Source organism: Pituophis catenifer, unplaced genomic scaffold (assembly GCF_029215685.1).
Source record: "Pituophis catenifer annectens isolate HBS135680 unplaced genomic scaffold, rPitCat1.0.hap2 SCAF_7, whole genome shotgun sequence".
Classification (NCBI taxonomy): Eukaryota; Metazoa; Chordata; class Lepidosauria; order Squamata; family Colubridae; genus Pituophis; species Pituophis catenifer.
The window spans coordinates 22,264,580-22,552,937 of NW_027256887.1; the positions used below are offsets into that span (position 1 = coordinate 22,264,580).

At 37.5% G+C, this 288,358-nt stretch overlaps 6 protein-coding genes across 10 annotated transcripts; 4 read left to right on the forward strand and 2 right to left on the reverse strand.

Moving 5' to 3' along the window:
• Positions 1-34,292: 34,292 nt before the first annotated feature.
• Positions 34,293-63,751, forward strand: WASL (WASP like actin nucleation promoting factor). 2 transcript variants are annotated; one of them, XM_070947149.1, is made up of 12 exons: positions 34,293-34,702; positions 46,283-46,417; positions 46,970-47,056; positions 47,432-47,528; positions 51,425-51,448; positions 54,339-54,507; positions 55,170-55,212; positions 55,546-55,699; positions 56,343-56,360; positions 58,195-58,706; positions 59,848-59,956; positions 61,012-63,751. In XM_070947149.1, the coding sequence occupies exons 1-12, from the start codon at positions 34,571-34,573 to the stop codon at positions 61,071-61,073; spliced, it is 1,542 nt and encodes a 513-aa protein (XP_070803250.1). In that variant the 5' UTR covers positions 34,293-34,570; the 3' UTR covers positions 61,074-63,751. The 2 variants fall into 2 exon arrangements, with proteins under 2 accessions (XP_070803250.1, XP_070803251.1); XM_070947150.1 differs by lacking the exon at positions 56,343-56,360.
• Positions 63,752-77,162: 13,411 nt separating this feature from the next.
• Positions 77,163-87,279, reverse strand: LMOD2 (leiomodin 2). Its single transcript, XM_070946828.1, has 3 exons — positions 86,871-87,279; positions 80,248-81,792; positions 77,163-77,520 (listed from the first exon to the last, which is right to left on the reverse strand). The coding sequence occupies exons 1-3, from the start codon at positions 87,141-87,143 to the stop codon at positions 77,494-77,496; spliced, it is 1,845 nt and encodes a 614-aa protein (XP_070802929.1). The 5' UTR covers positions 87,144-87,279; the 3' UTR covers positions 77,163-77,493.
• Positions 87,280-98,062: 10,783 nt separating this feature from the next.
• Positions 98,063-117,135, reverse strand: ASB15 (ankyrin repeat and SOCS box containing 15). 4 transcript variants are annotated; one of them, XM_070946725.1, is made up of 11 exons: positions 117,048-117,135; positions 112,086-112,226; positions 111,670-111,750; positions 111,167-111,219; positions 110,708-110,839; positions 110,169-110,327; positions 108,558-108,803; positions 107,253-107,424; positions 101,007-101,577; positions 99,929-100,082; positions 98,063-98,730 (listed from the first exon to the last, which is right to left on the reverse strand). In XM_070946725.1, exons 2-11 carry the CDS (start codon positions 112,202-112,204, stop codon positions 98,558-98,560), a joined length of 1,860 nt encoding a protein of 619 aa, XP_070802826.1. In that variant the 5' UTR covers positions 112,205-112,226; positions 117,048-117,135; the 3' UTR covers positions 98,063-98,557. The 4 variants fall into 4 exon arrangements, with proteins under 4 accessions (XP_070802826.1, XP_070802825.1, XP_070802827.1 ...); XM_070946724.1 differs by having other exon boundaries at positions 112,086-112,253; XM_070946726.1 differs by lacking the exon at positions 111,670-111,750 and having other exon boundaries at positions 112,086-112,253.
• A 4,331-nt stretch (positions 117,136-121,466) lies between these two features.
• NDUFA5 (NADH:ubiquinone oxidoreductase subunit A5) lies at positions 121,467-127,939 on the forward strand. The gene is made up of 5 exons (XM_070947204.1): positions 121,467-121,628; positions 124,522-124,566; positions 125,588-125,704; positions 127,289-127,354; positions 127,776-127,939. Exons 1-5 carry the CDS (start codon positions 121,608-121,610, stop codon positions 127,875-127,877), a joined length of 351 nt encoding a protein of 116 aa, XP_070803305.1. The 5' UTR covers positions 121,467-121,607; the 3' UTR covers positions 127,878-127,939.
• Positions 127,940-133,798: 5,859 nt separating this feature from the next.
• IQUB (IQ motif and ubiquitin domain containing) lies at positions 133,799-170,003 on the forward strand. The gene is made up of 12 exons (XM_070947454.1): positions 133,799-134,474; positions 135,775-135,909; positions 137,169-137,336; positions 137,419-137,594; positions 138,011-138,166; positions 143,595-143,805; positions 151,474-151,649; positions 158,123-158,293; positions 159,847-160,023; positions 164,562-164,810; positions 167,127-167,312; positions 169,836-170,003. The coding sequence occupies exons 1-12, from the start codon at positions 133,799-133,801 to the stop codon at positions 170,001-170,003; spliced, it is 2,649 nt and encodes an 882-aa protein (XP_070803555.1).
• Positions 170,004-177,449: 7,446 nt separating this feature from the next.
• On the forward strand, positions 177,450-250,156 carry LOC139319704 (V-type proton ATPase subunit S1-like). The gene is made up of 10 exons (XM_070947670.1): positions 177,450-177,562; positions 196,048-196,177; positions 196,272-196,337; positions 209,119-209,312; positions 214,651-214,691; positions 216,810-216,895; positions 237,433-237,677; positions 240,652-240,714; positions 244,374-244,623; positions 249,947-250,156. The coding sequence occupies exons 1-10, from the start codon at positions 177,450-177,452 to the stop codon at positions 250,154-250,156; spliced, it is 1,398 nt and encodes a 465-aa protein (XP_070803771.1).
• The last annotated feature ends 38,202 nt before the right edge of the window (positions 250,157-288,358 follow it).

Genomic DNA, 288,358 nt, shown 5'->3' on the forward strand with positions numbered 1-288,358 from the left:
TATACAGACATGACAGTGACTCTGCCAGTATACTTGCCAGTAAGTCAGGATGAGACATAAGGACATAGAATCATTCAACATTTCTTTATTTCCACTCTTTCTTCCTAGCACATGTTCAGTCTCTCAAGCCTTCAGGGGTAGATGCAAAAAGTATGACATAAGTATTAATTACATGTCATACAAGTATGACATGTAATTAAAATAGCATTTGCTACTATAGGAGCAGTCTTCTCCTAACTCCAATTTAAGAAATACATAAAAAACAAATAAGAGCTGTCCATTAATTTACTTAAATTTTCTGCCACTATATAATTGGAAAATTATATAGCTGTAAAACTTCCTAAAAAATAAGTCTGTGTCAATTGCTCAGTTACTAGCCTGTTAGATTATGACTGCTTATATGGATATTATTAAACTTTTTGAACATTATTAAACTTTTTGAACATTCCAAAATTATCCTATTCCTTGACATCCAGTTTGTCTTTTTATATTATAAATCCATATTCTGAATTTTCTAGCAAGCTTCTAGCAAAGCAAGCTCTGAAAAAGAACAAGAAGGCAATGGTTTACTTCTTTGTTTGTTTTAAAAGCCCTCACTTGGAGTAATAAGCACTGTAGGAAAGTTTAACAAAAGATTCTTTAACAAGAAAAGCCAATCCAGACCATCAAATATTGAAGTACTGTTTGAAATTAATAAATTAATTAACATCTATTTACATATAAATCTAGCAGAAAGAAATAGGACTTAATTCAGCCTTCTAAAATATAGACTTTTTTTAAAAAAAATGATCACATCTTTTTTATAAGAAGGAAACTTTCAGCCATAAAACTTTGGCTTTTATTCTGATTTATTTATTTAGATCAAAATGTAAATGTTGACAGGTTCTTCCTGTTTTACCATAACTATTATACTATAAGAATTATATCCTTTGTGCTCTGCTCTACAGAACTCTAGGCCACCCAAGTAAAATTTTACCAAGGAAGTGACATCCCAAATTCCGTTCAGTTGTGACATCTTCTTTTCCTGTATGTGTGGGTTATGAAAAGCATGCAAATTTTAGTATCAAAAACCATATATTTAAGAAGGGAGAATAAGCATGTTCAAATTTCTGCTCATGGTTCCAAGCCAAAAATTGTAAAATAACATTTTATTTTGCATGCTCTGTCAAAAAAAAAAAAAGCAGCTGTAACGGCCTTGTTCAGACTTCTTGTGACATTTTTTTCATTGCTACTTTTGGGCTGGTGATAGCTGTTAGCAGGACATTTAAACATGTTTTAAAGTTAGTTTACTTTTCATAATGGTTTTTGGTGTGACATTCAGATGAGCCTCATGTATTCTCATAACTAAGGTTGATTATCAGCAGATAGTCAGAACATGCAAAGATGAATTCAGAATGAAGAAAAACTTGCAATAAAAGTCAAAAATAATTCTAAAAGTGGGGGGGTTTAGGTTTCATTGGATTTTTATTTTTAAATATACATCAATATCAGTATATAAAAAGCGTGGCCTCTGGGTATAATTCATTTTGATACAAACAGCAATAATAATAATAATAATAATAATAATAATAATAATAATAATAATAATAATAATAATGCTGGCAGCAACCCCCAGTCAATGGTATTTGTGACACATTTTAAATGATCAGTTGACTACGTTTCATGTGTAATAAATAAAAGAGATGATGATGATGATGATGATGATGATGATGATGATGATAATAATAATAATAATTGTTACATTGATCAAACTTATATAATACTAGTATTGATATACATGTTTTTTTAGAGTAGTTATTCAATATTTCAATGTTCCATTTTAATGCCAATGATATTATTGAGCGTACATAGCAATACCATCTTTCAACCTCTAATCTTTCTATCTAATTATTACTTATATTCTATTATATAAAAATTATATCTGAAAAAAGTTTTTTCAACATATCAATAACAAGAAAAAATTGAAGGAAACAGTAGGTCCACTAAAGAGAGAAGATGGCAAGGAAGTAACAGGTAGTAGGGAGAAAGCAGAGCTGCTTAACTCATTCTTTGCATCAGTCTTAGCGCAAAAAGAAATTATAGCTGAACATACCAAAAAATACTGTAAAAGACAAACTAGAAATAAAAATTAAAATAAGCAAGAAAATGGTAAGAGAACACCTCTCTGACCTTGACAAATATAAATCACCAAAACCTGACAGATTACATCCCAGAGTTCTAAAGGAGCTGGCAGATGTTATCTCAGAACCATTGTACCATATTTAAAAAAAAATCCTGGAGCACTGGGGAAGTATCTGAGGATTGGAAAAGGGTTTTCCCATCTTCAAGAAAGAGAAAAAAACAGACCCAGGAAACTTCAGCCCAATCAGTCTAACATCAATACTTGGAAAGATCCTGGAAAAGATTATCAAGAAACAGATCTGCGAACAACTGGAAGCAAATAAAGGTATAACTAGTATCCAGCATGGGTTTGCTAAAAACAGATCATGCCAAACCAATCTTATTTAATTCTTTGATAAAGTGACTAAATTAATAGACCAGCAAAATGCTGTGGACATAGTATACTTAGATTTCAGAAAGGCATTCAACAAAGTAGACCACAACCTACTTCTTGGTAAGCTAGAAAAATGTGGAATAGACAACGCCATCGCCAAATGGATTTGTACCTGCCTGACAAAACATACTCAACAGGTACTCCTTAATGGTATTACATCCACATGGAGAGAAGTAAGTAGTGGGGTACCACAAGGCTCCGTCTTAGGCCCAATACTCCATCTTAGGCCCAATAGTGAGGACAATTAACCAGTAGAATAGCTTGCATTCAGAAATCGTGGGTGCTCCATCACTGGAGGTTTTTAAGAAGAAACTAGACAGCCACTTATCTGAAATAGTATAAATTCTCCTGCTTGAGCAGGGGGCTGGATTAGAAGATCTCCAAGGTCCCTTCGTGCTCCTCTTCTCTTCTCTTCTCTTCTCTTCTCTTCTCTTCTCTTCTCTTCTCTTCTCTTCTCTTCTCTTCTCTTCTCTTCTCTGCCCTGCCCTGCCCTGCCCTTCCATTCCATTCCATTCCATTCCATTCCATTCTATCCCTAGCATGTTCTTTCAAGTCTCCAATGGTGCATTCATTGCAACTGTAACTGTGCCCATCCACCTTGTTGCTCATCATTCTATTTTTCTCTTTCCTCCCCAACCAAAGGAATTTGGTTTTAAAATCATTGAACTGCTTTCTTTTAAATTTGGTATACTTCATTCCATCACAACAACATTGTTTTCATGTAAGTTAGGGGCAATTCAGTGAACAAATTCAAAAAGCAAAACCCATGACATTGCGTATAAAGTTTTACCCACTTTGCAAAACGACAATTGATCCTGGTAAAAATTAAAAATGCCTAATAAATAATATTTGTTCCTTTCTAAGACAAAGGGGTGAGACTGAAACTTAAACAGTTTTTCCAGGTATTGGAAGTGCAGACCCTGTTATAGGATAGGAAGAGAGAAAAGAGGGAGGAGGAGTGGAAAGTGGAGAGAAGAAGATGCCAGAGAGAAAGAAAAGATGATCTCCCCTTAATGTTCAATCTGATCTTCCCACCATTTCTTTCTGATCCACCTATCAGTGGTATGTGATGCAACCCCCAGAATTAAATTCTGAACATGCAGCCCTTGCTTTATGTTTATATTTATATGTTGTATTTACAAAGAGAACGGCATTTTGAATCGGATAAGTGTCTGCATCCGGTTTGTGTTTAGGACTACCTGCTTATTTTCCCCTGAAACTATTGGAAGAATCCATCCACTTGAAGTTAATATACGCTGCTACTGAGATTGTTTTAATGCTTTCAGTGCTGAGAAGAAATCTGCAAAACAAGGGTATTCACATTAAGAGAATAGCTGGGTAGAGGAGGTAATGTAATAACACTTCACAAATATCTCATGAGCCACCCTTGACCTGAATGAAGTTACATTTCATAGGATAATAACAGTGAGGACAATTGGCCAATGGAATAGCTTACCTTCAGAAACCATGGGCGCTCCATCACTGGGATTTTTTAAAGAAGAGACTAGACAGCCACTTATCTGAAATAGTATAAGTTCTCCTGCTTGAGCAGGGGGTTGGACTAGAAAAACTCCAAGGTCCCTTCCAACTCCTATTCTATTCTATTCTATTCTATTCTATTCTATTCTATTCTATTCTATTCTATTCTATTCTATTCTATTCTATTAATTTTCTATTTTGATCTGCAGTCAAATTAACCTGAAACCAGCATAAAATGGATACAGTATGATGATCCTTCTTCCTGATAATATTATTCTATTGAGATGTAACTGTTTAAATAGTTTTCTATTGTACTTCTTTGTACTTAGAACTGAAGCTATGCTGAATTAAGCTTGCTGTCACCTGTTATATTATTATGAGTCATTTTAAGCTACCATTGCAGGTACAATTACATTTTCCAGAGCAAACAGAAATGTTTTCCTTTTCACAGAGACTGGAATGCCGCTTAGTAAGATTCCTGTTAGAGTCTATTGACTCTTTAAGTGTATAAATGTTAAAGTGTCAACAGAATGATCTGTATTTCTGAGAATCAGAAGAACTCGATTGATTGATTGATTGATTGATTGATTGATTGATTGATTGAAGTGGATAAATAAAAATGATTGTCTCAAAGAGGAAACAACATCTATTTCCATCATCCATAAATTACAGAACAGAATGGAAAACCTCCATTGGAATCACTATCTCTTTTTAATTTTTAATTTATTTATTTATTTATTTTGTCAAGTACATATTAGATAATATATATAAGTATAAGCATGAATTGAATACATAAAATGAGTACAATTAAAGGGAACATTAGGACAGGGACGGTAGGCACGCTGGTGCTCTTATGCACGCCCCTTACAGACCTATTAGGAATGGGGTGAGGTCAACAGTAGATAGTTTTAGGTTAAAGTTTGGGGAGTTTGGGGATGAGACCACAAAGTCTGGTAGTGCATTCCAGGCATTAACAACTCTGTTACTGAAGTCATATTTTCTGCAATCGAGTTTGGAGCAGTTCACTTTAAGTTTGTATCTACTGTGTGCTCATGTATTGTTGTGGTTGAAGCTGAAGTAGTCATTGACAGGTAGGACATTGTAGCAGATGATTTTATGAGTTACGCTTAGGTCATACCGAAGGCGGCGTAGTTCTAAATTTTCTAAACCCAGAATTTCAAGTCTGGTGGCATAAGGTATTTCGTTGCGAGCAGCGGAGTGGAGGACTCTTCTTGTGAAATATTTCTGGACACGCTCAATTGTATTAATGTCCGATATGCAGTGCGGATTCCAGGCAGATGAGCTGTATTCAAGAATTGGTCTAGCAAATGTTTTGTATGCTCTGGTTAGTAGTGTAATATTACTGGAGAAGAAGTTACGCAAAATTAGGTTTACAACCCTTAATACCTTTTTGGCGATGTTGATACAGTGGGCTTTGGCACTTAGATTATTTGATATGAGTACTCCAAGGTCCTTGACAGAGTGAGGGTGATCTACAAGGTCATATCTACTCAGTTTATACTTAGTGTTCTGATTCTTTTTTGCCAATGTGTAAGACAGAGCATTTGTTGGTTGAGATTTGGAGTTGCCAATTGTTTGACCATTCTGACACAAAGTCAAGGTCTTTTTGAAAGGTAGCAGCATTGTCAGTGGTGTTAGATATTTTTACATCATCGGCAAAGAGAATGCAATTGCTTATAATATGATCACATAGGTCATTTATGTATAGTATGAAGAGTGTTGGTCCTAGAATGCTGCCTTGGGAGACACTGCTATTAACAGGTGCAGGATTTGATAGGGCGCTCCCTATTTTGACCACTTGTTGTCTGTTTGACAGGAACACAGTTATCCAATTATGGAGGGGTCCGGAGATGCCATAGGATTTTAGTTTTAGAAGTAGTTTGTCATGTACCACTGAATCAAAGGCTTTACAGAAGTCTATGTAAATTGCATCTATTGCTTTGCCCTGATCAAGATTTGTAGTTCATATATTTTTGCAGTGTAGAAGTTGTAGATTACAGGATATTTTTTTTCTGAAACCAAATTGTTTATTAGAGAGTAGGTTGTTTGTTTCTAGGTGGAGGGTAATGGATTGATTGATGATTGATTCCATGACTGCAGGTGACACAGCATAAAGAGATTGGTCTGTAATTTTCAACTGGGCTGGGGTCTCCCTTTTTGAAGATAGGGATGACTGTGGTTAGTGACCATAGGTTGGGGAGGGAACCCAAACCCAGATTTTTCCCTAGGAAAAATCTGAAAGATTTTTCAAAGATTATGCTTAGGGGTTCTGCTATAGCAGTGGAAAGCTTTTTTAAGAAATATGCACGTAGTCCATCAGGTCCAATAGATAGAGATGGTTTCAGTCTATGTAGTGCCTTTTCAACATTATCTTCTGTGAAATCTATTTGTGTTAGATCGTTGTAGTCATTAGTAGTACGACTAGGGAATGCTAGGCATGAGCCATTGCTGTTAACAAAGACTGAGCCGAAGAATGTGTTAAAGAGGTTTGCTTTAATTTCTTCATCACTGCATTCTTTACCGTTAGGTCCTTTTAGGGGTGGGATGGATCTCAAGTCTTTAAGTTTGTTGTTTACAAAATTATAGAAGGCATGATTGGATTTCGTGCACAGAAGATTTTCTTCTTGTTTTATGTGGTAATTGGTGCATTCAGTCTTTATTTGGTTTATTTTTTTATTTTTATTTATTTGGTGGCATATATTAGTGTGAAATAATTGAATATATGTAATTAATGAATGTTACAGTCCTAGTTGAGTATAGTGGTCAAGACACCCATTTAAGAATAGAATAGAATAGAATTTTTATTGGCCAAGTGTGATTTCTAGTTCTAGTTTTTCCTTAGGCATGGAACCAGCTGATGGACCTTGGACCAGTCCCCTCTTTGTTAAGCCTGGGAAAAAGAAAGCAATGGCAAACAACTTCTAAAATCTTGCCAAGAAAATTGCAGGGACATATTCAGGAAATTGCGAGAAGTTAACACTAACTTGAAAGTGCTATTTTTTAAAAAATCTAGTTTACACTCAATGCACGTATACAGCTTCCATTGTTCTACCACATAGAAACAAATTTAGTTCTTTTTGGTCAATATCAAGAAATGTTCCCACATTTGAAACAGGTCCCAATTTCTAACTTGGTGCCTTAATCACTAAACTACAATTTTCAATTTGTGTACAGGTATATTGCGAATGAACTTTTTATCTCTTCCTTGAATTATAACATCCAAAATAAAAGGAACATCGCCAACATGAGAACTGCAACACTGAAACGTCATAAGCAGATGGACAGAAATTTTATTTTGGCCATTTACCAATAAAAATAAACTTTATAGGGATTTGAAGCTGATTTTAAGTTTCATTTAATACATAGACTTCAATTTAAATCAACTCCATGCATACCCCTATATAGTAGTTCATTTTGGTTTTGCACATGTATCACTGCATCAGCCATCAAATTTATTCTGCTTTATCTTGGAACTTTTTAAAGTTTATATACAGATTTATACAAACTTCTAATGTTTTAATCATTTCAAAGTAACTCAACAGAAGCTCAAAATACAAATTCCAGGCATTAGTATATATTTGGTGGAATTTACTCCTCTTTAGGAAATAAAGAAAAAGAGTATAATAGAATGTATTAAGACTCACCACAATATAATAAAAATGGAAAAAGACAAAATATACCAGCAAACAGGCGATGTAATATATTTTACTGTATTGTTGCAGAAGTAAAGCCCATTTATATCCATTTGTTACTGCCTCTGGAGACTTAAGTGGAATGATAATAGTTTATTGTTCTTCAAACAGACTTCCAGAGAAGCCAAATTTCAAAAAAAAATTACATATTTTTCTGACAAATCACTGTATTTTAAATTGAGAAAGTAGTACCATTTGGTGGATGATGAAAATAAAAGTAGCACCTCTATTTTTGAAAGAAGTTATAAACAGTACATTTCTTTGCTCATTAACGTGCTTCAAGATTTTTGTCTATTATGAAAAATAGGAAAAGTATAATGTTCTTCCTGATATTTAAAAAAAAATAATATTATAGAAAATATAAGAGCTCAATCCTATTTCATCTTAAATTTTATGTACTTCCTAAGGACCTTAACCCCTTGCTATGTTATCACAAGTCCACCATGACCCATCACTGGTAGGCATTCCATCCACCATTGATCTTTGACTCCTAGACTGCACTGTCAAGATGGCCACATTTTGAGCCATTTGGGGAAGCTTTGTGGGGTTAAGGACAAGCTTGTCTCATAGAGGATTCCAGCCCCCGTTTTCTGGTAATCTCAAAACACAATTGAGAAGTACATAACTTAGCAAGGGTCAATGGGTTTAAATATATTTAATTATATACTACAGTCTACCTCCAACCTATAATAAATGCACTTTTGATTTTACTATAAATATATTAATTTGAAATATAGCAATAGGTCTCATTAACTTGCAAAATGAAAAATGATTCAGGGCTGTAGATAGTTGCTTTGCAGAGAATACATGGAATGACATCCTAACCACATTCCTTTAATATAATAACAGTACTAATTGGAAAGTCAACCCTAATCTGATGATAGCACTTTACCCATTGCTTCTTAGTCTTTCTATCGAGTTGTAATACAGTATGTCATTATTGCATTATAAACAGGGAGTTGAGAATTTATCTATAAATATTCATATTTAGTTTGGTTTAGTTTTTTCTTGAATCTGCTTTAAAGATTGAATTCACATGAACATAACCTATTCAGAATTTCTGACAAGTATATCTGGGCTGTTGAATACATAACACTGTTTCTCATGACAGAGCAAGAGTTTACTCTTCATGTACATTGTATTCTGCAATATTACAGAAAAAGGAAGAAACATTTCATTTCATTTTTTTAATTTATTTTATTTTATTTTATTTTAATATTATAAATGTATAGGCCGCCCATCTTACCTCAGGGTAACTCTTTTATTGGGTACAGAAATGAACATGTTTAAAATTTCTCCAATAATCATATCTTTTCAGCCTTTCTGAAACCAACATAAAATTAAACAAATAAGCAAACATGCCATATAAGCAAATGTGATTAATTTGCATAATTTGTTCAAATCCCCTGGCCCAGAATTTAATGAGGCAAGTAGTTTAGGGGCAGGGCACACATTCTTGTTGATTCATTTTCAAGTATTTCCATAAAGTTCTGGAAATGTTCACTGCCTGAAATCCAGGACAACAAACATCACTCAATGGATGCTTGTTCTAAATCTCTCCTTCCTACCAGAGAACATTGATGAATATAAATAGAACATAGAATTGCAGACCCTGATCAAACAGAGGCACACAGGACTTCTGAATTTATACTAGGCCATACCGTCTGTCTTCAGAAGTGCCAGGATCTGGCTGACCTTTGAGTAGTTGAAAAGACCGGAGACAGAGCTGGTTATATTTTGATGGATTTTTTCAGAGAATCTAAATGCTTTATCCAATATCAGATAAAATTCTAAAAGTAACTCCCTAGAATTATGCTTATGACACTTCTTTGTTCTCTCAAATATAGCATTGTCTTTGTAGTACTGCTTCCATTACTTAATTGATTCACCCTAAGTATTTCATTCAACACATGATTTGCTGTTACATCAAATCAAAATATGCTGCTGCAACCAGTTTTTAATTTTACTGTATCTGATATTTCTATACTTTATTTGCTTACACAGAGGAGTTGAAGCCCCAGTCTCTTTAGGTTAACCTTGGCAGTTTTCAGGACCATAACACATAAAACAATTTCTAGTGCCAAAGAACAGTCAAAACAGAAGATTACTGCTAAAGCACTTTGGCTCAGCCACAAATAGGAAGCACAAGGAAACTCCACAAAACTTTCTCATGTCTTGCCTGAACTTGCCCTAAAAAAAGAAAAGAAAAAGAATTAGTGTACTTTATCCTGTAGAACTTCTATCCTAGTTAAAAATGAAGGGCTGGGAATTGTAATTGGCAACTAATTAAGATTAGAACTCTTCCTATTGTGAACAGAAATAGTATTAACAAATTATTATTTATTTCCCTTTTTCCTGAGCGGTAGATGGAAAATCAAATCATGTAAATAAAATTATATTAATATTTCTTCTTTTATTGGAAGAATGGTGGTGGTAGAGTCTGACATGCTTGTTCTGCGTATTCTGAAAAGCTGAAGGTAGAAACCTAAACCTGAATTTCTAAATATCACTAAACAAACTGTTGTAAATCAAGGACTATCTGTAATGATGTAATGGATATTTACACTGCTGATTTTAAAAAATTATGAACTGGGATGCACTAGAGAAAACTTAAGTCTTTCTTAATTCAGTGGCATCCAAGGAGGAGAAAACGTCAAAACAGAGAAATCAGTGATCACAACAGTACAGTCAAATACCCATTCATATGAATTTATGAATTACACTAGTAGATATAGAAAATGGGTAGAATTTGAATATTGTACTGCTATGACTGCTGACTTTCCTATTTTGAGGCCACCTGCCATAGATGCTACTCCCTTTGTCAGTTGTGATTTTGACAAAAATCACCCAAGCCCTGAAGATACAGTATTTTTTTTCCTAATGTTAATTGAAATACAGTAAAAGGTGCGGTAACTGGAGGACAGGAGTTCAGCTAACATTCCCTGCAGGGGTAATCACTTCCTCTATGCTTAGTATTTAATTACATTCTTTTAATTCACAGGATGTTTATTTATTAAATATATATTAGTTATTAAGGATAGCGATGCTTTGTGGGGATATATTTGCTGTTCCATCTCAGCAGCCAAGTTTTCTACTGGGTCTTGTGGATGTGTTACCTCCATAGTGAATCTAATCAATGGTCCATCTCTAACCTTAGATGCCTCCAGATGTGACTATCAATGAGAATTCTGACAGATGATTTCCACACATCTGAAGGGAACCCAGTTCCTCCAAAACATGGCTCACAAAAGCAGGAGGCTATTAGTGTTTGGCTATTTCCTTATCACTGCCCAAACACTTGAAAATGAAAAAATATATTAAATTCGTGTCCAGTTTTTTTACTTCATCCAATATGATTAAGAAGACTTAAATTGAGTAAGAAAGATTCTTACTGAAGTCAAAACGGGATGCACAGAGAGTTTGGGAGGCCTGCAAAGTATTCCTGGGGGCCGGGGAGGGAAAAAAATATTTTTTTCTTGTTTTCCTCTTCAAAATCTTGATGAGTCTTATACTCTGGTGTGTCTTATAGTCCTAAAAATATGGTACATTCTTCTATCCTGTGGCATAGAATATATATTGTGAAGCATAATGATTTTCTACTGATTGCTATTTCTTCACTCCATAGAACCAGAATAATAATATAGATATTTCCTTGATGTCATCAGGTATCAAGTTGATTTGATTTTATATTTTTCTACTCACTATGCTTCCACTTTTCTTTTTTGCTTTCTTCTTTTTCTTTCTGTCTCTCTTTCCCTCTCTTTTTGCAGCCCTGAATTAACACAGGGAGCAAAGCAAATACTGCAGCTAAGAGTTGTTCATATTTTAGGATCTAGTTCCAGTTTGATGCTTTAAACCATGCTTATTTATACTTTCTCCCCTCATCCAAACTTACAAGCAGGTAAGCAATTTCTAGTGCCAAAGAAGAGTCAAAACAGATGATTACTGCTGAAGCACTTTGGCTCAGCATTAATAGGAACCACAAATAGGAAGCACAAGGAAGCTTCATAAAACTTTATCATGTCTTGCCTGAACTTGCCCTAAAAAAAAGAAAAGAAAAAGAATTAGTGTACTTTATCCTGTAGGGTTTCTATCCTAGTTTAAAATGAAGGGCTGGGAACTCTAGTTGGCAACTAATTAAGACTAGAACTCTTCCTATTGTGAACCGAAATAGTATTAACAAGTTATTATTTATTTCCCTTTTTCCTGAGTGGTAGATGGAAAATCAGATCATGTAAATAAAATCATATTATTATTTCTTCTTTTATTGGAAGAATGGTGGTGGTAGAATCTTCACTGACATGCTTGTTCTGGGTATTCTGAAAAGCTGAAGGTAGAAACCTAAACCTGAATTTTCAGAGATAGCTATATTAACTTATTTGATCAGCAAAAAGAATGTTTATGGATACCTGGATAACTCTTATTGAGTTTTTGAATGAAATTGGGAAAAGTACATTTATGGCTGCTTATATGACACATCTTTATGACTAGAAAAAAAATAGATAATAGAAAAAGTGAGCTTTTCTTATAGTAAAGTAAGAGGTAAAGTAAAGTAATAATGCTTGTATTTTCTGCAAAGGCAATCAGAAAGGTTTCTTTTTATCCTTTTTTTCTTCACTTTGGTTTTTTTTCCGCCTTTATCTCTACTTCTTTGTTTTCTTTATTCCATGTTAGGTTTTTACGTTCTCTTTAAAAAATTTAAATATACACCTAAACTATCCACCTGCCATGTTTCCCGCTCCTGTGGATGCCACTGCTTTTTAGTTCCACTGGAGGAGAACTTGCTTTCAAATCTTTTATTACGAAGCATTAGCAGGAGTTTTGTCAAGTGCAGCTTCCACAGCAAAAAATCTCAGTGCAATAGCACAGGCTCTGAAGTTCAAACTGCATGTTACAGTACAGGTAGGCCTCAACTTCCAATCACAACTGAGCACAAAATTTCTGTTCCTAAGTGAGACAGTTGTTAAGTGAATCATTTTACAACCTTTCTTACCACAGTTGTTAAGTAAATCATTCAGTTGTTAAGTTACTAACATGGTTGTTAAGTGAATCTGGCTTCCCCATTGATTTTGTTTGTCAGAAGGTCTCAAGAGGTGATCACATGACCCTGGGACACTGCAACCATCATAAATATCAGTTAGCTGCCAAGCATCAAAATTTCGATCACATGACTATGAGAATGCTGCCATGGTTGTAAGGGTGAAAAAAGTCATAAGTCACTTTGTTCAGTGAGGTTGTAACTTTGAATGGTCACTAAACAAACTGTTGTAAGTTGAGGACTACCTGTAATGATGTAATGGATATTCACATTGCTGATTTTCAAAAATTATGAACCTGAATACGCAAAAGAAAACTTAAGTCTTCTTTAATTCCCGGCATCCAAGGAGGGGAAAACATCAAAACAGAGAAATCGGTGATCATGACAGTACAATCTAATACCCACTCATATGAATTTATGAATTACACTAGTAGATATAGAAAGGGGGTAGGATTTGAACATTGTACTGTTATGACTGCTGACTTTCGTATTTTGAGGCCACCTGCCATAGATGCTACTGCCTTTGTCAGTTGTGATATTGACAAAAATCACCCAAACCCTGAAGATATAGTAATTTTTTTTTTCTAATGTTAATTGAAATACAGTAAAAGGTGCTGTAACTGGAGGACAGGAGTTCAGCTAACATTCCCTGCAGGGATAATCACTTCCTCTATGCTTAGTATTTAATTACATTTTTTTTAATTCACAGGATTTTTATTTTTTTTATATATATATATATATATATATATATATATATATATATATATATATATATATATATATATATATGTTTTTCTTCTAGCCAGGTATATATATATATATATATATATATATATATATTTGTTTTATATATATATATATATATAATATATATATATATTTGTTTTCTGAGGTTTTCGCGGATGTTTGTATGTAGGTCTTTGGTTATTCGGGTTTTCTCCCGCGTAAAATTGGAGGTGTCTTGGCAACGTTTCAACGAAGTCTCATTCATCATTTTCAGGATGGTGTTCTCGGCTTCGTGCTTCTAGGAGCAATGTGTGAGATCGCAGCTGTTTCTTCCTTTTAACTGCCAGTGGGGGTGTGAACTGATTGGGTGAGAGCTTGGCTGTGTTCTGATTGGTTGGAGGTGTGTTCTGATTGGTTGGGGGTTTGGCTGTGCTCTGATTGGATGGGGGGTTGGCTGTTTTCTGATTGGATGGGTGTGTGTTCTGTTTAGGTGGGGGCTTGGTTGTGCTCGGGTTAGTCTGAGTAGCAGGGGGATTTGAGCTGGTGAGCTGTGTTACTGTTGTTTGGCTTCGTGTTCGTGGCCGTGCCATCTCTTCATGTTGGGTGTCAGTCTCCTTCATGTATGGATTGGAGGGGTTTAAAGTGGCTAATGATGCAGCTGTGGTCTGGCTTCTGGTCCGTGGTCGTGCCTGATCATCAGTGTGGGTTTGAGTCTGCTTTCTGCATGGGTGTGTGGTGGTTACATCCTGTGTGGCTCTCGTGAGTGTGGGTCTGGTGTCATTCTTTGTGTTAGGGACTTGTTTGTCAATAAGGGCGGGTTTCCAAATGGCTGGCAGGCGGGAGGTATCATCTCGTTTATTCATATATTTCTGGCAGCCAGCAGGAAAAAAAAAAGCCCAGAATTGAGTGGATGTGACTCCACTGAGCTAGGGCTGTAGAAAAATCTTGGTTACGTAGGAAAAACCTGGCTAAAAGAAAAACACACATAAAACCTACGAAAAAGTAAGAATATATCTATCTATCTATCTATCTATCTATCTATCTATCTATCTATCTATCTATCTATCTATCTATCTATCTCCTGTATTTCCTTAAAAAGATCAGGACAATATACACAGGCAAAAATCTATTCAGCTTCAGTGGTGGGATTCAATATTTTTAACAACCGGTTCTGTGGGCGTGGCTTAGTTGGGGGTGTGGCTTGGTGGTCATGTGACTGGGTGGGCATGGCTAGCTGGTCATGTGACCTGGTGGGCATGTCTATGTGCATAGGGACTACTCAGAGGGCTGAAAAAAAATCATTTCTGACTGGTCCTCGCACTTATGACCATCCTCACATTTATGCCCATTGTGGCATTCTTAACAACCGTGTCAGTCATTTCACCACTACTTCTCTTCACCATGGTGACAAGATAGGGCGTAAAACATAAAATGTGAGGACAGTCGTAAGTTCAAGGACTGGTCAAAAGTGCGAGGACCGGTCAAAAATAACTTTTTCAGCCTTCTGACTAGTCCATATGCACATAGGGACTATTCAGAGGGCTGAAAAAAGTCATTTCTGACTGGTCCTCACACTTATGACCTTTCTCACATTTATGCCCGTTGCGGCATTCTTAACAACTGTGTCAGTCATTTCACCACTACCTGTCTTCACCACAGTGACAAGATAGGGCGCAAAACATAAAATGTGAGTACAGTCATAAGTGCGAGGACTGGTCAAAAGTGCGAGGACCGGTCAAAAATAACTTTTTCAGCCCTCTGAGTAATCCATATGCACAAAAGGATACAGCAATAGAGAGGGATGAAGGAAGGAGAAGAGAGATGGAAGAAAGAAGGAGAGACAGGGAAGGAAGAGAAGGGAGGAAGGGAAGGGAAATTAGAGTAAGAGTGAGGGTAAGAGAGGGAGGAAGAGAGAAGGAGAAGAAGGGGGGCAAGAGAAAGTAAGAAGGAAAGAAAAGAGAGAGGTGGTAGGTTTGAGGAGAAAGATTGCTGTACAGTAAAAAAGATGAAATGGAAGAAAGGCAACCCCAAACAAATATAAAGATATTAAGATAAAGAATGAGTTGTTAAACTTTAAAGAATAAAAGAGAATAAATATGAATAAATAGCAGTAATTAGAAACACACATACAAACATACAATGTATTTTCTTTGAACAGAGTATTTGGCTGGTTCACAAATTTAAACAGTGTTTAGTCATTTCAATTAAATTTACAATTTCTATATTTCCTTTTTGCCATATTTATTCCTTATCTATTTTTTTTAAAAAAAAACAATATTACCCTTCATCCTCATCTCTAATCTTAATCAAATTCAATTTTTCCCTTTTATTCTATATTATACCCCTTCTCATTATCATCTATTTTTATATCCATCCTCACATTGGTTAATTATGTAATATTACAGTTGTTTAATATAAATTCAACATTTTAATATAAATCAATTAGTTATATAACTATCTTTTTTGTATATTAATCAATATGAACATGAATATTCCAATTATTTCCATGCAATCCAATTTCTTACAAATCAATTAATTATATTTACCAATAATAATAAACCAAATAATTTCCCCCATATATTCCTCCAAACCACAATTTAACCATTTCTGCTTTCAACACAATATACAATTAATAGTATCTCAATTATTACAATTCCCTATTTAAATAGAGCTTTTTTTCTTTTGTGTTTTAAAATCTTGAACTCTCCTCTTTTTCCCTAAAGAGGAACTACCTCTTTAGGGAAAACTACCTTTCCACTAAAGGTAGTTTGCACCTACCTTTTTTGGTGAGGAAAAAGAAAAGAAATCTGCCTGCCTAATTTTCCAACGTTGCAGCAACAGTAAAGCAGGCTTTTACTTTCAGTTTCGTTTTTCAGCATAGATGGGGGAAAAAAATCTGCACTCTTTGCAAGCAAGCAGCAGAGCCCTGAGCAAAACAGCTGAGAGCAAATCAGCTGAGAGTCGGTAGCCTATCTAAGCAAGGGCTAATTAGCCTATGCTGAAGCTCCGCGGGCCAATAAAATTACAAAAAAACACCGAACCATTTGTTAAATTGCTGGCTCGCCCGCCTCTCGCCCACCACTATTTATTGGCAATAAATAGTGGTGCAGAGGCGCGGAGCAAGGGGCGGGGTGAGCCAGCAATTTAACAAAGGGTTCGGCCGAACCTCCTAGAACCGGCAGAATCCCACCACTGTTCAGCTTCCATAGCTGAAGGTTAGTTAGTTAGGTATTAAATTGATATGCCCCATCTCTTTCTCTCTCTCAAGTGATTCTTTTTGCCAGTCAGTAATCATGAAGTTAGGTCTTTTTTTCTGTTCTGATCCTTCAAGATTCACCTTCATTATTTAAAGATTGGAGAACCTTCCCTACCAACTGACTGAATTTTATGACTATGATAATAACCATTTTTTCTTCATCAGATTCAATAAACATCTTTCAATTTGCCTTACCATAATGAAAGACATTTATCAGGCTAATGTCCAAGTTCCTAGTCTCGCATCTATTGTGGTGCTATGGAAGCTGATCCTTTCCATTCTTCCAGCTTTCAATAGACAGCTCTTTTGCACTGTCAGCTACTGAACCACATTATTGATCTGTTTGATGATTAATTTTTGCTGGATCTGATATGGATGTACAAAGATGAAAGTAAATTTTAGACAATATACTGAATTAAAAGAATTAAAACCACGGAAGCAAAAGATATAGACAGACCATTCTGCATCATTTCTCTTTTTTTCAAACAGTTTTATTAAGTTAAAATAATAGAATACAAAATAACAGAAAAGGAAAAACTATGAGACACAAGGATCAAAAAGAGAAAAAAGTTTAGAAGTTACAAGAAAAAATATGAAAAGGGATTTTCAAACTTTCTTCTATAGAAATGCAAATATATAATAAAATATTTAAATAACCTCTTACTCTAAGTAAGTAAAACAACACAAAAGCATTATATAAAAAGTATACAAACGAAGCAATCAATACATAATAAAATAACCTCTTACTCTAAATTTAAATCTAAACATATATACCATATATGTATACACACACACACACAACTAACAATAAAATAAACATAGGCAATATTTCTGTAATCATAACAGATCTAAGCATCAAATAGTAAAATCAAAATTTCATTTTTATCTTTCTCATGCAAGAAGTCCCTTGTTTTCTTTTAATCTTCTTATTCATTATACTTAAAAGTAAAAGTTCTGATTTCATCTATACATATCTTCTGAATCTAATAACAAATATGATCCCAATAATTGTTGGCAATCTTAGATGTCCGCTAAAGATAGTAAAAAGTACCTTCACGCTGCTTACTTTTCCAACACTTATTTGATATTCCCTTATATTTTATTCCCTTATATATTTTCCCGTTGATTAAGCATATTACATTTTGTCCATTTAATTGTATAGTCTTTAATACATTCATCATCCTGATTCATTTTAGTAGCACTTTATATACCTGGCAGTAGGAAATTTATCATTAGTATATAGATCCATTTCAAAGTTTATTTTTTCATCTACAAAAACAAAATTCTTTTTATCCAATTTAAATCACTCTGCAAAATTTCTTATAGGACATTTCTCTTATAGAATGAGTGGTAATAACCTATGCCCTTGGTTGACTAGTATCACAAGACTAGAAGGCAGTGTTCTACAGAAGGTCAGATTAAATCCTTTCTTTTATATATCATTCTCCAATTTGTTTTCAAACTGATCTGTCTATTAAGTGGAAACAAGAAGTACCAAGTTAAAACATTCAATATATCTGGACTGAGGGAGATGAAAATACACAAAACTAACAGTAGCTGACATTTGCAATAAGAAACAGGCAGGCAGACGTGTGATAGAGGAACAATTCATGCACTCAAACAGATTTGTATAGACCAGTTGTATTCCATACCTTATATTGTGTTGAAATAACATTACACATAGGATTGGCTCTATCATTAATCAGATTGAAAATATCACTCAAGACAGCATATTTGAAATGTCAAGCAAGACCAGCAATTACTTGTTAAATTGCTATAGGTTTTGTCTTGGGGACAGGAAATTGTGGAATATTCTGCCTCATGTATCAAAATTAATTTCACTATTTTTAGTTATTAAGCATCTGGAGGGAGCCCAGTTACTCAAAAGCAGGAGGCTATTAGTATGTGGATACTTCCTTAACACTGCCCAAACACGTAAAAGTGAAAAAAAAAATTATATCCAGTTTTTTTTTTTTTTACTTTATCCAATATGGTTAAGAAGACTTAAACTGAGTAACAAAGATCCTTACTGAAGTCATAAAGTTTCACTTACAGTGGAATATACATTTCTCTCCAAGTATTAGCCCAACTCTTAGTTTTCTTGAGCTTCCTTCTATAACATGAAGACTTACTGTTTTATTATTTTACCTATTGCAAAAATCCTTGAAAGAAACCCAGTCATGACATGCCACTTAAACACAGCCCAATCATCACATTGCAAAATCAAGACAGGCCCCCTGTTACAATGACCTCACATTTCACTAAAGTAACAACATTGCTGTGGAGTGACTGAAATACATTAACTGTAAAAACAGAATGCCTGAACTATATAATCAAGCAAAGTAAATTATCAACCCGTCTGCAAATTGTAAAGGGAGGGCTTTTTGTTTGTACATGTGTAAGGTATGTTTGTATTTGTCTGAAGCTCACTCCCTCACTTTCTAGTGTCAGCACCTCCAGAAGACAGTCACGACATTTCCAACTTGATCAACTTCCTTTGGATTTTCTCTCTCTCTCTTTAACTCAACTGTAAACTCGTTCTAAATCAGTGAAAAACTTGGATTACCTTGAAACAATTGAATATGACTATAAGAAATAAAGAAAGTTATAGACTATTAGAAATATACCATATGAAATCAAGGGCATATTTATGGTAGAATGCAAGCCTATTCTTTAAAGTTTTGCCCTACAGGAAGTGGGTTGACCTAGAAGTAATATGGGCTCAGCTCTGATTTGATCTCCAATAATGAGTCAGTTGCTAGTTCTACTAGGTAAAAGGGCAATGGTTAAATGAATCTGAAGTAGAATTGGTTCTCGGGATATTTTTATTTCTGAAAAAAAAGTGTCATGTTTCATTATATATTTTTTATTTTTATTTGATCTTAATGTAATATTACAGTCATACCTTGGTACTCATCTGCTCTGAAACTCATTGAATTTGATAGCCAATGCATTTTGACAAGAAAATGTTGTCCTGGTATTCATCATTTGTTTAGTACTCGATGTGCAAGTTAGAGCTTATCAATGTCAGTTGCCTCATGACTATGCTACCCTTTCCAATCGAAACAAAGTGTCATGCATTAGTCATGTGGTAGCTCTTGCCCTGTGCACATTCCCTTACTGTCTTTAGTTTGTGTGGTCATTTTGTGTATTTTTGTGCTTTTTTTTCTCATCAGTACAGGCAAAGTTTTTATTTTATTTAATCTAAATATTTATTAATTTTTAGGTTTATTTCTCACTGTAAAGTAATGATATACACACCCTTTTTATATATTGCATTAAATTTATTTACATTATTTCTTATGGGAAAAATTTGTTTGGAGCTCATTGTTTTTGGTATTCGTCCTGCCTCCTGGAACCAATTAACAATGAATACCGAGGTACCAATATATATGTGGTATTTTTTGTAAATCAGTAGCTATCTATAAACTTAACCTTTTTGTTAAATCTCTAGTTTTAACCCTAATCCTTTAGTATTGTAAATTGTTAAAAACAGTTACTGTTTGCTGGGGAAGAGTGTGTCTTGTTTTGTTTTCTGTTATTATTCTGTATTTTTGTGCTGTATTTATAGTTTGGAATTTTCTACAAATAAAGAATAAAGTTTGGAGAAAAATGTTAAATAGCGAGCGGTTGAAGAAAGGACTTGACACAAGTATAATATCAATGCTTTATTTAAACTCCGTAACAGCAATGGCAACTCCAGCCGCAGCAGCCCTTTTTAAGCCGGAGCTGTCTGTGGCTTCAGCCACTGTCGTTTCTCTAAATTTCTAAAAGGCACTTGTCCCTTTTTACCTTGAGCCCCACTTTCTGGAATCTTGTTACCTCCCGTAATCACTGTTTCAATTGGGTCGTGTCTTTTGCTGATATAAGGACATCGTCGAAATAAGGGACGACTCTGTCAATTCCTTGCAGAAGCCATTCCATCAGGCTCTGGAATAGTCCAGGCGCTACGCTCACCCCAAATTGCAGTCTTTTACACTTAAATGCCCCTCTGTGGGTGACAATTGTTTGGGCCTCAGCAGTGGCCTCGTCTACTGGAAACTGTTGGTACGCTTGTGCCAGGTCTAACTTTGCAAAGATCCTTCCCCTGCCCAAAGAGTGCAGCAGATGTTGTACTACTGGCACGGGGTGTGCGCTTTGTTGGAGCATTTTGTTAAGGGTACTTTTATAATCTCCGCACAAACGTACTGACCCATCTGGCTTAATGGGTGTCACGATAGGGGTCTCCCATTTTGCGTGATCTATAGGCTCTAAAACTCCCTGGGCAACCAGCTTGTCTGTTTGCTCATCTATCTTAAGCCTTAGAGCAAAAGGGACCCTTTGGGGCTTAATCCGGACAGGGGCTACCTGGGGATCTAGGCTAAATGTGATTGGGGACCCCTTGTACTTGTCTAGCTTGCCGTTAAACACTTCCGCAAACTCCTTCATCAGGTCCTCTTCCCAGGCGTCATCCCCGATGTGGTCGATGCCGGTAATTGCCAGTCCCAGTGGCTCGAACCACTCCATGCCCAATAGGCTGGGTCTGTCTCTGTCCACTATTGTGAGGGGCAATTTAGCTTTGAAGTTCTTGTAGGAGATGTTGAACATGCCGATGCCTACTACAGGAATTCGGTGCCCTTGGTAATCGATGAGCGTTAGGCATTGCCGTTTGAGTTCGTGGGTCGTGATGTGTGGTATCAGCTTCTTTATCGCTGTCCAGGATACCATTGATAGGCAGGACCCCGAGTCCACCTCCATTTTGCAGGGTCTTCCTTCTATGAGGACGGTCGCCACCATCATGGCCGACTGTCTGATGGTCTGATGGGTTTCGCCTCGGTCTGCTCTGTGGTCCTCGTTCCTATGGCCTCGTCTGAACGGTTGCTTCCTTCCGCTGGCCTGGAACTTTTTGTTATTCGTTGGTGAACAGAGAGGTCTGGTCCTTCTGGAAACTGGCTGGGATGCCCTGCAAGCTCTTGCTATGTGCCCTTTTTTCTCACATCTCTGGCAAATAGCATCCCGGAACCTGCACTCGGCCCGTGGGTGGTTGCCTTCACATCCCAAGCACCAGGCCTCTTTTTTTCCTTGTTGCCTCTCTTTACGTTTGGAACGGAGGTGATGGACCTCATCTTCCTCTTCTTCCTCCTCCGATTCTGACTCCACTTTCTCATAATGTACGGATGCCTCATCCTTTACTGGCGGTCCGTTTTTCATTTTTTTCATAGCCGCTGCAGATTTCTGGGATGCTTCAGTTGCTGATACCTCTTCCAGAGCCTCCTTGAATGTAATCTGAGGTCTTGCTAGCAACCTGCTCTGCAAAGTGAGATCTCTCAGTCCCAGCACCAAACGATCCCTCATTGCCTCTTCCAAATTCAAGAAGTCACATGCGGCAGCTATCTCTCTTAATGTTACCATGAACGCACTGATTGACTCTCCCTCTCTCTGGTCCCTCTGGTAAAACTCATGCCTTCTTACCAGTAAGGATGCTTGCGGCGCGTAGTGAGTCTTCAGTATTTCCTGTAGCGTTGTCCAGGTCATTGTTCTCAGGTCGGCCGGAGCGGTGAGTGCCTTTGCCATTTTAAAAACTGCCAGTCCACAATGGGTGAGGAAAAGGGCTCTTTTCCTCTGTTCTGAACAGCTTAATAAGTCATTCGCCTCCATGAACATATAGAAACGCTCCATGTAGGCCCCCCAATCTTCTCCGGTTGGGTTGAATGGAGCGGGCGGGCTGATTGACGACATCTTGGTAACGATGATCTGACCAGTGCGGTGTAGTAGATCTGATGGTTGTTGATTGCTTGGAGCTCGCTGCACCGTCCTTTTCTTCAGGATCCCACCTTCATCGCCAGTGTTAAATAGCGGGCGGTTGAAGAAAGGACTTGACACAAGTATAATATCAATGCTTTATTTAAACTCCATAACAGCAATGGCAACTCTAGCCACGGCAGCCCTTTTAAGCCGGAGCTGTCTGCGGCTTCAGTCACTGACGTTTCTCTAAATTTCCTGCTCTCAGGATTAATTCCTGATTGGCACATTTAAACTGTCACTTAATACTCAACAAAAAATTGACAAATATAAGAAATAATTTATAAACTGAATATATACCTGAGGCTGAATATAATAAAGACTCACTTTAACAGTTTACCAGGGTCTTCTAACATCTTGGTCCAATGCACAGAAGGTCCTCAAAACTCTATTAATTTTGGCCATCTCTATACAATAAGGTGACTGATGGAGATAAGCCAGATAGATTGGTTATGAGAGCAATGAGCCAAAAAGCTTGACTTGGGCTCAGAGCAATTTGAGTGGAGGAGGAAATGGCTCAGAAAGCACCTTCTAAATTCACAGAAGTAGAGGGAGGGCAATTAGATTTAGAAGATTTATGTCAGTCCTGGCCAAGAAAGTAAATCCAAAAAAGGGTTAACAGTGTTATATATAATCTATAGTAACAGAATCTTACAATTGTGCTTTTATTTATTCAACACCTAGTGAATAGATGTGTCTATAGGAGTAGGGATATTATATACATACTATAGCATCTATGGGTATGATGATAGAAGGATTTTCTACTCCTGCTTATATTCCTACTTTTTGAATCTTTGGCTGTAGGAATTAAGGTTAACCTTCTAGGATACAACCCTGAAGCATTAGAAAACTCAAATTAGTTAAAGCTCTTCCATAACAAAATTAGTCTACTACACCCTGATTAGCAGACCTGAAGAGTAACTGTCACTAAAGCTAATGGGGACAGCGGACGAATGATAAAATACAACCTCAGCCTATTGATAACATTATCCTTTCAGCTTACTTAATCCAGATACACTACATTCTTTCATGAAGTATTACTTTTTAAAGAACACATTAAATTTCTAGAGTAGCTTAAGGGGCCAGAAAAACAAAGAAATTCCTAATAATCACAATATCTCCTTCAATAAATTAAGTTGTATGCATCAGCTGGATGTGAATCACCCGCATAAATGATTATATGTCTTTAATGTGTCATTTTCTACCAAGTGTTTACAATAACAGAAGTGGCAAGTTACTTAAAACTAATAAAAGGAAACCATAAAACATCATTTAAGATGGCTCGGCTCCTAGCCAATATTCTTGAAGACATTTTCTAATTAATATGTTTCATTTTGCATGTAATTTAGGGCTATTTTAATTCCACATAGAATGACTCCTGTAGGTGTAAAACACACAAAAACTGAAGTTACCCTAATTTCTTGGACTGTAGCTTGCAATATGCAGTAATAACATACTGTATAAGGCTGTCTTGATTTTCTAGAATAATCTTCTTTAACACCTACTTCCTTTGGAAGCCAACATATGGTTTGACAGTTTTCCTAGAACTATCTGAAAAGGCCTTTTAGCACAGTGTCTACAGGGACTGCTGCTGGATCCATCTGGTGTTGGAGCTCATTGTGCTGGTTCTTGTACAGAAAAGAGAACTTCACTCTGAAATGCTGTAGCTGCTCTGGTTTTATATAAAGATCCATGATAAGCCATCTCATGCATCAGTGGTGAAATCCAAATATTTTTACTACCGGTTCAGTGGGTGTGGCTTAGTGGGCGTGGTGTGGCTTGGTGGGTGTGGCAGAATCCCAATTCTCTCCCCACTCCTGTGGGAAGGATATTGCAAAATCTCCATTCCCACCCCACTCTGGGGCCAGCCAGAGGTGGTATTTGCCGGTTCTATGAACTACTCAATATTTCCACTACCGGTTCTCCGAACTGCTCAAAATTTCTGCTACCGGTTCTCCAGAACCTGTCAGAACCTGCTGGATTTCACCCCGTCATGCATCCTCATCACTTGCAACTATTAGGGTAACCTTTCAAATGATAGCTGAAAGCTTGCATTTAGCAATACAAAGACACTGTGTCAGCAGGTTGTTATGGAATTAGTCTCTAGACATTAGAAGCAAAACTTTCAACGTTTAAAAAAGTAACTCCTGTATAACAATTCTACTGGACATGTGGGTTTAAATAAGCTAAGGGCACAAATATCTCTCTAGTACTATGTGAGGTATCTAAAGTAGCTAAGACTGTAGAATACAGGTAGTCCTCTTTACAGCTACAGTTGGGACCATAACTGCTGATGTAAATCATTGCAGACTTAAGACAACTCGGGCATAATTTTATGATAGTTTTTAGGGCAGTCATTAATGGAATTACATGCTTGTTAAGCAGATCAGGTTTCGCTAATGGGCGTTTTTGCCAGAAATTGGCAAAAAAAAAAAAAAAGGTGACAAATTACAACCACTTGACTGGAGGATGCTACAACCATCATAAATATGAGCCTGTTGCCAAGTGCCTGAATTGAGGTCATGTGACCTTGCAGGTGGTATGATTGTCATAAGTGTAAGTATGGATCATTAGTTTTTTCAATGCCATTGTAACTTTGAACCGTTGTTAAATGAACAGCTGTAAGTCAAGAACTACCTGTGGATGAGGGTACCAAATTCTTAAAAATTCAGTAATGGTCAATGCAACATTTCTTTCTAGCACCAGTTACCTGCCTGGTTAGACAAATGCTTATTTAACATCATTTCTGTCCCCAAAGCCAGGCCTTCTATTATTGCTATCACCTGTGGATAAGCATACATCTCCGTGTGAAGAAAATTGCAGTTGATGCATCCACTATTGCTTTTTCTCTTAATTCAGGCCATTAAACACCTACTGAAGCATACAGAACCATGCACTTGGAGAAGCCAGAATTGGAAACCTGCCCTTGTATTTCAGTGTCGAGTTTCAGCCCAGGACATTTTAATCTCCTATTTGGATGGAGCTCTGTGATTAATTGACACCCCAAAATTACCAGCATCTGACACCTGCTTATTTGAGGCCCATATAAAATAAACAATTCACTTCAAGGTTACTCTTCATCGACAGGGGTGAGTGCATGTGATACAAATGTCTAACGTACATTAGCTTACTATACCTGGGAACAGGATCAGCTTTTTTGCAGCAAAGACACTCTGAGCCAGAAGGAAGAGAATAGGAACCTTAGGCGAAAAGTTAAAAACCCAGACATGTTGCAAGTATTGTTGGATTTCTCTATCATTAATCTAGAGTTACTGTGAGTGGGTAGGCAGCTATATAAATTTTCCAAATAAATAACATCCTAATTAAATATTAAGGAATTCCTGAATAACATATGCTGGAGCAGAAGATCACATCACTGATTAAATACCTTCCATTACTGTTTCAAGGGGGAAATCTTTCTCAACCTTAAGTGAAAGACAGAGTACAGGAACAAGAAGGAGAATTGGCTGTATTATGCCACTGATATTCTATTTAATCAGAGAAAATTTGCTATGCTGACATTTCAGCTACTTTCTTCATATTAGATTGCGACTGAATCCTTTAACCATTAGATATTCCCAGGTAAAATAGAAAAACGGTGCTAGTTATCTCTGTTCTAAGTTATTGTTGCTAATTATTTATGGGAGGATTTTCTGAAACCTTGATCCTATCAAATTGAGAACATTCTATTATTATGAATTATAGTAGGTAGAAGGAATCCATGAAAAAAAATACCTTCCAATAAATCTCAGTTGTTTTCAACAATGCAAAGTACATTAAATATTAATATCCAGTGTTTTTCCTGTTGGTTATTCAGAATTAATATTAATGGGAATGGGAAATATTGCCCGAGGAACTCGGTGCATCAGGATAAGGTTGATTCTTTTCCCCTCGGCTACAATCCTTATGAAAACTTTCTGTTTCATGATATGGCAGTGAATCTTGGGAAAATTACAGTCTAATATAGTTAGTTGTCTATAGCATCGCATGCTACAACTCCTATTCCAGCTTCTGTTCCCATTTTGAATTAGGGGTGCTAATGCTAGTTTAAATCTGATAAAATAAGAGGAATGAAACTACTTGGTAACTTAGATAAAAAGTACATGATAGAATATTCAACAGTCCCTTTTAAACAAAAGTATGTGCATAGGTGGAATATTGAATTTTGAAATGATTTCTGAAAGGCCTGCGATATAGTCTTTTCCTTATTTATTGGTACCAGTGCTTTTAATGGGATGTGTTACATGCAGGAATGAAAGCCAATGTAGAATAGTGATTAAAGTGCTGGACTAGAAGCAGGGAAACGAAATTCTAGTCTTCCCTTAGGCACAAGACAACTGGTGACCTTGGCCAGTTACTCCCTCTTAATTGTAATCAGAGTTCGGCTCTGTGACAACCAGGTGAAACTACAAGTCCTTATTGCATCATGCATTGATGGCTTAACTTTAAGAATCCAATTAATTCAAAAATAAATGGGGCCCTGCAACCAAGTGGACAAACACTAAGAAGACAAACTTCCTGGCAGGTATATTTAAGACCAGATGGAGCACTGACATAACTTATGAAAGAACTATATTACTTCTGATATGAGGTCCAAAGCATGATGTACTGTGAAATTTAAAACATAATAAAATATTGATGGTTTCAAGATAATGCCAAGTGTATTATAGCAAAGTTTTTTTTAAAAAACACCACAGTGATATTTGTCTATGTGCTCTTTAGAATTCAGCATTTTTACATAAATATACATTTCAAACAATTTAGAATTTATTTTATAACAACTTTTTGCCAGGTACATAATACATTGCAGTAATGTTTCAGAAACTGGATGGTGGGGGGGGGGGAGGGAGGATGGAGTGTCTCATAATCTATTTTTTCCCAAAGCCTTTCTATGATTCAGCACTACCTCCCAGTACATAAATCTACTTAACATAGATTTTACTTCCAAGAGTTCTCTTCATTTGCATTCCACTATATTAAATTGACTCCAAAGTATATGTATTATTCTATTTGTCTATTAATCGATCTGTATTTGTTAAGTGATGAAGAACTGAAAAAACTATTGCATAGTAGCAGCATTCAATGCTATGATCATGTTACTAAGCGTTTGCTCCACAGCCCACTTCTTATGAAGAACGTCCGCTAGAGGTAAGAAGACAATTCTCTCCTAGTAATGCACTTGCTCTTTGTTGCAACGAAGATGAAAACAATAGGTGCAGGGAGAATTAAACTGGTGTTCTGCTGGTTCTTCATTATTTGCTAAAATTACATTGTACTATCTCAAAGAAGGGCCTGGTGGCTCAGCAGACTGATAGCATTGTGATTAACACCAGCTGTCTGCAATTACTGTAAGTTCGAATCTCCCCAGGCTCAAGGTTGACTCAGCCTTCCATCCTTTCTAAGGTAGGTAAATTGAGGACCCAGTTTGTGGGGGCAATAAGCTGACTTTGTATAAATATACAAAAGTATGAAGGCTGTTGCTTAACGCATTGTAAGCCGCCCTGAGTCTCCGGAGAAGGGCGGCATATAAATCAAATTTTAAAAAAAAATTAGATGTCATTCTCTTGCTAGCCCCTACAATACAGTTTCCCCTGTATTGTAGGGGCTATGATGCAGTATTATGTCACTAAAAAAAATTCCCATTAATGAGATAAAACTATCTTTGGGACAAAAGATTATAGTGTTCTGCAAAGGTACCACTCTGCCAGAACCACAACATTTTATTTTATTTATTTTATTATTTTTTATTTTTGAGGAACCTGATGCCTGGAAACCCTAAGTCAGTGATGGCTAGCCTTTTTGCCGTCGCGTGCCAAAAGCGGGGGGACTGTGGGGGTTGCGCGTGCATGTGCCCACACCCATAATTCAATGTGCCCTGCCCTCCCCGCACATGACCCCCCCATGCTCCCCCCGCTCTTGGCACGTGATGGCACGGTGGGCCTGGTAGGCCCGTTTTTCACCCTCCACAGGCTCCAGAGGCTTTCTTGGAGCCTGGGGAGGGTGAAAACGGCCAGGGGTGAAATGCTCCCGGTTCAGACCGGATTGCCCGATCCGGTAGCGATGGAGGTGGGTGGTTCGGAGAACCGGTAGCAAAAATCCCTCCCCCCCCCCCCGCCCAGCTGAGCCGCACAATCATCAGAGGCTTTTTTTAAAAAAATTTAAAAGCATTTTTCTACAACCTCTTCGGTGGAAAAAATGCTTTTAAAAGTTAAAAAAAAAAGCCTCTGATGATTGCGCGGCTCAGCTGGGATCGTCAAATGCTTTTAAAAACCTCTGATGATCCCAGCTGAGTTGCCTGATTGGCAGAGGCTTTTTTTTCTTTTAAAAGCCTCTGACGATCCAAGCTGAGTTGCCTGATTGGCAGTGGCTTTTAAAAGAAAAAAAGCCTCTGCCGATCAGGGAACTCAGCTTAGATCATCAGAGCCTTTTAAAAGCATTTTTTTACAACCTCTTCGCTGAAGAGATTGTAGAAAAAATGGTTTTAAAAGTAAAAAAAAAAAATTGGCCACGCCCACCCAGTCACATTACCCCCCCCACCAAGCCACGCCCACAGAACCAGTAGTAACAAATTTTAGATTTCACCACTAAAAACAGCCTTCCCCACCCACCCCCGGAGGCCCTCCAGAGGCCGGAAACGGCCTGTTTGCTGACTTCCGGTGGGCCGGAAGGCCCGAAAATCAGCTGCCAGTGCATGCATGTGCGCTGCAGCTGAGCTAGGGCAATGGTCATGTGCCCACCAATATTGCTCCGCGTGCCACCTGTGGCACTCATGCCATAGGTTCGCCATCACAGCCTTAAATTATTGCAAGGGGCAAAACAGGATTAGAAAGAATCCTGGCAAGATGTAGACACTATTTCTTCTGATGCATTTCAGTTGCAGATACTTCCATCTTTGTTCTGGTGGGGCAAAGAGCATATATACAATTCTTCCAGGTTCATGGGTCTTGGTAAAAAAAAAAAAAAAAAAGCAGATGAAGGCTGTGGCTAGGTAGGGTTTTTGTCCAGACGATAGGACAGCTGAAACCTTTTATGCCCTAAAAATGGCTTGGACCATTTGTACAATCTGCCCATCTAAAAAGAGGAGGCTGAAAATCCGTTTGAAATCAAGGGAGAGGGAGACTTCTCAATGATGATCCAAGTTAGGATAGTCACTTCCTTGTTTTCTTTTTGAACACTATCCTTTTTCACCAGTCTATCAGGATGGAAGAAACAACTTAATTGGAAGCAGCCAAATATGAGATAAAGCATTTATGGGCCACATGATGTGCTTTATTTATTGATTTTCACCTGTGAGTTTTGTGGCTATTTATGTTTTTTGTCTGTGGGCTTCATCTTATTTTATCTTACAATCCTAACTAAATAAAGCATAAGTGAATATGTGATTATTATATTAACAAACACATATGCTATCACCCATCTATGAACTCAAATAATTTACCCTACCAATCTTTCTTTGAACTGAACTTTTTAACTAGTGTTCCAACTAAAGAAAAGGGTCACCTCCAGTGCACATGCCTACTGCACGCTCAAGGAAGAAGGCTTTGTTAGAATGTATGAGTTGTTAGCAGGAACTTTGAAGAGGTGTTATACGTTTAAGACAATGGGACAGAATAGAATACTTCATGGGTGTGTAATGTGAAAGGCCTCTGCAAATGCCGTGGGTGGGATGACTTAGAACACTGAACAATGTGATAGAAAACCACTCTGCTGCTAGTTTCTTGTCCTATGGAAGAACTACCACTGTGCAACCTTCCAGTGGCATTTATCGGCACACTTGGAAGTAGCTCGTAGGGGAATTGTAGCTTTTGAGAGATTGCTCCAGTCTAACAGCTACAATGTGTGCTTCATTGGGTCAAACTTTTAAAAGTCTACATTGGGTACTATGGAATATCAGGCACTATAAATCATGCTGCAGTGAACACATCAGGTAAAAACTGACATTTGTATTTGTATCATAATTCCCATAATTCCAATTGAAATACCTCAGATAAATATTTCCTGATGACTTATCCTTCTGAACCTTAAAATATCTGATGGTGAGTAAGCTTGCAGTTATATTAATTGGGATGCAAGTTTATAGATGTGAAAATATTAGAGCTTGATATGTCTCTGATAGAGTAGTGAAACAAAAAATATACTCTAGCCTTAGTCACAAATGCAGAAAGTAATGATTTTCAGAAAGCAGCCATGGTTCCAGATCAATTTTATTGGCCTCTTGATCATTTGTACATTTTTAAATGAAAATATTTGTAATCTATTTTTTTCCCTTTTTTAAACGAAAAGGTTGGGGAACAGGATGATTTCCTTCTTTGAAGTTTCACATCTGTAATCAAAATTAATGGGCTATTTCATTTTTTGGCAAGATATTACAGGATGTTTTTATATCAAAAGATATTTCAGGGCTGAATAATTTTAATCCTCTCATGTACTAAAGTTCACAACAGATGTTTTCTGCAATTTGTATACATTCACTCAACAATTCAGAGCATCTGACTATACAGTAGTATGCAGTATTTCCTGATAGAATTCTACTCTCTTCTATCAAAGTGTTTCAGATCTGTCTCCCATTTTTCAACAAAATGCAAATATGTTGGTTACAGGACATTACATAGTGTATTAGAATAATTTTAAATATTTTTGCAAAATATTTTAGAATCATCTTTTAACGACCCCATAATCCCTTGCAGGGTGGAGTCTGGGCAACTGAATGGAGCTAGCAGAGTGTTTAATTGCTGAATGCCCTTCCTGTCACCAATGCGAAGTTTTGTTCAGCAGATATATTCTCATTGTGCCCAGAGAAATATCTGCCTCTACCTAGGATCGAACACCAGCCTCCTGATTGTGAGGCAAGAGTTCCACCATGAAAATCATAAACAGATATTATGTACATTAGTGTTAAAGATAATCCTTGCTTAGCGACCGTTACAATAGACTCTTCTCCCAAAGCTACTTGTTCCAGCCTTCCAAAAGCCATACACGCAAAGCAATCATGTTCTGGCTGCTTGGCAAGTAGGTCACATATTTGGCTGTTTGCAATGTCCCCTGCCATGGGACAATTTTTGGTGGGATTTACCAGTTTCTGGCATTTACTTCCAGTATCTAGCAAAAAACACTCACTGAAGAAACCAGGTTCACTTAATGACTCTGGTGTTAACAACTGCTGCACAGAGAGTCATCAAAACAGTCACATGGTGACCCACTTATCAACTGCCAGAATGTACAACTGTAATTCCAGGCTCAATTACAGCTGTAATTCAAGAGCTACCTGTATCCTGAATATAATTACCTGGATAATTAAAGTCTACTGCTGTGTTAAGTTCATATTTTTTTTTCCTCATTTTCCTCATTTTGTTGGTAATTCTTGGTAGGTCTTCACTTTTAGTAGGTCTGAGTCCATAGAATTAGTTTTGCAATGTCAGGGGACCAGGGCTAAGAGTATATTAATATAATAAAGAAATACACTCAAACATGCTATATTTTTCCTTTAATTTTATCAAGGAAGAAACTAGCTGCAATCCAATGTTGTACTAAGCCATAATGCTTCAAACAAATTGGAGTAATTGAGTTTTAATGTGCTTAGTAGCGTATGTGAACCCAGACATTTTGGTGTAAACAAGAGCATTATGCAAAGCTTTCAAGTTGGGTTACACAGAATCAAAGAGTTCCTTCAGAATTTATTGGGGTTCCATACAAAAGTTCACTCCAATGCAACCAATTTTCCATCACTAGAAATTTGCCTCTTAATCATAGGTTTTGGGATGTGTGTGAACTTAGCTAGTAATGGTTAACTCAGGGACACTTAAATACTATTGTGGATCACATGTGAACTTGGTCACTATTTCTATAAACATCCTGTCCTAGTGAATGCTCTTAAATAAGCAAATATAGCTTAGAATACTCTGGATGTGTAGGATACAAGGTACACTTTCCAAACAGAATTTAATTATCTCCCTTTGGAAATGAACCATTGAACAAGCCATCATTGTTATGGTTGGTTGCAAATGTTTGGATTGGGTTTGACATTTTTATCCACCTATCGAGTCCTTCCCAAGGACTTGGCAGATGTTCTTGTTTGATAGTATTAAAAGTATTATCGCAGGATGTAAGCTGTCCAGTAAGGCTGTCTTTTACATTGATTCTGGCAGTGCCAATGTGGTTCAAGTGATGCTCCAGATTTATTGGATTGCACCCATGGCATTGTCCCAAAGGTGCTTGTTCAACAGGCAACTGGACTTTCTGGTTCGGAAGATGTTTCGCTTCTCATCCAAGAAGTTTCTTCAGCTCTATAGAATTTTGATTATAATAATCATCCTGTAATAATGCTGACCATTTTATGAGCAATGCAAAATATTATATGTTTTTATCATTCGTCAGTAATGATGATGCAACATGGCTGAAGTTTGAGATTGTGCTACCAATGTTTCCTTGCAAAATGAGTATCTTCAAAGAAAGGGTTTTTTTCCAAAGCAGAACAGGCCATTTGATTAAAGCCATTACTACAGACACAAGCAATGCTCACAAGTACATGAAGATTCCTCCAGACAAAAAGCCAGGAATTCCATAAAGCCAAGGATGAGACTTAAAACAATCCCAGTTCAGTTAAAAAGTATGAGTTCTTTCTTTTGTTTCGAACCTCCATGTCAGCGTTTCTCAACCCTGGCAACTCAAAAAAATGTGTAGACTTCAATTCCGAGAATTCCCCAACCAGCATGCTGGGAGCTGAATCCTGGGAGTTGGAAGTCCACCCATCTTCGACTCGTCAAGGTTGAGAAACGCTGCTCCATTTGGACACCCGCGATCCGAGTTCCCCCATTTCAAAGGCCTTTTAACCCCGTTCAACATGATTTTTTTTAAGGACCTTGAGCCGTAAACCAGACGTTACCACGCATCGGAGTGAGCAAAGCCCAACATTCATTATCCATAGCAACACTTAAGTGTAGGCAAACACTGGTTTGTCCCCGGATTGTGGGGGCAATAAGCTTTGTATAAAAAAAGAACACCGCTTAGAGGGGGCCGAAAGCCCTAATAAGCAGGTATATACAAAAGTATGAAGGCTATTGCTTAACGCATTGTAAGCCGCCCTGAGTCTCCGGAGAAAGGCGGCATATAAATCGAATCAATCAATCAACTCCTTTGTAGAAATTAAATTAAGGAAAAAGACGGGATTTTTAACAGCAACGCTTTTCCCTCTTGTGTCTGGAGGTACAAATTACGTCTGAGGGATTGTCGGAAGCTTTTAAACCAGGGGCAGGCAGGTGACAAGAGCGCACCCCACACACACACACCCGCTTCGCGCCACCAAGCAAGCCCCGCGGTCTTGCGTTGGAAGAATTGGAGGAATCGCGGGGCGCGTCCCTCCTGCGAGCCCGCGGCATCTCCGCTCGCTTCCTCCGCCTCCCGCCACCGCCAATTTCCAGACTTCCTGGATGACAAGGCCGGGGAAGCAGCCCGGCTTGGCTCGCCCGGTATTTAACGGGGGAGGCCACAGAAAGCACGACTCCCGAGCTCGCCACTGGGACTCGCGCTGAAGCTGAGCCGCGGGCCGCCCCGCCTACGCTTCTCCGGACCGGCGGCGAAGAGAGTCCAAGCAGAGGGGCGCCGGGCCGAGAAGCGGCGACGCGGGCTGGGCAGCCTGGGGCTTCTCGACCCCGCGTCCTCCCCTCTCCCTCCGCGGCGTTTGGTCTCGCCCGCGCCTCCGCTCCCTGCCATGTTGGATTGCACGGCCGGCGCCGGGGAGAAGTTGGAAGTTTAGTGCCTGTCGGGAGAGCGGCGGAAGGCGCGCAGAGGGCGAGGAGCGGGACTTCCCGGCCGCTCCGCTCGCTCGCTTGAACCCCTCAGGAGTTGCTTCTCGGTCCGACGACGCGCGGCGCCCCCTCAGGTCGCCGCCCCGATGTTGCTGCAATAGCGCGGGGAGGCAGGCTGCTGCGCCGCCACCCTCCAGGAGACGCGGGGCCTGACCCCCAGACGAGCTAGAAGCCGGCCGAGGGGTTGGCAGTCCCGGCCGGGCGCCGGCGGCGGCCGCTATGAACAACAGCCAGCAGCAGCAGCAACAGCAGCAACCCCCGCCGCCGCGGAGGGTCTCCAACGTGGGCTCCATGCTGCTCACCCCGCAGGAGAACGAGAGCCTCTTCGGCTTCCTCGGCAAGAAATGCGTGGTGAGTGGCGGACGGGAAGGAGGCTTCACCCTGCTGGCTGGGCCTGACTGCCTCGGGGCTGGAAGTGCGGGGTGGGGGAGGCCCGGCCAATCCTGTGGGGGCGCCTGCGGGAGCGTGTGGACGGTTTGCCTCCCGCGCGTCCCGGGCGGGAAGCTGCCTTGACCTCTCAGGGAAGGGGGTTTCGGGGGCCGGAGGGGGGTGACTTCCATCTGCTGGAGGGAGAAGCGGGCTGCTCCGAGTGGGAGGCGTGATGATGCAAGAGCACTGCCAGTTTTTCTACCTCCCCCCCCCCCTCTTATTTCCTTTCCGGCGCGGGGTCGTGGCTGGCTTACTTCGAATTTGGAGAAGACCAGAAGGTCCCTGGTTGGGGCCGTTCCCACGGAACAGCTGCCTGCTTCCTTTTTTCTCTCAACCCCCCCCCCCCATATTGCTCTGTATTGTTGGGGCGGGGGTGGAAAATCATCCCCTTAACAGCTTTGGCTAAATTTATACTGAAAAGGGACAAGGTGGGGGGTGCGCGAGGGAAAAAAAAAAAGATACACGCCTTTACTCCCCAAGGGGGAAAAGACTTCAGCGGTCTCTTTTAGGGTTTTGGGTTTTTTAAGGGGGGGGGGCTCGTGAGAGTGGGATAAATACTAGGTACAGGTGAAGGCAGTGGATCCAAGCAACAGGAAGGGAAGGCAGAGCCTGTTGACTAAAGTCGGGCCCATTGGATCCGTTCCGGCTTTGCTGAAAGAAAGAAACCTGGTTAGGAGAGCTCCAACAAATCCTTCACCCTTTGCGGCTTGTTTTAAAGGCAGATGCTGTTTACCTTTGCTGGGGAGCTCTTCACTTTTTGCTATGTTGAGAGATTATTTGCTCTCCCACTTCCTTTTTCCAACAGGTATTGTTATTTCAGAGTATACCGGAAGTGCTCGGTGGTTTTCCATAGGTGTGTGTCAGCAATGGAGATGTTGCAATTTGTGTGTGTGTGGAAAAGTTCACCTAGTCATAGAAAGCTGGAATACATTTATACCTGTATAGTTTCTGAACTTTCAGGAAATGAACTCTGAAATGAAAATAGTGCTCTGAATTCTGTTTCTGAATCTGAGCAATAGATTTGCAGAGTATAGACAAAATTTCTACTGAAAATATATTTGGGGGGGGGGACGGCAAAACAGCTGTAATAATCCCTGAAATTTTGGTAGTCCTCATATAGCTGTTAGATACAGCTATTAGCTAATAGCTCCTCAAATACCGTTTAGGAGACTTTATGCTGCTATGTTTGGCTTAGCAAGTTTTAGTATACAATCTATATCATGCTATTTTATATTGAAATATTCTGCATTTAAAATTGGCCTTTTCTGATTTCTGAGCTGACAGACATTTAAACATATCACTAAATAAATATTCTTATTTCAGATGGATTAGCAGTCAAACTTTTCCTCTTCTGAATCATTAAAAAAAATACAATCATGAGTAAAGCATCATGGACATGTCCTGTTTCCTTTAAGGGTTTTTGTTTATTGGCAGAAATTGGTTTTACTTAAGTTTTTCCCCCCATTATGAGAGGCAAATTTAAACTATATTATCCAGAAATTGACCACAGATTTGCAAATGCCTTTGCCCACTGTAAATCTATAAGGATTATAATAGTATAGTGGTCTGAATGGAAAATCCAGTTTTTTGTTTCTGATGAGGTTAAATGGGTAAAGAAGATTCACAGATCTAATCTATCATTCAGTCATAGATCATCTGTAATTCATGTTTCATTAAAGCCAAGTTTGCACTCTAGATATGTCTTTTTCAGCTGTTAATGGGAATTTGCAGAGATAAAGTAGTTTCTGACAACTGTCTAATGAACATGAGCTGCTTTTTTCCTGGGAATGCCGTCTTACAGTGGAGAGAGTATACATTTATGTTGATTGCCATACTAAATTTATGTTAAATACTGTAGGCCAGATGGCTAAATATTAATACTGAACTGTAATATTACTAGTAATCCACTTTTTTCAGAGGGGGAAAAAATTAGCCTTTGCCAAAGTTTAATACACTTCACAGATTTTTAAAATCTCTTTTAGAATGTTATATTCTCTCTTTAGCAAAGAGCTGTTCCTAAGTGGAAAAGTTCATAGGCTTTGCCCTCAGGAAGTACTAGTTTTATTTCCAACAAAGTCCAAGTTTCTGAAAAGACCTCCTTTATGTAGAGAGCCATTCCTAGCCATTTCTAGTATTGAGCTGCCTGGATTTTCACTAATTTAGTGCAAGTTGAATTCCCTTGAAAACAAGAAAATGACCCATCTATAAGTGTTTTTAAAGAACAAATATGCTTTTATCTACAGAATTGTTTTATATGCAAATGTAATCAAAATAATACATAAAAATGGAAAAATTGTGTAGTCAGCAGCAGACAACTAGATTTAAAGAGAAGCAATTTGGGTACAATGACATATGGGAAATAAAATAGTATTTATTAATAAAATTAGAAGATATATTCTACTTAGAGAAAATATTTCATATCCTACGTGATGACACTTGAAATATTAGAAAATACATTGCACATTGGATTATATGATTTTCTTCCTCATATACAAAATTGCTGAAAACCTTAAAACTATTTTAAAATAATTGTATAATTTAATGTAAAACTTACACTTATTAAAAACAAATTGCATATGGGTTAGTTCCTTAATTAATGATTAATACATAATTACATATGTGTATGCGCTCTCTATATATAGTAATAAAAGTATTTGTGTCACTGATATATTAATAGTATGACAATTTATAGTGTTATAAAACCATAAATAGTAACGTACACAACTTTTCTACCTTTACTAAAACTCTGTGCTCCTTAATGTTACCTTCTAATTAGACAATAACAGCTGTGTGAAAGAGTTTTGACTTCAGGGCTCTCAGGAAGTTATCAGGCAGGATACCATTCAGATTTCAGGAAGCAGATTGTTGTACTGCATAGGACATACAGAGAGCAGCAGCACATTCTTGTTCTCTTCTGATCTCATTTGGAAGTTGTATTCTTTAACCAGGGTGGATTTGATTTAAATCGAATTGATTTAAATCACAATTTAAATCATGATTTAAATCACTAGTAAAAAGGCTTGATTTAAATCAACTCGATTTAAATCATAATTTTTAAAGAGCAACTGTCATCTCTGCTACTCCTTTGACCCACTGTTGACTCACTGATAGTCCCAGTATTGCAGAATATACAGCCTCATGCTACATAACTAAGCTCCATTTCATGCTGAATAAACTAAATTATTTATGTATCTTAAATAGAAAACTATCATATGATAGATTTATACCCCAAAAGTTTTTTATTAAAATAAATTCGATAAAAATCAAAAAAATCCGATTTAAATCAAAAAATCCGATTTAAATCAAAACAAATCTGATTTTTTTGATTTTTTTAAAAAAATCATTGATTTTTATCCACCCTGTCTTTAACCAATGCTTACTGGCTGGACCTACTGGACAACATAGTTCTACCTGGAATAAGTGGTCCTTCAGATGCGTGTATATCGGGTGAAATCCAGCAGGTTCTGACAGGTTCTGGAGAACCAGTAGCAGAAATTTTGAGCAGTTCGGAGAACCGGTAGCGGAAATTTTGAGTAGTTCGGAGAACCGGCAAATACCACCTCTGGCTGGCCCCTGGGGTGGGAATGGAGATTTTGCAGTATCCTTTCCCTGCCATGCCCACTAAGCTACACCACGCCAACCAAGGCACCCCCACAGAACCGGTAGTAAAAAAAATTGGATTTCACCACTGGTGTATATACTGTATATTAGTGTTTTGTGCTGTACTGTTTTCTAGCTGCAAATGCCAACATAAAATAACCAGCCACTTTCACTTCTGGAATTGTAACTGCTAGGCCGAGAATTATAATGCAAGTGAAAATCAATGTGATAACAGAGGATATGAACCATAACTGATAGACAGTATCTTCAGCATGCAAAAATGTTAGGTTCAGTCTCTGGAATGAGTTTAAAAGAATACGTGATGGAAAAGACTTTACTTCAAGAATCTGAAGAATCACTGTTTAAGAGTAGGCAATTTTGGAGAGACAGATAGTCTGACCTTTTCTAAATCAACAATACTCCTTAGTCTTCTTGAATTGTAACAAATTCTGTACGGATAAAGTAAAGGCATTTAGCCTCTTATTCAATAATAACAGTTCCCTTATTGAGCTCAATACAGGTAATCCTTGTTTAATAATCACTTGCTTAGCAAATATTCAAACTTGCAACAGTGCTGAACCAGTGGTATTTATGACCAATCCTTGAAGTTTCTGCCATTGTAGTGTGCCTCACAGTCACATTACTGTTGTTCAGGTGCTTGGCAATCAGCCTGGATTTCCTGCCATTGCAGCCTCCCATGGTCATATGATCACAATTTGCGACCTTCCTTGCCAGCTTCCCACAAGAAAAATCAGGAAGTTAGACGTCACAATCACATGAGGTCTTTGCTTAACAACAGTAACTTCAGGCTTGCAGAACTGTGGTTGCTAAGCAGCACGGTCATACAGCATCACACTTTACGACTGTATTGCTTAGCAGCAGAAATTCTGGTCCTACTCCAATGGATTGATTTTTTTAATGTACCTTCCTGCTTTTTTAAAACAAATATTTTTTTAACTTGATTTCAATTAGTTCTTCCCCTCAATTTAGGTTTAAGAAATCCAAAGCCATTCTATTGGATGGACCACATTCTTTCATTTTCTTTAAAATAGTTTTACTCAACACCATTCGTTGCTGCTTAATATCATGAAAATGTGTTGTCAGTTCAATAGGATGTAAGTATTGTTCAGCCCATTTCAGAGATAGATCCGTGTTCACAAGCTCTGACATGCTGAGAGTTAATATCTGTTGAAAGGTGTCACAATTTATTTTTTCAATCTGGGAAAAATGTTTTCTTATTGCAGTTGACTGCAAAGCTATCTGCAGAAAATGTGTTTGAGATACTAACATGCCTAATATTGGTTGTTTTTAATTGTGGCCATTCCTAGTTTAGAGTATGGTTTATATTCCTAATATATGCTTAATATGTAGGAATAGCATGAATTCATGGGACTGGAAGCATTATGTTTTGCATTGTTGCCTTGGAATTTTATACATTTTCCAGATACTTAAGTCCATGGCTATTCTTTTTGTTGTACTCCCTATCACCTTTATCTCACTATGCAATGTAATTGTCAAATAGTCTGAATTTTGTGAAGGAACATCTATTGTCTAGATGTGGTAATAGGATAATAATTGGATTATTGCAATGTACTCTACACGGAACCAGTGATGGGCTGCTGCCGGTTGTAATATACTAGTTTGCCTAGTACTAAAAATGTGAGCACACGGGGCTTCAAAAACACGGTGATATAGGACGGAATAGCGCCGGGGGGGTGGCCATCCGAGGGTCACAACTACCAGTTCACCTGAATCAGCAGCAGCCCACCTTTGCACGGAACTACCCTTGAAGAGTATTCAGAAGCTACAATTGGTACAGAATGCACTGGCATGGACAATTCTGGAGTGGGTATTCCCTGTAATATCGCTGTTACATAAGCTTCATTAGTTGCTGGTTTGCTTCTGGGACCAATTCAGTGTATTGGTTATCACTTTTAAACCCTTCAGGGCATGGCACTAGGACTAGATTATGTGAGGAACCATCTCACCTCTGGAGGTGGTTGGTGAAGTAAGAAACAAAAGTCCATTCTTGGACCATCCATGCTCTTGTGCTCTTTATTTAATTGTTAATTTTAATGCTTTTATATTCTTTTATGCCACTGTAAACAGCCCAGAATTTTATTAGTAAGGCAGGCAGCATATGAATTAAATAAATATAGTATTTAAGATAGTGTCTTAAATGTGTTGATAATAAAATATTTATTAAATATGCAGGCCATAATGATATTTTTGCATGATTTGCTCTATTTGCATGAGTCTTACATTCAAGCATATTGGATGCAGGTAGAAACAAGGCTGGGATTGATAACCTAGCACTATTTGCAATAACGCTTACTTGATTTACAAGAAAAGGCAAGGCAGTTTCTTTTCGAGACCATTGTCTCAGTGTTCCACTAGCCACTTAACCATAACAATTGACCTACAATAATATATAATATTTTCATTATCAATAAAATTAAATAGTTTGAGGTTGGGTTTCTATAGAACATTTGCGTTTTGTTCTTAATACTTGGGCTTTTATATAAATAGAAACATTTTTTATATTTATGTTTCCATAGAGCACTTTTGTTTAAAAAAAAAAGAATATGTACTCCATGTGACCTCAGTGTTTTAAAGACTGTTCTGTTTTCTTTTTAATCTTTTACATGCTTGTGTTACTTATTAATTAAGGGTTTGCAGCTCCTGTACATTTTTCTTTTAAAGAGTAATTTACTGTGCAGGATTTCTTTGATTATCAAAGTAGCTGCTATTTGCTTTTCTCTTCCATAGTGCGCACTGAAAAAATTGCCAGGTTAGGGATGATCAAACTGAACGTTTTGTTTATTTTCATATTCAAAAAGAATATTGTAAATACATTTATCGCCTCTCTGTTATTAACTGTATAGAATTAGACTAGAGACTGAGATAACCTGAAAAAATAGAACATTGACACTGAGTTCTATGATACAAAAGGGAAGTTATTGGGAACGATTTTTGGAACACTGAAATATGCCACCTCTTCTTGGGACCTTTTTATTCCTGACTTGTCAGGTTATAGTTTAATGTATAACATACTAAGGATGTTTCTGTGTGTCTGAGGGAAAACATAAACCTTACAGACCTTAACACGATAGTGGTCAATCTGGGTGGGGAGTTGAGGTATAATTTTTTTAGGTATTAGCATATTTGAAATTTTGAGAAACTTATTGGCACAGATACAAAATTGCTATTTTAAGGCATGCTCATTCACAAAATGCTATCATGGTGGAGATGATAAGTTTAATACTTTCATTTAAATCAAACTGGTAAGACCATATCCACTATTAATACTGGGCATACTGTTCACTATTACATGTATCATTCAATACAGTGATTTCTCAAATCCAGTTGGTCTAATTGTTGTGTTTCTGTACTATTATTTCCTGGCAATACCTTCAGTAGCTGCAGTAAAATCACAGCTATGGATTCCACCTGCTGCTGAAGCAGCTTCTTCAAGAGAAGGTACTCCATTACCACTCTCAAGGTTTGCAATATCTTTTCTCAAAGTGTTGGCTACCTCCCAAATCAACCATTATATAACAGCTCAGAGAAGCCAGGAAGAGTATGGTTATACTCTGCAGGTGGTGGAGCTCACACTGTAAAGGCTTCTTTATACTTCCACAAAAGTTGCACAAAGTCAAAAGAATCTCAGATTGTAATCCAAAGTCCTCTCTTGCTCACCTCAGAATTTGTTTAACTGAAGGGTCATGAGTGGTCTCTGAGCTTACTTGTTTTCTGTTGCGTTTCTGTGCTATTACGTCCTGGCAATACCTTCAGTAGCTGCAGTAGAATCCCAGCTATGGATTCCACCTGCTGCTGAAGCAGGAACTGTGAATCCAAAAAGACCCTGAAATCATTGACCATCATCTTCAAGAAGGATAATACCATCCAGACCAGGGGTATCAAACTCGCGTCGTCATGGCAGCGCCATGTGATGTATCGGGACTTTTTCCCCCTTCGCTAAACCGGGCGGGGTGGGGCCAGCACGTGATGCATCTGGTTCGTGGGGCTGTGAGTTTGATACCCCAGATCCAGACATTTTATCAGGAGCAATGTTGTAGGTGTAGCCCATGTTGTATGGATATAATAGCAACTCCTATCTTGGTACTATTTAATTTGAGTTTGTTTTTCCCATTCAGTCTTTAACAAACTCTGGACCAGATTTTCACATCATCTCTGGCTCAATCGGGGATGGAAATATATTATTTAATGTCATTAATATATTGATGATTGCTCACCTTTTTCAGATGACTTTTCCTAGTAGTTCTGTATATGCTAGGCCAAGCTCTCTGGCACTGGGGAGTACTGGCAGTGGTGCATCCTAGGACTTGATTGCTTACCACTACCATTTGGAACCACCAGCTCAACTTTATAGAACCAACTCTTGCAAGAAATCTGAAGAATATCATGGTCAGTGGTTTTGAAGGCCATTAAGTAGTGCACTTCTGCCATCAAAATTCTCTGATGGACATAATACTCGAGTGACCATCACACTTTCTGCCTATGGCTAAACATTGAATATTGACATTGAATATTCAGTTAATCTGTTTCTTTTAGGATCCTCTGCAGTTCTCCATTTTCTCCAAAGGTTTTTCCCTGAAAGGATGGAAATAAAAGTAGGCCGGATAATAAAACAAATTGCCAGATTTCCTTGTTTTCTGTCATCCTAACGTATACTGAATTTCATTTGCCACTACATTTCCCATTCTGTATAATCATTTCAGAGTTCTTTGATTAATAAAGGATAATTATTTTAGCCTGTCTTCTTAAGACAAACCCCAAATAATTTTGCACCTGTAATAAATTTACTATAATAAAAAAGTGGGTTACTATCCAGTTTATGAAATTTTATTCCAAATTAGGCATTATACCAAAGATGATTAGTGATTTTATAAACAGTGAATCGGAATAAAATTGAGAACAGCAGTAACTACCTACTGAATTATGTCTATTTATACATTAGTTGACATAACAAGAAAGATATGTTTGCATTATGATTTGATTAATACATATAATTTTTAAGTATTTGCTCATTTTTTAAAAAATACAAAACTGAAATAGTCCTTCTTCCCCCCAATTTTGGATTTTGCCATGCGAAATATGAAACTTGTGCCCACATATTCTTTTTCAGAGAGACTGATTTATTTGCCTTTATGTAGAAAACTATACTTAGTTAAGTCTCAGCACTGATCTCAGAAAGCTGAGAAATGTCAGATTTGGTTAGCACTTAGGTGGGAGACCATTAGGAAATACTACAGTTGTAGGCTAGATTGTGAACCACAAAACAATAGAATAAGGCATTGGCAAATCTGCCATTATTGTCAGGAAAACTATTAAGTCACAACAAATCAAACTCAACCCAAGTGAGGCTTTATTTTTTTTTTTAGAACACTTTACTTACGTAACATCCAAGAGTACTTCCATATATGTTGGATCATGAGTTGCAAAATTCCTAGTTCATGAGAGCATTGGCCATAGTATTTGGGAATTGATTCCTAGCCTCTCTTGAGGATACCATGCTGAAAAAGTTCTGATCGTAAGTAAGGGATTGCTTCTTGCTTCACGGGGCATTTTTTAGAAAAAAAAGCTACATTTCAACAAATACTGTCAAGATTGAATTGCTTGGCTCCTTTCGGATTGTATTGCTATTCAACTTGCCATTGAATTGAAGGGGGAGAGTGGAGGGTGGAATGGAGGTTTTTGCATGCAGCGTGAGAGTCAAGGTCACCACTGCAGATGCCTGAGAAGGAGGTGGACTATTCCCTTAACAAAAGGATGTCTCATAATTGGACAATGTGAACACCCAGGAGTGGGGAGAAAGGGAAGTTATTATTTAACTAAGCAAGCCTTTGCACAGGAAAACCAGAGCTGGTTTTCTTTCTTCAGTGCCAAAATGATGTATCCAGTAAAGTTTTACTTGGGAATTCAAAGCTCCCGAGAATGTTTACTTCTTTTGGGTCCATTAGTCAGACGGTTGACAAATACACACAAACACACGCAGGTATCTTCATTTAACAACCACATTTGGGATTGGCAACTCAGTTGTTAAGTGTAACAATCGCTAAGTGAAATCATGACTGCTTATGATCTTCAGCTTTGCTTTGCTTTACAGGTTTGTGAAGGTCAAAAAGATGAGGGTGTGTATATGTACTGGTATTTAGTCTATGGCTTCTTTCCAATATGCTGACACATAACTGTACTATAGAATGCAAAAAAAGGGGAGTTTAAAGATTTCTGGGAAAAAAAACCCTTGAATACCATGCTTCCCCAAAAATAAGACCCTGTCTTATATTTTTTTGAACCCTGAAATAAGCACTTGGCCTTATTGCCATGCAGTCAAAAGCCCGATTGGGCTTATTATCAGGGGATGTCTTATTTTGGGGGAAACAGGGTAGTAATTTGAGCAAGTGCTTTTCTCCAGGAAATATTCTTAAACTAGCTTTTCACTCTACGCTTTTAGCCAAATCATCTTGAAATTATTTCCTGCGTTACAGTTCTAAAGTCAAAAGAGGCATCACTGTATAGACTGCAATACTAAAATAGTATTTGACCTCTGTGGTTAAGACTGAAAGTTTGAAACATCCTGCAATAGTGTGGTTTTGAGTGAAATACCACAAATGAGCTTCCTTTTTTCTGGCTAGCAGTTTATATTGAAAGTATATGACTTTGTCCCTTCAAATATTAAAGGAAGGGATTTTCTTTGTGGGGGAAAAAATCTAGAAGAATATCTTCAAAAGGAAACATTGTGTAGCATGCAAGAATTTTTAAATTTTGATAACCTCTATGATAACTTCTGCACAATAGATGCAGGAATTTAAACTAGAAAACTACTTATTCTATTTTGGACATCAAGGTTATAATTTGCACACTTCAGATTTTTAAAACAGAAAATGTTGTTATAGCTTGCTTTTTATGGATAAAAAGTAGACCAGTCAACTTTTTCATTATAGGATGTTCCTACTCATTTAGTTTTGTTGCATATAAAATCTGCCAGTTGCAGATGCAGAACAGCAAAATAAAGACTGGTTACACCATATTGTGTACTGTAGTCCTACTAAATTAATCTTCCTCTATGGCCTAAAAGGTTGGTTTTATTTGACTATCAAGCTTCGTTTTAAATATTTATATCCTACCTAGCCTTTCTGTGGTTATATAACATTAACAGAAAAACAGAAATCTAAAACAAGAATACTAGTTTTCACAGAAGCCTTTTTTTAAAAGAACTCTGCCAGGGGATTATGTCAATTGCCTATTAATATTTTTAATGATTTTGTTGATATAAGTTCAGTTCTTAGCTGCTGGTGATCCAAAGCCAAATGAAGATCTGCACAGACCATTCTACAACAAATTTTGTACGATGTTTTTTAAAAAGTCAAGCAGGATTTGGTTTAAAATACTTTGAATTAATTTCTTACTCTGTATTTTCCAATTTTAATAGAGAATAGGCTTTTATCTGTATCCCTAGCCAAAGGTATGTTAGGTATATATGTCAATACATTAATGTACAAAATGGACTCTGTTCTGTCATCTACTCTGAATTGCCAAACTTTGATAAAGTGCATAAACTAACGGATACACTAATAAGATGATATTCACTGTACACACAACTTTTGGAACAATCAATACTTTATTAGTTACAATTGTGATAAAGTTGGGAGGAGTTGATGTATCTTTATGTTAGTGTTTTTCAAATACATTATTTTACTACTTTGAGTCCTGTGGCATTTTGTAGTACGTTCAAAGAAATTGAGTGCGCCATTATCTGCCTGGAAATACTATTTTCATCAGATGAATTCTGCAAGATTTTATTTGTGACTAATGGAGAAGACAATGGAAAGATGATACTTAAATTTTAACATAGTATTTTTAAAATTTTTATTTTAGACAATGTGCTCTGTGGTCGTCCAGATATATGCAGCGGAACGCAATGCTATGTGGTCAAAGAAATGCTGTGGTGTAGCTTGCCTTGTAAAAGACAATCCACAAAGATCCTATTTTATCAGAATATACGATATAAAGGTAAAAACTTTTTGCCATATTTAGTTTATGTTTCTATTGTTTATCTTATGAAAATGTTGCATCATAGGCAGTTGCATATAATACAAATTGTTTAAATATTAATTGCTAAAGCAATATGGATAAAGAATGCTATTCAGAAAACAAGCACTTCGTTTTTCATATTCTATTGCAGATATTATTTTCTTGCTGAAAGTATAAATAGCTTAGTTTTTGCTTTTACAACTTCAGGGGAAAAATCTGGTCTGTTTACACTGGTACATATCCTATCTTTGAATTTTGTCCATATTTGTTTTAATAGGTTCTGAGACAGTACAAGTTACATTAGAATTGTAGCACATTTTCAGATTTATACTACAAAAGTACAGGTTACCAAGAAATTAAGCTAGTTTCTATGTTTTAAGAATAGAATTTTAATCTGAAGCAAAGTCATCAGAAAGAGTGTAAAACCTTTGAATGTCCAAAGGTGAGATATAAATCCATGCATATTTGCTTACAATAATTTATTGTCTCAATGTCTTCCCTTCTCCTTCTGCCCCCTCATCACTCTTGCAGGAAGGAAAACAATTGTGGGAACAAGAATTATATAATAACTTTGTATATAATAGTCCCAGAGCATATTTTCATACCTTTGCTGGAGATGTAAGTATTTTCAGGCGTTAATTTGGAAAAGTGATTACTTTATGTTAAATCTAATCTGTTAAAGTAATTTATGAAATATTAAGTAATTTTATGTGATGTCTATATTTCTATGGATTATTTTCAAACATTTTAGTGTTCAGATATAACTGCTTGACTGATTTTTACTTGAAATTTATGTTTAATCTTAGCTTACTTAGCTTATAATAGAAAAAATATAAGAATAAAGTATTCCTAATTCCAGATGAGATCAATAACGTGGGGCGGGGGGGATCTGAAGCCTACTTTGTTCAGTGGATTTTTGTTTATATAGTTTCAGAAGAGCTGCATATTTTTATTCCCTGTCTTAGGTTGATCATGAACATTATTGTTTTTCAGACATGTCAGATGGGTCTTAATTTTGCTAATGAAGAAGAAGCTAAAAAATTCCAAAAGACTATAACAGACCTGCTTGGACGAAGGCAGAGAAAATCTGGTATTTATATAGTTTTTCAGTGCTTGTTTATCTTGTTTGTAGTTCTAGCTTATAAGAGGAAACCTTTGGCTGTGGTCATACCCAATTAATCTGTGCCCTCCCTACTTTGCTTTATAACAGTTCGGCTTGAACAGGTTTTCAATTAATGGAGTTTTTGTCCAATACTAATGCAGCATCCGATAGAGTTGATTGGGCCAGTGCTGATACTTCCTGAACTTATTGCCCCTGTGCTAAAATTAAGCTTAAAAAAACCCCTTTTCATAAAATATTTTTGTTTTGTTTTTGTTTTTTTAAATAAGTTCTGTAAGAACATCATTGCCTCAAAGCTCTTCTGTGTATTAATTAGCAAGTAATTACTTTTCACAATTTGAATTTAAAAGAGAACATATGCAGATATGTGCAAAATGGATCACTCTACACAGTGCATGATAGTTTTAGAAAAATTTATTACAAACTAGATTTGGTGGCTATGTAATCTATTATAGAATTAATTCATTAAATATTATTATTCCTTTCTAGAAGGGTTAATGTAAATAATAAAAGCTAACTGTAATTTAGCAAAACAGGCCAGTGAGAATTAATGGGGATACCAAAAAATAAAGTAGGATAAACCCAAGATATGTAAGGAAAAAATGTTTAAAATAAATAAATAAAACCCTAACCCATCCAAGTTTTAAATGAATAAATTGGATTTCTTAGCTTGGCTTAGCACAAGACTGAACGTGCTCAAAGCAACAATATATGGCATGTTAATTGAAAAAAACATGAAAAAATAGAGATGCTGGCAAAAGAAATCTGCTGGAGGAGCATTTCAGTTAGGAAATAAGAATACCCTAATATTTTGCTCTCTGGTCAGGGTTAGGGTTAGGGTTTTATTTATGTACCTAACTTATGTAAGTTAGTTACTATATATTACTAAATATATGGTATTTTAGTGTCACAAATACGTGTTTTCTGTTTAATTTTATACACATACATACATAGGTACATACACACAAAATACGTATACTATATACTACTGGGTTCATGAATTTTTAGTTTACATTCATCTTTTTCTGCATTATAATGTACTGAGCTGGAGCTTGAAATTACCTAGCTGCCTAGATACTTTTGTCTAATTTTTAATGTTCAGCTACATTATGAATTAAGTATAATTTCCATCAAACCATACAGCATCCCACTTGGCCCACGCAGATCCTCTTGTGCACCTTCCCCACTTGGGAAGCATCCCACTTGGCCCACGCAGATCCTCTTGTGCACCTTCCCCAATCCATGCTTCCCTAACACATGCTGCTATAATGTCTTCGATCAATGCAGCATCTCTTGTGCTGTTCTGCCCCAGGTCCGGATTCCCAAGGATTGTGATACACACCAACGGTCCTTATCAAAGTTATAATGTACCAAGAATGAACAAAGTCCGGCAAAGGTTGGCAACCAGCCCAGAAAACAAGATACGATAAGACACTCACTATCCAAACTGCTCTTTAATAATTGCACGTTCTTTCCAGCAAGAAATTACTAACTGCGTGTGACTTAAATAGGCTAAAGGAGTGGCCAATTATCCTCAAACCTTACTCTCGAGGAGACCTCCTCCTCCTGAGTAGCCACTCCTGCCTTTTGGCAGTCCTGCGTGCTCGAGCATTGAGGAGAGGCTCCTCCACTTCACTCTCTCCACTTGAAGGAGCCTCTGGAGGTTCTGAAGGACCTGGCTGAGTCTCTGCCTCTGACACCACATAATCTTCAGCCTGTTCGCTGTCCAACGCGAGCGCCAGCTGTGCAGGCTGCTGGCACGACCCCACACCAGCCTCCTCGTTGTTGGGATCAGCCATGATCCGGGCAGGCTGCTGGCGGGCCACAACATGTGCATACTCACACACCTTTCCCAAAACCACATGGAAGCTCTTGAATCCCAGATATCCCCTTTCCAACCTATATCCCATGTGCCCCCTCACTCACGGCACCACGAGAAAGGAAGAAGGATGAACTGATTTCTGATGCTCCTGCCAGCTTTCCACAGAGAAACCCAATGGGGAAACTGCCAGAAAGTCAGAAATCACTCCTCCTCCCGCTATTTTTTTTGCTTCATTCCTTTTGTCTGTTTAGGTAAGGGTAATGACCCAGTGGGCAGAGATTACGTAGTGTGTGTGTGTGTGTGTGTGTGTGTGTGTGTGTGTGTGTATGATTTATATGCCGCCCTTCTCCGGAGACTCAGGGTGGCTTACAATGCGTTAAGCAATAGCCTTCATACTTTTGTATATTTATACAAAGTCAGCTTATTGCCCCCACAAACTGGGTCCTCATTTTACCTACCTTAGAAAGGATGGAAGGCTGAGTCAACCTTGAGCCTGGTGAGATTCGAACTTAGAGTAATTGCAGACAGCTGGTGTTAATCACAATGCTATTAGTCTGCTGAGCCACCAGGCCCCTATATATGTATATGTAAATATATATACCAGCAGCTATATACATAAAGGAAATTCTTTAACCTCCCATTCTCTAAGAAACTATTTCTATGAATTATGTTTAGTACTCTGGTAAATATTTTTGGGTGTTTTCCATACAAAATAGAATTTTGAATTTGTTTTTAAAATCAGTGTAAGATAAATTTATTGGAACAATTGAAATCTGTTACGGCAAAGATATTATTGGCGTTCTTAGTCATGCCTTTTCTTTTTTCTTTTCTTTTCTTTTTTTTTTTATGGACAGAAGTTGTTTAGCCACTAGATGGACTCCTAAGTCTATATTACACTACTGGATTTAGTTCTGATTACAGAAAGTTTTCCATGAGTCTTCTAGCCTTCATATGTTTTAATATGAATTCCTGCATGAAGTAAGGCATTGGACTCTGTACTCTGAACTTTTCCAACACTATAATTCCTACAATATAGATTTACTGACAGATAAGGATTTTAGAATGAAAAATGATATAATAAGAGACAGAGCATCCTGTTTTTGTTCCCTTATTATGTCAAGATTTTTTTTTTTCAAATGATGAGATAAATCACATCAGAGCTGCTTCAAAATGTAGGTGGGAGATAACCTGTCTTATTCTATTGGGTGGGGGGACGAAATTACTGCACATTTATTTTTTTTAAAAAAAAAGTTTAAATGCATTTTGCTGAGGCAGAGTTGCTTTCAGTCAAATAGAAAAAGAGTTTAAAATCCATCTTAAATTTTATCTTGTTCAAATTAAGAACTCAGATGTAGTATCTCAGCTGTTTTAAAAAAGTGCATTGTTGTCCTTTTGGATACAATTTGCAAAAGTAATGGAGGAGTTAGTGCATATCCTTTTTATAATATATTTGAGGTTTTTGAAGTTTTAGATAAAATAAAAACTTATTCTTACATATGTAACATTTGTAACTCTAACATTTTAATTGTTGAAAATCTTACTGCACAATATAACACATTGCTTCTGTTTAATATGGTAAAGCATATAATATGTACACATTTGTGAACTATAAATCTAAAAATTCATATATATTTTAAATGAAGTAATTATAGAATGTTACACTGTCAATCAGTTATTCTTTTTATTTACTTGTCTAGAATTGCATACATTCAGTTGTATTGTATTTGTAAGATAGAAACAATGGATCAGCAAACTGTCCAGAAGTACTAAAATGTTGAGATAATTTTTAAAAAATCTGCCACTTCTTGACAGCAAGGTGTGTCTGTGTGTTTCTCTTACTTTTTTACTGTCATTTACACTGAAAAACTGACTTTTTAAGCTAATAGTGGTCCTGCGGAGGGATTATATAGAGGATCTGGAATCATTTACAGACCATTAGAGATTACTTAAAACCTTTACTAAAATGGATGAAATATTTATTAGCTTTTTTCTTAACTTCATGCATGAATGGAATGATACTCATATGTGTTTTCCCCCCTAACAGAGAAAAGGAGAGATCTACCAAATGGTAAGGTTTTTATTAATAACTATAACATGATAATCATTGTACATAACTGCCATCTTTAAGTGCATTTCTGAGAATGATTAGAATGCCCATATTTTCAATTGGTAATATGAATGCAACAGTGAAAAGTCACAAATTATAACAATTTTAATTTTATTCTTGCAATATAAAACATGTATGCTACTTGTATGAGAAAGTTCTAATCTTAGTCTTCCTTAACCTGTTTTCACATACTGACAATAGATTGTTATAATTCAAAATTCATTGAGAAATTTCAGTTGCTAAGTAGGAAGAAAATAAAGTATCTGAGGTTTTGTTTTGTTTTTTTGTAAGAATTAATTGCATTCTACATTTACACCTTTTCACTTCTCAGCAACCTAATATTGGCACAAAATTGCAATTTATATTTTTTGACTACTTAAAAACAAAACCAATTGAAGAAACTAAGTAATATAACATCAAAACAATTGTGGGACGGAGGATTCTTTGTTTTCCAAAAAGTGGACAGTGTAGCATTTCTGTACATAGTACTTTATTGCAGCACAAGCCTTCCCCAAGAACAGCAGAGGATTACTCCACTCTTTGAGGACTTGCAAGCAGCTGTTGCCACATAAATATGTCTGTAATACACAGTCCTTTATACATAGTCTTTTAAAACTCAGTTCAAAGAAAAGTTGGCAAGGTCTATAATGTAGCATACAACCTTTGCTTTTTTCCAAAAGTTCTAGCACTAATTGGGACGAGGTGCTGTTTCAATGTGATTGTTCCTCTTCTAGTTGCTACTGAGCTCTTGGCGAACCTCCAAGCTCCAGACAAGATCCTTTACCAGTATATGCGGCTCACCATAGCTTGTGGTCCTGGCAATTGAATGAAAATCCTCTTTCCTGCTTCTAATAGCTGCCAAACTCCAGATGTTGCCTACGCTTCCCTGCAGGCACTTGCTTTCACCTTTCCTGCTATACACATCCCTCTTCCCACTCTCTTAGCATTTGCTTTTGTAAGCTCAAAAGACTGTGTGGGGCAAGGCTGCCTCTGGAGGTCAGCATGACTTTGAAAATGCCAGTGTTGATCAAGCCAGGAAGCTTGAATACTGGCTTGGATGCCTGTGACTACAGTTCTGAGGGGATTTTATTAATTTATTTTAGTAATCAAATTATTTAGCATGAATACTTGAAGGAAGGGGGGGAGAAGATTGACTCCCCCATGACTGCAGCTATTTTGGAAAAGAGCAGACAGCAACCCCAATCTCACTCCCTCAAAATAGAACTAAATTACAATTTATTTGTTTCAACTTTATTTTTATAAACAACTGAAGCTGGGAAACAACTAATCCTCCTTCCTCCTCCTCCTCCTCCTCCTCCTCCTCTTCTTTTCTCAGCAACAACCCTGTGAAGTGAGTTGGGCTGAGAGAGGGTGACTGGCTCATGGCTCCCAGTTGGCTTTTATGGTTAAGGCAAAACTAGAAGTTATGGTCTCCCAGTTTCTAGCCTGATGCTTTGTGACTTTCAACCTGTCCTTAGAGTTACAACTGTCACACCATCTCTGTGGCCATGTGATTGCAATTCAGACATTTGGCAACCAGCTCACATTTACAATGATTGCAGCATTTTGCAGTCATGGGATCATAATTTGTGACCTTCCCAGCTAGATTCTAACAAGCAAAATCAAATGGTGAAGCAGAATTAATCCATTTAACAATCACAGTGATTCACTGCATTAAAATTAGATCCTTATTTTGATGACTCACTTAACAACCACATTGCTTGGCAACCAAAATTTCAGGCCCAATTTGGTTGTAAATCAAGGATTACCTGTAATCTATAAATTCTTCGACTTTATATTTCCAATGCTATTGGTAAAAAAAAAATATTGTGTATGCAGCATTTATTGGGGTGACATTGGGGATTTAACAGAATTAGTTTTTATATTCTGGAGTTGTATCATCCATTTTCATTTTTCATGTATGTGATGGATTAGAAACAGATTTATTGTATAAAAGACTTAACCCTTTGAAGAGCAGCTGGGGAATAGCCAGGATCTCAGAAACATGACATTTTATGTTTTGAGAAAACCTGAAGATGGAGAAGATATCAACCTATTGGATATTTGTAGCTGCTGTATTGTCAAGTTGTTCAAAGGATGAAACTCATAGACATCTTTGATCTTCACTAACTTTTAGAAATGGAAAAGTGCTTATGTTGTGATGGCAGGGGTTTCTGTGTTGGATACCAACATAGCAGTGTTAGAAGTGGAAATTCCTTACATTTGTATGTTCCTTATGGACAGCCAAATTCTAATTAGAATGGATAGTTTATTTCATAACAGACTAAAACTTTTTGTATATAGGTTATGATATATTGATAGTGAATAGTTTGCTTAGTATTCTTTCCTAGTAATATATTGATGTAGGTCAACTAAATAGAGTGTGTAAGTTCTGGGAAAAACTGCTTAGGATTGTACCCTAAAATAAATTAGCTATTATGTGTATTCAAAATCTGTTTATAATTTCTGCATTTTAATCAAACACTCATAAGATTCATACATTGTTCTGCACTCAAGAAGTATGTTGATATCTACTGTAGGAGCAATTACTAGGTCAGGGGTGTCAAACTGGCAGCCCACGGGCTGGATGCATCACGTGTAGGCCATGCCCACCCCAACTCTGATAATGGGCAAAATGTCATGTGACGGCAACGTAACCCAGCAAGTTTGAAACCATGCACTAGGTGATTCAAAAATTTTGAAATACATTCTTTTGAACCTTTCTCATATATATAATATTTCCTTGTTTTCAAACATTTTACAATGCTTTTGAATACTGAAACCAACAGATTAACAAAAGAAAGAAAAATCAATTCAAATCAAGCATACAGTCTAGTTGTATTCTTTACAGGTCCAAGTCTGCCAATGGCAACTGTTGACATCAAAAATCCAGAAATCACTACCAATAGATTTTATGGTTCACAAGTCAACAATATCTCCTATACCAAAGAGAAGAAAAAAGGAAAAGCAAAAAAGAAAAAATTGACAAAGGCAGATATTGGAACTCCAAGCAACTTCCAGTAAGAATGCCTGTTTAATTTGTTAAGATTTCACTTTTACAAAAAAAAAAAAAAACCCACAGATGTGTTTCTTTGCATTTCAGTAGAAAAACCAATCAGTTACATAATCCTACCTGCACAGCAAGAGTTCCTTGTATTAAATGTCCTACAATAATTACTCTTCAGTGCTTCATTTAAAAATCAAAGACTTGATGGCTTATGTAGTTAGTGTTAGTATAACACTAAAAAGTGTTAGTATAAGAAAACACTATATTGAATCCACAGAAAGAAAGTGGAACAAAGAAGGGTGGTGAACTCTAATAGAAGATAAAACCAGTACAGTATTAAATTATATGTCTTTCTTTGAAAGCAATTCTATGTATAGTGCTTCCCTTCCTTCCGTTGAGAGCCTCAGCATTTGCTAATTTTAGGGAGGATGAATATCAAGGTGATGGTATCTGATAAATTTATGGTTTGATTACTCCTGTCAAGAAAATTCTGAGCCATTTTTGGAGTCTGTAGAATTAAGTATAGAATTCATTTCATTATTATGTTAACATTTTCCATTTTTTTCTTAGATCAGGAAAATAATTATAGCATCTGTTTATCACCTTGCCAGTTATTTACTATATTGCAGTTGTCTTAACCTCATGTATCTAAAGCTTTCTTCTTCCTTGTTTCAGACACATTGGCCATGTTGGCTGGGACCCAAACACAGGTTTTGATGTAAGTAAGCATGGTGAAGATTTAAGTTAGTCTAATATGAAACTTAATTTCTCTGACTACTAATTCATTAGATGGACAGTCCTGTTGTTCTAGAACAAAAATAGAAAAGTAGTTTAACTGTGATCCGTGTATTTGGGTTGCAGTCTTCAACAATTTAACCCAAATTTATTTATTTCACAATTTAAAAAAATATCAGAAATTCACGTGTCTCAGAGATTTCAACCTTGTTCACTTATTTGGAATTCAGTAATTTGTGGGACATTTTTATACAAATTATGTCACATTTAGTCACAAGAATGAATTTACAATTATCTCTGATAATATTTCCTGTAGGTTAACAATTTGGATCCAGAACTGAAAAACCTATTTGATATGTGTGGAATTTCAGAGGCTCAGCTGAAAGACAAAGAAACTTCCAAGGCTATATATGATTTTATTGAAAAAACAGGAGGAGTAGAAGCAATTAAAAATGAATTGCGTAGACAAGGTGAGTTTTCTCTTATTCATGCAGACTATTGATTATGCTTTTTAATCTCTACAGAAGATTTAGAATATTTAAATAGGGTAATTTAAAAAGTGCTCTGTTGATTTAAAAGTATTATTTGCGCATTTGTTAAAATACAATTATAGTACTAAGCCACACTTGCAAATATATCACTTTATACTACAGAGAATGTTTTCTATTATTTGAGCCATAAACTCTGTAGCCTATAACATATTGCTACAATTCATTTCAACAAACATCTTGATATTTCCCCAGTGGAACAACAAAGCCAAAAATAAGAATTCAAATTTTAAAATATACCAAGTAATGTAAAAACTTCTATACATCTTCATTCAATTATCATCATCATCAAATGTCTCTAATGGTTGAATATAATTTTTTTGGAGGACAACAAATAATAATTATAATATATTAGTAATAGTAGTAATATAATATTACAATACTTAACATTGTATGAGCACTGAATACATAAATACTTTATCATGCTAGAGTGAGGGTCATGCAGTATAGTATCAGTCTCATTTGGTTGAATATAAGATATGAGGGAACGTGTTAGACTTTATTATTATTTATCCCCCATTATTAACTTCAGTGAAAGTTAATATATGCTACATTTATAATTTAGGCCCACCACGCTGCAGTGGTATGTATGAATTCTGGTCTTTTTAGTTTTCATATACCTTTTTACTTAATAGGAAGACAATTCCTCCCCCCAAAATAATTAACTATGAATTAATAGTGTATACATGTGTTAGAGAGAGAGAAAGAATTAGCTTATATTTTCTGAGGAGTATAGAATACTCTTGTCAAAATAGGTGGTGGCTGCATTCATCACTATTATGAAGGGTGAATGTCTAAGTGGATGGAAGGGAAGGTTTGCTTTCCCTATTCAGTTATCTTTCCCCTTTCTTCATGTCAGTCCAGTCTCTCTTACCCTCTAGCCACATTAGTTGCTATTTTTTTCACATTTTTGATGGTAGAAAAGAAGGAAACGTAGTTTATATATGACCTTGTATATTCCTGTGTGAAAGAGAATGATTGATGCATCCACTTGGAATCCAGTTTGTTTTATAAATGGAATATCTTTTTCAGGGGGAATTAGCTTGGATTAATTAGTTTGGTTTGGGGTCCCTCCCAAGTTCCATCCACTCAATTTTGCCTTTTTTTAAAAGTGTGGATTCTGATAACATATTTGTCAAAACTTATATTTGTGCATATACCCATATAAACACATGTGTTGGTGGCAGGAAAGCTCCATGATATTTTCAGCTGTAATTGGCAATCTCCATTTGGAAAGGTGAGGAAGCATGGTACACAATCTTTTGTCTGGATTCATAGGGATGTCTCTGTCCATTCTTCTTTTAGAGTTGTCTTCCTTTTGGGTAAACATGGTATTAGCATTTAAGTTCCAGCTATGATTTGTATACATAACTATGCTAGGCACAGTGACATTCTAATTTATCTTGCTAAGGATACTAACTGACTTATCTCAATACTTCTCCAATTCAGTATTTGCAGACTATGTGTAAGTCTTGTGTAATAAGAAATGATCACGGCTTGAATGTTTGTATCTTGCGGTCTTGATTAAACTATCTTGTGTAACTGATTTTTCTGATGTGTTTATATGTATTCTAATAGCAAGCCCCTCTACTTACGACAATCAATACTAGTCGTAGCTGAATGAAATGCATTTACCAATATAACTTTGTGACCAAACTGTTTAGTATGTGCTCTGGACCCGGTAGTGGTGGGGATTGTGTATTAAAAAATGAGTGTAAAATATGTGCAAATTTGCTTAGGTTTTTCACTATTCTAACTCTTCTGAAATGATAAGTAGCAAAGAAGATGATAATGAAGCTTCACATTATGTCTTGCATCTTGCCTGTGCACTTCCTTGCTTTAACCACTTGGAGTTTTCTGCATATCTTACCCAAACTGATCCTTTTAGCTTCCAAGTTATGGTAATTTACTGGTTCTTATCTTTGAGCTATAACAGAACATAATTCTAGTGCTTCAATTGATCATTTTCTGGGGCTGGAGATATAGTGATATGTATTTTGTCTTTTGTTTTAAATTTTATTATGCTTTACATTTTTTCAGTATGACAAATAGGTAATTCTTTTTCAAAACAAATAAATTATGAATATTCAACCTCTCCATAGATAAAAACATTGGCAGCAGGATGTAACATTTAAGTAAAAATATTGCCCATTGAATATATTTACTAGATATTAAAATAAAAGTTCATGTTGTTATAAGTGGTGAAAATAGTATTATCTCTTTTTAACAGATTGTACCAATAAATGTGAGTGGCAGAAAGTTAAACACAATTTAAGAGCATCTTCAGGGAGTATGTGAAGTATGGATGAATGCTTTTTAAATAATTGGTGTATTTTGAATACTGTCAGTCTTGGTGTCAGAGAGCTGTCTCAGTGAATAAATACTCTTCTGTGTCTTTCAATTGTTTTTGTTTTCAGCTCCACCTCCACCTCCACCATCTAGAGGCGGTCCACCTCCTCCTCCACCACCACCACATAGCTCAGGCCCCCCTCCTCCTCCTGCTAGGGGAAGAGGAGCCCCTCCCCCACCTCCTTCGAGAGCTCCAATAACAGCACCTCCTCCCCCACCTCCTTCTAGACCTGGTACTATAGTGCCACCACCTCCACCAAACAGGATATATCCTCCTCCACCACCACTTCATTCTTCTGCCCCCTCTGCCCCCCCTCCTCCCCCTCCTCCCCCATTAGGTAGTGGACATCCACCCCCACCCCCACCCCCACCACCTCCTGGTCCTCCTCCTCCACCTGGTCTTCCATTAGAGGTTGACCATCAGGTTCCAGCTCCTTCAGCAAATAAATCAGCTCTTTTAGATCAAATAAGAGAAGGTGCCCAATTAAAAAAAGTAGAACAAAACAGTAGTCGTCCAGTCTCCTGTACCGGAAGAGATGCACTACTTGATCAAATACGACAAGGTATACAGCTGAAGTCGGTGAGTATCATTCTTTCTGGCTTCAAATTTCCTGATTATTTTTAAAGCCATTTTCCTCTATAGGCAGCCCTCGACTTACAATAGCAATTGGACTGGAATTTCTATCGCTAAACAATGTGGTTGCAAAGCACGACTGCATCACTTAGCACTTGCAATCTTGCAGTCCTGACTGTTGTTACTAACCAAATCCCAAAGTAGTTAGACAAGACAACTTCCTGCAGGCTTCCCACAAGAAGAGGGGAAGTCAGCAGGAAGTGGCAAGTCCTAGGCCGATAGACAGATAAGTGGCTGCTGCTGGGTGGGGGAGGGTGTGATGGGTGTGGATCAGGGAGATTGCAGGCAGATGCAAGAGTGTTTGCAAGCTTTTGAAATTTGATGATTGGTTATTATTTCCAAATTATTGGACAAAAATCTAATGCCTCTAAAATAAACCAATAATGAAAGAAAATGGGAAGATATAGCAGGGAAGATTTCCACAAACAAAACAAAATCATCTTATATACTGTACCTTCTACAAATATATTTGAATAATAACTAAATGAATTTGCCAAATAAGTAAGAGTTGTCCTTTCTGTGCTCTAGATGTTAAGTTTTGAAGTTCATTGTTCATCTTCCCCTGTTCAACTGATCTTTTCTCTAGTAGTCTTTTTTAAGAGAGCTTATTTTTTTCAAAGAAGGTTCATTTTGGAGTTTTCAGGGTTGCTGATGTTTGATATTTGTTTTATCTTTATGTACAAAAATCTGCATCCCAAATATCAAAAACTATTACTTTGGAAGTCTAAAATGTAGTTGATTTTAAACCTAATGCTTTTATCAGCCTGTTTTTTTTTTTGTTTTTTTTTAGAACATCTCATATTTTACCACTTGTCAGACTTTAAGCATAAAATCTGGCTGAGTCCAGTCTTTGGTCCAGTCTTTCTCTCTCTCTCTCTCCCTTGTCTCTCTCTCCCCCCCCCCCCAAACTACCTCACAGGGTTTTTGTAGGGAAAATAGGAAGAAAAAGGGACATTAGGTATGTTCACCCTCTTGAGTTATTTATAAAAATAATGAAGGATATATAAAAAATATATATTTCAGGCTTCTGAAAATAAATGATATATGTGCTGTTGTATTCATTCTTATATATTTAATATTGCCTAAGGTATCTGATGGCCAAGAGTCTGTACCAACTACACCTGCACCTACATCAGGTATTGTGGGTGCACTAATGGAAGTTATGCAGAAAAGGAGCAAAGCCATTCATTCTTCAGGTAGGTCAGGAAATCAATATTTGATTTACTCCAATGCCATCAAATAGGAAATAACTTTTTAGCTTTTATCTCTGCAGCAGTACTAGATGCTCAGCATCTTCTGAAGCAAATTCTAATCTGTTTTATTCTCTTTGAGAAGTTTCATGAAAGGAATAACCTTTTAGCTTCGTGTCATTAAGATCCATTAAGCTGAATGTTTAAAGAAATGGTTTAAGAGTGAATGACAAAGTTCTGGCTTATGGAGATCCCAACAATAGGTCTCCAAACTAAACAATCAAACAAAGGCTTAGACATTTTGATTAGTTTTGCTCTGTCAGCTCTTCGGAAGGAAGGAAGGAAGGAAGGACGGAATCAGGACATTCTGTTTTTGAAATGAAAATAAAACATTACATAAGAGGAAATGTAAAGAGAAATGATGACTCAGGAAATAGGTTTCCTTTTCTTGAGTAACCTGTTGGCCAGAAATCATTGATTAGATTGACAAATGATTAAGAGATGCTCATAAATCTAGTGAGCTCAGTCTCCGGCTTTGGGATATATTTGTCAATGCACGAGTACTTAGCCAAACATTAAAATTTAATTAAGATTATCTCCTTTTTACATAATGAATAATTTATCACTTTAGCAGTCAGATTAACTCGATGACCCTTTTTAACAACAAATTTAAACTTTTTACTCATGGCCGTGAATTTTTACCTGTGCTTTCCTTTTTCACAATCAAAACTGAGAAAACACTTCTAAAACCGGAATCTCGTACTTTGATCAATTAAACTTAAATTCAACCCAACAAGTTGACAGAGAGTCACTGAAATAGTAGGGCAATTCTGAACCCAAAACAACTTCTTCATTAAGACCTTCACTTATAAATTAGAAGTCAAGTTTGTGCCTTTAGTGTGTGATTGTTTCATCTAACACCTAGATCCTAATTTGCATAGACATCTTTAACGGTACAAATGCTGGTTAATTGATACGCACCATAATAATTTTACCAATAATTGTCTTAGTTATTAAGACTTTTAAGTTTTCTTTCCAAATAACTATTTTTGTAACTACAGATGAAGATGAGGATGAAGATGATGAAGAAGACTTTGAAGATGATGATGAGTGGGATGACTGATCAATATATTATATCTTATATATATTTTTACGGTGAAATACTAAACTTTCTGTCTATGGATTCTGTAAAATTATCATGTAAATGTTTTACCAATTTACTGTATATTTTTGTTGCCTTTTGCTTTTTTATTAATCTGTGCAATACCTCATTTAATCTGTAAAGGTTTGTCATCCTATACAAGGCTACTCCCTTCTTAATATGTAAAAGTTTACATCGGATGCCTAGTGTACATGTGAATACTTTCCATTCCATCAATAAGGGAGTTTTAACGTAATCTGTGAGATTGACAAACACACCTTAAATGTATTTAGTTATAATTGCAAGAAGGAAAACACTATTTTCATACCCTACTTTTTCTGTATCTAGATTTTCTTATTAAAACCTAATATAGCACTACATACTTTAAGCAATGCAGCTCCTAGTTTTAGCCTCTTCATCTGGGAAACTCTGCTTCATGGATGAGGCTGATAAAATGAAGAGCATTTCAATTCATAACACTACCATTCAGATTTAGTCTTCAAGCTGTAAAGCAATCACTAGAAAAATTAAGTGATCATGAAAATTTTCCCTGACCCAGAGCATTGTTGCCTATATCAGAGCTTTGATACCTGAATGCTGAATTTAAGAATAGACTTTTTGGTCAATAAATCTGATAGAAACCACCTTTGTGACTTTTCCCAACTGTCGTTCATGACAAAGAGGAGTTTTGGCAACTGCTGCAGTCGTTATTTATTTTTATATAAGGTTTTTTACTGAAGGGCTGTAGTTGATGTTTGCTTTGAATAATAATGGTTGTAAATTAATTTTTTTTAATGTAGGGCATTGGTATGCTAATAAATGAACTTAAGTAGTGTAACTCTGCAGTTTTCATGGATTATGGGACATGTCAACACAGTTAGACACTGGATCCTATAACTAAAATAAATAAAGATGGAGCCTTAAACCTATACTTGATTGATTGTGACAACACTAGATGATAAATACTGTTGCTAGAAGGCCAATGAGCATCTGGCTGTGTTTCTATTTTTCTGAACTTGGCCTCTATTTGTGTTATCCAGATCAATGGGTGGGCAATCTTCCATCAAATACAGTATTTCTCACGGGCTCCTATGGCTATTCAAGCATGTGGGTCACTGTTGCCTTGTTTCCTTTTGACTCTAAATTTCTAGACTTCAAAGCAAGAGTAAACAGAGCTAATTGAACTATTTATCTTTTGCTTTGAGGGGGAGAGATTCACTACTATAAGGTTTATAAGCCACTGTTTTTTATATATACCAAATTTGCACATTGCAGTATTTCACTAGAAATAAGGGATATGGTCTTAAAAGTTGGGTGGTCCTGCGTTTGGAATTGCATTCCAATACATGATGGGAAAATTTGAGTTTTTATTTTAATTTTTCATCTTTACTAGGAGACTTACTGTTTGGACTATCTGCTTATTTTTCATGCAGTATTGCATTTAAGATAAGCTTTATCAATGCTAATACTCTACTCTCAGTAAGAATACACTTAATAAATGCAGAAGGTTTCAAGTGAGACATACTTGGAGTACAATTAATCCCTGCTTGTTTCCTTCTTCATTTTTCTTCTATCCATGACATATTGGATGGAATTATCTTTATTGAAATCCAGTGTTGGCCTGATCTTGGCAGGCTGGACCTGCATGATTTGGCCTGGACGTTTAATGCAATTATAATGTATGTCTAGTATTTGGATTTTTAATTCTGTAAGAAGGATGGGATTTAAAGAGTATGTTGATGAAAGAAGAAGTGATAAGCAGAAGTTTATTCCAAAGGGAATAACTTTAATTTGATGCAAACAACTTGGAAAGGAACATTTTCAAAGTATCTTCATTTCAGTTGTATCTCTGGCGCTGCTTTGTGCTAGAACAACTTTTCAGTTAGCATTGCTGCTAGTGGGCTTGAGGATTGTGAGTATGTAATGATGCTATGAAGATGGGTTAAAAGTTATGCACATGACAGAAAATGTTAGTCGCCTACAGAACAGCCTGTAGGCTTTCTGCTCTAGTTTCATAGAGGGGCATTTAAAGAGTTGATATTGCTCAATTGGTCTTCAGCAATATTACTTGTAAATTAAGCACATGCTTCTAAAGTTGGAAGAGTTTGAAAAGAGATACTATTTTGAGGATACTTGTATAATCCATTAATCACTTACCCAATTCTTCCCCCCCTATAGAAAGTATATCTACGTTATTGCACAAACATTCAACTGTTTTGCTTTCAATAGCATATTGTATGGTTTTAATTTAAAGCATGACCGCAGTTACAATTAGATTTAAGGTCACAGCTGCATGTTTCTACTTTCTTGCTCTCGGTGTGGGCAGGAGGCAATGTTTCTTGTCATTGAATCACTACTACTAATTCTTGCAGCCAGGGCAGCCTTTTGCATCAGTTAAATTGACTGTCCGTGTAGCCTTGCCAAGTAGTGAATGAGCCTGAGGACTGTCTCTAAACATTGCGCTTAGACAATAGCATCTAGCGACTTGTACTCTGAAAACATCTCAAATCATTCAGTTTTCCATTTCATCAAATTGAACTTCTCGGTATGTGAATTTTCTTTTTGGCTCTTCTTTTTCCTCTTCTTTGGAAATGTACAGTGAATAGGATGTTGCACTGGTGGCAATTCATCATGAAGCATAATAAAATTAATTTGTCTCAGTTTAATAGTATGGTGTGACTTTTATGACTTCACTTAAAGGGTGGATTGAAATTGGTTGTGTTGATCAGAAATTGTTCCAGATATTTCCTTAAAAATGACTTCAACAAATAATTTACATATGTCTATAGCATTATAATGGGCTAATTAAGATGACTGGCAGTATATAAATGTTCTGATACTTCTTTCTAAAATTTTCGAAGGGAAAACATGGCAAACGAGGGATACCCTTCTCTTCCCCCCCCAAAAAAAAAGCTGATTCAGCAGGACTCTTCTGCTCCCCATTCTCACCCTAGGACCATTGCCATTGGATGCCGAATAAGATAAGACAATGTCATTTTTTTTCTGTGAACACAGTGGCACACATTAGAAAATGAAATTCTATAGAAAGGATCCAGATTACTTTATTTCATGGTAAATAAGTATCCAACAAACATTTAAAAACAATTATTCATTTTGTTTATAGCATGCTAGGGGAATATTTATAATACTAATTCTCTTAATAATAGTAATGACAATATAAATGCCAGATTATTGGACTGGAATTCTCAGAATCATCAATGAAATTAGACGTACTGATTTAGAATTCTTGAGGCTGAAAACCAACGCATACAAAGTGACTGGTTGAAGAAGTCTAGCCTTTTTTTTTTTTTTTAATTTGATTTATATGCCGCCCTTCTCCGGAGACTCAGGGCGGCTTACAATGCGTTAAGCAATAGCCTTCATTCTTTTGTATATTTTTATACAAAGTCAGCTTATTGCCCCCACAAACTGGGTCCTCATTTCACCTACCTTAGAAAGGATGGAAGGCTGAGTCAACCTTGAGCCTTGGAGAGATTCGAACCAGCAGAAATTGCAGGCAGCTGTGTTAATAACAGGGTGCATTAACCACTGTACCATCAAGACTCTTTAAACCAGTGATTCTTAAACTGGGGGTTATTAGAGTGAAACACTGGGGTCTCACTCTCCCTTTACCACTTCTGAACACCAGCAGAATGGAGGCCATCAAAATGGGGGGGGGGGAGTGTTATTCCAAACAGTAAAGTATGGAAGCTAACTGAATATTTCTTCCAAATAAGCCACTGCAATCTGCAATTACTATAATTACTAGCAGACAGGTTTTTTTCAAGAGTAGAAGGAACAGCTGAAATAGGATTAAAAATTACATGCTGAAAAGAATTCAACTAAGACTGATTAAATTCAAATCCTAAATATTAAATAAAAATGTTTAAAGAGTTTCAAAATCTGATATCTTTAATAGAGTTCAATATACAATATTCAAATGATTTCCTTGCAATGGCTTGTGTGGCAGTTGTGCCCATTTTTGGATCAGCAGGCCCTGCCTGTAATCACTCATATCCTAATACCTTCAGATTAGATTACTGCAATATACTTTACATGGTGAAGTCTGGGCACTTATGTGTGCTCCCAGAACAGCTTTTATTACACCTGTGCTCCATGAACTGCATTGGTTGCCAGTTTGTTTCTGGGTCCAATTCATGGTACTGGTTTTAACCGTTAAAGCTCTTCATGGGCTGCGGCTGGGCTACTAAGGAACCGCCTCCTGATTTACATCAGCCTGACCCATTGGAGAAGGCATGCTGCAAGTACCATTAGCTAATAATCTACGTTGGGTGGGTTCCAGTGCCTTTTCTGCTGTGGCCCCCACCTTATGAAACATCCATCCCTTCACAATTAGATTGGTCCCATCCCTTTTGATATACTGAAAAGCCCTGCAGACCTGATTAGGCACTCCAGGAACTGTAGTGGAACTGGAAACTTGTCTAGATGGCTTCTTCATTAAAGGACCATTTTTTATTCCCCCTTCACCAATGGTTTGTATTTTTGGTTTTTATATTTGTATTTGTTATCTATTTTCTGTTTTTTTTATTGTACATCGTCCAAAGTCGCCTTCGGTGAGATAACCATACAAATTTAATTAATCAACAAACTGTATGGAGAAATATTTCTTCCCCTTGGTCTTCTTCACTGTGATATGCAAACAGCACCTACTGCAGAAATTTTGAGCAGTCAAAGGAGCATTAACTCCATGAAGAATGTATGGGCATGTATGCAGGTAGTCCTTTGGATCACAATTTGGACAATAATTTCTGTTGTTAAGCAAGGCAATTATTGAGTTGCACCTGATTTTTTGCCATGGTTGTTAAGCAAATCATATGGTCATTAAGTGAATCCAGCTTCCCCTGTTGACTGCTTGTTGAAAGCCAGCTGGGAAAATTGCAAATGATGATCATAATACCTTGGAACGCCGCATCCTTCATAAACATGTTGGTCACCAATGTTCAAATTTTGATCATGTGACCATAGAGATGCTGCAATAATCATGACGGGACTGGTTATAGGTCCCTTTTATCAATGCTATTGTAACTTCAAGTAGTTGCTAAATGAATAGTTGTAAGTCAGGGACTACCTGTATATCTCGTACTTTTCATTTCTCAACATATAACTTGGGGAATGATCTGACAATGCAAATTATTTTGCTTAATATCAACCTTTAGAAGTATGGTACTTATTTCAAAAGAACATTGGAATGGTAAATAGGAGGAAATGGAGAAAAAATAATAAAAGTTCTATATGGCATCCTTCATTTTAAACACGAAGTACAAGAATTCTGCAGTATTCCTTTATTTCTGTAAATGAAAGTAGTAATTGTGTCTGTTTCTTCACTGCAAGTTACATGAACTTACAGAATACAACATAGAGTTGCTTATTTTCTATTCCGTATCTCCTTTTTAATGGGCTTGTAGTAACTACCTTAACTTTGTATTGATTAATGGACTACTTTGGGAGTCATTCCAGTTGGAGAAGTAAAAAAAAAAGCTGTAAAGCTAATATATTAGAAGCCAAAATGAACTGGTATCCTGGTCTCCCTGTTAATATTTTATGTAAAATGAACACAGTAATTATTTGAAATGTAAAGTTGCTGATCTGCAAGTTACTGATAGTTTGCAAGATTTGGTTACAGTTTATTTTCCAGTGTTAGTGCCATATACTGTGAACCCCACGTAAGCATCAAGAAAGGCATCCAGCCAGTAAACGCTCAGCTCTATCAACTGAGCTTTATCCATCAAATTAAGGGACTAAAAAGAAAAAAAGTGGAATAAATGAAAAACCTCTACAGTAAAGTAAACTTAGTGTAATTATTTTAAATCAACATCAACACCATTGTCTGTCCACCAGGCCTCTTCCACATGTTTCCAACTAAATACAGTCCTGAGCTTTCTTTTGCCAATTGGGTCCACAATACCTGCTGATATCATTGATTTATCTTGTTTTAGGTCCCTTTCCTGGATGCTTTTGATCAAGTGGGATCCATTCTATGACTGCCTTGGTCCACCTGCCATCAGTTCTTGCTATATGACCAGCCCATCTCCATTTCAATTCTTTTACTCTCTTGATGATATCATATTGTTTGTTCTCTAATCCATGTGCAGGACTTTCTATCTTGTCTTGTATTCCCAAGCATGTATCTTTTCATGGCTCTTTGCACCACTCAAAGCTTTTGTATCAATTGTGAGGTTCGTATCCATGTTTCACCAGCATACGTTAGAGCAGGTAGCATAACTGATCAAAAACTTTTCAGACAGAGAGAGAGGTTGTTCTTGAAAATTATGCTTAGCTTGCTGAATGCCTCCCAACCATATTTAACAAGCAATTCAATTTTCTTTATTATATCATCTTCCATTGAGATCTGCCGGCCAAGTTATATATAGTGGTCTTCTATGTCTAATTCTTCTCCAGTTATAAACATTTTTCTTTGGTGAATTTATGAAACATAACATGGCTCTTTGTCAGGTTTATTTTTAAGCCAAATGGTTCTGCTTCGTGCAGCTCTTGTATGTATCTTTGTAGTTCTGGGTCTTGTAGGAAGAGAACAACATCATCACCAGGCTCAAGGTTGACTCAGCCTTCCATCCTTCCGGCGTAGGTAAAATGTCCCAAATTGTTGGGGGCAATATGCTGACTCTGTAAACCGCTTAGAGAGGGCTCTAAAGCACTGTAAAGCGGTATATAAGTCTAAGTGCTATTGCTATCTGCAAATCTTAAAGTGATTTAAATAGGCACCATTGATTTTTATTCCATCTTTTGCCCAGTCTAGTTTGTGAAATACTTCTTCAAAGCAGGCTGAGAAAAGGATAGGTGATATTGTATCGCCTTGTAGTACACCTCATTCTATGTTGATTTCCATCATTAAGGCAAATTGTCACCATTGTTTTTCACATATTGATTGTAGTAAGTTTATGTAAGCAGTGATTATGCCTTGGTTGAGCAATGCATTAATTATTGATTGCTGGAATACTGAGTCCAACACCTTTTCATAGTTGTAATGAAAGCCATGCACAGAGGCATGGTGTAATCATGCCTTTCAATGATAATCATGCCTTTCAATGATTTGCTAAACAACCTGGATGTGATCCATTGTGCTGTAGCCACAATGTATCCCTGCTTCCTCCTTTGGCTGTGCGTCATTTAATGTCCTCAATATTCTTTTTGCTAATCTTGGTGAAAACCCTGTAGATGACTGAGAGAAGGCTTATTGGGTGATAGTTCTTTAAATCAACTTGGGCCTCTTTCTTGTGTATAAGAATCACTTCAGCATTTTTCCATGTATCAGGTATTTTTTCTTCTCTGAGGCATCTCAAGTATCTTATGTAAACTGATCACCAGCTTTCAGCATTTCAACCATAACACAGTCATTTCCTGAAGCTTTGCCATTTTTCATTGATTTTATGGCACTTGATCCTTCCTCCACTAGGATATCTGGCATTTCCTCTTTTGTGGGTGTTGTTACTTTTGAGTGATCTTGATCCTGGTCTAATTTTTTAAGTGTTTTTAATTGTTTTGTTCATCGTTTTTAATTAATGGAGCCAAATTTTTATATATTTTTAATTGTATTTTAATATTTGTACTTGATGTTTTTACTTGGCTGTTCACCGCCCTGAGTCCTCAGGGAGAAGGGCGGTATACAAATTCAAAATAAAATAAAATAAAATAAAATAAATAAAGTATAGCTCTGAATAGAATTTTCCAATTATTTCTAACATTTCTATCTTGTTCTACACACAGTGCCATCTTCACATTTTAATGTGAAACCTTTCTTTCTTGTATGTATAAGCTTGCAGTTTGCTCTATTAATCCCATTGTTTTCTTCAGTTGTCGTCTTCACAAGCTTCACATTAAACTGACACATTTCTTCTTGGATACAGTTTCTTATGGTCTTGCAAAATTCAACATACTCCAGTTTATTAGGGAAACTTCCGATATTCTTCATTGTCCATCATTTTTTCATTAAATCAACAGTTTCATCAAATATTTTATCTGTATCAAGTGGTGGTGCTACAGATTCAAGGATGTTTTTGTCTATTTGTTCATTTTGGTCTGTAATGTTCATCTCTTCCAAATTTTGCAAAAGAGCAAAGCGATTTGACAGATTAATCTCAAAATTGCTATTCTCCTCTAACAGCTTTTCACTCTTTATTTTTGTTTTTCATGACATCACTATCATTTTAAGTATAAGAATGCATACATCTATATGAGGTTATTTGCAGCATATAAACATATAGGTAATGTGGCCAAAAGGAAACTGCATTTAATATTTTGGTATGTATCAACTCAAAACAAGTTGCTGGAGAATTTTTAAAATATATTTTAACCTAAGCTTTTCTATTATAAATTCTGGGGCTATGACAACATGCTATTCCTCCTTGTCTTGCCAGGTGTCTGCTATAACCCAAGTCTGCTATTCCAAATCCCTGCGGCAATATATTGTCTGGGCAAGAAAGCCAGGGTGATAATGCCAGCTACCAGCAAGAGAGTAGCTGAGATGTGGAGGATTCAATGACACTGATTTACTGGAGGGATTGATGTGACCATCATTTAATGTTCCCTGCAGGCTTCTCCAAAGAGAGCTACCAACTTTTAATCCTGGGCAGCTGATGACAACCTAACCTTATCTGCTGTCTGGCTCTGCTATAGTTCACTCATATCCTGCAATCCATCAACTGCTCAAGTGGTTTCCCAGAAGTTTGGCAGAGCAGGCAGAAGGGCAAGATGCATTTATGCAGAAGAAGAAAATCTTGGCAGTCTTTGTGAATTTGTCTGAGGTTATTTTGCAAAATTGTCCAGGGCTGACCTTATCTGGGCTTGGAAGCTAAGCAGGGTTGTGCCTGGTTAGAACAGATGGAAACCTTAGGTATGTAGTTTGAACTAAAAAATAGAAAACACATAGACTCATATACAACAGCACAAACTATTTTTGCTGTCACCCAGAAAATTGCAGTCATGTCCATGAAATCATTAGGACTAACTTTATTTTAATTTGATTTTTATCTCACCTTTCTTAGTTTATAAGTAACTCAAAGTAGTGAATTTATCTAATAGTCCTTCCTCCTCCTATTTTCCCTACAACAACAACCATGTGAGATTGAGTTGGATGAAAGAGAATGCTAGGCCCAAAGTCACCCAGCTGGCTTTCATACCTAAAGTGGATTAGAATTTACTGTTTCCTGAATTGTTCTCCAGCACTTAATCACTATACCAAACTGCCTAAGTTATGATTGTGTTAGGTAAATAACCAATATACAAAATTGGCTAAATTATGATTACATTAGGTAAAGCTAGTTATGTGTGTGTGAGAGAGAAAATAACAAGATAGTAGCTAGGGCATTGTAATCAAATTGTAATCTGCATGTCCTGTTGACCCAACGGTTATGCTTTGGATCACAGCACTACAGCACAATCCTGGGGTGGGGGTTTTGTTTTTGTTTTTGTTTTTGTTTTTTGTTTTTTTTTTCTTAGACAAGAACAAAAGGAGAAGGAGATTAACCCTCAGTGTGGGACTCACTTCAGAATAAGCATTACTTTGTGCTGTAATACTCCATTTTTATTGCTGGGTCAGTAAGGTTTTTCTGCTTGAGACACAAGAACCAGTTAGAAGCAATACTTTCTTGCATTTGGTTTCATCCAACCATGCTTTAACATTTATGTAGATAAATTTTAAATGATTCACCCAAGTTATGGCCTTCTCTGGAAGTCTGCAGTCAAGGAATGATTTATTCCAAGGAATGTCTAACTTTCAGCCTAGATCTCACCACACATCAATGGGCTCAGCTCCTCCTTATAAGCATAACCCTGCCAAAATGCAATTTCAATAATGGAGAAGACAGACTTGACCAACAATTATAAATTACCAACTTCTTTAGGACAGTTCCTTGACTTAGCCAGATTCCTATGATTCCCAACTTTTTCTGCAGTCTTCTTTAATTTTATGATCTTGTTTATAATACAAACCTGCTATGCCATTACACACATCACCCCAAAGAGCCTTGGTGGTGCAGCAGACTAAAGTGCTGTTAAGTAACACCAGCTGCCTGCAATTACTGCAAGTTCAAATCTCACCAGGCTCAAGGTTGACTCAGCCTTCCATCCTTTCCAGGTAGGTAAAATGAGGACCCGGATTGTGGGGGCAATAAGCTGACTTTGTATCAAAAAGAACACCGCTTAGGGTGGGCCAAAAGCCCTACTAAGCAGGTATATACAAAAGTATGAAGGCTATTGCTTAACACATTGTAAGCCGCCCTGAGTGTCCAGAGAAGGGCGGCATATATAAATTGAATAAATAAATAAATAAATAAATAAATAAATAAATAAATAAATAAATAAATAAATAAATAAATAAATAAATAAATAAGAGATACTACAATAACTTTATCTTAATTCTTCCATTCTGTTCTACAGATGCATAATTTTGCCAAGAATTAGTTTATAGGAGAAAAAGCTGAGTAACCACTGTCAATCTGATTGAAGTTCCCACCTGAATAAGATCTAAGGGCAATCTAAACTTCCATTTTCAAAGATAGCCACATGGGTGGTTCAAGGTTGTATAAAATCTATTGTTTTCGATCAATTTGCTTTGCAGATTCTATCAACATTGCCTTTCTTAATGAGGCTTTCTGGCTGCAGATCAAGAGCCCATGAAATTTTCAAAGAACCCTGAACTGTACAGCTGTGAAAGAACTGCAATTATATATAAAACAAATATTGATATGTTCAGCCTTGAAACAATAAGAAAACAATTTTTTAAAAGATCCCCTTTCTTGATTTCCCCAATAGATTCTTGTTCCTTTTTTTGCCCACTAGTGAGTTTTTTTGGCCACTTATTTCAGCTACTGGGAATGAATTCTACTTGATATATCTGTGCAAGTCATGTAACTGATTGTTCATAAAAAATTTGCAGAACTTGTTTGTTGGAATTTATCTGCCATTAGACCAAAAAAAATTGGATATGAGATTTTATCCAAAGTGGTGAGCAAAAAAAGGAACATAAGGTCCCCATTATAACCCTTATTAATCGTGGAATCAATCTGAATCTCTGCCAGGGTATGCTTGAACTATAGCCAGGTTGTCACAGCAGCTGTTATTTGATCATTGCTACAAGTATGACAAGTAGCAGCACTGCATAGTCCAAGAACTAGATACAGAATTTAGTCATCTTTGTGCACAATTTTCTATGAACAGCTGTGCTGTCATTTTAGAGGCTAGGAGTTCTTCCAAGAAACCCAAGGACAGCGCTTCAGATACGACCTTCCGTTTTTATTCTGCTCTAGCCAAGGTTCTAATTTTGTGCTATCTATTTTACATCATTGGAAAGAAGAGGAAAAAAGAATCTACTTCATTGCAGCCCTAATGATATACCGGTAATGCCTTTATCAATCTGGAAACTTTCCCTGTGTGTTTGAGTGAAAAAGTGGCCTGCAGAATGAACAACAAAGGGACTTGAGCTGTCAAATACTTCTGACCTTAAGATAGTCCCAAGTTCTGAGTGCAAATGAAAATGCAACTGAAACAGCAGCTGAGAAATCTTCACTGTGCACCATATCTCATTCTCATACCACACAGTATTGGCAACCAAAAGTAAATATAAAGTAATAAATATTCAATTTATATAGCTGCCCACCTCACATTCATGACTCAAAACTAATAGTCTAGCTAGCGAAGAATATGTTGGCCCAATTGGGCGGTAGATTATCATGTAACAGGTAGTCCACAACTTATGACCAAAACTGGGATCAGAATGTCCATTGCTAAGCAATGCAGTCATTGACTTGTATCCAATTTTATGATCTTTCCCCCCATAGTTATTAAGCAAATCACCATGTTCTTAATTGAATCATATAGTTGATAAGTAAATCTGGCTTCCCCCATTGACTTTGCTTGTTGGAAGCCTCTGGAAGGTTGGAAATGATGATCCCATGACTGGAGGATATTGCAGCTGAATTACCTGAATTTTGATCATGTGACCACATGGGATGCTGCAAAAACCATTAACTATGAAGATTGGTCTTTAATCACTTTTTAAAGTACTGCTGTAAGTTTGAACTGTCATTGAACAAATGGTTAAAGTTCAAGTATTCTGAATATTGCTACATAAATTACTTTTATGTAGTAGATTTCAAGCATAGAAGGACTTGCAAATCAATAAAACAAAGGCAGCAAGTGGCAGCAGGGAGCTAACCTTGGTGGAACTTGTAAAACAGGATTAGAACAGAACTTGTTAAGCAGGATTGGATCTCATTAGTATTTGGATTTAGACCCCATCAGAAAGAATTTACACTTGAAAAAAAACACTTCTGAAGAAGACAGTGGCAAACTCCTTCCATGTTGCTGCCAAAAAAACCCTGCATGAACATCTTGAATTCAACTTGAGGAAAACTTGACTATTGTTAAAGGAAGACTAACTAAGGTTTGTTGCCCTGATAGTAAAAACCATTAGCTTGACAAATCACATTAGAAATTTTATTAAAGCACTTAAAAATTGACTCTAATGCAAATATATGTTAGAACAGTACAACTTTTAATCTATGATTCTGCCAAGTATAGTCCTTAACAATTTTTATTAGAATTTAGTATCCAAAAGTACAGTACTTTTCATAATGATGGTTAGTAAGATCATATTTCATGCACATCATATTCATTTAAATTGGATGCTGACTTTATGTGGTGAAAAACTCTCATCTTTTCAGGCTGTCTTTTCAGGCTGATATCTTCTCAGCTGGGAGTGTATTCTCGGTATAAAATGGGAATTATGACTTATCCAAAGCAACCATCTGTGTCACGTGGCACAAGAATATTTTTTTCTAAGATAGTTACAAATAGTCCTCACTGGCCGCAGTAGGAACTAGTAACTCCATCACTAAGCAGTGCAGTTGTTAAGCATGATATCATATGACTGTGATTTGCAACTTCCTGCTGGCTTAGCCATTGACTTCGCTTGTTGGAAGCTGCTGTGAAGGTTGCAAATGGTGATCATGTGATTGTAGGACTCTGAGTTGGTTGACAAGATCATGACTGTAGGGATGCATAAGGTCCCTATGACTGTAGGGATGCTATGACAGTTACAACTTCAAGAGCCAGTCATAAATCTCTATTTTCAGTGCTATCTAAGTATAAACAGTCACTGAACAAGTAATCATCAGTAAGTGAGTACTACCTGTATTGCATTGATCCACTATGGTGAGCAGTAAATTCCTCTGAATACACTTGGACTTAAATGTATAAATAATGTAGGAACAAGCTGATGCAGCTACTCTTTTTGCTTAATTCTGTATAAATAATGCAATCTAGATAAGTATCTGCACTGGACAAATAGAAGAATGAAAGGAAACATAATAGTGTATTGCAATAGTGTATTCTTTAGAAATTCTTATCTTTAAAAACCGAAATGCTTTCAGTGTGCTAAACCTTCTAATTGTATGCTACTGACACACATTTTATGTTCTTTCAACAAATCATGCTGAATTTGTATAAATTTTCTGTGTGCTTGAGGGCAGAGGAGGGCAACTTTTTGTTGTAGCTTTATAGGCTACAAATATGGAAAGAAAAGGAGATTTAGATGCTTTTATTGAATTTGCAAATACTCTTCCTGTAATTTTCTCCTAATCACAGGAATGACTCAGAGAATAATAAGAGGTCAGCAGGAGCACCTCTGAAATATTTCCTCCAACCTCATTTGTTTCCAAACTATTGATCAGAGAAAAAGTACAGTGAAAGCACGTAATTTTGCAGCCTCTATGCATTCCCAAATTAGTTTTTTTATAATTGCCTGTTACACACTTAGTTGCATGCTTTTTTCCCTGGAGATTAAAGCAAACAAAAGAATTCAATCTAGATAGTCCTCATGTTATGACAGCAATTGGGACTGCAATTTCTGTCATTAAGCAATACACTTAAAGCATGATGGCATATGACTGCATTGTTTAACAATGGCAATCCCAGCAATCCTGGTTCCCATCATAACTCAAAGATTGTGCTGGTCATTAAGAGCGAATCTCCTGTGATTGGAGTCAAGCAGCTGGTGGGAAGAGTTTTGAACAGGTGGGGGAGTGCTGCAGGCTGGTGGTTCTCACTGCAAGTGAACAGAGAGCTTCTATGGAGTATCAGATCCCTGGGTTCTTGTACTTCATAGGGAGGCTCCTGTGGGGAGGGGGGGAGCAGTGGGAACAACTTAGAGAAACAACTTACAACTTTTCCTTCCTCATTGATTTTGCTTGTGGGAAACCAGGGAAGATCATAAATGGTGGTCACATGATTTGCTGTAAAGTCATAATCACAAGCCGGGCTCCAGAGCATCCAGATTATGATCACATGACTACAGGTACACTGGGTAGTCCGAGAACTGGTTGTAAATTGTTTCGTTCAGCAGCATTGTAACTTTGAATGGCTGCTGAATGAACAGTTGTAACCCAAGGACCCATAGTCTTGAAGAATTGAAATTAAGGAAAGTTTCACAAAGTTCAAGGAGGGAATCATTTGCTAGCTTCTGCATTTTGGACATATAGCTTTGCCATTAAACAGCAATGTTTTCAATAGCAAGCATGCTTTGAATGGCAACAATGTTTTTTACATGTTTTTAGTAATGCCTAATTAACTATGGTCTTCCACCATGTATGTATTATTTTATGGATAGCAAATTCATTTTAAATATCGATTTCTCCATCTGCATTACATGGATTATAATAATTGAGAGTTGGGCATCTTAGAAATTTAATATCATCATCATCATCATCGTCTTTCGCAGCCTTCCAAAGTGGTTAAAAGAAACTGGCATTTAGTAAACATGGTTTATTTGTTGGGTGTAATGTTATTTCTTCTTCAAGGTCTTAATAATGCAGTACTGGAGTATTGCAGTATAACCACAGTTTGATTGATTTGTTTATTATATACTTGGTTTCTCACCAAGGCTTATATGTGACTCCAACCAAAAATGACTCTGAGCAGATAAAACTCCTTTCTGGCCATGACTCCACTTGATCTTCTAAGCTGTGAGTCCAAGGTAACCTGCTCTGCATGGGGGCCCATCTATCAAAGATGGGATACTACTGTGTTCCAATGACTCCTAGAATCAAGGTCTTGCTGGAACTGACTGTAAGCCTCACCCACCAAGGTTCTTATAGTCTCCTGGAGTGGACATGCACCTGATATTACTGGCATATATCCAGTGTGGATACTCACCTCATCTTGATGGATGATCTTTGTCAGTGACTTCATGTAAATATTAACCTGGAGAGGGGAAGCTGCCAAGCCCTGTCAAACATGTCATAATGAGCAGAACAAGGAGAACCATTGGAAGCAGTATATCTCACATGCAATCCTCATAGACAGCCCAGAAGGGACAATGATATGACAGGCCACTAAATCTCATAATTCTCTCTAGGTCAAAGAGGAATAGAAAACTGGTAAAATTAACTTGCTAGTGCAATTTTATCTAGCACAGTCTACAAGAAAATCACAGAGATGTTTCGTCCATGTGCCATAAGTCACTAAATAGCCACAATGTCCAATCATCGATCTTGTTAATCACTCTTGTGAAACAAAATTCTTCTGATGAAATGTGTGCTAATATGACATACTATAATAAAGCTCCACTTGACTGCGGAAATCAACTTTTGAATTTTATAGCTGCTGTTTACAACTGCTACCATGCACACAGAGCATGGCACCAAGCATCTCTAGCTTTTTTCATGTAATGATCATAACACCACACAAATCCTCACCAAATCTTCAGCGTAGAAAGATTCTTCTCAGACTATCACTTAGTACTCCTTAACCAGTGGTGGGTTCCACTTACCTTTGCTACTGGTTCAGACCTGTGAGCATGCGTGCGTGCATTCTTTGCTCACACACGGCGTTTTTGCGCATGTGCAAAGCGTCCATGATAACATCCGGTGGGTGGGAGGAGCCTCCCACCGCTGCCACTACCAGTTTGCCCGAACCAGGGCAAACCAGTAGAAACTCACCACTGTTCTTAACCCATATAATACTTTTCACAACAAACCAAGACAGATACTGTTTTTTTCCACTTAGAAACTCAAAACATATTTATTGCAAGTGTATGATGCAAGCAAAGAAACACAGTGAATTGAACAGGTGCTTTTTTAATAGAAAGGACATGTTCCATGAAGTGCTACTTGATATCAACATAAATAACTACATAAACTATTTCTTCTGAGAAATCTTATTAAATTAAAAAAAAGTACTCTCCATATTTACAAAAAGACTGTTGAATTCTTCAAAGTATTGCTTGAAGTTTCAAAGGCACTTTTTATTTATATCTCAAATCTAAGAGTGTACTTTTGAAGCTGTTTACATCAGCCCGTTTTATCACTGTAGAATGATTGAGTACCTCTTTGAGAATTTGTACAAATCTTCATTTCATGGCTGACTTTTATCGCAGAGCTTCCGGGATCTCCACCTAAAAAGAAAGGTGTTTTGCTTACATTAGGAACATGAACTAGAATTAAAAGAATAAATCATCTAAGTAGAGAAAATCCCACAGGTTTCAATGTCCTATTGTACTGTGTATTGTAATAGTAAAAACATATAGATGTTTTAGAAACATATTCGGCTTGATGGCAAGGATGTAAAACAGTGTTATCTCAGTGTGAGCATATGTGATCAAAAATTAGAATCTCTACTGAGAGGTGAGGAGAAGCAGCAAAATGTATATCTTAAGTTACATAGATTCACTCCTTAAAACTCATCAAGTCCCCTCTTAAACTGAGGACTTTTCCATCCATTATTGCAGGGGTCTCCAGACTTGGCATTTTAAAAACTTGTGGGCTTCAACTCCCTGAATTTCTCAGCCAGCAAGGCTGATTGAGGAATTTTCGGACTTGAACTCCACAAGTCTTAAAGTTGCCAAGTTTTGAGGCCCCTGCACTATTGGAACAGAATGGCCTTTACGTCTGCAAAAATCATGGTAGCTATGTCACTTTGAATAACATAATTTTATTTTTCTTTATGCTTTTCAAAAGTGGGCCCCAAATTTTGGGCCACAGCTTCTACAGTGAGTTTGGCTTGGTTAATCTGAGGAGGGCATTGAAGCATTGAACAGATAAATTGGGCATTTTATACATCTCAATTCCCCTCTTCAGATTGGGGTTGATTTTTTCCATGGAAAGTTAAAGTCAAAATACCATAAGTGCTTGAAGTTGAAAGGACTTTTGCACTTAGAATCCCTCCCGAAACATACATACATACATATCCGCCCTCACACCAGATCATCAACTACACTCCCCCAGTGCTCAATAGCCAAGATAACTTTTTAAAAAATGATTTACATTTTTAAGTTAATACAAAATATTCTAATAGGTAAATTTGAATCACTGTTATATGGTTTTTAAAATATACTCGCCCATTGTTTGTAGCCTTTTCTTTTCTTATACCTCTTTTCCTTTCCTTCCATTTTCCTCTCTCTAAGTATTTTTGATAAATAAATAATATTTACCTTATAGTAAAGAAGGTAAATATTTGGCAGCCAATAAATTTTATAAATACGTAATTTTTTATAAATAAATATTTATTACTGTTGTACTGAAAAAAAAAGTGACTCCAGGTTACAAAAGAATTTGTTCGCTCTTTCCCCTAAATTAAGTTGTTCTTGGAACAAGTATACTTAATTCCAATGACTATTTGGATTCCTTACTTTTTCAAGTACACATTGTTCTTATCTGTACAAATGCAAACAACAACGCTAAGTAAATGTTGGACAATTGGTAGAATATTATAATGTAGATCAATCAAATGTTAAAATAGACCTGATTTCTGAGCTGATTCTTTTAATGATTACATTTCCCTTAAAAGGGTAAGTAGACACACAATAAAAATCAGATCTTCCTTTTGTATTACTTTTCTGGATATCTATCAATTACTTTAGCACATTAGAACTGAATACCTATACTTGTAGAACTCTCACTGACATATAAAGTGTTCTCTTTATAGAACTGATTACCCATAGGAAGGTGGGTTTTTTTTGTTTTCGTTTTGCTTTCACATCCTGTTGCCCTAACATTACCTTTCCAATTAGAGAAGCTGGCATACATGATGTGTGAGGCATTTTCCCAAATCAATTGTGTGAGTGCTCTTACAAATACCAAATTCTATCATCCCTAATGTGGGTGATCTACTAATATAAGAGAAATATGACTTAACAAAAATGATTTCCCCTGTACAATTTCAAAAATGCAAATAGCTTTTGAACCGCAATAAAGATTACAGATTACTAATTATATTAGAAATTCAGGTCCTCCAGTAAAGATTGATTAATTATGTGCCATAGTGTCATTTTGAAGCCCACCTATTAGATATTTTCTTGTAACTGTACAATATGAATGTCATTAGAACTGTGTGAAATAGATGGAATGATCAACTCCATAGCAGTTTAAGACACCAAAACAGACTTTAAGTTGCAAAATTCCTCCCTTTGTATGATTCAGGGGGAAAAAAGACTCCATTTTATTTTCACTGAGTAGTTGTCAGAAAAATCACGTAACCTTCACCACTGAGGGACCGGAAATGGTTTGCTTCCAATTCATCTTGAACACTGAGGTTCCCTCCTATCTTTAAATCCAATGAGGGTGCCTCCCACTTGATATGACAAGATTACACGAGTCTTGAATATCTGGCTGTAATTAAGATTTCTCTCTTGTGAACCAAAGTAGCTGTCCTATCTTTAAATGCTAGTTCACTTTAAGACAAAAAATTGGATCAAATAATAAAGTAGGATGGAAGTGGGAATCAAGAACGAATCTAAAGATGAGTAGACCTCTTATTTTGCAAAAAAATTATTTTTTAGCCCAAAGGAGAAATGTGAACGAACAGCAATGAGAAATCAATGATTTGTAGGAGCAGTGTAATTTTGTTCCATATCAAAAAATGCCAGCTGAGAGGGTTCGAGAGGCTGTTCAGTAAGAATCTCTTTCTATGGAGTTCCTTCTTGAGGGTTCTTATCTATCAAGGTGACCTCACTGTCAGTGCTCAATTCCTACAAATTCCCAGAGGCAAGTTAAGGAAGTACTTTCTCTTTTTCAACAAAGCGATAAAAAAATTATTACCTTATAGATTATCCTTTGATTAAAGTGTGATTATTTACCAACTTGCTTCCAGTTCTAAATCAACTCCTGAAATTACAATTACTTACCCGCCTTAGCTGCTTTATATTACTTCCACGAATTGCCTCCATAAGATCACTGTGGAGTGATCTTACTGGAGTAGAAGGTCGACTTGAAGGACGTGACCCTTCTTCTGATATATTGTCTGGGATGGACTTTAATGAATTTTTAATTTCTTTTAATATTGCATTCTCATGTTGTTTGTTTTTCTTGCTTTTTTTCTTCTTCTGCTTATTTTGTAGATCTCTCTTGGCACTTTCCTGCTGTTTTATAACCTCAGCAATATTCCTGGTGGGTGCTTTTTTCTCTACAACTATTTGAGGAGGAGGAGGTGGTGGCGGAAGAAGAGAAGGAGGAGGAGGTGGTGGTGGAGGAGGAGGAGGTGGGGGAGTTGGTGATGGAGGCGGCGATTGTGATGGGAATGGAGATTGGTTTTTAATAGCAGTGGCTTTCTTTAAAATCTTTGGAGAAGGCATAGGTGAACTTTTGGGAGGTGAAAGTTGGTTTTGAGGAGCTGAAATTTTCTTAGGAATCTTTGGAGAAGACCAAGGTGAACTTCTAGGAGATGAATATGGTGAAGAACCAGGAGTTCCTTTCTGCAATGCTTTGGCCTTTGGATTTAGTACTCCATCCCAACTAGACTGTTGTTCTTTCTGTTCTTGCATTCGTTTCTGCCTTTGTTTATCCATATTTCTTGTCAGAATGCCTGTCATACTCATTCTTGGTCCAGCAAGCTCAAAGTGATAGCCTAGTTTCACAATAGTAGTATTGTCCCTTAAAAGTTTAACCATGTCCATTTCAGCCTGACTGCCCATTATGTGCCTTTGGTTATGGAATCGTAATTCTGTTAAAACTTTGTTGTTCTGTAAAGCCCTCATGATCGCAATAATTCCTTTGCCTGTGACAAAATTAGAATCTAGATTCAGACTCACAATATATTCATTCTCCTTTAGCATACCTGCAATAGCCATTGCAACATTGTCATCAGCATGAGTGTTAGCCAGATTAAAAGTCTTCACTACAGTATTATTCCGTAGGGCCTGAGCAAAATGTGTTAGCATCTGTGGTGTGATATTTTCAATATTGTTTAAATTGACCTCAGTAGTTTCAGTATCATTGTTCCTAACTTTTTCTAATGCATCTTCAATCACTGTTGGATTTCCACATGGATGCATGGCTCCCATCCTGTAGTTCAAATATTCTGCTTCCTTTTCATTGTGACCATTGGTAACAATTTCATTTTCATTATTTTCATTATTTTTAAGTTTAATGTTAAGTGAAGTTTGCTTTGTAGTATTTGGAAGTTTTTCACACTCTTCAGCAGATTCCTCTTCATCATCTGTACTACTTGCTTCTTCTTCTCTGTCATCTTCATCCTCTTCCTCTTCCTCTTCCTCATATTCCTCATTGTTCTTCTCATTCCCTTCATTCTCATCCTCTTTGTCCTCTTCATCATCATCTTCATTGTGTGCCTCTTCAGAAATGTCACTGTTGGTTCCTGTAAAATATTCTTCTTTAATTTCTTCTGACTCATTACCATCATCATCTTCTTCTTCTTCGTCTTGCTTATAATCCTACAAGGGAATTAAGGTTTAGTTATAATCAAAAGTAAATGATAAAAATACATTTTATCTATAAAGGTCCTCAAATTTCATTTCAGTGAGCTTTCCCAGATAATTATTATAGAAAAATTATGCACCGTGATGAGTTTTAAGAAGCAGTACTCTCAAATTTAGTTTTGCATAAAAATACTCCATGTATGTAAGCATCTGATCACAATTTATTGAAGATGTTTGAATTTAAGAATGTTGTGATTATGTGTCATAACATCTATTAGAAAGTGTTCACAATATTACTGAGGGTTAATAGCATAACGAGTACTACTCTAACCTCCATTTGCCTTAATTGGATATTGGATATTTTCAGCGAACAGCACCCTGGGAAGTGACAGGTGCATTTTAAAATCCCTCAAAGAGAGAAAGTTAGCTTCCACCATGTCCACCATGTTTCTGATCTTGAATGAGGGAAATAAGAAATGACTGGTAATTGAGTAATTTCTAGAATGTTTTACTTAGCATAATGTGTAATTCAGCTATTCTTCTATTCCAAAAGGGGATAGCCTGAAATTTTATCCTGCAGAAGATCCCTGTAAGCACTGTAGAAAATCCCCAGAGAGCTAACTCAGTGGGGTGTTTATTATTATTATTTGGTCCTTTCGAATCAGTCTTGATAGCTGATGACTACATGGAGAAGTCTTTGTAGTTTTCTTGGCAACTTTTGTAGAAATGGTTTGCCATTGCTTCCTTACTATGGCTAAGAAAGAGTGACTGGCCCAAGGTAACCCTACTGGTTTTGTGCCTAAAACAAGACAGAACTCACGGTCTCCCACTTTCTAATCTAGGCCTTTAACCCATTATATTGGTGTTGGTTGATTTTGTTACCAGACTATAATTTTTAACAAGAATGAATTTATAGAACACAATTAATTGTAAATAAGTATGAATGTAAATACATTTGTTTTTATTTGTGTATATGCCCTATTTATGGATTTTTAGCATGCCACTCGAAGTCCAGGTCAGATTTTTGGACAAGAAAAAGTTGCTCATCCCTTTCTAATCTGTCTGGCTGTCTTCTACACTATTAGAACAGGACAAAATCAGTACACACAATTTCAGTGTTGACATCTCACATAGAGATATGTCAATGAAGAAAAAAAACAGTTGATGCTATCAGTTTTGTTTCTTCAGTGAGTGCTTCCTAATTAAGTTATTTGGATCCCTTCTTTGCTAAACTTGCATTGACCACAACACCTTTTTTTTTTTGCTTGAATTTCACCGAAATACTCGTTGTTCCCTCCTCTCTACAAAATAAGCATCAGGATTATAATCCAGCCCTCTTAATTGTATAAGCAGAAAAATTGTATAATTGTATAATTGTATAAGCATAAATAATCCTGGAAGAATACAAATATCTATATTAATAACCAAGGTCATAAAAAAAACTCTGATATTCAAATTCTGGATCCAGCAATTAAGCACAGAGGATTTAGACCTCCCATTATTGCATATTCCTCTTTCAAACTGCTACAATTAGTTTTCTTCCAACCATGCGAAGTTCCCCAATGAAAAATGGAGTATCAGCAGTATACTCAAGGCCATTAATTATGCCTAACCTGTTATTGTTCTCCTTTTGCTGTTATACAGGCAGACACCCGCAGAGTTTGTGTGTTTGTGCATGTGTGCGCTTGTGCATGTGTGTGTGTTGGGATAGGGAGCTAGAATACTGTTGAACTGTAAAAGAATATTATCCAGGCAGCCTCCATGCCTGCAGTGTTAGTTAGTGCTTTGTCTTTAAAGTTTGAAGCTTGAATTACAACCATTGGGCTTGAAACACAGAACAATTTCAGAGAAGTGCCAAACAGTGTCAAGTGTAGGTTGAAATTAAGTCTAGAATTAACTGTGCTTGTACATTCCCAGTTCCAGACATAATGACTGTTGTTGCTATTTAGGTATACCGTTGAATTACATAACTCTAAATCCTGCTCTTTTCGTCATTACTTTTTTCTTATTTGGATTATAATTGTTTATTATTGCTTGTTAGTGTTATTTCATTCTGCCCTTGGAAAATCGGGATGACCAGTAGCTATTAGTATTGGACTACATACCAACACCCTGGCTCAAGCACCAAGATAAATTCCTTCAGACGGGTTCTGATAAGAATGAAACACGACTCTGTCACTTCAGAGTTAAATAAAGACCTGTAATCTGGATGCTGCTAGGAATGTTATTCTCTCTTTACTGGTTGTCATGTTTCATTCCAACTTTCTGCTCTAGAAAAATAATGTTTTGTTATAAAAAAAACAAATATATATATATATATGGAAAAATGGTAATATTTGGCTAGCTAGAGAGACCGTCTTACCTGTAGTTATTTAGACATCTTTTTCTTCTAGTTTAATTTATTATTGTCCAACCAAGTATTTGTAATTTTCCTTAGATTTTGCTTTATCCCAATCTTTTGATAGACATAGGTCAATTTCTTTCTTTTCTTATTATGGCTGTTAGGGTCAGCACTGTGTTGTTATGATGATATCACTGATAGAGACTGGGCTGAAATTTGAAATGTATGGCCTTTGTTTAGGAGGTTAAAATAGGAAGAGGTGAATTTATGTCCATTTTTCTTCTTTAAGGCACAGTTTAAAAAATCTGTTGAAAGATAGATTTTCTAATTAGAGTCATTTAAGCTTTCTCGCTCTTTCTCTCTATTGCAGGGGTGTCAAACTGGATTTCTTTGAGGGTCAGATCAGCATTGTAGTTCTCCTCCATGGGCCGGGGGGGGGCAGGGAGTGGGGAGGGGGAGATGGGACGGACACCTCCTGCTGCATCCTGCCGGCCAAAACAGGAACGGCAGGGTGCTGCAGGCCAGCACTGTGCTGGCCAAAAATGGGCCATATGGAGGTCTCCCAAGGCCCCTGTGTGGCCTGTTTTTGGCATCCCCAGCCTCCTGCAGCACTCTGCCGAGGAAAAACAGGCCACGGGGAGGCAAAAAACGGGCCATGGGGGAGGGGGCGCATGCAGCCTGTTTTGGCCAGCAGAGGCACTGCGGACTGGTCCTTCGATATTTCCAGACAGGCCCCATGGGCCGGATTTAAGCACCCCATGGGCCAGATCCGGCCCGCCAGCATTAAGTTTGACACCCCTCCTCTATTGCTTGCTCATTATCTGCTTTCTACCTGTAGTCCTCACTTATCGACTGGTTACTTAGTGACAGTTCAAAATTACAACAGACTTCACAGTTCCAGAACTCCGATGGCCGCACACACACTGTGATCATGTGATCACATTTTGGGCAGTTGGCAACTGGTTTGCATTTATTTATTTATGGCCATTTGCAGTGTTCTACAGTCATGTCACCATGATTTTTGCTGGTATTTACTTCAGGTTTATGGCAAAAAATGATTTTAGATAAAATGGATTTGTTTAACAACTGTGGCATTTGCTTAATGACCACCACAAAATTGAGCATAGAGACAGAGTGATCCACTTAACAATTTATAGCTGTTATTCTGGGCTCACTTATGGTCATTAGTTGAAGACTACCTCTATGTATCTCTCTATCATTCTCTCTATCTTTTATCTACTGTATCTACCTACCTATCTACCTGTCTCAACAATCATCTACCATAAATGTCAAGCAGTCATTTGTACGATTTTTATTTATTATTTATTTGATTACTATAGTTGCCCATCTCAACAAGTGACTCTGGGTGGCACACATGTTTTGATTACAATACTTTTTGTACATGTTAGAAGCTGCAGTGCTCCTTCCCATCCCAACCTTTTTTTGAGTTTATAAAGCTTGTATTATGAACTTTCTTTAAAAACTTTAAATTTGGGGAGTTGGAGACAGAATGGAAGGGATAAGGGGAAGGAGAAGGGATAGATAGAAAGTTGATAGAGACTTGTTGATACAACAAGAAACAATTTTCAACAAATCAGTAAAGAACTTCAATTACCACCATGTGTAATACTTGTGATGAGATTTATGCCTGGCCTTATTCAGACAATAAATTTATTTTGATGATAAGAAAAGAAGGAAGTATACTTGCATTGTCCTCACTTTGCTATACGTTCAATATGCCAGAAGCAAATATTTGAAGTGCAGACATATGCATGCCACTTTCTTAACTTCTACCACTTTTCTACAATTTGAAATCTTGGAAAATGTGATGTACAAAATAATAGAAAGAAATAGATTGAAATTAGCATGCATATTGCCACAGGCCCTTATCACATAAATTATTTGAAAATCTAAATAAGACTCTTAAATATTCGGTCCTCTCCATGTATATAATAATACATGAAAGGCAACCAATAATTAGCATCTTCCCTTGAGTCATTTTGTACTAGCTTCTGTTGCTGGAATTCAGTTTTCCTTAAAGCAGATTAAATGCTATGAGTCTGAAATGTGGCAGGACACATCTGTTGTAGCACAATGCTAAACAGAATTTGATATTATATGTGTAACTGAACCTGAGATATGAGTGAGACATTTAGCAAAAATACATAATCATTCCAACTGTGGCTATGTCAGTACTTCTCAGCTTGTGCTTTGATGACGTTTTTGGATGTTCCTTCAAGTAAAAAGAATATTTGTATATAAAAAAAGCTCTTCACAGTGTAAACTAGCATCCTGGGAAGCAGAGTTCTGAAGCAATGAACTCATTGGGATGATAATTTAACAGCACAGAGGAAGAAAATGTATTTTACTCTACAATTTCTATATGTTACTAAAGCTTCTGCTCTTATTTATTTATTTATTTATTATTTATTATTAAAATTTATATGCCGCCCTTCTCCCGTAGGACTCGAAGCGGCTCACACAATTAAAACCACAACAATAAAATACTAAAAACCAATCCGAATTTTAAATCCCCAAAATTAAAAGCCTCATAGTTGGTCAGGGAATTTGCTGAAAAAGCCATGTCTTCAGGCCAGCGCAGAAAGTGCGGAGATCGGGAGCCGTCCGGAGCTCGGTGGGTAACCCATTTTTGATCAATTTGCTTTTAGTTTGATGGAAAATACAGAGCGAGGAAACCATTCTACTGAATATGAGTCATTTCTGGGCCAAATTAATGCAGTTATTCTCCTACCTGTTCACATGCCCCCATTCTCTCTTTTTCCAGAAGTTTCTTAGTCTCCCTTTCCCAGTAGGCCATCAGTGCTTCCCGGCTAAAAGTTCCTGTGGGAGTTTTTTCTGTTAGACTCTTTTGCCTATGCCCCACAGGAAGGCTCCGGTCAGGCTCAATATCCTCCAACTCTTTCTCCAGCTCCTTCAGCTCCTCATCGGTAAGAGAAGCAAGGAGTTCATCTTCATCCAGCTCTTCATATTTACTAAGCTCTCGCCTGTAGCCAAAGCCAGACATGGTCCCTTCTGTTATCAGGCTGATGTAAAGCTGAAACTACAATGCAGCATTCACAGAGACTGAATCCAAGGCGCCCGCATATGCTTTGGTTGGCAAATGTTCACCCCCCCAGTAACTGCAGCACCTTTTAAAAATATTCCTAGGGGGTTGTGACAATGCACGGAAGGATGAAAGCATGGTCTGTTTTAAGCATCAGACGTCAGCAAGAGTTGAGCAGAAAGAATGTCCCAGTGCACTAGTGTCTTATGTCTCTTAAACACAAGGATTACTGACACATTGACAAGAACCATATTTAGAGTGGCTTGATAAAAGGAAAATGAATGCTCATCTGTAGATTTAGAAGCCCAGGAAGATAGTTGTTCATAAAGCAACAAGCACACTTACTTTGACACACAAGAGTTTGTGGTCTACCCAAGCAACAAAGACCAGGTAACAAAAGGGGTGCTTCATTCAGCATGATTAGGACCATTCCAAAGTGGGACAAAATATTTTCTTAGCTGGGACATCCCTTCTTTTCATGGCCCCATAGTGAGAGAATGTTTAATAACTGTTCAACTTGAGATTTACTAATTTTGATCATTTTAAGATGGAAATAGGTAAATCTTGAAAATAGGAAAATCCAGGTTCCCCAAATTATGGAATATGCCACTAAATTAGGCAAGGATTTAAACATAAAAATATAGTAACTCAGCTATAATATTTTCTTTTCTTTTAAAAATATCAAGATATGGAAGTGAATCTGAATTTGACAACAAAAGCCTTTTTTTTAAAAAAATGTTAAAGATGCATACTGGGACAACAATATTGCTATGATAGAAATTATCTTCTAGGGATAGACTTTGATCTTTGTAAACTCTTATATGAAAGGACATAATATGCATTTTCCTGCATTAATCTGAAGATTAAAAATGAGGAGGAGGGTTGGAAATGCCTCCATTTCTGTGGATATTTTGTTGTTCTTAGATTGTAAGCATAATCAGTGGAATAATTAAATACAAGTTTTGAGAAAAATACCTATAGTTTAATTATTTCAATTAGTTTCAAGCATGTTTGACTCTCAGTTGCACTGTGTTCTAAGTCTGCTTGTCAGTCTTTTTCATACAAATATAAATATAAGGCATTGGTAATAGGCTAAATGATCTTCTTTAAATCAAGGGTCTCCAACCTTGTCGACTTTAAGCCTGGTGGACTTCAACTCCCAGAATTCTGGGAGTTGAAGTCCACCAGGCTTAAAGTCGACAAGGTTGGAGGCCCCTGCTCTAAATATCACTGAAAGGGTTGCGTACATTTAATTAGATTAAGCAAACATCTGTAGCAGCAGTATTAAATGATGGTTCAGTCTACACTTGATTTGTTTATAATGACTTTCATCTTTCTTCTTTAAAACATACATACAACAATCTATCTTTAAACATGAGGTAACCCAGGGCTCATATACATTACTGAGTCATTTTTCTGACAGCTGACTCTCACAATCCGATATTTGTATTAATTCAATCATTTTCTGTGAAGTTTGATTAAAGCCAGATTTTAAATGGGCATATTGTTTTGGTCCATATAGTTCACAGACAGGTTTAATTTTTATTCTGTTATTTTGTGCAGGTATCTGGAAGCCTAGAATTGGAGAGCAAAATTCTAGAGAAACAAGATATTGGCAGTGTATAAAAGAAAAGACGAGATATAATAAAATGATTAAAACAATACAATAGCTTTTAAATGACAAAAAATATGTTAATGTGCTCTAGCTAGAAGAATGCTAATAGTAGTAAATGTTCCTCTGTTTATGGGTAAATTCTTTGAAACGTACAGGCTTGTTGGCATCATTCAAACTGGAGTTGTTAAGTATAACAGTTACCTAAGGTGGTGATGTCTTTTTAAAGTACTAAACATAAGTCTAGTCCAAAATTGTAAAAAAAGAAGAAGCTATTTCTATGTTGACAGATGGTGTTCTGGAGATAGCTATTTTTGTGTTGGAACAATGAGTATGGCTTCTTCGTGCCTTCCTGGAACAGACTTCCCTTAAGTTGGCAGAGTGATCTGGTTTCAAAAAGATGAATGCAGTTTTAAGATACATTCAAAATTTCTTTGCAAAAACTTCAAAAGAAGCAATAATCACATAACCGTGCTTTCCTCTGCTTCACACAGACCTCATCTGGAGTTTTAACACAACCTTCTGTATTACAACTTTCAGAAAACTAAACACAAATAGGCACATCTTTGGAGAAAGAGTGACACTACAGAGAACATATGGGGAAAGGTTGGAGGAAGAGGTTATAGTCAACATGTAAAAGAGAAAGATGAATGAGGCTCTGATAAAACTGTCCAACACTGATTTTGCTTGTTGCCGACAATGAGTGAAAAGTAGATCTAATGGACATATATTCTCTGAGGGCAATTTTCACTTAAATATTAGAAGAAAGAAAGGTGAAATGTTTCACCTGGTCATTGTGGACAGATCAATTTCCCCAATCAAGTAGGAACATGCTCTCTTGATCAAGAAGCTAAAGTTGACCTTCAGATGAAAAACAGAATTAGATAGGCATCTGAAAAAGAAATACTAATAGTAATGAAGGCATTCAATTATCTTCACATAGACTAGGAAAATGCTTGTCCTTGACTTGATATGGAAACCTGATTTCTAGATATCCTTAATGATTATTCTGTGAAACATCTACCCTGGAGCCAACACCAGATTGATCAGAAATAGTGTCCTGTGATGACTCCCCCAGACACCTCCCCAGACACCTCTCCAGATGTCAGTTTAGAGGAGGATGAACTAGTCCTGGGCATGTCAGGAGGGGAGTTGGTCAATGGCTCCAAGCAGCCGTCTGAGAGGGAATTGGCTGAAGCATAGGTGCAGCAGGACAGCCCTGAGACTTCAGGTGGGGAAAGTGCACAGGTGCAGCTGGTCAGTGATGAGGAAGAGGAACTGCCTTCTGCACTTGAACTGAGAACACATAAGGCAGAAAAAAAGGCAGGAGCAGCAAAGGTCAGCTTGATTACTCATGAGGAGGCAGCCTCAGCCCTCTTGATGGGCTGCACCAGAAGCTGGCTATATGTTTCCTGATCGTTGTGATTTCCGCTTTGCTTTGAATTGACACTGTGCCTTGACTTGGATCGTGCTCTGTGAACATTCATGTATCGTGGATTTAATTTTACCTGGTGGATTTATCTTGTTTGAAAAACTTTCAAGTGCCTCGTATATTCATTGGCCATTGGCTCTACGGACTAGCATTAGCCTACTTTTGGCTGGACTTAATTGGGACAGTTCTGGATTTTTGGTGAGGAGAATTATTGTATAGTGGGTTTTAGTAGGCAAGAACCAGACCAGCATAGCTGCAACAGTACTTATTGACTCAAAAAGGGAACTGAGAAACTGCAGGCAAATGCCTGTTATTTATACTGTAGGCCCACAGGGCCTTAACTAATCATAGAAAGAAGAAGAACAAAAAATAAAATTAGTTCTGACAAAAAAATGTATCAGTTGATCAAAAATGCAAAAGGAAAAAGTGATTAACACATGACAAACAACTAAACAATATTCAAATGTAACCAGAATAGGAAATCAACCAAGGAATAGCTTGAAGGAAAGAGAGAAAAACAGATAGCAAGGGCATGTATGTAAATGTAGTGTCTCTCCTGAAAGGGCCGTTAGAGTCCGGATTCCTCTACCCCCTTTCTATAGGTACCCAGACTCTTCCTTGCTACACAGTCATTCACCGGGTGTCTCAATGTCCATCATTCTGGACGTCAGTCTGCTCTGATTTCTCACCCAGGTACCCCCACTCACCCAGTTCATGTCATTTCCATTGTTCTCTGGGGTGTCTGGTGCCCCTCTGGTCATTGGCTTGTTCACTTGCCTCAGCAGTTCACCTCCATTGCATTTGTCACCCCCTCTGGTTACCCACTCACCCAATCATCTGGGTCAGCTTTCTTCTCTGTCTCCTCTCCCCTTTCCAGATTCTAGCCACCTCTCTCCTCCCAAAATCTTCCCACCAAAACCTGAGGGGAAACCTGAACCCCTTCTTCTCTTTTTCCCACCTCTTCCTCCCTCAGCTGAAGATCCAGGGCTCTAGATCTCTCGCAACTACATAGATATTTATGGATGGTGATGTTTGTGACTATACACCCTTGAATACATTCATCTAGCAGGTGATAAGATGGAAAGCTGTTGTCATGAACTGGTAACTGGATAAAAGAAAAGATGAAACAGAGTTAAAATAAATGGACTTTCTGGCATGATGTCAAAGTGGAGTTCACCAAATTTCAGGGCCCGTGCTGGTGTTTTTTTTTTAATCTGCTATGGTTAACTAGTGAAGATCCCCTGTTTGTTGAGGGTGCCAAATTTTCAAAGTAGTAAAATCAACAAGATATTGTGAAGAACTCCAAAATACCTCTCCAAACTGGTAAAGTCAACTTTATTATGGCAAATCTAGTTTATTGTGAACTAATATTTATACATATGTAGGAGCAGTATGGTGGCCTAGTGGTGAAAATGCTCACCTTCCATTCAGAAGATTGAGAATTTGATCCTAGTAGCAGCAGATGTTTCTCTGCTAGGGCACAAAGAAAAAATATCTACTGTGAACTTTGCATGGCATCAAGAAGGGCATCCAGCAGGTAAATGCTCAGCTCCATCCAGTTGTCCTGAGTCTACCCTGAATTAAGGGATTACAGAATCATTAGTATGTGTATGAATGGGTCCACTGCACTGTATGTATGTATAAATAAATCCATCAAAGAACCTAACCAGAATGCTGATCTTGGAGTCATCATCAGCACTCCCATAAAAAGGTAAAAGATAGTGTGCAGTTACTGTTAAGAAGTAATTTCTATGCTTGAAGTTCTTTAGGAAGAGAATTGAAAATAGCTATTGGTGCAGTTATGCAACAATCCTCTTTAGAACAATCCTTATACAAGATCATGATTCAACCACACTTGGAGGACTAAGTTCAGTTCTGGCCATGACAATTTTAAAAAGATACTATTATAATGGGAAAAGGCACAGCAGGAGATTTGGGACTGAAGCATACCTTCCATAAAGATAGATAACAGCAGTGAGGGCATTCTAGCCTGAAGTAGGAGACTAACAAGAAATGTGACTAAGGTAAATAAAATACTTTATAGCATAAGCAAGTTAGTTTCTCTCTATCTCAATACTTTTTTACACATACTGTATCATAGTTAAATTGAGGAATTTGCTGCCAGCAGTTGTAACTGATCTTAAATGGGGACTAGAGAGGTTTATGGGAGGATCACGCTTCCATGGCTACTAATATTGATAGCTGTTTACTGCCTCTTAAGCACGCTCACTATGCCTCAAATGCTGTTTGCTGGGATCCAACAGTGAAAAGGAACGATCGCCCTTCAGTTCAGGCTTATGAGCTTCCCAAGCTTGACCATTGTGTAATACAACCACAATTGAGCCAAGCATTTCTGTTGCTAAGTGAGACAGTCATTAAGTGGGTTTTGCCCCATTTTACAACCTTTCTAGGCACAGTTATTAAGCAAATCTCTGCACTTGTTAAGTTGCAGTTGTAAAGTGAATTTATTTATTTATTTATTTATTTATTTATTTATTTATTTATTTATTTATTTATTTATTTATTTATTTATGTAATTTATATGCCGCCCTTCTCCCGAAGGACTCAGGGCAGCTTACAAGAAAGAACAAAAAAATTACATAAACATTCAAGTCAAGTTAAAATTAGTTAAAATTAATTAAAAATTAAAAATTTAATTAAAATTATTAAAAATCACCCCTACAATTCAGCCCATTTGGTGGAAAAGCCACGTCTTCAATTCGCAGCGGAAGGAGAGGAGGTCAGGGGCTGTCCTGAGGCCGGAGGCAGCCCATTCCAGAGGGTTGGCGCTCCCACAGAGAACGCTCTCCCCCTGGGGGCTGCCAGCCAACATTGTCTGGCTGACGGCACCCTGAGGAGGCCTGCTCTGTGTGAGCGCACTGGATGATGGGAGGATGGCAGGAGATGATCCTGCAGATACCCCGGGCCTAAGCCAGTGGTTTTCCCACTGATTTTGCTTGTCAGAAGGTTGCAAAAAGTGATCGCATAACTCCAAGATGCTGCAACTGTCATAAATATGAATCAGCTGCCAAGCATCTAAATTTTAGCCACTGACCATCAAGTTGCTACAACAGCTTTAAGTGTGGAAAATAGCTATGGGTCACTTTTTTCAGGGCTGTTGTAACTCTGAACAATCACTAAATGAATGGACTACTTGGACCAGACTGGACCAAATAGGTCCATTGTCTAATCCAGGAAAGCTTTTCTTATGTTCGCATATTTTTAACGTCAAAAGCAGGTTAGTGTTTTGTTGATTGCTGACCTACATGTGACATGGGTTTTACATGTATTTTTTCAGTCCTGAGAAGTCTCAAGATCCAGACATTTGGAAATTTAAGTCCACAAGTCTTAAAGCTTCCAAGAAACTTGGATTTATTATTAATCATATTTTAGAATTTAGAATAATGTAATTATTATGTTTCTTCACTTCATGGACTAACACTTACTAATGCTGTGACAGTCCTTGTTTCAGAGCACTAACTCTCAAGAGTTAGACATACCTTTCTGGAATCATGCATAAAACATTTGACTGGGATTGGGAGACCCATATTCAGGTCCCTTCTCACCATTGGTAAATAATCGGGTTATTTTTGGCTAGTCATACCCTCTCATACTGTACAAAGTAGTGTTACAAGAATAAAATGAAGAGAAATCCCATGTAATCCATCTTGAGTTCCTGGAGACAATAATTTCTGACATATAAACCATATTTAGGCAGATGGAACAAATTATATAGATTATTTTTTTTTTTTGAGTCAACATGAACGTCAAACATTGTGCATATTGGATTGTCTTTGAAACCAACATGTCACCACCTACATTTAATGCTCACACCAGTAAACCAACTGGATAAAAACACACATTGAACGTATGTTGTGGAATAACTTTTCAGTCAGGTTACTTTGCCAAGTAATTCGATTGTTTGGGTCATCTACAGCAGTGACTTTGTAAATTCAAAGTCAGGTGAGAATACTGGCCTTTTCTCTTCTGAGATAAAAACAAATGGAAATTAGCCAGTAATTCTATACTTGCTTACTTTGGAGAGAATCGCATTGAGTTCAGCTGGTTCCCTTATGAATAGACAGAAGCAGCTGTTAGGTACAAAGTACTCCTTGTGTAATGCCTAGTTTTCCCCGTAGAAATTCTAGCATTTCAGATGCAAAATGAAGAACATGGCCAAATGAACTCTAAGTAGGACAACTGGACTCAATTCACACAGCAGGTTCTGGAATATCATGAAAGGGAAGCAAGTATTAATCACTGTATTCACTCTTAATGTGCATTAAAAAAAAATCTTATGCTGCTGGAAGTTCATAAAGCCATTATGTAAATGATCAGCAATAATTTTACAGTGAGATTATTTCATTGTGTTTGATTAAGCATAAAGAATATAAAAAATACCAAATACAGTACATTCAAATTTCATGTTAAAATCCACCCACATAGCCATATTATGGTGGAAATTCATCTTTGTGGAATATGGGAATAAGGATATTGTGATAAATTGCATCTTTTGTCATCCTAGAACTGTTAAATGAGCTCTTTCTCTTGCCTATAGGAAACCCAGGCCTGTACAGAGAGGCTGATACTTGTGGGGGATTCCTGACTGCAATGTTATGTTTGGGGACGAAGGTTTCAATAGCAACCTGGCTGATACTTCACTACAAAGTGTCTTTGGCAGGAAATATAAACAAACAGCCTTTCCTGTATGTCAGCCAAAACTCAGAAATATCATATCAGAAATCATATTACCATCCTTCGTCTCTCTCTTTTCCTGGGAAGAGAATCAAGTGCCAATTTCAACTAGTTTTAGGTTTATCCCGCCTCCTTTTGAATAATGTTATGTTTGCCCCAAACAACCTTGGAGCTGGGTACTTTGGCCTTCTCCACCAGCCAAATTCACTCCAAAACAGGCAACAAGTCAACAAGAGATTATGTCCACATGCTTCGTCTGTGGATCATCCAGCTAGATGGCTTCTGCGGCTGTCAGTAAGGATAATTTAAGCATATGACAACAAGAAAGGGCCAATATAAAACTACAAGATAAATTGTGTATTCTAATTTTTTTACTTTGGACGCCCCAGAAATACCTTACTGAGAAACATATAATACAAACTGCTTTCCTTACTTTCCAGGCACATTTATAGAACAGTGGGGTTATTATGGTTAGTTGAACATCTAATTACAGATTACAGATTAACAGAGTTGGAAGGGACTTTGTAGATCATCTAGTCCAACCTCCCCCCCTCCAATCCAAGCAGGAGACCTTACACGATTTCTGACAAATGGCAGTCCAATCTCTTCTTGAAAGTCTCAAGTGATGAAGCTCCCACAACTTCCGAAGGCAAGCTGTTCCATTGGTTGATTGTTCTCACTGCCAGAAAATTTCTTCTTATTTCCAGGTTAAATCTCTCCTTGTTCAGTTTCCATCCATTATTCTTTGTCTGGCCTACAGTGCTTTGCAAAATAGCTTGACCATCTCCTCTCTGTGACAGCCCCTCAAATATTGGAAGACTGCTATCATGTCTCCCCGGTCCTTCTTTTCACTAGACTAGCCATGTCCAGTTCCTGTAACCGTTCTTCATGTTTTAATCTCCAGTCCCCTAATCATCCTGGTTGCTCTTCTCTGCACTTTTTCTAGAGTCTCAACATCTTTTTTATAGTGTGGTGACCAAAACTGGATGCAGTATTTTAGGTGTGGTCTTACTAAGGTTTTATAGAGTGGTATTACTACCTCAGTTGATCTTGATTGTATCAGGGGTGAAATTCAGCCGGTTCTATCCAGCTCAGGCGAACCGGTAGCAGCGGCTGCGGGAAGCTCTGCCCACCCATGGGGACGTCATGATGTCGCTTTTTTGTGATGATTTTAAGCCTCTGTGCATGCACATTTGTGAACCGGTAGGGAAGGTAAGTGAATTTCACCCCTGGATTGTATTCCTCTGTAAATGCAATTTAGGTTTGCATTGGCTTTTTTGGCTGCCACTGCACATTGCTGGCTCATATTTAGCTGGTTGTCCATTAAGACGCCAAGCTCCCTCTCACAGTTACTGCTATTAAGCCTGGTTTCACCCAGTCTGTATGTGTACTTTTGGTTTTTCTTGCCTAAGTGTAGGACTTTTCTTTACACTGAATTTTATTTTGTTAGATAGGGCCCAGTGTTCAAGTCTGTCAAGAACCATCTGGCTCTTGAGAGTATCCTCTAGGGTGTTAGCTATTCCTGTCAGCTTAGCGTCATTTGCAAATTTGGTAAATTCACCTTCTATTTCCCCATGTAAGTCATTTATGAAGATATTGAAGAGTACTGGGCCTAAGTGTACCACACTGCCTACTTCCCTCTATGTAGACTTAGACCCATTAAGGACTACTCGCTGAGTACGGTTTGTCAGCCAGCTGCGAATCTATCTGGTGGTAATGCTATCTATCCCACTTTTTTCTAGTTTACTAAGAAATAGGTTGTGGTCTATTTTGTCGAATGCCTTGCTGAAGTCTAATCCCTTTTAGTGGGATTAACCATAAAATCAGTATGAGTTCTTTTTTCCTTTGAAATGTATTTCAATAATTGCGTTTCTTTCACTGAGCTAGAATGTCTGCAGGCGCTGGTTAAAAAAGTCAGGATGCTGCTGCAACCATGTAATCAAAACTTTTGTTGTTTTTTTAGGTGTTGCACAGAACAAACAAATGGAGTTTTGATTGCACTATTTGATTGTGTGGGCCACACGTGCGCACATGTACACACACTTACACAGAGCAAACAGTTTGCAGTCAGGTAACAACAAACTGGAAGACTTCCAAGGGGGAAAAAAAGTAATCACCTCAAACTTGAACATATTTTGTGAGGTTAAATATGTTAAATTGTATCTTCTAATAATATCAACATGGCAAATCCAAGAATGTGTTAGTACCTAAGTTGTAGTCTTTAATTCTTATATAAGTTCCCTTCAATTGGAACATGTAAATACCATGAAAAAACAGAAGAACTAAACACGTCTTCAGTAAAATTCCTAAACGTATCTATGAAATACTGCATGGACAATCCAAATTATTGGATGGACCAGTTTTTACATTGTCCCGTTTCACATGAACGGATCCAAAGCTGGTTCTGCAGGAACTTGTCTGCATAATAATCATAAGCAATTAGATCTGCTCCTTATATAGGGTAGGACAGCCACTGACAATTTAACCATTTAAAAAACAGAAACTGCATTTATTAACCTTTGAATGGTAGAAGTACACTCCTCAAAATTCAGAAAAAAATAAAGTTAAATTCATTTACATTCAATAAGAATTCATTATAGTTATTATGTAATTAATAGTACTACTCTCGTTATTGAATTGTTTTTCTGCCTCATTAAAAATAACTGTTTGGTCACTTTAGGAAATTGTTCAGGGTGTGCCTGAAGCTTTTAATGGATAGCTAAGCCTCCGGATTGTGATACCATGAAAATCCAGCAGGCATCCATGCATGCCAGAATTTCAAAAAATTCAGTATGCATGTTGAAATTAGCATTCTCTTTTTAGAACAAGCATTTTGTATGTTCAGTGATAATCTACCTGTAAACAAACAGGCTTTATATAAGAACAGTTTGTACATATGTACATGTTTGTGTGCACCTACACATATTTATATATGTATACAGAAGAAAAACTGAGATGTGCAGATCAAATCAATAGAAATCTATGTTTGTCTTATTTGACAGGTGATAAAATATAGTGAATTGCCCTGCAAAATAATCCTAAAACAAAATGAATTATATGAGTGCTATGTTTCTAATCTGCAAGCCGTGAAAAATAGAGGAAAATGCAAAAGAAAATTCTTCTTTAAATACAATCCACATAATATTTAACACATATTTTAACTCTTCCAGATTTAATGTTACAGGTTATATTGCATAATAAGAAATATTTTCTATTAGAATATATCCAGAATTTAATTATGATGTGTGTTAAGAAAACAAAACTATTTTTTGACAATTGAACAATCTCTATTTCAAACGGAAATGGAAAAGATGGTGGGGAAACACACTAAAACCAAGATACATAGGCAGGAGGGAAAACTAGCACAGTTCTGCAAATACTGTATGTAGGTATAAAGTTGATATAAGAGTTCCCACATGTAAAGTCTCTATGACACAAATGGAAATGAAGCAATGGAGCTGGTGTCATTCCCCCCTCCCCCCCCCCCAAAAAAAAATTCAAGCGTCAGGTATAAAAAAAATCTCTTCCATGGGCCTAAGGAAATCTTTAGAAGTCATCTCATATTTGGCAATTTAGATATTCTGATCCAAAGCTTAGTTAACTTCAATAAGCAAGGGAATGTGCCTAGGATTTTGATCATTCCAAATGTAATTCTCTTCCATAAAGATCGTATTCTTTGAAGAGGATAAATTCCGTTAAAATTGGGGGGAGAGGAAGATTCTTCACGGATGGAGTCGTCTCTCTTCTCACTAATCCTATATATTTACGTATTTTCAGGCGGCACAAATGTTTTAGTGGACGAGGATTCTCTGAAAGATACAAAGGAAAGAAATGGAATGGAAAATATGTCTGATTAATTTAGCACTGAAGTATCATACAGTGGGCGGGAACCTTAGAGATAATTTGGTCCAATGCCTTACTCAGTACAGGATACATTAGAGCATGACCATCCATCCAGCCCATTTGAAGACCTCCACTGAAACCCAACTGACCATGTCATATGGCAGCCTGTTTCCCTGGCTAACAGCTCATACAACCAGGAAGGTTCCCCTGATGTCTATTTGTATCTACTTTTTGAATTCACTGGTTCAAGTCTTGATCATTGGAGCAAGAGAGAATATTTTTAATTTCTCTTTCATGTGACTTCATATAGTTGATGCTATTATATCCCCCTTTAGTTGTCTTGTAATTACACCTGATTTCCAGAACTTTGTAGCTTCCCTTTGCTCCAATTTTCAGTGTTCTTTTTTAACTATAATGCCCAGAACTAGAAACAGCACTCCAAATGAAATATGAAAAGTGCAATATAGAATGGAATATAAGTTCCCATGATCTGAACTCTTTGGTCCTATTAATGCATCCCTAAGACAGAGTTCACCTTTTTACAGTTGCATTATACTCCTGGCTCATATTTAATTTGTGATCAATGGCAGTATCCAAATCCCTTTCACATGTACTTTTGCTTTTCTATCCAGTGCCTTTCTTGTTTTCTATTGAAATGCAGAATGCTACATTTCTCCCTAACAGACATGGTAAAATCCAGAGGTAAAATCAACATGATGTGATATGTTGACCAAAATGAGACACACTGTTGCCAGCTGTCAACACTGTTTTAAAAAAAAGGTTCTGTAACACAAATGAGTAGTATTTCACTTTACCATACATTTCAAATTTTATTATTTCTGTGCTGGTATTAGAGAAATGATATCACTTAAATAAGTATTGATTATATCTAGACTGGCTTTCAGATGCTAGAAATCCTATTCAGTATTTCAAATATATCAGTTTGGAAGGATAGCCATTTATTTATGATGCCATCTAAACCAATAATTTAATCTTCATTTATTCACAAGGCTATAAATCCTGTTCATCTGAAGATGGTAAAAAACAGGGCACACTGTTATAATAATAACAAATTATTTGATATTTTCAAACACAAATACGTTTTACTTTTGTTTTCATAGATTAAACAGCTAGCCTAATTCTAAGCCAACAGTATTCATTTACCTAATATTTGCTGGATTTCTGGCCATTCTTCCTGAGTCTCCAAGACAAATTTAAGTTTAGTGCAGAGAGGAACATAATCCATATAATCTATCAAAATGCGGACAATGGGTCCAACTAAATGTTTCATCCAAGGAAGTGTAATAAAGTCACAGAACTGAAAGGAAATACAACCAGTGTTATACGAAATTATTTTCTAAAATGTATTATTATAATATGGTGCAGAATTCATGAATAGATCACACCTTAAAACAAGATACATTAATCCAAACATTTATTTAAAAGGCAGGAGAAGCTTGTTAGAATTCTTAAAATATTACAGTGCCATTTCATAGTTTCTGTCTCTATATCTCTTTGAGAAGAAATTGAAAAGCTATATTCTGAGCTGAAATACTTGAATTTTACTGGCATATCTAATGACTTATAAAACATTAAACATTAAGCTTGTTAACAGAATAAATCATAGACCTCTTCTTTATCTGTATAATACAGCGGAAGTTCATATGATACCTGTTGTTTAAATAGGTAGCCTAATAGTACCTAAATAATGAAATGAATAAATTTGATAGCCAAGATGTAGACTTGCAACAGTTTTGCAGGGAATCTAAGTGACCTCTTATTCCAGCTAATATAAGTTTTCCATTGGATTAACTTGTTCTTCCTTTCTTCCCACATAGCACTGGGAATATTGCTGGCACTGCTCTATCAATAGTTCTTCCCTTGGCTCCACTCTTTTGAAGAAGGGTAGAAGGGTACATCGAACAGAGCAATGTAATGCTTGCATCTCTAAGCATGCTTATCAGTAGGAGAGACAAGGACACGAACATGTGCCAGTGTTTTCTTTTTACAACAGCTTCTATCCTCACTCTACACTTGGCCTTTGTCATTATACCTAAAAATAGAAGGAGGAATGAGCATTATTCATACAGATCTTAGTCACGATTTTCTTTAGGGGAAGAGGTACAATCAAAGTGAAATATCTGAGATTTTAAACCCAACAATAGTCAACCCAACACATTCTCCTTAACAAATGCTGATTAATAATAATATTGAATAGGATTTTTAAAAAAAATATCCTTACGGGGTTATCTTCAATTACACAAGATGTCCAGCCTGGTAATATCTCTTCCTCTCTTGTTGGCCACAAAAAAGAATTTCCAAAGATATCGCCATGCATGCAGTCAAAACAGAGGTCCACATTGTACCCATGGTTAAGCAGCAACCTTAGCATGACTTCATCATTCAAGGCATATTGAATGGCACTGGGAAAATGAGTGTCATTCACAAGGTTAAAATAACAGTTGACATTTGCTCCATAAGAAAGAAGCAACCGTACAATTTCATGGTTGTTTGCTCTCACGGCCACAAGAAGGCAATTGAGAGGATCTTTATTGGGGTCTGCGCCAGCTTGCAATAATATTTCAGTGGAGAGAATGTCATTGTTGGAAACTGCAAAATAAAGTGCCGTTTTCCTTTCATCATCATAACTTTGTGAAATGTGTTCTGCCAGAAGAACATTGACATCAAACCCATTTTCAATTAGGAGTTCCAGGCACTGTGGATTCTGGCCATCTGCTGCTGAATGGATGGGGCTCTGCCCACTTTTCCGGATTGCACTTCTGGATGTAACTGGAATCAGGAATTTCAAGGCCCTGCAAAAATAGGGAAGATGAATTTAATATGGTGGCTAAAATACAGACAATACACAAGTTACAAAGTTAAAGCTTAGCTCTAAGTTATAAAGGCAGGCTATGTGTACTTTTGTGTTCAGAAGAGTCAGGTTCAGTTGCTGATACCTATAGATTATCAGAAAATCTTAGGACTAGGACATTATATAGATAGCTAGATTCCCAATGAAATTGGACACTATTAAATGGCAGTATTTAGCCTACATTCATCTTTGTGTCTTGGCTTGAATTGGTGCACTACCTACTATGGAGACTATAGGCAACTCTACCTGTCTCCCATGCAACAGTTTTACATGTTCCTGCTCAGATACAGTAATCCACTTATTGCTGCCTTGCCCATTATACCACTCATGGAGACTGGCATTCATAAATCTGATTATCAAAAAGGTTAGCTCTCTTTCTAATCAATAAATTACAATTTAATGTGTTTTATTAGTGCTTTCTGTGTTTTTAATTCTGTGATTGTGTTTTATTGGTCTGTGACTGTAAATAAATCTACTTCCTTCACCTTGCGTTGATGTGATGTTTCTATGATGAAAAATAGCTCTATTCTGTAAAGAACCAATTTCCCCATAACAACCTATTGCACTTGAAAGATGTATTCTGATAACAGTACCAATTTAGTGACAATCATCTGTGAGTCAAAACAATTTCACTCTTAGCCTATAACTTGAAAGCAAGTACCTGCACTCTCAATGACTACTAAGTACAATGGTCAGGGGCCATGCAATTTAGCTACCTCAAACTTTTCCAGATTTATAGCATTATCACTACTGCTTAGTGTTAAGAATTTGCCCTTGGTACTCATGCATCCAAGATAATGGAATGACTTGTAAGAAAGAGATCTAGGAATAAAGTTTTGCTCACTAAAACTCTTTTCATTTCAAAATGTTCATTGTCATGAAAGAGCTCAAAAGTAGGAACTAAATTTTGTCACCTAACTTTTGAACATGATTTTCCCCCCTTGTAAATAAATCCGGGGAAATGTTTGATTAGCAATTTAGAAAGCAAGTCTGAACCATTTGTTACCCCTCCTTGAATGATGATGAAACCCAACTTTGGAGATTTCTGATATCAAAACTAGAGATATATCCAATTCATCATCAAGTTCATCTCAGGAGACAGCAAAACTGCTCCATGTTTTAAAGAAGGAATTAATTTAAACCAGTATTTCTAGATTGAAAACCTAGTGGAAAAAAGTATGTACCTTGTTAGCTGTTTCTAACATGCATTTCCTCCTAACTGTTTCTTAGTATTCCCATCTTCACTGTTCTTAATGTCAGAAAGAACCAAATAAACAATAACTGATAGGGAAAGCAGTCAATTTTTTCAGCATTAAATTTTCTTCTCCATTAAATCATTTGTCATAAATAATAAAGACCATAAGCTACCATGCCTGGGGTACATAATTCTGCCTGATAATTAAACTAACACTGACCCAAACCTAAAATTGAACAAGAATAATGAATGATACAAAACAAAATAGATCCTTGTATTTTTAAGATAGTTTCCATAAAGTTAATATGCTTCTAACACTAGAAGAACCATTGCAGATGGTCTGTAAGTATTGTAGAAAACAATTAGTCAGCATTTAGATGCAAACTCATCTAAGATGCAGCTGGAGGGAAGCAGAATTGGTGAAATTTGTCTTGGTTCATTTTTTTTTTTTGGTATACAAGAATATGCATGTTTGTTTAGGTAAGGTAAAGGTTCCCCGTGCACATATGTGCTAGTCATTCCCGACTCCAGGGGGCAGTGCTCATCTCCATTTCAAAGCTGAAGAGCCAACGCTGTCCGAAGATGTCTCCATGGCCATGTGGCTGGCATGCCTAAACGCCAAAAGCGCACGGAACGCTGTTACCTTCCCACCAAAGGTGGTCCCTATTTTTCTACTTGCATTTTTACATGCTTTCAAACTGCTAGGTTGGGCAGAAGCTGGGACAAGTAACAGGAGCTCACCCCATTACGCGGCACTAGGGATTTGAACTGCTGAACTGCCGACCTTTCTGATCGACAAGCTCAGTGTCTTAGCCACTAAGCCACCGCATTTAGATTTACCCAAATTCATGGACATCTTGGGGGGGAGCAAGGGGACGAAATGACAAAGTCCACATATTTACATAAGGAGCAGAGCTTACATTTCAATATCACAATGCAAGTTTCATCATTCTGAAGAGACCTTTGGATCCAGCAGATATTGAGATTCCTACAGATTTCTCCCTCTTGTTTATATTTATAAGATAGCTTTCCAAGAGAAAGGAGAGGAAGAAATTGCTTAAACCTTTCCTTTCAGCATTTGTCCATTCAAAATTGTGCCCCCTACTATTTCACATTCTTTAGGAGAAAAAATTGCAGAGATGTATAGTTTTTTCCTTTTGGAGCTAAGTTATCGGTAGCAAGGTACTTAGGGAGTGTAGAAAGTTAGCACCTATCCCTCTCCTAGAAGAATGAAATATTTTAGGAAACATTAAAAAGGCAGAATATTATATTTCCCTAAATATGCTCTTGGAGACAAAAAGCAGACCCCACCTTTCTTAATAGCCCTCAGCAGATGTCAGCGCTTAAGAGATAAAGAGATAGATAGCTCTATTCATAAACAAATACCCTCACCCAAGATCCAACAAAGGTAGGATTAGCCCTCAGTCACAGTAGGAATTGCCCAAAGCCTCTTCATTGCATCATCTCAGCAGTTCAAACTTCAACCAAACCGGGAGCTCAGACAACCTCAGCTATGACCCCTACATAACCCCTACAAGGCCCCATGGAAGTCTGACAACCGCCAATAGAATATATGTTCTTGCACAGGAACAGGAAGCTCAAGTGCAAAACCCAAGAGAAGGTATAAATACCCTCCACTCTCAACTCCATGTGGTCAACTGCACCAGAACCACCCATGTGGTCCTGCTTCATCATTAAACCATCTTTCCAATCAGTCTCCAAGTTTCCAGTGTCTTTTCCCCAGCTTGGAACTGAACCAGATGGATATTTCTTCCAACAGGAGAGCTTTAAAAACTTATTCTTTGAATCCAAATATTACTTAGCTTGTGCTTACAGCATCTTGAAATCACTTTCAATTCGGAACAAAAGAGAGTAGCATGTAATTTAACCAGAGGTGGTTCAGACCGGGTGAGTAGGTAGCGATGGCGGCGGGCAGTTTGGAGAACCGGTAGCAAAAATCCCTGCCCCCGCCCCCCCCATGCCCAACTGAGCTGTGCGATCATCAGAGCCTTTTTTTTCTTTTAAATGGCTCTGACGATCCCAGCTGAGTTGCCTGGATCGCTAGAGCCATGTAAAAGAAAAAAACTTCTTTCCTTTTAAATGGCTCTGACCAGCCAAGCTCTGACGATCCCAGCTGTTGCCTGCTAATCGGTAGCAAAAATCCCTCCCCCTTCCCCCTCAGCTTGCTTACCTTAGCTGCTGGTCGCAACACCTTGCTGTAATCCCTGTAATCGATTGCATCAGCAAGCAACTGTATCTCCCTGCCTGCAATCAAGCCGGCAGAGAGTTGTGGACTTCAACTCCCAGAATTCCTCAGCCAGCAAAGCAAAGCTGGCTGAGGAATTCTGGGAGTTGAAGTCCACAAGTCTTAAAGTTGCCAAGGTTGGAGACCCCTGTTCTATTGGGTAAGTTTTTTTCCCCTTTGGGAGCTTTAAAAAAATAGTTAATTGGTTTTTTTTTAAGTTGTTCTTGTTTTAGACCTAGTCATTTAAAGTTTAGGAAGTTTTAAATTTAGCTGCCTTTATATAAAAATAAAAATAAAATAAAATAAAATAATATTTGTGCAGCTTTCTGAGATTTTGTGTGTTTTTGTAGTGTTTCACTCTAACTACACAAACACACAAAATCTCACAAAGCTGTATATGGAATTTTGTGTGTTTAGCACAGCTGCTTTTACATTGTGGGTGAGCCAGTTGTGTTGTGTTGTGTTTTGTAGGTTAAAAAAGGGCAAAGAAGTGACATTGACTTGGCCACGCCCACCTGACCAACAAGCCACACCCTCCCAGTTACCTTACCATTAAGCCACGCCCACTAATTAAGCCACGCCCGCAGAACCAGTAGCAAAAAAATTTAGATTTCACCCCTGAATTTAACCCTACCTTAACATGCACAGAGATCCCAACTAATAAACTGGAATACTTGTATCAGTTTTATTTAATTTGATTGTCTGACCAACTGTACTGTTACAAGTAGGTAGTCTCGGCAATGAAACTTGGAAAAGTCAGTTACTCTTCCAATAATGCAATGAGATTATAGAGCGATATATAACCTAAGTAGAACAATCGGATAAATAAATACTAAAACAAATTAAAAAGGCTGCAATTGTAGGTGGGGTTAGGTTAATCAGATTTCTACCTTAAAAAAAAGAAGGCTCTAAATTTAGAACGGTAACCCCTATATCAGAACCCTCTTTTATCACTAAGCCAGTTTTTGATCACAAAGTCTAATGTTGAGGCACACTGAGAAAAAAGCTGGGGATGGGGAAGGATTTGTGGACCCAGTAGATTCCAAGACTTAGCCATTCTCTGTCCCAACATTCTGTATCAACCACAAATCAGGAAAAACTTTACTGTAATTTGGGGGGGAGGGCATTTAAGAATGACCATCAGTTACAGAAAGATGCAAGCATGTATGATATTCCTGACCATCTAAAGGCAGCGCACTTTACTGTTCAGCCCTGAAATGCACAATCCTATTTATTTCTTAAAAAAAAAAAATAGCAGGATTCAGTGAAATGTATTCTTAGGAAAGTTTGTATACAAATGCAGTCTCAGTTTGAAGGCACCTCCAGGAAAACTCCCTCTTTTTTATTTTTTTGCTTATGCTGTTTTATAACCCTTATGTTCATTTATAATGTAAGATAGCTGGATACCTGTGCTTCGCTACGAAATTATTATGATGGGTCTTGACAAATTGACATTTATAGCTTGAAAATTAATGAGTAGTTACGATCAGCCTTTCCTCTCCCCTTCTCTCCCTCAGCCTTGCCCCACAGAAGCCTATCCTATTCTATCCCCCTTCTCTCCCTCAACCTTGCCCACAGAAACGTCTCCTATGCTATTTTCTTCTCTCCCTCACGCTTGCACCACAGAAGCCTCTCCATCCTATCCCCTTCTCCCCCTCAGCCTTGCCCCAGAATCCTCCCCCATCCTATCCCTTTCCCTCCCTCAGCCTTGCCCCCACAGAATCCTTCCCTATCCTATCCCCTTCTCTCCCTCAGCCTTGCCCCACAGAATCCTGTGGTGAGAAGTGGATAAGTTAGGGGAGAATTCTGTGGGGCAAGGCTGAGGGAGAGAAGGGGAGAGGAGAGGCCAATCATAACTACTCATTAAGTTTCAAGCTTTAAGTGTCAATTTATCAAGCTCCATAGTTTCATAGCGAAGCACAGGTATCCAGCTAGTAATAATATAAGAAATACTAATGATCTGATGGTCATTTCGAAAAATCCTTTCTTAGTGAGCACCTAGAGGCCAAGAGGAACATATGTGGCAAATTTCAAGTTTGTAGGCTTTACAGTTCTGGAGATTACGTGATTATGGCATGAGTGGTTTTCACTTTTATATATATAGATAAATAACAAAACAGTCATCATTCATTATGTAAAGTTGTTGGACGAAGAGATATAAAAAGAACACACTCACAGATAGTGTCCTTCATATGCTGCTCTGTGTATTGGAAGATGCCCTGCCTTATTAGGCAAATTGCCACTTCCCCCGTATTCCAACAGCAAAGTTATACAATCAGGATTGCCACCACCAGCTGCTTCAAACAGTATTGATGATCCATCATCAGCTGTTATGTTAATATCACCACCTAGTGGTACAAGAAAAAGTAGATTTATGTCTCAATATTTACTTATTCATCACAATTTTGGAAATATATGTACAGTATAATCATGCTCCAATCAATTGCTTATTATCCAAGTTGCAGACAATCCAAGCATTTTTCCTTTGGTTTTCCTATTCTGAAATATTTTATGAATTGCTACAGCCTTACAGCCTCCTGCGAGTCCCTTGGACTGCAAGGCGATCAAACCAGTCAGTCCTAGAGAAGATCAACTCTGACTGCTCTTTAGAAGGCCAGATCCTGAAGATGAAACTCAAATACTTTGGCCACCTAATGAGAAGGAAGGACTCACTGGAGAAGAGCCTAATGCTGGGAAAGATTGAGGGCAAAAGAAGAAAGGGACGGCAGAGAATGAGGTGGCTGGATGGAGTCACTGAAGCAGTAGGCATGAGCTTAAATGGTTTCCGGGGGATGGTAGAGGACAGGAAGGCCTGGAAGAACGTTGTCCATGGGGTCCCGATGGGTTGGACATGACTTCGCAACTAACAATAACAGCAGCAGCAGCCTTACAGAGGAAGGGAAGTGTTTATTCATTGAATCTGCTCACATTAACAAAGTAGTATGAACAGTAACTTCTAGTTACTAGTAAATCTACGCCACAACCCTATGTATTAAATTCAGTGGCTTTGTGATAGTTAATGTAGATGTGGGAACTGTACACATTTCCAAATATATACCTTTCAAAATGTTATTGAATTATAACTCCCACCCAGCCAGTGGGGAAGAAAGATGGGAATTACATTTCAAGAAATAATCCCCTTCTTTTCAATCTATCCCGTTTGATGTTTCTAACTACACTTCTCTTATTGTGACCTTGATAGATGTAAAAAAGAATCAATCTTTAGTAGCCCTTGCCTATGTCATCATAAAAGCCATATAATCAGTTACTGACTTCTTTAATACCCATTGCAGCTTTCCGAAATGTAGAAAATAAGTGGATTTAAGTAAATCTGAGTTGGGCAGCTAAGCATGTATTTTCAATTGTAAATTGAAATTAAGGAAGATGTTCATAAACACTTTGAAGGCAGTGAAGAACTATTCAATTCTTATTACAGCCAAAGGTCATATTCCTTGCAGTACAAATATTGTTGTTAACACACCTTTATGAATTAAATACTCCAATACATCACAGTGTCCATATTCAGCAGCCACACCTAAAGGTGTTACTCCGTATCCATCTTTCTGTTGTACATTTCCACCATTCTTCACAAGAAGGGCAACAATATCACTGCAGCCCTGTTTTGCAGCTTCATGCATTGCTGACCATCGTTTAACACATGGTTGGTTGATGACACAATTGTAATCAATCAGAATGGAAACCATCTCATGTGATTTCTGTCTTACAGCTTAAGAGTTAAGACAAAGAAAAGAGAGGGGAAATGTTTAGATCACAGGTGGGTTTCAGCAGGTTCTGACTAGTTCTGGAGAACCGGTAACGGAAATTTTGAGTAGTTTGGAGAACCGGTAGTAAAAATTCTGACTGGCCCCGCCCCCATCTATTCTCTGCCTCCCAAGTCCCAGCTGATCGGGAGGAAATGGGGATTTTGCAGTAGCCTTCCCCTGCCACGCCTACCACATCATGCCATGCCCACCAAGCCACGCCCACAGAACCGGTAGTAAAATTAAACCCACCACTGGTTTAGATGTCATATATTTCAAAATAACCCACTGCAATCTCTGTAGAAAAATACTGTACTTTCACAGAATAAAAATAGATGATGACTTTAGCTTAGTTTGTAATGTAGTTCTAATTCAAGCTGTTATTCACATTTATATGTGCATTTGATTTTGATAATAATTAAAAATATTTTAGAATTAAGGATATTTCCTCTGCTTTATTTGCTGAAGAATGTACAACAAATATTCAACTTAACAGACCGTTGAAGGCAGGGGTTCAGCTATTCTCTACTGGCTATTCATCCGAAAAGGATGGCATCTATGCTGATGTCATAATATTATCAACATCTGCTAAATCAAAATTTCATTGTAATTACAAATAAAAAAGAGGGATTAAAAGCATTCAGGAATTGGTGGCATGCAAATAAAGGAAATATATTATTTCCTATTGTCATCATTCTTCAATCCCGGAAACTAAAGGAAACCCAACAGATGCTCCAAATGTTTTTTTTTTTTTTAAATTTACAGTGGTTTTAGTGCATAAATTCTGTAAAAAATACAGGGACCAAGAATAATCTGAAAGTGAAAGAAAATGAAACATAATTGAGCAACTGATAATACAGTCTGCTACATTTCTATCTATCCAAGTGGAAATCATCTCAAATGTACTTTCCCCTTCTCTGACTTCTCTTAGCACCTCTTCCTCAGGTGCTGAAGGCTTCCCCTGGAGCTATGCTATCAACACAAAGGGGAAATTAGGCCGCTGCTCAAGAGAATACGCCAGAAGCACAAGAATGACATGAACTTTGGTGTACCCCTTCTGGTGATCAATGGAGGGAGGGGGGCACATTTACAAAAAGACCTAAGGAAACAGTACATTAAAGAAATTATCATCTGTCATGAGATCAACTTGCATGTGTAAGCAAAGTTATAAAGGCAGGCTATGTGTAGTAGAGCTTAATGAGCTAAACACCAGTAACTCGTATGATTAAAGGTTTGCGTAACCAATTTCCAGGTTCTACAGTGTTCAACCTCTGATCCTACAAGCTCTAGCAACAGGCTAAAATCCCCAAAACGATTTACAACATAATTACCAATCAGAAGAGGCGTTTCTCCTTTTCTGTTCATGGTATTTGGCCAAACTCCCTTTGCCAACAAGGTCCTGACATGTTCCACGTGGCCAGATTTGGCTGCCAATGTTAATGGTGTCTCTCCATCACACGTCTTATATTCCCACATACTTTTATAAGATGCTAGGTTAAGTTAAACATAAATTAGGTTTTCAGTGCTGCAATTGTTCTATACATATACTTGCTTTAAGAATTTTTAATACTAGATCATGTTCAATCAAAATCTTATAACACTTGCACTGAATAGATGCTTTTGCCACAATCTAAACTGGCTAAATATAAACTAGTTTGTAACACCTAATGAACCCTCATCACTGAAAGTACATACCGGTAGATGTATCAGTGAACACACCTGAAGCGGAGCTCAAACTTAAATAAGCTTATTGGTGCACTTTCTGGAAACAACTTTGAATTCATTCAGCATCCTAGGTGAACGCTGACTGGACACAACTCTGTATTCTTCAAACGTATTGATTGTAGCTTCAAAGTCTGGGCCAACTTACCATCCAAGATTACTTCAAGTATTTGCTGAATTGGCTGAACAGCAGCTTCATGTAAAGGAAACCAGCCTCTCTCATCAGCCTCATCCAGAGAGTATTTGTATTTTACATAGTTTTGAAGATCAAAGACTACTCCTAAAATAAATAATCTAAGGTGAAATGAAGCAAACATTCAGGACAGGCTACTGTTATCTTTAAAAAGGCAAGAAAGGCTTGTACTAAAGATTAACACATTTTGTAAAAGCACAAGCTTTTATTGATAAATATATATGTGAGGTTTTGCTTTGCTCAGGTAAAAGATATACACACCCATGAATATATGGGCAAACAGTTGATCCGGTGGGCTAGATAGCAAAGAAATGAAAAAAAACACAGTATGTGACAACTCCAATGAAAACAACTGTAAACAAAACAGGCCCACAATAATACAATTAACTTAACAATGTCTTTTGGCGTATATACCTTCTCTTATGGCAGCTACAAGTTTCTTGTTCTGATCACTAACAGGTACAAACCTATAGAAAAACAAACAAACAAAGCATATATAGAATCTCACATTTTGGGTGCTATTGCTGTAACCTTGTCAAACATACCTACCGATATTTCCCTGCTTCTGCAATACTTGTTTCCTTCAAGTCAACCTCAAATTCTGGTGACTTCATGGACCCATCCACATAGTTTCTTCAGCAACAATCCAGCATTTTCTTCCAGTCTATCCTACCACCCTGGAATATTAAGGTGGTCCCCCCAACAAAATGCTAATCAGCCTTGCTTAGCTTTTCAAAACCAGCAAAACCAGATGGTATTAGTTAGTTGTGTGTTGTTGTTTTCATAAGTGAATTGGAAAAACTGCATAAGTACTTTAGTTAGAAGTGAATTTAATTGGAATGATTACTATATTTTTTTACAGTCAGATTCATTGTTTCTCCAGCTTTTTTCTTACATCTCATGTCTCTATTGCCCACCTAAGGTAAGTGATTTGCCCAACTTGAAGACAATGAAGTGCAAATATAAGTTCTTTAGGAATGCTCACTGCTTTCAGAAACCTGATTTTTTTTAAAAAAAAAATCAATGTTGAATCATGAAACAAAAATGGCTCAATAAGAATGTTAATTAACACTATGCTCCTTCATTATTTATTAAAATATCTGTTTTAAATAGATTAGCATCATTGTAAGTCATCAAAGTAGTATAAGTAATAAACACATCTACAAGTTACCACAACTTAAACTCCTGAAAAATGAGTGAATATCCTCATTATGTTCCCAACATTGGCCTTTAAAGCAATAAGTGAAGCACCACATATGAAAAGGCTGAGATATTCAGAGATTAAATCAGAGAAATTCAAAACAGGGTTTGGCCTACCACATCATGTAGTTACCTTGTCTCATGACTGGGAGAAGTCCTTTGCTGATTCTGTTCAGTATTGAGGGACTCCTGGATACTAAACTGAACAGCATATTCAGTGAGATCTTCATCAGACTCCTCATCTCCTTCCATTCTTTTTTATGGTGTTTAGGAGCTGTTCCAAGCCATAAAAAAGATGATGCTAAGTGAAAAATATGCCAAGACATGAGACAAGCACACATTCAGTAAAGTTTAATTTCATTCTTCAGATTAAGCACAAGAACTGAAGTATAAAAAATAAAGCAAAACACATTATACTTTAGCATTCATTACATATATTCCATTTTGTCAAGCAGTCAGAAAGTTGCAAAGCACAGAATTTACTCATAATTGGTTTCCTTTGAAAGGAAGTGAGTGAAAGTTTATTATTTAGCAATATAAAGACTAAGCATCAGCAGAAGCAAAATTTAAATTCATTGAAGTCCACTCTTCCTATGCCGAAGGTTTAAAGCAATGCTTCTCTAAATTTCTGTAATTAATTGCAGCTGTTTGGAAAATGTGAGTACTTCCATGTTTTTTTTTTAAATTATTCTATCGTAATTATTTTTATGAACTCAAGGAGGCGAATGCAGGGGTGCTATATAGCAGGTTCTAACAGGTTCTGGAGAACCGGTAGCAGAAATTTTGAGTAGTTCAGAGAACCAGCAATACCACCTCTGGCTGGCCCCAAAGTGGGGTGAGAATGGAGATTTTGCAATATCTTTCCCCCAGGAGTGGGGAAGGAATGGGGATTTTGCAGTATCCTTCCCCTGGAGTGCAGTGGGAATGAAGATTTTGCAATATGGGGCTGCCCTTGAGGACCACTCGGAGGCTTCAGCTGGTGCAAAATGCAGCCGTGCGGGTTGTGATGGGAGAATCCCGATACTCCCATGTTACACCCCTCCTGCACGGTTTGCATTGGCTACTGATTGCCCTCCGGGTGAGATTCAAGGTGCTGGTGATGACCTATAAAGCCCAACATGGCTTAGGACCAGGATATTTGGCGGACCACTTACAGTCAGCAACGATATCCCATCGCCCAGTTCGCGCCCATAGAGAGGGCCTACTCAGGGTGCCATCGGCTAGACAGTGGTGGCTGGCGGCCCCCAGGGGTAGAGCCTTCTCAGTCGGTGCACCCACCCTCTGGAATCAACTCCCCTTGGAGCTCCGATTAGCTCCTGACCTTCGCACCTTCCGCCGGGAATTAAAAACTTGGCTTTTCAAATCCCTTGACCTGGACTGATGATGGGGTTTTAATTGGTTTTAAGGGTTAATTTTAAATTTTTTAGATTTTGGTCTTTATTTTTATATTGTGGCTTGTGTTTTATTGTTGTGAGCCGCCCTGAGTCCATTGTGAGATAGGGCGGCATATAAACTGAATAAAATAAATAAATAAATAAATAAATAAATAAATAAATAAATAAATAAATAAATAAATATCCTTCCCCCAGGAATGGGGAGGGAATGGGGATTTTGCAGTATCCTTCCCCTGGAGTGGGGTGGGAATGGAGATTTTGCAGTATCTTTCGCCTGTCATGCCCACCAAGCCACGCTCACCAAGCCACACCACACCCACCAAGCCATGCCCACAGAGTAGTAAAAAAATTTGAATTCCAGCACTGGGCGAATGTATCCTAATACTCTGTCCTCTTGCTATTTTCCCCACAACCACCACCCTGTGAAGTGAATTGGGCTGTGACAGAGTGACTGGTCCAAAGTCACTTAAGTGGAACTAAAATTCACAGTTTCCTGGTTTCTATCCTGTGCTGTAACCACTTTATTAAACTGGGTCTTTTTTATACACTTTTGTTTTTAACAATATGAGTGTTAAATGTTTTTCGGTAAATAACAATTAGGGTCTCATCTGTACAGGTAGTCCTTGTTTAACAGTCCTAATTGGAACTCGAATTTCCATTGCTAAATGTTTGCCAGACCAGGTTTCACCACCCTGCCATGCCCACCTGCACTTCCAAGTCCTCCCCCTGCCTATCTCAGCTATCTCTGCCCTTTTGGACCCCCTACACTCTGGTGCTCCACTTCCAGCTGACCTTCACAATCTTCTTCCTCTTACTGCTGACAAAGTACATCTGTTGTGGCCCGCCAGTGGCATGCGCGGATCATGGCTGATCCCAACGACGAGGAGGCTGGTGTGGTGTCGCGCCAGCAGCCTGCACAGCCGGCGCTCGTGTCGGACAACGAGGAGGCTGAAGAGGATGTGGTGCCAGAGGCAGAGACTCAAGCCAGGGCCTTCAGAACCTCCAGAGGCTCCTTCAAGTGGAGATAGCAAAGTGGGGGAGCCTCTCCTCAATGCTTGAGCACGCAGGGCTGCCAAAAGGCAGGAGTGGCTACTCAGGAGGAGGAAGTCTCCTCGAGAGTAAGGCTTGAGGATAATTGGCCACTCCCTTAGCCTATTTAAGTCACACGCCGTTAGTATGTTTCTTGCTAGAAACAACTTTTGGAAAAGTCTTATCGTATCTTGCTTTCTGGGCTGGTTGCCAACCTTTGGCGGACTTTGGTTTATTCTTGCTACTTAATGAATTTGATAAGGACCGTTGGTGTGTGTCAATATCCTCGGGAATCTGGAGCTGGGGCAGAACAACACCTGGCCAAGGCAGCTACTGGCTCTTCACAAGGACTCTGTATTGGGAAGGGTCAGTAGCTGCCCTGGCCAGGCACATCTTGTCAGCAGTGGGAAGAAGAAGATGGAGAAGTTCAGCTGGGGCAACAGAGAGATAGTAGGGACAGTGGAATGCAGGATGGCAGGGGTGTAGGGGGGAGTGCAGAGTGGCAAGGAAAGAGGAGTGCTGAAAGGCAGTAGAGAGGTAGGTGCGGGCAGTGGTGAAATGTAAAATTGGTTGCTACTGGTTCTGTGGGTGTCACTTGGTGGGCGTCGCTTGGGGGGGGTCATTGTTACTGGGTGGGCGTGGCCAACTTTGTTTTTTACTTTTTTAAATCATTTTTTTTACTACCTATTTGCTACTACCTATTTTACTACCGGTTTGGGCGAATAGGTAGTAAAAAAATGCTTTTAAAAAGTAAAAAAGGTTCCAATGATCACAGCTGTGCCATGCGATCGTCAGAATCTTTTTTTTATTTTGAAAGCATTTTTTTACTACCGGTTTGGGTGAATAGGTAGTAAAAAATGCTTTAAAAAAGTAAAAAAATAAAAGTTCCAATGATCATGCGACACAGCTGTGATCATCGGAACCTTTTTTTTTTTTTTTTTAAAGCATTTTTTTATTACCGGTTCGCCAAAACCGGTAGTTTTTATCACTACCGGTTTGCCCAAGCCGGAGCGAACTGGTAGCATTTCACCCCTGGGTGTGTGTATGTGTGGGGGGGGGGAGTTGAAACACACACTGCAGTATCTTCATTGTTGTTGAACAAATGGCTGCTAAGTGAGGACTACCTGTAGGCTTCCACATCCCTTCCATTTGTAAAAAGCATTTTAAAGCTAAATTTTGTTCTAACATTTTGAAATCCAATCTAATCTTTTTATTTACCCGCTGGTTTAGTTTTTGTTTTACCTTGTGTTGTAGTAACCACTGTTAGCAGAAACGTGATAGAAATCTCAAAGGGTGAAGGGCTAAAAATAAGTGGTTCTTCTATCTCAGTTTTTCATTTATATCTCATTTTGTCACATTTCTTATTGATATTTTCCTTTCTTTTTGGATTGTTTATTCAAAATCACTATTCAAAATATGTGGTGCGCATGGATTCCTAGTCAGCAACCCCATATCAGTTTTCTGAGTTTTACAAATTCCATTGCTACTTGACTTATTACTGAAATGCTTCAGCAAACCAATTGTCAGCCCCCATTTGTCAGCCTGGGTCAGCTGTGAACTTGCTGATCAGCACTAAGCTGAGGAAGGCAGGAATTGGGGCAGAAAGCAGGTTCTGACTAGTGACTAATGAAGAACATGGTGGACCTCCATAGATGACCAATGATCTGTGAACTACAGTTTGAAAATCACAAGTCTAGGGAGAGAGCATGTTCATAAAACCCAATCTCAGATTTCTATCTCGCCTGAACCGTAGTGTGTTCTTTCAGTGACCTCCTGATCAGTGGTGGTATTCAGCCGGTTCTATTCGGTTTGGGTGAACCGGTAGCTGCGGCTGCAGGAGGCTCCGTCCACCGGCCCGGACATCATCACGTCCCAGTTTTGACACTCTGCGCATGTGTGGAAGGCTCTGTGCATGCGCAGAGGTGGCGCATGCGAGCGCTCACGTTTGCGAACCGGTAGCGAAGGTAAGTGAATACCACCCCTGATCCTGATTAAAACTGTCAGGGGGTAATAAAAATTTGGAGTTATCTCTTTCGACTGTCACCTAGCTTTCTCTGCTCCTATTGATACACATCACCAGAAAAAAACACAATCTATCAACACTTATGTGTTACTATCTCAGAACGATCCATATTTATAATCCTGTTCCCCAAAAAATTGACAGCAAATTCATTATATTACTATTTAATTTTCATATGAAAATAAAACTGAAATTACTGCCACTGATTTATATTCCTGAGCTCTAAAACTAAAATGAAACATTTCAAAGTACACAGATTTTACTAAAAGTGGATATGTTAAGCAATTTTTCATATCCAGGAATGGTGATTGCTTGGTATTTTAAAAAAACTAGAAAAAGGATATTATTTGTACCAAAGCTTGCTTAAAATCAAATTACATACATCTTATGGTAGTTAGGCATGGATCAAATATTTATTTATTTTTACTCTACCTTTATTATTTTTTATAAATAATTGTTGATGATTTAACACACTAACAATGTACGTACATCAAGTTCCCCACAATAACAAAGGAAGGGAGTAACTACACAGACATAAATTATTCACAGCAAAACCATCTGTCATTATTTCCAATCTCTGTCTGAATTTATTCATAGCATAATATTTCTGGTTTTAAGTTAACAATCTATAAGTAAAGGTAAAAAAACTTACCTTTCAAAAGTTTGTCATTGTTTCATTGGCCGCTGAATTTCAAACATGTAGACATAGGCCTTGGGAACGGCTGGATCATGTGGTATTTCTAAAATTAAATACGTACTTGATAGTTAAATTAAGGTTTGACCTCAGACAACTGAAATACAAGCAGCCTACAGGAAAATATGACACACAATTATTCCAAAGTCTCATCAAAGGTTATCTGAAGTTTAACAGATAAAATACATCTATTTGCCACACGACAGGCAAGGTCTCGATGGTCATTAACCAGAACAATCAATGTTTAATGTTATTATTCTGCTGCAGCATGTAGTAGCTTAGCATTTTTTGCAAATCTAACCACTTTGGAATTTACTATACTGTCAGTTGTAGCTTAGTAAAAAAAAACATGGCTAAATAAATAATGGCAGACTTCAACATGTAAACCTAGTGTTTGCACAATATAGAATAAATACAGGCTACCAGGTTATGACTTAGTATGTTATATGTTATATATATCAGCTGGTATGGTAAATTTGTGTTCAGTATTGTGGGAACTCAGACCTGGAGTCAGTCAAAAAGTTAACCATGAGTTCTGCCTCAATACAATCCTACAGTAAAAAATAGCATCCCTTTCTTTAGGTAAATGGAAGTTGGAAAGAGCTGCAAATTAAATGAATAATATTAATAAAAAATGAATGCTGCTGGAGAAAAATGGAAGGAGTTGGATATATGTAGAATAACAATTTATCTTCCACAGTGGAAGTTGCTCTATAATGTATGATATAAAAGCAATCATAAGAACAGTTAAAACGTTGTTTACAATTTTAAGCAGCTAACTCAACCAGCATTTTATCCCACAGTGGGCCACCTGGTGTTTATAAAAAGTTACAGACATGATAGAAGCACAGTAGCAGCACATTTACAAATTTTAAACCAATGACTCCCTATCAGTGGAAGCAACTACAGGAGTACAGTTAGGAGGTTGACAAAAGCACCATTACTTGAACTTTTGGAGAAAAAAAACATATAAAATCTTCTTTAGGTTAAGCACAACTCTTTGGATTTTCCAGCAACATGGAAGGGAGATCACACTATTTTTCTATATTTCCACATTTTATTTCCCGGTCTAATTTACAGCTCTGGAGTTCCTTAGAAGACTCTCATATGTATACTAAACATGCCAAACCCTTCCAGACAAACATGGCTAAGTAGATGGTGCCATTTGCTGAGATTCTTCAGGAAGAAGATTCTTTTTGTAAAAGAAAAAGTTATGGTACTTGTGAAGAAGCAGGGCACAGAGATAATAGTGCCAGCTATATTAAAGATAAGGAGTCCATTTACGATGTAATTGGCTCATCCTATATTGACTACAAATAATCCAAATTGTAGCCCAATTACTGGTACTTCTGTAGAGCCCCAGATTGTGTCATTTTTGGCCTATATATTCAATTTAAAATATTACATGCCCATCATTAAAGGAGAAACATTACCTGAAAAACCATATTTTATCCTTAATGATATATGCCTGTATTAATGTATGACTTTACATACATATATACATATACATACACACACACACACACACACACATATATATATTTGCTTTTGGATTGCATTCCAGTTGCTGTTGAAAAATGTGTTAATCTGATTTGCCAGATAGCATATGCAAATTTTAAGCACATGCAACAGGAGGAAAGACTGTATTGACAAACACTATTAAATTAGCATGTTCAGCATTCCTCAACAAGAGATCTCTAGACTTCACCTCCCCAAATTTTGGTGTTTGGACCACACGTATGGAACAATCCTCATGCTGTGGTGTGCTATCCTATGCTATTGAGTTATGGTTGACTACACCTTACTTGGGGAAATCAGCTATTTTCCAAGTGTCCAATGTCCAGAAAAGTCTCCATGTTTTATTTTCAGGCTACAAACCAGAAGACTGTGATTTCTAGTCCTGCCTTAACAAAGGCAGTTGGGTGATCTTCGGCCAGTCTCTCTTTCTCTCTTTCAGTTCTAGCAAGCAGGCAAAGATAAAACTACTTCTGAAATCCTGCAAAGAAAACCACAGGGATTTGTCTAGGTAAGCGCTAGGAGTCAAGACTGATTTTGCTCCCCCATTTCACGAGATGGGAATGAACAGAATAATGGAGTTGGAAGGACCTTGTAGTCATCTAGTCCAACCCCACACCTGCCCAAGCCGGAGACCCTACACTATTTCCGACAGATGGCAGTCTTGTCTCTTCTTGAAAGCTTCCAGTGATGAAGCACCCACAACTTTTGAAGGCAAACTGTTCCGTTGGTTGATTACTCTCACTATCAGAATATTTCTCCTTATTTCTAGGTTGAATCTCTCCTTCATCAGTTTCCATCTATTCTTCTTGTCTAGCTTTCAGTTGCTTTGGAAAATAGGTTAACCCTCTCCTCTCTGTGACAGCCCCTCAAATATTGGAACACTGCTATCATGTACGTCCCGGTACAGCCAGTTAGTCCCATCACTAACTATTGGGGATGAGTCATTGACCCCCGCAGAGAAAGCTCACAATTTAGGCATTCTCCTGGATGCACGACTGTCTTTAGAAGATCATATAACAGCCGTGGCCAGAGGAGCTTTCTATCAGGTTCACCTGATTCGCCAATTGCGTCCCTTTCTAGACCGGGACTCATTACGCACAGTCACTCAAGCCCTTGTCATTTCTCGACTTGACTGCTGCAATGCTCTCTACATGGGGCTCCCCTTGAAGTGCACCCGGAAGCTCCAACTGGTCCAGAATGCGGCCGCGTGAGTAATTATGGGAGCAACATGGCGCTCATATGTAACACCTCTTCTACGCGAGCTGCACTGATTTCCGGTGGCCTTCCGAGTGCGCTTCAAGGTGTTGGTTCTTACCTTTAAAGTACTCCATGGTTTAGGACCTGAGTACTTACGAGACCACCTGCTGCAACCGATAACCTCCCACCAACCAATACACTCTCACAGAGTAGGCCTACTCATAGTACCATCATTAAAACAATGTCATCTAGAAGTTCCAAGGGAGAGAGCCTTCTCTGTGGGGGCACCTACTCTTTGGAACAAAATACCCCCTGGAATACAAATAATCCCAGATCTTCGCACTTTCCAACGTGCCCTGAAGACCCTTCTGTTTCAACAAGCAGGGCTAGCATAAACATCTAAATTCTATGCCAAGGTCTTAGCAGATACACTAAATTGACTCAATTTATTATTTACTGTTTAAAAAAATATTTACTATTATATGTACATGAAATCTTATTCTGTTCACCGCCCTGAGTCCTTCGGGAGAAAGGCGGTATAGAAATTCAATAAATAAATAAATAAATAAATAAATAAATAAATAATAATAATAATAATAATAATAATAATAATAATAATAATAATAATAATGTGTCCCCTGATCCTTCTCTTCACTAGACTAGCCATGCCCAGTTCCTGTAACAGTTCTTCATGTTTTAGCCTCCAGTCCTCTAATCATTTTGGTTGCTCTTTTCTGCACTTTTTCTAGAATCTCAACATCTTTTTTGAGTGTGGTAACCAAAACTGGATGCAGTATTCTAGGCATGGTCTAAGGCTTTATAAAATGGTATTAGTACCTAACATGATCTTGATAGAATCCGTCTGTTAATGCAATTTAGGATTGCGTTGACTTTTTTGGCTGCCGCTGCACTGTTGCCTCATATTTAATTGGTTGTCCACTAAGACTCCACAATCCCTCTCACAGTTACTATTAAGCCTGGTTTCTATATGTCTACTTTTGGTTTTTCTTGGCCAAGTGTAAGACTTTTATTTTTTTCTACAGTGAAGAGATAATTTTGCTATTTTCTCATGACTGTTCAAATTGTTGTAACGCAGACCGAAAGTCCTAATCTTCTATTAAAATCAGTTATTATTTGCAAAAGCTTATAATAAAATTGTCAGCCTTTATCAAGTTATCATACATTTGTTGTTGCAAAATCGCTAACGCAATCTATGTAGATAAAAATCATTTTTAAAAAAACTCGTGATACAGCATCAATTGCCCAGTTTTTTTAAAACGACTACTACTCAATATTATTGACAATGATGATAATGAGGTTCCTAATAAAAGCACATTAACCAATCTCCCAGACCCAGACCAATCTTCTCGATTTTAAGTAGTGCGGACTTCAACTCCCAGAATTCCTCAAGTTGTACTCCACTATCACTTCCTACTCCGCGCCCACTCTGAAACCCCGGACCAATCAGCAGGTTCCCCAACAAAAGCAAACACAATCCCGCTGTCAGCCCCGCCCCAAAACACATTCCCCCACGCACTGCCGATGGGCGGTGCATCCCGGCCTCAGCTCTGAGTGACGTTCCCTCAGCATGTGCGGCGAGCATAAATCGGGAACCAATCCACTTTAAGTTGCGTTCGCTTCCTGTTTCCAATGTGGTCGGGGCGCATGCGCTTTGCGCTGTCCTAGAAGTTGCCCTCTGTCACTACGCGAGCAAGAAGACCTTTCAGCTCCCGTTCCTCGATGCTGGCGATTGAGTGAAACTGTTTTTTTTTTTTTTTGCTCCTATTCCTTAATATAGTGGCAATGGCGGGAGTCCTGAAGAAGGTGAGAGTCTAGAGGGCGGGGGGAGGGGGAAGGACTCACAGATACGTTAGCCAACATTTATAGTTCTCAGCCTTCCTGGCTAAAATTAGGGGATGCGCATCTTCATGCATCAGTGTCCTAGAAGGAATCGCTGGTCTCCCCAGAAACATCCTAGCTCAGATTTCTCCCCCCCCCCAACCTTCCGTATCCAGGCTTTGGAGTTCTGTCCTCAATTAGATTTTGCTAACTTGACGTCTTCCTAATTGCCAGCTAAGCATGGTCCTACTGAACAACATGGAAGAGGCATCTTCTCTCTCTTTTTTTTTATTTGTGTAAATTTTCATTCATAAACATTTTTGAAAAACAGTGCATTGTCAGAGTATCATTTACAAATAGAACAAAACCAACAAGAGTTGGTAGTAAATCTTAGCACACTAACTAATAGCAATAGTAATAATATAATAGCAGTAATAATATAACCAAAAAATTTAAACTAAGTTTCTTCTTACATTAGCTTATTTACATTTTTATCAATTAAAATTGATAAATTTGATAGGAAGAGCCCTAGTAGCGCAGCAGACTAAAGCACTGTTATTAACATCTGCTGCCTGCAATTACTGCAAGTTCAAATCTCACCAGGCTCAAGGTTGACTCAGCCTTCCGTCCTTTCTAAGGTAGGTAAAATGAGGACCCAGATTGTGGGGGCAATAAGCTGACTTTGTATAAATATACAAAAGTATGAAGGCTATTGCTTAACGCATTGTAAGCTGCCCTGAGTTTTCGGAGAAGGGCGGCATATAAATCAAATTAAAAAAAAAATACTATGTTTATAGTTATACACCTCTTTACTTTCAATACTTACAATATTAACATTCATAATCTTACTTTCTCTAGTTTCTACCTCTTTTCTCTATCCAATCATAAAATTTATTCCATGTCCAATAGTATTCTGAATCTTCTTTATCTTTAATTTTTAAAGTTGGTCTGTCCATTTCAGCACAGTCCCAAATTTTTCTAATTACAACCTTATCCAGTGGGATGTTATATTTTTCCAGTATTTAGCATATGTAATCCTTGCTGCCGTCAGTATGTGTAACACTAAATATATAGTCACTTTATCATAATCCTCTAATAATATACCTAAGAGGCATGTTTCTGGTTTAAACTCAATATTTTATTCAGTTATCATTTCCAGCCAGTTTTGTATGTTCTCCCAATACTTTCATGCTTTATCGCATGTCTACCACATGTGGTAATAGGTGCCTGAGGCATTTTCTCTTAAGGGAGCTGCAGTGATGGTGACTAGGTTTTGGCTCCTTTCTTAAGCGTGGGAATTCTCTGGGGGACTTTGAGCCAGTTGTTTTCTCCGCTCAATCTATTTGACAGGGTTGTGGTGGTGGGAATGTGCTACCAGGAAAAATATATGCCAGTTTCATAAATGGCTGCTCTGACAGGCATCCTCCCCATCCTTTATCAAACTTTTAGCCTTTACTCCCAGTCTGTGGATCAGCACTGGTCTGCAGCATGCCAGCAACTGGGCCACGCAAACAAGCAAAGTCCCATCTGTGGTATGCAGCCAGTATGCAAAACCACGCCTCCTCCAGTCCACGGAAAAACCTTTCTCCATGGGAAGGTTGGGAACCACTGCCTTAAAGGAATGCAGAATATCTTATCTTAAGTTTATCATTGCATCTTATTTTGACCGGATACTTCTGTAAATGGTGTAGTTTTCACAATTTCACAACTGTGCTGAGACATGTTCTAATTAATCACCTATAAAGCCCTACATGGCTTAGGCCCGGGGTATTTGGCGGACCATCTGCGGCCAGTGACTGCTCCCCATCGCCCGGTGTGTTCCCACAGGGAGGGCCTCCTTGGGGTGCCGTCGGCCAGACAATGTCGGCTGGCGACCCCTAGGGAGCAGGCCTTCTCTGTGGGCGCACCTACCCTGTGGAATCAGCTCCCTCTGGGGCTCCGGGTGGCCCCTGACCTTCGCTCTTTCCGCCGTGGCCTTAAAACATGGCTATTCCGCCTGGCCGGCTTGGACTGAAGGGGTTTTAGAGGAGATTTTAATGGTTTTTATAGTTTTATTGGGTATTTTTTAAAAAATTGAACTTTGTGTGTTTTATTGTTGTGAGCCGCCCTAAGTCCTTTCGGAGATAGGGTGGCATATAAGTTCAAATAATAAATAAATAAATAAATAATTGCATGTTTTTGCATGTTTTGAAGAGAAATGTTCTTTGTGTGCACACAGAGGTGCAAACATAGAGATGACTTGTTTTTCAATCTGCTATTTGCAGCCAGTGTCATTTTTCTATTGTCAATTATTTTATTGGTTCACAGGTGCATCCTTTACCTTTTGCTCAAAGGGAAATATGTGGCCTATGAAGATGCCCAGTAGCTGCATCACTTTACATCCATTCCTTTAGGCACAGAGGACTCCTTTAGATGGGGCATCCTAGCCCACTTGGAATCCAGACCTTTATGCTGTCTACAGCTACTCCCTGTAATTGCATTAATACCTCTGGATAACTATTTCTTATGGACGTAGAAAGTAGTTAATCCACATGACTCTCTAAGATAAAATTATAGAGGAATTTTTACACTTTTGATTTAAATGTTTTTTTGCTTAGTACGCTAAAAATCTCAGCTTTTCTCTATAATGGTACATTCTCAGGCTCAAACGCCTGGCATAAGTTTTTGACTTTTATTATGTTTTCTTTTTCTTTTATCTGTGTTCTGTTTTGCTTCTTGTATTTTTTTAAATGTACCTTAATTTCATAAGTATATAATATCCATAAATAACATGCTTTACAAATGCAGATTTAACCATATGCAAATGAATTGATCAATAAATCTGATATCTTGATTTAGACTGCTGCTCAACTTAATATATGTTTCTTCATACCTACAGACTACTGGGCTTGTAGGATTAGCTGTATGTAACAATCCACATGAAGTAAGTATAATATACTTTGCCATGTACCAATAAAGGAGAATATTTGTAGCTCAGAGTTGAAGCCCACTTTTCCATGTTTCAGTGAAGTGATAAAGTTATTTTGTTGGGTCATTAACTGGGTCTGGACGTATATTGGAATTCCCTTTTCTGTAAAGTCAATTGATTTTATTCATAATGGTCTTGTCTCATCCAATCACATTAGAACATGGGTATCAAACTCAAGACCCAGGGGCCAGATCTGGCCTGCGGGGCCACTCTAGAAACAGTGAAGGACTGGCCTGCAGTGCCTCTGCCAGCAAAAATGGACCTTGTAAGGGCTGCATGCAGCCCTCCTGAGCTCCGTTTTCACTGTCAGAGAGTTGCAGGAGGCTGTCCCAGCCAAAAATGAGTTCTGGAGCCCATTTTCGCTGGCAGAGTGTTCAGACCACCATAGACGCCCCCGACACGAGTGATGTCATGCTGGCCATGCCCATCCCAGACCCCTGAGGTCAAACACAAGCTTGATGCAGCCCTCAATGAAATCGAGTTTGACACCCCTGCATTAGAGGTTTAGGATATCTTAGAATTGTTAATTTAAATATAAATTGTATCTGAAGGATGAGGGATGATTGGATAAAATGCAAAGAGTGCACAAGGAAAGATACGGTATAATTGTACGAAAATATTCAGTGGGTAAGAAAAATAGACACATTTGATTTGGAAAGTTCTTATAATCGAACATTAAAAAAAGCAAATACATGGCTGAATTAACATTTTTGGATTTATGAAAAGAAAACGTTTGTGTGAAGCAGTTCCTCAAATCTAATGTGCCTTGAATGTACTTGCTATAACTTCACTGGAAAGTTTTGTGGTAGAACTCCTTTTCTAAGTACAATCACTGAATCATTTTTCTTGTTTTAATTTGCAGTACATTAATTTACCAAATTTCATTAGATTTTAAAATCTTGCAGTAGCTTACATTCAATATATTCACTTTGCCTGACTTAAAATTACTCTTTGCTCTGCCATGTGATCTTTTCAGCGCCTCAAGATACTATACACAAAAATTCTGGGTATTTTAGAGAGTATGCCTCAGGATGCAGCATATAGGAAATATACAGAGAAACTTACAAATGAACGGTTTGATATAGTGAAAGCAGTAAGTATAAATTGAATTCATTGACTTTTCTTTTGTCAAATTGCACTTATCAAATGATAATTTTTGATACTGCTATTTAGATGTGTTTCTTAATTATGGTTTATATTACTATTTCAGTTAACTAGGTTTCTTAATGATCAGATAGGATTTAAGTTCTCAATTTCTGTAAGGAAACAAGCTTTTTTCCCCAGATAATCACATGTGAAATTTCTGATGAAAACAGAATAAATGATTAAAAACAAAAGTATGGGCAGGGAGCCCATATGATTGCAGATAGTCTGAAAAACATTGGTACTTTAAAGTTGAGCCTGAAAATTGGCTGCTATTAATCCCTTATCCCTTCTCCATCATGTTTTCCCCTACTTTTGCTGTTTCTGCATGAAAAAAAATGAGGAACATGCACATATTTGTATGTTTTTGTGCAAGAATGGATTATGTGAGATAAATGTCTAGTGTATAGGAGAGAAAATAATTACATCTTATTTAAATAACTCTATCTCCTTTTTGAGATTTTTTTCCTTTTATATAACTTCTTGTATACATGGATATGTGGCATGAGTCCATATTTTTTGATGAGGGGAAAATTTCCAGGATTTATTTCAGTTGGAGCAGGCAAACCGGGGTTGATATGAAGGGAATATTTAATATTTTGCAGAAATGTTATTTAGTTGTGTGAGTGTGTGTCCATTTGATGGGAAACAGTCTTTTTCAAAGGAACTTGACTCTTGCTGACTTGATAGATGTGCCAATGTAATCCCTAGAATAGTCTATTATTCTGATATTGATTGTTTCCCCTTCAAATACTAGCCTCACCCAACATAGCTTCCAGGCTCAAAAGGTGACCTTAAATTCAGAGTCAACTTTATTTCAGCAAATACAGGATGTGTGTGTATGTTTGGAAAGAGATATGTATTAATAAATACTTTATTTCCAACAAGCACAGTCAATCCTAAATATTAACTATTTGATTATTGTTTATAAATTTTAGTCCAACAAGTATAGGATAGCAACATAAATTCTATACCCATCTTGCATTGCTTCAATTGCATTTGGTTGCATAACTTGAGTTGTTTAGAAATAGCTGAGTATTTCCACAAATACATCAAAAATCAAAATATGGAACTATGATAAAATATAGCAGTCATAATTTAACAACTCCTGATCAAAATAACAGGATCAAAAACCTCCATTTCTGTTGAGTTACCGTTCTATAACTTTTATTTTTCGTATTGAGTAAGTTAAATAGCAATAACAGTATTTTAATTTTTTAAAAGTGGCATATCTAAGATGATGATCTGTTGCTAATTGAAAAGATGTATGAATAAGGCCAGAATCTGTAGTTTTTCTTTTTCTTATTCTGAGAAGGCAGAATTACAGTGTTAGCCAGTATTCTGAATATTCTTCATTCAGTAACAAAGCCGTTTTTCTGAATCTTGGCAACTTTATGATATATGGATTTCAACTCCCAGAATTTCCCAGACAGTTGAAGTCCACATGTCTTAAAAGTTGCTGAGGTTGAGAAACACTGAGATAGTGGAATATGCTGCACCAGAGTTTCTCATTTATTTTTGAATTTATTTGCAGGAACCTAATGTACAAAGGCTGGAAAACAAACTAAACTCTGGACAGATAGAAGAAGTGATTCTGCAGGTATTTAGCAATGATTTAGTATATCAGGTATAGAAGCTTTGGGAGAATGTCCACTAAACTGAATTTGTAAACTTAGCAGTGTGGCCTGGCAATTCTTTTTTCCTATACAAACTGTAATGTAATTTAATTTTATTTATTTATTTAAAAGTTATAGCCACCCATCTTTCAGCCAATTCTGGGCGGCTTCCAAACAAAGATTTAAAAAACATATAAAATCATTTTAAAATTATTTTAAAACTATAAAATGCAACTAGTTAAAACATAAAATAAAAATGTGGCACCAATCTATGCTAACCATCATAATGAGATCTGGTATTTTAAGTTCTCTTTGATTTGGGAAAGTAACTCTTATGTATGCAAATTAGTTTTGGAGTGCCATCTTTCAGAGAGTTTTAAAATAAAGTCTATATTTTGTCAACAGGCTGAAAATGAACTTTCCTTAGCCAAGAAAATGTTGAAATACCGTCCTTGGGAACCTTTAATTGAAGAACCTCCAGAAAACCAGTGGAAATGGCCAGTGTAATTAACACTATTTCAACCTTCAGTGTAAACAGAATTATTTCATTAAATGAATGCTGGACATGACTGAAATTGTCTTAATGCTATTTATGCAAATGTTATCTGTCTCAATAAAATGGAGGGTCTTTACATTCATCACAGAGTAAGAAATGTTTTTCAGGGTAATGTTACATTCTTTGAATAGCTACATATATAAATATCCCTGTAGAATAACATAACTTTCTTTTTTGCTGTTGCATTCATATTCTTAATTAAGTGGTAGAACAAAGTTTAAAAAGTACAAAGGATTCTGTTTTGCTGAACTCCTCCGTCAAAGTACTGTGAAAATATACACATCTATTCAGAATAAAGGACAGTAAACAGTTTATATTAAGAGTACAGTACCAAAAATATACTATCTGCATTAGTCCTAACTAATCCTTCGGGACTAGTCCTTCGGGAGTAGGGCGGTATATAAATCTAATAATAAAACTAACTATATTCAAAGGGGAAAACAGATAAATGTGTGTTACACTTTATTGTTATGCTGTGCATGAATTTGTTCTGGTAACGTTCTTGAGAATGAATTTCTTATTCTTTTCGAATTTCTTGAATGAACTATGTATTTTGTATATTACATCCATATGCATACTCTCTTGCACTTTTATTACAACTTCCCCAGCTTACAAATACACATACTTGAAAGATTAAGATCTCAACATTTTTAGAGGATAGCAATTACTAGATCTGTTTCAGTCTGTTTCTCTGAAAAGACAAGGAGTATATTTGAATGTATGCTTATATTATTTATAAAATTTAAGTGTGCTGAAACATTTAATATGTTTCTAAAAGGGAACGGAACTTTTTTTTTTTGTAAACTGGCCTCTATTTTTTCATCTTGGAGAAAGGATGTTTCAGACCCAACTCCGTTATCTCGGATTATGGTTTCAACAATCTATAGTTCTCAATCTGTTAAACAAACTGAGTCAGCCATGATTGCAGGCAGGCAAATAGAGCACAATTGCAGATTGATGGAGTAGGAACTCCTACTCCTCAGTTCAGAGCTGAAGAAGCTTCTTGGATGAGAAGCGAAACATCTTCAAAGAAAAAACAGAAAGTTCAGTTGCCTCATGAAAAAGTACCTTTGGGACAACAATGACCTGGATGACTGAGAATCTCCATAGAGATAATGTGCTGGTATTTTTCTGCAATTGGAATTAGTTTTTACACATTTATAAGGTTTAAAATCTATGTGGTCACTAAGAGTCAACAACTTTATGGCATGTAAGCAGTGATCTCTAGAAATATTAGTATATTCTGTAAAGTATTGTCATTGTAATAACTAGATTGGGTTTGGTGGGATTAATTGCTAAATCAAGTTCACTCAGTTGTGTGGGGTTTTTAAAGCATGTCTTTTAGCAAGCCACAAGAGGGCCCTGTATATATGGTGAATGCTGTATTTTCAGGATGTGGATTGGTTAAAGGTGAGAATTAAGCTCTTGAGCATTTAAAACCACTGTATTTGCTAGCTGTAAATTTACAACTGCATAGAATTTTACTGTTAAATAGAACTGGCTTTCATTTACGTATAGCTGGCGTACTTGTTTCTACTGCTTCACTTGAAAACAGTTGATATTGTGAATGTATTTTCTATCACTATATTCAACTTTTGGAGTTTTTAGTGTGTTTTCTGAAACAAATAAACTGCAAAGTATACCAGACGAAGTGGTATTACCTGCAGTATTTGTACATTTTAGAAACATGTATTGTGATTTATGACAAACATTTAAACCTATCAAAATTAAAAATGCCCTCAAGTTTAGCTAAATCTCCTGTGATTACATAATTATAGTATCCTTGGAAATGATTCACCAGTTTCTTTCAGAATGTTTTAATTTTCCCATTCTAAACAAGTATAATGCAATCTCCCCCTCCATCCAAGCACTAATCCTAGTATGATATTGAATCCAGTTGGCGAGGTCGTGTTACTAGCCGACATTTTAACACTACTTTGCTCAAATGCAGCCTCAATAAATTGCGATTTAAATACAAAATCAATTCTTGACAATGAAATTCCGCCCTCTTTTAACAACGGAATGAGGCTCCAAGCCAGCCTGTAAGAAGTCACGTGGCCTCATCGGACTTCAAAGGCATGTTTTTTTTTTTACAAAGTCTTCAGGAACCCGAGTTCTCGCGAGAATCTACAATGTGGTTGCTATGGATACATAATGCTGTTGTCTCTAGAGTTAAAATAGGCTACGGATCACTCCGGGGAAACTTGCGTTGAGGTAAAATCCGGGCCGACTTTATTTTTATTTTATTTGATAAATAGAGACTTTGAGAGAAGAGTAGGTATTGAGACGAAATTATGCTTAAAAGAAATAGCACAAAATAGGGTATGATTCTTTGAGCCCGGGACTATAATTCCCAGCATGCTTTTCGTAGGGACGCGGTTTAAAGCGTTCGACAATGGCGACAGCAGCGCAAAGACTTTTGGGAGGGTAGTCAGCCGATGAGGTGAGGGCCTCCCTCGAAAACGATATGGGTTAGTGTGGCATTCTGGGAATTGTAGTCTGAGTACCGTAGTGGCACCAGGAGAGGAGCTGGAAGCGATACTTTCATTCTTGCAAGGACAATCATGAATGTAATATTAGTGCTTTGAGATCTCAACGTTTGAACTGTATTGTGTTATCGTACACTTGGCTTTTTCCCTCTCGTTTATAATTTCCTGTTTTATTTTTGATTTCTTCTGTAGTCTGCCTGTTCTTTTTTCCGTTTTTGATTTATAATTCTGCGATTAGTTTCTTATAACTCTTTAAGAGTTGAACTCAATAAGAGTTGAATTTGATTTGCTATTCTTGTTCTTACTAGATTGCATTTGTTTAAAACTTCAATAAAGATAATATTAAAAGAAAAAATCGCAATGCTCTTTCCCTTCCTTTCCCCCCCTAATTTGGGAAAAACTTTTTGATGAGCCAAAAAGGAAGAAAAGCCTTCTGTATCCACTATCTGTTAGTAATCCAGATCTGGTAGTTTTGTGAGCATGAATGATGTATTGGAAATCCTTGCAGTAATCAGGAGCAGAAGGGTGTCCATTGGAATCCATTCCTTTAGTAGCCTCTCAAAACAGTCAGAATATCCTGCAATCCAACAAGACCGACACAGACTTCAACGGATAATTAGAACTGCAGAAAAAACAATTGCCACCAACCTTTCTTCCATTGAGGATCTGTATACCAATCTGTATACGAGTCAAAAAGAGGGCTGTGAAAATATCTACAGACCCCTCACATCCTGGACATAAATTGTTTCAACTTCTATTCTCAAAAAGATGCTATAGGACACTGCACACCAAAACAAAACAACTAGACACAAAGACAGTTTTTTCCTGAATGCCATCAATCTGCTTAACAACTAATTCCCACAACACTTGTCAAATAATTTACTAAGATTATATTACTATTATTCTTCTCTTCCTTACTAGTATTTATCTCTTCCCACTTATTACTATAACCATGTTGCTTATATCTTTCAATTATATTGTTTTTATTTGTTTCCTAGTAGGATTTGATAGCTTATTAGTAACCTTATCTATCACTAAGTTTTGTATCTTTTTATTCTTTATGAATGTATTTTATTCTTATGTACACTGAGAGCATATACACCTAAGACAATTCCTTGTGTGTCCAATCACACTTGGCCAATAAAGAATTCTATTCTATAAAGAATTCTATATATTTAAGATGAGACACATACTTGGATTAGTGTATCCTTTTAGTTATGCATGTTGTTCCTTAAATGAGCATAACATTTTAAAAGATCAAAATAGGCTTACCTTTGAGTTAAAGGATCATGCAGAATATATGTTGAGAGTAATAGGACACGTCACCCATTTTTACATCACAAGATTGAAGAAATTGATTTGGGCACTGAACTGGCACTGTAGGGGAGATTCCAAGCAGGATCATCACCATAGGTTTTTTTTTTTTTTACTTCTCAATGATATTGTCCATGGTCAAGTTTACAGCTTCCATTCTGAATTGCACTCTCTACCATGCAGGATTGATAAATAGTTTTTAAAGCTCCATTGTTATTTCTATCATCACTTTCCTGTAAATAGCTAATTTCTCTTGAATTTTGTTTAGGATTTTCAGACAAATATATCATACACATTTTCAATTTGTAACAAAGGTCATAATATTTAGCACTCGTTTTTTTAAAAAAATAAAAAACAAGACACCTGCTGTTTGGAACAACATCCCCCTCCCAACTGGCCCTGATCCTATTAATCTTTTGGAAGCTTTTTAAATATGGCTCTGCCATGGGCCTGGGAAACTGGTTGTCAGCTTCGAAACGTTGAAACCTGACACTGGTGGAGATGTAGGGCCTGTGAATTAGTTGTGTTGTCTGTCAGGTATGGATTGCACACTCTGGCAGACAGAGTTTTATTATTTTATTTCTTATTGTTTTATTGGTTTTAATTGATTTCTTGTTTTGCTTACTTATTTCTATTTGTTTCTTGTTTATTATTTTTACCTGAATTGTTAAAAAGGTAAACTGAGTCACGTATGTGAGATGGGTAGCTATATAAATTCAGCAAAGAAACAAAAAAGAATGAAACAAGATAGCATTTAGTAAAAATGCTATCAGGGTTTGTGGGAGAATGTATTACTGTAACCAATTTAAGCCATTTCCATATGACACTAGGGTTCAAAGGAGATATTAGTGTAGAATTTGAATTAATACAGATATTTTGATACAATAGTGTCTACCTTTAGCATTTTGTAAAATTTGAATGGGTTTTGATTATTTCTTTTATCATTAGAAATTCATAATGCCCTATTATCTCCTAAGAAATAAGGTGAATCAAGAGATGATAAACTGGCATGATGAGTCGCCATGGGTGAATAGGCGGCAATATAAATTCAATAAATAAATAAATAAAATAAAATAAAATAAAATAAAATAAAATAAAATAAATAAATAAATAAAAATGTTCTTCTAAGGTATTTGCCTAAAACCATAATACTTTCAGAGGTTTTTTTTAAAAAAATATTTCCCTTCTTTAATTATTCACCCTTAATTAAAAATTAAGTGGCAAAAATGCTCTGCTAATGCCTTTCTAAAATGTACTAATGTTAATATAAGGATAGTTACTTCTCAGATACTATTTATGAAAAATGGGCTTAAAAAGAACTGATTCTTTATAAAACAATAAAGAGTAAAACAAGAAATGAACAAGAAACAAAACTATGCATAGATAAAATTATAAATCAATGTTTTCAAACTGATAATCTCCAGAAAAGTTGAGCTCTTGGGAATGTTAGCAGGATATCATTTGCAGGCCATTATATTTTGAAGGCAATATGTTACAAGCATTATCAGTTTCATTTCAAATGGTTAAATTGTGATACTGAATTTTAAATGCACAAGTCTATAGTTAAAATGACAATCTTCAGATGTGTTTGGTCTGAAGGGTTTTTTTGGGGTGGGTGGGAAGGGGGTGTTGAGTTACAGCTAGTTTCATAGTCTGTCTAAGAGTATGAAGACAAGTAGTCAATTGAGACTGCATACTGACAATTTGCTTAAATTTATTTATTTATTTATTTATTTATTTATTTATTTATTTATTTATTTATTTATTTTTCATATTTGTATACCGCCCTACTCCCGAAGGACTCAGGGCGGTGAACAGCCATAATAAATACAAATACATATAGAAGTTAAAAACTATTAAGAAACAGATTAAGTAATTTAGGCTCAAAGATTAAAAAACATCCAAATTTATCTAAAGAGGTTTAAAACCCAATTTAAAAGACAGTTTAAAAGCCAATTAAAAAGGGAGAGTTAGGCCAGACCAGCTTGTTGGAATAGAAATGTTTTCAATTTAAATTTAAAATCTCATTTCCTGTACATTTTGCTTTTTATGTCATTCCTTTCAGGCAAATGGCTGATTCAGAAAAAGAGGTGATTGATCTGGCTGAAGGAGATGTGGAAGTCACTTCTATAGAAAAGCAAACAGAAGAAATTACAGATGTTGCAGATTCTAACAAGGAGCAGACAGATAGAGTCCCCTTGAATGAAACAGGTCTACCTTTAAAGCAGGAATACAACGTAGATTCAACAACACAAGAATTGGGTATTGCTGAGGAACCAATGCAAGAGCAGGATGCTGCTGTAGAACAAGTACAAAGGCCAGATGCATTTGAGAACCTGAACATTAGTCAGGAACCAGTACAGGATGCAGGTATTGCTGAGGAGCAGTTACAGAGGATAGATTCTGCAAAAGATCAAACCATAGCCAAGGAACCAGGCAGAGAGGAAGAGGTAGTTGCGGGTGTGGCTGTTGCTGAAGAATTGGCATTGGAGTTGGACACAGCAGAAACAAAATTTGATGCAAAACTCCCAGATTTTCAGGAAGATGTTTCACTTTTCCAAGATTTTGATCACGAAATTAAACCAACCGGAATTGAGACGGATGCAACAGCATCTGAAAGTACAGGTGCCAGTGAGGGTGTTTCTGAACAGCATCCTGATTTAGCAGCTGTTGTTCCAGAAGGCATAAACATGGAAAATTTAGCAGCTCAGCTTTCAGAAATGATAAAAAGTGCTATCGTAACAGGTATATATTATGTTTGATATAGCAGTCAGTCTTCCCCAATTCAACTCACTGGAAATTCAGGCAATTACAGGCTGAACAAATTAGAGAACACTATTTTGGGAAAAGTGTTTATAAATAATTCTTCCTTTACAGGTAATCCCCAGGTTATGAGCATTAGCGAACGTTCAAAGTTACGCGATAAATGCCCCGTAGCATTTACGAACAAGTCCAGAAACTACAAATCTTCCAGCACCACAGCAGTTGTTTGTCCTTACAAACAACCGCAGAGGCTCTACAACATTTGTCCTGAACATTGCCAGCCAAAATGGAGCTTCCAAGGGGTGGCTCCGCCCCTCGGAAGCTCCATTTTGGCCTGTAATGTGCCGGGTGAGGTCTCTGGAGGCCCGAATGGAGCATCGGAGGGGCAGTTTCTGTCCATCCTTTGTAATCCAACAAAATAGGCCTGTTCTTGCTTCACTGCTTCTATGACACAATCTCATCTTATGGAACCGAGAAAGCAATGTACATTATCTGTTATGGCTCCTGCCATACTGAACAGCCTTTCCCCAAGATTAGGACTGCCCTGATCTTGTTGGTTTTTCAGAAGTCTTTGAAAACTTAATTCTTTTCTCAGACCTTAGGGCAATGATGGCTAACCATTTCCGAACCGAGTGGCCAAAGTGCACACATGCACTCCCAAAATGCAATGCACATGCAGCCCCAAGCATGCGCCCTGTGCACACGCACATGGCCCCCCACATGTACCCCTCCCCCTGCATGTGCATGCCCCCAGCATGTACCCCCCTCAGTACATGCATGCGCCCCCCGCACACCTCCTGCATGCGCACACGGCCCCCTGCACATGCCCCGCCCCTGTGCATGCGCAGCAGAGACCTGAATGCCAGCTGGCCAGCAGGAGACGCGTGTGAATGCGTAGCAAAGCTGAATTCGGGTGATGGCTCGTGTGGCCACAGAGAGGGCGCTGTGCCATAAATTCGCCATCACAGCCTTAGGGCCTGGATGTTATGCGGGCTTAATCTGTGTTTGGTATACTTGATTAAGAAATGTTTATTTTTTGTTTTCACTATATTTGTCTTTTTCTATTTAATTTGGTTTTATGCTTACCATCCAGAGCTGATTTGCATCATATAACTGCATATTAAATAAATTTTACTTAATTTTTTGCTTTAACAGAATGATTCTAATTCTTTTGAAGAGACAAAAATATGCACAAGCAAAATTTAATTCTTACTAATTGACTAGAAACTAATAATGAAATTAATGAAGGACCATAATAAGGATTGATGTACTTGTTTTTCAGTTAAATTCATGCTGCATCCTGATATCCAGATTTTCACGAAGTCTTTTAACATTAATCAAAATGTGGAGCAAATCAAGCAGTACTTTGTAAAGCGATTAAAAATACCGCTGGATGTTTTACAAATTCGGTTGCTAGGTTTGTATCAATACAAGGGGTTTGGTTTTTTCATGTATATAAATATAGACAGGGCTCCAAATATGGTTGTAACATTTAAAGAAGCAATTATTACTTTGTTAAATAACAACAGAAATCCATGTGTACATAAAGAATATCCTTAAATTAGTTTACAAAAATGCATTAATTGGGCCTTGTTCAAACTGAATATAATGTACTGAAACCCCCCAAATTGTTATGAATATCTACCCTGTTTTCATTTAGTAATCACAATACATTCCTTAAATAAAAAATGAGAGAGAGAGAGAGAGACTGTGAAGATCACTGGTTGCTGTTGTCTCATTTAGATAAAGATCTCTTCCAGAGTATCCAATATCTGACCCATTTTCCTCCTTTTTTTTTGTCCCTTTACAGAGCAGAGAAATTGCTTAAACAATTTTTTCCTGCTTTCTGCTGCTTTTCTCCATAGCATTCACCTAAGCGCAGACTGCAAGTTAACAGCCACAGCTCTGTGGCCTTAATTAGTTGATCAGAACCCTCTGACCTGCTGGTGCTGCTGTCTGAAATTTATCAGACCTTAATCCTATTCACACTGAAGGCTTTTTTTGTCAGTCACACAAAATTTAGTCCTAAATATGTGCATTGGTCAGAAAATGGTATTTAAAAAATTATTGTTTTTGTATTTACAAACAGTTGCTAACCAAGGTAGCCATTAAATGAGTAGTGAATACTGGATTTTGGCCTTCAGGTACTATTCTCATATTGAGATTTACCACCACTGTATAATGTTGTCATTCACAGTCCATTCCTTCTTACCGAAGCATAATTGTTTGAGAATCCCCAGGCTATTTTATAGCAGGTATTTCTGGAAGAGGTGGAAAAGCAAATCTTTGTAATTTTAAAAGAAATTTAGTTGCTATAATAGTATGTTCAAATCACCGAGGGGAATGGGATGGGGGGGGGAGACATCCCTGCAGTTACATAATGGGCAAAGAAAGTCAGAATGGGCCTTGCCTAACTTTTCAGATTGTAAAAAAAATGTTGGGAAGTTTGTACCATCTGACTTGCAAGATTCTTTTTATGCAGCTTTACAATAAAATAAAATTAGCTCACCTGATTGTGATTCCTGCCTATCTACTTGAGAAGGTTGAAAGTTGCCTTACACAAAATGGTTCTCCTTAGTCTTTTCTTGGGATTTGTCACATTCCTCAAATGATCAAAGAAAACAAAGCTAAGTGACCTCTTAATTCATTGTGAAAACTATTTTTTTTTCTTTTTAGGGAGAATAATAGAAAATTTTGAAACACTCTGGAATCTTGGTGTGCAACCTAAAGGGACAATACAGTTTGATATGTACTCATTAGACAGTGAAAACTTTCCACTCAAAGCATACAAACTTCTGCAAGAATACTATATGCCTGATGTTATATCGGTTCGAGTTCAAATAGGTAAAGAACAATCAGGTATATAGTCTGGTTAAACGTTGCCCAATTTTGGGTCTAATTTAATAATGCTGTTTTGTCTGAACAGAGCCAGACACTTTTCAGGATGTATGTATAGAAATTAAAAGACCATCATTCGAAAAACCATTCTTGGGTGGATTTAGACATAAAGAAACGGGCACGGAATATCATAATGCAGGATCACAGACAGATCCCAAAAAACGTCCAGACAAAGAATATGAAGAGTTCTGTAGGTCAACACAGGTATGTTCAGAAAGAATGAAGACCCTGAGATATATGCAAGAAAAATTGATTTGGAAATTAAATCTATTTCTGTATATTAGAAACTAATAATTAAATAATTTAATTCTTTAATTTTATATATTTATTGCATTCATAAATTAGCTTTTGATCAATTTAATTAATTTATACAGATAATACGAAGCAGTAGGTCAGCCCAGATGTGTTCATAAAGAATGAAGACCCTGAGATACATGCCAGAAAAATTGATGTGGAAGTTAAATATGTTCCAGTCTATTAGAAGATGATAATTAAATAATTCCATTCTATAATTCTAAATATTTGTTAATTTAATGCATTCACAAATTAGTTTTTAATTCATCTTAGTTTATACAGAGAACGCTCAACCTTCTTAAAATTAATATTTTATTTAATTCTAGACAGTGGTAGAAAGAAAAAAATTACAAGAGACCACAAATACAACTTGTACACAAATGACAAAAATTGGTGTTTATGTGTCAAATATCACTGATAAGCTTATAGAACCAAAGCCATATGTGACAGCTGAAGAATATCATGCACGACGACTTAAGGCGGTAAGTATACAATCAACTAAATTATTATCATTAAAAAATATTGCAGTTTTGCATACTTTCCTGTGATTAAAGCCCTTAATCTAATTCGGGTTTATGTATATATATATATATATCCAATTTATTTTAATCACATTCATATATCACTGACTCTACAAGGATTCCATTTTTATTGTCACTTGAAATATTCTTGCAAATAGCTCAGCTCCAAATAAGCTCAAACTAAATTAATTAGTTAAGCAAGTTATGTGGGTTGGTTAAAGGAACAGCATATCTCCTACCTTCCCCCAGTTTGATGTTTCATACCTTCCCCTGAGTATTTTTGTACAGCTGTGTCTTTGAGATTGTGTTTCAGACATGTGAAACTTAACGTGTGAAATTTGAATCTGGCATTTCAAAATAAGTTCCAAATTCCTTTCAATATACATTTTTGTCTAAATATTTTAAAAATGAGAAGTAGAGAGCTACATTTGAGAGTATTTGTATATAGTACTGAAGTTATGGACAATTTTATTTATTTGTCAAAGAACGTGCAAAGCCCAATTAAAGCAATTTATAGTTTTGTTTGTTTTCCTTGCAGACTATTTCAACTTTTCACTGACTCTTAAACTGGTCTATGAATTACTGGTACTTTAGGATTTATTTTCAGTATTCCACAAGATTAAAGTAATCAGAAAATGGTCAAAAACTTTTCTACAACATTATGATATATTTATTTCACATTTTCTACCTCTGAAGTATTTATTTTCATTTCCTTTATGTTAGTGAGATACATCATTTAAGATGCTGCCATTCAGGATCTCTTATACTTTGGCACAAGAGGCATTCACATATATAACAAATAAAATTCCTTTCACCCTGCAGTGGGGAACTGAGCACAATATATAATTTCATTGGAATATATAAAAAAGTAGTTCAAATATACAAGCATTTCCAGTGTCCCCTCCTTAAACCTGCAATTCTTCCACAAATTAAGTGTCACTGAACATAGCAGAGGTTGTACTAAAGATCAGATTGTAACAAAGTTTTCACAGAGTTGAGAATTTATTTAATAAATGGTAGTGGTTTTTTTCCCCTACCACTTCACAAATCTAGTGACTATCATGTTCTGGCTCAGGGTGACACCCAAATCAGAGGCAAGTTGGGATAGATTTTAACTTACCCAAGGTGGGACTGGATCCATATTTAGAATAACAGAGTTGGAAGGGACCTTTGAGGTTTTATAATCCAACCCCCTGGCTCAGGCAGGAAACCCTATACCAGTGATGGTGAACCTTTTTGCTGTTGCGTGCCAAAAACGGGGGGAATGCTGGGGGTCGTGCACATGCGTGCCCACACCCATAATTCAATTCGCCATCCCCCTGCACATCTGCAAGTGCGACCCCCCTGCTTTCCCCCCAGTTTTGGCATGCGATGGCCCGGTGGGCCTGGTAGGCCCATTTTTCGCCCTCCCCAGGCTCCAGAGGCTTTCTCGGAGCCTGGAGAGGATGAGAACAGCCTCCCCCCGAGGCCCTCTGAAGGCCGGAAACAGCCCATTTGCCAACTTCCGGTGGGACCGGAAGGCCCATTTTTTGCTCTCCCCAGGCTCCAGAACCTTTCAAGGAGCCTGGGGAGGGCAAAAACAGCCTTCCTCACCCCCCCGAGGCCCTCCGGAGGCCGGAAACGGCCCGTTTGATGACTTGTCGGCAAACAGGCTGTTTCCGGCCTCTGCAGGGCCTCGGGGGGGGGGGTGGGGAAGGTCGTTTTCGCCCTCCCTGAGCTCCTAGAAAGGCTCTGGAGCCTGGGGACAGAAAAAATGGGTCTTCCCCACACACCCCAAGGGCCCTCCGGAGGATGGGACCAGCCTGTTTCCCGACTTTTGGTGGGCCCGGAAAGCCCAAAAATCAGGTGGAGCTGTGAACTAGGGCAACACTTGTGTGCCCACCGATATGGCTCCGTGTGCCACAGGTAGCACGCATGCCATAGGTTTGCCATCATGGCCCTATACCATTTCAGACAAAAGAGTATCTTCCTGTTTTGATTCAAAAACCTTCAGGGTTCTGGCCCCAAGTTAATAATTGGGTGAAATCATACCAGCTATGCAGAGGTGGGTTCTAAATTTTTTTACTACTGGTTCTGTGGGCGTGGCTTATTTTGTGGGCGTGGCTTCGAGGTCATGTGACTGGGTGGGCGTGGCTATGTGTATAGGGACTACTCAGAGGGCTGAAAAAAGTCATTTCTGACAGGTCCTCGCACTTTTGACTGGTCCTCACACTTATGACCATCCTCACATTTATGCCCGTGCAGCATTCTTAACAACCATGTCACTTATTTCACAACTGCTTCTTTTCACCATGGTGACAAGATAGGGCAAAAAACGTAAAATGTGACGACAGTCGTAAATTCGAGATCTGGTCAAAAGTGAGAGAGGACCAGTCAAAAATAACTTTTTCAGCCCTCTGAGTGGTCCATGTGCACAAAAGGACTACCCAGAGGGCTGAAAAAAGTCATTTCTGACAGGTCCTCACACTTTTGACCGGTCTTCGCACTTATGACTGGTCATCATTTATGCCCATTGTAGCATTCTTAACAACCGTATCACTCATTTCACAACTGCTTCTCTTCACCATGGTGACAAGATAGGGCAAAAATGTAAAATGTGAGGACAGTCGTAAGTTCGAGGACTGGTCAAAAGTGCGAGGACCAGTCAGAAATAACTTTTTTCAGCCCTCTGAGTAGTCCATATGCATAAAAGGATACAGCAATAGAGAGGGATGAAGGAAGGGAAGGGAAATTAGAGTAGGAGTGAGGGTAAGAGAGGGAGGAAGAGAGGAGGAGAAGGAGAAAGGAAGAGGAAGTAGGGAGGAGAAGAAGAGGGTGAGGAAGAGAAAGTAAGAAGGAAAGAAAAGAGAGAGGTGGTAGGTTTGAGGAGAAAGATTGCTGTACAATAAAAAAGATGAAAGGGAAGAAAGCCAACCCCAAACAAATATAAAGATATTAAGATAAAGAATGAATTGTTAAACTTTAAAGAATAAAAGAGAATAAATATGAATAAATAACAATAATTAGAAACACACATACAAACATACAATGTATTTTCTTTGAACAGAGTATTTGGCCGGTTCACAAATTTAAACAGTGTTTAGTCATTTCAATTAAATTTACAATTTCTATATTTCCTTTTTGCCATATTTATTCCTCATCTATTTTTGTAAAAAACCAATATTACCCTTCATCCTCATCTCTAATCTTAATCAAATTCAATTTTTCCCTTCTATTCTATATTATACCCCCTCCCATTGTCATCTATTTTTATATCCATCCTCACATTGGTTAATTATGTAATATTACAGTTGTTTAATATAAATTCAACATTTTAATATAAATCAATTAGTTATATAACTACCTTTTTTGTATATTAATCAATATGAACATGAATATTCCAATTATTTCCATGCAATCCAATTTCTTACAAATCAATTAATTATATTTACCAATAATAATAAACCAAATAATTTCCCCCATATATTCCTCCAAACCACAACTTAACCATTTCTGCTTTCAACACAATATACAATTAATAGTATCTCAATTATTACAATTCCCTAGTTAAATAGAGCTTTTTTTCTTTTGTGTTTTAAAATCTTGAACTCTCCTCTTTTTCCCTAAATTTCCCATTGTTTGCACCTATCTTTTTTGGTGAGGAAAAAGAAAAGAAATCTGCCTGCCTAATTTTCCAACGTTGTAGCAACAGGAAAGCCAACAGCTTGCTTTACTTTCAGTTTTGTTTTTCAGCATAACTAGGGGGAAAAAAATTGCTCCAGCACTCTTTGCAAACAAGCAGCAGAGCCCTGAGCAAAACAGCTGAGAGCAAATCAGCTGAGAGTTGGGAGCCGATCTAATCAAGGGCTAATTAGCCTATGCTGAAGCTCCACGGGCCAATAAAATTACAAAAAAACACCGAACCATTTGTTAAATTGCTGGCTCGCCCGCCCCTCGCCACCACTATTTATTGGCAATAAATAGTGGTGTGGAGGGGCGAGGCAAGCCAGCAATTTAACAAATGGTTCGGCTCCTAGAACCGGCAGAATCCCACCACTGGCTATAGGGCGGCCCTTTGAAGCCCCACGGCAAGAATTTAAACAATTTTTTTTCCTCTAGCCATCAGCTGGGACTCAGGAGGCAGCAATAGATTGGGGGTGGGACCAAATAAAAGGTAAGAATAACGTGGGTGGGTGGGTGGGGGAGAACCGGTTCTGTGACATCATATCGTCCCCGCTACCGGCTCGGCTGAACCGATGTTGTTGTTTTTTTAACTCTTAGTTGCTTAATACAATTAATCCATTCTCAAATCAGAATGAGCTCTGCAGATTGTAAAAGAATGTAGTCTGAAAACGCAAAGGCTAATTTTTACCCTATTTTGAAAATATTTATTTGTAAAATTTATAGGCCTCCCATCTTACCTCATAGTAACTCTGGGCGGCTTTACAGTCATTAAAGGTAACAACTATTTAAACTAAAAATATAAATAAGTTAATACAAAAAGCCAAACATTGTAGCCCAATTAAAAGTTGGGAAGGGTGGGAGCAGGATGGGGAGAAAGGTGGGATCTGTTGTTAATTGATCATAGCATATAGCCATGATGGTGATCCTATGGCATCCGTGCCAGAGTTGGCACACAGAGCCCTCTCTCTGGGCACGCGTGCTGTCACCAGCTGGTTTTCTAGTTTCCAGTGTGCGCTGGAGCTCTGGCCAGTTGATCTTCGGGTTTCCGGCACTCTGGCTCATGCATGCACATGCATGCACACGTTCCAGTTTGGGCACTCAGTGCTGAAAAGGTTCACCATCACTGGCATATAGCTTCATTGTAAGTTTCTTTTTGTTATTGAATGTTAGAAAGTTGAAAAAAAATTTAAACAGTATATTAAGGACGAATTAGAGCAGTATTACCTAATTTGGCAAGAAAACCTCACAGAACAAGCAAGCTTATGAACACCAAGATCCCAACAATTTTAAATATTTTGAACAGATTTTTACGAACTTTGGCATGCTGCATTTCCTCTTATTGTTTTAACTTTTATGAATGACTATCCCCTTCTTTAAAAAATGAAGAAAAATTTAAGAACCATTAAATATCCATTTTTCCAGTGCTAGATAGTGGGAAAGCAGTTTTGATATTTTTGAATCATAGTTTGCATCAAAGAATTAGTTGAAGATTTTCTAAAGTAATGAATTTAACTCCTGAAGCATATTGCATGACAACCCAACACTTTGCCTGGTGGGCCATTCAGATACTGCTGGTGGTTAAGACTCTTCCTAGAGAAAATATTTAAAATTTGCTAGTGTGACATGAACTGCTTGATTAACAGAATCACTGTTTTTGCAGAAATATTACAATATTTATGCTTTCTACAAACACTAATTGCCCTTTGTTTCTTCTCCCTATGTATAGACCATTGTAATCCAAACCTATTATCGACGATGGCTAGCTATTCAGTGGGTAAAGAAACTAAAAGAACAATTAAGACTGAGACTGGAATGGGAAAGGCAAGAGGAACTAAGAAAACAGAGAGAGAGGGAAGAAAAATTGCTAAGGGAATATAATCGAAGAATGCATCCGAAATCAAAGGATGATTTTGAATTACTTTATCATGCCTTAGAATGTAAGTATCCAATTTCTTCATTGCCAATAAGTAAACACAAACTTATTCATTTTCCCCCAACATTTATGGTAGATTAGATGCAAAACTGTAGCTAAACTGGGATATCTCATGCAGATGAGCAAAATTTCAGACCTTTTCAATATTGTAGCTATTATCCAAGCCTTAAAAGACATATTAATTAAGAACTTATATCAAGAAGAAGAAGAAGAAGGGATAACTGGTAAGATTGCCAGATCTGGGCTATAAAAATCCCTACAATTATGTCTTGATGTAAGCTATAAATCTTTGTTATCACCTATTGGTCTTCCAGATTTTTGTAGGCCAGATTCATTTGCACTTTTTTTAGAAGACATATTTCAGTTTCTGTAAACTCCTATGTATTTTCAGCTATTATAGTCAGAGATGCTCTAGGTCAGTGGTTCTCAACCTTCCTAATGCCTAATTCCTAATTTATGCCCATTGTAGCATTCTTAACAACCATGTCACTCATTTCACAACTGCTTCTCTTCACCATGGTGACAAGATAGGGCAAAAACGTAAAATGTGAGGACAGTCGTAAGTTTGAGGACTGGTCAAAAGTGCGAGGACCAGTCAGAAATAACTTTTTCAGCCCTCTAAGTAGTCCATATGCATAAAAGAATACAGCAATAGAGAGAGATGAAGGAAGGGAAGGGAAATTAGAGTAGGAGTGAGGGTAAGAGAGGGAGGAAGAGAGGAGGAGAAGGAGAAAGGAAGAGGAAGTAGGGAGGAGAAGAAGAGGGGGAGGAAGAGAAAGTAAGAAGGAAAGAAAAGAGAGAGGTGGTAGATTTGAGGAAAAAGATTGCTTGTACAATAAAAAAGATGAAAGGGAAGAAAGCCAACCCCAAACAAATATAAAGATATTAAGATAAAGATAAAGATAAACTTTAAAGAATAAAAGAGAATAAATATGAATAAATAACAATAATTAGAAACACACATACAAACATACAATGTATTTTCTTTGAACAGAGTATTTGGCCGGTTCACAAATTTAACCAGTATTTAGTCATTTCAATTAAATTTACAATTTCTATATTTCCTTTTTGCCATATTTATTCCTCATCTATTTTTGTAAAAAACCAATATTACCCTTCATCCTCATCTCTAATCTTAATCAAATTCAATTTTTCCCTTCTATTCTATATTATACCCCTTCCCATTGTCATCTATTTTTATATCCATCTCACATTGGTTAATTATGTAATATTACAGTTGTTTAATATAAATTCAACATTTTAATATAAATCAATTAGTTATATAACTACCTTTTTTGTATATTAATCAATATGAACATTTGCAGCATTATGGTCCTTAAACATCTGGATCTTTGCATCATGTGTCTAAAATATAATAATTTGAACCTGGTCACATGTTTTTCAAGAGAGAACTCTGGCTTGTTTTATTCTATGCTCTATTTGTTAGTTTTCTTGATTGTGCATGGTATTCTCAAGAGTCTTTGGTAATCCCAAAGTTCAAAAGTGTCAATACTTTTTCTATCCCGTTTCTTCAAGGTGCCATATTTTACTTCTGTAGAGATTCAGTGATCTGCTTACCAGAAATAGATACAACATGTATTTGCTGCGTAGGCAAGATGTGAAGGGAACTTGGACGTCATCTAGTCCAACCCCCTGCTCACGCCAGAGGCCTATACCAGGGATTCGAATGCCCAACCTTTCTCCAATTGCTTTGTGTAAACTGTTGAATACATAATAGTAGCTATTGAGAGTCTAGTACACTAGTCTTTAAATAAGCTGTTTTTGAATTGTGCTGCTTCAGATTGTTTGCTACTGTTTTTATTCATTATTTTCTGGATGCTTCCTCAATAAGTGATTTAATTGTTTTATCTTCAAATAAGAAAGGATTAAATTAAAGGAAGCACTTGTTACCTTAATAGAAGTACTTTCAAGTTCTTATAGTGCCATCAAGTTAAACAGCTGGGACAGTGATCTATCAATGGATCATTCCCCATAGGTTTGGGGAGTGGTGTCAAGCTGGCCATGCCCACCCATCTGGCCACGCCCACCCAGTCAGCCACACCCAGTGAGTGGCATCAAGCTGGCCACGCCTGCCCAGTCCCAACCCCCCCCCCCCCCGAGGTCAACCATAGCCCTGATGTGGCCCTCAATGAAATTGAGTTTGACACCCCTGGGCTAGAGTAACTCATTGAAATACAAAGATATAAATAGCTTGCAGGTGAATCTGATTCCCTGTAACTTGAAGGTCAGTTTTTTGAAACTTGTTTCTTCATAAATAGTGATTGATTATTTTCATTTGTGACTGCTATCCTCACATGGACCCTGATAATTTATACCAATGATGCTTAAAGCATGGAGCAATTCATTGCCGTTTAAAGAAGAGTAAGAGATCTGCTTGTCACTTGGTTGAAGAAAAAGAATAGTTCAGTCTTTCAATGAAAATGGAATTTCAATAAGCAGATTTTTGAAACTAATATTTTTAAAAGCTGCTCAAAATCATGTAAGTATTATGTTTTTGATGCTTTTGATAATAGGTAGAGCAGCATGGAGAGGGCCTTGAAGAAAATATGTCATAACTGTGGGAAACTTTGCTTGGAAAGGAGTGAGAAAGTCAGGATTACCCCCTTGTGTCTTAAGGTTCATATAAGAGTGAAAGAAGGACAAAAGCTGTCAGACTTCAAGATCCGGTTACTGTAGCAAATATTAATTATATTGTCTTTCTTCTTGTTTCTTGACTTGGCTCATTCTGTAGAACTGGCAAAAGGACAGTGCATTCAGTCCAGTTTTTACAGTTCAGCTCTGCTTGGATATCTTTGAAAAACTTCCAATACTGGATTTCAGCTCTTTGGGTATTAAATGGGGTTTAGTAATCCACATGGTTCTGGGAAGAGAAAGAAAAAGTGATTTGTGAGAGACTTTGCACATATTGCTTTGTGACATAATCTGCCTGACTTCACTGATACATCACCTTTATTGTTTGTTGATAAAGCAGAAAAAATAAATTCATAATAGGCTGTCAGACACTTTCAACTGAATGCCAACTTGGTTATTAAAATCTAGCACTCTACATTACAATGTAGCATTGCTTAGTGTAAACTATGAGTTTGCAAGTCCCCATCCTTTACAGTCATTATTTCAGCTGTCTTGTCAGTGGATGAATAGTTGGTTATAACTTTGGCTTGTTTTCTGTTATTTGTTTCAAGCAAAAGGATGCATGATTAAATCAGTCAAAGCTACTCCCCCTTATTTCCACATATATAATGGCTGTAAAACCTTGCCCAGAGCATCAGAAACGAATCCATTGATAAGGAGGATAGAATCAGTGCTGAACTGTGTTTATCATAGTTGTATAGAAGATCCGAGGATGAGAAGCATATCCAGAATATAAGTGTAAATATAAGACAAATCAGCAGATCTAGGTTCTATTTCTTTTTCAGCTTATTTGTTTTAAAATATTGTGGTTGGGGTATTTGGTGAATTGCAGAAGAGCTAGATGATTAGTCTGGCACACACTTGTAGTGTTACCAAAATGGGACCATACAGAGGAGACAACATACCTTTGTCTTAAATTATTGGCTATATGCCAAGGTGGCGCAGTGGTTAGAGTGCAGTATTGCAGGCTACTTCAGCTGACTGGTAGCTGCAGTTCAGCAGTTCAAATCTCACCGGCTCAAGGTTTACTCAGCCTTCCATCCTTCTGAGGTGGGTAAAATGAGGACTCAGATTGTTGGGGGCAATATGCTGACTCTGTAACCTACTTAGAGAGGGCTGTAAAAGCACTATGAAGTGGTATATAAGTCTTAAGTGCTATTGCTATATAAGCCATTATTGGGAGTCTTCATGTTTGCTCAAAAAATAAAAAGCACCACAAAAGGATTAGGAATGTGGTTTAGATCAGACAATAAAAGAGGAAAAGAGAATTTTTGCTTTCTCTTATTCCAAATAACCTCTAAGAACTACTATTAATGAGAGAGACATACAGACATATAGCCTGAGATATTTTGCTGTCTCCGGCCGAGCAGTCCATGTCCTTCTCACCCTTGCAACTATGAAAATTATGCTACAGAACTATAGAAAAACTAGTTATTCCCAACAAGGCATACATTCAGGACAACCAAAATCAATCTGAAATTGATTACTCTGTTTCATTTTCATAGTGCTTCTTGAAAAGAACACTATATATGTCTAATATACAGTTATAATATAAAATGTAATATATAATTTGGCCATCAACAGTTAGGGAAATGTAGCCTAATAGGTTCTGACATATGAAGTTTACAACAGTTTAGGAACATAGCTACTTTAGAAGTATTTGTGTGGTTATAGCAAGGAAGAAAATTGCTAAAAATAAGAATCACAAAGCTTGTGATACATATGAAGAGCTAACATTCTGTTTTAGCATTTAAAAAGTAGAAATGCAGCACATCAATAAACATATTAAAAGGATAATATATATTGTAACATCACTAACATTTCAGTTACTTGATGATAGATGACTATAGTAAATGAAGAATCTGCTGAAACTAAAAAAAAATCAATGTAATATTGTATATACTTATTTACCCTATTTAAATACTGTAAGTATTTCTTTAGGAATGCTAACTAAAAGGGCTGTAATTAGAAGTGCAAATTTGTTACCATTGAATTGTAATATATTTATATTTTTGGACTTTGGTGCACTTTGGGGAAGTAGGAATACTTAACTTTTTAACAATTTAATGTATCCTAAAAGGCTGATAGAAAATAATAGGGAATAGAAAATAAAATTCTGTTTTGTTACTGTTTTGTCCCCACCCCTCAATAATAAAGACAAATTATACAACACTTTTATAATCATTTTTAAATTCACATTGCTAAAATATAAAGCTCTTAAAATTGGCCAGGAAAGTTACAGAAATCCCTATGCTTTTGTCCTTCAGCATGTAAATGACTTTGGTGCAGGCTTTTTATATGCAAATTCCCAAAATGTGAACTTCATTTTTAATGATGTGTTTTATTTTAACACAAGTTGTGGATCTTTAAATATTTTTTTTTAGAATTATGTTTTTATTTAAATGAGCAATGCATTAGTAGCACAATATTTTAAAAAATATTGTAATAAAGGATAAAATAATTCTAAAAAGAGAGAAGTATTTAATGTCAGAAGTTGTTTCAACCTTAGTTTGTAAGGTAGAACACTAATGAGATTATCACAAATACAGACAACAACTATGGCCATTTCATGGACAACATTTTTAATTCATCATAACAAGTTCAGGATAGGTGCATTGGTCGTTGAATCATAAAATGTCCTGTGTAACTATGTCCAGACTTCCTTTTAGAAAGGGAAAGAATAACAATTTGGAGGCACATGATCATAGAATTCACATTTGTAAACTTTTGAAAAAATGTGTCATTTTTTAACAGGCTTTGTAGTATGATGCTGGACTGGCAACAGGAAAGAGGAGATCACCCATAAAAACTCAAATGTCTTTGAGCCAGTCATTTATATTCAGGCCATCCTATCACACAAGATAGCTGTGTTGGGCAAAAATGGGAGGAAGAAATGCTATGTAGGTCACCTTAAATTCCTGAAACACAGAATATAAATCTAAAAATAAATATCCATGTTCCCCTGAAAATAAGACTAGGTCTTATTTTCTTTTGGGCCTCAAAATAAGCACCAGGGCTTATTTTCAGGGGGTATCCTTTTTTCCCCCATTTACGGGAAGCACATTTCTTTTGCTTGCTTGCATCGGGGCAGGAGGCCGTGTGGCATACTAATGCCACCGCTGTGAGGCAGGGAGGCTGAAACTGACCCATGTGCCCCGCACTGGGTTACCTCAGGGCCTCTGCAGCCAGGCCACCCACACCCCGGCACCTGCCTTGCCTTGTGGTGGCAGCTCCAGCAACCCCAGCCAGCAGGACCCTGTGTGGCCGCTGGCCCACTTCTGCTTGCTCACAGCCACAATGGAGCAGGAGGCTGAGTGATGGACCAGTGCTGTGGCCACAAGATGCAAGGTGGTGGAGCTGCCGCACGTGCCCGGCATCGGCTTACCTCAGAGCCCTCACAGACAGGGCATCCATGTCCTAATACCTTCCTCACCTTGTGGCCATGGCTCAAACACACCATTCAGCCTCCTGCACCATTGTGACTGCAAGCAAGCAGAAGAAGTGGGTTGGTGGCCATGTGGATTCCTGCTGCACATGGCTGTTGGTGTTGCTGCCACAAGGCAGGTATTGGGGTGTGGATGGCCTGGCTGTGGGGGCTCTGAGGTAAGCCAGTCAGGGCACGTGGGGCAGCTCCACCACCACCTCAACTCACCTCGTGGCCGTGGCACTATGAGCAACCAGACAAAATGGGTGACTGGCTGGCTGCGCAGGCTCTTAAGTAAGGCTTATTTTGGGAGTAGGTCTTATATTAGGCGCACACATAAAAACATGCTAGGGCTTATTTGGGGATAGGACTTATTTTCAGGGAAATAGGGCATATAAAATGCTGTTTTGCACTTTTATAGCAAACTGGAAGTTTTGAAAAGTTCTTTAGCAAAGGTCTCAAATGGTAAAGTAGAATTACTTATTCTACTTAGCCCTTAACATTTGGTTATAATTACTGCACTGTTTCAAATTATGCTGACCCAGGAGACCTTGTAAACTTGTGACATGCTCAGTCAAATATAAGATAGTGGTTTGATAAGATCTAAAAATTTATTAATTTGTATCCTGTCTTTATTATTTTTACAAATAACTCAAGGCAGCGAACATATTCAACACTCCTTCCTCCTCCTAATTTCTCCACAACAATCCTATCAGGTGAATTGGGTTAAAAGAGAGTGACTGGTCCAAGGTCGCCCAGCTGGCTTTTATGGCTAAGGCAGAATTAAAACTTGCGGTTTCCCAGTTTCTAAACTGGTGCTTTAATCACTAGACCAGTGCTTTAATCACTAATCACTAAACCAGACTGGCTCTATTAATATACTAGAACATTTCTATGATACCAATTCTATAGAGACTGTTAGCTGTTTTCACATATTAATACAGCATATGTCCATAAAAATAATAATTACAAAAAATACCTCCCATTAAAACTAGCGTGCCTGTTTAGTTGCCACTCCTGGGAATATTGTAGATCAGATGTTCTATAGAACACTTCCATTTTGACTGCACTTCTAAAAATCATTAGTCCCTATGCCATTGTAGTCTGAGGTAAAATTATTCCATAATGAAGAAGCAAATACCAAAAAAAGTGTCCTAGCCTAACTGCACTTCTCCCCAAATAATCTCATATAGAAATATCATCAATATCATTGCCTGAAAGCAAATAGATTGGTCTTACTTGAAGCATAAACTGGCTGTTGAGATAGAATTTACTTATCCACAGAATAAACCTATATGTCTTAGGTTTAGCTGCATTATTACATATTGCTAATATGAGAGCTGTATATATTACAGAAGAACTTTCTCATATTATGAAGTTGATTTGAATAACTTGAAGATGGCTTCTACTTCTACTGGTGTATATCAAGAACACTTAAACTAGTAAATAATAATTTAGAATAAGCAAATAGCAACTCACATGGCTTCTGTTTATTGAGACCTGACTATTTAAAGATTCATTTTGTATTAATGCTTGGTGAAGGCTTATCAAAAAAAAAGCTAAAAAAACCAATATAGTTTTTTTGTGTTGATACAGTATGGAGAAAAGAGGAACTTGAGGGAATCAACAGTGCTTTCACTGGAGCTGAAAGGAAAGCAGCTCTCTGTGGACTTCTGGAAAAAGAGACCCAGCTGATTGCTTGCATTGGGAGACACAAACTAAATGCAGTAGAAGACAACCACGAAAAAGCAATCCTGTCCTTTCTGGAAAAGGTCAGTGAGTTAATTTCTGTCTTAGTGTACCCAGAGTTCAAAAACCCAAATTAACATTTGCAAACTAACAGCATACTGAAGAAAAGCACAGTAATTAACTTACCAGTTGGAATTATGATTTGTGAGCTTTATGCATGTCTGGCAGTAAAATTGGCTCATTAGATATGGTTATTAAAAGTCTTTATGTATACTCATAAATTTGATGAGAATTTATTTTCACCTATGTACAGAGAAGCCACCACTTACATCTTAATTTACTTAATTACATCTTCTTATTGAAAATAATGCTAACTATGCCCTTTATAACCTTTAATTAATACTGTATTATAGGCACTTGGGGTAAATTTATTATAATAATTTCATTCACATTACCAGGATTTATATTCTACAATATCTTATTTCTGTCACTGTTACACCCTTTGGCTCTATTGCAGGAAATATATTTGAAGTTTTGTGTAAGGCTTTTCAGGAACACTAGTTATTTCACATGTAAAATAAATTTTCTATTGGGGGAAGTATTTAGGGGAAGACTGCAGCATCAAGTAAGTTAACTATAGCCATCATCCTGTTTTCTCTTCAAATGAAGAAACTGGTAGAGTTGCATCTCAAGAAGAATTTGGTTGGTCTGACTTTCCGGTGTAGATCCTGTTGCTGCTGGATAGTTTGAAGTTGTAACTTGTCAGATAATTAATGGAAATCCTTTTCTTATCTCGTTTTTAAGCTTCCAGTGCCCTATTCCTTTTCAAATCTCTAGCAAGGATTTTGACAAACATGAGCACCGGGCCTTGTTCAACAAGATGCAGTTCAGTGGTGAGAAGAATACGGTCCTGCATTTAGGCAGGAAAAACCAAATGCACAGGTTCAGAATAGGCAGTACCTATCTCCACAGTAGTAATCATGAGAGGAATCTAGGTGTCCTGTTGGGCTACCACTTAAATATGAGCCCGCAGTGAACTCTAGCTCCAGCCCTATGATACTTTTATTCTAATTACCAGGTATACTTTAAGCCAAAACAAGTAAAGAAAGTAAACTGTAAATTTAAATTGTTGTTCTGCATTGTACTCTGTGTGATTTTTGTTTCAGAGGCCAGTTGAATCTACTCACATTTATGATTTGAACTAAATACCCAAGTATTTCATTTGTATATTAGTGTTTTCTTATAATGATATCTTATGAATTTAGAGTTCTAACATTAAGATGAATTCTTCATTAAAAGAAACTTCAGACTGAAATTAAAAGTAGGAATGTAGAGATAGTAAATAAATTCACCATTACTTTGGAATATTAGCAAATAATTCAAATTCAAATAATAACAGTAGATAAGAAAAAGACAAGAATAAGATATTATTTTTAGGGTAAATGTCTTAAATTGCTTATCCTCCTCTAGATGTCACTAGCAGCCAGCACTATACGTGAAATAAACTTAGAAACTTTGACGCTTCCAAATACACAGCATACAATAATGTACAATATCCATAAATATTGCTTTCCCTAATTTTAAAATTGCTTCATTTCTATTCTTCAGTCTCCCTCATAAGACTTCTCCCCTGCTAGAGACTGTTTGTATCAGGAGAAAATGTATAGGAAACCTTACCAAGTTTATGCTCTAAATCCAATTCCCTGCTGAAAAGAGAAAATTAGATGGAAAAAGCAGTTAGTGATTAACTTCAGTTTAATCAGCAAAAATCCTATTTTAGTTTAATAAAAATCTCTCTTTCTCATCCCACTGCAAGAGACAGCTATCTAACAATAATTTGCTGACAATTGACACTCAGGATTGTTTTGAATGACAGCAGAAACTAAGTAATGGTGTATTTAGGAAGAACCAGAGGGTGTGTCTGCTAAAATGTGGGCAAGAAAAGAGAAAGATTCAGTGGAATTACCACTGACTAATGGAATGGATAGAGAGATTCTTTTCAAGCAGGAGAGAGAATAGTGTGTTGAGTAAGGTGCCGCAGAGCTCCTTCTGGGTCAGTCTAATATTATCTTAAAAAGTTATAAATGCTTAAAATAAAACAGTGAAAAGCATGCTCATGACATATGCAGTTGACACAAAACTAGATATAAAAAAACATACTGTTCAGAGAAAGCTGACATCTTCTAAATTGTTACAAAGGTCCCGCAAGATGAATAAGAACTCTATTATGACTTAGTAGCTCATTCTGATTTTACTGACTCTACATAAGACTGTGGTTTAATCACAAACTGTATTTTGAGAATCTTGTTCAATTTTCTTTCTCTCTTTGGTTCAAGGTTTCAACTGCCTAGGTTGATGTACCTTATTTTCACTTCACTTTTTCCAGCTGGGGCCTGTTTTTTATACATGTACCACTCCACATTTTTTAAAAAAAATTGATTTATATGCCACCCTTCTCCGGAGACTCAGGGCGGCTTACAATGCGTTAAGCAATAGTCTTCATACTTTTGTATATTTATACAAAGTCAGCTTATTGCCCCCACAAACTGGGTCCTCAATTTACCTACCTTAGAAAGGATGGAAAGCTGAGTCAGCCTTGAGCCTGGTGAGATTCGAACTTACAGTAATTGCAGACAGCTGGTGTTAATCACAATGCTATCAGTCTACTGAGCCACCAGGCTGCTGAGCCACATTAAAATACATGCACTTAATTAAGCCATTAGTTAATTGATATCTCTCTCTCTCTCTCTCTCTCTCTCTCTCTCTCTCTCTCTCTCTCTCTCACACACACACACACACACACACACACACACACACATTATATTCATTGTATAGTTTGAATAAATAAGAGGAGAGTATGTACCTTTTTCTCACTCTTTTGCCAGAAGCCAGCCTGTTTTGCTATAAATTACTAAAGTCCTTTTTAGTTTTCCTTGTTGTGATTGATCTACGATACTAAGTGTCATATGTAAAAATAGTCATAAAATGAATACATTTTTAAACCGTTCTTGCTTTTTTAAGATGCCCCCTGAATATTTTAGGAGAAATGAAAATATTGTTTGCTGTTTGAGCTTTCTACAGGTTCTTCTTTTGTTTAACACTTTCTATAAACATATATTTAGACATTGTAAGTTTATAAGATGAAGTTATAATACTGTTCAAAAAGGTATAAACTTTAGGTTCAAGATATGTTATTTCCAACATGCTTCACATTTGTAGGTATCTTATCTGAGACAAGATACAGCAAATACATTCTTGTTCATTATGTAACCTAAATTTTAGTTCTTAATTAATAACAATAAAGATGATATATCTGGCATGTATTGTATTACCTGCTATTATATTGCTAACACCTTGCTTGGAGTCAGACAAATGTATATCAAGTTCACACCTGCATCCTAAAAATGGGCTCTCTGCCCAAAAGCTGGTGTGAAAGAGCAATCAGTAAGATCTTTTATGTAATAAAAGATGGATAGTTACTGCATAAGTAGAGCAATTTTGACATTTAGGATGTTCAAGCAATTTCTTCGGATTTCAATTTATTCTGCATATTGAAAAGTTGGATTAGGAAACATTTCAGAATGCCTGGTTGTATGATTGGGATGTATGAATTGAGATTGGGAGATTCTGGAACATATCACATCATGGATTTCTTAATATGCAAACCCATTATTTTTCAACTTGGTTTAATAATACCTGCTAAAATTCTTCATAATATAGCTGCCTCAAGTTCAGTTTACTAATCATAGGTAGAATGATATCAAGCCACCACAAAACCTTGATTTTAGTAGGGTTGCAGGGGACAGGAGGTTCTGGGACAAGGCAAGAATTCCCACAGAAAACTACACATCCCTCAGCTGCAATATTAATCCGGCAAAGCTGACTTTATAGATGCTCTTTTCTTTTCTTTTTTTTTTTTTTTGTTGCTAAAACAAACCAACAACAACAACAACAACAACAAAAACACCTGGCTTTGATGCAGGAGAGTTTCTGGAATCCTGTGATATTTGGGAATAAAGGGCAGGCACTGATCCTAGGGTGGAGCAAACCAGATTGGGAAACATTCTTTAAACTGTTTTGTATACAGGGAAAATTAATGTGTGATCAGTGACTTTAAATCTGTTTAGCTACTCTGGGTGTCATAATACTGGCTTACAGTGTCTCATGATACTTATAAAAGGTTTGGGTTATCATGCATGCACAAGAAAACAAATTAATAGAACTTTAATTATGCTGGAGCAACAATATTTTGTTTCTGGTTCTGTCAAGTACTTGCTAGCGCTAATTGAAAGATGTAGAATTTTATTTACTTAGGCAAAAATCTATTGCATCAATTTTCAAAATTGGTTTTGGCTTCAGTCCATCAGTTCCAATTATCTGCACTTCATTTAATTATAGAACTAAACCCACTAAGAATCTGCCAAATTCATATTTATGAAATTCTATTTTAATTTTTTAATGCTTATATAATTTGAAAAATAGAAGTTTCTTAATAGTGTACAGACTTCTGTTTCCAGTAGCAAACAGTTCCTGTGCATTCAACCTTCCTAGAGATGTATAGAGCTGTGGGAATAGAATTGCTAAAGTTCAAAAAAGAACACAGCAGTCAGTTTTGTTCCTTGCTTTCCCCAAGCACATAGTTTACAGCAGGAGGGGGCCAAGGCAGTTAGAAGAGAGCTCCAAGGTATTAATCTACCCTGGCTGATGTTTATTAAACAGGCCAAGACAGGTTAGAGAGAATATTGCTGTAAGACAGGACTAGAAATCTCCTAATATCCACCCACCCATGTTCATTCCATCTCTTGCATTTACATAGGAAGTAAGGAGTAACCCAAGGCTGAAGATTTAGTCATACTGAAAAGGAGCTTTTAAAAGATAGGAGTATTGCCATGGCTGCTTTTCTTAAAAAAAATAAATCAGGAGAGAGTTACTTTTTCACAGATTATTATGGTTCTTCTATCTCCAGTTCTGTCAGAGAGAATTAATATGCATGTCTCTCTTCTCCACTATGTAGAATCCATAGTGTGGGTGGACCACGGATCTAAAGTATAGGAGTTTATAACTCAAGTGGAGGGGTCAAGTGATGTTAAGGCTCTTCAATTTACTAACTATGTGGAGGCATTCATGGAAGGAGATCAAAAAAGTCAATATGGTAGCCATAACTGCACAATCAAAGCTTGGGCCCCATAACCACAACAAGTCCTTTGTCAGTTCCTGGTTTGAAACAGGTTTATTGCAACCCAGTTACTCAATGCAATAAGTTATTTTCCTTCTGGTTGTTTGACTAAATGCTATAAATGTTATTAATCAATGTTGATTTTTATTTTACTTATTAATTACAAATAATTTATTATTCCTGTCTGCATCAAAGTAGAATTTATCCTCAAGCAATATCTATTGTAGTGTGAAAAAAGCCTTAAATTTATTAAATCCAATCTATTAAATCTAAAACTATTAAATTCAAAGTCTAAAATTACCTAGCTTCATTAAGCAACCCAAGCTCCAGGACTTGGATAGTCATTATTATGCTAGGTTTGTACCTAATTTTTGTGCACAGCTGTGCAATCTCCTGTTATGAAAAGAATCATGAAAATTGGTTTACGTGAATGAAGATCATGCCACTGAGGTTCTAACAGGTGCTAAACAGTCAGATTCCAAAAATCTTTTTCGAAGACAAGGCAAAGCGAACATCAGGTTTAACTCAACTACATGAAATTAATGGCCTCTCACTATTTTATTTTCCCAGTCTTTCCCATTTCCCCTATCTGACTGCAAACCTAAAGCTCTATTTATTTATATTATTTTCATTTATTTGTTGCTCATCCATGTTTTAAAAAAGCATGATTGCCAGAAAATCTGCAAAAACTTCAGTGCTAGAATACGGAATCTATAAGAGTAGATTGATTATTTCAGAGAAGTGTTTAAGGCTTCCATATTTCAAGAATTTGGACAAACTTGATACATTTTGGAAAATCTTTTATTCACCTCTAACAATAAATTAGCATTATTAAATTATTATTATTTATTTATTATTTATTGGTTCGATTTATATGCCGCCCTTCTCCAGAGACTCAGGGTGGCTTACAATGCGTTAAGCAATAGCCTTCATACTTTTGTATATACCTGCTTAGTAGGGCTTTTGGCCCCTCCTAAGCGGTGTTCTTTTTTATACAAAGTCAGCTTATTGCCTCCACAATCCGGGTTCTCATTTTATTATATGATGATACTGGTTCTAGCTGCATTCTATTAAATCTATTAATGTATGAATAAATCTTTTTATTATTTTTTTTGTATTGTCCTTTGAATTTGTTATGTTTATTAGGAAATGACAAATTTACAATAAACCCAGTGGATTTCACAATTATTTATAAGAATTTATCAAAAAAAATTTTTAGTAATTGTTGATTTCTTAAAATAATTATTATTCTTTAATTAACTAAAATGAAATGCTAAATATGTAAAAGCAACAACTAAGCCTCCATTAAACTTCTATCACTGTACTTTATTCATGTGCTGCCCCTTGTTTTATAATCATTGGTTCAAATTGTTTCTCCAGTGTGCAGAACCAAAGAGATGGAAAGCATTTGATGGCAGAACCACAGAAATGGATACACAATTCACACTGCGGGCCAGGGAATTACTTGGAATCTATCGCAGCATTAGTATGAAAGATCTTCCCCAAGATGAGCGGTTAGATGTGCTGTTAACTCTGAAACATACAGTGAAGGTATGTTTCCAAGGCTTTAAAAACACAGACACTGATGTCACACATCAACTGTATGTAGTGATTCATATGTCAGACTAAGACCAGGGAGACCAGGGAGATTGAGGTTCAGCTATCTCATCAGCTTTGAAGCTTATTGTGTATATCAAGCAAGCGATTCTCCTCTACCACATAGGACTGTTGTAGTAGAGAAAATTGGAGAGGAGGTACTGTGTAATGTTGCATTGAGCCCTTAGAAATAAATATTTGATGTTCTCCATTTGTATTTAAAAGCTTTATTCCTTATTGTTGTGGAGGTAACACCTGTACTTTGCTAACTGCCATGGTTCCCAATAAGCTCCCAGATGCAATTCAAGATGCTGGTTACCACCTTCATTTCCCAGAACTTCAATATTTGCAGGATCATCTGTGTCTGGTTATTTCTGGCCATCCCACACATTACAATAGAGTGGGAACATTCCTGGCCCCTTCCCTGAAACATGCCATCTGACAGGACTTAGGAGGCATGCCTTTTCAGTGGTGATCCTTGCCCTCTGGAATGGTCTCTCCCCTAAGATTCACCTGTCTCCAATCTGGTTGGCCTTCAGGAAGGCTTTGAAGTTGTGGATGTTTTTTCAGCATTGAGGCTAGAATATTCTGGGAGGCTGAGTATATTGTTGTTATGCCCCAATTATGTGATTTTGTTTTCTTTATTGGTGTTTTTGTTATTGATATTTGAGATGCTATGATTTCTTTATGGCTGTATGCCACCAGGAATCACATTCCCCTTGACGTGTCTCTAATCTGGATTGGGTTCCCTCCATCGCTATTTTCACTGAATAAAAAAAAAACAAAACTCCAAAAATTTTTTATTCATTTCAAGGAAAATGTTTTACATGTAGCTTACTATAAAACCTATCTGTCTGGATAATCAAGTGCTTAAAGATCACAGCTAATGGCTGAGGAAAGTACTGTATTCACATTTCTAAAAGCAAGGGACGCAGTGTAAGGGATGCGGTGGCTCAGTGGCTAAGATGCTGAGCTTGTCGATTGAAAAGTCGGCAGTTCTGTAGTTCGAATCCCTAGTGCCGCGTAACGGAGTGAGCTCCCGTTACTTGGCCCAGCTTCTGCCAACCTAGCAGTTCGAAAGCATGTAAAAAATGCAAGTAAAAAAATAGGGACCACCTTTGGTGGGAAGGTAACAGTGTCCCGTGTGCCTTTGACGTTTAGTCATGCTGGCCACATGACCACGGAGATGTCTTCGGACAGCACTGGCTGTTCGGCTTTGAAACAGAGATGAGCACTGCCCCCTAGAGTCGGGAATGACTAGCACATATGTGTGAGGGGAACCTTTACCTTTACCTAAAAGCAAAGGGTTTCTGAAATGTTGAACAGTATCTGACATTTTGACTGTTTGTTGACCCATTCTCAGTTGTTGTTTTCAGAGCCATTCTCTGAATACTTTAGATGCCCTGCAGCCTGTAAACTATTATAACTGGCAACCCATATTAAGAATTACAGTCAGTATAAGGAACTGTCTGCTTATGGTTTGCTAATCACTTTGTTTATTTTTTCAGGAACATGAATGTATACTCACACAAGAAATAGTGGAATTAATTGATAGAGAAGCAGACCTCATGATGAGGGCAGTGAAGGAATGTAATTTACAAGGACTTCGGCAAAGAATCTGTACATTATTTCTTCAGTATATTAAAACACCACTTTTCAATCCAGAGGTTGCACGACTTCTCAAGGTATTTTCCGCCTCTGTTATATGTAATGCAATGTGGAGTTAAGTGAAATTCCTTTTCTGTTTAAATAGTCCATTAGCTGTCCAATTGATGGATAACTCTCATCTATATTCCTTGTAGAGTGACCTTGAAGACTATCCTAAAGCTTCAGCTGGTCCACAGTATAGTGGCTCATAGTTTTCCTGGCTATTCTTGATACTTACATGTTACAATTACATGGATGTTGTAGGGACTGCATTGGTTACCAGTGTGTTTGTGAGTGCAATTCAACGTAATGGTCACTAACTTTAAAGCCCTATATGGCTCGGGGCTTGGAGAAATCTCCTTTCCCAGATACATTATGCCTACCTGGGGCATAATGTATCTGGTCTGGAGAGCCAGAAAGCAGATATTCATGGTACCTCTCCTACTAGGAGATGTGATGGGAAAGGATCTCAGGATTCTCTGTAGCGGCTCCCCTTTTATGAAACAGCTTACCTCCCCAAGATAAGGATGGCCTTGCATTTATGGTCTTCCAAAAGCCTTTGGGAAAATATTGTGGATCCATTGATGCCAGATGCAATTTAATTGCATTGTTATATTGTTATAGATGTTTTAATATATAATGCAGTATTATTGTATGTTATTATATAGTAATAGCACTTAGACTTATATACCATTTCATAGTGTTTTATAGTCCTCTCTAAATGGTTTACAGAGTCAGCATACTGCCCCTAACAATCTAACCTTGGAAGGATGGAAGTCTGAGTCAACCTTGAGCTGGTCAAAATCAAACTTCTGGCAGTCGGGAAAGTTAGCCTGTAATACTGCATTCTAAACCACTGTGTCACCATGCTCATTATATTATAAATTGCCAAGAATATGATGCTAGTTAAATACGTATCTCAAATTATTCATTATTATTGTTGTAGAGTACAATTGATTAACTAAGAAATACATATACAAAACACAAGACAATAGATGAGGATATTCTGTATGAAAAAATGACATGAAAGCCAGATATGAGTTGTGACAGCCAGGTAGAGGATTCTGTCTGCAACCTAGTAGACAGGAAAGAAGAATAGTTGAATACAATTTAAATAATGCTAATATAACATGGCATTTGCCTCATATAAGTATGTTTGAAGAAAATGGACTTGCCAATAAATACGCACAGCAAAGCTAAAGAATTAGAGTGCTCCAAATTTTGCTTTCAGACTCCCCAACCAGCACAGACAATAACAAGAGAGTTGTAAATCAGTAACCACTACTGGGCCACAACTTTCCCGTCTTTGCTTTAGAATTGTGAACAGTGAAATCAAAGTCCGATCTCATTATTCTCTGTGTTAGTCAAAACACTCCCCACCTCCCCAATTTCTTTAAGTTCTCTCCCTGATGTGTTCTTGTGATTATAATATTGCAGTGCCTTATAAGAAGGCTAATGAAAGTAAAGATTCATCTTAACCCCAGCGTAGTTATTAAACACATTTAACATGTCATTATAGTAAAGAACAATAAAGTGAATAAATAAATAACATACACAAATTTCACAATAAAATAATAGCATAATAAGCAATTATAAATCAGCTAATGAAAGGGTAGAAACATTTTTTTAAATACTTGGGAAAACAGGAAGTTTGAACTTCATAATAGGAGCCCATCTAATTTTTGGAGTTTGATCCTGATGATGCTTGCCTTTATATAGAATGTCAGTACTTTGAGGTAGATCAGATTAGAAAACCAATGCCATGTAGGTCAGTACTACTTTTACTGTAAAGCTATAGTAGCAAAATCTTATGTCAGAATGTGCTTTTCTCCTCCCTCTCTCTATCTTTATGTAAATTGGGGTGGGGCTTGTCTAAGATATTTACTCACATTACGTTCTTGGCCAGGTTTAGGAGCCTTCTGTGAGACTATTGCCCTGGGAATGGCTCTTCCTCCTTTCTTTAAGAAGAAAGCCCTCTACACGGAATCACTATTTGTCCTGTAACTAAGTGAATTTTGAAATAATTTCCTCAGTGTTCGTTTTTAGAGAGTAGTTTTATTTGCACTATGGCAAACAGGTAGATTCTTCAGGAAACATTGTAAATATGACACCCAGAGCCCTTGCACATATGACATTTGTGCTGATCTGGCCTGAACACTATCATTTTGTTCCCACAGTGCTATCCCCAGGTGCTGAAATTTATCTCCTCCTCATTTAGGTGCAGCATAGGTCAAATTGCAGCAAAAGTTCCAATTTGAAATGAGCCTGGAGGCAAGCCCTTTTCCATTCAGATTCCACACTTGCTTCATCTCAGGCTCTGAAACTTGCTAGTAGATTTGCCTTATCTCTGCCTGAATTTGCTAGTAGGTTTCAGTGGCAACCTTAACTCTTCAGTCAGTTTCTTCTCAATATCAGAACACCTTTAAAAATAGGTGGCCTGATTTTCCTTGCTTATGAAAGCAGCATACATTGAAATTTTATCTTATTTTTTCTGGGTTCAAGTAGGACACTACCTTTCACCTTAGCTTCCTAAGGACTGGACACTGAAACCTGCAAACATGATGAGGAAAACCAGCCTTGAATGGCTACCCATTCATCGCAGCATTAGTGTCCTTCATCTGGAAGCAGAGCACAGACTCATTAGAATTTTTGCATTTGTATTGCTTCCTGAAGGGAGCACTGATTGATTTGAGGCATTTGTGTCCATTCCAAAGTCAACAGCAGTGAAGACAATTGTACTACCATTGGTTGTATCTTCAAAATGCCTTGGAGGGCTGGGTAGTTGCTGCCATTGGAAAATGCAGTAGAGAAAAATTGAATAGAGCATTTTAACTCTACAGGTATCTCCCTCCTTCATGGTTTTAAAGACAATTGCTTATTTATTGACACACACACACACCAGTATCCTATACTAGCACATATCTCTTAAGCAGTTTCCGAAGAATGGAATGGAATGGAATGGAATGGAATGGAATGGAATGGAATTCTTTATTGGCTAAGTGTGACACACAAGGAATTTGGCTCTGGTGCATAAACTCTCAGTGTACATCCATATAACAAAGTGATAGGTCATAGATCATAAATCATAGTTACAATAATTAATCATAAGATACAAACAAAAAATGATAAATCATAAGATACCAATAGAAGAAGATAGTAGGAAAGATGAGAAGATAAGAAGGATAATAGCAATACTGTTGTCTTCTGTACAACCTACTACAAGGGTAAATATATTTAAGCCTAAAACAGTGTTGTGGGAATTAGGTGTTGAGCAGAGTGATGGGGGAGTGGGGGAAATGTCACTACACTAAAGAAATTTACACATGGAGAAATACGTCCATTTTGATTTTATTCATGAATTGGCTACGAATGCTATCATAGAAGTACAGTAGTCCTCGACTGATGATCACAATTTGGGACCAGAATTTATGTTACTAAGCAAGGTGGTTGTTAAGTGAGTTTTGCCCAATTTTATGACTTTTTTCCCCATGGTGGTTAAGCAAATCACTCTAGCTGTTAAATGAATCATGCAATTGTTAAGCAAATCTGGCTTCCCCCATTGACTTTGCTTATTGGAAGCCAGCTGGGAAGGTCACAAATGGCAATCACATGACCTGGGTTTCTGCAATCATTGTAAATATATGTCAGTGGTTAAGTGTCCAAATTTTGATCATGTGACCACCGGAAAGCTGTAACAGTTACAAGTGTGAAGATCAGTAGTAAGTCATTTTTTTTGTTTCAGTGCCATTGTAACTTTGAACAGCTGCTAAATGAATGGCTGTAAGTCTAGGACTACCTGTAAAACCTGAAGAAGAAGGTTGATGGGGCATCAGTATGGCAATTAGACTATTTGATATGCAAAGAGATAGACTATTTAAATACTTTCAGTACCTGTATAACAAAACTATTATGGTTTGTATGGATAATTACATTCCTCTCAAAGTGTTTGATATAAAGAATATATTTTTTAAACTTAGCTACAGATACCAAAGTTTTCAAGTATGTTCTTAATCACTAGGTTTACTATGTTGTGCTACATCACAGTAATTGTTTGAGAGATGAGGTACACTTCATAATTTAAGAAAGGTGGGTAAATGAATCCATAGAGCAACTAATTTGTAAGGTTGACAGTGAGATAGCAGTTAATGTAGATCATTACAACTTGGTTGGTAATACTTCTACAATTTATTTTTGTTACTTCTAATTGAAATTGCAATTATGGTTAATGAAGATGAATTTTGAAGATGTGAAGTATTACATACTAAGGATTAGCTATCTAACTGATAATAACATGCTTGTCTCAGTCATTGCAATCCAGAAGCCTAGTGTGTGCTCAAATATAACCACAAATTCTTGTATAAGGGTAGTTTTTACAGATTTTATCAGTGCAGTTCAATGTTATCTTCACAACATTTCACATTTCACATCCAGATCAATTCCTCTTCTGAAAACCCTTCAGCTCATCTTCTCTTTTAGTTCAGTTTCATCCACTGAAAGCAATGATGTTAGAAACCTCTGGGCCAGGCTTATGATTCATTATGAAAAGAAAAACAAACTTATAATAGCATTCTTGCAGGTGCCAGCTGATCCAATGAAGCTTTATCACAACATCTATTTTTGCCTGGGTTGCAAAAAATACCTACCTTCTACTAGCTTTGCCATATCTGTTAGTTCTTGCACCATCGGCCGGTGTCGTCAGTGCTGCAAGCTGGATAATGAGGCTCGTAAGAGGGAAGCCTTTTTGAAGTACAAACGGATGCTTCGAAATCTCAGAGACTCTGAAATGAAATACAACGACGGTGCTAAGATTGCCTTTATACTTCAGGTATGCAGTATATAGAAAGAAAGTACCGTATATATGAAAGAAAAAGGTTTAGAAGACTGATAGGATTTTTATTGTGTCAATACAGTACTAAATAAATAGTTTGAATACAATAATCTGGATCTTGCCTCTTATAATTTTACTGGACATAAAGAAATTCAAGGTGATGGAGCATTTGTAGTTCCAGAATCTCTTGCACTTGGTTTACATGAGAGCTGATGTCATTACTTTCTATAGAGATTATCTTAACTTCTTCATAAATGGCTTTTTACCTAATTTAAATCTCAAGGCAATATGAACTTTATGCTAGATAAATATTTGTGAATATTTTGAGTCATAGTGAATTTAAAGCATATTTGGTTTTGTTTATTTTTAGGATGAAAAAGTAAATAATAAGCTATGTTCACCAAATTTAAATTTGCTACACAGCTTTAATAATTGAAACATATTAAGTACAATTTAACATCAAATTGGATTAGATGATGAAGTTCCAGAATTAAACTGTATTACTAAACAGTAATTACACATTTAATCCACCGTTATGAACAGAATTGCAAGTTGCTGCATTTTAGTTGAAAATAATGTCCTGTTCTGAAAATAATGATCTAGAATTCAAAAAGGAAATTGTATTATTTGGGAATCTCATTTTCATGGAAAAGATATCTGTATCTGAGTGCAAAAAATATAAAATAATTATTAATATCCAGAAATAGCAATATGTTCCCAGGTTTGCTTATTAAAAGATGCATTGTTTTAGAAGGCATTATAATGTGTATGAATGAGCCCTATTTATTTCACTTTAAAAACAGAAATGAATTGGTCCCAAGTGAATTTTCCACTTAAAACTCATCTAGCAAAATGCACTGCATATTTGCATAGTCTTACATTATTCAATGCCCCTTAATCAAAGTATTATGATTGGAGAATCTTGATATAAATCACATCTTTTTACATGACATCTTTTCTCTCTTTACCTTTTCCTTCACACTTGGGGAGAAAATAGGGTATGCATAAGTGCACCAGCGTGCCTATCGTCCCTGTCCTAATATTCCTTTTTACTTACTCTTTTCATATATTCAAATTATGTTTATACTTTTACCTGTTATCTTATATATGCTTGACAAATAAACTTATGACTTATGACTAAAATTGATCTGTTTTTGGTTTGTTTTCATTTGAAAATTGAATCACTATGAAAGCTTCAGGAAAATTTAGATTCTGTTTTGCATTGATGAGTCTTGTTTCAATGTATTGAGATGTCTCTAAAATTTGTCTATATAAAATTCAATTCAAAATATATTTGCATCCAAAGAATATTCTTAATAACAAATTTCTCTTATACATTAATGGAAATCTGCCAGTAATAATACTTGTCTTTATAAGTACATTGCTGGAACAATGATTTATGTCCCTGGATTGAACCTATGCAGATCAATTAAGATACAATTTTGCTCAAATCATGTGGCTATATTTATTCTGTAGATACCTTATCACAACATTCATGAATATAATTGAAGTTCAAAGCAACCTTATGCTGTATGTTAGGATATTTCATAGTTGCCAAACTATATAACTATGTAATATCATTATCTCATTTGCGATACATTTTCTCATGATGATTAATAAAATCCTATAATTAAAATATACATCATGAATCATCATATTTATTTACTTATAATTTTAAATCCAGTGTGACTTGCCGGCTATTTATATACTTTAAATACACTGTAGTATAATGCCACATTATTTAAGCTATACTAATATTGCTTATATGGATTATGTCATTTTAGATATAAAATTGCTGAGTTCCAACCTGGAAATTCAAACTTTTAATATATTTGCAAAAAAGATAGGAATTCAGTAGTAGTAGAATATTATAAACTTTGTATTTAATTAAGTACGATTTCTATTTGTGATTTCCGGATCATTAATTCTTTACTAACAGCATGGATTTGGGAAGTGGCTTGCAGCAAGAAAATGTTCTAACAGCAAGTTGATAATCACCCAAGCTGTCAAGAGAGGAAGCAGAAATAGCCATCTGTGTAAAAACCTTACCATAAACTTCTAAAAACCTGTATTTGAGGCAATGTGTCTTTTGGAATAAATAAACTGACTGTGTGTTATCACAGCCATTGCAGAAAGAAAGAGAGGGAAGAAATAGTTTCCTTGAGAGCATTTCAATCTGTAATTAAAATGTAGTGACTATGTGTGTGGCATGCAATAATAGTCATTCAGAGCAACAATTTTATAAATTGTGGTAAATGTGGTAAGTTTTTAAATTAATTCTTATTAATTTTTCCTCTTGTTTTTATATTGCAGCTGCAAGACTTACACTACATGGTTGAACATTTCTGGGGTTCTCAGTCAGCTCTTAGTGCTTGGGATGATCTGTATGATTTGGTCATGGTCAGGTGGAATAAGTGGCAAGAATGGTCTCCCTGGAACACTATTCTCCTCAAAGATGATGAAGCCGAAGCTCATCTTAAACTAAGTGATCTTGAGAAGGTATTGATTTAAATGTGCCACTCCACACACATTAAATAAATAAATTCAATCCAGTAAAGGGGGAGAAATCCCATCAGGTATGGTACTATTTAAATCCTTCAGATTGAATTTTAAAAAGGTGCACAGAGATAGCATAGAATTTGTGTTTTGTTATGCAGATTGTTTGACAAGTATTCCAGATTGGAATGTATACAGTTCCAATCTGGAATAGTTCTTGCCTTAAGACCCCAGTTGGGACCAGAATTTCCATTGTTGGGGTAAATTGTGCCCCATTTTACAACCTTTTTTGCCATGGTTGTTAAGCGAATATTACCATGCAGTGAATCATGTGGTCATTAAGTAAATCTGGTTTCTCCATTGACTTGGCTTGTGAAAAGCTAGCTGGAAAGGTCACAGGTGGCGATCACATGACCCCAGGATGCGTTAATCATTGTAAATACATGCTGGTTGCCAAGGGCCTGAATTTTGATCATGTGACCATGGTGGGTATGCTGCAATGGTCCTAAGTGCAAGGAGCAGTTGTAAGTCACCTTTTTCAGTCCCATGCTAACTTTGAATAGTCAGTAAACAAATGGTTATAAATTAAGGACTACTTGTAGAAGCCTCTGCATGTATATACATTTATATCATGTTGTTTATGATTGCTTTTGAGTGTCTTGCATGCTTATCGCTTTGCATTTAGGAGCAAAAATTGGAAAATAAATAAATTGGTTTACTTATTAATACAGTTTAATAGCTCCCAGACTTGCAACAACTCTGGGTGGCTTGCAATTTAAAAATGAGAATAATACAAAATACAAAATAATACAAAATAATACAAAAAAAGGATCAGAGAAGAAACTATGACTAGTCTGAAGACAGATTTATAAACAAAGGAAAAACAACCTATCCACCAGGGACTAAACTATCACCTCCATCCCCCAGGCCTGGGAGAATAGTCAGGTCTTTAATAGCCTCCTCAGGATGGAAACCATCTGAATTTCTGGGAATGTTATTTCAGAGGACAGACTTTGTGATAGAGAAGTCATACCTCCAGAGTCCTACTAAATGACATGCTTAATTGATGGGACCCAACTGGCAGCTACTCTGCATGTCTCACTGAACAGGAAGAACCCAAGGCAGATAAACTTCACAAATAACAAGGCTCTATATTATGAATATAGGGGGACGCGATGGCTCAGTGGCTAAGATGCTGAGCTTGTCGATCGAAAGGTCGGCAGTTCAGCGCTTTGAATCCCTAGTGCTGCGTAACAGAGTGAGCTCCCGTTACTTGTCCCAGCTTCTGCCAAACTAGCAGTTCGAAAGCACGTAAAAAATGCAAGTAGAAAAATAGGAACCACCTTTGGTGGGAAGGTAACAGTGTTCTGTGTGCCTTTGGCATTTAGTCATGCTGGCCACATGACTACGGAGACGTCTTCGGACAGTTCTGGCTCTTCGGTTCTGAAACGGAGATGAGCACCACCCCCAGAGTTGGGAATGACTAGCACATATGTATGAGGGGAACCTTTACCTTTATATTATGAAGGGTTTTGTAGAGGAAAAACAGCATCTTGAATCATATCCTAAAGCCAATTAGTAACCAGAACAGTTCCCAAAACTGTGGGGTCACAAGGGCATAAAAGAAATGCCCATCATTGCCTGCCTGCTGCATCCAGGACTAACTGTATATCCTGAGTTGTCTTCAATGTGGCCCCATGTAAGGTACTATATAGTAATCCATTAATGAAATGACTAAGGAGAAACTGTCTGTAATTTTCTGGGTCCAGGAAACAGTGGCACACTAGATGTATTTGTACAAAGACTCTCATGACATACCTATTCTTCAAGCAGGAGCTGTGAATCCAAGACAGCCCTCAGATTGTATAACAGTTTTTAACAGGGAAGGGCAACTCTATCCAGGACCAAAAATGGATAATCTCTAGACCCAGAGACCCAAATATCTGCAGCCACTTGATCTTGTCAAGATTGAGGCTCAGTCTGTTCCTCCCAGTGTAGCCCATGCAGCCTCAGACACTGAAAGCATGATTAGGTTGGCCCAGATAGAGCTTGTTATCATCTTATATAATTCTCATGCAAGAAGCTTGTTCAGTTCTGGAGAACTGAACTGAAAACATTTGAAAAATGTTTCATTTCTCATCCCAAAAACTGCTTCAGTTCTGGAGAACTAAAGAAGCTTCTTGGATGAGAAGTGAAATGTTTTCAAGGAAAAAAAAACCCAAGTCCAGTTGCCTTTTGAACAGCAACTTTGGGATTCCAAATCAATCATTTCCAAAAGCTGAGCAGGAATTAATCACACCAGAATAACTTATGCCTATTTTTATAGTTTTTTACTTTTTACTTTTATAGTAGTTCACTGTAAATGTCATTGCATCTCTGAACTAATCAACCTAAGAGTTGTCTTTTTTAAAACACAAAATAATTATTAGTTTTTTAAATTTAAAAATTAATGCCACTCATAGTTTAAGGACCTGTTACTGCAATATATAACCAATCAAAACATTTTCTATTTTTTCTTTCTTTCAGGCTTATGAAAAGGTGTTCATTCACAGAGTAAGGCACAAACAAATGCTTGCAAGGAACTATTTCTCTCAGTTCCCAGAGCTGGCAGCTGCTCTTCATAAAAGTGACAAGCAAACTAACACAGAAGATATTTTAGTAACAAAGTCTGTAACAACTGCTTCATCAAAGTAACACTTAAAGAGAAGTTTAGAACAGTTCTCTTAAAAGAAGAGAACATTGCTTGGAAAATTGGCCTGATCATGAGCTTAAAGGATGTTTATTTGCATGCCCTGGATTTTTCTTTAAATTACATTGCCCAAACGTCATCTTAGAACTTCATTTCCAATCCATTATTGTTAACACTGCACTTGCTTCCTCCACATATACCTCTGGTATACAATATGCTTTTGGAAGGATATATTGTCTGCTTTGTCATTTTTCCTTGTTAAAGAAATAATATTTTGGCAGCCTAGCCAAGTCTTAAGTAACAACTTTAAAAGACAATTTTAAAATAGAGAGCAGCTGTTTTGTTTTCAAGAATGCCTGCATATGAGACTTGGTATATATTAAAGACCTTGATTTCTTAAATTTAATATATATATTTTCTTACTGCCAGCACTATCTCTTTTTTATTGTATCACAGCAGGTTAGGTATAATACAATTTATTGAGGCAACAATGAAAAAGGATGTCAGAGGTTATTCATTTTTTCTGACCTTTACTCTCTATATGCTAGTCATCAACATCTTAGAGAGTAAATTCAAATAGAAGTCAAACAGCCATGGTTAAAGACATCTTAAAGATTTATAACTATTTTGTGTGGCTTTCATAATATTTCTGTATTACTATGAACATAGACTAATACCTTGGTTCTTCAGTAACCTAATTTATACATATTACATAATAGATCAATTTTTAATTGCTGGAAGCACTAGAGTAGAATGTGGACAATTGCAAGGAGGTATTAAATTTATTCAGTTGTATAAGCACCATAAATATTACCAGCAATTACACTAAGTATCATAACATTGTGTTTAGATATCAGGCATGATTTATTTGGAAAATGTTTTTCAAATTCATTGCAGGAAAAGATCATTGCTATTTTAGAAAAGCGCACAGACACTGTCTATATCCAGCAAAACTAGCTGATGGTGTTTTTCCTTGAAAGCTAAGGTTTTGCCAAGTACAACCTGCCTTTAAAGTTTCCCTCAGAGGTGTTTATATTAATGATACCAATAAGGATTCATCAGTATCAACAATTTAGGCAGGGATAGAACATCATTTCAAATAATGAGAGCATGTTGATCAATGTTCTCACAAAGTGACTCTCTTGATGGATCAGCAATAAAACCCTCTGTCATCAGGCGGCAATATGGTAAAATTCCTTCCCACACTCTTCCCTCAAAATTCTTTTTACCTTCTCTTTTTTTTCCTGGACCGTCAGGCAGAGTTGCAAACAAAGCACTGGCTCAAATAATCCATTCTCTCTCCTCCTCCCGCCCCACCCCCTAAATATGTCTCTGGTCTATGTGAATCCAGAGTCATTCTTGTAAATCTTATTAAGGTAGAGGCAATTACTTTGTTTTGCAGTGTGCCAGCTTTCTATTTAATTAAAAGAACCTGTAAACAATTATAATCAGAGGAGTTAGGCACCCTGGTGGCTACTAAGTGATGCGTCCAAACACATTGGTGTCATAAGCATTATCTTGCCTTCCTCTCTTTTAGGACCATTTGGGAAATATACACGAGGCAAGTTACAACCACAACCAAACATGAGGGCAACTTAATTATCTTTTCCTGTTTCTCTGATATCTACTTAATATGTATCAAAATTTTAAATTGTAGAACAAGAACTTTAACAAATGTTGGTTGGCTGCCTTTGCACACTACATTTCTCTGTTGTTCTCTTGAGAACAATTCTTGTGTGACAAATTCAGAGGAATAAAATTCTTGACTTAGAGTCTTTTTGTGTATGTAGTCTTCTGCTGGTGTTTGGGTTATATACAAAAGACTGTATTACTTTATACTGACATCTTCATCCAACAGATCTAAAAGTTTGCCGTTACTGTAAGTCCACTAACCATTTTATAATAAATAATAAAGACCTTTTGTGAAAGAAAGCAAAACAAAAATGGTTTCCATGGAAAATTAATAAAAATAGCACAAATTATTCATAATATTCATTGGATTAATAAATTTGCTATGGTTGCATGTTGCATTTATCTTTTTCTAAGTACATCTTAAATTAACTAAACTTTTAAAGATTTTCCTAGGAAAAGGAATGATTGTGTTTAGCCTGGACTATTTAAGAAATAGCCTTTTGCTTTTTGTAAGATTTAACAGAAAACTCACTGTAAAGAGTACTTGAAGTGAAGTATTTATATGTCAACAATGTAAAGTTTTGAAATACAACTTACATATTGACTGGAATGAAGAGAGAACTATATTTTGGCAATATATAAAGTATATATTGCCAAAATATTCTTTAGATGATTTACTGGATTCTCTTTGGATGTTACCAATTTTATTATTTTTTATTTCTTTCAATGTAAGTTAAAATGAGCATTATAATCCATTTACAGTTAAATGAACAGTAACACACTATAGCAGGTTCTCCCTGCCTCATTCAGAATGAGAAGGGACTTGGAAGAGCTGCTATATATTTGCAATGTCAAATCAGCAATGTTTTCAATAGGAATGTGAGTGTTTTTCATAATACATATACACCTTTCTCAAAAGCTAATAACTGCTTTTATGGGACTCCTATTGAATTTCCCAGGTGTACTATATAAATGGAGACATGACCCTGTTCTAATATCACCATTTGAATGCATCATTTTATCCAATGTATTGGACTTAGCATGGGTGTTTATGACTGACTGGAAAAAATGCAGTTAGCTGAGAAACAATTTGGCAGCATTTTAATTGCCAAATATTCAGTACAGACCTGGATGCTTTAGCACAAAAACCTCAAAACAAGTGCTTACTCTGTTTTTGCATTCACTTCTTAGCATAAAATACAGTGTAGCATCTGCTTAATGAGGACTTTCATTTATCAAATATGGATATAAAAGAAATAATTGGTTAAGTACAAATGTTCTGCATTATTTAGACTTTCATTTTAGAACTATGAAAATTGAAATCTAAATGTGGATATAATCACTTAAAAGTATATTTCAAAATCTATTTAATGTTGCCATAAAATCTGGTCTCTTAATATGCCAGCTATATTTTATATTATACATCTTCTTTTAAAAAGTAAAAATACCCATAAATCATCAATTTTTACAGCAACACCGTTATTATCCAAATTTAAAATAATTTTGACATTGTATCACAGAATTTGATGTCAACAAGCATTTGCAGTCAAAATAATTTACATTAGGAATGTAAACACAGCTGGAGAATATACAGTATCCAAAAAAGGATCTGCAAAATAATTTCCTTTTTCATGTAATGCACTTCAATTCTGAAAGTTGTGATTAAAGTTGCCAACTCTGGAAAAACAAAATTCTGGCAATTAATTCTGAGATTCTGTCACAGCAGGCTGCCCCACCTAACTAACACCTCAAAAAGCTAAACAGAGTCAGACCTGATTAATATTTGCAGAAGATAATATCAGTAATTTGCAGACTGAGGAGCTGAGGAGGGGGAGGGGAAAGTGTGAGAAGAATGGTAAACCAATTTTATATTAGGTACATGGTTGGACTTGGTGCTTTTACATGAGCAGGGGCTTGGCCTAGATGACCTATTTATGTTTATGTTTATGTTTATTTGATTTCTATACCGCCCTTCTCCCGAAGGACTCAGGGCAGTGTACAGCCATATTAAAACACATATAAATATACAAAATTTAAAACAATTTAAAATTGAATATATAAAAATTTGGCCCATAGATTAAAACACACATACACCCATTCTAAAATTCGTATTAGGCCAGGCCGGCTTGTTGGAACAAAAGGGTCTTCAAGGCGCGGCGAAAGGTACGCAGGTCAGGGATGAGATGAATCTCAAGGGGCAGCTCATTCCAGAGGGCTGGTGCCCCCACAGAGAAGGCTCTCCCCCTGGGTGTCGCCAGTCGGCATTGTTTGGCCGATGGCACCCTGAGGAGCCCCTCTCTGTGGGAGCGTATTGGCCGGTGGGAGGCTGTTGCTGGCAGAAGGCGGTCTCATATATACCCCGGTCCTAAGCCATGAAGCGCTTTAAAGGTGGTGACCAACACCTTGAATTGCATCCGGAAGACCACAGGGAGCCAGTGCAGCCTCCAAGATCCCTTCCAACTCTGTTACTGTTACTTTTACTCTCCTAGTTGTTTTTTATGCAGACATTTCATTATCCAAACTAGGTGACATCAGTGCCAGTAAGGAGTAGGATTTGCTAGTCCTTACTAGCATTGATGATGTTAACTTAGTTTGGATAATGAAATGTCTGCATAAAAACAACTAGAAAAGCACCAAGTACCCCTCATTTCAACCCTGAGCTACAAATATTCTGTTACATTCTTGTAGATACCAGGAAGTGAGCTAAACTCTTTATCTTTTAGTATCATTCCCAAGTGAAAGCCCAACTGAAAATGGGATGACCCACTTAAAGATGGATTGCTTGTGCTTGTAATTCATTTCCCACTAAACAGTACATTCATTCCAAACATTATTTTACCAATATGTTCCCTACATAATTTCAGCAGATTATATTCTCACAGTAATCATATGTGCATCACTGCAATTCACAGTATCCAATTCAAGCTAGAAATCAAATTCAAACTTCCTGAGTCAAGCAGCTGAGCTGAGCCTAGGCACCAATAATGATAAGTACATACGCAGTGAAGGAATTCTGCAGTTAAAAGGAAATAATTGGGAAATACTGAAGTTAAACCCGACAGAAAATGTAGAAAACAAAAGAAATCCCTCAAAGAACCGAGCCAATCACCCACTGTTCCTTTTTTTTCTTTTTTTCTACCCAGTGCTCCCTTTTATTAGAGTGGAGTCAGGGTGACTGAATGAAGCTGACCATTTACTGGCCAGATGCCCTTCCTGATACCTACATGGAGTTTGCAGCAGATATTTTCTCTTTGCGCCCTGATAGAGAAACATCTGTCACTGCCTAGGATTGAACTCTCAACCTTCCGAATGTGAAGTGAGCACCTTCACCTCTAGGCCACAACTCCGCTCTGAACAACCACTCCTATGTTGAAATAAAAAAAAATATTCTTCCATGCATAGATCCTGTCCCTCTCCTTTTTATAGATCAAAACATCATCTGAATAGAAGTAGATGCCACATTCACACAGAATAACTCTGCATGGGGCAGTGACCTAGAGGACTTTGATTCATAGGACCACAGATTTGGAGAGGCATCTATAAAGTTTGTTTGATTTCTTTTTCCTCTTCCATTTGCATAGAAGCTCTATAGTTGCAACTCTTCAACCGCAAGAAATGTTTAATCATATATGGGAAATGTGTGGAGGAGAACAAAGTGAAGGATTCAGAAGTAATTCAAAAACAGTAGAAATAAGACAAGTGTAATTTTTAAAAAATTAATTGATTTTGGTTGGATAGAGAATATCCAATCACCTTTACAGCAATAAAGGTGGATCAACCTTGTGATGATTTTAGTTTACAGAGCATAACCTCATATGCGTGACAAGCTTTTCTGAGTTGGGAAGAACACATAGGGTTTTATCAGGTACATTTCTGAACTATACTCTCTTTATGGCCAGTAAATAGTACTTTGGGTGATTTAGCAAGAGACAATTATAGTAGAAGAGGGAGCCTGCTCGGATCATCTATCATATAAAGTGGAATAAAAGAAGTACGAGGACAGATTTTATTGGGATAATAGTTTTTTTTTAATCAACCTGGAGATATTATATAGCACTAAGTCTGTCTTATCTAACCTATGGCTTGTAAGTGCATAGCACGGACAGCGAGGAGGCTGAAGAGGATGTGGTGCCAGAGGCAGAGACTCAGCCAGGGCCTTCAGAACCTCCAGAGGCTCCTTCAAGTGGAGAGAGCGAAGTGGAGGAGCCTCTTCTCAATGCTCGAGCACACAGGGCTGCCAAAAGGCAGGAGTGGCTACTCAGGAGGAGGAGGTCTCCTCGAGAGTAAGGTTTGAGGATAATTGGCCACTCCCTTAGCCTATTTAAGTCACACGCCGTTAGTAAGTTTCTTGCTAGAAACAACTTGTAATTATCAACAGAGCATTTTTGGAAAAGTCTTATCGTATCTTGTTTTCTGGGCTGGTTGCCAACCTTTGGCGGACTTTGGTTTATTCTTGCTACTTAATAAATTTGATAAGGACCGTTGGTGTGTGTCTATATCCTCGGGAATCCAGAGCTGGGTCAGAACATATTGATGCTATTTAACAGTAATAGAGTTGGAAGGGGCCTTGGAGGTCATCTAGTCCAACCCCCTACTCACGCAGTAGACCTGTACTAGGGATTCGAACCGCCGAGCTGCCGACCTTTCTGATCAACAAGCTCAGTATCTTATCCACTGAGCCACCTAGTTTGGAAACAAAGTAGAAGGGAAAGTCTAGACATAAAATTCTTTTGCCCAGAAAGGCTGGAACTAACTAAACATTCATTTCTAAAGAAGGATTTTTCTTACAAATTAAATGGAAAATAGATTTTATGCAGGAAAATGCAAGAACATGTTTGATATTTTAACAGCTATCTTCTACAGATATATCTATGATGCTGTGAATCTCCTACTTTCTTCTTAAAATTGAATTCTTACTTATTTGGGTGCACAATTATTGGATTTTTTAAAAGAAATAACCTAATTTGGCACCATGACTTGATACTACTACCACTACCACCATTGCTATTCTAACAACTACCATGTTTTCCCGAAAATAAGACCCTTTCTTATATTTTTTTGAACCCTGAAATAAGCACTTGGCCTTATTGCCATGCGCTCCAAAGCCTGATTGGGCTTATTATCAGGAGATGTCTTATTTGGGAGGAAACAGGGTAGTGGTGAGTTCCCACCGTTTCCGACCGGTTCACAAGAACCAGTAGTAAAACTGGCAAGAGGTTCTTCCCACTGACCCAGATGTCATCATAGGTGAAGCTTCTGCACATGTGCAGAAGAGCACGCAGAAGAGCACGCATACGGCCGCGATGAGAACCGGTAGTAAAGGTAAGTAGAACCCACCCCTGAAACAAGGTATATATCTGACACTCCATCTCTTCAGTTATTATAATGTGGTGTAATAATATACAAATTGCATATAAACACAGTAGATACCAGGCTCCATTCATTGATGGGTATCTCCAGGAGCAGCAATTGTATTGTAATATATATGGATATAGTTGCACCATAAGAACAAAAGGAGGACATCTTGTAATATATGTGCGTCAGATAATTCTATTGCTAGGTGAACACAATTTATCTGGTCCTAAACTAGAACTGCTAGTAGAGAGAGTCTCATCTTCAAAACTATGTCAAAGTTTGCACTCTGTTTGGGTATGGATTCTTTTTCCTGTTGTCATAAAATAGACCTACTCCAGCTATCATAAATAAAAACTGGCCAAAGCCAGAAGCTTCATAACAAATACCAATATAACCAGTTTCTATCATTTATTTTCCTTCTGAATCTCGTTTGGTTTCCTTACCACACAAAACCTGAAAAGACTATGGCAAGGTGCCGTGCTGTTTCATGGGGACAGCTACTCTATGTATTTCTTGTCCTATGCAAAGAGACCCTATCCTTGGCTCATGTTCCTATGCTGCTGTGGTCAACAGATAGGTAAGAAATTCTCTACTTTTATAAGATACAGCTATTTTCAGATATGTGTTTTGTGCAGCCAGCCTTCCAAGTTCATTTTTACTCCTTACCTGTTATCTGGAAGACAAACCTAAGCAGTGTAGAGATGATATACTTGCAAGAATATATTTGGTATGAGACTTGTCCACCTGCAGACAGACTCTGCTTTGTAGCCCACTAGTTTCAGAGGTCTGAGTGATGAGTGATTCTCAAGTCTTAACAGATTCACATTCCTTGGTCTGAGGGATCCATTTGTTCCTATTTAGCATCCAGCTGAGACAATTGTATTTAATAGTCTTTGCAAGGTTTCATTCTAAATATCCTTGTTCAGTGTTTTATCTACTGACAACAGTGGTGGCAGTGACAGTGTATGTGGGGGGTGTCATCTGAAAGACATAGAAATTAGGTATTCTCTTAAAGTTGTTCTACTTGATGTTCAGAACATAATGGAAATCTTTGCACTGTTAGTTTAGTGGACTATCTCGACTATAAAGCTAAAAGTTTCCCTATCAGTCATGTCTCATTCTAAGGCAAGGAGCTCATCTCCGTTTCTTGGCCAAGGGAGCCAGCACTGTCCAAAGACAATTTTCATGGTAATATGGCCAGCATGGCTATATGTCATATGTGCATGGAATACCATTACCTTCCCACCAAAGTGGTGCCTATTAATCTACTTGCATTTGCATTCTTTCAATCTGCTAGGTGGGCAGAAATTGGGGCAAGTAACAGGAGCTCACTCTGTTGCATGGAGTCTGGGTCTCAAACCTATGCTGTCAGCCCTCGAGCTGACAAGCTCAGCATCTTTAACCGCTGAACCATCATCCCCCGAAGGCTCAGCTATTATACTATATTCAACTATAACTCTTAGCAAGTCCTGATGTGCTGTTTTGTAAACTCAGTCCTGAAATTATTTTTATTGCAGAGTAAGAGTAGGAAATCAATACGTTTTATTTATAATGCATTTCCCCCATTATAAATAAAGTCTGCAATTAAAATCTACTCCAAAAGAAACCATTATTAAATACTTTAAAGTAGGAATTATTTCAAATCTCCTCTGTTCTTATATGACAACTGCTAACCTGGATATCAACATAAACAATTGGTACAATACTTTTTGTCATACAGAGTGACCTTGAGTATAAAATACAAATTACATAGGTCATTAAAGCAGGCCAGAAACTTGCTCTGTGCTGTTTTTTTTCAACTAACCAGGGACATTCCATCTTCAAACCAGTTTATATTTGGAGATACTTGTTTATAACCTAACAGCTGGAAATTTTGAAAATCCAACAGCTAATACTAGTAGGTAGGCTTTTGAAAAACAAGTGAAATAGATAGATTGAATATGGAGAAAGAAATAGGTACCCATTAAATATCTTCTGAATTTATCTTTGTTGAGAACTACTCAGTAAAATATGATAAGGTTCATGCTATTTTCTTCCCCAGTGCAATTGTGTCAGGCAAGATTACTAGCTGCCCATAACACAAGTTTCTATAGAAATGTTTTTAAAAACCAAACGAAACTCATCAAATGTTGGGTCCAACAGACCGGAGACTGGCTCCCCATTTGGGACTACTAGGCTATTAAGTAGAAGTTAGATTTAATGGGATTTAATGTTGATCTATCAATTCTCTTTAGGATTTCAGACTTCACATTTTACAGTGCAGCTTTCAGCGAAAAAAAGAGAAGTTCTGCCAAAATATGTTGAGATGAATATTCAAACAAATGTGTCTAAACCAGTGGTAGGTTTCACTTACCTTTGCTACTGGTTTGCTTGCGCATGTGCCACTTCTGCACATGTGTAGAAGCTTCTGCTCATGTGCAGAGTGTATTTGATGATGTCCGAGCGGGCGGGCAGAGCCTACCGCTGCTGCTGCTACCGATTCGCCCGAACCAGGGCGAACCGGTAGCAACCCACCACTGGTCTAAACTAAGTATGTAAACACAAAAATGTATGGATTTATTTTTAAAAATGCAAATTCCTGCAGTAATGGAATAAAATCCACTTGGAAGTTAACACAGGGAAAAATGAGATGAGCCAGAAGAATTTAATTTAGATTTGTTATGGCTTTGGCTAGCTTAAAAAAGAATAGTAAATAGTAAAAACCTAAACTAGCAGGACTAATCATTGAGCAACAAATAATACAAAAATACAAAAGGGATCCAACCAATAAAATTTAAAAAAAAAGTCAGTTTGGTGTGGTGGTTAAAACTAAGATTAAAGAAACTGTGACCTGGCTGGATGACTTTGGGCCAGTCACTTTCTTTCAGCCCAATCTACCTCACAGGATATTGTTATGGGAAAAATTGAAGGAGGAAAGAGTGTTAGATATTTTTGCTGAATTATTTAAAAAAGTAATAATTATGGGATAAAAATGAAGAAATAAGTAAATCACAGTCATATTAACCCCTGGCCTGGAACTGGAACTCAAGGACAGAGAGTGCTGTCTGTATCTCTGGAGTATAGTTGATCCAGAGGTCAGGGACCACCAGAAAGAAGGCAAGTTTCTTCAGCCCCACAAGATGGCAGAATTTAATCAAAGGGATCTGAAGCACGCTCAGAAGGTACCTGTATCAGGTGAGGAGAAACAATTGAAGATAGGTAGTTCCTCAAATAACCAGGCCTGTGCCATGAAAGGTTTTTATGGATGGCAACCAGAATCTTGAAAAGGATCAAGCTTCCCACAATACCCTGAATACAACTGCTTGCTTAATGTATGGGTTGTTTTTTTACATGCCCACAACATGTAATAGAAGGTTCTGTTTCATGACATTTCCAACATTTATGTGTGCTTTGTCTAGTTTATATATTATTTGATGGAATTAAATACCATCCGTTATGAAGATTTTTTTTTTAAAAAAAACATTTTGTAGCTTTAGACTAATACAGTAACAACTGTAAACAAACCACTAGGAATTGATATCGTAGGTGAACCAAATTCCATTAATAAAAAAAATATATTATTCCAATAGAATTGACCATGGGGAAAAAAGTATGTTAGCATCTGTGATTGTTAGCATGTTGGCACCTGTGATTGCGTGATCATGGCCGTGCCCTTTTAAAATGTATACCATGTGCATACCACACTTTAAATGATGTAGGGCTTCAATCACATGGTTACAGCTACCAAACTGGGTTTTTTTATCTTCAATGAAGAAGCCTGCACTCTAGGCAATATGCTAGTTCATCTATGAATCAGAAACTCCTGGATTTATTCCTTCTATTTTCTTTCTAAACTGAGAAGACTCTAAAAAACTCTTATCTCACTAGATTCAGTTTTAGTATTTTGATTATCTACATCACTACTTCTCAGCCTTGGCAGCTAGAAGTTGTATGGACTTCAACACCCAGAATTCCACTGTCATCATGCTGGCTAGAGATTTCTGGGAGTTGAAATTCAGACTTCTAATTACTTAGTGTTACCAGTTGGAAAACACTAATCTACATTTTTTTTTACCGTCATATAGAAATGTATTTATTTATTTAGCATATGGCATATAATTCATACATATGGTAGCAATATATAGAATTGCAAGAATTTTTTAAAGTAGGGTTCTGTCATATGATATGATTCACTCTTATTAAAAAATTAATTGTGAAGTCAAATGCTACCAAACTTTGAATTATTCTAAGTGAGAAAATGGCATCTCTTGAATTTTTTTCAAAAAAAAACTTACAGGGTGGATAAGATACGAACAGAAAACCTGCTCTCAGATTTTAACATTTTACAACATACTTGTGAATTAGCACGTATGATTTCACTCCATACAACCAGCATCACAGACTAGCCACTGTTCTTATAGTTTTTTTCTGGCTTTGGTGAATGGAGGCAGTAGGGGAAATGGATTGACTATGGGGCGAATGAAGCAGTGGTGGGATTCAACCCATGAAACAACTGTTTCGCATGCACATTCAGTGCGTTTGAATTAAGCGATAAAACTTACCTTCTACTGTAGCCCCAGTGAGTAAAACAGCTGAGGCGAGGCAATCCGCTCTGCCGTGCCGATCAGCTGGGCTTCAAACAAAGGAAATAAAGGTAAGTAAAGTGCAGGGGCAAGCCCAGCTGATCGTCGGAGCGAATCGGTTCACTCCCAGCTGATCGTCAGAGCTACCGGTTCGCCCGAACCTGTCTGAACTGGTAGAATCCTACCCCTGGAATGAAGGCTTTTTAAAAGTTGTCTGCAATAGACAAGAAGCCAAAGGAGAGTAATAAATGTTTTATAAGGGATCAAGGGATAGCAAGGGATCAAACTGCTGATTGGAAACTCGGAGGAAACAGAATGAAGAGTTTCAGCCATTTCTTTGCCTTGCTGTAAAATGCTGCTAGTATTTACAGTATAAACATTGTTTAGTCAGCTCATTAGTTAATCATTGCAGAATGTTCTGATCATTTAAAACTGGAGCAGGAAACTCATTGTTCTCTAGTGATCTAGCCAAATGCTACCAATCTTTAAATTAATCTATGTTGGAAAATAGCATCTTTTTAATTTTTTAGAACAAGAACAAAGCATACAGGGAGGATAAGCAAGATACGAAAAGGACAAAAGACTGTAAATACAAAAGCTGCTCTTTGTCTCAGGTTTTAACATTATACAACATACTTATGAATTAGCATGTATGATTTCACTTTTGAAAATCTATCCCCCATTCCCCTTAAGCATAATGGATTATCAAAGGTGATGGGAGGACACAGGTTCATTTCTGGATGGTATTCAGGAAAAAAAGCAGAATTGCATTTTATTCATCACTTTATTACAGAAGAACAATTATTTATTTACTGAATGTATTAATATTTATATGGTCATCCTTCTCACATAAAAGTGACTCTGAGTGGTGTACAACAGAACTATTAAAACAGTTAATAACTGTTAATAGCAGTTAAGCAATGATTATTAAAAAATTAAAAACAACTTTAAAAATTACAAAAGCTAAGAGAGAATAGCAGATGTTAATAACAATGGAGCTGCTTCAGTATCTCGTTGGCCTCTTGGGCCTCCAAGTATCCCCTCCAGTATCCTTCCCCTGCCACACCCATCAAGCCATGCCCACCAAGCCACACCCACCAAGCCACGCCCACAGAACCAGTAGTAAAAAAATTTGAATTCCACCACTGGATGTATCATGCATTGTTTTAGAGCAGGGATGTCAAACTGGATTTCTTTGAGGGCGGGATCAGCATTGTAGTTCTCCACAGGCCAGCTGGGGGTGGGGAGTGGGAGGAGATGGAATGGATGCCTCCTGCAGCACTTTGCTGGCCAAAACGGGGGTGCTGTCCAGACTAAAAACAAGGCCGTCCAAGCCAAAAATAGGGCATGGCAGGGCTGTGCACCCCCCCCCCCCCGTGCCCTGTTTTGGGTGCCAGAGGCACCGTAGGCTAGTCCTTTGCTATTTCCAGGCCGGCCCCGTGGGCCAGATTTAAGCACCCCGTGGGCCAGATCCGGCCCATGAGCTTTGAGTTTGACACCTCTATTCTAGATGCATGGTAAACTGTCCATGCCATCTCATTTTGTGCCAGCTGAAGCTCCCGGATACTCTCCAAAGGCAGCCCTATGTACAGTGTGTTACAATAGTCCAATCAGAAAGTGACTAGGGCATGTGTGACTATGAGCAGAGCCCCACCCTAATCTAGGAATAGGTATAGCTGAGACACTATCTGAAGCTGTACAAACAGCCTTCTAGCCACAACTGCCATCTGCTCTTCAAATAGGAGTTGTTGAAGCCAGGATGCCCAAATTGTGTTCTAGATCTGTCTGGGGCAGTGCCACCCAGCACAAAAGATGTTATTGTCCTATAACCAGTAGGCCCCCAAACCCAAAGCTATTGAGTCTTGCCAGCCTTGCCAGCTGAAACCTGTTTTGCCCATCCAGATCCTCACAGCCTCCAGGAATCTGGTTATTATTATAATATTATAATATACTATTACTACAGTATTAAAGTTTGGATGTTAGGAAAATAAGTATTTCGCCTAACTCTAACCCACAACTTTCTCTTTTTAATCCCCTGATTATTTCTAATATCCTATTCACCTTTGCAGCATGCTGCTTAATTACATTTGTTTCAGATCTTAGAATTACAGCATCATAGGGCCAGAAGGAACATTGGAGGTCTTCTGATCCAACCTCATACCCAAGGCAAGAGACCTTACACCATACTCGATAAATGGCTGCCCAATCTTTTTCTTGAACTGCAATGTTTGCACTTAGTTATCCTTCAAGGTTGATAAAATGAGGACCCAGATTGTTGAGGGCAATATGTAAAACTCTATAAACCACTTAGAGATGTCTGTAAAGTACTATGAAGCAATATATAAGTCCGAGTGCTATTGCTATTGCTATTATCTCCTCTTTCCCCCATCTTTCAGGCTGAGAACCCAAAAAAAGGCCAACTGAGCAAGTTATTGAAATCAAAACTGATGATGGACTCTTAAATGCTGCTGGATTCACAGTAGCTGCTCTTATAGAGCTCTCAGCCTCTTCTTTTCTCCAACAGCCTTTTCGCCTATCAACATGCACCATTAATCCATTTGTGCATTACAGATTTCTTTTGTGTCTGTGTCTGCTGAAGGACTCACTTGGTGACAAACTTCAGCTCTATCAAGAAACTGCTTATTCATTTTCTATTAATCATGTTGTGCAAAGCTACCCCTTCTTCCTTCCTTCTTGGTTTCATGATGGCCCAACTCCTCCTTGCTTCGCTTAAGATTTTCTTTCTTTTTTCATTCCTTCTGATAAAAACCCAGGTCTCAGCACTTGTCCACACCTGCCACACCAGTACCAGAACCCCTCTCTTGTCATCAAAATTTTTCTTTGCTGTCCATCTGAGAAGCACAGAATGAATGGGTATTTGTGAGGCTTCCCAAAAGCTTATGCAGATCTTTGTATTTTGTTACAAAGGAGAAAAGGAAAAAACTAGGGAAGAAGAATTTCTCTTTCACCAATAATCATACTAAATAAATCAGAAGGTACAATTTGCTTCTTCCAGAACTTTCCCTGAGGAAGTACATGGGGAATTATAGTCCAATAATAATTGGAATATCACAGGCTATGCAACTCTGCACTATGAAAGTTTTATCTCTATTAACAATTCAGCAGCTCTAACAGCCCTTCTTTTCCTCTCTGTGTAATAAAAAATTACAATGCATGCTATGGCACACAATGTAAAGATGACACTATTGATATAGAACCAGCAGTTCCCAGACTAGAAAGAACATATTTAGTTGCCTCCCAAGGCCATTAAGATACCAATTAATTGAAAGAGCCGGATGCAAAAGCTTAAACTCAGGAGCATAGTTACACTACAGATAAAGATTCTGACTTCTTTGCACTGCAGTGGGCAATCAACAACTGTATTTAAGACTTTCTTCCTGTTTCCAATAAAAACTAACTTGCTAAGCTCTTACTAATACTTCTGCCAAGTGCAGCCAAGAACAAACATAAGGAAACCTGTGATTAACTGTCAGGACTAGATCTGATGTTTAAGACATGTGTGTGCCCTCTAAAAGTATATCTATCAGACAGGTAGTCCTGCCATATGAATTGGGACCAGGGGTGAAATGCTTCCAGTTCGGACCAGATCATCTGATCCGGTAGTGATAGCAGCTAGTGGTCTGGAGAACTGGTAGCAAAAATCCATGTCCCCCCACATGCCCAACTGAGCCACGTAATCATCAGAGGCTTTTTTTTTTAACTTTTAAAAGCACTTTTTCTTCAGCTGAAAAAATGCTTTTAAAAGTAAAAAAATAAAGCCTCTAATGATCACCCGGCTCAGCTAGGATCGTCAGAGCCTTTTAAAAGCATTTTTCTACAACCTCTTCGGCTGAAGAGGTTTACAACCTCTTTAAAAGGCTCTAACGATCAGGCAACTCAGCTGGGATCCTCAAAGCCTTTTAAAAGCATTTTTTAAACAACCTCTTTGGCCGAAGAGGTTGTAGAAAAAATGCTTTTAAAAGTTAAAAAAAAAAAGTTGGCCACGCCCACCCAGTCACATTATCCCTCCCACCAAGCCACGCCCACAGAACTGGTAGTAACAAATTTTACATTTCACCACTGATTGGGACTGTAATTTTCATCACATGACCACATAACATAGCAATGCATTCCCAACAACCCCATTGTTAAGCCAATCCATTGGTCTTTAGCTGAAGGCCATCCTAATCCAAACCATTCTGGGTTGGACCAACCCTGAACCTTAGTAAGTTAAGTGACTACGTCCAACTTCCCCACCTACCCTCTTTGCTCTTTTTTTCTTTTTTTCTTTTCTTTTTCTCTTTAATTTATATGCCGCCCTTCTCCGGAGACTCAGGGCGGCTTACAATGCGTTAAGCAATAGCCTTCATACTTTTGTATATTTATACAAAGCCATCTTATTGCCCCCACAATCTGGGTCCTCATTTCACCTACCTTTGAAAGGATGGAAGGCTGAGTCAACCTTGAGCCTGGTGAGATTTGAACTTGCAGTAATTGCAAGCAGCAGATGTTAATAACAGTGCTTTAGTCCACTGTACTACAGGTCCACTGTTCATTCTGCACCCTGCCTTGCATGGCGACAAGCAGCCCCCAAACTGTGTGGCTGTGGAACTACTTGCCACACTGTGGTTCAGGGGCTTGTTAATGCACCATGCTTCTGAGGCAGGAAGCTCGGAACTGCAATGCAGCATAAAACTGCAGTCACCCCTAAAAGCCTCAGCTTCCTAGCCCAGTTAAGCTGCATGGGGGGAAACCACAGCTATCTTAAGAAGCCCAATAGTGTGGTATGAAGCTACAGCCTGGCAGCCCAGTGGAAAGCCATCGCCACCCCAGGAAGCCCCAGCTGCCTCTGCCTTTGCTGCCTTGCACTCTGAGTCCCCTGCCACCCTGCACTCCATTATCCAGCTGACCTTCGTCATCTTCTTGTTCCCACTGATGATAAGGTGGTAAAATCACTGTAGGAACTTTTTAGCACAAATATAACAATGGAATTTGGCCTAGAGAAATTTGCTACAGTAGCAAAAAGCAAGGTAAAATAGCCAACAATAACTGAATTGAAATACCAAATAGCCAAACCATCAGGAACTATGGAGATTTGGGCATTTTACAGTTGGAAAACATCAATTCTGGACAATGTGATTAATAAAGAAACATGACAGATTTCCTAAAGATAAAATGGAATGGTGGAAATACTATCAAAGTCATCAGTACATGAACCATGCCTGTTACACGATACATTACTGCAATTATTAACTGCAAAAAAGCTGAACTGGACAGTTTGGACTGAAAAACAAGAAAACTGATGACTATTCACTCTGCATTACATCCCCTTGGTGATATTGATAGTCTATACCTACCCTGCAGAAATGGAGGCAGAGGTTGACTTCAGGTCAAACAGTCAAAGAAGAAAAGCATGACTTGGCTAATTATATAAAAGGCAGCCAAGAAGAAGCTTGACGTAAGTAAAAATCGGAACTTGCTAAGTGTACAGGAAACAAAAAAAAAATGAATATTGAAATACTGTAATAATAACACAGAATGCTGGCAAAAAAAAAAAGCATTACATGGTCAGTTTCTACAAAAGATCAAGGGAAAAGTAGAAAAAAGATAAAATCTGGCAATGGCATTCAACTGGAACATTTAAAAAAACCTGAAGGTTTGATTTGGTCTGTACAAGAGCAAGCTATTTGAACCAATGCATTCAAGGCCGAAATTGAAAAATCATCAATGATTCAAAGTGCAGATTGCCCAAAGAAGCAAAAGAAAGAATGGATCATACACTCAGCACATGCAAGATTGCACAAACTGATTATAAGCAGTGACATAACACTGTCACCAAAATGATTCACTGGAACATTTGTAAAAATTATCATATGCCAGTAATGAAAAAACTGGTGGGAACAAATAATTGAAAAAATAGTTGAGAATGAATAAGGTTAAAATATTGTGGGGTTTCTGAATACAGACAGATAAAGCCTTAACTCATAATACATTAGATTTAACTATGGTTAAAAAGAAAGCCGTGGTAATTGATGTGAGGATACTAGGGAATACTAGAATAGAAGACAAAGAATTGGAGAAGATTACAAAGTAGTAATATCGGAAAATCAAAGAGGAAAGATAATGGCATAAACTGGCCATGGGTGTCATACCAAAGAATCCTGGACAGCACTTAGAAAATCTGTGTATTGACAAATTTTTCATCTATCAATTACATAAGACCACATTGCTTGGATCTGCACATATACTAAGCTGAAACATGGTGTCTATGAAGGCCAATACTATTTAAAAGAACCAGCAGCTGTGATTTCACATTGTTGTACAATAACATTATGTCATTATTGTCATAATGGCTATTGTCTAACTAGTTGGTCAGGCAATATATAAACTATCAATACATGTTTGTCAAAAAGTATTATATTGCTTTAAGACTGTATTGCATCATCCTGTATCCTGATTGGCTAAGCTCTGTAGCCAATGTACTTAAGGGGAAGCCTGAATCATGGCTTGTGAACACTACACCATTTTATCTGCTTATTTGCTGTTACTCTCTACCTGTTCTCTCTGTATGATCACTGTTTGATCATTGCTACTTGTTGCTTTCTACTATTTATTGAATGTTTTAATACTTAACTTTTTCCTGTTTGAAACTCAAGAAGAACTGTTTTATTGTGTAATGACAACAACTGGTAAGAAGACTTTGTACTTGGAATATCCCTGAATTGATATTTTAACTATCACCTTATCTGTGTATGACTTGGATTGTTATTGGACTTTGCTTTACTTTTTTCTAAAAAGTAAAAGACTACCACAACTCAGGGTGTCAGTATACTAACTGTGGTTATTCACTCTCAGCTGCTTTCATGTGCATACTCAAGGGGTACTCTGCTCAATAACCCATAACATCGGTTATGAGCCAAGAATATCCTTAACAATTATACAATAATAATAAAATATAGCCTCTACATGATATGGGAACAATTTTAAGAAAAAAAATGGTTAGAATATTCAGTGCTGCTCACGTGCCAGTTTATAGTGATGGCTACTTTTGGATCAAGACTGAAAGTGAAAAAAATAAATTATTTTCAAAAACAATTTATTCTCCACTTCGACTCAATATGTGTCTGATGCATATGAGGTATTTAAAGACAAAGCAAAGCAATCCAATGAACACAAACTAATTGAGGAATTGCTTCATTTACAGAATTTTTGGGGGATGAAAAAAAGAGTGAAATTATAAGATGATATTTCATATCAATCTTAGGTTGCCATTCCGCTTTCCACCCCCCCCCCCCCAAATTCCATGCTATAGTAGTGAATTGGGCTATCACACCACAAAAGGTGCTTCAGCAATGTTTTGACATTTTACCAAGGTGGTTATTTAGAATTCAACTTTAGAATTCAAATAGACAAGCACCTGCCACATAACACCCATTGTTACCCTCTCCTTTCGCTTCTATTCTGCTGTCTCCAGGTACCGCCATGTCCACTATCCAGACTTTTTTGTTTTTCTTATCAAAAATTATTAAGAAAGGCTTAACAATTTTCGATAAGAAAGACAAAAAAAGTCTGGATAGTGGACATGGTGGTACCTGGAGACAGCAGAATAGAAGAGAAAGGAGTGGGTAACAAAATATAAATATCGACAAATGGAAATAGAATGACTGTGACAAAAGAAAGCAAAGATAGTACTAACACTGATAGGTGCTTTGGGTGCAATCCCAAAACAATTGGAGCACTACTTGAACACAGTGGTGAAATCCAAATTTTTTTACTACCAGTTCTGTGGATGTGGCTTGGTGGACGTGGCTTGGTGGGCATGGCAGGGGAAGGATACTGCAACATGCCCATTTCCATCCCATTCCAGGGGAAGAATACTGCAAAATCCCCATTTCTTCCCCACTCCTGGGGGAAGGATATTGCAAAATCTCCATTCCCACTCCACTCTGGAGCCAGCCAGAGGTGGTATTTGCCGATTCTCTGAATTACTCAAAATTTCCGCTACCGGTTCTCCAGAACCTGTCAGAACCTGCTGGATTTCACCCCTGCTTGAACACCATCAGCACTGACAAAATCTCCATTAGTCACTTGCAAAAGGCAGTTTTACTCAGAACAGCTCACATCCTGCAACAATACGTCTAACAATATCAAACATTAACATCTGCCTACCCCAGGTCCTTAGAAGAACTCAATAGGTGGATACAAATGCCAAATCCAGTTTGAACATCTGGTTGATTGTGCAACAAACCATAATAACAGTATAGCAATGGATAATCTCATTGATCCTTGGTGGTTGATATTGACCACTTTTTGGAAACCTTGGTCTAAATACCATAATAGAATGGAATGCCTTCTCTCACTTCATTGAAAGCAAACTTAGATTTTGCATATGGGAACTCTAAAAAGAGAAAAGGCAAAGCAGGAAGTGAAAGTGAATGCTTGTACCAGATGCTCTTGGAAACATGTTTTAAATCAAGTTCTGAACCTATCAAAAAAGTAGAACATAAAAAATAAAAAGGGATATATTTTAAAATATGATCTGCTTCCCAAATATTTGGTATCCCTGTAATCTTTAAGTGTAATGTTGTTATTTTCTTTTCCGGGTGCCTAATTAATTCTGATTCATGTTTCACGTATTATTTTAAAGTAACAGCAGAATATTTTAAACATTCTTTAAACATCCTGTATCAGGGAGTGTTTATTTCACAAAAATGTCAGCTTTTTCACACAACATATTTAAAGTTATTTTAGATGATTACTTATTTTACTGTAGAGTCATTTTAGATTGTTGTGCATTTATTTATTACCCTGTTCTGTTATATGCCATTTATTTCTTTAAACAAAACCAAAATAAGTTAATATAAGTTCTTTCTCATTATGTAATTTTATAATGTGAACATTTCTAATTATCTAGTATAATTCTGCCAGATAAATAATCAATTACATGCATACTGAAATGCTGTAATTATAGGTAGCGCAATTAAACTGCAATCTTCAACTTAATTCCCGCAAAGTAAGTTGTTATAGAAGGACTGGATAATCATGGGCACACATGGCTTTTCTGAGGATTTTAAATTTAGTGGAGCTTATCCCAGATAACAAAGTTGCCTCACAATTAGGAGGCTGTGAGCTTGATCCTAGATAGCAGCAGATATTTGTCTCTTTGCGTGCAATGGGTAACTGTCTGCTGCAAACTCTACATAGGCATCTGGAAGGGCATCCAGCCAGTAAGCACCTGAGCTCCGTTCAGTTGCCTCAACTCTACCCCAATGTAAGGGTTTGCAAGGTTATTAAAAGAAAAGAAAAATCCAGATAACAAAGGAGCCTCACTTCATTTATTCCATTTGAACAGAACCGCAGAAATAATTTCTTTGCATATATCTTCCACCTCATCCTTATATCCCTTTTTATTTCACAAGTTGGAGAGTGAGGGGTATTTCAAACCATTACCCACTCCATTTCCTGATGTTGGAAATGAATTCAACCAAAAAGCATGGGTCAATGAAAACAAAGAGACTTTATTAAAAGAAAATAATAAAAACAATTTTGCAAAATAAGGTGGTATCCCAGCAGATCTCAACAAGGAGTTTGAGCAAGGAAGCCACACCTAAAGTTTCAAAAGCATTATATTTTATAGTTCCCTATCCCGACGTCCCTCCATGCCCCTCCTACATCGCATCCAGTGACCGATCACGGCTAATCCAAAGCGCCTTTTAGGGAGAACATCATCTCTTTCTCTAATTACATGTTCATCAACACCTCCCTATAACTACTCATAAAATATTTTGCAAACATGGCTCTTTCTTATCTCTATTGCCTTGGCATTAAAGAGTGGGTCTCTTTCTAACGGGCCTCAAACAAAAGAAGATCTATTCTAATACAACATTGTTACATATTGGTATGCTTTCAGAATGTTCTCCAACTATCTTAAAGCAGAATAATGTCTAACAAATTTACCAGAGTAGGAGAGCTGGAAGGGATCCTGCAGGTCATCCAGTCCAACCCCCTGAGCAAAACTGAATCTTCACTTATATGCATTTCACTTATATGCACTTATATACATACTATTTTATTTTTGAATTTTTTCATATCCTACACTAAGCATATCTGACAGCTTAAATACTCAAAGGGCAACTTGCAATATAACCAAGGGTGAATATCATATTTCTGATTTTGAGCAAACTATTGAACTCGTTCCTCCTTCTGCTGTTGCTCGGTTGATGTTGGATATTCATTTCAGCTCTGTAGTTTAGCCTGGCAGGTTTTGTAACCTATTAAAACCGAAATGCAGTAAGCACCAAATTAGTAAGCCCAGCTGTAAAAGTTAAATGATTGAGGAGTCCAAGGGTTCTTTAGAAATAACATGTTAATGATTACTTGGGAAAGGAATCTGGGATTTCACCAGCCTGGCACACAGAATGGAATGGACCAAATTAGACATGAAGTTAAGTGGAAGGATGCAATTAATATTCTTTTAAAAAAATATATAATATAGGCGAGTTGGATGTCCCTAGACATATGGAAAGGGAGAGATGAGTCCTTCCACATCTGCCAAATAGCTCAACAAAAATTTAAATCCATTCCCAAGCAGCTGTCTGCATTTGAAGGGATGACTCCATTGAAACTAAATTGAAATTTAGCCTGCATTATATAATTAAATAATTTCTCATGTATACTATCAATACTTCAGGTTGTTTCAGTCCCAGATTTCTTGAAAAATTCATTTTTCAAGAGTCATTTGAACTTTGATTGAATGAAGCAAGGAATAACATATTTCAAGAGAGACTGGGTGCCAGGAACCCATTTCGTAGATGGACATCTTCCTGAAGAATGAGAAGTTTCATCTATGCAGAGTTTCTAAGGCAGGGGTATCAAACTAAGGCCCGGAGGCTGCATCCAGCCCATGGAGTACTTAGATCTGGCCTGCGGGGCTGCCTTGGAAACAGCAAAGGACCGGCCTGCAGTGCTTCTGCCAGCGAAAATAGGCTCCCGAGCTCCATTTTTGGCTGCCACAGCCTCCTGCAACCCTCTGAGTGAAACTCAGCCCTCCCGAGCTCCATTTTCACTGACAGAGGGTTGCAGGAGACTGTGGCAGCCGAAAATGGAGCTTGAGACCCTATTTTTGCTGGCAGAAGCACTGTGGGCCAGCACAGTCCTGCCTGACAGTAGTGACGTTGAGCTGGCCACAACACGCCACCCTGGCCAAGCCCACCCCAGCCCCCCAAGGTCAAACACAACCCTGATGCAGCCCTCAATGAAATCAAGTTTGACACCCCTGTTCTAAGGAGTGCAATCTAGACACCCTCCTTACCCCAGCACCAAGAGGCTTAATTGTGTGTTGAAGATAGATCCCCACAACAGAATCCTCAGCTCCTGCCAACCTGCTGCTGAAACTAGATCAAAGTGATTTGACAAGAAAGGATTTTTTTTTATCAGAAAACACAGCACAATCTCCTATGCAAACATTCTGATTTGTACAGAAGTGTCAAAGGAAGATCAAAACCTTCATGGTTCCAGCTGAGCCAGTGTAGGACTGTTCCCTCCCATTCAGCCATGAGGTTTTGTACCTCTGGGACCGTTTCTGCTTTGGCTGCCAGAGAGATCAGAAGCTCCTTGGCAACCAAAGTTTGCTTTGTTTCTTTTAGGCTTAGGTAGGAATAGCAATCTTCAAGAAAATATTCCAAAAGTTTGTTGTTCCTACAACAGTAGCCTCCTCTTCAAGGTAGTCCAACAAGAAGCACAAGCAGGAGCATTGGAACTATCTATATTATAGGTAAAGGTTCCCCTCGCACATATGTGCTAGTCGTTCACGACTCTAGGGGGCAGTGCTCATCTCCGTTTCAAAGCCGAAGAACCAGCGCTGTATGAAGACGTCTCCGTGGTCATGTGGCTGGCATGACTAAATGCCAAAGGCTCACAGTACACTATTTTTTCTACTTCCATTTTTTATGTGCTTTTGAACTGCTAGGTTGGCAGAAGTTGGGACAAGTAATGGGAGTTTACCCCGTTATGCAACACTAGGGATTCGAACTGCTGAACTGCTGATCTTTCGATTGACAAGCTCAGCGTCTTAGCCACTGAACCACCACATCCCTATCTATATTATAGGGTTACATTAAACAGAATCTTGCAAGTGAAGTATTTCTCCCCTTCTTTCTTTCCATTCTCCAGAAAACTAGGCTGTGTTTTTTCTGAAATGCTTCCTATACTTTATCCCCACATACAGAATTGTTACCTAGGCTACAAATATTTCTCCTGTCTCCCAAGATCATTCCCATATGCGATCATACCTCCAGTTCTTGGATTTTCTTTCTGTTTCATCAGATGCTGAGCTTTCCTGAACAGGAGAAGGATCTTGGGAGATCCATCACCCTCTCTAATTCTCCCTGCACTTCTCCTTATCTTCATGCTTTCCCACATAGCAACCTCTAATAGCTACCACTCCATTCTTATCTGAGGACAGCAATTTTGCTAGTCTTGTTTTGGAGGCCTCAAGCTATGTGGGAGCAACTTTTCAAAACAGTGCAATTTTCTTAAGTTGTCAGAAGTTGCAGAGAAAAACCAAGGAAATGATGGTGTCCATGGAAGTTCAAACTGGTCAGAACAAAAAGCATATGTGATGTAGAACTGACTACCCAACAAACAATCATTTTATACTTCCAATCTTGCTGTTTTCTCAGCTCTTTGAAGCTCCTTCATAGCAATAGCAATAGCAATAGCTCTTAGATTTATATACTGCTTCACAGTGCTTTTACAGCCCTCTCTAAGTGGTTTACAGAGTCAGCATATTGCCCCAACTATCTGGGTCCTCATTTTACCCACCTCGGAAGGATGGAAGGCTGGTGAGATTTGACCTGCCAAATTGCAGGCAGCTGGCAGTCAGCAAAAGTAGCCTGCAGTACTGCATTTTAACCACTGCGCCACCACAGCTCTTCACATTTCTTTCATTCTGGAAGGGTGGAATGGCAACATTCTGAATCACGGGGTCACATAAGAATAAGGCATTAAGTCCAATGTATAGATATGAGTTTCTTTTCCAATTTTTGTGAGTAGGATTGTCTAGTTGCTCATATCTCATACATGATAGTCTAAAAATGAAGTGATGTGTTTCTCTTCCAGAAGCTGTTAGGACAAACATAGTTGCCAAAGCATGCATTAAGCTGAGGGAGGCAGGAAAGTATTAAAAACAGACTCAAACTGGTTCCTCTCCAATTCGCTAGAGCAAGGGTGTCAAACTCACAGCGTCACAGTGGTGTCATGTGACGTATCGGGACCTTTTCCCCCTTCGCTAAACTGGGCAGGGGCGGGGCCAACATGTGACGCATCCGGCCCGTGGGCCATGAGTTTGACACCACTGCCCCATAGTATAAGAAAGAGAGAAGGAGAGAAACACAGGCAAACCTGCAAGATTCTATTATTGTAGATCAGAGATGGGGAACTATGGCCTCTTTATGACTTGTGGACTTCAACTCCCAGAATTCTAGAGGCAGCCATGGACCAGGAATTCTGGGAGTTGAAATCCATGTCAAAAACGGGCCATAATTCCCCACTCTGCTGTAGACAATCTAAAAGAAAGATAGTTTCGATCTTCCTATGAATGTTCCTATGGAGTCTGTTTCCTGATCCAGTCCATTCCAGAGGGACGACAGCCCTGCAGTTGTGGTTCTGAAATCTAAGATATGCATAGAGGAAATTACTTATTCATATACTCCTTTCTCCTTAGAGCAGCAAAAATGGATAAACTAGGTAGGTGTACGAACAGGAACCATGGAACAAAACAGCACTTTAATTTTGAAAAAGAGATTCTTCCATATCAACTTTTAATTGCATACTTGCTTATTTAATTGAATTTTATAGAGTACCCAGATAGTGCTAATTCTCCAATCCTCTTCAATTTTTCCAGCACAGAAAATGGCTAAGAAACAAAAATTAGATGTGTTTTTATGTTGGCTGTGCTAAGTCTCTCACCTGAAATATACATATAGAGTTAGGAACAGGTGGGGGATAGACAAGAGGGGCAAATGTTGACATGGATGTTGCAACATCTTCCTGCAAATGACACAAATTGATATAATTTATCAGATATAACCTGATATCATGATGTCACTGAAGCAAGTTGACTATTGTGTTGGCATCATTATTCCCAGTTTGTCATTTTGATGTCACAGTTTGTAAATGATGACTGTGGAAGCACCTTACTCAGTCTTGGTTATTTTACAGTGACATTGCTCTGAGTATAAAAATGAATAGGGGCTTCATATATGCCATCTTGAATCCTTGGAATAAAGGCAACACAACATAAGAATTATCAATTAATTAACTCAGCCCTAAAATATGAAAAGTAACAATCAAAGATTTATGTCTGATGGACAAATGACGGATTTTAACATAACATCTCAAGGCAGCTTGAACTGTAGGTAGCCTGCTTTTCTCTAGAAAGTAGCTGCCATGCAATCATTTGTTTCTATAATTTTTTTTCATAACTCAATTTCTTTTTTAGATCTCTCCATGGCTTGGCAAAGACTTTACACGAAGGACATATTATGTCGAGGGACAAGTTATATTTATTACTGAAAGATACAGTTCTGGGTCCAGAGCCCACAAATATTGTCTTGTTTCTTCAAGATACAGTAAGTATGACTCTGCTTATGTATATTAGAGCTTGTATAGGATACAACAACATGGCATCTCTCTAATAATCTCTACCACCTCTCTGTTTTTCAGCTTAGCATGGAATACTTCACACGATACAACAACTTCGGAAATGAGTCACCATTTCACAATGTTCAGGCAAGCATAATTATTCCATCTGGCATTTCCCAGCAGTTTTAAGAAATAAAACCAAATAGGCATGCTTAAAAGAAATGGCAGAAGGATCTTTTTAATTCCAGAAACAGGTTGAAAGCTCTTTCAAACTTGATAAGGAAAAATTTCTGTAATTCCATAGTATATGGAAGAACATTTGAAGTTATTCAGAATTTATAGTTCATTCTGCTTGTTGGTCCCAGGAATGGAAATTAGAGGTCAATCAAGGGTGGGCTGCTGGGGGTTCGCAGTGGTTCGGGAGAACCTCTAGCTAAGATTCTGTGTGGTTCAGAGAACCCCCAAATCCCACTCCTGGCTGGCCCCTCCCACCCCACCCCACCCCTCCCAGGAGTCCCCACGTGGCCCACGTGGCAGGTAAGTTCAGGGCATGTGCAGAGGCTCAGGGAGGGTGAAAAAAGGGCTTACCAGAAGTTCAGGGAGGGCCTCCGGAGCCTGGGGAGGCTGTTTTCGCCTTCCCAGAGCTCAAGGAAAGCCTCCGGAACCCGGGGAAGGCAACACCCCCCCCACCGTGGTACAGGAGGCTGACTAGCCATACCCACCATGGCCACACCCACCAAGCAACTGGGCAGAGAACCCCTTGCTAAAATTTTTGAAGCCCACCCCTAGGGTCAACCCATTCTCAGTTTCTTTAGTGATTTTCTCAAAGTCCAATTATGAATACAAGTCAAAATATAACCCTACAATGCTTTCAGAAGTTGTTTTCTGAAGGAGGTTCTTTTAAATCTAAGAAGTTCTTTTTCCTGGTAAAGTTCTTTTTATACATATATATTAAAATTTCAGAAAACATTTCCCATTTTGATTCTTTAAAATGAAATCTATAGTTGAGTACTTTTGATTAATATTAATTACTGATGAATCTTAATCTCTCCTATTATAACATGGTGGGCCAAATAAAGATCCTAAGAATACTGTTCCTGCAAAATGTTTGAGTGCTTGGTACCATAAGCATGCAGTTACATATGTTGTGATATGGATACTCATGGAAGTTAGGAATGTCTTGTCCAATTAAGTAGGGGTATATTAAGCCCTCTGGTACACATTTTCCACCCTATTTACAGTATTCATTGACATTAGCCATATTTAGTGATAGCTTATTTTAATGGCTAATTGGGGGAAGGAGGTATGCATTATTTATGTCCATTAAGCTGGAGAGTTCCTGCCCACAATATTGATGTCACTTACATAATTATATGCTTGTACCAATGAGGTAAGCATAATTATTTACATAATACTTTCATTGTGCAAATGAAGTTAATCAAAACAGAAAAAGGATCAATTCAATGCTAATTCCATTCTATTGAAATCCTGTAAACTGAGGTTTTACAGTTCTTATGTCAGGAGTATGGGGCAGCTTACATAATACAAAGAAAAGAATGCATTTTTTTTTTTGCAATAAGTAAACACTGGCTTTAAAAACATCACTAATGTTGTCAGATGTTGTAGCTGAGGATCAGTAGCTGTTTATGCAGCTATTCTTGCACTGATTTGATTTCTTTTTCCAAAAAAATTGGATATTAAAATTGAATAGCATCTCTCTGTATTGTGCGCCATTAATCAGTCAACAATACTTTGCCCTTTTGAATATTCCTTTTTTTAATAAGAAGATATTTATTTATTTATTTATTTATTTAATTATTTAATTAATTAATTAAATTTTTATTCCGCCCTTCTCCTGCTGGACTCAGGGCGGTGAACAGCCAAGAATAAAAAACATCCAATACAAAATTTAAAATTATTAAAAAAAATTAAACAAATTTGGCCCAGATTTAAAACATCCCAACTAAAATCCGTTATAATTAAAATATCTAAAGGGGGGGGTGTTCATGCCAGCCCAGCTTGGTGAAATAGAAAAGTTTTAAGGGCACGGTGAAAAGCACGGAGATCTGGTATCCTACGTATCTCCGGGGGCAGGTCGTTCCAGAGGGCAGGTGCTGCCACAGAGAAGGCCCTCCCCCTGGGGGTCGCCAGCTGACATTGCCTGGCTGACGGCACCCTGAGGAGTCCCTCTCTGTGGGAGCGAACTGGCCAGTGGGAGGCTATTGGTGGCAGAGGGTGGTCCTCTAAGTACCCAGGCCCTGTGCCATGGAGCGTTTTAAAGGTGGTAACCAACACCTTGAAGTGCACCCAGAAGACCACCGGGAGCCAATGCAGCTCACGCAGGAAGGGTGTCACATGGGAGCGGCCCATCGCTCCCATAATCCCCCGTGCGGCCGGATTCTGCACCAGTTGGAGCCTCCGGGTGCTCCTCAAGGGGAGCCCCATGTAGAGAGCATTGCAGTAGTCCAGGCAGGAAGTGACAAGAGCCTGAGTGACTGTGCGTAAGGAGTCCCAATCCAGAAAAGGATGCAACTGGTGAATCAGGCAAACCTGATGAAAAGCCCCCCTGGCCACGGCCGTCATATGCTCTTCTAAAGACAGCTGTGCATCCAGGAGGACGCCCAAGTTGCGAGCCCTCTCCGAGGGGGCCAATAACTCGCCCCCAATAGCCAGCGATGGCACCATCTGGCTATATTAGGACACCGGAAGCCACAGCCACTCGGTCTTAGAAGGGATGAGTCGAAGCCTGTTTCTCCCCATCCAGACCCGCATGGCCTCCAGGCACCGGGACATCACTTCAAGGGCATCGTTGGGGTGGCCTGGGGTGGAGATGTACAGCTGAGTATCATCAGCGTACTGATGGAACTCCACCCCAAACCCACGGATGATCTCACCCACTGGCTTCACATAAATGTTGAACAGAAGGGGTGAGAGGACCGACCCCTGTGGCACCCCACAAACAAGGCGCCTCGGGATCGACCTCTGCCCTCCTGCCAACACTGACTGTGACCGGTCAGAGAAATAGGAGGAGAACCACCGTAGGACGGTGCCCCCCACCCCCAACCCCTCTAACCAGCACAGCATGATACCATGGTCGATGGTATCAAAAGCCGCTGAGAGATCTAACAGGACTAGGATAGAGGAACAACCCCTATCCCAAGCCCTCCAGAGATCATCCACCAACGCGACCAATGACGTTTCCGTGCTGTGCCCAGGCATGAAGCCAGACTGGAACAGATCTAGATAGACAGCTTCATCCAGATACTGAGAAAGGTGTCGTGCCACCACACTCTCAAAAACCTTCGCCACAAATCGAAGGTTGGAGACCGGACGATAGTTAGCCAAAACAGCCGGATCCAGAGAGGGCTTCTTGAGGAGGGGCCTCACCACCACCTCTTTCAAGGTGGCAGCAAGACACCCTCACTCAAAGAAGCGTTAATAATCTCCTGGAGCCAGCCTCACGTAACCTCCCGGGAGGCAGCACCAACCAGGAGGGACACGGGTCCAATAAACATTTGGTCGCGTTCAGCCATCCCAGTATCCTATCCACGTCCTCGGGAGCGACAGGATTGAACTCTTCCCAAATGACATTCTCAAGACTGGCCTCCATTATCCCGTCTGTACCTACCCAGTCAGAGACAAAGCCTTCCCGAATCTGAGTGATTTTATCGTGTAGATACTGGACAAAATCCTCAGCCTGACCCTGCAAGGGATCCTCCCTAAACATGGCAGCTGGGCAGTTATCTGCAGATGCAATAAGAGCGGAAAAATAGTTACATTTTGCCGCTTTTATCACCACTAGGTAAGTCTTAATATGAGATCTTACCAGTGTTCAGTCAGATTCGGAAAGGCTAGACCTCCAGCTGCTCTCCAGGCATCTTCTCCGGTGCTTCATCTCCCTCAGCTCCTGATACTGATTACAGTATCAAAGCAATTTACTAAATTACATGTTACAATTGAAAATACCTGACTTGTTCTCTGTAAATATATATATTTGTATATATGTTATTGTGTGATGTCATTATGATCTTTTTCATTGGTTCCTACTTACCTTTTGCCCCGCCTCCTCTGCATATAAGTCGTTGCTCCTGTCAGAACCTGAGCTGTCCAAATGTATTCCTGAGGAAGACAAGAAATAAATACCTTTGTTATAAGAAAGGCTTCAGTCTTTTATATTGGGCCTGACCAGAATAATTAAACAAGTAACATTACAATCACTGTAATTGTAATTGTTGCCCAATGAAACCTTCAATTAAATATAGAAAAAGATACTTTCTAACTATAGTTGATGATTACAGCAGGTTTGGGTTCGTGTACACCCTTAATCATAAAAGTGAAGTTTTCAAAAAATTTAAGGAATTCTTTAAAATGGTAGAAACTCAACATAATATTAAAATTAAACAAATAATGACCGACAGAGGGTCAGAATTTTTATCCAACGAATTTTCAAATTGGCTAAAATTACAAGGAATATTACACTTTAAATCTTGTCCTTTCTCCCCCTTTCAAAATGGAGTCTCAGAGAGAAAAAATGGTTTGCTACAAACCATGGTTAAATGTGTGTTAGACGATGCTGGTTTAAGCCAATCATTCTGGGCTGAGGCCCTTACTTATTCTAATTATACTCTAAACCGCTTATGGTCAAGTACACTCAACAAAACTCCATATGAACTCATGTATGGCAAAAAAACAAAAATTGGACATTTACACGTTTTTGGCGTAACTGCTGATGTATATGTACCTAGACAATTGAGACACAAAGGAGAGAAAGTATCCAAAAGACTAATATTCATGGGTTACGAATCAGGAACCAAGGGATATTGCTTCATTGATAAAAATAACCATTTAATTGTATCCAGATCTGCCGTGTTTCATGAACATGCAAATTGGTCAAAAATACACCTCAACAAGATATACCCAGAATCAAAAAACACTACACACACAGAGAGAGAACATTATTCACCAGATACCAACCCCAAAATTATAACAACAAACAAACCCAAATACCCAAAAATAATTAATGATGAATGGAAGAAAGGACATCCTATATTGAAAGTAGACTCGCTAAATGAAAGGGAAGCTAAATATATGCATAGCAATGAACAACCTTGGATAGACCCATTAGATCTAATAGGGGTACAATTCCTAAAAGATTTGATGATTACGTACTGTCTCTCCATGCAAAATATCTGACTCCCAATACATATGATGATATACTTAAATTACCTCTAGAAGAAAAAAATAAGTGGGAGGAAGCAATGAAAAAGGAGATGGATAGTTTGAAGGAACTAAACATATACTCACCAACAGATCTCCCCACAGATAAGTCCCCCATTGGCACTAAATGGATATTTAAAATCAAAGAGCTAGAAGATGGCAAATTCCTATATAAAGCTAGGTTAGTAGCTCAAGGGTTTGCCCAAAGATTCCCTGATGACTATGAGGACACATACTCTCCAACTGTTAGATCAGAAAGTGTTAAGACCGCATTGGTACTAGCTTCCATTTTAAATTTAGACGTATATCAGTTTGATGTACAAACTGCATATCTACATGCTGATCTTGATAAAGAAATATATGTAAGGGCACCCTCAGGAAAGAATACAAAAAAGGGAGAGATTTGGCTATTAAATAAGAGTCTTTACGGATTAAAACAGTCTGGTAAACGATGGTATGAATGTCTGTCAAAAATACTTAAAGATATGGGTTTTATAGCTACTTCATCTGATCTATGTTTTTTCACTAAAAGAAAGAATAATTCTATTGAATATGTATTGATCTATGTTGACGACATATTGTATTTTGGACATGATAAAATCAAATGTGATGAATTTGCTGAACAATTGGGTAAACATTTCAACTTAAAAATATTAGGAAAGGTAAACAAATATTTAGGAGTCCAAATTGATAAAACCGATAAGGGGTTCAAATTGTCCCAAAAAGAAAAAATTATAGAACTCATACAAAAGTGCAATATGATAAACTCAAAAACTTGCGAAACACCTATGTCAACCGACTTCCATAGAAACATGCACAATGAACACGAGCCATTCAAAGAAAACACTTTATATCGATCAATTATTGGGTCATTATTATACATATCTAATTGGACCAGACCTGATATCACCCTTGCTGTTAATTTGTTGTCAAGACATGTAAGCAATCCTAACTTATACCATTGGGAAGGAATCAAGAGAATTCTGAGATATCTGAAATCTAGCGTTGATGTATGTTTATATTTAGAACCATTCATTTCTGAAAAGCCAACTTTGACCTGTTACACTGATGCAGACTGGGCTGGTGACCCAAAGAGCCGAAAAAGCACCTCTGGTTATGTTTTCCTTATAAATGGTTGTACGATACATTGGTATACTGGCAAACAAAATTGTCACCTCTACAGCAGAAGCCGAATACGTTTGTCTATCTAAAGCAGTCAATAACCTAACCTGGTTTGATGATTTGTTATCTAATATATGGGATGAACCTATTTATCCAATTATCATCAATGAAGATAATAAAGCAGCAATAGATATATCAGCTTCCAAGGCAATAGGCCAAAGATCTCGACATATCGATATCAAATACAAACATGTGAGACAATTATCGAGTATAGGATTTATTAAAGCTGTTCATTGCGATACTAGTGAACAAATTGCTGACATTCTCACTAAACCCTTAGCAACCAAACAACATGTATATTTAACTTCTAAACTTAATGTACATATATAATATTAATAATTTACTATTGGTTAGGTACTTTAGAGGGGGATGTGTTACAATTGAAAATACCTAACTTGTTCTCTGTAAATATGTATATTTGTATATATGTTATTATGTGATGTCATTATGATCTTTTTCATTGGTTTCTACTTACCTTTTGCCCCGCCTCCTCTGCATATAAGTCGTTGCTCCTGTCAGAACCTGAGCTGTCCAAATGTATTCCTGAGGAAGACAAGAAATAAATACCTTTGTTATAAGAAAGGCTTCAGTCTTTTATATTGGGCCTGACCAGAATAATTAAACAAGTAACATTACAATCACTGTATGCTAAATACTTCAGAATTGTAGATGGGTTCAGGGACACTGGTAAATCCCATGATTGGCCCATTTGGCAGTGTCTTATACAGCTGATCCTGAGAAGTGACAGCTGGATTTTGGAGGAAAAAAAATTGGTCATAAAGAAGGTGAAGGCCCTGTCCCAATGACAATGTTGAAGAAAGATTCATATGTGTTTTCCTATTCACTTTATGAAAGGAGAGGACAAATGCGCATTACTCATTTGTTCACTATTTTTACCTGGAAGCAATAATTATGAAAAGGAGTAGATATTGCTAGTTTTTCTCTTGCCCATGTCCAGTTACATGGTGATCGTTGCTCTTGCCTGCACACCACTTGGTGGTTTATAGATGGCAAACAAATGGATGAAATAAATTATTAAAAATAAGTGACAAGTGGTAAGCCACTGAAGCATGTATCTGTCTCTATAGGTCAGTTCTTGCATTTTGCCAATGCCAAAGGTATAATGTCCTGACTCTGTGCCTTATATCTTGTTCAAAAGAAAATATATATTTGGGTAATATTTTTAATCCATTCAGTTATATAATTTTCCCTGAAGTTGAATAAAGAGATTTGTACAAAAATATGTTACAGTTTAAGAATCAGATAGTACATAGATGACGTTAAAAATATATAAATAAAATATTTGAGAACAGTAGCAATGCTAATTATCAGCTAGTTTATCATGAGGATGCTCCCAAAGCTATTGCCTAAGAGGGAACAGATGGTTTTTAGATTTACTTTTAGCAAATGATGTTAATGACTGTGTGTTCTAGAAAATGTATGTCAAATGATTTAATTGGCTTCCCTTTGGGTAGAAATAAGAGTCACTAATGTAGCACTGGATGTATAAGTTGGCTCAAGAATTGATAAATGTTCTTATTAGCATCTAAACATTTGCTTGCTAAATTTGATTAAACCCATATGATGATCATTATCATATGGAAGATAGGCTTAAAATACAGAAGGATCTTGACAGACTTGAACATTGGGCGCAATCTAACAAAATGAAATTCAATGGAGAAAAAAGTAAGATTCTACATTTAGGCAAGAAAAACAAAATGCACAAGTACAGTATATGCCACTGTACCTTGCTCAATAGTGGTGACTGTGAGAGGGATCTTGGAGTCCTAGTGGACAATCACTTAAATATGAGCCAGCAGTGTGCTGCAGCTGCCAAAAAAGCCAACATATTTCTAGGCTGCATCAAGACGGATAGAACCATGATCACATGAAGTGTTAATGCCACTTTATAATGCCTTGGTAAGGCCACATTTGGAATACTGCATCCAATTTTGGTCACCATAATGTAAAAAAGATGTGGAGACTCTACAAAGAGTGCACAGAAGAGCAACAAAGATGATTAGGGGACTCGAGGATAAAACATATAAAGAATGGTTGCTGGAACTGGATATATCTAGCCTTATGAAAAGAAGGACTAGGAGTGACATGATAGCAGTGTTCCGATATCTCAGGGGTTACCACAAAGAAGAGGGAGTCAAACTATTCTCCAAAGCACTTGAGGGTAGAACAAGAAGCAATGGGTGGAAACTAATCAAGGAGAGAAGCAACCTAGAACTAAGGAGAAATTTCCTGACAGTTAGAACAATTAATCAGTGGAACAACTTGCCTTCTGAAGTTGTAAATGTTTCAACGCTGGAAGTTTTAAAGAAGAGATTAGATAACAATTTGTCTGAAGTGGTGTAGGATTTCCTGCCTATGCAGGGAGTTGGACTAGAAGACCTCCAAGGTCCCTTCAACTCTGTTATTCTGTTCTGTTCTGTTATTATGATGTAGATAGGCAGATTGATTCATATTTTCTCTGCTGAATTTTAACAGGAGAGATAACACAGTTCTTGTTTTCCAAATGGTAGGGGAAAACCAAAAAACCTGGAGTGGCTTGTCAGAGCTGAAAAAAAAAATACAGTAAAGCAACAAGAGAAAGTTACCATTAAAATCTAGCAGGGGGTTAGAATAAATCAGCATTCAACGAGTCAGTTCACTTTTAAAAATAAGAATCAAATTAAAAGAAAAAAATATTTTGAAAAGTGTAGTTGAAAGCCAAGGTTTGTTTAAAAATAGAAACAGCTGAGAGGAAAGATGGAGACTGGGACTCTCTGATTGCCACACCAGGAATTACAACCTCAAGGATTCCTCTTCTCAGGAGTGCCCACAGTTGTCAAAGAGTCGTCTTGGGTCATTCCTAGATGCTCCCATTTAATTTAGGGAGCTGGGTGCCAAGGAACCCACTTTGGCAACAAAACCAGCTGTTCATTGGCAGGAGAAGCAAATCCCTCCTACTGCTCAGCATGTTATCTTGAAGGGAACATTTCTGTTGATTTAAATAAAATAAACTCTCATTTTTCCGTAATGAAATTAATCCAAATTTTGACTTGCACAGAACTGATTTCATATTGGAAAGAAGAAATTCAGCAGAGATGCCTTTTTGAGGCCAATGTTTGGCAAAATCATAAGTAAAAATGAACATTTTCTAATACCTCTTTGCATTCCAGCCAAAATTTATCAATTTCTATTATTATTATTATTATTATTATTATTATTATTATTATTATTATTATTAATTTTATTTGTCAAGTATGTATTAGATAATATATATAAGTATAAGCATGAATTGAATACATAAAATGAATACAAATAAAGGGAACATTAGGACAGGGATGGTAGGCACGCTGGTGCTTTTATGCACGCTCCTTACAGACCTCTTAAGAATGGGGTGAGGTCAACAGTAGCCATTCTAAGGTTAAAATTTGGGGAGTTTTGGGATGAAACCACAGAGTCAGGTAGTGCATTCCAGGCATTGACCACTCTGTTGCTGAAGTCATATTTTCTGCAATCGAGTTTGGAGTGGTTCACTTTAAGTTTGTATCTGTTGTGTACTCATGTATTGTTGTGGTTGAAGCTGAAGTAGTCATTGACAGGTAGGACATTTTAGCAGATAATTGTACGAGCTACACTTAGGTCATACCGAAGGCAGCGTAGTTCTAAGTTTTCTAAGCCCAGAATTTCAAGTCTGGTGACATAATGTATTTTGTTGCGAACAGAGGAGTGGAGGATTCTTCTTGTGAAATATTTCTGGACACTCTCAGTTGTATTAATGTCCGATATGCAGTGCGGGTTCCAGGCAGATGAACTGTATTCAAGAATTGGTCTAGCAAATGTTTTGTATGCTCTGGTTAGTAGTGTAATATTACTGGAGAAAAAGCTATGCAAGATAAGGTTTACAACTCTTAATGCCTTTTTGGCGATGTTGATACAGTGGGCTTTGGCACTTAGATCATTAGATATGAGTACTCCAAGGTCCTTGACAGAGTCAGGGTGATCTACAAGGTCGTGTCCACTCAGCTTGTATTTTGTGTTCTGATTCTTTCTGCCAATGTGTAAAACAGAGCATTTGTTTGTTGAGATTTGGAGTTGCCAATTGTTTGACCATTCCAACACAAAGTCAAGGTCTTTTTGAAGGGTAGCAGCATTGTTGGTGGTGTTAAATAGTTTTACATCATCGGCGAAGAGAACGCAGTTGCTTATAATATGATCACAAAGGTCATTTATCTATAGTATGAAGAATGTTGGTCTTAGAACGCTGTCTTGGGGGACACCACTATTAACAGGTGCAGGATTTGATAGGGCGCTCCCTATTTTGACCACTTGTTATCTGTTTGACAAGAACACAGCTATCCAATTGTGTAGGAATCTGGAGATGCTATAGGATTTTAGTTTTAGAAGTAGTTTGTCATGTACCACTGAATCAAAGGCTTTACAGAAGTCAATGTAAATTGTATCTATTCCTGTTGTAGTGTTTTACATGCTGTATATTTTTTTCACCTTAAGCAGTATAGATGTGAAAATGATATGTGTTAATAACTGATTGTTCATAACTATGTACTTTCATAGAGAGTTGGCTATGATAGGATAAACTCATGTTTTGCAAAAAGTTCTGCAGATGGGAATATTCACAGAGTATAGTGAAAAACCTCAAGATGGCAATTGCAATAATATAGTTAAAATTCTGTGTTTGATGTGCATTGGCATCTTGACATTTTTCACCACAACCTAGAGACAGCCCTGGGAACAGAAAGTACTGTATAATTTTTAAATTTTGTTTCATTTATTTATCCTGCCTATATTATTTTTTGTAAGGAATTCTAGGTAGCAAACATATCTAATACTCCTTCCTTCTCCTATTTTCCCCACAATAATAATCCTGTGAGGAGGGTTGGACTGAGAGTGACTGATCCCAAGTCATCAATCTGGCGTTCATATTTCTTGGCTATTTTCATTTTCATTCCTGTCTCCTTAAGAAGAGTAGCAATAGCAATAGCTTTTAGACTTACCATATTTTTCGGAGTATAAGATGCACCTGAGTATAAAATGCAGCTTAGTTTTTAGGGAGGAAAATAGGGGAAAAAAATCTGCCTACCAGGTATTCATCTGGCTAGCATCCTTAGTCTGGTCAGCTTCAGCACATTAGTTTGCTGGTTTTGAGTGCACGCTTTTTTATCCCCTGCTAAAGCACAACTGATCTTTGGAAAGAGAAGCAATGAGAAAAGCAGGCAAGCACAGAGATTGCTTCATTTGCTAGCACCTTGTTAGGGCTGAAAAAAAGCTTCTAAAGAACAGCTGAGAGTTGGAGGGAGCAGGCAAAGCATGGAAGATTGCTAGTGCCTCATTAGGGCTGAAAAAAAGCTTCGAAAAAGACACTTCTTATACTCTGAAAAATATGGTATATATCATTTCATAGTGCTTTACAGCCCTCTCTCTTTTACAGTGTCAGCATATTGTCCCCAAAAGTCTGGGTCATTTTACTGACCTAGGAAGGATGGAAGGCCAAGTCAACCTTGAGCCGATCAGGTTCGAACATTTCATTTAAGGGATAAGTGAAAAAAAAATTACCATTTACACATGTGAGCCGTTCACTCAGTGTTTATTTATTTTATTTATTTATTTTTCATATTTGTATACCGCCCTACTCCCGAAGGACTCAGGGCGGTGAACAGCCATAATAAATACAAATACATATAGAAGTTAAAAACTATTAAGAAACAGATTAAGTAATTTAGGCTCAAAGATTAAAAACATCCAAATTTATCTAAAGAGGTTTTAAATCCAATTTAAAAGCCAGTTTAAAAGCCAATTAAAAAGGGAGAGTTAGGCCAGACCAGCTTGTTGGAATAGAAATGTTTTCAGGGCACGGCGGAATATGTGTAAGTCTTGGATGTTTCGTAACTCCGGGGGAAGCCCGTTCCAGATGGTAGGTGCCCCCACAGAAAAGGCTCTCCCCCTGGGGGCCATCAGTCAACATTGTTTGGCCGACGGCACCCTGAGGAGTCCCTCTCTATGGGAGCGAACTGGTCGGTGAGAGGCTATTGGTGGCAGGAGGCGGTCTCGTAAGTACCCTGGTCCTGAGCCATGGAGCACTCTAAAGATAGTAACCAAAACCTTGAAGTGTTACAGTTTGGTCATCAAGTATGAGTATAGCCATGAATTTACTGACAGGGCCTTAGCAGCTCTCAAAAGATCCCATCTGTTATCATATTACATATCAGTGCTTTTTACTTCTTGGTAGGTTGGTTGCAAAACAGCCGGTTTCATACCTACTTATTTCCAAAACATGTAAGACATTATCAATATTGAACTTTTTCCTTGTTGTTTTCCACAAGGTGATTTTCATTACTGGGTTGTTTGCGTAATGAAATTGCTTGTCAAATGCTTATTGAAGGTAATAGAATTTATTTTGCATAATGGAAACTATAAAAGACTGTAATCAAAGCTGATCAGAGTATAAAAAGCAATCACCCCCTTAAGGTCTTTAATTATCTACCTCATAATTAACTTCTATTTGTATTTACTGCAGGAGCTTCTTGAGACTTCATCATCTTCTTTGGTTTTGCCAGCAGTTGACTGTCATGCTGTCAGTCACTTTTCAGGCCACCTCCAGAAGACTCTGAACTGGAACTTGGTAAATGTAGACAGCCCTGACCTATCAAAGCTAAGAGTGAATATCTCCAGACCCAATTTATTTGAGATAAACCTACCACCAATCAGAAGGTATGAACTCTCATAAGGACTAGACATTTATTTTATTTATTTTATTTATTTTATTTATTTTATTTATTTTATTTATTTTATTTATTTTATTTATTTTATTTATTTTATTTATTTTATTTATTTTAATTTTATTTATTTTATTTATTTAATTCAATTTTTATACCGCCCTTCTCCCGAAGGACTCAGGGCGGTGTACAGCCAAGAATAAAACCCACAACTATATGAAAGTTAAAAGACAATTTAAAAATATTAAATAATTTGGCCGAAAGAGCTAAAATAGAAACCACCCATTAAAATAGCATTTAGGCCAGCCCTGCTTGGTGAAACAATAGCGTTTTGAGGGCGCGGCGAAAGGTGCAAAGGTTCCATAAAGCAGCTGTGAAGTTTCTTAAATAGGTCTTATGTAAGAATAATGTCAATTGAAAAGGAGTTATAAGTTATAAACACTAATGTATTTTCCCTAGATACTGGAAGATCCAACAGCCAAAGATTCTCCTATATTATTTTGAGATGCACACAAGTCCTTCCAAATTTTAAAAGAATACATAGATAGAATGATGGGAGCAAACTTGTAAAGTATCAGAAGGGAGCATTCTGCTTCACAATAGTGAGGAATATAATCATAGTGAAAGTGGGTTTCCTTGGTACAGGTAGTCCTTGACTTAAAACAGTTCACTTAGTGACCATTTGAAGGTACAATGGCACTGAAAAAGTGACATGACCATTTTTCACACTTATGATCATTGTAACATCTCCATGGTCATGTGATTTACATTCGGTTGCTTGACAACTGACTTACATTTATGATAGTTATAGTATCCCATCATGTAAATACCTTTTGCAATCTTCTGACAAGCAAAGTCAATGGGGAAACCAGATTCACTTAACAACTAATTTAACAACTGCTGTGATTCACTTAACAAATGTGGCAAGAAAAGTCGTAAAATGGGGCAAAACTCATTTATTTATTTATTTATTTATTTATTTATTTATTTAATTAATTAATTAATTAATTAGATTTTTATACCGCCCTTCTCCTACTGGACTCAGGGTGGTGAACAGCCAAGACTAAAAACATCACATACAAAATTTAAGATTAATTTTAAAAGAATTAAACAAGTTTTGGCCCAATATAAAATTTAAAACACCCAACTAAAATCAATTAATAATTAAAAATGTCTAAGGGGGGGTTCAAGCCAGCCCAGCTTGATGAAATAAAAAAGTTTTAAGGGCACGGCGAAAAGAACGGAGATCTGGGATCCTACGTATCTCCGGGGGTAGGTCGTTCCAAAGGACAGGTGCTGCCACAGAGAAGGCCCTCCCCCGGGGGTCGCCAGCCGACATTGCCTGGCCAACGGCACCCTGAGGAGTCCCTCTCTGTGGGAGCATACTGGCCGGTGGGAGGCTATCGGTGGCAGAAGGCAGTCCCATAAGTACCCAGGCCCTAAGCCATGGAGCGCTTTAAAGGTGGTAACCAACACCTTGAAGCGCACCCGGAAGACCACCGGGAGCCAATGCAGCTCACGCAGGAGAGGTGTCACATGGGACGGCCCATTGCTCCCATAATCCCCTGCGTGGCCGCATTCTGCACCAGTTGGAGCCTCCGGGTGCTCCTCAAGAAGAGCCCCATGTAGAGAGCATTGCAGTAGTCCAGATGAGAAGTGACGAGTGCCTGAGTGACCGTGCCTAAGGAGTCCCAATCCAGAAAGGGACGCAACTGGTGAATCAGGTGAACCTGATAAAAAGCCCCCCTGGCCATGGCTGTCATATACTCTTCTAAAGACAGCCGTGCATCCAGGAGGACGCCCAAGTTGCGAGCCCTCTCCATGGGGCCAGTAACTCACCCCAATAGCCAGCGATGGTACCATCTGGCTATATCGGGATGCCGGAAGCCACAGCCACTCAGTCTTGGAAGAGTTGAGTCGGAGCCTATTTCTCCCCATCCAGACCCACACAGCCTCCAGGCACAGGGACATCACTTCAAGGGCATCATTGGGATGGCCTGGGGTGGAGATGTACAGCTGAGTATCATCAGCGTACTGATGGAACTCCACCCGAAAACCATGGATGATCTCACCCAGCGGCTTCATAAATGTTGAACAGGAGGGGTGAGAAGACCGACCCCTGCAGCACGCCACAGACAAGGCACCTCGGGGTCGACCTCTGCCCTCCTGCCAACACCGACTGCGACCGGTCTGTGGTCGATGGTATCAAAAGCCGCTGAGAGATCTAACAGGACTAGGATAGAGGAACAACCCCTATCCCGAGCCCTCCAGAGATCATCCACCAATACGACCAATGCCGTTTCCATGCTGTGCCCAGGCCTGAAGCCAGACTGGAGCGGATCTAGATAGACAGCTTCATCCAGGTACCGCGGAAGCTGTCGCACCACCACACTCTCAACAACCTTCACCACAAAGTGAAGATTGGAGACTGGACGGTAGTTAGTCAAAACAGCCAGATCCAGGGAGGGCTTCTTGAGGAGGGGCCTCACCACCGCCTCTTTCAAGGTGGAAGGCAAGACACCCTCACTCAGAGAAGCGTTAATAATCCCCTGGAGCTAGCCTCGCGTAACCTCCCGGGAGGCCAGCACCAACCAGGAGGGACACGGGTCCAATAAGCATGTGGTCACGTTCAGCCGTCCCAGAATCCTGTCCACGTCCTCGGGAGCCACAGGGTCGAACTCCTCCCAAATGACATTCTCAAGACCTGCCTCCATCATCCCACCTGTATCTACCCAGTCAGAGACCAAGCCTTCCCGAATCTGAGTGATTTTATCACTCAGATACTGCACAAAATCCTCAGCCCGACCCTGCAAGGGATCGTCCTGTGCTCCTGGATGGAGAAGGGAGCGGGTCATTCTAAACAGGGCAGCTGGGTGGTTATCTGCAGATGTGATAAGAGCAGAAAAATAGTTGCATTTTGCCGCTTTTATCGCCACTAGGTAGGTCTTAATATGAGACCTCACCAGTGTTCGGTCAGATTCGGAATGGCTGATCCTCCAACCGCTCTCCAGTCTTTTCCGGCGCTTCATCTCCCTCAGCTCCTCAGAGAACCAATGAGCCAGGTAAACTCGATGACAGATCAGAGGCCGCAAAGGCACGACTCAGTCCAAAGCACCAGCGGCCGCCCTGTCCCAGGCGGCCACTAGCTCTTCAGCGGAGCCATGAGTCAGAGCCTCAGGAAATGGCCCAAGCTCCATCTGAAACCTATCAGGATCCATCAGGTGCCTGGGGCAGAACCACCTAGTCTGTTCCGCCTCCCTGCAGCGGGGTGTGGCGGTTAGAAAGTCAAGCCTAAGAAGGGAATGATCTGACCATGACAAGGGCTCAGTCACTATCTCCCCTATCTCAAGATCATTCATCCACTGACCAGAGACAAAAATCAAGTCCAGAGTGTGTCCTCCTATGTGAGTGGGTCCATGAATTAATTGAGTCAGGTCCATGGCTGTCATGGAAGCCATGAACTTCCGGGCCGCCTCAGATGCTTCACCAACAGATGGCAAGTTGAAGTCCCCCATGACCATAAGTCTGGGGGTCTCCACCGCCACTTCGGCAATCACGTTGAGCAGCTCGGGCAGGGCCGCTGACACATGGCAGGGAGCCAGGTACGTGATCAGCAAGCCCACCTGCCTCCCATGTCCCCACTTCACAAGAAGGGACTCACATCCTGGCCCAACCAGGTCTCCGTAATACCCACCAGGTCCGCCCCCCGCCTCCTGAACCAGATCACAAATGAGGGGGGCTTTATTTACCATGGACCTGGAGTTGCACAACATCAACCGAAGACCCGGGGCCTGAGGGCCTGCACAACCCGGGGAACGAGAAGAGCATTGAGGGCTGGGGCATGCCACCGCTCGCAAACAGCGGGGGTGTGCCCCCACGACAGGATACGGCCCCCTGCTCCCGCCATATCTGCCCCTCCCACCCACAGTACTGATGAAAAAACCCTCATTGGTACAAACTCTAGCCCCCTCTTCGACCCCCAATCCCGCACCCTCTAAGCCGTGTCCCCCAGCCCGACCAGACTCCTCCCCCGTGGGTTTACCCCCAAACCCGACAAACAACCCTCCCCCCTCCCAGACCCTCTTAAAATACGAGATAAAAATTTAGCTAAAAAACCCCACAACCCCCTCCTCGCTGCATGCCACCTCTCTGGGTTCCAAAACCCTTCATCGAGGTAGGCCCTCGATAGCGTAGAGGGTCAAATCTGCGAGAGGGGGGAATCTTGCAGACCAAGAAGTTCAGTCCTAGAGTACATCTGAGGGACTTTACAAATTTAACAAATTTCTCACTTGGCAACATAAATTTTGGGCTCAATTGTGGTTGTAAGTTGAGGACTACTTGTACATGAAATCCTAACACATCTGGAAAGAACCAACTTGAAGAAACAGCTCCAGATTTTATGCTTACACTAAAAAATCCTGAAATGGTTTATGTAGGATACATTGGACGCATTGAATGGATCTATTTATCTCAAATAGAAATTTCTCTCTCATTTGGTTTCTTTTTTGCCATGATCTCTCATTTTAGGCTGTTCTATAGGTGTTGTCAGCAATCTTATTAGGTAAAAATCATTCAAGTGAAGCCTAAGTTATTAAGACTGGCAAAAACCTGATTATCTGTCTTATTCAATAAAAACTGTTCTGCTGTCAGTTTGTTTTTAACCAGTTTTCCTTTTCTTTCTGAAAGAGCAAATTACTGCCCAAACATTTGATCCCTTAGAGAGGAAATAATCGTAAATAAAAAACGCAAACTAGACATGGCATGTTTACCTGGGTGCATTTCTATCATATTGTTGCTGTTGCTGTTATTGTAGCCATCGTCATCATCATCATCATCATATCATTTTGAAATATTGTCCATCAGGTGAAGGTTTAACTCACTCTTATCTTTATGCTATTATGCGGGGCTAATTATTCTCCATTTTGCAGACACAATGCAAGTCACTGGAATACATAAGCCATCATATGACATTTTAAATGATACTAAAGTTGTTTTAATATTGCACAAAGCAGGCCTAGCTTCTGAGGCATATTAAAAATTGTGTTTAGTTTTTATATTCATAACTGTCAGCACTTTCTACTCAAAATAATGTTCCTTTAATGGATCCCCTATTTATTTCAGGACTAAATCATTTGTCAAAACATTCACTGATAATGATAAATACAACATGATATCTTTGCTACAATATTTCAATATGAAACCATATGTTTTATGTTTCCTCTTGAAAGTATATTAAATATTTTTTTAAGTGAAATGTTTTTTAAATGCAAAACGTTTACCTATTAGTTACTTTTGCAATATTTTCATTTTCCTTTCAATATTATTTCATGCAGAAAAGATGAACTTCCCACTCAAAACAAGCTCATGGAAAATGGTAGGTGATTAAATAAACGTACCTGCAAAGAATAAATGAGAAAGAACTTTGGCAAGGGATGAGATGATCAGTAAACATAAAAGGAAAAATAGCTGTTGTTGTGCTGGATAAGAATATTTTTATTTTTTTTAATTTTAATTTACATATTTGTGTTATACCTGCCTAACTGCTCTCTGGAAGACTCAAGAAAACTAATAAAATGTAACAACAACAGCAGAATATAAAAAGTAAAGGTACAAATCAAAACCAGCAATGCATATGCCAAAGGTATCCATTATGGCAGTGTTTCTCAACCTTGGAAGCTTGAAGATGGGTGGACTTCAACTCCCAGAATCCCCCAGCCAGAAGTCCACCCATCTTCAAGCTTCCAAAGTTGAGAAACACTGCATTATGGGATTTCAGCTTGCATATAAATGAATATCCCTTCTTTTGGTTCAAGTTACACTGCTTTATTTGAGAGCTTTGCCCAATCTTTTGGTAAATCAGCACATTTACCAAAGTTGATAGCCCTTCTTTCCAAGAACAAGTGTGAAGAATAACAGCTTTACTGGTGTGGGCAATCGTATAGTGACCACAGGTAGTTTGAAGTTATAGTGGCATTGAAAAAAGTGACCTACAATTTGTCCTTGCATTTAGAACCATCACAACATCTCCACAGTCAGATGATCGAAGTGCTGCAGTTTGGTATTTATGACACTCGCACCATCCCAGGGTCATGTGATTGCCATTTGCAGCCTTCTCAGCTGGCTTCCAAGTAGCAAAATCAACAGGAAAAGCCAGATTTGCTTAACAATTGCATAGTTCCCTTAACTGCAGTGATTTGCTTAACAACCATTGCAAAAAAAGACTGTAAAATAGGGCATGTAACAACTGCTCTGCTTAGCAACACAAATCCTGATCCCAATAGTGGTCATAAATCAACGACTACAGTTAACATTTAAGAAGATCCTGAAGGCTTTAACAAGCAGGGAGAGGTTTTTGTTTCTGTTTTCCTGGATTTTAGAAATATCCATTGTCTTTTGGAATATATTTTAAGCCTATTTGGGCCATATTCAGCAATGCTCATCTATTTCCTAATTCAAAATGGCAGAAAATGACTGTGCTAATTTTCAGCTGTTTTGGTCACAGTGAACTCTGGAACTAGAAAGATGTAACAGTAGGATGCGTAGTCTTGTGTACAATACAGTTTTATGTGTATACTGCATACGTCTGTGGTATTGTGATGGAATGGGCATCTGCAGCAGCAAAGGGGGAGAATTTTGCTAACTTAGAACTTTCCCAGAAGAAGACCCGGTCAAGAGTCTGCACAATCCTGAGCTGAATAAAATATTGGACTTGATTGGATCTCACTGTCTCATATGTGGGCCTGAGACTAAGAGTGGTCACTCCTCAATGATTTGAAATTATAATGGACCTCCCTGAAGTTCCAATGGACACCACTGCCACTACTTCATGGACATGTGACTGCATTTCGGCTGCTCAGTGACTTGCATTGATGGCTGTTTGCAGTGTTCCATGGCCATTTGACTGTGTTTTGTAATGGTTTTGCCAAAAGTCAGTGCTTCCTTTTTTTTGGCAAAACTTGCCCATAGCGATCCTTTGGCTGACTTAACTACTGCAGTGTTTGCTTAATAACTGTGGTGATTGCTTTATGACCATCACATAAAAAGGTTGTAAAATTGGGTCAGTCTTGGGGGTCACTAGAGTTGTAACCATCATGACTTATGGCCATGATGGGCAGGCTCTATTACGGCCATAACTTGAGGACTACCTGTAATTTCCAATAATTTTCTCTGAAGTTCTTTGATAGCCCTGTTAGACTTCTCTTGAATCATTTCCACAATGCTTAATCTTTGGAATGATTTCTTGCATCTGATGATATGCAAAAAGTTTTAGGGCAAGCCAATGTTTCTCCCCTGTATTGCTAAATTTCCATTTAATTATATAAAAATGAACTTTTAGAGATTAATAACAAGGGTACATATAATATATTTTTATGTAATATATGTAAGGGTACGTATAATATATATAGGGTAATAAATTTAACTATATTCCCAAATATGAATTTAATAGCATTAATAATAATATAAACTATTATAACATTGTTCTGTTTTACAGATGAAATAATTGGAAGGTTTCTCAGATCTTTGCAGCAACAAGGAATTCCATTTTTAGCCATTTATACAGCAAAGCAACCATCACAGGTCAGTATTTCTCAAAAACCTGAAATATAAAATGCCGTGCTGCAATTTAATTCATTTGGCCATTAGTGATGTACAAAATGATCTGTTGATATCCAATCATGATTGTGCGAAAATAACTGCAGTTAATCCCAGTGATTCCTGTGGAAGGAGAATTTTAAAAACCAATGTATCAATGATCAATGATCATGTAATCAAAACCCCTCCCCTTTTATATATTGTTAATCATGTGACAAATGTAAAGGGACAGAGACCTCAAATCCTGAAGAAGTTTCTGATTACTTTAAATGAAGACTAGTTGATACAACAAAATCACTATACATCACTAATGGGGACATGGTTTAGTGAATTACTTTTTGCTGTAATGTACTTGTTTTTCACATTCCACAAGAGAACTGTGATTAAAATGGTATTGATTTAAAACAAAGGTTTAAAGCTTCAGCATTTTATTGCTTAAAAATATTGCCCCTCTTGTTAACAATCTGAAACTTGATGAACTCTATAAATGTGCCAGATTTCAAATCAATCTGATTAAAATGGCAACAGGTACAGCAAGTTCCGATTAGAGCACATAATATACTTCTGTCCAATAAAAACTATTAAAGTGTTTTATTAGGGGTTACTGTTGATGAAATCCTAAATTGTGCTTCTGAAGTTATTATTTCTCCCTGATTAAAGCTTGCAGCAGTTTCATTCTAGGAATAAAATATTGTTCTCTGAAGGTGCTATCTAGAGGCCTTTATGTGTAATATCTTCTGATGCGGTTTAGGAATGTCTCCTAATGAATATTATGTTAATGATAGCATAAATGAATGTTATGTTTGTGATAAAATGTGCAGTTGTGTCTCTTCTTTTTAATTCACCACCATTTATAGTGAGGAGCTGAACAATATTGGCAATGAATCAAAAGTAATCAAGGCAGGGTCTGTGTACAGAGGGGGTGAGGCAAAGACGAGTGATGAAATACCCATTGTGACATTGTGATACAAACATATCATTTATATGTTTACATGCAACTTATACAAGTAGAAAAAGACAATGATTTCATTGCAATGCAATAATGCACATTTTGGCATCAACATGTGTAGGAAGAGATGCCAAGGGGATGGTGATTGCCTTGTGGACCACAGAACCCCAAGAGAGTGATGTTAGTGGATGATGATAATTCTGCCTTCCTGCCTAAAAATAACTTGTGCAGACAAAGCTTTACATACCAGAACATGTCCGCTCTTTCAAACACAAGAATACTGTCTATTCTGTCTCTCTAATTGATTATTAATGTTGGGATGAAAGGATTGGTTTTGAGCTAAATCAGGGGTGTCAAACTCGTATCGTCATGGCGGCATCACGTGATGTATTGGGACTTTTTCCCCCTTTGCTAAACAAGGCGTGGCCGTGGCCATCACGTGATGCATCCGGGCCGCGGGTTTCACAGCCCTGAGCTAAATGGTCAGACCTGGGACCCAGAATTTACATCTTTCCTTTCTGTCAATTTCCTTTCTGTTAGTTATTCCCCAGTTGTAGAGATTAAAAAACAAAACAAATGATAGAAAGAAAAGATAGAAGCACTTTTGTGTGTGTGTGTGTGTGTGTGTGTGTGTGTGTGTGTGTGAGAGAGAGAGAGAGGGGGGGGGGGGGGAGGGAGGGAGGGAGGGATGTTGCCTGGAGAAGTCCTTGCAGTTTTCTTCGAAAGATTGTTCAGAAGATTGTCTCTTCCTAGGACGGAGAAAGAGTACTAAGTCCAAGGTCACCCAACTGGTTTTGTTTCTAAAGCGAGACTAGAACTTCTGGTCTCCCAGTTTCTAGCTTAACCACTATACCAAATTAGCTCTCTTCATTTATGGGTCAGTTGCTCAAATTAATGCTTGTTGTTTAATATATGCAGTTCATTTTGATTCCTGTTGTGGAATTATTCCTTAGATATACCATATAGGGCCCTGCAAAAAGCTAGATGAGCATTATATGTTGGATACTGAGATAACAACTGTATTTCTTTAATGTCACCTATTGGTTGCCATTTATTCCTATTGATTAGTTTGAATCTGTCACAAGTAAATGCCTTATTCTCCAATATGGAAACTGTATATACTCGGGGTATTAGGGGTTAATTTATTCTTCCTCCCTTAATATATTCATATGTAACCACTCCCATACTTTACTCCGCCTTGTGAATATAAAAGGAGCTGCATGCATCTCCTCCTTGCTTCTATCTGTGATTACTCAGTGAATATAGAATGCCTACTGTGAATAAACAGTGTTTTGTTTGAATACTTTATTCTTAAATCAATTATTGAGTCTGATCCTTAAAATTACGCAACAATCTGGTAGCAGAGGATGGTTGAATTGACTCAATAAAACTTTAGATATGCCTAAGAGAGAAAACTCCAGAAACAAAAGAGAAAGACCCAACACCAGGGCACACAGTAAAGAAATTGAAGCGGATCAAGAAATGATCGATGAATCCACAACTGCAATATCGAGAGAATCTGAAGACTGCACTACAGACAACGAGGAGATAATGGATGAAACTGATGACCAAGAAGAGAACGAAATAGAAAACAACGAACTCAGGTCAGAGATACTGAAACTCTTGAAAAGTCAAAAGGATGACGAAAATCTCATCGCGAACCTCCAAGACATAATAAAAAACAACGGAGCAGCGAGAGAGAAACACATCGCAACAGATGAACCTAAAGAATCAAAAATGGTGAGCGAATTACCTGTAGATAAGAATACAACAAAAAAGAAGACTAACAGTCCCACACAAAATTTTGAATGGCAGCCATCTTGGTTCCAACAGACCACTAAGATGAGCGAAGGAGAGCCAATCAGAAAGCAGAATTCAAAATATCTGGCGCGAAAAGCCTTACATGATGCAAAAAACAAAAAAGAGAAAATTTACTCTTCAGAAGAATCAGACACAGACATCGAAGAAACTTCAATAGAAATGCAAATAGAATCAGCAATGAAAACACTTTTTGCAACATTCGGTCCAAAATTAAGAATTACAAAAGAATCAACAAAAGCTAGCAATCGAGAAATAAAGAAAAGACAAGCAAGCAAGCAAACGTCTCAGAATCTACCCGCTTCTATCCAAACGACGAGAGCACCGACGCCTGAACCCAGAGAGCCCTGCAAATACCACCCCACGCCACAGACGATCCCAGGAACCAGCGATCTCAACAAGAATCATCTCAACAAAAAGAAACGAGCGCCTGCTGTCACCTGGACACCCAAGATCGAACCGGAGACTGATTCATCGGAAGAGGAACGCTACGAGGGAGCTGCAGCAGCGAGAACCTCTCCCGACAGCTCCAGAAGCGAAATGAGCAACACGCATGTGCAGACCTACGCAGACAACTACGGAGGACATGAAGAGCAGAGAGAGCCATTCAGACTCGTTGCAAGCATACCCACACCATTCTGCAACTATCAACACTTGCAAGATCACGGACTACCTCCAGTTGTAAGTAATGAATCTAACAGTATTGGGAATTTGCCCAATGATTTCCCAAAACTGAGAATAGATGGTATTAATTTGCAGGAATGGTGTCAACAACTTCAGGTTGTTTTTCTAAAAGAAAACTTATTATTCTTTATTACTAACCCCCCCAAAAGACCTTGGACTCTAAAATTGGAATGCCTACACCACAGAGCATTTTACTTATTAATATCCAGTATATCTCCTGCTATGTACCATAGTATTAAGCACGATTTGACTGTCTCAGAAATTATTCAATGCATGTTTAAATTGTTTCATAGTGAAAGTGTAGCGACTACTACAAGGATGTCTAAAGATTTCTTCTCAGCTAGGATAAAGCCAGGGGTTACTATAAGTGAACATTTAATATCTTTAAACAAAATCAGAGCAGAGCTGCATTTAAGGGGAGAAATAATTTCAGATCAAACAATGAAGAGTGTTATCATTAACTCATTAGACCCATCATGGGATAACTATATATTACATTTAGACACAATTAATTTAGGATACTTATCCATAGAGAATTTATCAAATAAGCTAATAGCTGAAGATAATTCAAGAAGGAGTCGCTGTAATAACCACATAGAACAGAGACAATATAAGAGAGTAGCATTCCAAGAAAAATATCGTGAATCAATTGTATGCCACAACTGTGGGTCTAAAGAACACTGTAGAAGAGATTGTCCTAAATTCCTTAGAGAAAGGCAAAAAACTGACTATAGAAGTAGATACCACAACAGACAATCATCCATTGATAGACATAGATATAGAAGCTCACCCAACTATAGAGAACATAGAGGGGGCAGGGATAATTCAAAAGATAGAAGGTCTGGTTCACTAAATGGATTAAACAAACATAATACATCTAACATACAACAGTCAGGGGACAATGATTGGCTCATTGATTCTGGGGCCACTAATCACACTACACATAACAAAAGTATATTATCTTCATTTATAGAAGATAAATTTGTAATCAAAGTAGCTAATCAAGAAAAAGTCCAAGTTATTGGTAGAGGAAATGTAAACTTACCCGGTCTAGGAAAAATAGAGGGGGTATTACTAATACCAGAAATACCTCATAACATACTTAGTGCAATAAAACTAAGTAGAGACTCTGACATAAATATAGTATTCTCAAAAGGAAAAGCAACACTAGAGAAAAACAAAACAAGCTTAGGTAGTGTGATTATCAAAGGAGGTCTACCATATTTAATCATAAAAGAAAGATGGTTACACAACATTGATTCCAACATGGATGATAACAATGACATAGATAATGGAGACAATAGCAATAGTGATAATGAGGAACATGAAACAATTCATAGTCACAAAGACACATCTATTAATGACACATCCAATAACAAAAAACCTACAATTGGAAAACCAATCCACGATGAATGTGCGCATATTTTACATAGGAAATTAGGGCATGCTAGTTTTCCTGTAGTACAAAAGATGATTGAACATGCTGAAGGTGTTAAAATAAAAAATTGTAAAAACTATTTGGAATGCTCAGTATGTAAGTCCACAAAACTCAGAACTAGCCCCAAACCAAGAAAGGCAACAAGATCAACTAATCAAATTTTTGATTTGGTACATATGGATTTGGTTGGTCCATTAACACCATCAATCACGTATAGAAAACGATACTTTTTGACTATTGTAGATGACTATAGTTGTTACGGATTTGTCTACACTTTAAAACACAAAGATGAAACCTTTCAGAAATTTAAAGAGTTTTACAAACGTGTAGAAACACAACATAATATTAAAATAAAACAAATCATGACAGATAGGGGATCTGAATTCATGTCAAAAGAATTCTCCCAATGGCTAAAAAACAAAGGGATGCTACATTTCACGTCTAGCCCTTTCTCTGCATTTCAAAATGGAGTAGTAGAGAGAAAGAACTCGACATTACAAACCATGATTAGATGCACATTAGAAGATGCTGGCTTAGGAAAACAATTCTGGTCAGAAGCATTACAATATTCCAATTATACACAAAATAGAACTTGGTCCAGCATTATAAACAAGACACCATATGAATTAATGTACAGTAGAAAACCCAAAATAGCACACATGCACATATTTGGAGTCACAGCGGATGTACACATACCAAAACAATTGAGGTGTAAAGGAGAGAACGTGTCCAGAAGACTTAGATTCATGGGATACGAAACAGGCACAAAAGGGTACAGATTTATTGATAACAATAACAAATTTATAATTTCTAGAACAGCTGTATTTCATGAACAGGCCAACTGGTCTAAAATACATCTTAATGAAATATTCCCAATCACAAATTCAAACACTGAACATCAAGATAAAATAGATAGAGAAGAATGCAATCACAACACACATAGAAACAAAAATAAAACATGGACAAACAGTCAACACAGAATAAAGACAGATTCGTTAACAAAAAAGGAGGCAAGATACTTACATGATAACGATAGTAAACCAGAAAAAACAATCAGATGTAACAGAAATCAAGTGCCAAGCAAATACAAAGATTACGTAATGTATATGGATAGTGAAACATCAACGCCAAACACATACGAGGAAGTATTAAAGCTTCCCACTGAAGAAAGAAGAAAATGGGAATTAGCCATGACCAAGGAGATGGACAGTTTACGAGAGTTAAATGTATTCACTCCTACACCTGCACCTAAAGATAAAACTATTATAGGCACCAGGTGGATATACAAAATTAAAAATCTAGAAGAAGGCAACACATTATACAAAGCTAGATTAGTTGCACAAGGTTATGCTCAAAAATATCCTGAGGATTACACAGACACATACTCTCCCACAGTAAGAACTGAGAGTGTCAAAACAGCTTTAGTTATAGCATCAGCACTTAACCTTGATGTATTCCAATATGACATACAGACTGCATATCTACACGCAAAACTTGATAAAGAGATATATGTAAGAGCACCTCATAGTCAATACACAAACAAAAATGAAACGTGGTTATTAAATAAAAGTTTGTACGGATTAAAACAATCTGGCAAACGCTGGTATGAATGTTTAGTCAAAGTACTCAGAACTATGAATTTCAATGCTACTACTGCTGACAACTGTTTTTTTGTCAAAAAGGAGGGTGACTCATTAGAATTTGTGTTAATTTATGTGGATGATATTTTGTATATAGGTAAACATAAAGAAAAAAGAGACACATTTGTAACAAAACTAAATGAACATTTTTCTTTAAAATCATTAGGGAAGGTAAATAAATATCTTGGAGTTCAAATCAGTAAAACCAAAAAAGGATTCAAACTTTCTCAGAAAGATAAGATTATAGAACTCCTAAACAAGTGTAATTTAAATAATGCTAAGCCTTGTGACACTCCCATGCAAACTGATTTCTTAAGGAACATAGATGAATCATCCCCTGAATTTAAGGATAATACACTCTACAGATCAGTTATTGGTTCCCTTTTATATATTTCTAATTGGACTAGACCTGATATTGCTTTGCCCCTCAATTTGTTATCCAGGTACGTCAGCAAACCCTTAATGTATCATTGAGAAGCTGTTAAAAGAATATTAAGGTACTTAAAGCACAGCTTAGACTTCTGTTTATTATTGGAACCCAATAATGTCAAAGAGCCCATCCTCACCTGTTACGCCGATGCGGATTGGGCAGGTGATACCATATGTAGAAAAAGCACATCAGGTTATATATTTTTTCTTAACGATTGTCCAGTTTACTGGTACACTGGAAAACAGGATTTAGTAGCCACTTCAACAACTGAGGCAGAATATGTTTGTTTGTCTAAAGCCTCCAACAATCTTGTATGGTTTAATGATTTATTGTCAAATACTTGGAAGAAACCTTCATTACCATTTATCATACACGAAGATAACAAAGCTGCTATTGAGATATCTAGGTCTGATGCTATTGGTCAAAAATCCAGACATATAGATATAAAATTCAAGCACGTGAGACAATTATCTCAAGATGGATTTATCAAAGCAGTTCACTGCGAAACATCAGAGCAAATAGCTGACATATTGACAAAGCCTTTGCCTTCTAAACAACACAAATATTTAACTTCCAAATTGCAAGTTTTGTATTGTTCTGAATCTGAATGTAATTATTGTTGTATATCGAATCGGCATTTAGAGGGGGATTTGTCACAAGTAAATGCCTTATTCTCCAATATGGAAACTGTATATACTCGGGGTATTAGGGGTTAATTTATTCTTCCTCCCTTAATATATTCATATGTAACCACTCCCATACTTTACTCCACCTTGTGAATATAAAAGGAGCTGCATGCATCTCCTCCTTGCTTCTAGCTGCGATTACTCAGTGAATATAGAATGCCTACTGTAAATAAACAGTGTTTTGTTTGAATACTTTATTCTTAAATCAATTATTGAGTCTGATCCTTAAAATTACGCAACAGAATCATATAATTTAAATGGAAGTGACATTTTATTAAATGCCCATATAGTTATGTAGCAGTGTCTCTGACTCACTTACATTCAGGCTACCTTCTATTGGAAAGTCATCAAACTGTAAAGAAGGGGGAAGAAACTATCGTATACAGTATTTCAGTCTTGCAGAAATTGAAGCAGGTACCACATTGCCTTTATTCACAGGGTCAATGGGACTGTGATGTTTCTCACTTCCTATCACACCAACCTCTCTTTTAGGATTGTCTGATATTTTTTAAATAAGTCTATGTGTTTGCCTAAAATGAACCACGCTTGCTCAAGAAACAACTTCCTAGTCCCTCATTGTATCCACCTGAAGGCTGAGAGAAGCAAATTTGTACCTCTTCATTTTGAAGCAGTGCCAGAAAGTTCACTGTTGTCTTTGCTCAACAATTCAATTCCTCACTTTAATTGCTATTCATCCCTTCCTTTAAACATTAACATTTGCATTTTCCCCTTGCAAAGCTCAACTAGGTCTGGAACCTTTTGAAAGGGCAATCCTCTTGCTTTCTCAGTATATTGCTAATGGAATACTTTTATCCTATTCAATGTGCTGAAAATCAGCATGTCTGATCAGGCAATGAATTATGGGTAAAAGAACTACTGCCAGTTCACCAAAGAAATAGAGGAACAGCCAATGGAGAACACCCCAAATCTTTGTGGAAGCTGACAGACCAACATTCCCTGTTATTACACTTAATTTTTGTGCTTTCATCAGTGATTTTTCTGCTTCACACACATATTGCACAAGGCCACAGCAGGAAAAAACAGAGATGGCCTAACAGTTGGCCTAATCTCATTTCTGTAGTAGCTCTAGCTCCAAGTCTGCAAGAAAGGATTTCAGGTTAACCATATTTTCCAAGAGCAGAAGATAGCATTGAGGGGGCCACCACTCCAAATAACTAAGTTTCATAAGGCATGGAAAAACAGCCTTTCTTCCAAGGTTCCAGGTTCATGTTGGATATGCCAACCATGTTTCCAGGTTCATGTTGAATATGCCAACAAACTGGCTGTGTTCTATAGGAGTTGTCCACAGGTTTTAAAAAAGTAAAAATGGTAGCCATAATGATGTGGCTGAAGCTCTGCCTGATTTTTATGTGCATCTTACACATAATAAACGCTTTCAATCACACTATTGTAGCCACCATTTGACATTTTCAACCATAGCTGGTTTGGGGTTAATGTGGCTGATTAAAAAAAAAAAAACTTGCACTTTTAAAATTGTAATGCTCTTCAAAATGCTGATCTGTTGATCAACAAAAAAATAGTAAAGGATACCAAAACAGGCATTTTTGGTACCCTTCACTATCTTGTTTAATCCATCCTACCGATGACTTAGCAACCAACTCAACAAGAAGATTCCTTCTAACAGTGTAGCTAATTTTAGGAGTTCCAAAAGACAGTGGAGAAATAGAATTTAAATCTTTTTTGACTAAAGGTACTCCATGTTTCTAATCTGTATTATGGTTGGAGAGATCAAGGACAAATGGAGATGGACAGATGTAAAACTGCCAGTCAACACAACTGACAGGATGACAAGAAATGGGTTATATCTATTGAAACGTTAGTTTGAGCTTTCAATCTTCTTTCTTTGTGAAACTTGAACCAACATAACATTGACTTAACTCTGGTCTTAGATTAGTAGATAATTTATTGTTGATTTTAAAGAATCATTACTGAATATTGTTAGTTCAATCCTGAGATAGTGAAATGGCTTATGGTAGAAAAAAAAAGAATTAAGGTTTTTAATGGAGTTTTGAAAAATGGGCTAATCTTCACATTTTGCTTTAGCAAGATATGGAAACTGACAGGAGGAAAGTAATAAGATGAGCTAGGGGGTCTTTTTACTGACAAGGTTATCTGGCTGCTTTTAAATCAAGATAGATAGCTTATAATGTCCTCTAATAGCTGTATGGGAGATAGACTGCATCTAATTTGTTTAAATACTGGGAAGAGGATTGTTAATTTATTTCACAGTATTATATGGTCCTTTCCAAATGCGGACAGTAATTAACTAGGCAAACCTTTCCCAATCTTGTGCTTTCATAAGATGCACTCACAATGCATCTGGAAGGTAGGAAGTATAAGAAAATCACAATGAATACTGAAATCTTCAAAGTCACTGAATTATATCTTTTGCATTGGCGGGTAATACTTGTGTACATTTCAAAAGGACTGAAGTTCATTTGGGACCTGCATTCAGTGGTGTGGAGTCAAAATAGCTGAGATTGATCTGGCCTGTAAAGTAATTGTTGCAATTGATCCGGGTGATTAAAAAGCCTGGCCTGATGCGGACAACCTGATTGCTATAGAGAGGAAGGATTTTAAACAGATATATTAAAGAAAAGGCAGGGAAGATTATTTTGCTTTATGGATTCTGTTGTGTGATTAAGGCTGCTGTGATCAATGTGATTATCAATAGCCCCTTGGTATAGCTATTGAAATTTGAGCTATGTCATTTCACAATTAGTGTAGACATTTCAAAGCAGGCTAGTAGTTCTCTTAATCGTTCTCTCTGTCTTAAGTCTTCCTGTAAGTACAGTATTGCTTATATAGTTTGGAATATGATCAGGGGTGGGTTCTAAATTTTTTTACTACCGGTTCTGTGGGTGTGGCTTATTTTGTGGGTGTGGCTTGGAGGTCATGTGACTAGGTGGGCGTGGCTAGCTGGTCAGAATCATTTCTGGAAGGTCCTCGCACTTACGACCAGTCCTCGCACTTACGATCCGACTCATTTGTTTGCTTTTAACACTGATCAGCTGTAGGACGGCCCTTTGAAGCCCCGCGGCAGTTTAAACAGTTTTTTTCCCTCTAGTCATCAGCTGGGACTCAGGAGGCAGCAATAGATTGGGGATTGGACCAAATAAAAGGTAAGAATAACGTGGGTGGGGAGGGTGGCAGGGTGGGGGGGGTGAGAACCGGTTCGGTGATGTCATATCGTCACTGCTACTGGCTCGGTCAAACCGGACCGAACCAGGAGGAACCCATCACTGAATATGATACATATTTATAGGTGCTTGAGAGGTTTTAATAATTATTTTAGTGCCCTTGAGAAGCTTCATTTCCCTGAAGTTATTGTATAACTAACATTAAATTAAGCTCCATGGCTTAGGGCCTGGATATCTACGAGACCACCTTCTGCCACCGATAACCTCCCACCGGCCAATACGCTCCCACAGAGAGGGTCTCCTCAGGTTGCCGTCGGTCAAGCAATGTCGACTGGTGACCCCCAGGGGGAGAGCCTTCTCTGTGGGGGCACCTGCCCTCTGGAATGAGCTACCCACAGGGATACAAATGATCCCGGACCTCCGTACTTTCTGCCGGGCTCTGAAGACTTTCTTGTTTCAGCGAGCCGGGCTGGCTTAAGATTTTAATTGATTAATTTTATGGGTAAGGGGTTTTAAAATTGGAAAGCCAAATTGGATTTAATTATTTTTTAAATTATTTTAATTTTCATACTGTATGTATTTTAACCCTGGCTGTTCACCACCCTGAGTCCTTCGGGAGAAGGGTGGTATAAACATTAAATAAATAAATAAATAAATAAATAAATAAATAAATAAATAAATAAATAAATAAATAAATAAATGGCTGGAGGCATAGATATCTGTGACATTCATGATGTTATAAACTATGGGTGTCAAACTCAAGGCCTGCGGGCTGGATCTGGCCCGTGGGGTACTTAGATTGGGCCCTCAGGGCCGACCTGGAAACAGTGAAGGACCAGCTCGCAGTGCCTTTGCCAGTGAAAACAGAGCATGGAAGGGCAGTAGGTGGTCCTCCCAATGTTGTGGCCCGTCAGCGGCCTGTGCAGTTAGTAGCTGATTCCAACAGCAAGGAGGCTGGTGTGGTGCTGTGCCAGCAGCCTGTGCAGCTGGCACCCAAATCAGACAATGAGGAGGCTGGAGAAGACATGGTGCCTGAGGCAGGGATTCAGCCAAGGCCTTCAGAACCTCCAGAAGCTCCCATAAGTGAAGAGGAAGAAGAGGAGGAGCCTCTTCTCAATGCACGAGCGCACAGAGCTGTTAAAAGGCAGGAGTGGCTCCTCAGGAGGAGGTCTCCTCGAGAGTAAGGCTTGGGGCTAATTGGCCACTCCCCTAGCTTATTTAAGGAAGGACGACGACTGATGCAATTTGCAGGAAACAACTTCGTTCATATTCCTTTGCATCTTGATTCCAAAAACATTTGATTCAGCTCTTGTTTATCTCTTGTCAGTTTTCCTGCAAATTGCTTCTGGGCATTCTGCCAACCACAGTAAGATTACAGTTATCTGAAATACTGTGCCTCAGAATTGAGTTATTATTCTTTGGATTCTTGTCAGCTATTAATGAAATTAAATTAACAGCCCTTGTTCAGAAAAGACTGATTTAAACTGTACTTGTGTTCGAACAACTACTAAGAAAGCTCATTAGTAGTCCTTAATTAGTAAACTAAGGTTTGAATGGACTTTGTGTGTGCGGCGTTCTTTGGGGTCTGTAGCTAGGGCAGAACACCCAAGCTCCATTTTCACTGGTAGAGGGTTTGCAGGAGGCCGTCGTAGATGGCAGAACGCTCAGGCCACCAAAGGTTCCCCTAACACGAGTGACATTGAGTTGGCCATGCCCAACCTGGCCACACCCACCCAGCCCCTGGAGGTCAAACACAATCCTGATGTGGCCCTCAATGAAATCAAGTTTGACACCCCTGTTATAAAGTGATGACAAATGCATCATGATGTCATTACTTAAATGATGTGATTGTGTAATTGATTTCTGATATCTGATGCAAGAATGTAAATTGCATCATTGATACAATTATGTTAAGACCTAAGTGTAGTCATCTGTGCCTCCCATCGCCTAAGATCACCAGTAACTGGAGAATGGCTTTATGCGGTAGAAGTATTTTTCAAAATATAAACCTTCCAGTCTCAGTAGATTATTTTTAAATTAGTTGACTAAAACAAATTAAATAGGATGCAGCCTTCTGCAAAGTGTGAACTTGTAGCAGTGCCTGAATGTCCAGGAGAACCACTGGATTTCACAAGAAACCAAGGAAAGGAAGAAGCATTTTACTCTACTGTGAAATAACACCCTAATTAATTGGGAAATACATGTTTTCATAATTTGAAATAATTAATGGCATCTTCTCAGTTCATCACATTTGTCAAAATGATGCAAGTCCTTTTCCAAGTGCATGCAGTGTCATGGGGCATATTCTGAAAGGGTAGAGGTTTCATCATATGATTCATGATGATCACATGGCATGATTCCATTTTTGGTATCTGCCTTTCCTGTGGACACCATTGATAAGAACTGATCTGTTTTTTTAAAAACAAAGAGTTAGGAAAGGGTTAGCAAATACAACACAGTGCAGGGACAATTAGTTATCCAATCTTTTTCAAGGGAGGGGGGCAGGATCTTAGTTGGAGCAAAACCAAGTATTGAAATCTACAAAGCCAGGTGTGGTTGTCTGTACATCTGAGGGCAGTTACCTTTTTTCAGCCCTACAAGATAGACCAGACTAAGACCAAAGATATATAGGTCAGGATCAGAAGTGGGTTTCAGCAGGTTCTGACCAGTTCTGGAGAACCGGTAGCGGAAATTTTGAATAGTTTGGGGAACCTGTAAATACTATCTCTGACTGGCCCCACCCCCATCTATTCTCTGCCTCCCGAATCCCAGATGATCGGGATTTTGCAGTAAGCTTCCCCTGGAGTGGGGAGGGAATGGAGATTTTATAGTATCCTTCTCCTGCCATGCCCACCAAGCCACTCCCACAGAATCGATAGTAAAAAATTTTGAATCCCACCACTGGTCAGGACTACTTATATTGTATCAGCTACAATAATAGACTCTTGCAAGTCTGAATGTGCTTCCCCTCTCTGTCCATTTTCATGTGAAGTAGGGAGGGGCTTGTCTGAGATGTTTTCTCATGTTACTTCCTTGGCCTGGGCTCAGGTCCCCTTTGCCTGACCTTTGTCTTACTACAAGCTCTTCCTTCCCCGTTCAAGACCATTCCATATTTCCTCTACACATTTTAGTACACACTGGTGTGGCAAGCAAAATTTCCATGGTTAATCATTAGGTCTATGCAACCTTGTATACTCACGTAATATCTGTCTTGGTTCTCCCACACCTTTCCTTTTTTCCTTGTTTCCTTTTCTGATTTGCATTAAAAAATCACTAAATGGTAGCATGTAGCTGTAAAAATGTACTTAATTATTTGCTAGCTAGATCAGCTAGATTCCTTCGTATAATGCAAAGAACACTTTAGAATCATTACAGCTGAACTGCTTCAAGCTACTTGAAGCTAAATATATGTCACTGTTAAGGTTAACAATGTCTTGGCAAGACACAAGATGAAAGGAGAGAGTGGAAGTTAGTATATGTTATTAATTATAGGTTAATACCATTAGAGTATGATATCTAAAACAATTACTCATATTTCTGCCTTAAAACTTTTTTCTATCACAGAAGTTGTCATTTCTTTAACTTTAGAATAAATTCATTTTTTAAAGTGATATTTGTCCTGTATCTTTATAAATGAGCCTAAACAGATAGTTCATAGAAGGCTAGGTTGAAAAATTCTGGATGACTTTAGATGGCAGCAGGAAGAAATAGAAAAATTCCGGTTTTCATCTAGTAATCATATAAGAGCCAACAATGTAATAGTTAAAAGCACCAGGTTAGAAAGCAGGAGACTGTGAGTTCTAGTCCTACCTTAGGCTTGAAGCTATCTTTAAGACTTGGCCAATCACTCTCTCTCAACCAAAGTGAGAGACAAACCACCCCCAAAATGTTGCCAAAAAACTGGATAGAATTCTCCAGACTGTTGCCAGGAATCCAGACTGATTCAACAGCTATAAATAATTTGAATGTGTGCATCTCCACCAACTTTGAAAACCCTAGTTTGTTCTCATTATCTGGAATGTATCATTTCTCCCACCAACTTTCCAGAGTTGATGCCATTCATATTGTGACAGTTCTCCCAGAATTTTTATTTGGACATTTGGGATAAATGACTAAATGATTGTTCAAGTCAGCTGCACAAAAAGAAAGGTGACTTTTTTTTTTTTTAGCAAAAAGTTTCAAGCTAAGGCAGAAATGGGATGAATGAAATTCAAGTTAAAGAAAAATAAGGACTTTTAAGAGACTTTGAAATGGCCCATTCCTCTGTAATCCCAGTTTGGAACTTCCTAACAACCATGGTGTTTCATCATGCCATTGAAAAGCAGGGAGTCAAGCATGCCCATTTTTCAGGATCAGCATCTAATGCAACTTTTAATAATGCAAGGAGCAGTTTATGCATCGTAATGGAGAGGCAACACCTTCCTGTGATCATCTTCCAAAACAAATTTGCATTCATGTCTTTCAGTGGCTGCTTTTGTTTTGCAGCTTTAGATAGTGCCCACATAGTGTATGTGTAAGTCACAGTTCCAGCCTGAGAAGCCTTCTAATGGCTTATAGCCTGCTGTGCTCAAAGGCACTCATGAATGTGAGCGAGTGCATTTTCAAGAAGTGCTACATTTCTTAAAAGTTTCATTTCATCTCTGTGAAAAGCCAAAGCATCCATTCCAATTTCAACAAGTTGAGGTAAATCCTGTTTTGAAAATACAGCACCTGCTGCGCACCTGCAAATGCAGCCTCTGCTACCTCCATTTACTCTACTCTTCTTCTTGTGAATAGTATCTAATCACACTCTGCAGCATCCACCTGGTTCCCTGATCTGCGTATACTGCTGAGATTTCATTTCCTTGGACTAAAGTTTCTCTCCTTTATTCTCTCCTGCCTAAATGCCAGGCTCTACACACTGCGACACTGTTCAATATTCCTTTTTGTAAAAATACTTCCAACTGAATCTTCTATAGAATCTGCTGGTAGAATGAATTTTAAACCGCAGATAGGTTTTTGAAGCTAGATATTGATCTTCAATTATTTCTTTTTTATATGTTCACTTCTTGATATAAATGTGTGATGTATTGATTTTAAGAGGACAAAAGATTACTTTGCTGGAAACATAGGTAAACATTAACATTTCAATGCCTTGTCCAAGACATAAATAACTGTCAAAAGACATATTTCATGTTTCATTCATTCAGTGCTATTCTATGCCTAACTTGACCAAGTCCTTGAGAATTCAGCTGGACTTTATCCTAGTCGGAATATGTAGGAATGCAGCTGAAGAATACCTATGATTTTACTGATTTATATTTCCAAGCAATTGGAATTTAAAGCATTCTGATGTGCTGCAAGTATTCTTGAGGGTAAGAATGTAGTCCTGAGCAATAATTAATGAAGATTTTATAATTATAACAGAATATACAGTATATACCGGTGTGTGTGTGTGTGTGTGTGTATTTACAAGAAATATAAGAATAAACAAAATCTAATACCTAAAAAAAATCCAAGAGTATGTGCTCTGTGCCTGTAGGTCTCCCATTTGAGAAGGGACTAGAAGACCTCCAAGATCCCTTCCAAGTCTGTTATTCTGTATTCTATTCTGTAAGAAATGCAGAAGGACTTGACCTCAGATTATCATCTCTTAAATGAAGAGCTGGCAGAGCAATAAACAAAGAACGGATATAGATGAAGTCCTTAACTTTTTATTTAATCAGTTCTGCTTCCTCCTGGTCATAGGTAATGAAGAATCAAGGTATGGAAGAATCAATGGCATTTGACTTGTTACCTTCCAACACAGACATCTTAATTTCCACATCAATGTTTGAAAGTTATTTCCTCTCAATTTGTATTAAATAACTATGAAGAACTAATGCTTAACTCCTTTTTAATGAATTGCTTGATGGAAATACTCTTCCAACAGACCTGAAAGAAATACTTCTTTATCAATGTAAAAACATTTAATATTTTAACATTTAACGTTTAATTTTTTTAGTCCAGAAAAATAAGAATTCTTTTCTGAAAGTTCAAAACAATTCCACATTTTCGTTCTATGCTGCAGATATTACATTGCTGTACATGTATTTATTCTCCTGTGAAATTTTAAACTATAGCCAGAAATTATATGCAGGGTATATTGGGATTTTTTTTTTTATGGATCCAAGTAAGATAAACTTTTCTTTATGTGCTGAGGCTGAATTTATTAAATGCTTCTGGGCCAAATAGTCCCTGAGTCTGAACAGATAGATCCTTTGATGGATTAAAGAAGTTGTAATTTTGGCCATTATTCCATTTGCTTCTTGCCATTTATGATGTAGCAATAACTGTATTTTCCAATTTGATCATCTCACACTCTTTACACCAACCTTCCCCAAGTAAGTGCACTCCAGGTGTGCAATTATACAACTCCTATCTTCCTCAGTTACCATAGTAATTGTCCCATGATTTTAGTTCTAGAATGCACCAAGTTGGGTAAAGCATCAGAAATGAATAAATGTAAGTGTCTTGCATGCATTGAAAAAGCTAAAAAAATTTCCTTTGTGCTGTTGATAATCAACATTATATAAGTGGGGAAAGTATTCGCTGTATTACAGCTACATTCTTTAATTCAGAAAAAAATAAATCATAAACAAATTTTCCATCCCTTCATAAGATTGCAGCCTATAATATCTTTTTCATGCCCATGCAGTATAATAATTCTCAAGTGGTGTTTGTGTATATGACTATATTGGTTTTATATAGGCTCATGAAAATAGAAGGAATACTGTGCTGCAGAGAGAGACAGAGAGAGACACAGAGAGAGAGAACATTTATTGGCCAGATTTGCAAATAAATCATAGCTTTTAAAGGTGTCTTCATGCCTTCCCTCAAGATTTCTATGATTTACCCAGATTAAGAACATAGATTATGAATTAATCTTTCTTCCACATATAATTTAAATTATTCCCAAAGTTGCTTTATCTTACTTCTACAATATTTCTTCCTGCATTTGCTCACAGTACTATTTGATTCCATTAATTCCATATATTTATAGAGGCTCCCAATTTATTGATAGTCCTGCTGTCATAAAAAGCCAGCATAACAATGACCCAATTAATGCAAATCTGGCTTTTCTTTTCCTTGGAGAAAACATGAAAGTTGTAGAATGAAGACCATCATTATGCACATATTCCAATTCACTTCAATGGGACTTGAGCCTTTTCTGTTCAGGATTTCTACCAACATTTCTCATTAATCAAAGGTTTGCTTGAGAGGCTGTGTTTATCCTGAAGAAATCAAATAGCACAGGAAAGAAGATTAAGGTTTGATTACTTTACACCATGCTTTGAAAATAACTTCAATCTTCACTGTTGGCTTCATTTTTGTAAACTCAAAATTGCTGTTCATAAACATAGCATTAAAGAAGATGAGAAATAATCAATACTACTTAAGTGTTGATTTAGGAATGTCTAACTTTGTGAAATAATATTCTCCATATAGGAAGCCTCCAAGTCTGAAGAACCCACATCATTGTGCTCAAAACATCTTATCATATGAGTCTTGGGAAAGAGCTGATAATGACACTGTAGGAGAAACATAGAAGGTTTTGTTTCCTAACTTCCAGTAATTTTGAAGTAGGTTCCTATTGGAGACAATTACTGGTTGCTGTTTGAAGTAGTTGAAAGTCAAATATTGAATAATAATTCCCAACTAAACTGAAACAGAGAGCCAACCCAAGTACAGGACAATTCAGTTCCTGGTTATGACAGAGGAGTGCATCATTTGGCTTTCTTGGCAACCTGGAAATGGTATGTGCCACAACCTTATTCCTGGAAGGTTTTTCAGTTCCTCATCTAGCCTGCAGCTCTAGGATTTCCTCATGCATTGATAAATCCAGTCCAACCTCTTCTCCTCTCCAGAGCTGGGATTCACTTACCTTCCCTACTGGTTTGCAAATGTGAGCATGCATGTGTCCTCCTCTGTGCATGCGCACAGCCTTCCATGCATGCTCTTTGCTCGTGCATTACATCTGGGCGGGTGGGCAGAGCCTCCCACAGTCGCCATTACCAGTTTGCCCGAACCGGACATAACCGGCTGAATCCCACCACTGCTTCTCTCCTCTCCTCTCCCCTCCCCTCTCCTCTCCTTGCCTCTCCTCTTCCTCCCTCTTCTCTTTGTTTTCAGCTAAAGTACAGGTATTTATCAATTTACGACTACAACTGAGCCCAAAATTTCAGTTGCTAAGTGAGACATTTAAGTTAATTTTGCCCCACATTACGACCTTGTTTGCCACAGTTGTTAAGTGAATCACTGCAGTTGTTAATTAGTGACATGGTTGTGAAGATGATCTGGCTTCCCTATTGATTTTGCTAGTCAGAAGATTACAAAAGGTAATCACAGTATTCCAGAACACTGCAACTATCATAAATATGAGATAGTTGCCAAGCTCCTGAATTTTGATCATGTGACCATGAGGATGCTGCAACAGTCATAAGTGTGAAAAAACAGTCATAAATCACTTTTTTCAGTGCCATTGTAACTTTGAATGGTCACTAAACAAACTGTTGTAGTTCGAGGACTACCTGTAGTCACTGCCACTAGAGGTAAAAGAGTTGCAATTTCTGGAGATCTTCAAACAAAGGATCAAAAGTACTGGGGGTTGGAGGTAGAACAGGGCTTGAAATATGTTCTTGTTCTCCTCATGCAATTCTAATCAGGCAACAACATCCCACCCAACCCCCAAAAAGAAAGAATTGCTTCAGAATTACCTGCTAGTGTGGTTTGAGTAGTTCAAGGAGTACCTTAATATTCAATAGTATATAGACTGTGTTCACGTATAGTGATGTGTCCAGAGGTTTTAAATGAGCCACGAAGGTCTGGTTCATAATTCGCTGTTAATCACTGGTCTTACTTATCATTCTAAACCAGGGGTGTTAAACTCAATTTCACTGAGGGCCGCATCAGGGTTGTGTTTGGGGGGCTGGGGTGGGCGTGGCCAGCATGATGTCACTCGTGTCAGTGGCGCCTGTGGTGGCCTGAGTGCTCCACCAGCGAAAACTGGCTGCTGAGCTCTGTTTTTGGCTCTCTTCAGGTCTCTGTTACTAATATCCAGTGTAGTTTTCGTTTCTCATACAGAGATCCCGAACAATTTTACATTTGTTTCCTTTCTCTCTATTGCCCTTTCCTTGTGATGCTCTGCAACAGTCTGATCATTCAATAATACTGTGAAATAGAAAAGCTAATCTGTCTTGATGCAGGATGCCTATTCACCTAAACCCTCTTCTTCTGTTTTTAGCTTGGGTAAAGGAAGGTATGTCAATTATGGTGATTTTTCCCAACATTTGTGACAGCCCATTAACCCAAACTTTTGTTTTCTGTAAAAGCCAAAGATATAAGTCTACCAAAGAAGCCAATGTTCAGAATCAAAATGCAGGCACATTTTGCTGTCTGTGATTACAGGAGAAGGATTTCTCAGGAGTGCCTCTAGCCTGGTGGGCAGGGAGACCCTGCTGGCATCTGAGCATCCAGGAGAATAAATGACTTCAGATGCATCATAATTTGTGTTATTTCCATGATAATGTCATTTTGATTAATAGGGAGCCTCAGCAAGCAACACTAATACTAACACGGTTGTCCATTGTTAAAATTTCTGGATTGCTGTTGTAGATAATGAGGCTAAGAATGGCATTTGATCTCCAGGTTTTGTTTTCTGCTGAAATAAATCACATTTTTCATGTTTTCTCTTCCAGGTACCTGTGAGATATGATATAATGTGGCATAGGAAGCGACAGTTAATGTCTGTTGAAAGTGAAGTAATTGACTTATATCCTCCCCTGAATGTAACCAATGGGACCAACACAACATGCATCCTTTTCTATGCAACTAATTTCACACTTACCGTCAACACCACCATTCACATGAATCTAACAAATTCGACATTTCTGTCTGATGGTGTGGACACGAATTCATCTGTTTGTTCAGACACCAATGCAACGTGAGCAGGATTAAAATATTATTTCAGCACTGATCCTCTTTAATAGTAAATTAGGCAATGAGGCAGATTATCACTTTTTAAATCACAGATAACAGAGCTAAAATACTAGAAATCCATAATAGTTCAGATTAAGATTGACTGTATTAACAAGATAATTATGAAATTGTGCAGTTCTTTTTGTGCTTTTTGCATTTTAAAACAAATTTGTCTTAGAAAAATCCCAGGCTTTGTACATTTTTACATTCACTTTATTTTGTAAATGAGTATGGATATAGTCCTATAGACATTTACCTGAAGGCATTTTCTACAGCAGCGTCTACAGTTGCAGTCAAGAGGAAACAGCTTGACAAAAGTTGTACGACACAAGCTACAATTCTTTTTACATGTGCATTATGATGTCACATGCATGCTTGAAATGGAGTAGCAGCTGGGCAATATTGCTTTCAACATTTTGGAGAAACATGAAAGCTTCTGCATCTATGCATGTTTTCTACTGAACGATTGCATCTGGAAAACAGCTTTGAGTAGGCAGACTTATGGACCAACACTTCTTTTATAGTTGGGAAATTGGACTAAGGCCCCTAAAATGGCAATTTTTCTATATTAAGCCAGGAGAACAAAGCCACTAAGCCAGGGGTGTGCAATCTTCGCAACTTTAAGACCTATGAACTTGCTGGTTGGGGAATTCTGGAGGTTAAAGTCCACAGATCTTAAAGTTGCCCTCAAGAGACAAAAGTGTTAATTGTATAGTATGTGCCTAAATAACTCTCTTGTTCTGTGCTGTGCACTTCAAGAGGAGTGTGTCTAGAATTCATGGTCTGCATGAGCATTTTCCTACATAGTTTAGGAAATCCCATTATTACACTGCCCCTTAAATGAAAAGCAAAAAATATTTTTGCTGATATCTTACCCATCAATTTGTGGCCAGGCTCAAGAATGGAGTTCTTGGATTAATTCCAAAGCCTGACATAAGCCTGGTATAATTTTATAGGTGGAATCATTATAAGTGTCCATGACCCCAAAATACGATTCTTGCTTACAATCACTATGTACCCATGTAATGTATATATTTTTTGTGATGGCCATATTTGATTGTGCTAGTGTTTGCTGCCAAAACCACAGAAGCAGCCATTTTAGGTGACCTTTTAATCCAAAATGACGCAACCAAGATAATTAGCTGATTTTTGTGGGACCACATCTTCTGAAAAATTCTCTCACAGTGCATCCCCCAAATTGAAAATGAGCAAAATTCTTCAGGCTTGATTTAAGTTGTGACCAGCAGCTACGAGGAAAAGTAAAGAATGTTTACATAATCATGAGAGAGTTGTATTGAAGAACATCATGCTATTACACTGGCATCCTGTCCCTACAGAGTCCCTACAGAATGTCCCAGAATTCCCAACTAGACAGTTAGGAAAGAATTCTAGTTCCAACATATCTGGGGCATGGCAAACTGGGAAAGCAAAGCAGCCACTGACAATGAATGTGTGGTCCTTTACCAATTCCAGCCCACATAAACATGGACATATCATAAGAAATTATGAGTATCTTATTAGAAAAGTAACAAAGAAAAACATTCACACTACAATATAGCAGACTTTCTAATGCCATTATGTTCAAAATATTCTGAGGCAGGGGTGAAATGCTCCCAGTTTGGACCGGATCGCCCTATCAGGTAGTGATGGAGGCGGGTGGTTCAGAGAACTGGTAGCAAAAATCCCTGCCCCCCCCCCATGCCCAGCTGAGCTGCGCGATCAACAGAGGCTTTTTTATTTTATTTTAAAAGCATTTTTTCTACAACCTCTTTGGCTGAAAAAGTGCTTTTAAAAGTTAAAAAAAAAGCCTCTGATGATCGTGCAGCTCAGCTGGGATCGTCAACGGCTTTTAAAAATATTTTTTCTACAACCTCTTCAGAGGTTGTAGAAAAAATACTTTTAAAAGCCTCTGATGATCCCAGCTGAGTTGCCTGATCAGCAGAAGCTTTTAAAAGAAAAAGAGCCTCTGCCGAACAGGCAACTCAGCTGGGATCGTCAGAGGCTTTTGAAAGCATTTTTTTACAACCTCTTTGCCAAAGAGATTGTAGAAAAAATGGTTTTAAAAGTTTTTTTAAAAAATGGCCACGGCCCCATTACCCCCGAAGCCACACCCACAGAACCGGTAGTAACAAATTTTAGATTTCACCACTGTTCTGAGGGTGTTAGGACTAGGGAGGAGAGTTGAAAGAATTATATATCTGGAAAATCACTTTTCAAAACAATTCTCTTTAAAAAATGCTTTTTAAAAAAAACTTCTATACAAGTTAAAATGAATAGCCCATTTTCCTATTTCTCATATTAACTCAAAAATGCATTTTATTTCTTGATGCCCACGACTGAAGAACATAACTACTCTTTTAATTTATATCAATCTTCCCCAGCCTGCCATTCTCAGATTTGTAGAAATACAAAGTCAGTTAGTAAAGGCCTGATGACTAGAAAATGCCTAATTGTGGGGAAATGCTTTTTTTAAAAAATGTCTATACAAGTTAAAATACAAAGGCTAGGTCTTCTTATATACAGTATTCCTTTCTTTCATATCCAAAACACTTATGTATGATACTTCTCCATGTACACTCCACTCTGCCATGCTCTAATTTTTATTCTTTACTCTCATTCTATGAGACAATTCTTTAATTGTAATCTTATTCCAGGAAGCCTTTGGCAGATTTACATTCAAGTGAATTCTTAAGAGTTGTTGTAGAGTCCAGTTCAATTTATAGCTTATCCACTTTTGTTTGCCAAGAAAAGAAGAGATTCTCCTATCTGGAGACTTCTATGTATTATTTCTCTATATTTACTATCAATATATAGTATATATTCACTATATATATTATTGCTAAAATACTTCCCTATGTGTTATTTCCTTATATTTACTGGTTCATTATCCAGGTTTTATTTGAAAATAAACTGTTAACATTTTTTTTTCTCTCTATCAGGTTGTCATTAAAATACACCAACCTGGAGAATGAGAAGATTGACATCAAGACCCTGGAAATAAGGTAGTTCGGAAGAATGTTGTAAAACTGCAGATAAGGTTTATTATTTTTTCTTTATATATAGAATATATATATATATATATATATATATATATATATATATATATATATATATATATATATATATTGTGTGTGTGTGTGTGTGTGTGTGTGTATACACACATGTATGTATATACTTGTGGCTCAGAGGTTAATACAACTGACTAACATGCAGGCAGCCCAAGTTCGAATACAGTGTGTGTATACATACATGTATGCATACATACACACACACACATGTCAGCACTTCAACCTGCATTTACTCTAGTGCTGACATAAGAAGGAGAAGAGGGGGGGGCAGCTGGCAAGAGGACGATATTGAAACCTGACAACACACATATATGAGAGGTAGGATCCAAAGTACTGTAAAATGTATTCCTTAAGCCTACAGGATTCAGGTTTTTTTAATATGGAAATCCCCCCCACCCCCCCGTGCTGAGGGAAACAGTAGACTACTTTTGAAAGCAAAATGATTTTCTGGAACATTTAGGGGACATGGGATGATAGGTCACTAGTTCAAAAAGAAAAAAAAAGTCCTGAAGTTTTGCTAGGTCAGCAGTAGGCATCTTTCGCCTGTTAGAGGATCAATTTTGTTTCTCAGTCCAGGCAATTAGCTTCTATCTGCTTTCTTTGAATCATATATTATGCATCACTGAGACAATTTCACATCTCAATAGATGCATTATGAATGAATGTATATTATTAGAACAGGAAAGCAACAAAATCCAGATGGGCATATGCACCACCTTATTACTGTCTCTCCCATTTATTTTGGAAGCAATTACAAAGTGAACTGATCTTCCCCCCTCAAAAAAATAATTAAATATCAGCTAGGGATAATTTAGAGTAGCATTGCTCAATCTTAGCAATTTAAGAAATCCAGCATCTTAAGATGTCTGGATTTCAACTTCCAAAATGTGTCTTCATGTTTTGCTAGGCTTCTTTCCATCTCTTTTGGCTGCCTAAAAATAATATTGCTCCATTTTCTCTTGAAATAAAGGGGAATATTATGGAGATGCTTCAAGTCTAGCCAACATTTTCAGATTTTGCCATTTAAATCTACTGACTTGCTTCTCCATCCTACAGCTCTGCATGCCTCATTTACACTTTTTCATATTATTTCCCATTATGTAGTGATGTATTATTAGATGTGTCTTTACTGACAAATCTGTATTGTTGCATGGCTAGATTATGTCATTTTAGATTGTTCCTATCTATCGTCTAGGTTCCCATTTATTTACCTGTTGTTTGCTGGTCAACCAACTCAGATAGTCAAAACAGAAACAAGTGTATAAATCACAGCAACCCCAATCAAGACAAAACCCAGCAAATCCTTCTCCCTTGTATCAAACAACTGGTGAAGTTACTGGTTTAGTAAAGTAGTGGTTGCAGGAAGAACAAACAAGTTCAGTGAATACCACTTTAGAATCAAAGTGATATGAACACACAAAGTTTAACTGCTAAGTGTGAATATGTCTGTAGTAGCACAGCTAGGACCAGATTATATTTATTCATTTTTTAAAATGATCCTTCTGAGGAAGGAATTACTTCACCTGAAGTTGGCCGCACACATTCTGGATCTTCAATCCTGCCTAAACTAATGGCTTAACAAATCAGTTGTACAGCACTGTAGGGAAAATACAGTTCGCTATTGAGGTCAAACTGGAATGACTGGAAAACAATTTATTACAAATAATAAAGACTATCTTGGGAATGAATGAATAGAACAACACAGACAATGAATTTAAATTAAAAAACTTAAATCTTTTGCCACATGGTTCAGGGTACTATTATTAACAAGACAGCCAAGGGACCACAACACTTAGCAATGTTAAAATGCAACAGTGATATTTTCCACTAGAACAGCCTCTAGCAGACCAGCTAATGAAACACTTGCAAGTAATATAGAATTTAAGAATTCTGATAAAAAAAAAAACTTCCTAAGAAAATGTTAAGTTATAATAAAAATTGTGAGCTGCAAGCAGGCCAAACTACAACATTAATATTGATGGGAACTCCATGTTTATCTTGCAGCTATTGCAGAAATCCTCCTGATTAGACACACTTATACAATCTCTTCCTTATTTAAATTATTTCTTAAATGATTATTAACAGACTTCCAACTCCAACAGACAAATATTCCCAAAGAGGGGAAATATTGCAACAGTTGAACTGTGAAAGGAAATTCATACTTATAGGAGTATAAGATGCTCTCCTAAACATATTACTTTAGATGTTCACTCTACTGCTATTTCCCTAAATAACAAGAAATTTCAGGATATCAATTTAGGAAATAGGTTTACTGTATCTAATCAGGAAAAAGGAATGCTCTGAATAGCTAGTTCAGATCTAGTAATCAACTAAACTTCTGCAGCTCAGATTTGGTAGCTTTAGACTCAACTGGAGACTTCTTTCTCAACTGTCTTCTTGATTTTTGAACTGGAAATGCTAGGGAGTAATTCTTGAATCTTGTCTGTTTCTGTTATCCCAATCACTAATGAAGACAAAGGTCGAAGCTGAAGTTGAACTGGCTATTACTGTATATTAAACATAAGCTAGGAAGACAAAGAGAGAGAGAGAGAGAGAGAGAGGGAGAGGGAGAGGGAGAGAAAATGAAATATTGGTATATTGGTATTCCTGGACAGATTACAATAGCCTAGCAAAGTCATTTATTAATTAATCTCCAAGGTCCTCTTAAGTCTATGAAAGAAGTTAATTTCCTACACTGTTTTTGTGATCCAATTTTTGATGTGTGGGAACATATTCAGAGATATCCTGCTGCCACACTCAGATATACATATTTTTATCTTTCAATGAATGTAGCAATGTTCTTCTAAAAGTCCCTTTTTCTAGGTAATAAAAGTCTCTTCTTCTCACACATACACCCAAAGAAAATAAACATACCTCTTTTGGGGATTGCTCTCATTCAGAAAAGTAGCCAAATCCAATTGTTTACAATTTTTATGTGAGTATATATTTAAAAGAACAAGAAATCCTTGGAATCTATTTGTCAAATAAAATCAGTGGTGCTAATAGACACTTTGAGACCTTCTACATCTACCTTTTCTTTCGGGGACTTCCGGTTTGGTTCCCATCACCGAAAGACGGTCTTTCTTCAGACCGCCAGCCCCGTTGCCTGTTAGAGCCGCTTCGAACAAGGAGAAGCGGCTCGGAAAATTCCAAATCCTTCAGGAATCGTGAATAGAGCTGGCGAGAGTCAGGTAGAGCCCCTGTGAAGCCCCCAGATAGCACTTCCTTTTCTCATCCACATGGTTTATTAGGAAGTTAGCACTTTTTCATAGACAAACATTAAAAAGTAAAACAAAACAAAACAATGAAACATCAGCGGGCTGTTGGACACACAGTTTAAATAATAAGACTAAAAGTTGATCTGGTTATTTCTCTCATCACATACCACTTTCTCTCTGTGTATGCATGTGTCATTTGATACTTTCTTTGAATACATGGCCCTACCTTTCGTCCCCGAGATGTGACTTTCATCTTGTGTTTTTACCTCCAAATGTTTCAAGTGTATCTGTATCTAATCTTATTTTCTGATGCTTTTGATTCTTTTTCTGTGATGATCTCAGAATGACTCTTTGTCATGTTTTGTTCCTCTCTAGATTCTTGATGACCAACATGTTCTACACTGGCTCTTCAAAGAATTGGTTCACTTTAGATTTTATTCATATTCTGCAAGATAACAGGGATGCTGAAGATGAACCTGCTATATTTAATGTCTCAACTATCTATGGCCCTGCGGAGTACTCATTTCATTGCCCTTTGGTGGGCACAGAGAACCACTATGATGTAATACTAATTCCAGCTAACGAGAAAGCTAAAAACTGGAAAATTGATATTTCTGATTTCCAAGTGAGTACCTATCATTATTTAAGAAACAATACCAAGAGCTCTAACTTGGGGTTCCAAGGAACTGAAACTTAATACCATCTATGCTTTTTCTCCAATCATATGTGAAAGTTTTAAAAAAACTTAAAAACTTAAAAAATTTAAATGCCTTGCTCATGTTTTGTCTTATCCAGTAAGACAAGGATAAAAATATATTTCATATCCAAGGGAATTGAAGAAGTAAGGGACACAAGAAGTGCAGGGCTGAGTATTTTGGAGAGGTGGAATTTGGAAAACTTTCATTTTTAAGCGGTTATATTTGGAGATATATTGTTATGGCCTGGCTGATGAGGAGGATGGAGAGGCAAGAGCACCTAGAGACAACCATCTTGGTGAGGATTTTTCCAGTAGTAGTGGAAGTAATTAGTCCACTCCAGTTGAGATAGTCCCAGCAAATTCCCAGGGCCCCTTGCCTGCACCTAATGGCAACATCTCAGATTTTATCCAGCCAAACCAGAGAGCAGAACTCCATAGAGTGGAGAAACTTCCAAGAAGCAAGCCAATAGAAGAGCCAATGCTGTAGAATAAACTTAAACAACTATGTCCCAAAAGCTTCTTCAGCTCTGGCAATTTTCTGGTTTTTCTGTGAAGATGTTTCACTTTTCATCCAAGCTGAAACTTCTTGGATGAGATGCGAAACATCTTCAAAAAAAACCCAGAAAGTCCAGTTGCCTCTTTAAAAAGCATCTTTGGGACAACCATGGCCTGGATGACTGAGAATCTCCATAGACATTCCACAACTATATATTGTGTGGAAGTTGAAATTGGCTTATTGATTGTCCTGACTTCCTGAGAGAAAATGCTGAAAGCAACATTCCAAGCATCATCTCTGTGGTATTTACCTTACCATGAACTCTGAATACCACTTCCCTGTGCCTCTAGTCATTTCCTTTGGATTTGTCCCTTGTTTATTGGATTCCTGGTCTTGACCTTGCCAAGTCTTTGAACATGTTTCAGTTGCCATCTTGAGATATAATGAAAAGGACTCTTTGCTTCTAAATGTTCTGCTTCAGGTTGCATATCCCTGGACTGTGTCAGGCATCCAACTTGCTATGTTGGCTGGCAGCCTGCAGTGCCAGCACAATGTGTAAATTTGGTCTGTCCACCATCTCAAGTCAGATGGAAACTGTAAAATCTGTTTTCAACCATCATGGTTATACTGTATAGGACTTCAAAGGTCAAAAGAAGGGAACTCCCATACACTCCAGCCTGCAATAATTGAAATATTATGATGACTAGCAATTGTAAAAACAGTATATGAAATACATACAATAAAAGTGTACTTCCCTTCCCATCATAATATACAACTGTAACTCTAACTAGAATGTCTATCTTCCTGTTAATGCCAGACTAGTTATTTGTGTGCTACATAGCATGCAACTACATATTTTCCCCATTTAATTGCAAATGACAGAAGGGAACATTAAGTTTTACTGGAACATATCTCACTCCTTCCCAGCATACTTGGTCAAAATTGCACACAGATGCATGCACGCGCGCGTGCACACACACACACACACACACACACACACACACACACACAAATGGCTAGGGCCCATCCTGCATACTAAAAGGCCATGTTGCATCCATTTTTGTTACTTTTTGGTAATGTCAAAGATCCTAGTGGATGGGAGATAATTAGGCTAGGTAAAATCATGGGAAAAATGCTAAAAGAAGGCAAGGCATTGTCCATTAAATCTCGATAAGATTGAGTTTGGCTTGAGGGCATTTTTTTCTTTTCCAGCTGTAGACATTGTAGGAGGAGAGCTGTGTTACTCTATGATAGCCAATAATCAAAGTTGATAGGATGTTTTCAGAATAAATTTCATTGAAGAGCATAAGCTTTCATAAGCTACAATTCACTTCTTCAGAAACTTGAGGTGACTAATGTAGGAATTAAATTAAGATAAGGTGGGGAGAGGAATTCAAATGAAGAGAATGTGCTTATGTCATAGAGGTTACATGTGAGACAAATTTCAAGTATCTTTATTAATTAAAAATTGCAATGCATTAAAAGCCCATTGGGATCCTTAGACCTGCTAGGATTGTTTTAAAGTAGCCATTTTGGAAAAAAAAAAAAAAGAAATATGAGTAGTCCAAACAAAGTAGAGATTGTTAAACTCATATGCATCAAAAGATTTCAGCTATCTCATAAGGTCTCAGCTAACAAATTACATGAAAGCATTTTAAAAATCACGATTTAGCTTCAGAATAATAGAGACAGACTATGATGAATATTAGACCTGGAAACCTTGTCTAAAGATTTTGATCGAAAGATATAAGAGAAGAAAGTGGGTTTATGTTTTTTCCAGGTTTGCCCATCAATAAACTGCAGGGAGTTTCATCTTTACCTTCTTGTTAGAATATAACTACCATATTTACATCTCAAAGTGATGCCAAAGCTTGGGAAAAAAGGTAGCTGAGGGCAGACATCAAAGCAGGTATTGTTAAAGCCAAACCAGAGATGTTAAGGTAATGAAGCTTCCATACTGAGTAGGAGTCAAAAAGAAGCCAAATAGTTTTTGTTGTTGTTGCAGTTGTTGGCAAGATTAATAGTGCAGCAATACCTGTAAATGTAGCCCATTCAGTCCTCTTTAGATAAAGTGCTTACTGACATCAAAGCCTTTAATATGTTTCATGCACTTTTAACTCGAAACGCAGCATCTAGTATGTTTTATTTAATTCCCATTCACTGGTCTGTGTGACCTAAAATACAGATAACAGATAACCTTTAATAATAATAATTAATACAGATAACCTTTCTTTTTTTTCCCCATTGAAATTATATTCTTTCTTTAATGAAAGATTGTCTTCCTCTTTTTCTTTCTTTGTGATGTATGCGTATGTGCTTGAGACAGAGACAGATAGAGACAGAAATTTTCTTTGCAAGCTCTTTGGAAGAGCTTTATAGCTCCTGCTGCCTTAAGAAAGTTCAAAACATTCTTAAAGATCCATCTCATCCTGGGCACCCTTTTTTTTGAACTATTACCATCTGGCAGTTGGTACAGGATAATAAAAACAAGGACAAATAGGCTGAAAAACAGCTTCTATCCCAGGGCAGTAACTCTGAATAGAATTGAATATTGAATAGAGCAATATTAATGCAATATCGGTTTTCAATTCAATTGAATGTGAAGGATGTGTGTTTGTGTTTTATTTTTATAATTATAATGTACACTGAAGATGGCATTTAATTTCATTGTACGAGGTGCAATGACAATAAAGTAAACTAAACTAAACTAAAGTAAACTAACCAATGATTTCCAGTTTACATTCACTCCATGCCTAAAATACATACTATACATAGACTCCTTCTCCAAAACTGCCATCCTACTTGGTTCCAATGCAGCAGCAAGAACAAAACAAGCTATATGATGGCAATGAGATTGTTGAGCCAAAATAAGGATCCTATCTTATTTCTGTTTGAATGAAATCAGAATCAAGAATTATAATGGGAATGTTTAATGGCATTTCATCATAGGTCCAAACTGCCTTCCCAAAATACACATAAGCAGCACAGGTAATAAGATAAAATTCTCTGGGACACAACAAAATAATGACCTACACGTTGAATAATAGCCTCTCTAGCACTTGTTTCTGGATACATCCCAGTAGAAAGAGCTGAAGCTATTACAAAACTGTGCCACCAAGGCCCAACTCTAGCAGATAACCTAGGAATATATCAGTGGTATCAAAAGCTCCAAGAGACCCAGAGAATTATTAGGGTTACTCTCCCCATCTAGTTCCAGTGTAGGACAATCACTAAAAGAAAAATCAATTATTATCAAGGAGACAATCCCACCTGCTGATTTCATCAGGCAAGAATGGTAAGGAATAAGCAAAGGAATTCTCATGTCTCTACGTACAGTAACTGTCCACATCCTTAAGATCTACAAGATAAAAACAATCCACATGCATGGAATGAACAATTGCCAAGATCATCTTCTTGGCTATCTGAAATCCACATTGTACACTGATCGCTCTATCAGAATTGAATATGCATAAGAATATGCATAAGAGCACCAGCGTGCCTACTGTCCCTATCCTAATGTTCCCTTTAATTGTATTCATTTTATGCATTCAATTCATGCTTATACACACACACACACACACACACATATATATACATATATACATATATACATACATACATGCATATATACTATCTAATATGTGCTCGAAAAAATAAAATAAATAAATAAAAATAAAAAATAAATCTGCAAATAATAATGAAAACTGCTCCAAGTATTCATTTGAATATCCCATTTTCTCTGCCCTAGCACTTTCAAGGAGAGCATACATATGATCTAGAAAAATATTAATGGCTTATGCTGTGCAAATGCAACAGAAATAACGAAGTAAGCCTTCTTTGCTTCATCTTCTGTTCCAGAGTTGGAATTCAATGACTGATTCCATTTCTATCCAATAAGCATTATTATTATGCTTTTCAACTTGTATATCATGATGTACAAAATTAAGACCACCATCCATTTACTCCGTTCTCATTAAAATGTCAGATCAGACTGGCTTCATGATTTTAAAAAAAGTGATTAGTGCCTCCTTACAGCTGGGATGTGTGCTTCACATATACTGTACACACCCATACACAGTCATTGCCTAAATGACCTGTACTAAAGCAACCTTCCCTTGAGCCAGAAACTATGTGCCTTTATAATCCAATCTCAAAAATTCCATTTCTGGGAAACATGATTGACTTCAGGTGCATCTGCATGCTAACAATTATCTGGGCATGTTTCAATTAGTTACATCACATCTTGACTAATGAAAAGTGTTTTATGTTGGGAATTGCTATGACTTATGTTCTTGCATCAGAGATCCAGCCATTTAATGGCAGCATGCAATCATTTTGGGGTTATCTTCGGCTGTTAACCAGTGCAAGATACAAGGAAGGAAAAAGCTGTGCTGGTTAAGTATTTTACTAAATACAATTAAACATGTTGGTGTCATCCCTGAAAAGCCTAAAGAGTCCAAGAGAGGGATTCTCTCCCCTTCTATGAGTCTGGTTGTAAATGAAGATCTGTAGAAATGGCCCTTTTGATAATTTCCTACTATCAAAGAGTCACTTATCTTACATGTGAAAGAAAGCTGTTAAGGTTGCATTTGGAAGGACATCTTCTAAGTATGAATTCATTTTAATTTTTCACTTTTAAAAACTTCCAGTTCTGTATTTCAATTCTTTTTTTCAGTTGCTTTGGGATCTCCAAAATAGAAATGCAACATGTTGAACCAGATATTTGGATGACTCATTTTTCTTCTTCTTTTGCAGATCCAAGCTTTCAATATTGAAAACAATGTGTTTTCCTACGCAAGCGACTGCACATCATTTTTTACACCTGGAATTTGGATGGGTCTGGTCACCTCCCTAATTTTATTATTGATCCTTACCTATGGAATCCACATGATTATGAATCTTACCACCAACAGTAGATTTGATGACCCCAAAGGTCCAGCTCTTTCAGTCCCTCAAACAGAGTAACTACAAAATTGTAGTTTGGAAGAGTGTAGTTTCTCTGCCATTGGCTGGGCTATCTAAAGCTGTTGAGTTAGCTGAGTTTAATAAGTCCAGGGCTTCTGAGGGTATCAGTTAATTTATACTTGCTATGGGAGGAATCATATGCAAAGAATTAAAAATATGAGTTGCTTTGAAAAATGTGGGTTTTTTTATATAGGACACAATACAGTAATACTTCTGCCATCCTTCATTCTCCTCTTAATAATTATCAAAATTAAAATTTTGAGGCAAATCTGAGATTATTCATAGTTGTTGCCAATTATTAAAGAGATCAGTCTCTAGTGTCAGCTTTATAAATGGAATTTTTAAAACCTGTTATGCAGGTATTTAAGAAATGATTTAAGCAAGGTCTTATTAAGAAAATGTACATTGAGATTAAAAATTCATCCTAAACACATTTTAACAGAAAAGTAAGATCTATATTTTTTTAAAAAAACAAACACTTTCTTATATCTTTTTAAATATAACATTCATGTCTAATGTTGTGATCAGATGAAATAGAGGAAATACTGCTAATTTCCTTTTTTTTAAAAAATACTGGGTATTAAAGCTCCTGTTATGAAAATATATTCCTAACTGCAGATTCCAAGGTTGCTTTTTCTAATCATTTTATTGGAGTGTTTTGCAGCCCAAATAATGATATGAATTTGAGGCACAGTCATATCCAAACTGCACATTTTGTACTGCTGAAAAAGAAATGAAGATAATTGTGTAACTATCACTTAACAATTATTTTTTTCACTTGCCACTTTTTATTCAGATGTGAGACTACTATGAATGGGGTTTAAAATGATGACTAACTAGTTGGCAGTTATTTATTTATTTATTTATTTATTTATTTATTTATTTATTTATTTATTTATTTATTTTATCATATTTGTATACCGCTCTACTCCCGGAGGACTCAGGGCGGTGAACAGCCAAGATAAAAATACAAATAACATGCAAAAGTTAAAAACTATTAAAAATAGATTAAATAATTTGGGCTCAAAAAACAAGTTTAAGACATCCAATTTATGTAAAACATTTAAAACCCAATTTAAAAGGGAGAGTTAGGCCAGACCAGCCTGTTGGAATAAAAACATTTTTAGGGCGTGGCAGAAGATGCGTAAGTCTTGGATCCTCCGTACCTCTGGGGGGAGCTCGTTCCAGATGGCAGGTACCCCCACAGAGAAGGCTCTCCCCCTGGGGACCACCAGTCGACATTGTTTGGCTGACGGCACCCTGAGGAACCCCTCTCTATGGGAGCGAACTGGTCGGTGAGAGGCTACTGGTGGCAGAAGGCAGTCTCGTAAGTACTCTGGTCCTGAGCCATGGAGCGCTCTAAAGGTGGTAACCAAAACCTTGAAGCGCACCCGGAAGACCACTGGGAGCCAGTGCAGCTCGCGCAGGAGGGGGGTCACATGGGAGCGCCACGTCGCTCCCGTCACCACCCACGCGGCCGCATTCTGGACCAGTTGGAGCCTCTGGGTGCTCCTCAAGGGGACCCCCATGTAGAGAGCATTGCAATAGTCCAGGCGTGAGGTGACAAGGGCATGAGTGACCGTGCGTAACAAGTCCCGATCCAGAAAGGGACGCAACTGGCGAATCAGGCGAACCTGATAAAAAGTCCTCCTGGCCACGGCTGCCATATGCTCTTCTAAAGACAGCCGTGAGTCCAGGAGGACGTCCAAGTTGCGAACCCCATCTGTGGGGGCCAACGACTCGCCCCCAATAGTCAGTGATGGCGCCAACTGACTATATCGGGACGTCGGAAACCACAGCCACTCGGTCTTGGATGGGTTGAGCCTGAGTCTGTTCCTCCCCATCCAGATCCGTACGGCCTCCAGGCACCAGGACATCACCTCGAGGGCATCATTGGGGTGGTCTGGGGTGGAGATGTACAGCTGGGTGTCATCAGCGTACTGATGGTACTTCTCCCCAAAACCATGGATGATCTCACCCAGCGGCTTCACATAAATGTTGAACAGAAGGGGCAAGAGGACCGATTCTTGCGGCACCCCACATACAAGGGGCCTCGGGGTCGACCTTTGCCCCCCTGTCAACACAGACTGCGACCGGTCGGAGAGAAAAGAGGAGAATGACTGTAAAACAGTGCCCCCCACCCCCAACCCTTCCAACTGGTGCAGCATGATACCATGGTCGATGGTATCAAAAGCCGCTGAGAGGTCTAATAGGACCAGGACAGAGGAGCAGCCCCTGTCCCGAGCCCTCCAGAGATCATCAACCAATGCGACCAATGCCGTTTCCGTGCTGTACCCGGGCCTGAAGCCTGACTGGAACGGATCTAGATAAGTCGATTCATCCAGGTACTGAGGCAGCTGTCGTGCAACCACACTCTCAACAACCTTCGCAACAAAGCGAAGGTTGGAGACTGGACGATAATTTGCTAACACAGCCGGGTCCAGTTGAAAGAAAACTTCCCTCTAGCAATTGACCAGATTTTTTTTAGCCCAGTCTTTTTCAGAAAGGCACAGGATCATATTTACAGTACCAACATCCTCAAGCTTGCACCTCAATTTTACTTTAATTTTTCATCCATTCTCTTTCTTATTCCTTCAAGAAATAGTAAAAGAGAATGGCACAATAATTTAAAACAATGTTAAAATGTTAAGATAAACTCAAAGGAGTAGGATTCGACCCATTTGTATTTCAAAACAGGGATATTTGGAGTGGGAAGCCAAAAAATAGAAACATTACTGTTTCAGAATTTTGTTCAGGATTCCAGTGATCCTTTAATAATGAAGGGTCAGCATAAATACATTAATTTAGGACAGTGAATTTGAGCCCCACTTTAGGCATGAAAACTGATTAGATGACTTTGGTCAGTTACTTTGTCTCAGCCTAACCCATCTCACAGGGTTGTTGTTATGGGGGGAAATAGAAGACAAGTGTTAGATATGTTTGCCACCTTGAGTTATTTATAAAAAGTAATAATGGTGAGATTTATTTTTTTTTAAAAAAAAAATATGCTTAATGAATGAAAGCTGCAGTAAGAGCAGTCAACCAATGGAGTAGATTGCTTCATACAAATGATACATTCCTCTTCACTGGAGGTTAGATGACCATCTATCCAGAATGCTTTAGCAGTGAGCAATGAGTTGACCAAGATGACATGTAAAGTCCTTCCCAACACCTGTTCTATGGACCTCTTACTAATAAACAGTTCAGCTTGAAAGATGCCTAGACATACCAAGCCATGTCCTAGTTTCACTGAACAACTCACACAATTTCTTCACATACATATCTTGACTAGCCAGGGTCTAACTTTGTGTTGCCTCTATAAAATGACTATTTTGGTCCTTCTTTTAGTCAGAAAAGCCCTTCTCAGACTGAAGACAAAATTTTACCCATAAACTATATAAAACCTCTGTGTTGTATCTGTTTCCTCTGCATACACATCTGAGGAAGATTTATTTTCATGCTTCTGTTTAATGAGACTTGAGGGTGGGTGAGGGAATGCTGGATGGTTTTAATTTTACTTAGTCTGAATAGCCTTGTGTTCTTTACTTATCTGCTGTCAATTAATATTCCATGCCAATTTACAATTAAAGGTGCATTGGATTACTTTATTAGTTAGGCATACTGACACATTTACACAGCCAGCATCTTATTTTATTTTACAGAAAAAATATAATCTATTTTGACACTGTGGTATCTATTCATTTCCTGGGTAGAAGCCCTTCAAGCAATATTTTGAAGCAGAGCAATATATTCGTAATTCTTACAGGGTAAACTGAAGGGGACACAGGAGATAGCATATCTCAGAAATTAATGTGGCAGCCTCTGGCTCTGCTAATAAGACACTTGCAATTTCTTCCCAACAAGAGAACAAAATTGAAAGTTGTCATAAGGAGACCATCTTCTCATAGCGTTGGTGGTACAAATCAATGACATACGGAATACATACCTATTGTGAACTTCTGACCACAAGAGGGAAATAAAGTAAGCATAAATAGTTGTCTATCACTCTGCCTGCTTTTGGTCTTTGTCAGCCCTTCAAGTTAGTCCAGACAAGAAGGAAGAAACCATGAGTACTAACACTATTGTAAGATTACAGCAACAGAATCTTGCAAGTCTGAAAGAATTTCTGCATTCCCTTACTTTTACTTTCCAAACAACTAGAGAGGGTCCCTTCTGAGACACTCCATACCCCTTTTCCTTCTGTGGGCTGAGACACCTTTTATTTGATTGTTGACTAGTCTGCGGCTCTTCTTTCTGATCCCCAAAATCATTCCCACATTCCATTACAGTCTTAGAGTTTGCATATCTGTGGTCACTTTATTTTGCCATTCTTCCCACATACCATGAGCACATGCCCTTAGTCTTCCTAGCAAGATATTGTTACTAGACACTAGCTTTGCATATACCTATCACGCATTCATTGTAAATAAATGTCCTTAACTTCTTATTATTATAAAACCTACTTTACAAATAGTTGTTCAGACTGATTCCAACTTTTGGGAACTCCCACATACCACCCATGTAGAATGCTTAACCTCCAATAGTTATGAACAGAAATAATCACACTGGGTTATGCATAATGAGCACTGGGACATGTTGGGGTGTCAGGTTTTCAAAGAGGATCCCAGGTGTCATTATCCCATTTATTTATGATAAGCCCTTTTTTGTCATTTCCAAAAAAAAAAAGAATTCCAGTTTAACCTTTCTCTAAGGTAATTGTATTAGAGCAGTGTTTCTCAACCTTGGAAGCTTGAAGATGGATGGACTTCAACTCCCAGAATCCCCCAGCCAGCGCTGCTGGCTGGGGGATTTTGGGAGTTGTAGTCCACCCATCTTCAAGCTACCAAGGTTGAGAAACACTGTATTAGAGAATGATCTAGAACAGGGGTCTCCAGCCTTGGCAACTTTAAGACTTGTGGACTTCAACTCTCTCGGAGTTGAAGTCCACAAGTCTTAAAATTGCCAAGCTTGGAGACCCCTGATCTAGAAGTAGGGCAAATAGCCAGTTTGGTGCTGTGCTTAAGGCACTAGGCTAGAAACCAGGAAATTGTGAGTTCTAGTCTGCCTTAGGCGTGAAAACCAGCTGTCTGACCAGTCACTAACTCTCAGCCCTACTTTTTCTTGTGGAGAAAATAGGAGGAGGAAGGAGCTATGTTCTCCACCCTGAGTTATTTATAAAAATAATATTAAAAAATCTTTAAAATATAGATAAAATCAATTTTAAAAACCTTTAAAAATAGAGAAGAAGCAAAGAGAAGAAGAAATGGCAAGATGGCTGCAAGCAGGGGTCAGGTATTTCAATGGAAACACACACAACCAAGAGCTCTCTCAACCCATAAGAAAGCAAGCAAACAAACAAACAATTTCAATATCAGAATTAAGTAAACGAAGTCCACCCTTGGCTTCCTGTTCCTGAAAATTGAACTCAGTTCACTTCTTCTGCCATGAAGTAAAATAAATACTTTCTTGTAATTTGTCTGTTATCCCTAGTTTCCTTTCCACAGGATTATTGACACAGTTTTGGAGAGGACTCCAAGGGGCAGCAGGGATAGGTAAGAGTACTGGATTATATGGATCAAACAATGCAGGTTCGCTTACAAAGCAGAATTCACAGACATCTGCAGCAATATTGAGAAAAAAAATGCTTACTCAGCAACCAGGGTCAAAATAGCCTTTGGTCTGGCATACATTGCATGCTTGCTATTACAGGAGGTAATATATAACAAAAGATATCCAGAATAACTAACAGTTGAATGTAAATGAGACAAAGGGTAAAGCATTGTTGCATTTTACTGGAATTTTGGAAGTGCTGAGACCAACATAGGTAAGCTGAGGTTACTGAATACTAGCATGATTATTATACAATAGCATAATCTAGTAATGCTTAATAATAAGAGACCTGGGTATTTAGGACCAATTACCAGTTTATTAGAAAATTCTGTCTTGAGTAATATAATCAATGTTGTCTTGCTCCGTTTTTGATCTTCTATTCCCTAAGAATCTTTGGAGAGTTTGAGGGAGTAGCCAAGCATTATTGACAGTCTTATCTTGTTATTGGATCCCGGACTTACGGCATGTCATTATGTTTTAGCTTGGAGAAAACTTATACACATCATTGACTTGTACATGTAATATAATAGTTTAGCATGCTCATTTAATAAAGTATATCTTGTTTTATTTCTGATTATGCCATTGTATACAGAGATCATACATAGCTGAAGCACAATGCTTATAGTATCACAGCTTGAACAATTGTAGCTGTTGGAGTCGGTAATGTGAAGATGCTATAGGTTATCTTTCCCTAAATATCTGGCTCACAGTCCCAGAAATAGACTAAGTGAAACTATGTTTAAGCAGGGATGGGCAGGTTTACCTCCTCTGCATATTTCACCCGGCCTGTTAATTACTTCTCTCCCACACAAGTCTTTCCTGCCAAACCAACTTGGACAGGGCAAAATAAAAAGAAGATGGGAAAATCTGGCCTAGTCATTAAAGATCTAGTTCTTTTCTGGGTAAGTTTCAAAATGGGAAGCAAATGAACCTTAAGGCTTACACAGATTTTTTTTTTTTTAATACAAGAAGCTGCCTGAAGACAAACCTTGTATTCCAGCATCCCACAAGAGTTTTTCTTCCCCAGACACAAGCCACAGAAAAATCAACAGGGGTTCTGGTAGCATGGAAGGAAGTTCATGAGAAATGGACAATTAAAGAATTTGACTATCTAGAATACCAGTCAACCTTGCTAGAGTTTAAGAGTTGTGGACAAATTATTTTTCTTTTCTTTTTTTGTTATAATATGCATCCATAGCATCATTAAATAATCATAAAATAAAATTGTTATTGAATTAGTCATTTGACTATATCTAAACTATAAAACTAATACAAATATACAAGCAGATACAAAGGAAACAATAGGGCATTTTCACAGTAAGTCATTACTCCTCCAGTGATCTAAACATTCCATCCTTTTGGAAATGTCCTTTGACAAGTAGTCCTCCTAGTGATATGCAGATTCATTTCATGAAAAAAGTAAGTTTCTCTTCAGTGGCCCCTTTTTAGTTTTTAAATAAGAATCTAAATAATCAGTTCTTTCTGCAGAGTACAGTTTGCAGTCAAAAAGAATACTTCAAAGTCTTCAATGGCTGGTGCACCACAAATTACACCATCTCCTTTCAAAGGAAACTTCATGAAACTTTCCATATCTTACTATAGAGTTCAGTTGTTTAAAATGAGCTCTAGAAAGAATTCTTGAGATTTTGAGCCATATAAACTGTTAAAATGTTTTGGGTTTTTTTCTGACTGGGAGCCCAATCTGTGTTGAGCCAAGTTGAGCCAATCACTTTAAAGACTTAACATATTTTAACTGCTGCAATATCATCCTGGGCAGACTCTTTGAAGGTTTTGTTTTATTTTGTTTTATTTGACTTTTAGATCTATTTGGACTGGGAATTGGATGGAGAATCCATATTGTGAGATGACATTTGAAAGTTGGGCAGCCCATTAAGGAATAGATAGAATTACAATGTTAATTGCATTTCCCGTTATTAGTTAATATGTACCATAAACTATTCTCTTCATAACATTGTTCATCCTGTCTTTGTCCTCCATTTTATTTCCGAGTTGACCTATTCTATCAGATTATCCCAAAAAGACTTTGCCAACTGTAAATAGCATCATCCCCCCACTTACACTTTTTTTGAAAAACAAGCAGCAATCGAGAAGGAAAACACCCTCTGGGGATGGGGATTTTTAAAGTCACCCTCCACCTTTCCATCAGCAGGTGGCAGTCAAATGACATTTTTGGTCTAATGGATTCATCAGACTCTCCTTCCCCTGACCTTTTTAAGCAAATAAAAAGGTGCAATAAAAACAGGCACCTGGAAAATTAAAGAACAAGTATTGACCTCTCCATCTGTTTTAAGGACTGGTCTCAATGAAGGAGACCAGTCCTTTCCAATCTGAATAGGGAGGCAGTAAAACCATTGTTGAAACAATGTAGCCATCTGCAAGAGATGGAGTTAGCCATCTTTACTTATCCACAGGATTAAATATTCAGAACTCAACTTGCATTTGGATACCCCAAAATATGGTAGTAGGCCCCATGCATAATTTGAGCTAATCTGAGCAATCACTCATAATTGGATAAAACTCTTTGATCCTTGGATTTTAGGAGGAGACGGAAATTTCCAGAACCTGATAATCATTAATCTAATTAATTAGATAAATGATATCTAACCCCTCTAAAATAAATGCCATCGGACACATTAAATCTCCCATTACAATCAATGATATATAAAAAAGTTTACTTAGCATTATTTTTACTGCATTCAATGAGCTAATTCCCAAATAAGCACATATAAAGTTAGAATTTTTCAATGTGACTTCTAATTTTATGTTGGTGTGTGACCTCACAATTAATAATATACAACATCAAAAAATACACTGTGGGTTCATGTATTCTGCACAGAGTTTAGAAATGTCTCTCAATGCCTCTTCTAACATTATGTTATGTAAAATGTCTAACTTGTTTATATCTTGTCTGTATCTCTACCTTCTTACATTTCTGCAAGGGTTAACAATAATACATGCCCCCTCATTTCCATAATCCTACCTGATTCCTGACTCCTCCCCTCGGGTATAAAAAGGTCTCTCTGAGGTAAATCTGTGCTGTTCCAGTTGTGTATCTAAAAGAGAGAAACATAACGTTAAAGGTCTAATGATTAAAGAGGCCTAGAATCTATCCAGGTCTAAAATAAAGGCTTGAAAATAAAATACTTTTTGATTAGTGAGTTATTGGGCTAGAACCATCGACTTTAACAAAATGGTAGCTAGAGGATGGTTGCCCATAACTCTGTAAAATGACTGAAACAAATGCTTACTCTGAAAATATAAACAGAGTAAACACAAGAGCCTTCACCAAGAAAATGGCTGCACAGCTGACAACCAAAGATGCCACTACAAGAACTACTTTAACTGAGGGTGAGACAACAATCAAACCTCACTGCTCAGGAACGAGGACCAACAAGAAGAAAAATCACAAAGAGGTGATGAGCTAAGACTATCCATAATGAAGTTAATGGAGATGCCGGACAGCGAAGAAAATCTTATCACTAAACTCCAAAACCTCTTAATAAACCGTGAAACAACTACCAAAGCATCAGCGATGATTAGAGAAATCACCACCTCAGAAAAAGATAAGCCACCTCAGTCGGACAACCCAGAAATAGCCGAATCTGTTCCCGCGCTCCCGCTCTGACGGCCATCTTGGAATGGCCAACAACCAATAGAAAGCCAATATTCAAATTTAACTCAGCAAATTAACCAAAACTTTAAAACAAACAAAGAAAAACCCAAAAATCAAATACAAACCAACATGACTACAAGCAATAAAATACCAACCATAATACCACCCAGAGAAGAAATAAACTACCACGACAAACAAAAAACACCAACCGCCTACAAATCAATTACATGGCAAGATTCGAACTCACCACCCATATTACTGCCGGAACGGGACCCAAGAAAAGAAAATCAAACCAACAACTCACCTATCCTACGACCTCCACCAGGTTTTTCTGATCATCCAGGAACCATCATCCATGGGCCGAGACTTGCCGCTGCTGCCGCCGCCGCCGCAGAGCCTTCGAACCCCGATGATCCTCGTCTTACGACCGCCTTGCCGCCGCATCTTCTGCCTGTCATCGCCGGGGATCCAGCCACCCAGCGACAGATCCATGCATCCAACGTAGAATCCAGGTGTGCAGGAGGTGATCCCAGCATTCCAATGGCAGGCCTGGGCCTAGGCCTAGGAGCAGCAGCCGCGAGCTCCTCACCCGACAGCTCCCAGTGTGAAATGGGCTTCGCGCATGCGCAGTACTTACCTGCAATGATAGAAAAAAAACTTTTTACTGACAGTTTTTTTTCCATTAGCCCAAGCATACCATTGCCCTACTGTGAATTCAGTCACATCCCAGACCATGGACAGCTACCCCCAGTAAGTAATTATTCTAATAATTCTGGAACACTGCCTATTAATTTCCCAAAATTACAATTAGATGGAGGAAACCTTTTAGAATGGAGTCAACAGTTACAAATTATTTTTATGAGAGAAAATGTACTTTTCTTAATTTCTAAACCTCCAAAAAAACCCTGGTCATTTGAAATTGATTGTATCCACCACAAAGCATTTTGTCTATTGTTAACAAGTATACCACCCACTACGTACCCTAGCATAGATAACAACCTAACTGTGTATGAAGTTATGCAAAAATTATATAGTTTATTCTACAGTCAAAGCAGAGCAACCACCACTAGAATATCCAGGGAATTTCACTCTGCAAAACTCAGGCCAGGGGTACCCATGAGCGAACACCTATTGAAACTTAATGCCACTAGAGCAGAACTATTACAAAGGGGGGAAATAATAACTCAAGAAAGCATGATGAGTATCATTATTAATTCATTGGACTCTAGCTGAGACAACTTTGTAACACAATTAGATAGCATAAACTTAGAGCAGATATCCCTAAGCACTCTCACAAATCGATTAATTGCAGAAGACAACCTGAGAAGGGACCGCCATATATCTAGAAGGGAACCCAAACCTATAAGGAGAGTTGAATTCCAAGATAGAGTAAGCAATTCACAGGAATGTTTTTCTTGTGGTTCTAGAAACCATTTAAAAAGAGATTGTCCCAGGAACTACAAAAACAAAGGATACACTGATCGTAGGGAGAGACCTGAGCACGGAAGAAGGCACATAAGGGGAAGCTCACCAGATAACAGATCTTTTAGAGAGAGAGAGCGTGGTTGGCCTCCCAGCACTAGGAGAAATTACGAGCATAGAAACAGCTCACAACAGAGATAGATACTCTGAATCAATGTATGGTTTTAAACACGAGAACTCAAACTTCCCCTAGAGGAGAGAGAAAAATGGAAAGAAGCAATGGAGAAGGAAATGAAGAGTCTCTGAGACCTGCAAGTATATTCACCAACACAAACACCTAAAAATAAAAAACCCATAGGGACAAAATGGGTGTACAGAATCAAGACCCTAGAAAACAACAACGTATTGTACAAAGCAAGGCTAGTGGCACAGGGTTTTGCTCAGAAGTACCCAGAAGACTATACTGATACCTATTCCCCAACTGTCAGAGCTGAAAGTGTCAAGAGCGCCCTCGTAATATCCACCATCCTAGGGTTGGAAGTATTTCAATGTAACATCCAAACTGCCTACCTTCATGCAAAACTGGACAAAGAAATGTATGTAAAAGCTCCACCAGGATACAACAAAGGAAAAGATGACACATGGCTCCTTAATAAGAGTCTATATGGACTAAAACAATCTGGCAAGAGGTGGTATGAGTGCCTGTCTAAGGCACTCAACTCAATGGGATTCACTGCCACCTCCGCAGACAAATGCTTCTTCATAAAGAGAGAGAAGGGATCTTTTGAAGGCATCCTCGTCTATGTGGACGACATATTATATATAGGTAAAGAAAAAGCTAAATGTAAGAAATTCGCCTCTGATTTAGGAAACCACTTCTCATTAAAATCATTAGGAAAAATAGACAAATATCTGGGAGTTCAAGCAACAAAAACAAGTAAAGGTTTTCGACTATCACAAAAAGAGAAAATAACCGAACTTTTATTAAAATGCAACATGTCAGAAGCAAAACCCAGCGAAACTCCCATGCAACAAGATTTTTTAAAAAATATGTACAATAAAGCAGAGCCCTTTTCTGATAATAAATTATACAGATCCACGATTGGATCATTACTATATATTGCAAATTGGACTAGATCCGACATTGCTTTAGCTGTTAACTTATTATCCAGGCATGTAAGTAATCCCACCACATTCCACTGGAATGCTATAAAGAAATACTAAAACATAGTATTAATGCCCAATTATGCCTTGAACCTAACTTATCCACAAAACCCAAATTATCGTGTTATGCGGATGCAGATTGGGCAGGAGATATTAAAAACAGAAAAAGTACTTCTGGATATGTATTTTTTCTCAATAATTGCCCAATCCATTGGTATACAGGAAAGCAAAAACTAGTAGCTACCTCCACCACCGAGGCAGAATTCATTTGTCTATCTAAAGCAGCAAATAATCTAGTTTGGTTCGATGACTTGCTCAGTGACATATGGACAGAACCATCATATCCTATAATTATTTACGAGGATAATAAAGCTGCCATTGAAATCTCAAATTCTGATGCCATTGGACAAAGGTCAAGGCACATAGATATTAAATGTAAGCACGTTAGACAGTTCTCAGAAATCGGATTCATTAAAGCTATACATTGTGACACTGAGGAACAAGTAGCTGACATACTTACCAAACCTTTATCCAACAAGCAACACTCATACCTCATGTCAAAATTTCACATTTGTATATAAACCATTTATCTTCATGTTCATCAATATTAACTTTTTTAGATATATATGTATATATTATGTACAAGCCATCAGTTAGACATTTAGAGGGGGTTTTGTTATGTAAAATGTCTAACTTGTTTATATCTTGTCTGTATCTCTACCTTCTTACATTTCTGCAAGGGTTAACAATAATACACGCCCCCTCATTTCCATAATCCTACCTGATTCCTGACTCCTCCCCTCGGGTATAAAAAGGTCTCTCTGAGGTAAATCTGTGCTGTTCCAGTTGTGTATCTAAAAGAGAGAAACATAACGTTAAAGGTCTAATGATTAAAGAGGCCTAGAATCTATCCAGGTCTAAAATAAAGGCTTGAAAATAAAATACTTTTTGATTAGTGAGTTATTGGGCTAGAACCATTGACTTTAACACATTATTCCTAAATTGTAAATGTTTAATGTTATAGAAGAATGAAAGAAGACAATCAGTTTATTTTGTGATCACCTGTTGTATAATATAAATACAGAAAAATGTTTTTGATCAACAAAACCAGGGACACATAAGCTGTATAAATAAAACAGAAAAGCTACTGTGAACAATAAAAGGAAATCTTAGGAACTCAAGAATGCCAGGAGATAAATAAATGTCAGAAAACAAGCGGAAAAATTACAACCATAAAAAACTTTAAAATTGTTGAAAACTGAAAGCATCACTCTATGAAAAATCATTGTAGTGCTTAAGACAAGCAAACACAAACCCTAAAATGTAATTGAATCTCTATGTTTTTTAACACAGCGGGAAACAAAGTCAGAGAAATATAGATTCAGTGGACTTCAATCTTTAACTTCTAGAACCTGATGTTTTTCTTTTTTAAAAATATTACTTATTGTTTTATCATAAAAAATAAAACAGAAAAAAGAAAAGCAAACAAACATAATGAAACAAAACAAAAGCATACATTCAACACTAGCAACAACAAGAAAGAAAAAATAGTTTATTATCTCAAACACTTAAATAAAATTGGATTACTTTTTATATTATGTTTAACATAATGTAACATAATCGAGGAGGAGGAAGAATTATTGTGTGAACATGTGCCATTTCTGTCTCAGTATTCTTTAAGGTGAGGGTGGGGTTTACTTAATTTAAAAAAAAACCAAGTTTCTAAATCTTACAAAGTTTGGTATAAAGGCAACTGACTTTATATGATGCAGGGGATTGCAGCTATGCCTCCCAGATGTTTATTACAAAACATATATACATTTACACACACATACATACACCACACACACATGTACACATAGATACATACACATACGTATATATAGGACTATATATAGGACTGGCTAATGCTTTGGAGTCATCAAGTCTAACATCCTACCAAGTTCAGGAAACCATTGACTATGGTTGCCACATATTTCCTTTTTCGACTTTGGTGGTGTCATCTTGATTAGGACATGTTGTACTAAGACTGAACTCAGAAATGGAAAAGGTAATAGATTTATGGTACAAAAAGTAAAGAAATTTTATTTGTACTTCAGCCCTTATTATCACTATTCACCTTTTGCCAAGACACAGCTATGTCCAGTGTTTCTTGGGTATGATAAGGTCATAGGGAATGGGAAGAAAGGAAAATGCACAGTCTGTGATGATACAACCAGGCAATTATGTCACTGAACACTAGATTTTCCCAGATAATATATTATCTATTCCGTGTAGAATGCCACTGGCATTTCCTGATTCTTCTCAACTTACAAAATGCTAACATGTTTTGCAATACATTTGCATACGTATATATTACATAATTGATCCTTACTTCTAGAGCCAATGTCTGAACAATTATTGTTTTAAATCTAATAAACTTACACAATAAAAAATAAACACAGAAAGGAGTTTAAAAAATAAAGGAAGGAAGGAAGGAAGGAAGGAAGGAAGGAAGGAAGGAAGGAAGGAAGGAAGGAAGGAAGGAAGGAGAAGGAGTTGAAAGCATTAGACATCAAGAGAATTGTGAAAGTTTCAAAACAGCTGAAGTAACTTAAGAGATAAGTTCTATTAAACTAAAGCAGCGGTTCTCAACCTGGGGGTTGCGACCCCTTTGGGGGTCGAACGGCCATTTCACAGGGGTCGCCAAAGCCCTCTCTCCCCCCCCACGCCTTCACTCACCCTCACCCTCTGCCTCTGTTGGATCACCAGTCGCCATTCGCTTACCCCACCCACTCCCAATCTATTGCTGCCTCCTGAGTCCCAGCTGATGGCTAGAGGGAAAAAAACTTTAAATTCTTGCTGCGGGGCTTCAAAGACCCGCCCTACAGCCAGTGGTGGGATTCTGCCACCACTAGCTAGGGGGCTCGGCCGAACTGTTTGTTAAATTGCTGGCTCGCCCCGCCCCTCCGCACCACTATTTATTGGCAATAAATAGTGGTGGGCGAGGGGCGGGCGAGCCAGCAATTTAACAAACGGTTCGGGTTTTTTTTGTAATTTTATTGGCCCGGGGAGCTTCAGCATAGGCTAATTAGCCCTTGATTAGATCGGCTCCCGACTCTCAGCTGATTTGCTCTCAGCTGTTTTGCTCAGGGCTCTGCTGCTTGCTGGAGCAGATTTTTTCCCCCTAGCTATGCTGAAAAACGAAACTGAAAATAAAGCAGGCTGTTGGCTTTGCTGTTGCTGCAACGTTGGAAAATTAGGCAGGCAGATTTCTTTTCTTTTTCCTCACCAAAAAAGGTAGGTCCAAACAATGGGAAATTTAGGGAAAAAGAGGAGAGTTCAAGATTTTAAAACACAAAAGGAAAAAAAGCTCTTTTTAACTAGGGAATTGTAATAATTGAGATACTATTAATTGTATACTGTGTTGAAAGCAGAAATGGTTAAGTTGTGGTTTGAGGAATATATGGGGGAAATTATTTGGTTTATTATTATTGGTAAATATAATTAATTGATTTGTAAGAAATTGGATTGCATGGAAATAATTGGAGTATTCATGTTCATATTGATTAATATACAAAAAAGATAGTTATATAACTAATTGATTTATATTAAAATGTTGAATTTGTATTAAACAACTGTATTACATAATTACATAATTAACCAATGTGAGGATGGATATAAAAATAGATGACAATGGGAAGGGGTATAATATAGAATAGAAGGGAAAAATTGAATTTGATTAAGATTAGAGATGAGGATGAAGGGTAATATTGGTTTTTTTAAAAAATAGATGAGGAATAAATATGGTAAAAAGGAAATATAGAAATTGTAAATTTAATTGAAATGACTAAATACTGTGTTGGAAGAAATATCTGTCTGGGTTCTGCTCCAAGTGGGGAAAAAGACACTGGAAACATGGAGACTGCTTGGAAAGATGGTTTAATGGTGGACAGGATCACATGGCTTGAGTTCCTGAACAGAAAAGGGGCAGATACAGTAAATCCTCGGGTTTTTATGCTCTCTCTGGCTTTGCATTTCTTGGGGCCCCGAAAGAGTATCCTGATTGGTTGTCAGACTCCCAGGGGTTGGGGGTGTTAGCTAGCCTTGCTGGCTGATGGTCACATGTGCTTACCAGGTCACATGCTTCCCAGGTCACGTGTGGTGAGTTTCGGTTGCTAGATGAGGCCCATTGTGTTAGTTTCCGTTGCTATTGTGTTGCAAATGTCCTTTGACAAAGGATTGACTTTCTGCCTCTGGCCCATTAACAAAGGGTGGGGGGCAGGAAGGTGGGAGCTGCTTTGTCTGTAAAATATGCTTCTCCATTTCTCATCCAGGGAAATATAATATTCTGCCTTTTTAATATTTCCCAAAATATTTCATTCTTCTAGGAAAGGGGTGGGTGCTAACCTCCTACAACTGTTTAAATTTGTTAACCAACCAAATACTCTGTTCAAAGAAAATACATTGTATGTTTGTATATGTGTTTCTAATTATTGCTATTTATTCCTATTTGTTCTCTTTTATTCTTTAAAGTTTAACAATTCATTCTTTATCTTAATATCTTTATATTTGTTTGGGGTTGGCTTTCTTCCCTTTCATCTTTTTTATTGTACAGCAATCTTTCTCCTCAAACCTACCACCTCTGTCTTTTCTTTCCTTCTTACTTCTCTTTCCCCCCCCCTCTTCTTCTTCTCCCTACTTCCTCTTCCTTTCTCCTTCTCCTCCTCTCTTCCTCCCTCTCTGACCCTCACTCCTACTCTAATTTCCCTTCCCTTCCTTCATCCCTCTCTATTGCTGTATCCTTTTATGCATATGGACTATTCAGAGGGCTGAAAAAGTTATTTTTGACTGGTCCTCGCATTTTTGACCAGTCCTCGAACTTACGACTGTCGTCACAATTTACATTTTTGCCCTATCTTGTCACCATGGTGAAGAGAAGCAGTTGTGAAATGAGTGACACGGTTGTTAAGAATGCTACAATGGGCATAAATGATGACCAGTCATAACTGTGAACAGGTCAAAAGTGCAAGGACCAGTCAGAAATGACTTTTTTCAGCTCTCTGGGTAGTCCTTTTGTGCATATGGACTACTCAGAGGGCTGAAAAAGTTATTTTTGCCTGGTCCTCGCACTTTTGACCAGTCCTCGAATTTACGACTGTCCTCACATTTTACATTTTTTGCCCTATCTTATCACCATGTTGAAGAGAAGCAGTTGTGAAATGAGTGACATGGTTGTTAAGAATGCTGCACAGGCATAAATGTGAGGATGGTCATAAGTGTGAGGACCAGTCCAAAGTGCAAGGACCTGTCAGAAATGACTTTTTTCAGCCCTCTGAGTAGTCCCTATACACATAGCCATGGCCACCTGGTCACATGACCAGCTAGCCACGCCCATCCAGTCACATGACCTCCAAGCCACACCTACAAAATAAGCCACGCCCACAGAACCGGTAGTAAAAAAATTTAGAACCCACCCCTGGTTGGGGGTCACCACAACATGAGGAACTGTATTAAAGGGTCGCGGCATTAGGAAGGTTGAGAACCACTGAACTAAAGATAGCAGTGTAACTAGGGAGAAATTTTAAAAAAGGGTCACTGTTTAAATACTAAAATGTACTAGATGTAATACCATGAGTAACAGTAACCAAAGAACATGAGTGTCCAATTGGATATGAGAAAAAAGTAGGAATTATTGACAGAAGATGAAATGGAGGAAAAGGCTTCAAATATTTTTCATTGTAATTGTGAAGTACTACAGTAGCTTTCTTTAACCTGATTTCCTGAATATATGACATTTATCTGTGACTAGATACACAGTGATCATGTCTACATATGATGACATATGTAGGTGAAAGGAAATGATTTATTGGGATTTATTTCAGAAAAACATCCACTTCGGTTCATCTAAAAATGGCCATTATTTTACATAGATAACTTAACCACACGGGAACCATCATAGAACCCAATGAAATGAACTAAAGTCAGTCTGGCCATTATAGAGTTGGAGTTGGAGTAGTTGGAGTAGTTCTCACTAATATTTAATCTATTTCAAATGTTTCAGGAAGTGAGAGAGGTAGATAAAGGCAGCAATTGGTACTGAACAATGCAATGGAAAGCGTTGGCTCCAGCTGAGGAAAAGAAAGACTCCATTTTAGACAACAGCAGGGTAATGCTGCCCTGCACTGACATGTTGGGATTATTGGAGCTTTGTCTCTGTTCAGAAAGACCAACTATTTCTAAGTAACTTTATCACTGAGGGACTTTTATCATCAAATTACTCATGAAGAGCTTAACAAAGGATTCAAATTTATTTTCAAACCCAAAGCAAACATACATTGGAAAGTATGTTATGAAATTTGAAGCAAGGGTTGAGGAGTTCCTTGTTTGGAGAACTGGGTATTTTGAAGCAGGAAAGAAGAGAGACCTTAATAAGGGGTGGTTTCCTCTTACCTCTTTTGTCATTGCCACGCCTCTCAATATACACACATCTAGGAGTATCTCTTCCTTTAATTTCTCTTCCTACGTGATGGATCATTACCTTAAAGACTGATGAAACTGGAATACCTATCCTTTGATCTACTATTAGCTGAACCTGTTCCCATAATAAATTCAGCTCCCATCTGGGTTTTCCTGCTCATTTGCCAGGAGATCTGATTGAACACACTTTTCGGACCTATTGTAAACCGGACCTACTCTTTTCCAGTTACTGGTATGTTCTTGAACATTTTTTCCCCTCCCAAGTAACTTTAACAATCTGATTTTCAATAACTGTCTTGGTCCTAGTCTTTTATTAGTTTTATAAAATAGTTGGGTTTTCTTTATATACTTTCAGCAAAATAATTGTAATTGGCAACATGGGACCCAAGAAAAGTGCCAGCTTCAGCTAATATAAGGACAGTGCAGCTGTTTAATACAAATGTATTCAATATCTTCTATGAGATCTCTCTGGGAAATATAAACTTTTATCAGTGCCCTTTCAGCCTGAGCATGAAGAATATGCTTATCCTAGAGAAAAGATTACATTCCCCTTGATTTCTTTAAAAACTTGCCATCTAGTTCTGGACAAAAGTAACCTGGGTGGAGTAAGAGCAAGGTAGGTTTTTGAGTGATTGTGAAATTTTGTCTTATACCCTTAATGCCTCCTAAAGTGGAAATAGCTGCATTTCATATTTGGTATTTCTAATTTAGAAAACTGGGTGGATACTATTTATAAAGGGCATTTTCTTCATTGGCATTGCTTATGAAATCCCACAGAATATTCTCAATTGTGAATCAAAGAAGTACCATGGCATGTGATAGACAAGTGAAGAGACCAACCTACAGTCTCTTTAAGCTAAATTCAAAGTTAGTTCAAATGGAGACGTCCCAATTTATATTTTTCCTCATGCGATTCTAAAAAAGTTTAACTCTATTTGATGAAATTATCATGGCACAGTTTACTTTGGAATAATCTAATTTCTGGGGAACAGTTGTGTTGGCAAACCATAAAATTACATTCTCTGCTGCAACATTCTGATGACCTCCAGTTATACTCCAACTTACTTTAGAAGGCTGAACTGCTCAAGGGAGCACAGCCATTCCTCAATAAATCTGTTTCTTAACAACCACTTCTTTTTTTAAGAGAAAAAGACACTGGTGCTAAATAATGTTTCAGGAGGATGTGTTGATCTGGGATCTAATGGAAACAGCAGATACAGGAACACCCTTTCCTTTAAAAGATACATATGAGATATGATATAAAGGAAGATACAGTATATACAGATATAGGAGTCAATGAAGTCAACAGTAGTTTTCTGTTGGCCTGTTGGTTAAAGTTTTGTTGATATTATATGACATCAACATTTACTATATAGAGAAGTATCTATAAATATCCAAAGTTTCTCATGTTGTGGCTGTTCTATCCCTGTCTAAGCCATCTTCACCATAATAGTATTGTTCCTTTGCTCTATGCCAGACAGTTAACTTTGTAAAACTGTCCCTATCTGACATCTAGCATGCGGCATATAAAACAATAATTGGGAGAAGATTGCTAGTGAGCCCACCAAGATTATTCTCCAAGGTGAAATATGAAATGGCACCACTTCTCTCCCACTAAGTTTCTTACAGTTTTCTTATTGAACTAGGACATACTCGGGCTAGTTTTTATTGCTCTAAATCAGAAAAGGCATATTTGTAGAAGATCGCTCATGGTATAGCATAGACACTTGTTCATTTACTTATTTTTTTTCTTAAATTACACTATATTTTTCTTTTGGATAACTCAAGACAGCAAATGGCAAGGAGGTTCAAAAGTTACTGTGATCCTTTAAACCAGATTACAGAAAAGTCAGCTCTTCGTTAATATCAATAATCACTGATAAACAAGCCCACTCGACTTCGGCATAGGAAGGTGTGTTTTTTCTGCTAAAGAGAATGAGCAGAGTATTTCCTCCTCATCTAGTGTATGTTGTGGAAATGACCTGTATGATGTGCTTCAGATCTTACATGAATGTGGATCCTCTGTTAATTAAAGCAGCTTAATTTTTTTAGGCTTCAATGCAAGCCTGAAAAGATGCTGCCACTTGAACGCTTTAAAATTAATGCTGTTCTTCTAACTAACCCCTACAAAAATTAACCTTTTAATTTACATTGCTATGAAATAAAAAATGATCAAGCTGTCTGTTGTTAAAAAGTATTATGCATTTTCTTTATTCTCCTCTTAGGATTTCAGAGATACTTTGTAAATAATTGCCATGCTCCTTTAAAAAGTGAGGAAAGGGTCAAATTATGGAAAGTATTCATTAAAATCTCAATCAGAAAATATCAAAAGGCCACAAGAGTGCTTAGTTCTATTTTCTTGAAGTTCAGGTTATCTGTCAAAATCCAAGTGAGTTATAATCAAAAGGTGATGTCTGGCAACATCCTATGATGATAGATGATTCAGAAAAATAATTTGGTTTTCAGCTACATGAAGACTATTACTATAAGTAGATTGCAGAACTGGAGATGATGTTGATCTGTCATATTCAGCAACAAATATCATCAAAGGAGTTTGAAATAATCCATTACAGCAAATCTATAATGTGAAAAGTCATATCAGTTAAAGCTGTATTATTATTTCAGGCAGAGGAATCTTGCTCTAAATTGAATATAATTATTTTCCTTAAAGAACATGATAGAAAATATTGTATTAAGGGACACATCAAATCATAATATCTATCTAATGGCATAAACTTTTCTTAAATGAGAATTTCTATCCCAGAAGACTAAAGAGAGGTACAATGCAAAGCAAATTATTTCAAAAGGTAAGATGATTTATCTCAGCCTTTAGCAATATTTATAATCTATGTATAGATTATAGCTTTTATTAGCCCCATCCAGTACAGCAGTCATGATAAATGCAAATTATGGAAATTTGAATCCAAAAGTCTCTTCACAGCAGAATATCTGGTGACAAGATAATGGGGAAAGATGATTCTTTATTGCCACCATCATATCTTCCTTTGATAGAAACACAAGACTTCTCCAATAGTTTTTTTTCCTATCATTTAATTAACAAAGGCCCAATCTTGATTCAGATCTCCCAAATTATGACATCACTATTTTTTTTCTCATGCTGGTACCAGAAGCAAGTTAGATGGATTCCTCAGAGAAGAGAAAAGACAGGGATAGGAGTATGATCAGTTTATGAGCCTCAGTGGTGCAGTACTGCAGGCTGCCTGCAATTGGCAGTTGGAATCTCACCAGGCTCAGGGTTGACTCCGCCTTCCATCCTTCTGAGGTGGGTAAAATGAGGACCCAGATTGTTGGGGGCAATATGCTGACTCTGTAAACTGCTTAGAGAGGGCTGTAAAGCTGTATAAAAGTCTATGTGTGCTATTGCTATTGAGAACGCACAGAAGCAATGTCCACAAGACACAAGTAGACTAGTCTATAGGAGATGATTGTAGAAGAATGATTCTATTTTTCAAACTTACTTGTGGTTCCACAAATTTTCTTAGAGGATCAAATTATTTTCCAAAGCACCAAAAAGCAAGATGAGAAATAATGGATGAAAACTAACCAAGGAGAGAAGAAATCTAGAATTAAGAACAAATTTCCTAACAGTGAGAACAATTAATCAATGGAACAGCTTGCCTTCAGAGGTTGTGGGTGTTCCATCACTGAAGACTTTCAAAAAGAACTGGACACTTATCTGAAATAGTATAAAGTCTCCTGTTTGAGCAGGGGTTTGACTTAGCAAACCACCAAGGTCCCTTCCAACTCCATTATTCTATGTTCTATTAAAAATATATTTTCAAACTCTTATACTAGTCAAAACATACTTGCAAACTAAAACAATGCCTTATTTTCTACAAAGGACAGAGAATTTATATAGCTATCATGTGACAAAGGAATCACCAACTTCACAATTTAATTTAGATTGGAATATTAGCGCATCAAATGTAGAAAATGTCCAGGAAAAAAAATTATCACAAAGGCCAACGGAGTGAAAAAAAAAAATAAACTAGAGAAGGGGAACTGAGTATCTAATTAGAAGAAAAGCAAGTGACATTTCTTATTTTATCTCAGACTCGGGTATCTGGAACCCAAAGCCAGGCTGGATCATACAGTGAGCAGTGCTAGGGTTGTAAAATCTTCATTTCTTTGATATTCTGGTTGTATGTTTATAACTATCTCTTAAATATGAGACATGAACTAAATATAAATTGAGAAGGAAATAAGAGCGGTGTTCACTCTGAATACTCTTCAGCTGCCTGGGAAGACATAAAAAGATTTGATACACCTGTAAAGCAAATATTTGATAAGACTTAATGGACAAGTGCTTAAATACTTTACTTGATGAAGTGAATACTTCACCATGCTAAATATGAAGACCTTTTGCAACAATCAGTTTTAAATTGTGCAATTTATTAAAAGAGTGTTTGCTGTAGTGAATGGTTTTTTAAAGAAATAGTGTTCATTTAAGAACCTACAGAGACATATGTCTTCCAGAAAGTTTGACAGTCTTCTTCAAAAAAAACCCCTCTTAAACGTGAGTAGAAACTGTTCAGCTTCATTCAAACATACATAAAATATTTTTGAGTACTTAGCAAGTAACAAACTGGAAAAGAAAACACATATATTATACCTTTGACAATTTCCTTGTAATACCCATTAAGCTTAGACACAATGATGTAATATTTGAGAGGAACCTATTTGGCAAGATTGTCCAGATAGGAGAAGACTTCTCTTACACTTAGTTTGGGTTTAGTTATATTGTCATGTTCGATTGGATTTCTCTTTGTTGGGCTTGAGATAGAACGTGTACTGGAGTGAGGCAAAATAAATATGCAAGCAAACAAAATGATGAAATGGAGTAAGACATTCTCTCTGATGCTGCCATGCTGATAGGCATGTAAACGAGGGTCTGAGAATATCTGTATAACTGATATTTTTGCATTCTGACTAAATGATTCTAACATAAGAGGATCTGTGACTTGAGTTCACAGACCCAAGTTAATCAAGACAGGAAAATTGAACAAGATAGAACAAATAACCAAGGCCCAAGGTAAAAATCAAACATAATCCCAAAATGGCATTCACAAATCAAATATTCAGCAGCATCTTCTCTGCATATGTGAAAATACTTATTTTAAGGAATATTTAAATGAAGCGTCTACCTAGTTAGATCAATACAAAGGCACTGATTCTAGCCTTACAAAAGTTTGAGAATAATAAAACCTGTGTTTTTAGAATACCCTTACCTGTAGTTAATGAAAGTCTAAGAGATCCTGGAATGCTAGGGTAACTGAACATTGAGTATCACTATACTCAGTGTGAATATTCAGTGCTTTTTATTTGACTATTTTCCTGTCTGCCCAAAAGGCACGAGTTTTTAACTAATTGTTGTTGTTTTTTCACTAAAACTATATCAAGAGCTAATGAAATAATTTATTTATTTATTCATTTATTAGTTCTATTTATATGCCGCCCTTCTCCGGAGACTCAGGGCGGCTTACAATGCGTTAAGCAATAGCCTTCATACTTTTATATATACCTGCTTAATAGGGCTTTTGCCCCCCCCCCCACAAGCAGTGTTCTTTTTTTTTATACAAAGTCAGCTTATTGCCCCCATAATCCGGGTCCTCATTTTACCTACCTTGGAAGGATGGAAGGCTGAGTCAACAATAATCCTGACAAATACAATATATAAAGCTAGAAACCAAACTGTTGTAGACTACTTTACCTAGTAATTAAAAGGAAAAGGTATTGCTCTGCATTCTACAAAATTGCAAAATAAACTGAAATGTAAAACAATTGATGATACACAATTTTGTATTCTAAATATGGAGTGTTGGGAAAAAAATAAGTCTTTCCATTGGAGATCTAAAACTCTGAAGCCCTACAAAACTGAGAAGTTACCACAAACTTCAACTTTGAATACCCAAAAGATTGCATATATTAATGTTAAACTGTCCATTCTATTTATACAAAAGGGGATTATTCTTTTCCTTTTAAATGAAATCTACCCTACACAAATCTTCTGGTCGCCAAGAAAAGGAAGAGTAGAAGACATTGCTTCAGTTTCTAAACTACCAAACTTTTTTAAAATGTTCAAGGATTCATTTAAGCAATACCAGATAGTTCGAAAATCAAAACTTCCACGCTATAGTCATTAAGATAAAGTTGAAATAAACTTGGAGCAAGGATGGATTTGGAAATAAAGGATTGGTCAAATTACCTCTGTAATAAATATAATCAGTAATAATCTTATCCATAGAACATTGTTCAACTTCTCCCACAAACTTTTTCTGGGAACAGAATCAAAGGCAGATTTCAAATCCAGAAAGGCTACATATAGGCCTTTACCAGATGCTAGCATATTGCTCAACTGGTGACTCAGTACAGTATTCTAATGTGGCTCTATCCTTCCTGAAGGTTACCTATAATCTAGCACCTGGTAAACACTTTTCCAAATTATAGTTTCCTACTCAAATAGCTGGCAATTATTGAAAGCAAGCTAATAGACCTATAATTGGCAGAGCTGATTTCCTCACCTTAGTTATAGGTATAGGTACAGCTTGAAACTTAGTCTTAGGTAAAGAGGTTGTTCTATTAATTTGTATATTAATTTGAGGCTGCCAGAATAAACATTTATATATAGCAACCCACATGCTTTTAGTTTCTGCAGAATTATATAATCAGGGCCCAAGAGCTTTCTTAGGATTCAGCAAAATGGACTAAATTCTTATCTCAGAATGAGCTATTGGAGCTCAGGCTGTAAAGTTATATATGTTTAAAATCAAGAGCCCTGTAGATAGTGATAGCCTGTTCAATTTTTCAGTGAAACAGATTTTCCAGTAGAGCAATGTTTCTTGACCACTTTAAGATATGTGGACTTCAACTCCCAGATTTTCCCAACCAATATGCTATCTGGGGAATTCTAGGAACTGAATTCCACATATTTAAAATTTGCCAAGGTTGAGAAGTGCTGTATTAGAGAATAGAGGGAAATCCATTGAACCTCAGATGACTTGATAACACTGCTCAAAGAGGAGGAAATCAAATATCTCTGTTGGTCCTGCAAGACAACCCTCTTCCTGCCACCTCTAACCATTACACATTTAAATATTTTATTTTGATATCAATACTGGTGAGCTAGGCTAGATTATGCCTGCAGTGATTATAAACCAGTCTGTGCTACTTTTGGCCTACTGGAGTCTTTAATCAAGCCAGGTTTGAGAAGATTTGTTTTTTTAAGTAAATTCTTCCATCTGCATTCCAAGCATCCTGCAATACAGCTATGAAATATGCATTGGCATATCCACATAAAGCAGATCTAATATTGTTAGCTTCTTTTGCTCCTGCTTTGAGAATTAGAATCTGGGGAGAAACAAACAATATGTTTGGTCTGCATAGCTTCAGACTGCTGTACTTTATTATATCTATAAATAGGAGGATTCTGAGGGTTAGGAGACAGCAACAATCAGATAAACAGGCTGAGTATGAAAGACAAATGATCACTTTTTGTTTAAAAGTTTAGTGAAAAGCCGCCAATTGCAAAACAAAACAGGAAACAAGGAAGCCCCTAGCAGAGTCTAGAATGTACTGTAGGTGACTATACCGGAAACCTCATCTGAAATAAATTTGTATTTTTCAGATAACCAAAATAAGGATTTAGTGAGAACAATAAAACAGTGGAATGGCTTGTCTTCAAAAGTTGTGGGTGCTCCATCACTGGAAGCTTTAAAAACAAAGACTGGACAGTCATTTGTCTGAAATGGTATAGGGTCTCCTGCTTGAGCAGAGAGTTGGACTAAAAGACCTCTAAGGTCTCTTCCAGCTCTCTTATTTTGTAAAGGATTCTATCAGTGACTAAGGCAATCTGTTATTCAAATCAGGCCAATATTGGGAAAAACAATGTTGAGATTTTTAGAAGATCTAACTTCTAAAAACAAGCAAACAAAGGGACAAACAAGCCCCTCCTATTCATGGGTAGACAAAGCATTAGAAAAGAAAAGATCACAATCATGGCCTATTCACAATCATGGCTGGCTGGGGAATTCTGGGAATTGAAGTCCTCAAGTCTTAAAGTTGGTAAGGTTGGACACCCTTGTTTTACTGCCTCCCAATATTTTCTTATCAAATGAGAGGGGACATAAACTAATCAGCCAAAGACTATCCATCTATAGTTAGTTAAACTCTTCATGTCCCCAATCACAATGGAAGACATATCATAATGAGGTGAAGGGCAGGGAAAATTAAAATTTAACTTTATCAGCAGTGAACGTATAGATAGAATTACTCTCAGGAAGTCTCTGGAACAGTGCTTATGCTGAAGCAAGATAATATGCTAGCTATCTAGGAGCTGAGTCACTTCTTCCTCAAGTGACTGAGAAAAAGATGAAATGTTATATTGCTGGCCTTTTTAAAAAAGAGAAAGAATAACGTATTTGAAAAACGTCTCTGCCAGGTTTTGAATCACTAATCTTTTATTTATAAAGCAAATTTCATAGCTATTATTATATTAGTGTATTCATGGTAAAAAAAAAATAGCTCTGAAAAAAAGAATAGCGATCAACAGGTTAGTAAGGAAGGAATTTTTATTTTAAAGTTCATATGTTGTGCCTTCATGTACCTTATCTGCATTTTGATGCTTAAACTTGCTATATATAAATTCAATTTAGAATATGTATGTTTGTGCACTTGTAAATGTGTATACACAACTTTAGGCATGCAGGAAGACCTACCCACAGGAAGGAAAATGATCGGCAGGTGCTAAGGGAACTATCCAATATGGAACTTGTTATAGAATCAAGCGAGGGCAGAATCAGCTTAAGATGAAATATGGATATGCCTTTGGTTGGATTAATACATTGTGTCAATGGTTAAATTATGCTTTAACCCTGCTTTTATTGAACAAGCTGTAGTTTGTTCATAAATTAGCGCTAAGCCATGAACCATGATGTATATAACAAGATATCAGATTCATACAATGTGAAACTAAAAATTACTTTAGGACTTAGCATTTTATATGGGTTAATCTGTATAATGTAGTTTGATGTAGTGCGTAAGACATCTGGCTAGAAATGGAAGATGCTGAGTTCCAGATATACCTTAGGCATGAAGTCAGCTGGCTGACTTTGAGACAGTCATTTTCCCACAGCCCAAGGAAGCAAGCAATGGTAAACTATTTCTGGAATCTTGCCAAGAAAAGTATAGAGACTTGTCCAGGCAGTTGCCAGGAGTCAAAAAATGACAAATATTGCAACAAAAAGTTTATTACATATAAAATACACTACTTTTTAAATGATGAAATTTGGAATAGAAATTCAAAACTATGAAATGGGTGAAATCTACAACAGACATTTGATCCTGTGTAGTTTATTCAAAAGTGAATTATAATTGAGTTCACTAGCCATTTCTAGATAATTAAATAGAGCACAATCGGCTTGTAGCACCCAGTGCAGGGAAGCTGACCTCAAAAAAGGTAGGTTAGGATCAGTGATGGCTAGTGTTTAGATTATAAAGAAATGCCAGGACTAATAATTAGATCAAGAAAATGAAAGCCATCTATTCTTTTTTTGCTGCTCGACATCCAAGAAATTACCTGGATTCAAACTCCATTTGTCTGTACTAATTATGTATTTAATGGCAGTCTTATGCAGTCTTATTTTGTTGATTTTAGATGTTTTTTTAAACAATGAAAACAAAGTTTGTTTAAATCTTAAAACCTTATCCCTTAAAAATGCCTCCAAGATAGATAATAATTCTTCTGATACATTTGCTTGCTCCTTTGTCATCATCAATAACTTGAATCTATTACTGTGAGAACTTTATGACAGATAGCCTGAGGACAATTGATGAAATGCAAGACTCAGGAATCAACATATAATTTATAAAGGAAACTCTTTAGAAGAAATCTTTCTCCTAAAGTTCCTAGCAAAAAGTAGCAATGTCCTTAACATTTGATATCTCTAGATACTACATACTTAATCTCTTTGAATTATTTTATTCTGTAAAAGCATGGAGGATAGTTAATGGTTCCTTGTATTTTCATCTCAAAATTTCTTTTGCATTAAAACTGGGATCTTCCAGAGGGCTGTAGAAGGACAAGTCCCATACTTCCTAACTCACAGGTTCCCACACCAGTGACCATACTAACCGTGGTTTCTGTAAATATGAAATGAATATACCTGGAGAACATTATTTCATCATCTGTAGTTTAAAGTGTTCTGAGTTATACAAATAAATCCAGTTATACTTTCCAAGTGGAGTGAAAAAGTGGTAAATATGTAAGAGATTGTGCTGACTAAACACACAAAGTAATAACTCCACTGAATAGGACTGCAATTGAACAGCAAATCTGTGAAAACTGTCAAAAGAAAAGGCCCTGAATAGAACTCTATTTTCTGGACAAAATCGAGGAATCAAGTTTCAACAAAAGATTTCTGATTTTTTAAAAGATTAACCCAGTCATAATCTTAATTTCTTAGCAAGAAGCCTACCGAATTTATATATACATCATTTCCCCATGAAGGGACTTGTCTTCATAGCATAGTATTACACAGCTATTCCTGCAACCTGTCCTCATTAGTTAATTGAGCAAATGATGGTTGGATAATTCTAGAAGATGCTGTAAATTGCTAGTGATAGATGGCTTCCTTTTAATAAGGAGTTTTAAATGTCTTTCTTACATCCAGGCAACATTATTGTAATAAGCTATGCTTGAGATCCTCTAAAGATGGTTCAAAAAGTTTCTCTAGTATAAAATGCACCCACTTGGTTGCCTGAGGAAGATCAGAACAATACTTATTTACTTCACCATATCTATTAGGAATGTTTGACATCTGTTCTGTGTCAATAAGAACATAGGATTTTGTGTCATTATTGTTGATTGCCAATTCACTTTCATTCCTGATAAATTTAACCCACATTTCTCAAACGTGAAGCTCCTTCAAAGGTATAGTAGGTAGCAGTGGTGGAATTCTACCAGTTCGGACCGGTTCAGTCGAATCAGTAGTTCCCACTTTTTGCCAAGAGTGAAACGGTTCTCTGTTGCTGTGAAAGTGGGCCCAGCTGCCGATCCCCAGGTTATACTGACCTTTATTTCTGCTTCTGAAGCCCAGCTGATCAGGGGCGGCAGATTGAATTAGCCCTCCTCAGCTGTTTTCCTTGCTCCTTTCCTTGTTTGCAACACGGAAGTTCAATTTTATGGAAACTGCGCACACACATGCAGCAAAGTGTGCACTCAGCGAACTGGTTGTTCAACCGGTAGGATCCCACTCGTGGTAGGTAATCCTTGTAGTAGTCCTGTAGGTAGTCCTTGATTTACTAGCATATGTTTAATGATGGTCTGGAATTTGATGGCCACGGAATGGGTGCTTTATGGCCTGTAAAGAACTTCCAGTTGTTGGAAAATGTTGCACTACCACCTTCATGTTATGTGATAATGATCTAGGTACAACTGTTCACACTTATGACTGATTTTCAAGCTCCCTGCAATCATGTGATTGCCATTTGTAATCTTTGCTGGCTTTTCCAGATAGTCAGTGGAGAAGCTGTCAGGGAAAGTTGCAAACTGCTCCCATTGCCACAGAGCTATGATGCCCTCCTGGAGAATGGTGCTGGGAGGGAATCTCAGCTCTTGAATTACCCCACTCTGAGGCAGTTCTTTGAGAGCAAACAGACTGCCTGCCAAAGGGAGGGGACTGCCTCTGGCAGGCTGCAGAAATGGAGGTTGACTCCTGAAGATCTGAGGTCAATTCCTGAAGTCCTTTGTAGGAAATCCCTTAGAGGGGAGCTGAATTCAGCAGGCAATTCTTTCAGTCTAGCTGCTTAATGACCTGGGAAATGCTGCAGCCCAAAATGCTGGGATTATGATTGTTGAACAAACCAGTCATGTGGATGCCTCACTTAACAACCGCTTCACTCAAAGACTGAGATTCTAGTCCTAATTGTGGTTGTAAATTAAAAGCTACTTACATTGCATTTCCTAGAATTCACCAGTCAGAACAAACAATGCTGAGAATTTTGAGATTTTTAGTTCCTACATCTTGAAAACACCCAAATTAGGAGAGTTTCAATGATTTAGATCAAAATATAATTTTGATGAAAAAATAATTTGTGTAAAAAAAAAAACACCCACCCCTGTTTCTACACAACCTCACTTAGCCTTCCTAAGTACTTGTGAAATATACCCAAGATTTATAAGAATAATGATACCTAGAATTTTAATGATGGTAATTTTGAATATATTTGAACAATATAGTTATGGTTATAAAAATAATATATTGAAATATTGAATAATTAAACAGTCAAAGATCTTTGATCTTTGATTAGAACTTAACATAAATATGTGTATTATTAGTAGAACTATGTAAGTTTGTTAAATATAACAAAGATGATTACCAACATTCTATTTGTAGTAAAAGGAATGATACATGGAATTTGACTGATATAAAAACAATATATTGAAATATTGAACAAGATAACAATAAATGATTATAATTTAACAAAAACATGTGTATTATCATTAGACTTATATAACTTGTCAAACGTAAATATGATGAATATTATTTTATTTGTATTAAAATGTGATTAGAAAGAGAATATTTTTTAAACATAACAGTGGCATAATTAAAAATTAGAAAGGGGATAAACAATGGAAGATTATAATTTAATATAAATCTGTGTATTACTTTCAGAATTATACGAATTTGTTAAACACAATAAATATAATTATCAATATTTAATAGTAAAAGGAGTGACAGTTAGAATTTGTAGATTGATATATTGATATATTGAAAAATCGAAGAATGAAAAATTACAATTCAACAAATATATGTACTATTACTAAAATTTTATAAGATTGTCAATTGTATTAAATTTAAATATGAAGAATATTGTTCTATTTGTACTAAAATGTAAGATACTCCAGTACCACACTGTTCACACAATGATATGTTTTTTAAAACAACAAATAAAAAAAGAATGATGATAAACACCTATGATGAAGTCTTACTGTAGTGATCCTCTCCCTTGAAAGTTCTGCATACTTTCCTATGAATCTGGATATATTTATTCCAGATGTCTTTCATTAATATTTCTTTATGGTATTTAACTGTTATTAGTTTAAACTAATTTATTCTTATGTGCAGGTCTTCGTTTTCTGAATATTATTATTTAGAATAGTTGTGCAGTTGCCACACTGCAGAGTCAGATTTTTGTTTCCCTATTTGAAATGTTCAGTTAACTGGGATGGAGTGAACAGGACAATCATTTGCCTGAATGGTTTTATGCTTACAACATTTACAATAACAGCTTCACAATTCCCAAATCTTCATAGAATGACCTAATAGTTTGTACAAATTGTTCCTAGGGTTTTGTGTGATTTCATTTTAATAGGTGTGGGGTTTTGTGGGGTTTTCCTGGGGTTTTGTGTGGTTTTGTTTTAATAGGTGTATTTTATAAACCTATAAAATTTACAAAGTAGTTTGTAAAGTCAGACAAAAACACCAAAAATATCCCCTTAAACCGAAGAAAAGGAATCCACAGAAAATCCTAACCCCATCCACATGTCTAAAATGGCCCTATACATTCACACTGCACAGTTATCTAATCCAGCTTTCAACCCTTACTCTTCAACCTAATATGTTCAGGTTTTGACTTTTGAAAGGTTGGCTGCTCAATTCTGATCTATTCAATTAAACAAACCATGAGTTAAGCTTCATATGAGATCCAGATAAGTAAAAATCTCCACCCTAGTTTCTATATCTATTGGGGAATAGTTTGGCAGACTGTAATCTTAGCAAAAATCTAAAAAATGATTATCATAATGACATACTTGCTGTTAAGTGGTCCAATACATGTTTAAACATGATCTGACTTGCCCTTTTCTTTAAGCCTTAAGGAAACTAATTGCTAATAAAAACAGCTTCTTTTTTTAATTTATGAGAAGCTGAAACTAGCTTTGTTGAGTAGATTCCAGTGGTGGGTTACCCCCGATTCACACCAGTTCTATAGAACTGGTAGTAAAACCGGCGGGAGGCTCCGCCCATTGACCTGATATCATCAAAATGTTTCTGCGCATGCAGCCCTGTTGCGAACCGGTAGTAAAGGTAAATAGAACCCACCCCTGGTAGATGCAGATAAGTAAAGTGAAATATTGGTTAAAAATACTACAGCAATAGCAGTAAGATTATTAAAAAAAATACTGCTCAAGGTAAAAAGTTACTTTGAGGTAACATGGGCAGCAAATAAATAAATAAAATAAATAGTTGCACCCATTTAAACTTGGGCTGATCTTTTTGTTTTGAATCTAAAATGAATGGTTGTTGAAGAGATTTCATACAGGATTGTTAACTGCTTAATTATGATTTCTTTAAATTGTATTATTCTCCTAAGTCTTTCCTTCTGTCTTATTACATTTTACATTTACTTGCTAAAAGTATCTGCTTTTATAAATCCCAAGTGATTTATATAATTCATTTCTTTGTCACTGTTCATGTCTGTTTTAAATCAAACAGCTTTCTGGAATAATATCTTTCCTATAAAAAAGTCTCAGAAGAAATACTAAGCTTTTCTAACTGCAATAATTATTTTTTCCTCCAATTTGATTGACAAAGAATGGCACAATTTGGAGATGAAGCAGGCTTGTTTTACTAACATAGGGTACCTGACAGGCTAGCATGGCCATTGGCAATTTGCAATTGGGCTGGGAATTAGGATAGGTGAAACCTATCTCAAGCAGAGGGCACCTGATTTGGAAAAGGATCTCCAGAACAGAACATTTAATATTAAATCTGGTCCCTTGACTGAAAAACACATAATGTAGTTAGTCCTCACCTAACAGCCACAATTGGGATGGGCAAATCCATTGCTAAGCAACGTGATAATTAAGCAAGACATCAAATGACTTCGACAAGCTTACAGCTTCTGCCATGGTTGTTAAGTGAGACATCATGTGACAGCGACTTGAAATTTTATTGCTGGCTTCTCCATTGACTCTGCTTGTTATAATCTGGCTGTGAAACACAGAAATGGTGAATGCATGACTGCAGGACACTGTGACAGTCGTAAATTTCTGCTGGTTACAAAGTGCTGGAATCTAAGGGGGGGGGATGCTGAGACAGTTGTAAGTGCAAGGCTAGATTGTAACGTTACTTTCTCAGTGTCATCGTAACTTCAAATGGTCACTAAACAAAGTAAGGACTACCTGTTAACCTTCCTAGATTTAATCAATAATTTTTTGCTTGAGGATTGATAGAAATTTCTATATCACAGTTGCTTTCAACTATTTAGTCACTTTGTCATTCTTTCTTTCAAATTACTTATTGATTTTGCTTCAGTAATATTTGTCATCTGTTAATAATCTGATGTCTCCAATTTTTGGGGGAAAAAGTATGATGACCAAATTGTCAGGCCTAAAGACAGGTAGGTTGCAATTTATTAGGCAAACTCATGACATAACATCTATAAAAGCAGGAGAATGGAAATTTATCCAGCTTCTGCCACTTTTATCTAGGTTTAACCAGGCATTTCAAGCCTCAGTATTCACTAATTTATTTATTTATTTATTTGATTTGATTTGATTTTTATACCGCCCTTCTCCAGCAGGACTCAGGGCGGGGAATAGCCAAGGTAAAAACATAGCATACAAAATTTAAAACAATTTAAAAAGATATTAAATAGTTTTGGCCCACAATTTAAAAACACCCCAATAAAATCAATTACGAATTAAAACTGAAAGATGGGATCAAGCCAGCCCGGCTAGATGAAATAAGTGAGTTTTAAGGGCCTGACGAAAAGTCCAGAGATCCAATCCACTAATGTGGAAATGAATCTAAGGAAAAACTTTTACAGTTGTTTATTCACTTATATGAGAACAAGCCCTATGCTTAACACAGAAATGTTTATTTTAAGTAGTTCTGTAAATATAGATTTGTTCTCCTAAACTAGGTATCTGATTTATGCCAATCTGGTTTTCAGTTTCTTTTTAGCAAACAAAAAGTTATATCATGTTCTCAAAATGCCCGTGGCAAATTGAGTATCAAAGGTGTTATCTATCCTACTTATACTGTTGGGTTTTTTAAAATATAAAGTTAGTTTGCCCTTAAAGATATAAATTTATTTATAAAGATATTAAGTTCCTACTTTTTGGATCAGTAAATAAAGTGAGGTTGTAACCACTTTTTCATATCATAGGTAGTAAGATATTTAATGTTGCACCAATATTTTAAAAAAGGGTGCAAATCTAATGTTTTGTAAACTATATATCTTTCTTTTTCATGAAGATGATTTGTACAGTGAGATTATGCAGCTCCCTCTCAACTTTGATATGATTTAATTGTTATCTAACCCTGGGAAAAAATCTAAGAAGTTTATATTTAGGGACTGGCATTAGGCTATAGATCTGAACTTGAAAGAGCGGGCCGCATTTTTGACAGCGCTGCCCTATACCATATCAGACGAATAGCTGTCCAGTTTCTTCTTGAAAACTTCCAGTGAAAATCAAACCTTTCCACTATAAAGGTAAATTAAGGGGATTAAAACTAGTCTTCTATTCAAGTCACTATAGTAGTTTAGAAATATTCCCTGTTAGTTTAGCACAATCCTGAGTGTGTATATGCTGAATGAATGTGTCTTCCACTAAGTGGTAAGGTAGTCCTCCTACACATTTTTGCAACCAGGAGAAGAGCCTTTGTGTATTCAGATTAGGGCTACAGAAATAGGCTGCAAAAATCCAAATAACCATTAGATAGCAGTAAGAAGTAGATAAAACTATTTCTTTGTTGCTGTTATTGACCATCTGTTTTGTTTATGTTTTTTTTTGCAACTCAGCAAACCAGAAATGGAAGGCCTAATTTAGAGGAATGTGCACCGAGCTTTTATTTAAATAATAAAGGGGATTTGAAGCATGGATAGTCATGTTTCTCCATCCATAAGATCTGCTTTTGGAATGGCTACTCTTACTCCCAGGAGAAACTCTAGTTCTCTAAAACATATAATTAACCTGACTGCTAGTGAATAATGTGATAATAATTAACTTCAGTAATTAACTTCTTTGAAGAAAGATTACAAAAATACATAAAGGGAATAGTCAGCATGGGCATCTAGCCAAAGCAACCAGTCATGCAATCTGTAATGTTGAAGATAATAGATTAATACATTTATAATTCCAATTACTGATTATATATCACTATCATGACCTGCATGTTCATTTTTCACTAACATTTGCCTGATCACTGTCAGTGGATAAAATACTGGGCTCTGGAGATCATTGGTCTTATTCCAAGTTGGCTGCTACCTTGCCAACTAACTATTACTTGAAGAGAATGTTGTTTGGTATCTGAGTGAAACCAATTAAATGAAGGACTGGAAACTATTCTATCAAACATACATGTTGAAACAAGTACAATTTTCTGAACTGGTACTGATTAAGGATATACTGCATTCTTTCCTGTCTGTCTCCTCTTTTGCCCCATTCTACATCTGAATTGACCAATATGTGAGCTGTTTGTCCTTTTAAATTTGTTCGATCACAAATGGTGAGAGAAAGAGTGGAATGTTGATGAAAATGGGTGAGAAATCTTTCACTCTGCAAGCACTGTGCAAAAGTAATATGTGATGGAATGTAGTCTTTATTCCCAGGAGGAAGGAGCTGTTTTCTGGAAGAGTAAGAAGCAACTTAGTTCACATAGTTTAGGGGTATCAAATTTAAGGCCTGCGGATTAGATGCAGCCCCTGGGGTAATTAGATCTGCCCATGGGCCCGCCCTGGAAATAGCAAAGGACCAGTCTGCAGTGCCTCTGCCAGTGAAAACAGAGCTCAGAAGGGCCGTACGCAGCTGAAAACTGGGCCCAGGGTGCCCTGGAACTCCATTTTTTTCTGGCAGAGGGTTAGCAAAACAAACTAAAAACAAAACAAAAGGAGAAATGTTTCCCCTTTTACATTTGAGCATCCAAGAAGGGACAGGAAGAGAAAGGGAAAGAGGAAAGGCAAAGAAAATGAAGGCGAGATGGAGAGAGAGGAAGGAAGGAAAAAGAAGGAAAGAGGGGAAGGAAGAAAGGAGAAGGAAGGGGGAAGGATAAGGTGACCAGACGTCCCGCTTTTGGCGGGACAGTCCCACTTTTGAGCAATTTGTCCCGCGTCCCGCGGCGTTTTAAAAAAGTCCCGATTTTTCATTCTGCCTCCTGAGTCCCGGCTGCCTCCTGAGTCCCCGCTGATGGCTAGAGGGAAAAAACCTGTTTAAACTCTTGCCGCGGGACTTCAAAGGGCCGCCCTACGTTGATTAGCTCGGCTTCCCCCTCTCAGCTGATTTGCGCAGGGCTCTGCTCTTGCTAAATTGCTTAGCAGTTTTTTTTTCTCTTTGTGCAAACCAAGCTCAAAACGAAACTGAAAGTAAAACAGGCTGTTGGCTTTGCTGTTTGCTTGCAACGTTGGAAAATTAGGCAGCAGATTTATTTTCCTTTTCCTCACCAAAAAAGGTAGGTCCAAACAATGGGAAATTATTTAGGGCAAAAGAGGAGAGTTCAAGATTTTAAAACACAAAAGAAAAAAAAGCTCTTTTTAACTAGGGAATTGTAATAATTGAGATACTATTAATTGTATACTGTGTTGAAAGCAGAAATGGTTAAGTTGTGGTTTGGAGGAATATATGGGGGAAATTATTTGATTTATTATTATTGGTAAATATAATTAATTGATTTGTAAGAAATTGGATTGCATGGAAATAATTGGAATATTCATATTGATTAATATACAAAAAAGATAGTTATATAACTAATTGATTTATATTAAAATGTTGAATTTGTATTAAACAACTCATATTACATAATTAACCAATGTGAGGATGGATATAAAAATAGATGACAACGGGAAGGGGTATAATATAGAATAGAAGGGAAAAATTGAATTTGATTAAGATTAGAGATGAGGATGAAGGGTAATATTGTTTTTTTAAAAAAATAGATGAGGAATAAATATGGCAAAAAGGAAATATAGAAATTGTAAATTAAATTGAAATGACTAAACACTGTTTAAATTTGTGAACCAGCCAAATATTCTGTTCAAAGAAAATACATTGTATGTTTGTATGTGTGTTTCTAATTATTGCTATTTATTCATATTTGTTCTCTTTTATTCTTTAAAGTTTAACAATTCATTCTTTATCTTAATATCTTTATATTTGTTTGGGGTTGGCTTTCTTCCCTTTCATCTTTTTTATTGTACAGCAAACTTTCTCCTCAAACCTACCACCTCTCTTTTCTTTCCTTCTTACTTTCTCTTCCCCCCTCCCTCTTCTTCTCCTCCCTATTTCCTCTTCCTTTCTCCTTCTCCTCCTCTCTTCCTCCCTCTCTTACTGTCACTCCTACTCTAATTTCCCTTCACTTCCTTCATCCCTCTCTATTACTGTATCCTTTTATGCATATGGACTACTCAGAGGGCTGAAAAAGTTATTTTTGACTGGTCCTCACACTTTTGACCAGTCCTCGAACTTACGACTGTCCTCACATTTTATGTTTTTGCCCTATCTTGTCACCATGGTGAAGAGAAGCAGTTGTGAAATGAGTGACATGGTTGTTAAGAATGCTGCACGGGCATAAATGTGAGGATGGTCATAAGTGTGAGGACCAGTCAAAAGTGTGAGGACCAGTCAGAAATGACTTTTCAGCCCTCTGAGTAGTCTCTATACACATAGCCATGGCCACCCGGTCACATGACCAGCTAGCCACGCCCACCCAGTCACATGGCCTCCAAGCCACGCCCACACAATAAGCCACGCCCACAATGGTGTCCTTCTTACCAATGTTAAAATCTGTTCACCTTACCCTATACACATAGCCATGGCCACCCGGTCACATGACCAGCTAGCCACGCCCACCCAGTCACATGACCAGCTAGCCACGCCCACAAAATAAGCCACG

Coding starts and splice junctions, on each gene's coding strand:
- WASL (XM_070947149.1), top strand. CDS start 34,571: ATGAACAACAGCCAGCAGCAGCAGCAACAGCAGCAACCCCCGCCGCCG. Junction 55,213..55,545: donor ACCCAAACACAGGTTTTGAT/GTAAGTAAGCAT, acceptor TATTTCCTGTAG/GTTAACAATTTGGATCCAGA. Junction 59,957..61,011: donor CAAAGCCATTCATTCTTCAG/GTAGGTCAGGAA, acceptor TTGTAACTACAG/ATGAAGATGAGGATGAAGAT.
- LMOD2 (XM_070946828.1), bottom strand. CDS start 87,143: ATGTCTGGCTTTGGCTACAGGCGAGAGCTTAGTAAATATGAAGAGCTG. Junction 81,793..86,870: donor GAATGGGGGCATGTGAACAG/GTAGGAGAATAA, acceptor ATTCCCTTGTAG/GATTATAAGCAAGACGAAGA. Junction 77,521..80,247: donor ATATAAAGCAGCTAAGGCGG/GTAAGTAATTGT, acceptor CTTTCTTTTTAG/GTGGAGATCCCGGAAGCTCT.
- ASB15 (XM_070946725.1), bottom strand. CDS start 112,204: ATGGAAGGAGATGAGGAGTCTGATGAAGATCTCACTGAATATGCTGTT. Junction 111,751..112,085: donor TCTCCCAGTCATGAGACAAG/GTAACTACATGA, acceptor AAAAAAAATCAG/GTTTCTGAAAGCAGTGAGCA. Junction 110,328..110,707: donor ACTTGAAGTAATCTTGGATG/GTAAGTTGGCCC, acceptor AACTTAACCTAG/CATCTTATAAAAGTATGTGG.
- NDUFA5 (XM_070947204.1), top strand. CDS start 121,608: ATGGCGGGAGTCCTGAAGAAG. Junction 121,629..124,521: donor TGGCGGGAGTCCTGAAGAAG/GTGAGAGTCTAG, acceptor TCATACCTACAG/ACTACTGGGCTTGTAGGATT. Junction 124,567..125,587: donor TATGTAACAATCCACATGAA/GTAAGTATAATA, acceptor TGATCTTTTCAG/CGCCTCAAGATACTATACAC.
- IQUB (XM_070947454.1), top strand. CDS start 133,799: ATGGCTGATTCAGAAAAAGAGGTGATTGATCTGGCTGAAGGAGATGTG. Junction 137,337..137,418: donor ATCGGTTCGAGTTCAAATAG/GTAAAGAACAAT, acceptor TTGTCTGAACAG/AGCCAGACACTTTTCAGGAT. Junction 137,595..138,010: donor AGTTCTGTAGGTCAACACAG/GTATGTTCAGAA, acceptor ATTTAATTCTAG/ACAGTGGTAGAAAGAAAAAA.
- LOC139319704 (XM_070947670.1), top strand. CDS start 177,450: ATGGCAAGGTGCCGTGCTGTTTCATGGGGACAGCTACTCTATGTATTT. Junction 216,896..237,432: donor CAGCAAAGCAACCATCACAG/GTCAGTATTTCT, acceptor TTTCTCTTCCAG/GTACCTGTGAGATATGATAT. Junction 240,715..244,373: donor ATCAAGACCCTGGAAATAAG/GTAGTTCGGAAG, acceptor GTTCCTCTCTAG/ATTCTTGATGACCAACATGT.